General features: G+C 43.1%; 2 protein-coding genes across 2 annotated transcripts; both read left to right on the forward strand.

The window, feature by feature from the left end:
• The first annotated feature begins 19,991 nt into the window (after window positions 1–19,991).
• LGR4 (leucine rich repeat containing G protein-coupled receptor 4) lies at window positions 19,992–171,673 on the forward strand. Its single transcript, XM_030200692.1, has 18 exons — window positions 19,992–20,279; window positions 75,662–75,733; window positions 100,117–100,188; window positions 102,897–102,968; window positions 123,783–123,998; window positions 126,238–126,309; window positions 136,615–136,683; window positions 140,895–140,966; window positions 141,888–141,959; window positions 143,032–143,100; window positions 152,145–152,216; window positions 152,431–152,496; window positions 155,561–155,632; window positions 156,810–156,881; window positions 161,298–161,423; window positions 162,657–162,778; window positions 164,998–165,078; window positions 169,463–171,673. Exons 1-18 carry the CDS (start codon window positions 20,098–20,100, stop codon window positions 170,737–170,739), a joined length of 2,856 nt encoding a protein of 951 aa, XP_030056552.1. The 5' UTR covers window positions 19,992–20,097; the 3' UTR covers window positions 170,740–171,673.
• A 15,028-nt stretch (window positions 171,674–186,701) lies between these two features.
• Window positions 186,702–271,436, forward strand: CCDC34 (coiled-coil domain containing 34). The gene is made up of 6 exons (XM_030200693.1): window positions 186,702–186,764; window positions 187,387–187,624; window positions 202,001–202,130; window positions 208,939–209,046; window positions 248,055–248,196; window positions 270,581–271,436. Exons 2-6 carry the CDS (start codon window positions 187,398–187,400, stop codon window positions 270,775–270,777), a joined length of 804 nt encoding a protein of 267 aa, XP_030056553.1. The 5' UTR covers window positions 186,702–186,764; window positions 187,387–187,397; the 3' UTR covers window positions 270,778–271,436.
• Window positions 271,437–288,358: the final 16,922 nt, after the last annotated feature.

A 288,358-nucleotide genomic window follows, 5' to 3' on the forward strand; every position in this document is an offset into this window, starting at 1 on the left:
ATTGACTTGCTATGAACTGTTTAGAAGGTTGTTAGGGATAGTACTTTTCCTGAAGCTGAAGTAAGCGCAGCTCAGCCATTATTTTAAAAATAATGATGTGATAGGCGTGGTTACACCGTAATCACTTGAGTAAGTTGTTTGCTTTGTGGTTCAACCATCCGGAAAGTGTGGTTATTATAGAAAAACCAACACCCTGAGGGGACTTATCAAGCTTATAAAATATTTGTTCAAAAAAATAAAACTTGGCCTGAAAAAAAAGTGTTTTCTTTCTAGAAATGCTGAACCTTTTACTTGTAATCCTTGTTTGTACTTTGGCTCATTTCAGCGCAGTCATACTGGTTATGAAATTATCTGGCCTTTTCAGTGCTCTCACACTTCTAATTAGGGCCGTACCAGGTGTGCAGATAAGAATTATGGTTTATGTGGCTGTGCGCTCAGGTTCACATGCAGTTTCCCAATGCTTGTGTAGAAAATGTTTACACCCAGTGCAGTAAACACATTCTGGGCAAACACGGGACAGTAACATTGCCTTGGAAACTCATACATTGTTGTGTGTGGGATGTGTGCCAGCAGCATCAAATACTTTGTACAGAGATTGTACTGGGCCCTGAAGAAGTGTTGCATGTGTGTACATAATTATGCACATTAGATGTGTGCATCTGGAAAGTCCAATATATATTCTGTGCTAAAATATTACGGATATGGTACTGCAAATGTCATAGTTGTGGCACCTGCTTTTTGCCTGTATTCAGTGACATGATTGCTTCCTCCCCATTTTATTAATTAGATTGTACATCCATCTGCTTCAATGAAATAAGAACAAAGTTGTAGATAGTTTATGGTGGCACAAGAAAAACAAAAAATTAGCTAATTTTTATATAGCATTTCAAATGTACACAAAGCATAACTTTGTACAGAAAAATTAGCCTTTGAATATCCAAATGTTTACGAAAAGCATTATCAATAAAAGAAATGACTACCAAAAACATGTGAGGTCAAAGAATTAGAAATAATATAAACAGCAGGAACATGCATCAAATATTTAAAATATCCCTATCCAACCAGGATCAAAATCTAGTTGCTACTTGCTTTTTCCTCCAGAAAGTGATGCAACTGGGATGGTTCAAATAATTCTAGACAATATTATTTAAATATACAATGCCCTTGTAAGGAAATCTTAATGAGCTATTTTTTTTTTTTTTTTTAATCTTCAGACTGTGTGCTAAATCTCCAGTGTTAGAAAACCAGACCTTAATCCTTCAGGTTTTGCATGCACTTCTTTGCAACTTGAATGGATGACTGTGCAATTGTGCACACAATGTTTTTGTGCACTAAACTCCTTTTTGCACAGGATGGCTGTAGCAGTGAGAGAGCTGTGTGCCTGGCTTTGTGCACTTTGTTACATCTGCCTCAGTGGAGGTAGACACCTGCTAATCAAGGATTTGTAATTGTGTGATCCAGTGGTTCTCAAACCTGTTTTAGGGATCCACTGGCCAGTTGGGTTTTCAGGCCATCCCTAATGAATATCTATGTGATAACCTTGCATGTATTAGCTCCTTTGTTTGCAAATCTCTGTCCTGCATATTCATTGTGGGTGTCTTGGAACCTGAATGGCTGGGTGTGTCCCCTGTTTTAGGGTTTCATTTAGTGAATCACTGAAATATGGATTGTAGCAGCTGGATTACAAACCAGTGGTTCTCAAATCTGTCCTGGGAGGGACGACTAGCCAGTTGGCTTTTCAGGATCTCCCTAATGAATATACATGAGAGATTTACATGCCTACCACCTCCATTATATGCAAATCTCTCAGATCATGCTCATTAGGAATAGCCTAAAAACCCAACTGGTTGGTAGTCCCCCAGGCCCAAAAGCATAATCAAATAGCCAAGCTTTCATATTGTTTAAAAATAGTTTGTTTCAAGTCAAGGAGTAAAGAATCCAACATGTGTAGAGCCTTTACCAGTAAAAGGGAATTCCCTGAACTAATTAAGGAACTGTTTTACAGAAGCTTGGCAATCCTATCTCAGGCTTCCCACAGGGAAATTTGTCTGTACTGTTGGGAGCCCGACGGTAGTTCCTGCCCCCACCCCGTGCCATTTCCAGCGTGACAAAATTTTTATTTTTTTTTCTGAGGGGCAGGTACTCCCCCAGGAAATGGCCACACACTACTGCCTTTGATTAGCGCACGGCTATTTCCCTCCCTTTCAGGAACAAAGCCTTTTACCGGCAGCAAGAAACCCATGCTTCAATGCCACCATAGGGCCCCTTTTAGCACCGCTTGATAAAGGGAGCCCTAAGTTCCTTAACGGGTAGCAGAACTAGGTGAAAATAAAGGTCCGGGTGTATCATCTCATCTCATTTCAGTGCACTACATTATAAAAATTCTTCACGGATGCTGAAATCCACAGCGGTAGCAATTCTGTAAACTGGCACCAAGGTTTAGGTGCACCATTGTAGTGTATTTAGCACCAGGTCTATAATGGCATCCGAGTGTCAAGATTGTATTATAGAATAGGAGCAGAAGTCGATATCGGTGCTCGTGAAGTTGGGCACCAACAGTTATACCAAGTCAATGTATTCTACAGGCTGTATGTGTACCTTAGAGACATGCCCCCCCCCCCCCCCCCGCCCATGTGTGCATCACCTTGGAAACTACACACTACATGATTTTGGCATGTATGTTATAGAATAGTATCTAGCGCTCATGCATGTAAATGCTGATTTGTGGTGCCAGTCACATACATAACTTATGTGCCTGACTGGTGATTATCTTCAGGTGCCAACTTATAGAATTGTCCTTATGATTTTTAATTGGTAACCACTGTAATCAAACCAGCAGAGGTGTGACCCTGGTGCATGAATTCTGAGAATAAAAAGTGGTTTACATAGCTGAATATCTTTTTATTTGATTTATTTTTCCAACAAAAAAAAGTGAGTTATAACAAGTCAAAACACCCCAGGCTACATAAAGTCACAATCAGAAAATCAAAATCTTGGGGGGGTGGGGGGGAATATTACTTAAGCATGAACACCTGGCCGACAAGCACACTCATGAATTATTCACTTAATGGCTCGCAAATAGGTGTGCTCATATCAAACTCAAAGCTGGACAGAGTTCCAAAATGTGTTGTAAATAATGCTGATGGGGCTGTAATATGATTTTCCGTATGGATACAGTTTAGATTTTCTTAAGGTTATAGGAGGTATAAGAAAAGATAACTATGGAGCCGTATGATAAAATAATGGTATGAGTCCCTAACTCAGAGACCTTAACTACTTATGATGAATTTATTTACAAAGTTATTTATTTATTGCATTTGTACCCCACATTTTACCACCTCTTTGCAGGCTCAATGTGGCTTACAATACATCATGAATAGTGGAAATACATAAGAAAATATACATTTATTATTACAGAAGGATCTTGGGTAGCATGATAATAATAAAACATGGTAGTAGTTTAACAAGCAAATATTGTAAGACAGTTCTGGATATATGTATAGTAGTTCACATTTGTAGATCTTTGTGATATTCCTTGTTAAAGAGATGGGTCTTCAGTAGTTTATGGAAGTTAGTTAGTTCAAGGATCGTTTTTAAGTTGCGCGGCAGCGCGTTCCAGAATTGTGTGCTCATGTAGGAAAAGGTTGACGCATGCGTTAGTTTGTATTTTAAACCTTTACAGTTGGAGAAGTGAAGATTAAGGAATGTGCGGGATGATTTTTTAGCATTCCTGGGTGGTAAGTCTATCAGGTCTGACATGTAGGCTGGGGCGTCTCCGTGAATGATTTTGTGAAATAGGGTGCATATTTTGAACGTGATGCGTTCTCTAAGTGGGAGCCAGTGTAGCTTTTCTCGTAGGGGTTTAGCACTTTCATATTTTGTTTTACCAAATATGAGTCTAGCTGCAGTGTTCTGAGCTGTCTGAAGCTTCTTATTTGCTCTTTGCAACCAGCGTAGAGTGTGTTGCAGTAGTCTAGATGACTGAGTACCATTGATTGGTTGCGGAAGACGGTCCTTGGGAAGAAAGGTCTTACTCTTTTTAATTTCCACATTGAGTGGAACATCTTCTTGGTTGTGTTTTTTGCGTGACTCTCAAGTGTTAGGTGCCGATCGTCTTCCGCCAGGGTCGCGTTACTCATACTACCCCTCTCCTCAAGTCGCTTCACTGGCTCCCTATCCGTTTTCGCATCCTGTTCAAACTTCTTCTACTAATCTATAAATGTACTCACTCTGCTGCTCCCCAGTATCTCTCCACACTCGTCCTTCCCTACACCCCTTCCCGTGCACTCCGCTCCATGGATAAATCCTTCTTATCTGTTCCCTTCTCCACTACTGCCAACTCCAGACTTCGCGCTTTCTGTCTCGCTGCACCCTACGCCTGGAATAAACTTCCTGAGCCCCTACGTCTTGCCCCATCCTTGGCCACCTTTAAATCTAGACTGAAAGCCCACCTCTTTAACATTGCTTTTGACTCGTAACCACTTGTAACCACTCGCTTCCACCTACCCTCCTCTCCTCCTTCCTGTACACATTGATTTGATTTGCTTACTTTTTTTTTTTGTCTATTAGATTGTAAGCTCTTTGAGAAGGGACTGTCTTTCTTCTATATTTGTGCAGCGCTGCGTACGCCTTGTAGCGCTATAGAAATGGTAAATAGTAGTAGTAGTAGTAACTCCAAGAATTTTTAGGGTGTCTGAGATTGGAAGACTCAGTTTTGGTGTGTTAATGGTGGTGAATTTTTTCGTGTTATGTTGCAAGGTATTAAGCATTGGGGTTTTTCTGCATTGAGTTTCAACTGAAATGCGTCCGCCCATGTATGCATGATATGTAGGCTTTGGTTGATGTCTTTAGAAATTTCCTTTAAATCTTGTTTAAATGGGATGTAGATCGTTACGTCGTCTGCGTATATGTATGGGTTGAAGTTTTGGTTTGATAGTAGTTTGGCCAAGGGTATCATCATTAAGTTGAATAAGGTCGGTGAGAGGGGGATCACTCTGCATTCAGGTATCCATGTAGCTGATGTAGTCGAATTAGATGACACTTGATATGATTGTGTGGTTAGGAACCCCTTGAACCAGTTGAGAACGCTGCCTCCGATTCCGAAGTACTCGAGGATATGTAGTGGTATTCCATGATCAACCATATCGAAAGCGCTAGACATATCAAACTGTAGAAGTAGTATGCCAGTTGCAATCGTTTGTTTAAATTTATTCATGAGAGTAACTAGTACCGTTTCCGTACTGTAGTTAGACCGGAATCCTGACTGGGAGTCGTGTAGTATTGAGAATTTGTTTAAATATTTTGTGAGTTGTTTGGTTACCATCCCTTCTGTTAGTTTGGTTATTAAGGGAATGGATGCTACTGGCCTGTAGTTGGTTAGTTCACTCTTCTTTGCATCTTTGGGTATGGGGGTGAGTAAAATGTTTCCTTTCTCCTTCGGGAAGAGTCCAATTTGTAGCATATGGTTCACTTGATTTGTGAGGTCTGTTATAAATTGTTGAGGGGCAGATGTCATAAGGTTGTTTGGGCATATGTCTAATTTGCAATGAGATTTGGTGACTCTTTTGAGCGTATGGGAGATGAGAAACTCCGTTAATATCTCGAAGTTGGTCCAGATTCTGTCTGCTGGGTATACACCAGGGTCTGGATCTATGCAGTCAAGGAGTTCGGCGTAATCAGTGGTACTGACTGGTACGATTTTCTCATTGAAGTATCTCGCGAGATTGTCTGCTCCTGGTGTATCTTTACTGTTGGTTGTGATTGGTGTGATATCTAGTAGTTTATTCATGAGTTGGAAGAGTTTATGTGTGTCCTTGTAGTTTGGTCCAACTTCAGTTTTATAAAATAATCTTTTAGTTTGTCTTATGATATATTTATATTTTCTTTGAAGTTGTTTCCAGGCGTTAAGTGTGGGGTCGTCTGTCTTTTTATTCCATGCACGTTCTAACCTTCTAACTTGTGTTTTAATTTTGTTCAGTTCTTCATTGAACCATGGTGTTGAGTTCTTCCTGTGTGAGGTTCTGGTTTGAGTTGGGGCAATTTTGTCTAATATTGATCTGCATCTATCGTCCCATTCTAATAGGAATTGGTTTGTATCTGCCTTTATTGTCCATCCGTTGTGGTAGATCTGTTGCCAGAATATTACCGGGTCTATTTTTCCTCTCATGGTGTAGGTTTTTCATTCTTGTTTGTTAATTGTGTCTTTCTTTCGCCATTGGAGGGAGATGTATGCTTTATAATGGTCTGACCACGGTGCAGGTGTCCATCTCGTATCTGTTAATATGAGGTTTGAGTCTGGTTTGAATTTGTGTGTGATAATGTTTAGTGTGTGTCCTCTAGTGTGAGTTGGTTGTGTGTTTGGTATGTGAAGATCCCACAGTTGTAGGGACTCTTTGCATTCTTGGGTGTTTGTTGAGGTAAAATCTTCAAGGTGCAGGTTGATGTCTCCTATTATGATAAGGTTCGAGGTAGAGACGCAAGTGTTCGAGATGAAGTCCATGAAGTGTGTCTGTGAATCCTGCCAGTTGCCTGGCGGCCTGTAGAGTAGGACTGCGTTAAGGTGTTCCTGCAGATTTGGGTGATTGATTCTTACCAAAGCGATTTCAAGTTGTGGCAGAATGGATTCAGCTGTAGTTGTGATGGTGAACTTGGATTTATATATTATGTCCTCCTCCTCTTTTTCCGTTTCATGTCCAGTGGGTAATTTTGTATCCTGGTGGGCATAAATCTAATGTTATGGGGTCTTTAAGGTCGTGGATCCAGGTTTCGGTGATGAATAGGAGGTCAAGATTGTCTGTAGTGATCCAGTCTGTTATAATCTCTGTTTTATTTACTACTGATCTGGCGTTCACGTATCCCATTTGGATTGAGTGGTAAGGTTCGGTTTGGGACATAGATGTGTTAATTTTTATTAGTTGCCTGCTTTCTTGGTATCTGGTTTTGTTGTGTCCTTTCTTCCCTTTCTATTGGATGGAGGAGTACCCTAATGATTAGTGCAGTTGGCTAACAACCAAGGGAATTGGAGTGCAGGAGTGGCCTAGTGGTTAGGGTGGTGGACTTTGGTCCTGGGGAACTGAGTTCGATTCCCACTTCAGGCACAGACAGCTCCTTGTGACTCTGGGCAAGTCACTTAACCCTCCATTGCCCCATGTAAGCCACATTGAGCCTGCCATGAGTGGGAAAGTGCGGGGTACAAATGTAAAAAAAAAAAAACTGGGTTCAATTTGCACTGCAGTTGATCCTGGACAAGACACTTAACCCTCTATTGCCCCAGGTACAAAACTTAGATTGTGAACCCGCTAGGGACAGAGAAAATACCTGTATATAATATGTAAACCACTTTGGTTGTACCACAGAAAGGCAATATATCATATACATTACCTTTACTTTTAAATGTGGTTTGTCTCAACAGAAGACCAATCACAAAGGGCAACATTTCTGTTCACAGTTCATAACAGTCATCTTTTCCCATTGCAAACATGTCTTAATGAAATATAGAAACAGATAAAATGTAAGCAGATAAAGACCATATGGCCTATTGAGTCTGCCCATCCATGCCTATTCTATTACTCCCTTAGACATCCTAAGTACTTGTCCCAAGCTCTCTTGAATTCAGTTACTGTTCTGTCTCCACTACTTCCACCCAGAGGCAATTTCATGAATTTGCCATCCTTTCTGTGAAGAGGTATTTCTTCAGGTTACTTCTGAGCCTGTCCCCTTTCACCTTCAGCCTATGCCCCCTCATTCCAGAGCTTTCTTTCAATTGAAAGAGACTTGCCTTTTGTGCATTTATGCTACATAAGTATTTAAATGTCTCTATCATATCTCTAAACGTACACATATTGAGATCTTTAAGTCTGACACCATACGCTTTATGATGAAGTATGCACATAACAAATCTGACACCCATTGGGGGTTCAACCTTTAAAGCGATGACCATGTAATTCAACCTCCAGGAAGAGGTACAAATAGTGACAAACCCAAATGTGACTCTTCTTTTCATTCTATTTATTTATTCATAAGGATCCAGAAAAGGGAGCAACAAAGAGGTGAATATATTTCCAGATCACACTGTAGTATTCAGAGTAGTAAAATCATGAGTGGATTATGAGGAATTGCAGGGAGGACCTGGTGAGAGCAGGGTCTGGGTGCCTAATGAGTGGCAAAATTTTGCAGATGAAATTTAATGTGAGTGCACAGCAATGCATATTTAAAAAAATAATTCTAACTATAAGTTCACAATTTTGGGTTTATCGTTTATTGCTTTAATACTGCTACATATTGCAAGAAAATCATGGCAGTTTACAAAGTCTAATTAAACAACTAAAAAGAAAAGAACTCCAAATCTTGATAGGGAAGAGTTAACCACAACAGGCATACAGAGGGAGAAAACACAGTCTCACAACATAACAAAGAATAACAGCACAAGTTCTTTACACTCAATTGCAGGAGCCAGTCAGATATATTAATCATCAAAAGCCAGTTGAAAAAGATGAGTCTTAAGTGAAGTTCGTAACCTACGTCAGAAGGAGGCGGGCCTAGGCCAGGGAAGAAGAGACGTCATGGAGACTCTGCGACCAACACAACAGATCTTCCTGCCCGTGCAGCGCTTCAGAAAGAGGTGAGAGGCGCTGCTCGGGTCGGTAATAGGGAAGGGGGTCTCGGTGGAGGGGGGAGCGGCGTAGTCAACCTCAGGGGGGGCAGCGGGGGCGGGGCACGGGGCGGAAGAATGACGGGAGGAGTTAGCTTTTGCAAAGCAGAAGAACAGGAAGGGAGGGGGACCGGGGCTGCTAGAATTTCGCTTTCTCGTGTGGGGGGGGGGGGGGGGAAGTGGCGGACAGTGGGGAGCAGCGGGGGGGGGGGGCATGGCCGTCCATACAGGACGCTCCTTATTTTTTTTATTTGATGTGTTTTCTGACACGTTTTCTTACAGCTCAAACACAGCTCTTTTGGACATATGTAATGCAACGTCCTTTTGACCAATCACAGCGCTTTTAGCTCTGCTAATGCGCTGGGATTGGCTCAAAGTTTGTTTATTTTTTCACTTTACGATTTTTCCTGGCACAGAGCTGTCCTACCTCTCGTTAGATTTCCTGCCTTTTTCCTGCATAAAGGCAATCGGAAAAGGTTAGTGCATCTCGTTTCAATGGGGTTTTTACACTAATTGCTCATCTGCACTCCGTTTTCGTTAGCTGCTAGCTTCCTTGGTAAAAGCCCTTTGATGCATGCAACGGCTCAAAATTTCCTCGTTGGAGGGTCATTAAAGGCTCATTAAGCTTTGGTGCATCTGCCTCTAAGTGTGTTGTAGACAGCACAGTGGATGGTGGAGGCAACAAAGCATAAACAATGGAGTAAGGACAATGTGAAGGTGAGTATATGATAGGGGTCTTTCTTAATTTATTTCCATCGTGCCAGTACTTTCCTTTTTATTTCACATATTTTTCTTTTCACTTTACACACACACACCGAGGCATCACCTCTTTACTGCATAGTCTTGCTCCCTACCTTTTCTAAACGTCATTTACCAACATTGTTTTCAGACCAACACGTTACATACAAGAGACTTCATCCTGTAAGCTTTGTTCATTATCTTTTCAAGACAAAGCATCCAGGTTAGTATTCACACCACGAATTTAAGGTAATCTTGACAATGTTTTTTGTCTTTACTCACTATTTTGTATATCTTAATAGTTATTATTCACGGTAGTTTAACATTAAAAGTTTTGCAATACAATACTTCAGGATTAGTTAACATACCTTACACGTCGTAAGTACTTGTTTATTGGCTTATGTTAAATGTTATTAGCACAAAATATTCTTTACTTCCATTGTATTTTTACAGTTGTCCAACGTTACTTCCAATTACTTTTACTTTATATTTTTACTAATTGTTTTTACCCATTGGCTATATGTTTGTATATACTTCACTTACTCATTTATTGCCTTACTTTATGTTTTTACCTATTGGTCATAACTTTGTCCTGAAGAAGGCACTCCAGTGCCGAAACAGGGTACCTTGAGTCTTCTTTTAATAAAGAGTACTTCAAATACTGGACGTCTCCAGTCTGTTTTCTGAAGAGCCTGGTTCTGTTCCCATTCCTTTATCTGCTCCTGTGATTATCGTGGGACACCGTTGTTATTTTCCACCTTGGTGGTTTTGCAACTTCTACTACGAAGGAGACAATCCATTTCCATTACTCAAGAAACAAACCTTGGAGTCATTGTAGACAACACATTAAAGTCCTCAACTCACTGTGCAGTGATAATGGAAAAAGCAAGTAGAATGTAATTTTATTTTATTTATGTTAGTTACATTTGTACCCCGCACTTTCCCACTCATGGCAGGCTCAATGCGGCTTACATATACAGGTACTTATTTGTACCTGGGGCAATGGTAATGAATTATTTAGCAAGGAATGGAGAATAAAATCAATGATATCATAATACTCAATACTATCATAATAATCAATACAACCACACCATGAGTACTCTGTGCAGTTCTGGTTGCCCCTTCTCAAAATATATAGTGGAACTAGAAATGGTCCAGAGAAGGGTGATCAAATGATAATGGCTGAACAGGTTATGAATGTTCAATCTAGAGAAGAAAAGGCCGAGAAGAAACATGATGGAGGTCTGTAAACTCATAGGACCTAAATGACAGATACTCTGAAATCAATAGGTAGTACATTGAAAACAAATCAGAGAAAGTATTTTTTCACTCGGCATATAATGCAGCTGTGGAATTTGTTGCTGGAAGATATAATAAAGGCATTTAACATAGGTGGATTTCAAAAGGGTTTAGACCAGGGTTGGGCAACAGAGGGCCGCATGACTGTCAGTACCAGCTCGACAGGGCCGCAACATTAAGTAATGTTGGAACTAGAAATGCACAGAGCTCCTTAGACCTTCTGTGATAAATAATTAACTACAAATGTAACTACAAATCAAAAACAAACTGCTAGCATGGTTATTCTGAAAATTGCAAAACTGGTTAATGACGTTTTCTGAATATACTTGCTATGGTCTTGGGAGCTGCATAAAATTCCATGGCGGGCTGCAGGTTGCCCACTTCTGGTTTAGACAAATTCCTGGAGGAAAAGTCTAATCAACTATTATTAGATAGGTAGGCTTGGGAAATCCACTGTTTATGTCTGGATATGAACAATAAGGAATAGATCTAGTACTTGAGATCCTTCTGAGTACTCAGAGACCTGAATTTAGTTAAAGGCATCAGAGTTTCAGAATGGGGCCTGCAAGCCCTGCAGCACCCCACTCCCCCTTCTTGCACATGTGAGAAGAGGGGGCAGGACCTGTCAGAGGCCAAGGGCTTGCAGGCCCCATTCTGATTCTCAGAAATGCATTTGCTGGTGCTGCTGCTGCTGCAGGATCAGTCGAAGAGGACCAAGAGGAAGGTAAGAGGGTTTGTGGGAGAGGGTAGGATGAATGTGTAGGGACAATGGTGGTGAGAGGGAGGAGGGCAGAGTATCCCCCCACCCCCACCCTCACCCTAAATTGCTTCTGGGCACTCATGGAGGAAATCCAACCCTGGGTATTTGTGACCTGGATTGGTCACTGTTGGAAACAAGATGCTGGACTTGATGGAGCTTCAGTCTGACCCAGCATGAAACATCTATGTTCTTAAATCTTTCTTAAAATATGAAGGGTGGTGTATCACTGCAAATCCTCCTTCTACACTGACTGAATCTTTAATTGCTTCTGTCCTTCCTAAACATGTCTACATTTTTCTTATGCTCTGTGATGCCCTACTTTGGGAATATGGGCAAAACATGTTTTTTTTTTTTTGTTACATTTGTACCCCGCGCTTTCCCACTCATGGCAGGCTCAATGCAGCTTACATGGGGCAATGGAAGGTTAAGTGACTTGCCCAGAGTCACAAGGAGCTGCCTGTGCCGGGAATCAAACTCAGTTCCTCAGTTCCCCAGGACCAAAGTCCACCACCCACCCTAACCACTAGGCCACTCCTCCACTACTATGTGAGTCTTGCCAACAAAGACAAAAGAGAAGACAAAAACAGACGAGTTTCCTTACTGGGTCACATTAAGGGACCATCTAGCCCAGAATCCTGTTTCCAACAGTGACCAGTCCAGGTCACAAGTACCTGGAAGAGTCCCACAATGTAGCAAGTTTGCAAGAGGACAGTACACCTACAGGGCAGAACTGTGCATGTTATTCATTTAACATGAGTATGTAACTGTTTATTTATTAATTTATTTAGATTTTGCTCACACCTTTTTCAGTAGCAGCTCAAGGTGAGTTACATTCAGGTACACTGGATATTTCTCTGTCCCTGGAGGGCTCACAATCTAATTTTGTACCTGAGGCAATGGAGGGTTAAGTGACTTGCCCAAGATCACAAGGAGCAGCAGTGGGATCTGAACCAGCCACCTAAAACTGGTCTTCTAACCACTAGGCTACTCCTCCATTCCTTAAGCTCCTGCCAAATATTTTAGATGGACCCACTATGTACTGAAGTTAGTAGAAGATCAAGTTGACTTTGTGAAGTGTAGACATGCTGTTATTAATGTTCACAAAATTAGTTCTGGCAATTGAAATGTAAAAGTATATTCACTCCTACCCTGGCTACTAGCTTTGAGTCAGAAAAGGCTTTTGACAGGGTGGAGTAGTCTTTGTTCCCACTGCTTCAAATATATGGTATTGGTGGTTTCTTTTTGAGAGCCATACAAACCTTTATGCCAATCCTGCTGCAGCAATACTGGTTAATGGGCTTTCTTCAGAAGTGTTCCCCTTGAGGAGAGGAACGAGACATGGCTGCACCTTGTCCCTGTTGCTTTATATTTTATTTTTGGAATCTATGTTGATACAAATTTGGGGAAAACCTAACATCCCAGGGATGACTGTGCAATCCGAACAAGTAAAATATCTGTCCTTTGCTGACATCATGTTATTATTCAGAAGTCAAAAAGCAGCAAGGCGGGTGGTCTGCTAAATCCAATATAGAAGATAAAACAACAAGGCAAACCTTGTAAAAATCACAGTTTTTATTAATATATTAAAAGCTCCCAGAAATTTAACATACAAATGCCCAACATGGCCATGTTTCACCAGTATAAAATGGCTGCGTCAGGGGAAGTGGTTCACTGTAAATGAAAATAAAATCATTCAGGGGGTCTTTTACTAAAGCTTAGCTCAACTTATCTGCAGCAGGGCCCATAGGAATAAAATGATTTTATTTTCGAACTACTGAAGACCCATCTTTTTGAAAAAATCTACGGAAAGAAGCAAAACACATAAAGTCCACACTCACTGTTCACTAATGCATCAATACATCCATTTCTGAACTCTCACCCCCGTAATCTAACTTCACTCATACCTTCATCCACAGATATATGTATACCACACATAATGCCCTTCTAGCTTCCCGCTGTCTCCTTCCAATGTTTCAAAGCTTTGATCCATTGTTATATTCTGCAACAATACTTTGTCTCGCATAACTCTTCACAATGTAATCCATAACCAAGTTGTAACAAATTGTACTTCCATCATTCATATCATATTGTAAGCCACACTGAGCCCGCAAAAAGGTGGGAAAATGTGGGATACAAATGCAATAAATAAATAACAAAATCCTATAAGAACATAATAAATAAATAAATTATTCAAAACACAAGAGGAACTCTTAGAAGAACTCTTAACAGCACCATACTAAAAAAAAAAAAACCACCTAATGTCAAGGTGCTAAAACAATGTACAAAGTTAAAACAATAAAACAACCAGAGAGGCTTGCGCAGCTGATATAAAATTCTACCCAACCCTGCCTGAGATCTGCCTTGGTCGGCAAAGCCTCTGATCTACCCATATTTAATTGAAATCCCGAGAACTCTCCATATTCTTGAAAGCACTCGACCAGTATTGGAAGAGAGTGAGCAGAGTCCGCGAGGAGTACTAAAAAATCATCTGTGAATGCTGAAATTCTAAACTCTGTGCATCCTACCCTGACGCCTTTTATCTTGGGATTGACAAAAATTTCCCTAAGGAAGGGATTCAAGCTCAAAACAAACAAGAGTGGCGTGAGAGGGCAGCCTTGTCTTATACCTCTATGTATGCCAAATGATGAGGAGGTGATCCCATTAACTGTCAATGATGCCATAGGTGTATTCTACAATGCACGTATTGCATTAAGAAATCCCCCTGTTATATACCGTACCTCTCCAGTGTCCAGTATTGTGTAAATAAATCTCCAATAGACCCTATCAAAGGCTTTTCAGCATCGAAAGGATCTTGTCTGCCGTAATTGCTTCACACATAGTTTTATGCTTGCAAATCTTTTAGATTTATAAAGCCACTGAAATGCAAACATGCAAAGCAGCTTATTAACTATGAGTCATAGTAAAACTATGCAAGAATACAGCTTTGACAATATAGTTTTACAAAAAAAAAAAAAAAAACTACACCTCAATGAGCTGTAGTTAAAAACAATCTGTAGCAAAAGTGTTTATGCGTGTCCTATTTTGCTAATGGGCTTATTTGTGTTGCAGTCCTGGTAGGAAGCAACTGCATTGTTTACTAAAGAATGTGATATCAGCAGACTTTAGTATGTTGGCTTAAAGTTTGAAAGAAAACTAATATACAGCCCAATCATGTGTATTTGCAAGATTATTTTCAGGGGAAAAAAGTGATGTAATGTGTTACTTATCAAAATCTTTGGATTCTTTTTTTTATACTACAATGCTTCTGGGCAGCCTTTGTTGGAGAATAAAACTGAGATCTATGGCCAGTAGTTACCATACAAAGTTTAAATCAACCTATATCATAACAAAAAATGATGTGGTTGTGATTTTGAAATATTACGGGGTGTTATGAAACAGAATTTTTGCATTAGTAGAAAGTGGGGATGCTGGTCCCCCAGTCCAGCTCCATGCTGGAAGCAAGTTCCCATCACAGGTGTCCCTTTCCAAAGATCCTAGGTAGACATTTGCACTGTTGGCCCCAGGTAGCGAAGAACATGTACTGATGTGGGCCATAATTCACCTACTCTAAGCATGTCCTTGTCTGTTCCTGATAGCTTGCTGCAGGAAACCAGACCTATAAACCCCCTTGACCCTGTAGCCCTACACTCCTTTGGTAGACTGCATAGAGCTCCTCAAAGTAAAGGTATGTTGTCTCACACTAGCCACCCATTTAGTACCAACCAGCAGGTGTAAAAAGGCAGTGGCTAAACCATACTTTCTTCTGCATGCTTCATTGCCCACAACCAACACAGCTGAGGGGATGGGAAGATGCACAATCAGCTGCTTCATATCTATATATTTACATATTTACAGCAACCGTGGATATTAGACGGGAGGGAAGGGAAACTATATACAACTATGGGGGATTTATACATGAGGAGGGAAAGGAACTGTTATACATGTCTGTTGCCTCACAATAGCAACCAGTCAGGTGCTAACCAGCAGGTGTGTTTAGTCATAGCAGAGACTAGAGTTTACTCTGTTCAGCAGGCCAAAGAGAAGGGAATAGTGTTGGCACTAGCCAGAAGCCACCTGTAGGGGAGGAAAAGCAGGAAAATTTACTGGAGGAACTCACCCCTCCCCCTGTAGAATTTGCAGATGGCCCTGTAGAGGGTGAGGGGCCCCACCTCAGGTTCTACTGAACATGAAGGGCAGGATAGGGATAAAGTTAAAAGATGCTAGAATTTGGATGATTATGGGGGGCGAGTTAACCTTTTCGGGAATGACAATGCATAAATGAAATGGTACCCCTCAGCCCTGGAAATAGGTAGGCACATAGGCAAAGCCGAATGTGGTTTACCACACAAATTCAGATGTGGAGGACTGCCACTAAACAATAAGAGGGAAAGGGAACTCAATATACTGCCTTTTCTATGGTTTTTGCAACTACATTCAAAGCAGTTTACATAATATATACTGATACTTATTTATACCTGGGGAAATAAGTGACTTGCCCATAGTCACAAGGAGCAGTGGTGGGAATTGAGCCCAGGTCCCCAGGATCAAAGTCTGCTGCACTAACCACTAACTTACTCCTCCACACCAACTGAAGAGAGACATAAAGTGTAAGGCTGGAGAGAAGCAACAATGTGGACCCCATGAACGTCAGGCCTACAGAGGACATGGTACACAGACCCATTTCCAGGGAATAAGGAGACACATCAGAGTATATGCTAAAAATCTGGCTATCAGGTGCCATGTCCCAACAATTTAAGAGGGACTACTGGTTAGTGGGCAGGTCTGGGGCCACTCAGCTTGCTGGCTAGAGGGCCCCTGTATCTGTAATGTTTAGGTGCCTTCTCCCCCCCCCCCCCCCACTCAGGTCTATCACCAACCAGTGTCTATTCCTGCTTTCTACGCCTCTGTGTTCCTCTTATTGTGCCATGTGCACCACTTCCACAATCCTTCCTTCTATACCAGCTGGCTGTGTGGCTGTCTGGCCCCCCTGCCCTCTTAGGTCACAGTGCACCATACCCCTTGGCTCCAGCAGTGTTGGATGTAGAGGCATACATCTTTGGGTTGCATGACAATTGCCATTCCTCATCAGCTGTGGTCTAGAAGTGCACATGGAGGGGTATGTTCAGGAAGGCAGTAGCAGAATGCCAGGTTAGCTAGTGCAATAGACACAGTTCCTTTACTTTTCCTATACAGGCAAGGACACAGAGTCCGATGGAGAGCTGGGATCCAGCAGCCAGCGCAGGCACATCAAGAGGAGGAGGGCAAATTGATGGCTCACAGAAGGGCACCATGGGAGAGGAAGAGCACATCGAGGACACTAACCAGGAGCCGCCTGCAGGGGATGAAGAGCAGGAGCAATGAGTGGTGGAACACCCTCCCCCCCTAGCATTTGCAGATGGCCCAATAGAGGCAGAAGAAGCTGAATGAGAAGCCACAACCAGCCCGTAGGGGATTCTACTGTCACAGGTGGCAGGTGCTGCGACTGGCCAACAGCAGCTGGCGGACTACTGGCAGCAGAAACTACTGCGTGAGGGGCACCAAGTCCAACAGGAATGTGGGCAGCTGCTGTGGACCTTCAGCAGTTGAGCTGAGAGGCAGCCCAGAATATCTGGCAGCAGCCTCTGGGGATCCATAAGAACAACCATACTGGATTAGACCAATGGTACATCTCTAGTCCAGTATCCTGTTTCCAACTGTGTCCAATCCAGGTCACAAGTACCTGGCAGAAACCAATTAGTTGTATATCTGCCTGTTATGCCATTTTTTGGATGTTTTTTTCCGTTAGTCTATCATATAGCAGTTAATATAATGCCTCTGTTGTATGGATTGTCATTGCTCAGTATTTTAGAAATGATAAATAGGGGGCGGAGGACATATAATTGCTCTATGTGAGAGTTGAAATAAAAGCAGGATTGAAAATAGCAATGTTGCAGGTCTATGAGACAGGACACAAATTTCCTTCTTGTATTTCCCCTTGTGAAATATTTTCATTTTCTTAGTCTCAGCTCTCCAGTAATGTTTAATTGTGTGGGGTTTTTTTTAAATTGTTGTATTTAAAAGTCTGTGAAATATTTAAAACTGGAATTTGTGATGAAAGAAGCACCAAAGTTCCATGGGAAAGATCTGTGGAATCAGAAACAAGGCCTCCTCTCTCTGCCGGAGAGAAAAGCATCCCCCCCCCCCCCCCAGGTCATTCAATGGCAGGGCACAAAGGCAGGATCAAGTGACATGATGGAGGAGCTGAGGGTGAAAAATGACAGAGGCAGTAAGGTATCCTCAACCCAAAGGCTAACATAGAAGATTAAACAACTGGAAGAAGCGAGAATAAACACACAAACAGAATGAGAACAGGGCCACAGTCTAAGGGACACTGATGAGGAACCATCTTGGGCTTGTTGTTATGAGATGGCAGAAGGAATGTTATACACCATCTTAACATAACATAAGCGTTGCTATACTGGGACAGACCGAAGAACCATCAAGCCCGGTATTCTGTTTCCAACAGTGGCTAATCAAGGTCACAAGTACCTGGCAAGATCCCAAAACAGTAAAATAGATTTTATGCTGCTTTTCCTAGAAATAAGCAGTGGATTTTCCAAAAGTCCATCTTAATAATGGCTTATGGACTTTTCTTTTAGGAAGTTGTCCAAACCATTTTTAAACCTGTTTTTACTTACTTTGTCGTATTATCATAGACTACACCAGAAACTAACTCCAAAGTGGGACATTTCCAAATAATGCATAGTAACATAATAGATGACGGCAGAAAAAGACCTGCACGGTCCATCTAGTCTGCACAACAAGATAAACTCATATGTGCTACTTCTTGTGTATACCTTACCTTGATTTGTATCTGCCATTTTCAGGACACAGACCGCAGAAGTCTTGCCCAGAACTAGCCCCACCACCCAAACACCAGCCCCGCCTCCCAATCTCGGCTAAGCTTCTGAGGATCCATTCCTTCTGCACAGGATTCCTTTATGTTTATCCCACGCATGCTTGAATTCCGCTACCGTTTTCATCTCCACCACCTCCTGCGGGAGGGCATTCCAAGTATCTACCACACTCTCTGTGAAAAAATACTTCCTGACAAATAATGCATGTTTATGTCTCTGTCATGGATAGACAATATATTTCCAGTCTGTTGTCCATGTGGTGTTATTAACCAGAGCTGCTCCAGGAGAGGGATGTTCCAGGAATAAGAATGGGGGGAAGGGGGGGGAGGAGGACTTGCCACTCTATTGACAAAGGCCAGAGTGTGGCCCTGGGTGACTGACAGTGGAGCAGTTCATGGCAGTGGGGATGGGAGCAGAGATATTGGGATTTTTTTTGGTGGTGGTGGTGGTGGGGGGGGGGGAGTTGTCACCAGTGATAATGACAGAACTGGATCTTGGACCTGAGCCTTCCAGAAAAGATCCATCAGTTCTATCATTACTACAATCTTGTTAGAGAAACAAAAACACCCACACTATCAGGGAAAAACTGGACTCTATTGTATTATTTTAAAATAATGTAGAGAGACAGTATGATATACAGCAAGTTTCAGAAACGTTTGTAACTGTCCAATAAAACAGCATCTGAAATAAAGAGCTAATGAGTGGTGGGGCAACCAGGGCTGACTAAACCAATGGGCAGACTAGGCCCATGCCTAGGGCAGCAGCTTCTCGAAGCAACAAACAGCAGCTAAAGTAAAGGAAAAATAATAGGTCCTGACAGCCAAGTGAAGTCAAAGAACCAACAGTGTGCACTTTTAGCCCCAGGAAGGTGGATGTCTATATGTATCTGAAAAACGTTCAATATTTAAAAGTATATTATCAGAAATTATGCAGATAATATCAGGCCATTTCAATCGTGATGCAGCCTTAAAAATAATCTGTGAAGCTAAAAGAATACGTTGTTTTGCATTAACAGCATTAGCGCACTTTAGTAAATTTGTTGGTCTTAAGTTTGCAGTGTGGCATTTAACAACTTATTTTCAACGTTCTGGCAGTTCAAACGTAGACAACCGGTGCCATTGCTGTCACCACACTACATGGATACCCAGCACTGCTCTCCGTATAAGAGTAAATTAGGCGCTCGTTGCACCGGCCGAAAATCCGGCCCCTGGTTGCCCGTTTATTATAGGAGCGCTGCCGGAATGATCAGGAGTTGGACTGTAGAGCTTAAATATCAAAATCTAACTGGGAGGGGAGGGGCCTAAAGATAAATGGGCGGGCGGGGGAGGGGAAAGCTGAATGTTGGCTGAAGGGCCGGGGAACCTAATCATCTTGCAGTTGCAGCAATCCCCGGACACCTCCGGCTTACAGAGCTCGCGAGTGAAGCCTAGCCAGTCCGATACCCGGGCTGTATCGGACCGATCTTTCTCCACCCCCCCCCCCCCCCCCCGCGATTTCTCCTCCCCGATCACTCCCTCCGCCCCACCGGGATCAGCCAGGCTTCGGCCGCCTAGCGGGGAGACCACCTGCAGCCGGCCCCGCCCCCGCCTCCCGCGCCCACCAATCAGCGGCGCTCGCTTTGCATAGTAATTAGGCGGCGCGGCGGACACTCGACAGCACTGAAGCGCTCGCTCGACACCACACTTTGTATCCGGGAGACGGATCGCAGAGGACCGGGAGTCAGCGGACGGGCTGGATCCCCCCCGCCCGCCGACATGCGCTGCCTGGGCTGCTTCGTCTTCCTCGTCTGGAGTTTCACCGGTTCGGCCGGGCCCATCGGATTGGCGCCTTCTTTCTGCCCGCCGTCCTGCCGCTGTGATGGGGACGGAGGAACGGATTGTTCCGGCCGAGCGCTGACCACCGTGCCCGAGGGGCTCAGTGCCTTCACCCACGCGCTGTGAGTAGGGGAAGGGGGGGATCGGAGCTGGTATCCGCCGATCTGCCGCACTGTCCGTTCAGTCCCCGCCCGCCGCCACCCTGCCGGGGCTCAGATCGGGGGGGGAGAGGAATCGATCCGCTTCGCAGCATTCTCGCCCCTGGTTCTTAAAGGCGTAGAGCATCTCCGTATAGAGGGAGAGCTGGGATTGTGCGATTGGAGCCCCTCCCAGGCGTGACAGGGTAGGGGGAGGCATTAAAAAAATCCCACGGTCTCCCCTGCACCTCCAGTAATCTGCAAACAGTGTCTGGTAGTCTAGTAGATCCCTGATTTCTTTCTCGCATGGAGGGGGTTATCCCCCTGATCCGGTCTCCTTGGCCCCCCACACTGCTGAAAAAATCCCAGGTGGTCTAGTGCTCCCCTGATCCCCCTGTAAAGCCCCCATGTATCTTTAAGTTAATAGGTAAGAACAATGCCCACCAGCTCTGCTTCCGTTCCATGCCATCATTTTTCAATATGGTAGTGCATGACCCCGGGTGATGTATCCTGGGATGCACCACGCAGGGGTCAGTCTGCCGCACAAGGAATTTTTGTCCTATTTGGCAGAGTTTGGGCATAGTCTGCCAAATAAGGCAAAAATGCCTTTATTTGGCAGACTGACCTTGTACATGTGTCCCACGATACATCATGCGGGATCGGGTACCCCCATTTTGAAAGATGTAGGTATAGCAGGAATGAATTGGTATTGCTTCTGTTTCCTGACTTAAAGAGACTTGAGGGTCCACTAGGCCACCTGGGATATTTTTGATGGTGTTAGGGGGGAAACGGTGGTGATGGTGGTGGTGGGGTATCTTCGGTGGGTGAGGATGGGGGGCCCACTAGATCACTACGGATTTTATGGAGGTTGTTGGGGCAATCATCGTTGGGGATAGAGGTCTTGACTGATTGGTAATCTGAGGTGAAGTGCCGCATTTTACCTCAGATCACAGAAGCCAAGGTACAGATCCTTTGTACCTTCTGTGGTTTGGTGTTAAAGCCCTGGTGTGGGGGTTCAGGCTTTCACACTTCTCTGCATCTGTGCTGAATAGTAATTAAGTACATTAGCCTGCTTTTAAATATGCTGTGCCCTGGTGTCTAGCAGAAGGCTTTGTGCAGGGTTAGCTTGTGTGCAAAAGCCCTTTCTGCATTGTGTGCTCATAAAATTGTGTGTTCTGCTCTGTGTAGGGTTAACACGACTTTGAGTGCACTTTCTGCACTGGCCCCTCAGCTTGTTTTACAGCTGCGCACTGATGCAACGATGGCTTAGTGCACGGCTTCTAACCCAAGGTGAATGTGCAACCTTTGCTCACATGCAGTAAACAAACTATATGGAAGCAGGACCTGTGCAAATTGTGTGTTGATCGCGGAGAGCACACCGGACACATATGACAAGGCTGTGCACTAAGGGCAGCTAGTGTTGTGTGTTGATATGATTCAGACGTGCATATCTCTGCACGTGCTGGAATTGATGTTCCGGGCATAATATTTTTTTCAGTGCTGATATTTCTGCACATAATGCCATTTGGGATTCTACCAGGTACTTATGACCTGGATTGGCCACTGCTGGAAGCAGGATACTGGGCTAGATGGACCTTCGGTCTGACCCAGTATGGCGATTGTCATTCCAGCATATGGACAGATATGTGCTGATTAGCTTTTTCTGCGCACACTTGTGCACAGCCATAGATGTGCCAAGTGCAGAACAGTCACCTCCCCATTCTTTTTTTTTTTTTTTTTAAACCCCATGTTCTTCTCATGGAAGCCATGAAAAAGCTGGCGAGTCCAGGAAAAAGAGCTGGCATTGAAACCTCCCAGATGCTACTGTAGGATGAACTAACCCTTCTACACCTTAATGGATGGGTGTTAAGCACCTGCATCTTGCTCAGCCTTAAACTCTCCATGCATCTTCTGTGCATCGGGGTGGAATAGTTCATAGCCTGATTACCACTGATTGTGTGCTGGTGTCTAATGCATGACCGTTCTCTTCCTCATGCACCATGCAAACTTTGTGCAGATGTGGTGCCAACCCTGTATCAGTGTCTGTGCGCTTTTGCTGCATTGGTCTCGGTGCATGCAGGGAGTGTGTTGGAAACTTCTTATACCCACTAGTGACCTTTTTTTGAGTCTGGCAAATGTAACATAATTATAGTACTTTACGACCTAAAAGCCTTCTCTAATTACATGGTGGAGATCTTTTTTTAACCTGTACAGGCTCTTTCTTGCAAATCCGTGGCAGTACTTGGTAAATAGTAAAGTCCTGCTACCTGCAATAGCCAACGATGCCCATATTTGTTTTTTTTTTTGTTCCTTTACATTAACTGCTCTACCATCCTATCCAACATCACTTCTGTACCTGCACAGTGTTAGGGGGAATGTGAGTTCAGATGATGAACTGTGTAGTTCAGGTTCAGTTTATTTGATATACCAATAGAAACAGAATAAAATAAAACATAGAAGAGAAAATGTATTTATTTTTATTTATTTAATACATTTATATCCCACATTTTCCCGCTAATTGCAGGCTCAATGTGGCTTACAGAAAACTGTAGTAAGGCTACAGTGCATGAAGTACAATTATACAATAAGTAAGGTAGTAAATATCATTTAAAAGAACAATATGCAAAAAGATAATGTCCTTAAATCTTGTTAAAACTAGTAGTTAATCAAAATTGTGTAGAACCTGGAGAATAAGCTTTCTTAAACAGTATGGAGTCCACCAGACCTCCATGTTCTTTTGTGTTTGGGAGGGTGGGGGGGGGGGCCTGGAAGCATGTAAATGCATGCTGAACAGGGTCTCCCCATTCCGCCCCAGTGTCCTGCCTGGCAAACCTTCACACCTGCTCTGAGCTGGCGTAAGGTTTGCCGTGGGATCAGCGCCCTTGTTTGGCACGCAGCCTGCTGAGCATTGGGGAGGAATAGTGATGACCCTGTTTAGCATTCATTTGCATGCAATTAGCGTTCAGAGCCAACGGCTCGTTTCATGCGCTCGTCGGCTCGGAATGTCCCATTGGAGCTAGTCTGGCAGTAGTGGCCTCTAGCGCCCACGTTTGCTTCTGAGCATCGGTGCTCTTGTGGCCAGTACTTTGGTTTGCTAGCTCACCAGTGGTAGTGGTGTGTTTTTCTCCGTTCTGCTACCAGAGACTCAACTTCAGTCCCCACAGAGTTTGAAAAGCTTTTGCAGTGTTGCCTGTAACCTGACAAGTAGTTACTTATCCTATGCAGGAGTTTCCCCGTGCTCTAAAATGCAAGAACTGCGAGCCTAGAACGAGACGTGGAGAGGTTAATAGTCCTATTCCTTTTTTTTTAAACATATTTTTGTGCCTCTTAAGCGTTCTCTTTTTGGCTTAACCCTGTCTGGATGAATGAGTCAGTTGTGGATAGGCTCAGTATGTTGGTGTTTTGCTTCTCGAACATACCTGCTGATAAATCGAAGCCGGTGAAAGGTCTTGCCTGTGCCTTTGATTCTTAGAACATATGAGTAGCCATACTGGGTCAGACCAATGGTCCATCTAAACCGGTATCCTGTTTTCCAAACAGTGGCAAAGCCAGGTCACAATTACCTGGCAGAAACCCAAATCGTGGCAACACTCCATATTACAAATCCCAGGGCAAGCAGTTGCTTTAGAATACAAATTTCAAAAAAGTGTGCTTAAAAGTGGAGAAAACCCTCAGAAACCTGGGACAGACTGTCACAGGTTTAGAGCGAGGTTACTGACATCACAAGTAACACACGCCCAGATTCTATCATAGGGTGTAAAAACTCCACTATGTGTTTGTTTTTAAAGTTATATCTATCAAACTTGTATGCTTATGTTTTCAAGCATACAGTCTGTCCCAGGTTTTTGAGGGTTTTCTCCACTTTTAAGCACACTTTTTTGAAATTTGTATTCTAGAGTCACTGTACACTTTGTATCACATTACGAGCCTCAGACTCTAGACAATACTGCAGCACGGCAACTTTTTCAAGCAGTTGCTTCCCCATGTCTGTTTCAATAGCAGACTATGGACTTTTCCTCCAGGAATTTGTCCAAACATTATTTTTCTGGATCTGATATGAATTATTATTTGACAGCCATAGGGATAGTCAGGCTTGTGTTTCAGGAGTCTAAAGAGTTGTTGGGATTTATTTATTTATTTATGGTTAAATACTGCTTGATTCAACTTCTGTACAACACCACCACATCAGCTAAGCTTACCATTTTGTATGGGGATCCATTCTTCGTCTTCAAACCACCTTTTAACTATTCATACCCTCATCTGGTTTCTGTTTAAATAGCTGTGCATTTTCAGTTTCCTACCCCCTGATACAACCACACTTGTTTGCTCTGGCACCTGTCGAGCCCCCCCCCCCCCCCCATACCCACCTTGCCCTCTCTAATAATTCCAATTGTGACACTGTGTCTCCTCTTCTAGGATATCTGGGGGCAGCACCTCATAAAGTAGTTATCCCTCCTTGACTCTCTTCTCTTCCTCATCCAGTCTCTCCACAATGTATTCCTATGGGAGTCTTTAGCATTTAGCGCGTGCCTATTTTTAATGTGCGCTAAAACCCTTAGCATGCCTAAGTAAAAGACCCCCCCCCCCCCCCCCATAGTGAAGTTTGTTCCTACACTGCAGCATAGGAATTTAATTTTCATTTCAGTGAATAAAACATCACTGGGTGCTTGTGTTCTGCTTGGTGAAATAAGTCTGATTGGCTAAAACATATTTGCAGACCAAGAATTAAGCTGTAAATTCAGCTTTCTGAGCCTAAAATTGTATGCCCTGGAAATGACAGGAGACTAGGGCTACTCTTTTGCTTTTTCCGGCTGCCTGTGCTGCAACTTCTTCAACATAGTTAAAGGAGAGCTTCCTTAAGTGCTGTCCGCTACTGTGAACTTTGTTAATATTTCTTATCCTTAGCTGTGCTGGCTGCTGTCCTGTCTTTATGCATTCTGTTTCTGATTTTGATGATCCATGAGGGCCTGAAAATAGTTGTGCTTCAGCGCAGTGCAGAGATTCCATGGTTGCTCTCTCCCTGAAAGGGTAACCTGGCATGTGTGAGCCCTCTAGGGACAGAGAGGGTACCTGCATATAAAGTGTACAGTGCTGTGTATGTCTAGTAGTGCTATAGAAATGATTAGTAGTAGGGTGGGGGGGGGGGGGGTCTTCTGAAGAATACCAGCAGCATGATGCAAGAAGCACCAAACAGGGCTTGTGTATTTATTTATTTATTTATTTGTTTGTTTGTTTGTTTGTTACATTTGTATCCCACATTTTCCCACATATTTGTAGGCTCAATGTGGCTTACATAGTACCGGAGGGCCTTTGCAGGCTCCGGTGTGAACAAATACAAGGTGTTATGGTAAGATAAAGTTCACGTGGTACAGCCACCTTAGGGAATCATAGAATGGAAGAGTTGTGTTATGTCCATCGCGTACTTTAGTTTGGTCGTGTTGCTGAGATTGGGCATTTAGGTCGGGTCGTTAGGGTATGCATTCTTAAACAGGTTAGTTTTTAGTGATTTGCGGAAGTTTAGGTGGTTGTACGTCATTTTCAAGGCTTTAGGTAATGCGTTCCACAGTTGTGTGCTTATGTAGGAAAACTAGATGCGTAAATTGATTTGTATTTAAGTCCTTTTCAGCTTGAGTAGTGCAGATTTACACCTCACTTCTAGTGGCGTGTGAAGAAAATTGACAAAACATTGAAAATCGGGCAGTTTTTTAAGGTGCTCTGTGGCCTTCCAAATTTTAATGCAGTATATTTTCAGAGAATAGGGCCTCTTCTGAGCTGTCATTTTAATTTTATCTAATGTTTTTGAAATGAGATGGGGTTGACTGCACTGGAACCCTAAATTTCTCCGTCTGCACAGTCCAGGTGCATGCTGAGCACTCTTTGCCAGCCTGCGTCTGTTCATTCTGGGGGACCAAGCAAGAATTCATCTTGCTCTCCTGAGAGGTACTAATTGTGGCAGAAACATACCTGTCTGAGAATTGGACTGAAATTGCCAGTTATTTCATAGTCTCACTCTGTCATGTGGTATCACCTTATTATACTGAGACAATCTAGCTACAGCTACTTTTGAGTTCAGTAATGGTCGTGGAGAGGGACTGTGATTCTCCCTTTTGTGGTTTAGACCTCATCGGACACTGGATTTGTGGTTGGCTATGATGTACAGGGAGAGCCTGCAAGCAAACACAGCGAAGGTGACACAAAGGTTGATATAAAAGCGTCCAGCAGACTCTGAGAGTTCACATCAAAAGTTTATTCGACAAAATATGCAATGGACTCGATGTGAATCGTGTTTCGGCCGCGAGTACATGCCTCAGCAGTCCCTAAACAATACAAAAAATATATATACATGTGTTGAGTCCATTGCATATTTTGATGTGAACTCTGAGTCCACTGGACATTTTTATATCATCCTTTGCATCACCTTCGCTGTGTTTGCTTGCTTGCACTATCCTGTGCGGAGGTTTTTTGTTCTGTGCTTGTCGATTTGTAAAGGGAGAGCATGCAAGGTTCAGTCTGCTGATGTTTGAGCTTTGAATCCTAGCAGACGTGCTAAAAATGTTGGCACTTTTTGTATCTCAGCAGGTCCCTTGGCATCATACTGGCCTTGCCATGTACAGGTACCATATAGAGTAGGGGTGGGCAGCCATGGTCCTTGAGGGCTACAACCCAGATTTCCACAATAAATATGCATGAGATCTAATTTGCATACAATAGAAGCAGTACATGCAAATCAATCCATGCATATTCATTGTGGTAAAGACCATGGTTGCCCACCCTTGGTAGTCATCCAGAACTACCAAGGCTTGTTAAAAGGAAGGAGGTCAGCCTTGTCGAATTGTGTCTTGCTCTCCTCAACTATCACTCTCTGTGCTGGGGCTCTTTGACCAGTTTTACTGCTGAGCAAGATAATGTTTGGGATTTAGAGTATTGGTTATAGCTTCCTTGATTTGAATGTAATCTGAAGTAATGCTTAATTTCTGTTTTTTATTTATAAAAGTTTTGTAATACCACTGTCTCTAAAATGAGAAGCCGCTCATGTAACGTTTTTCTTTCCACGCCTCATCTTGACATGTGGCAGATCAGGCTTGAATAGCTGGTGCCGTTTCCTCAGCAGGGAAATTTTTCTGGCCTCGCTTTCAATAATATTGAAGCTGACAAAGAAAACATGGAATAGTTCATTATAGCCTTCAGATAGGTGAAAGGCTTAGCCTTCCAGATTATCAGTCTTTTTCTGTAAAAGCATAAGTTTACTTTCTGTATCTATTCTAGGGCTAAGAACTGAGATGGTAGCATCCAAGGGGCAGCCTTCCTTGTAGGCAGTCAAGTGACCTGGGGTGGGGGGGAGTGTGAGTGCGAGTGTAAGTTATGTATTTAAGTTGGGAGCAGGTAAAATGCACACTGCAGAGTTGAGCTGCTCTCTGCACAGTATAACTCTGAAGGGTGAACTTTAAGTGCTGTTAGTGTCCTGGCAGTCAAATACAGGACAATGAGGCTGTGTATTTTCTGTGCTGCTCATTGTATCATCTGAAAATCCAAGGGCTTTAGCTTTCCAACATTCAGGCCATAGGAGTGTTGATTAATAACTGATGTACAAAACGTTTGAGTTTGGGTTTTGCTATTATGGTTCCTTGAGTCTTGTAGTTCTGTTTTTTTCAAATAGATTCACTGTTGTGGAGAATGAATTTGCAGAGGGCAGAGTAGAGCTTTGACCTTTTAGATTCAGTCTACTTGACGACTCTTGAAAGCCCAAGAGTTTCGAGGACTGGCCTTTGAATGACTGCTTCAGGTTTTCAAGAAGACAAGGGAGACCCGCATGTAGGAACCAGGCTTAAAGTAAACTTAAGTGTGCATGGGGAGGCTGGAACCTTGTATATATAAATAATAAGCACTGTGCTGTGTGTCTTAGGCAGAACCCAGGAGCCTGGACTAGCTTTGGGAATGGAGGTTTTGTTACCTTAGGGGGCTGAATTTCATCCATTCCTTAGGGATTAACCTGTAGAAGGTTATCAGCCTCTTTGGAAACATTTGTTTCTGTATTAATACATTCATCTTGGGAATCTCACATGTTAGGTGTTGGAGTGAAAATCTGTAGTCTTAACCAACGGATATTTGACCCACTTTCTTATTAGGAGGTGACTAATGTATTCCAAACTCCCAAAAGCCACCCCAGACTGGATGATGGATTAGAACCTGCTTTTGCTGAAAGGACATTCAGAGCAACCAAACTTGAGCTGAAAGGACATTCAGAGCAATCAAACTTGATTTATTATAGAAAAGCTGACAGGATATTTAGTCTAATAAGTTTATTTACATAAATTGTTTTATGGAAAGAAATTGGCATAGTGGATTGCATTGTATTGTAAATAGGAATGAACTGTTCTGGATATGCCATATAAATTGTCTAGTGCTTCAGTCTTCAGAGGGACTTAGGATAGCTAGAAAGAAATCAGGGGATGCAGGCTGCTTTTAATGCTCTGTTTATTTTAAAGGTGTTTAAAGAAGGTTAAGAGAGTAAGAATAGCCATATTGGGTCAGACCAGTGGTCCATGTAGCCCAGTATCCTGCTTCCAACAGTGTCCAATCCAGGTCACAAGTACCTGTGGGAATCCCAATTAGTAGCAAAGATTTGCTCTTCCTCTCTCCACTGTGGTCTCCTTTCTTCTTCACATGCCCTCCAGCTTCTTTCTAAGTTGTAGAAGAAATTCAAGGACAAAACTGGGGAGGGGAACGACTGAGGAAATATTACACAATGTCTTGTTCCTGAGAAAGTGTCAGATGCTTGAAATAACTTATCAGCACAGGAGGTAGAAGCCAGTACTGTGAATTCAAGGATATTTTTGGCAAGGATATTGAGCAGCAGTGCTAGTACAATCCTACAAGGGTATTAAGATGCCTAAGGGCAGGGGTAGGCAACCTTGGTCCTTGAGGGCCACAATCCAGTTGGGTTTTCAGGATTTCCCCAACAAATATGTATGAGATCTATTTGCGTACAGTGGAGGCAGTGCATGCAGATAGATCTCATACGTACTCATTGGGGAAATCCTGTGGCCCTTGAGGACCGAGATTGCCCACCTTTCCCTTAGGGGAGCAGTAAACCTCTCACCCTCCACCAGTTAACTATCTGGTCTCTATTATCCCAGTGAGAGTCTCATGGTTAAGCTCAACAGTTATGGTCCCGACATTGTCAGTCCTCCCAGAATGATCTATAAGATTGCATAATTGGACATCATATTTTTAAATCTAATTTTTGTTTCATATATAGATAATAAGGGCAGTTTCCAAAGGCCACTGCTGTAGGAAATTTATTTGAAAATTAATCTCCTTCTGTGCAGTAGAACTATGGGGCTGATGGTTCTTTGAGTTTTTGGTGAAGGTCAAGTCTATTGTTTTTTCTTTTTTTCCCTTTTGGGTTTCATTCCCTTCACACACGCTATCCCCCACCACCCCAAGAAATAACCATCCCATGAGTCTGCCTACAGGAGGCAGTGATGAGAATAGTTGAGATGCTCGGTGTGTATGGTGAGGTGGGGGAAGGAAGTGGGTGTTTTGTTATATATGGGAACCATGTCTGCTTGTCTTCTCACAGTGGCAGAGACCAAACTCCTTTGGGATTAGAGTGATAGAAGCTGGACCACCTGCAGGATATCATTTAGCTCAAGCAGGATAGGTTGGATCAGCTGATTGGGTCTTCATCTGCTCTTCGTTGGCATCATTTGCAAAGAGAAGGCAATTTTGTGTGTTAAGTGTACAGTTTATACTAGTGAAATATAAAGTGGCTTTCCTGCTCCTGTGTGCATGAGAGTCAGGTCCAGTTTTTGGAACTGACCGATGTGGATGTATGTTGTGGGATATCTTTCCAGGCCAGCTGTGACTGATCCAGACCTTCTCTGCAGATGGACTCCAGAGAAATTTATTGGTATTTGGGTGGATATTTAAAAATCTTTGCTTCCATCGTTTGTAAAAATGTTTCTTCTTTTTAGGGGGGGGGGGGGGGTTGTTAGACTAATTTGTTAATCTTTTACCCTGCTCCTATCTTTTGTCAGTCATTTAGAAACTGTTCCAAGGGCAGACCTCTGTCAGCATGACATTAGTGTGGTTGTTTACCCCAGCTGCTGATAGTCTGCTGCCATTCCAGCTCTATCAATCATTGACTTGATTGAAGAGCCTGAAGAAGCTTCCGGTTCCTCCTGGTTTCCAGCACCGTTTCAGGCTGGGTTGTCTGCGCTGGAATGTCATACTGCTTTCGGTGTTCTACCCACAGATACCCACCAAGTCTCTCCACAGGAGACTGTGTGCAGCACTGCCCACTGAAGGAAAAAAGAACTGAGACCCCAGAAGCTTATTTTTACCACTCCACAGCCCTTCCGTCCTCCCTTCCACTCCATGGACTGGCTCTGTCTCAGTTAGCTACAGTTTATTACATTTTAATATCCTCTCAGGATGTCAAAGCAGATTACAAATTGGCAAAAAAAAAAAAAAAAAACATTAAAAGAGGAAAGAAAGGAAGTGCCATCATATAAAGGTCAGGAAAGGTATTGTTACCTGAGTTCATTCACTTTAAAGTGTATCAGAGGATCGGTGTAAACTCTCCAATTTGGGGAGGGGGGGGGGGAGTGTAGTTCCCCTTAACCTCCTCCATGTCATTTGGATTTCTAGCCGAGATCCACATAGCTGGGATAACTGAGCGTGGTAGATGAGGAAAGCCTCTTCCAGCTCGAATGCCCATGATAGTGGGAATCCAGCACAGATCTTGAGGGAGTCGGGTCACAGTGCTCTCCCTTAAGGAGTTATACTGTTGTCCTGTTCCGTGTACTCCCCCCCCCCCCCCCCCCCCCCCCTCAAGACTGTGTTAGAAATATCAAACCTGTGTCTCCTGTGCCAGATTAAAGTGTGTTTGTACCTCCTTTTTGTACAGAGAGCTGCGGTGTTCAGTTGCGATGCCTCACCAGTAATGTTATCTGTCTTATAAGGTTGGCCGGCTGCTTGGTAGAACGTGCTGCTCTAGCAGCCTGGCCTTAGCGTGGAGATTGTTTCTTTTTCCTGGGTACACAGTATTATTTGATGTCATAGATGAGTTTTGCCACTATGGTGTTCTGCAGCCATAGTTTTCTCATTTTACGGAAGCCACACAGCTACACTTCTCTTGGTTAAGCCAACCAGCCAGAACAGAAGAGATCCAATTGACCCCCTGATGCAGGCCTTTGTGCCGAAACACAGCCGTGTGGGGTCATTTTTAAGCTGTTTATATTAAAGACTTCTGAAATCCTCTTTGAGCTGTCCTCACATTTTGTCCATTGCTTTTGTTTACCTCGGGATTCTCCTCCTCCTTTTTGTTTTCCCCGCACTAGCTACCTGGCCCTAGTGTGGAAATTTAAGTTTCTTTTTCCTGGGTGCACAGTATTCAGCAGCACTGTGGTACTGACAGATTCTGCCTGCCTTGATTGTGCTTTTTCTGCTCATCTACCATGTTGCGACCTTGAAGTCTGTGCTCTGTATTGTAACATGTTTGGGTTTCTGAAGCAAGAAGGCCAGGAAAAGCCTAGTGGTTAGAGCAGTGGGCCGAGAAAGGGAAACACCAAGACTCAAATCCCATATTCCCCAGTGATGCCCCTTGTTACCTTGGGCACGTTGCATTATCTTCCGGGACTTATTGTATCTGAATTACTGCTGTGGGCAGAATCTAGGTTATTTTTTTTTTTTTATAAAATCTTCAAAACTAAGAACAATTAAATACAAACCTGAGTGAAACTGTGTGGCTTTGGCCTTCTCCCTGTGCAATTTGTCACCTCCTGCATTGGCCTTAGCATATCAAGTTAGAATAATTCCTCCCTGGCCTGCTGAGAGATTTCCTGCCAGTAATTACCTTCACTGGCCTTTGGCCTCTGAACGGTTGGCTTGCGTAGGAAAACTTGTTGCCCAGTAAGCCACTGTAAACAAGGCAGTGCCTTGCTTTCTCTGCTGCACAATTGAGACCTTTGAAACCCTGCCCTGCAGAAATGAATTGAGTTGCCAAGCATAAGCCCAAGCTATGGTGACAGGATGTTCCCCTTTCTGTGTTCTGTGAGGGTCTTTGCACCAGGGCTGCCTGTCCCCCAGAGCTTTTTAAAATCATTATGGAGGTAGTACTGCAAAACAGTTTTGCACATTTACTGTGATGGTTTTGCTTAGGGTAATAAGTTAGACCTGCAATTACTTTGTAGATACGAAGGTGGATGTTTTTAATTGTTGTATTTGCTCTGTTTTGTCTGCTTTCCTGTTACGTATAGTGTTCATTTTGTATTTTTATTAAATTTTTATTTTATTTTATATTGTAAACCACTTTCCTTTTTTTTTTTTTTTTTTTTGTAGTAGGGTGGTATATTGAACTTTAGTTCTGTGCATGACAGCAGTAAACCTACTTCTGTGGTCAGATGAGACGCAACTTGTGCTATTTTAATATTTTCATGATCAGTGAGAATTTGAACCGTGCGGCACCATGTGAGAGGCATATAAATTTAGAATTTCAGTGGTTTAAATAATGGTTAAGTACAGAACAGGAGACAGGAGGTCCCAGTGCTACACAGAGCTGCAGCTCAATTGTGACAGAAGTTGGGCAGCACCAGCAGGTAAGGGATCGGTTCTGCCTGTGCCATTTCCAGGCCTGTCTCACCTCTGTGTATCTCTGTGCTTCAGATCCACCTGGCAGGGTCGAACCGGTTCTGAGTTTACCCGGTTGCATACAGGCACTTGTCGGGATTGCATTGGGAAATCCAGGTGTCCAGTGTATGTGTTGCCTCTGGAGATAAGAACATAAGAATATCCACACTGGGTCAGACTACTACTACTACTACTACTTATTATCATTTCTATAGCGCTACAAGGCATACGCAGTGCTGTACACCATACACAAAAAAGTCCCTTCTCAAAGAGCTTGCAATCTAGACAAGACAGGCAGACAGACAGAACAATTAAGGGTAAGGGAATAAAGAGGTGAGGGTAAAAGGACAGGGCTTTAAGTTTGGACTTGAAAATGGCAGAGAGGGGGCTAGACGTACAGGCTCGGGAAATCTATTCCAGGCGTGAGGTGCAACAAGATAAAAGGAACAGAGTCTGGCATTAGCAGTGGAGGAGAAGGGGACAGATAAGAGAGATTTATCAACAAAACGGAGTACCCGAGGAGGGGCGTAGGGAGAGACAAGAGTGGAGAGGTACTGGGGAGCGGCAGAGTGAATGCACTTATAAGTCAATAAGAGAAGTTTGAATTGAATGCGGAAACAGATAGGGAGCCAGTGAAGTGACTTAAGAAGAGGGCTAATGTGAGCATAGCAACTTTGGTGGAAAATGAGTCGTGCAGCAGAGTTTTGAAATGATTGAAGAGGAGAGAGATGGCTAAGAGGGAGGCCGGTGAGAAGCAGGTTACAATAATCAAGGCGAGAGGTGATTAAGAGTGTGGATAAGGGTTCTGGTAGAGTGCTCAGAGATGAAGGGACGGATTTTGCTGATGTTATAGAGAAAGAAATGACAGGTTTTGGCAATCTTCTGAATGTGAGCAGAGGAGGAGTCAAAGATGACCCCAAGGTTATGAGCAGATGAGACAGGGAGAATAAGAGTGCCATCCACAGAAATAGAGAAAGGGGGGAGAGGAGAGGTAGGTTTAGGGGGAAAAGGTGAGAAGCTCGGTTTTGGCCATGTTAAGTTTCAGATGACGTTGAGACATCCAGGCAGTGATATCAGATAGGCAGACTGAAATGTTGGTCTGGATGCTGGTTGAGAACAGTGTTTATTAAAACTTGATATACTGCCTAATGCCAAAAAGAGGAGCTAAGTGTTTTACAATAAAATTGAATACAAATTAAAGAACTCCATCTTTGATAGGACAGAAAACAACCGTTCATTAAAAAAACAAAAGAAGCAGAGTAGCACCATTCCATTCCAGGCAAACCAAGGTTCAGCCTCTGTTGTAAGGGAGATAATATCTTAGAAGGGAAGGGAAATGGGACTTGATATACCGCCTACTTATTGTGTACCAGGGGCAATGGAGGGTTAAGTGACTTGCCCAGAGTCACAAGGAGCTGCAGTGGGAATTGAACTCAGTTCCCCAGGATCAAAGTCCACTGCACTAACCACTAGGCTACTAGAGGGTGAAACTGTCCTTGCTGGTTCACAGCTTTTAATATTTTATGTCCCTAATGTGTGTAATTTTAAAGACTCTGGACACCATGACCCCGGGAGAGAGAAGTAACTGTTCTGCCAGTAAAGGGATGAATGGTTGAAGAGTAATCCCAGTATGTGTCTTTCCCCTCAGCTGTTCAGAACTGACAGTTTTTTTTTTTTTTTGGGGGGGGGGGGGGGGGGTTCCTGCTACTCCCAGCTTTTTAGCTTTGTGTGTAGAACGCATAATCAGAGGTTCGGGGGGGGGGGGGGGAGTAGATTTAGGTTTGAGAGGAAAATTAGAATAGTCTTGGGGGGGTGTTGTTGAAATTAGTGTAATTTTTAATATTTAGTTGATATATTTGTGTTACATTGCTCCACTAGATATAAAATGCAGTTCTTTTGGTTCAGGTGACTGCTTTAATGGTGTTGGCACTGGTGTGCAACAGTGGAGGATCTAAGGGGCAGGAGGACATTCACACTTGGTATTGGTACATAATTGGGAGTTCTTGGTACCCAGGCCGAGGGAGGGAATCGATGAGAGAGGGAATTGTGGGAAGGGGCAGTGGAGCAGGAGGAGAGAGGACAGGCTAAAATGGGGAATGGGAAGTGAATTGTTAAATGGGTGGGGGGACAGAGTAGGCCTTCCCACATACAAACAACCCCATTCACACATGCATGCCACTCAGCTCCAAGTAGGGAAAAAGGATACATTGATATCCCTCAGATTGGGAGAGACGTTTACACTCCAGCATCTAGGCTTGCGGACATTTTAAATGAGAGCCTTCCCATTGGGTCAATTTGCATTTTGTATAAGCCATTTTGAATTTTATGAATCTCAAACATGCACATTACAGAATAGAATCTGCTGATATTTAAAGTCTTTGTGATTAGTTGAGTGATCTGGCCTACTCATAACTTATGAACACACCCATCCTGTATAGTGCCCTTCAAAATTAGCAGGTCGAATTGCTTTATAGTGTCAAACTCTTGGAGGGCTCAGGACAGGCCTCAGAATAGGCAGAGAGGTGCTAACACCAGGGATTAGCTAGTCTCTGCTCGGCTCTTACTACAGTCCTTTTCACTTATTTTGGATTTATACCACACAATCATCTGGGAAGAACTCTGTTCTATGCAGCTTGCATAAAACTAAACAGAAATGCAATATAGGTCTGGGAAGCATGAATAGGTAGAGATACAGATAGAGTTTATGTGGAAGCAAGATTGGCGAGGAAGCCCAAAGGAGGGTTGACAGATCATAGGTGTTAGGCATGAAAAGTGGGTTAACAGATCATAAGGTGGGAGAGGCAAGGTCTTGTACAACTCAGATTAAGTCACATCGATCAGCAGAAATTTCTTGTAGAAAAAAAATGTTTTCGGCTTTTTACGAAAACATTCATTGGTGAGGTTGTGTTGTATCTTTGCGCAGTGCAGTCCACCATTTGGCTATGTTATATTATAAGCCTTATCAATAGGCATCAATGCCACGATGTGACACGATCTTTCACCTTAAGGTAGAGGAGGTAGGATTCTTTATTTTATCAGTGAAATCGTGTCTCGGTCGAAAGCCAAAAATACTTCATTAATGCACAGTAATCAAGCCATAAGCATAGTCTTTATCTCAGCTTGAATTATTCCACTATTCAATCTGGCAAAACTGGAGACTAGATAATAAATGTGTATCTGTTAGGAAATGAGCAATACATTCCATCATTGAACTGGTCCATGCCAATGGCTGTGTGTGTGTGGTTTTTTTTTTTTTTTTTTTGCTGAGTGGAGTTTTAATTACAAAACCTTGTGCTGGTCTCCTGTAACACAGGTAATCACATTTATACTGCATTATAAATGGAAAAGCTTGCTGAGGTATGGAACCATTGCCTAATCATTAGAACTGTGGAAAGCCAGGGTTCAAAACCTACCTCTCCCACTGATCTCTGTGTGATCTTGGGTAGTTGCTTCACCCTCAGGTGCATCAGGCTTTATTTACCAAGTTGTGTTAATGTGAGAATGCACACTGTTTGTTTGTGACTAAAAGCATAACTCGCATTTGTGTGTGTTAAGTGTTAACCCAGGTTAGTAAATGAGGCCCTTAAATTGTGAGGCTTCTGGGGATGTGCAAATAACCCATATTTATAAATGACCTAGAGATGGGAGTAACTAGTTAGGTAATTAAATTTGCTGATGACACAAAGTTATTCAAAGTCATTAAATCGCGGGAGGATTTTGAAAAATTACAATGGACCTTAACGAGACTGGGAGACTGGGCGTTTAATGTGAGCAAGTGCAAAGTGATGCATGTGGGAAAGAGGAACCTGAATTATAACTATGCCATGCAAGGTTCCACGTTAGGAGTCATGGACCAAGAAAGGGATCTAGGTGTCGTCGTTGATGATACGTTGAAACCTTTTGCTCAGTGTGCTGCTGCGGCTAAGAGAGCAAACAGAATGTTAGGTATTATTAGGAAAGGAATGGAAAACAAAAATGAGGATGTTGTTATAATGCCTTTGTATCGCTCCATGGTGCGACCGCTCCGCAAATATTGTGTTCAATTCTGGTCACCGCATCTCAAAAAAGATATAGTAGAATTAGAAAAGGTGCAGAGAAGGGCGACGATAAAGGGGATGGGATGACTTCCCTATGAGGAAAGGCTAAAGCGGCTAGGGCTCTTCAGCTTGGAGAAAAGGCGGCTGAGGGGAGATATGACAGAGGTCTATAAAATAATGAGTGGAGTTGAACGGGTAGATGTGAAGCATCTGTTTACGCTTTCCAAAAATACTAGGACTAGGGGGCATGAGATGAAGCTACAATGTAGTAAATTTAAAACGAATCGGAGAAAACTTTTCTTCATTCAACGTGTAATTAAACTCTGGAATTCGTTGCCAGAGAATGTAGTAAAGGCGGGTAGCTTAGCGGAGTTTAAAAAGGTTTGGACTGCTTCCTAAAGGAAAAGTCCATAAGCCATTATTAAATGGACTTGGGGAAAATCCACTATTCTGGGGTAAGCAGTATAAAATGTTTTGTACTTTTTTGGGATCTTGCCAGGTATTTGTGACCTGGATTGGCCACAGTTGGAAACAGGATGCTGGGCTTGATGGACCTTTGGTCTTTCCCAGTATGGCAATACTTATGTACTTATGTACCTGATTGTAACCCGCCTTGAGCTCTGGGCTGGGAATGTGAATAATTAAGTCTAAAATCCAAGTCTAGAAGTTCTTGGAAATTGGTTGGCTGTAGGAACCTGCACAAAGCCAGTAAAGATTAACTGCCACAGTATGATTTGTACAGAGGCCCGGGCCAAGAAAATGCACAGAAGCTCTGATTATGGCAGTTACTGGGATAGCTGAAGGTTTACAGGCAGGAAACTAGTGGTTGCATCTGCTTTAGAGGCCAAGGCCGTAGATCAGGTGTCCTCAGAACACATCCAGTCAGTCAGATTTTCAGAATACCTGCAATAAATCTGCATTCACTACCTCTGTTGTCTGCAAATTTATCTCCTGCATATCTACTATGGATATCCTGAAAACCTATGGCTGGTGTGTCCCGTTTTTAGAACCCCTGTTATAGAGTAATACTGGAAAGGGGGTGAGGGGGCTATAGCCAGCCTACTCATTCCCCAAAGGAACAGTAAAGGCAAATTCCCTCCCCCCTCTGTAGAATCTGGTATTACTGGTGCTGGACAAGTGAGTTTCTCAGCTGTCCACCTTGGCATCCAACCTAATGAGGTTTAAGTAGGTGTTAATGACTTTACAGGCATCATATAAATATCAGGACAGTGTGAAAATGAAGGAGAGCCTGCCATGAATAAATAGTGGCCTCTGTTAGTGGCTGATTTATGCCCACAGGTCATTCACTGCTGTTGGTGTGTGGGAAAGGAGGAAGACTGTTCAGAGCAACAGTGTTTGTGCTTTTAAATGTAGATATGCAGGGAAAAGAATGATTCTGCTTGTAGTATTAGGAACAATAGCAACCTCTTGCCAAAAGAGATCTCTGGTGACAGCCTAAGAACGTGTGCCTTGCAGCCCTGCTCTGATGTTTGTGAGTGTGAACTGCTGGCTGCCATACTTGGGAAATGGTTATTACATTTTAGCCAGATCAGATCTATTACATGAGGCCACTTTTTTTTTAATGGTATCTTATGATACTACACAGGTAAGAGAGACCATCTTTTTAAATGTGAAGGACGTGGCATGGCTGAGTTCTGAATTTGTAATGTATTAGTGTTTTCAAAGCGTGCACAGTAAATCTGAGAATGGAAGGAAGCGATGCCTTAGAAATATTCCAGGACGCTGTGTAACATTCTCCTATGCGTGTTCAATAAGCAGATCTTGGATCAGGTTCAACAATGAGTTTTGAATTTCTTATCCGTGGGTTTTGTCAGTAAGACATCGGTGCAATCTGTCGCAGTGATCCTAAACAGAATAGCTATTGAAATAGATATACAAGTAAGTTGTCCTCTGTTGCAGTCTTTCACTAAACATTGCACCTGATACTAAGATCCATAGCAATCTCCCGAGTATCTCTTCTCTTTTGGGAAATAAACTTCTTTCGAATCAGACTTCTTAGAACTGATAAAATATTACCTCTATCAATGTTTCTGAAAGTCATGGTAATTCCAATTTCTTTTCTTTATGTGAAATCTATTAACATAGCCAGACCTCCCCTATACCTGATGGGACTCTTCTCTATATAATATGAAAGCTGGAGGTCTTGTTTCTGAAACTGCAGCCTTGTGCTGTTACCTCCTGCACTGAAATATTTTCATATAACCCTTAAGTTCATTTAGGAGCTAATAAAGATATTTAGACCAAACCCTGATACAGCGATTCTGCCTCGTGCCGCATGTCAGCTGTTGGTCCTGCAACTACTGTTAAATTAAGTGGCTCTTTATATAAAAATCTCAAAAGTTTTGTATTATGAATAAATGTTGAAACTGATCTATGAAGAGAGGCAGGCCAGCCAAGAGAGTTGTGGCTCTTGTGAAACAGAGTCACCACCGAGGTCAAGAATGCAAGTGTGCTATGTAATATAGTGAACAAGGTTGTCTGGTTTTCACATCTCCACCCCTTTCCTCCCACATGCTGTCTGTTTGTTTTAGAAAGGAATGGAGAAGGGCCAAGAGCCACTGCAAGGACTTCCACTATTGACTTGATTCTTGCAGCAGTCTGGCAGGAGAGGAGAGCATCCCATGGCAGTAGTAGGGTTTCTGTCTTTGGCAGCCAGAAAGAGCACGCTGCTTTTTTCGTTGTTGCTGGACTTTTTGCTGCATCAAGACTAAGAGAAGGTTGCAAGCGATGTAACGACATCACACTATTTTTGCAAAAACTTCATTGGCTACCAGTACAATACAAGGCTAAATTTAAAACTCTGATCTTCAAGGCCCTTACAGGAAACGGCCCTGAGTACTTGAACAGGATCGCCCTCTAACCTCCAAGGACACTAAGATCCTCCCAAGAGGTATCCCTAACTACACCCTCTCCAAAAGACATTATACGATGTGATACCTGCAAGCGAGTCTTCTCTGGAGTAGCCCCTACACTCTGGAATGCACTCCTTGAAATGCTCCACTTAACATAAGACTATCTCTATTTCAGGAAGCAGGTGAAAGAAAGCTTGACTCTTCAACCAGGCCTTTAATGGAAGAAGTAACAAACCTGTTGGTCTCGCACACACTCGCAAGGAGTGACACGAGCTGCATATACTGTAGCATTACATGTTTATCCACTCCTACCCTAACTGAGATAACATTTAATTATCTCTCTGACCTCATGTGCAACTTTCTTTAGTCACCTTATTTTCTAAATTTTTTATTGCTGTAATTGTCTGTTGCTTTTGTTTGATTTATTCTTACTGTATACTGCCTTGAGTGAATTCCTTCAAAAAGGCTGTAAATAAATCCTAATAAATTTTTTCCTCACTTGAGGACTAGAAAGTAGCAGATCTCCCTATTTAGGAAATTGAGTGTCAGCATTGACATTAGGGTGTCGGGTCATCTCAGACACCTGTGAAACTTGTAGTACTGACAGAGATATTGTAGAATAGCACAAAATCTATGGAGATTCTGGGTTGTATGTTGAAAAGTTTCCTTGTGTTTTATAGTCCAGTTATTGGAGTGACAGTTCATGATTTGGTCCATGTACCAGGACTGTTTCCAGAGACCAGAATTTGTGGGACTTAATCTCCCATCGCATGATGATGGACCCCTTCCTCCACCGTAAAGATGTGAATGCTGCTTTTGAAGTATCCCCCAAAATGGCTGAGTGGAGCAGAAGACTGCTCTGGAGTCACCTAGCTGGTCCAGCTGGAATGCTTTTCACATTGATTGCTGGTTGAGCATTGACTTTGCCACTTATGACAGAACCCCATTGGAGGAGGAATAGCTGAATGGTTAGTGCAGTGGCCTGAGAACCAGGAAAACTGGGTTCAATTCCTACTGCAGCTCCTTGTAACTCTGGGCAAGTCACTTAACCCTCCATTGCCCCAGGTACAAAATATAAGTACCTGTTTATAATTTGTAAACCGCTTTGATTGTAACCACAGAATGGCAATATATAAAGTCCCATCCCCATCTTTTTTTTTTTCCCTTTGGCCCAAGTTGGTTTGTCAGTTGGAAAAAGCTCCAGAAGAGGGTAGCATCCTTGCTGCCTGATGTGTGTTTGCTTGGGTCTGGTACCTGGGACCCTATTTAACTCCTAGGAATAAGCTTCCTAATTTTTACTTTTGTGGTATAAGAGCAGAGTAGGTCACCAGTAGCTCAGTGTCGGAAACATATAAATATGTAAAGATGTTCTTTTCTATTATTTAGTGTGTATCTGTGTCAGTGACCCAGTCGTTGGAGAGGATGTGTGACTTTCTTTGGTGTGATTGTTTACTTTTTTATTAAAAAAAAATTTTTTTTGCATCCCTTTTTCTTTTTCCCATGTGTTTTAACTATTTTGTAAATTGCTTTTGATTTTATTTCTTTAAAAAGGTGATTCATCAAATATAAGCTGTTTCCACTGACCAGTTTGCTATCTTATAGAAATAGTTGTGTACTCGGTATAGCTGTTTGGTCCCAGTTGACACAATCCATATAACTTCTAGAAGCATTCTTAAGTGCTTTATTTATTTTGATACTTTCTGAAGAGTTGAGGGAGAGGGTTGTTTTACTTATTTACATTTCCAGATCTCAAACAAGTTGGGAACTGATTTACAAACAGTGCTGCAAATATATTTACTAATCGCAAACGTTTCTTAAATTAAACAGGCATTTCAGGTAGGTATTAGTATCAAACTAATACAATCATATATAAATAGCACGAATTCAGGTCATAAGGCACTTGAATGAACACATATGAAGAAATTGCGTGAGCATGATTCTATTGACAGACTACTACCTATAAATGTGCATTATTATATTTATTCATCATCAAGAGAGCTAGTCTTCATCAGCCTCTGTTCTCTGTACATGCTGTACTCTTGTCCCTTTAGGACTCCCAGCTAGAGTCCCCCCCCCCCCCCCCCAAATAGATCTTTATAATAATGTGTTACTATGTACTTGGGGAAGCTGTTGTCTCTCACATGCAACAGCCCCCATGTGCACCTCACTGAGAAGCTGCCTGAGGTCAGCACATCAACAGTCAGCTGATAAGCATTGAGTTCCCATCTGCACGGGCTAGAAGAGGCGATAGGACCAGTAGAGGAAGAGGTCAGCAGCACTACTAAGACGGAGCACATGGGACACAGGTACTGGGAAGGGGAGAGGGAAGAAAGCAAATGATGGGATTGCCACAGTGTATTATGGGGGCTTATAGAAATCTTCACTATAGCAATCTTAATGTTGTGTCTACTTAATAGACCTGTGTAAACAGCCGTGTCCTCGTAATAGCAGATCTTCTGCTGGGTTATGCCATAGCTGGAGTACAGTAAGAGACATAGGGGCTCATTTTCAAAGCACTTAGACTTACAAAGCTTTGAAAATACACATCATAGGGGCTCATTTTTCAAAAGGGAAAAATGTCAAAAAAGTGGCATAAATCTGTATTTGGATATTTTTCTCACACAAAAACATCCAAATTGGTATTTTCAAAACCAATTTTTAGACATTTTTCTATGAAGTCTGTCAGAAGTGCGTTCAAATCACAAGAGGGCATGCCAGGGGCATGTTAAGGGTGGGATCTGGGCATTCCTAACACTTTGACATTTTTCTGCCATAATGGAACAAAACAAAAATGTCCAGGGCTATAAGTTGAACAAGACCTGTTTTATTAACGAATAAGCCACAAAAGTGCCCAAAATGATCAGATGACCACTGCAGGAGTAAAGGAATGACACCCCCTTACTCCTTCAGTGATCACTGACCCCCTCCCACCCTGCAAAAATGTAAATGAAACGGTACATACCAGCCTCTATGACAGCTTCAGATGTTATGGCCAGTCCTATTAGAGCAGCAAGTAGGTTCCTAGAATAGCCTAGTGGTCAGTGCAGTGCACTGTAGAGAAGTTGACCCAGGCCCATAATCCACTCCCAACTATTACACTTGTGGTGGAAAATGTCAGCCCCCCCCCCCCAAAAAAAAAAAATAACACCCCCTACTGTACTCATAGGTGACACCTGCAGTCATAAAAGCTATTATAGTGATATATAGTTGGGTACAGTAGGTTTGTTGTGGGTTTTGAAGGGTTCACTATACAATAAAGGGGGTAATGGTGAGATGTGTACCTGAGACCTTTTTATGTGAAGTCCACTGCGGGGCTCCCTAGGGTGCCCCACTGCTCTCCTCAGATGTCTTTGTGGCCAGTCTACTAGGAAAGCTGGCTCCTACATCCCAATGGCTTGATTTTGTGCGTTTTTCACTTGGACTCGTTTGAAAATGGTCCAAAAAGATAGACTTACAAAGTTCAACAACTTCTAGGAAATGGTTATTTTTCAAAGAAAAAAAAGATATTTTTCTGGTTTGAAAATGGTCATTTTCATGACTTTATTTTTGGCCGTTTTCAGCAAAATGTCTAAAGTTGGCTGTAGATGTCATATCAAAAATGCTCCTCCACATCTCCTGTTTTGCTTCTAGCTATACCTCATCCTGCCTCTGAAAACCCAAATGTTTCAGCCTGGTACCTCTGGTGTGTGTTGAAAACACATCTAAACTTTAATACAGTTAAGGTTTTAAATCCTAATCCCCTTGAATTTGCATCTCTCCTGTTTCCTTCCTAATGAGGGAGATGTACATTCCTCAAGCTTTATATTCCAACAGCTGCATTTCGTATTCAGTGTGATGCTGAGAGTTTAAAACATTAGGCTTATGTAAACTGTGTTACCATAGTTCAGACTGCGCTGCTTCAGCACAAAATTATGTGGTAGGTGAATCATGAGTGATTTGTAATAAGGAGCAGCAGTTAGTCTGTAGAATGAAAAATGACAGAGGCTGGTGGCATATGTATAGAGTAACTGTAAGCCTCGAGAGTGAGACTCTGCTTTGTCAAATGTATCTGTAAAGATGTGCTGTGTGAACCCCTGTTGAGCGCATGTGGGAGTCACGAGGAACACCACAGCCCAGGTCCACCAAACGCTGCTTTGGGGAAACAGTGTGCAGAACTTTTAAATTATGTCAGGAACTGGTCAGACACCTTGATTGCTTTTGAATCAGCAACCAATAAATCCTGCTTGTTATCAAAGGCTGCCACTAAATTCAGACAGTATTGCTACTGTATTCTGACACTTATCCACATGCCAGTTAGACATAAGAGTAGCCATACTGGGTCAGGCCAATGGTTTATCTAGCCCAGTACCTGTTTTCCAAATACTGGCCAAGCCAGGTCACAAGTACCTGGCAGAAACCCAGATCGTGGCAACACTCCATGCTACAAATCTCAGGGCAAGCAGTTGCTTCCCATGTCTGTGTCAATAGCAGACTATGGACTTTTTCTCCAGGAATTTGTCCAAACTTATTAAAAACCCAGATACGCTAACCACTGTTACCACCTCCTCCGGCAAAGAGTTCCAAGAGCTTAACTATTTATTTGTTAAGTGAAAAAATATTTCCTCCTATTTTGTTTTAAAACTATTTCCATGTAACTTCCTCGAGTGTCCCCTAGTCTTTGTACTTTTGGAACGAGTAAAAAATCGATTTACTTCTACTCGTTCTACACTACTCAGGATTTTGTAGACCTCAATCATATCTCCACTCATCCGTCTCTTTTCCAAGCTGAAGAGCCCTAACCTCTTTAGCCTTTCCTCGTACGAGAGGAGTTCTATCCCCTTTATCATTTTAGTCACTCTTCATTGAACCTTTTCTAATTCCACTATATCTTTTTTGAGATACGGTGACCAGAACTGAATGCAATACTCAAGGTGCGGACACACCATGGAGCAATATAAAGGCATTATAGTATTTTCGGTCTTATTCACTATCCCTTTCCTATTAATTCCTAGCATCCTGTTTGCATTTTTGGCCGCCACCGCACACTGAGCAGAAGATTTCAGCATATTATCTACAATGACACCCAGATCTTTTTCTTGAGCGCTGACCCCCCAAGGTGGACCCTAGCATCAGGTAACGGCGATTCGGATTATTCTTTCCAATGTGCATCACCTTCCATTTGTCGGCATTAAATTTCATCTGCCATTTGGACGCCCAGTCTTCCAATTTCTTAGGTCTTCCTGCAATATTTCACAGTCTGCACTTGTTTTAACAACCTTGAATAGTTTTGTATCATCGGCAAATTTGATCACCTCACTCGTTGTTCCGATTTTCGTATCATTTATAAATATGTTAAATAGTACCGGTCCCAGGCAGGTTCCTTAATCCTGATTGAAATGATCTGATTCTCAGAATCTGTGTGTAGGAGTAGTGTAATGCTTAGAGCACTGGGTTGATAACCAGGAAGCCCAGATGAAGTTCTGCTGTTGCTCCTTGTGATCTAGGGCAAGTCACTTAACCCTTTATTGTCTCAGGTACAAACTTAGATTATAAGCACACTAGGTATGGGGAAATACCTAGAGGCATATTTTCAAAGCACTTTGGGAGGCTAAGTTCCATAGGTTTCTATGGAACTTTGGGAGGCTAAGTGCTTTGAAAATGAGCCTCTTCGTGTACCTGAATGTAACACACTTTGAGCTACTGCTAAAAAATAGTGTGAGCCAAAATCAGAAAATCTCAGAACTGTATTTAGACTGCCTGAAAAAATTCCCTTGCATATGCTAAGTTTGACATAGGCCTGTGCCTTACCTTTTCCTGTCAACCAAATGTCTGATAGTGGTCTTAGCACTGTATTCTTGTTTTTAATACACAAGAAATACCCATCCTCCAACAAGGCATTGACTGTACTTGGCTCCTTTTGAAGACTAGTAAGCAGCTTGTTCACAATGTAACATGTAGACAGGGTGGATACATTGGGAATTGCAGAGCAGTTTTGCAGCTGTTGGCCTTGGGATGTCATGAGATATCTGATCAACATGCATTCCTGTGGCTTTCAATTTGTGAGGACTGGCCTTTGACATAGAATTTTCCAAGAGATGCATGCATTAGCAGCCACTATCAAACGGAAAAGTGAGATGATTGTTGCAGTAAATTAGCATTCACAACATCTACTTTTCATTGTGAATAAATGGAAATTGTAAGTTCTGCATAATGTTTCAGAAATCATGGTTACTCTTTTTGATTTCCCCCTCCCCCCTTTTCAATGCAAGGAAAACAGGCATGTAATGTCTCATGGAAGAAGTCTGTAGGGGTGCTTTGTGCAGGTCTTAATTAAGGGCTTTGAAAGACTAAACAAAAGGGGGGTGGGGGAGAAAATGCTACAGGGTTATTGTTGCACTCCATTGGCCAGGGGAGCTGCCCCTCCATTGGTGCGTTTCGTCCATTCTCCAACTGAAAGACCCTTTTGTTCATGGTTAACAGAGGGGAAAGAAGCCAATTACGGGCATTTCCACAGGGCAGCTGCAAATGGATTTAACTGCAGGCAAATATGGACTTTTCCTACCACAAGGATATTGTGATGACAGTTACCTTTTGTGAAGGGCATGAAAGAGAAAATACATTTCTTCAGCCAGAGGACTGAGGCTAGATGGTTATTCGAGAGATCTGCAGCATGCCGCACCACTGCATTCTGTTTGTCCTAGGCATCGATCCTACTGTCATTAATATAGGGTCCTCTTTTAGAGGTCACCTTATATTGTACTTTTAACATATCCTTGTGGGTTTAAGTACTGGATTTTCTCCCCCCCCCCCCCCCCCCCCCCACCCCGCATCTTGAAATTCACTGTTTCCACATTAGAATTCTTTTGGTGTCTTTCACTTTTTCCATGGTGAAGTTGCAACAGTGACTTTTTGATTATTTTTTATTTAATAACATTTGCAACATACAGTGATTAGGTTTATTTTCTGGCCCTGACATCTGAAAACCTTTGCAGTACACAAAAGGGGCGGGAGAGAGAAATGTAGCAAGTGAAAGCTGCCAGAGTTTGAATTGATTTCCATGTTACATTCTTTGTATGCAGTATTGGGGCTTGGCCAGTCACTATTTGTGTTGCTGTTTTTTGTATTCACCTCACAAAGTAACAGTGTAAGACATGCCTTCCCCCCCTCCCAGTTTGTAAGTCCTCTAAACACTGGGTGGGGTCAGCCAGAAGGCAATAATAAAGTAGAGAGAGGAGGTCCCACTGCGAGAGTATTTCCACTTCTGAGCTCACCATATTCTGAGCTACTGAATCTCGTATTTTTAGTGTGGCATGGGGGGGGGGGGGGGGGGGAGAAGTTGACTCTGCTGTTTCCTCTTACTTGTGTAGTTCTTTCTCATTCGGAACCAGAGCTGGGCACCGTTGCCATGAGCACAGGAGCCAATTTTTTCAAATTAATAGGTAGGTTAAACCCAACAGAAATTACTCCTCCCTGGACACAGTCAAGGAGTTTGTTCAGTACTGGGGGTGCTCAAGCACCCATAGAGTTGGCTCCTATAGCCGTGAGCCCTCATTCTTAGCTACCCAAGGACTCTTTCCTGGGCTATGGAACACATTCTAGAACCCCACAATTATGGACCCCAAATCTGGCTACTAAGGGGTCTGTTTAGTAAAGCCTGGCCGCTAAGGGGTCCGTTTAGTAAAGCTTTTTGCTTCCTGCTGCATGTTAAGTGCAAAAATGAATGCATGCTGTTGGGGGCATTCCCGACACTTTCCTGTACATCTGCACTAGCTGGACAAATGATATCTTGTGGTAAAGTATTGTATGCTTACGACATTGCACAATGCATGCCCGTTTCCAGTTGGCATATGAATTAGTACACATTACTGGTCATGCTAGCTTGATAATGGCTACTACTCTCAGTGTGCTACAAAGCCCATGTTAATGGTCTAAGACTTCTGAAATACCGACGGCATAAAAGCACATGTCTCAACACGATGGGTGTGAGCTTTGCCGGTGGTGTGCGCGTGATTGAAGTATGGGTGGAGCATGAGCAGAGAACGTCTAGATTAAAAAATAGGTAATTTGTATGTTAACTTGTAAAATATAGGCCTGGACATTTTACCAGCTGAGGGGCTGATGTTGGCACATGTTAGACAAATACACAGGTATTTTATGAAGGAAAGTAGGTGCCTTTCCACTGTGCCCTGTTTATTAAATTACTTTCCCCTAAGCTATCCCGATTTTTATTATAAGATGAACTTTCCTTCCTGAATACCTACTCCATTCTATCTCCTCTACCTTAACTATGTATTTCTTTTTTTTCCGGAACTGGTAATCACCATTACGGAAATATGTAAACCACATTGAGCCTGCAAATAGGTGGGAAAATGTGGGATACAAATGTTGTAAATAAATAAATAAATAGTGCAGCTCAGTACAGAGGCTCCCGATACAGTGACCACAGCCGGCCTTCTTAGGGAGACCTGAGCACTGCATAACCTCTCCCAGCTGAGCTGGATAGGGGAAGACCTAACCTGGGGTGAACCATCTACTTTTAAAGACGGTCATTTTGAGGATATCTGGTTTAAACAGAATCCCTTGCCAAAGCCTCTTCTATCCAGCAACTGAACATTTATTAGATTTGAGGAGGACAATGAGGGTAAACACATTTATCGGCAAACTAGTTGTGATCTTTCGTGCCTGGGAGGTGGGCTGTATAAGAGTGGCCACTTTCTTTTTAACTTCACTTTTTCATTTCCTGGGCACCTTGACCTGAGCAAGAAACCGGAACTAAACAGTAGGTGAGGTTACTGAAATTCCTCTCGCAACATTTTCCAGCAGTTGGATTATAGGGTAGTTTAAGTTCTAGAATTTGCAGACCTGGCTTGGACTGTGTTGCTGACCCATGAGATTTATGGAGTTTGTGATTTTGTTCTAAATGCTCAACATAATTAGGCTATAAGCATTTCTAGTTTAATTTGCTTGATCCTTTTTTAAAATTTCTTTTGATGTTGCACCTTTCTTTGCATTGGGAGCCAAAGACTAATAAATGGAAGGGTACAGCCACCTTTTCAGGTCTATTTAATATGCAATCGTGGTCACACAGCAAACCAGCCAAGTATTTGACTTCTACTCATCTTCATTACAGTAAGATGTCTCTGTGTTCCACACAGTGCAAAATGTATAATATAGGGTCTGCAGTAAACTGTTTAAATCCTGACATGGACTTGTTTTAAAACAAACCAGAGAATGTTGGATGATGTGTTAATAGCTTAGCCTCCTACCATGAGAAAACCCAGAAGCGTTTCCTAAGAGCTTATCTCTGGATTTCTGTGACTTGCCAACTTTCATAGGCCATGAAGAATAACCCGTCCATCTTTTGGTTTCTATAGTTTACATAAGTGTGAGTGGATGACATCAGCAGCCTTTGGAGACGATGTAAAAGTCATATTTTTGCAGTATAACGTGAGAGTTATGGATCATGTCCAAGCGGACTTTCAGCAGTTCTCTGCATCCCTGTGGAAATTAAATATTTTGATGTGTGCCAAGCTTTTCTGTTAATATACAGACCTTATTGAATTCTCATCCATCTTGGTTCAAACAAAAGTCCATCTGAAGCTTGAGTGGAATGCAGTTCAAACTCATTTGTGGAAAAAGGAAATACAGATGGTATAGTGTTCAATCACAGGATAATGGCATGTCTTTTTGAGCTGCCTGAAATAGTCCTTACACGAATGAATATAAATTGAGTTTAACCACACAGGAAGTGTCAGGCAGTACAGATATGGTTCCAGGAACTTTACATAATCGTACAGCAGCGTTTTGATATTGCTTCTTGTTAATCCTATTGATTTTTAGATACGATGGTAAATACAGGATTAAAGAGTCTTGCATTCATGTAGCCATTGATGGGTCCATGGAATGTATAAAAAATGACAGTATGCATGGCCCAGTGGCTTAGTCTGTGGCACAGGGAACTACAGACGTCTGTCAGCTTCAATGCATTTTTTGTAGCGGAAAAAGGTGTCGGTACTCAAATGCCAGGCCGCCCTTCAGGGATGGGGTGATCACTGAGAGATCTACTCTACAATAGCCAGGCCCCCTGCAGCCAGTGACAGAATCTGTGGCAAGGCAGAATTGTTGTGTAGAGCTTGAACTCTTTCATTAAAACTTAGCAGACAATGGAATAGGTGCCGGTACTTGGTACCCCCTCAAAAAAAGGCCCTGGAGTCTGAGCTGGGTTTCCGGAGATGGGAAGGCAGTAGAACTAGAGGACATGAAATGAGATTGAAGGGGGGCAGAGTCAAGAAAAATGTCAGGAAGTATTTTTTCATGGAGAGAGTGGTGGATGCTTGGAATGCCCTTCCACGGGAGGTGGTGGAGATGACAACGGTAACTGAATTCAAACATGCGTGGGATGAACATAAAGGAATCCTGTTAGGAAGGAAGGGATCCTCAGGAGCTTAGTGGAGATTGGATGGCAGAGGTAGAGCTGGTGGTTGGGAGGCGGGGTTAGTGCTGGGCAGACTTATACAGTCTGTGCCCTGAAAAAGACAGATACAAATCAAGGTAAGGTATACACAAAAAGTAGCACGTATGAGTTATCTTGTTGGGCAGACTGGATGGACCGTGCAGGTCTTTTTCTGCCGTCATCATCTACTATGAAAGTGCGGAGACGTGGGGGTGGGAAGAGACAATGACTGTTGCTCTGGTGGCTTGTGTTAGTCAGAGAGACATCTCCTTTTCCCAACCCTATCTTCTCCTGCCCCTCAGGCTTTGTACTACCTGTAGAATGGCCTAAAACTCTTTAGAGGGAAAGGATGAATTTAGAATATTGTAGATGCATAGCTAGATATCTTCACTATTTATGATACTGTTCTAAGAATTAAACATTTGTGGAGACAAGTAGAGCTTCTTTCCAAGATGTTGGGAAAATTAGTGTTGTTAAAAAAAATTCAGTTTGTTTTGTGCCAAATTCTTCTTGGAGAGTAAATTATACAGTAGGACTTGCTGTTGAAGAAAAGAGTGAATCTCCTGTACCTTCATACACCAGCTCAGCCTGCTGTGTCTTCCTTTTTCATTTTGTATCGGAACAGGGATATGTAGCATTGTGGAGCATGAACAAAGCTACAAAGATTATTGGCATTGAAGGAGTAACTCGGTGATCAGGGAAGACAGAGTTCAAATCTTGCTCCATCTATTGACATACCCTGGGACTGTGAATAATTCACTTCACCCTCCTGTTGACTCAGAAACTACTTGGGTTTGGATTTGGAAAACACAAGTTTTTTTTAATTGTTCGGATCTGCAAGTGTGGGCTGTTGTTACTTTGACCACTTTGAAAAACTAACAATGTGTCTCTGAGCCGCAGTAGTTTTCATCTCACCCTCACCTCATCATGTGTCTGTAGTCCGTCCACTAAACCCTGCTTCTTGTATGACCTTTTCCCAACAGCCGTTGGAGTAGGACATCTCATGCCACCTTCTGTTGGCTTTATCTGAAGAGCGAATTTCACAGGACACTATAGTAACACAGTAACATAGTAGATGATGGCAGAAAAAGACCTGCACGGTCCATCCAGTCTGCCCAACAAGATAAACTCACATGTGCCATTTTTTGTGTATACCTTACCTTGATTTGTACCTGTCTTTTTCAGGGCACAGACTGTATAAGTCTGCCCCGCCTCCCACCACCGGCTCTGGCACAGACCGTATAAGTCTGCCCAGCACTATCCCCACCTCCCAACCACCAGCCCTGCCTCCCACCACCGGCTAAGCTTCTGGGGATCCCTTCCTTCTGAGCAGGATTTCTTTATGTTTATCCCACGCATGTTTGAATTCCATTACCGTTTTCCTCTCCACCACCTCCCACGGGAGGGCATTCCAAGTATCCACCACTCTCTCCGTGAAAAAATACTTCCTGAAAAAAATAGGTTTACAGGACGAAAGCCCTACGCTTGGGCTGTCCCCATATTTAACGTCTTATTACTCTCTATTCCCCTGCCTGTGCACTTTGTTCAGCATTCGATTGCCATCTGTCTGTACCACCTGTTCATTGTTCCTGACTGAGCTCTACACGTGCTTCTGCATTCTTTTGTTTGGTCCCCTTTCTTTGGAACACTTTTCCTTCCCATTGTTCAGAGCTTTCTTTTCCTCGTTTCTGTTAAAGCGCATCTGTTTTCCCAGGCATTTCCTGAATTCTGGTTCTTCTATCACGTTCCTAATAAACATAAAGTTAGTGTCCCGTGGTTCAAATTTGAGATTGAATCTGGCAAAAGAAAGAGCATTGGATAGGATGCAATATTAACCTTCTGTTTATGGGATGGCATTCTCACTGGGCAAGGAGGGGAAGAGAAGAGGGTAACTTGCATGGAGCAGACATTCGGATCGTAACCTCTTTATAACATGGACTGTGAACTGCCGAGTTACTGTGAAGAAGAGGCAAGACTTGTGCTGGTGAGCGAAATCGTGCATGCGCTTGGGGAAGTGATGCTGGAGATGAGGATACATTTGGCCCTGAAGAGGAGATTTTAGTCCATGTCGCAGAAGTAACACCAAGAAGTCGTTTTTTTTTTTTTTTTTTTTTTTTTTAGGGCCGATGATTTCAAGAGTCCACCAAAGGATGGTTGGTGCAGTGACAAGACCACATCTGTCGAGAGGGGATAAAAAATAAATAAAGATTTGTTCCCATGCCATTGTAAAGGAAGGTTCATGGACCCTGGACTTGGTTCTGATTTAGGTTGGACAGCTTAAAGAATAGGAGGAAAAAAGAAGAAGAAAAGGGTGCAATATCATGTATGTACTTGTCTGTTGGTACCGTTTTGGTGACATCCGATGGGAAGGTAGAGTATACCATTTGCGTTACAACTCTGTTATGTATACAGTGGGGGAAATAAGTATTTGATCCCTTGCTGATTTTGTAAGTTTGCCCACTGACAAAGACATGAGCAGCCCATAATTGAAGGGTAGGTTATTGGTAACAGTGAGAGATAGCACATCACAAATTAAATCCGGAAAATCACATTGTGGAAAGTATATGAATTTATTTGCATTCTGCAGAGGGAAATAAGTATTTGATCCCCCACCAACCAGTAAGAGATCTGGCCCCTACAGACCAGGTAGATGCTCCAAATCAACTCGTTACCTGCATGACAGACAGCTGTCGGCAATGGTCACCTGTATGAAAGACACCTGTCCACAGACTCAGTGAATCAGTCAGACTCTAACCTCTACAAAATGGCCAAGAGCAAGGAGCTGTCTAAGGATGTCAGGGACAAGATCATACACCTGCACAAGGCTGGAATGGGCTACAAAACCATCAGTAAGACGCTGGGCGAGAAGGAGACAACTGTTGGTGCCATAGTAAGAAAATGGAAGAAGTACAAAATGACTGTCAATCGACAAAGATCTGGGGCTCCACGCAAAATCTCACCTCGTGGGGTATCCTTGATCATGAGGAAGGTTAGAAATCAGCCTACAACTACAAGGGGGGAACTTGTCAATGATCTCAAGGCAGCTGGGACCACTGTCACCACGAAAACCATTGGTAACACATTACGACATAACGGATTGCAATCCTGCAGTGCCCGCAAGGTCCCCCTGCTCCGGAAGGCACATGTGACGGCCCGTCTGAAGTTTGCCAGTGAACACCTGGATGATGCCGAGAGTGATTGGGAGAAGGTGCTGTGGTCAGATGAGACAAAAATTGAGCTCTTTGGCATGAACTCAACTCGCCGTGTTTGGAGGAAGAGAAATGCTGCCTATGACCCAAAGAACACCGTCCCCACTGTCAAGCATGGAGGTGGAAATGTTATGTTTTGGGGGTGTTTCTCTGCTAAGGGCACAGGACTACTTCACCGCATCAATGGGAGAATGGATGGGGCCATGTACCGTACAATTCTGAGTGACAACCTCCTTCCCTCCGCCAGGGCCTTAAAAATGGGTCGTGGCTGGGTCTTCCAGCACGACAATGACCCAAAACATACAGCCAAGGCAACAAAGGAGTGGCTCAGGAAGAAGCACATTAGAGTCATGGAGTGGCCTAGCCAGTCACCAGACCTTAATCCCATTGAAAACTTATGGAGGGAGCTGAAGCTGCGAGTTGCCAAGCGACAGCCCAGAACTCTTAATGATTTAGAGATGATCTGCAAAGAGGAGTGGACCAAAATTCCTCCTGACATGTGTGCAAACCTCATCATCAACTACAGAAGACGTCTGACCGCTGTGCTTGCCAACAAGGGTTTTGCCACCAAGTATTAGGTCTTGTTTGCCAGAGGGATCAAATACTTATTTCCCTCTGCAGAATGCAAATAAATTCATATACTTTCCACAATGTGATTTTCCGGATTTAATTTGTGATGTGCTATCTCTCACTGTTACCAATAACCTACCCTTCAATTATGGGCTGCTCATGTCTTTGTCAGTGGGCAAACTTACAAAATCAGCAAGGGATCAAATACTTATTTCCCCCACTGTAGTTTGGTTTACTGGATTGATGACAGATGAGCGATTCTCCATAATTTTGAAAGTAAATTGACATTTATTTTTCTCTTTCTGGGTCAGAACATGTCTGTCTTGTTGATTCGTAAGCACTTAATGCTTGGATCACGGTGGACACAAGGTGCATCCAAAGCTTTATCTGAATTTAAGGCTGGTCATGGTTGCGCACTTTTGATGTAGTGAAAAGCGGCTGTAGTATTTCAGTAATCCCTGCTGCTTGCTCATCCTATTTCAGGCTCCCTATATCATTATGGGCTGTTTATTTAAGCACTTTGTGGCTGGAATACCAAGATATATTTGGTAACGAACTCCAGGAAATGTGTGTGTTTAAAGTGAACACTGTCCCTTTGTAGGGCAGCCAGTGGTAAAGAATTTGTTCCTGCAAGAGCTGCTTTTGCAGACCTGCTGTATCAAGAAATCCATCTTCTAGGAAGCTCAAATATCCTTCCCTTACTTCCCCCTGCCCCAAGAAAGGAAACATTTTAATGTGGTGTTGTATAAACAAGTTATCCTATGAGCGCAAAGTGAAGCGAGTGGATATGAGCATCTGAATTCCTAATCAATTTCTCAATCATCTAAACAGGATTAAGAACGTAAGGGTTGCCATACTGGGACAGACTGAAGGTCCATCAAGCCCAGTATCCTGTTTCCAACAGTGGCCAATCCAGGTCACAAGCACCTGCCAAGATCCCAGAACAGATTTAGGACAGAACTGAAAGCAAAGTAAAAGTGAAAAGGCCAGAGAAGAATGCTTCCTTGTATTACTGAGAATTGCACATTTTGCTATGCCCTAGGTCATTCTGCTCTCTGTGCAAGGCGGTTTGACAAGTGGATAGATCACATTGAATCAAATTTCAAGTGCACTGTTTTGCACGCCTCCTGTTTCAGAAACAAGAGATTGCAAAATCCCTTCTCTGTTTCTTGCTGTGCCCCAGTTCTCCCAGAAGAGAGATCCGCCCCTCAGAAAAGTCAGGAAAACATGGTGATTTCCGGAAGCTTTTAAAGAAATGGTTGTTGATATTTAATGTTTGACTTTATTACATTTTATGAAGAAATTGTATATTCGTATGGATTCTCTATTGTGTAATATCCTTTACTGCCTAAATATTTACAAAATTAGATGACTAAACTGCTGCATATATCATTAATTCTCCGAGGACAAGCAGGCTGCTTGTTCTCACTGATGGGTGACGTCCACGGCAGCCCCTCCAATCGGAACACTTTACTAGCAAAGGCCTTTGCTAGTCCTTGCGCGCTCATGCGCACTGCGCATGCGCGGCCGTCTTCCCGCCCGAACCGGCTCGTGTTCGTCAGTCTTCTTTTGTCCGCGCTCGGTACGGTCGTGTTTTCGCCGTGTCGTGCCCTGCAAAGTCGACCTCGCGCGTTCTTCGTGTTGTTTAAAAAAAAAAAAAAAAAAAAACATTCTGTGTGTGGAAAGAGACTCTTCAGTCTCTTTTCCCCCCGCTATTTCCAGCTTTTTCGCCCCGGTAAGTTTTCTTTCGTCGTCGGGGTAGGCCGCTTTTAGGCCTCGGGTCGAAGTTTTCTTCCCCTTGTTTTTCGGGTGCCTTTTCCGCCATTTCGACTTTTGATCTCGCCGGCGTGATTTTTCCGCCCATGACATCGAAGTCTCCCAGCGGCTTCAAGAAGTGCACCCAGTTCGCCCGGGTCATCTCGCTCACTGACAGGCACGCGTCGTGTCTTCAGTGCTTGGGGGCTGGGCACCGCCCGCAGGCCTGTAGTCTGTGTTCCCTTTTGCAAAAGCGGACTCAGGTAGCGAGATTGGCCCAGTGGAACGTTTTGTTCTCGGGCTCTTCGTCGACATCGGCACCGGGGGTATCGAGTGCAGCTTGGGGGTGGGGGTGTTTCTGGTGGTCGGGGGAACTGATTCAGTATTTTAGTGTAGTTTTTATTTCCCAATTTTTTTAGGAGTAGGGAGTGTTTTTCATGTTTCTTTGTAGACGGCTGGTTCATCTGTAGTAAGGCGGTTGTGTACATAACATTGACATTCGCACCTCAGCAAGCCTTAATAAATGCTTAATTATAAATAATACCAAACAATATTTTCTTTGGAATAAAATTTGGCTGCAGCTTTATTTCAAATAATCATAAATAACTCAATTCACTTAACAACCACTTAGTAACATATCACTCAATATCTCGGTTAAATTCATTATAGCGGTTTAATACTGTTAAGCCATTCGGTCACGAAACTGGCTTACCTTCCCCACCTTACCCCCATCCCCCCATGTGACTTACGGTGCCGTCAAGCCACATCTTACTCATGGCGGTTCCGCCCATGAGTTCTTTTCCATTTAATAACTTTCATAATATTCATTTTAACCGCTTCTGGTGCCTGTAGCACCCTTCATCCAGGCACCCTTTTTCTTATTAAAAGCTGCTACCGATCCTCCCAAATACTACCCCCCACTCCCCCATGCCCCTCCCAAACTTCTCAAAAATTCAACCCCCAAAATTCCAACTCCCACCACAAAACTGGGTGGGCCGGGCCGGGTCCTTCAACTACCTTCCAACCACCCTCCCCCTCTCCTACCTAACTAACTATCCTTTCCAGCGCCAAATTCCTCCTATCCTATCCTTTCCTTCCTAACCAATCCAATTCCTTTTCCTTCAACCAATCCCCTTTTCTTTCCCTTTGTTGCTGCCCTGCCAGCCTCCAATTAATTCACCCCACTACCCTCTCTTTTCCCCTCCCCCCCACCCCTCATCAATCTAACTTGGCTGCTTCTCTCTCAGCCAATGTTATCACCCTCACTAATTAACAGTGAGGGTTTCCTAACATTGACATTCGCACCTCAGCAAGCCTTAATAAATGCTTAATTATAAATAATACCAAACAATATTTTCTTTGGAATAAAATTTGGCTGCAGCTTTATTTCAAATAATCATAAATAACTCAATTCACTTAACAACCACTTAGTAACATATCACTCAATATCTCGGTTAAATTCATATAGCGGTTTAATACTGTTAAGCCATTCGGTCACGAAACTGGCTTACCTTCCCCACCTTACCCCCATCCCCCCATGTGACTTACGGTGCCGTCAAGCCACATCTTACTCATGGCGGTTCCGCCCATGAGTTCTTTTCCATTTAATAACTTTCACAATATTCATTTTAACCGCTTCTGGTGCCTGTAGCACCCTTCATCCAGGCCACAAGCGGTGACAGACTATATCTTGTCACCGCTCCCCACAAAACCAGCTGCCGCCAAATTTTTCACTAAACAATCCTCCAACAAATCTTGGATTGTACTTAAAAAGATATCAATCCCAATATCGGACAGATGAACTCCATCCGACCTATAAAGACCTGCACAATCCGAAGAAATTAACTCATGCCCTAGGACCAAACCCCCTATTCTCCCCATAAATTTAGACACTTCCCCATTCACCCTACGCCTCAATCGCTCAATACCTTTTGGATTAATTGCCCCTTTCCACACTCTTCTTGGAATAATGTGTGACCACACAATTATAGCCTCAGGAAAATAACCCATCACCTCCAATAATTCCGTTTTCATTAAACGAATTAAATCAACTCCTTTAACATGACAAAGATCATTACCCCCCAAATGAATACATATCAAAACTGGTGATGAAAATCTCCGAGCTTGCAGTAAGGCCGGTAGAAGTTGCTTCCATGTCATTCCTCGAATGGCCAACCAGCGGATTCGAATACCATATTCTACCAGTCCGAGGTTGGCTCCCCACTTGGATTCTCGAGCATGCTTGTGAGCCCAAAAGACAAATGAATGGCCACAAATCCACACGCATATGTCCGGAGGCAATACATCTGCAAAAGAAACTAGAACAATTTAATGTGACATATTCAATTTCTTTTCCCGAATATATCCTTTATATCTGTTCGAACGCCATCTCCCCACACGCTGAATTAACTCCACCGAACCCCCTTCCTGGGCTGCATTTGAAGCCGCACCAATTCGAAAAGAATGTGTGCCATAATCCTTGGGCTCTAAACCCATAAACCTTAAGCCTTTTTTCAGCACCGCTGCAAATTGGTACCTAGTCAAAGGCATTCCATTCTTATGCACCAACCACACTTCCCCACCAGCCGGCCTTACCCCATTATAAACCACTGCACATTGAACTGGACAAAATTCCAAACTCTTAACCGCACGCAGAGTAATCCACGTGCCTTTTCCCTCCTGATCAGTTTTTGATTTGCGCAAATATAAACGCAAAACCCCCTTTTCCACCATCACCTCCCCTCTCTTCAAACCTTCATCCTCCAGCGCTCGCTTCGAGGAAACTACCAATTCCCCAATCCTGCAAGCTGCAAAGAATGCCACCACAAAAGCCACCTGAAATAGCAGTGTCTCATAGGCCGTAAAACAAATCTTTGGTAACACCTGACACAATTGCACTACTTGTGCATAAAAAAGGGGCCGTCTCACCTTCTCTATCCGTGATTTTCCTTGATCTCTAGAAAAACCACACAATAACTTACGAATCAAATATGTCCCAGCTGGATCTGCCCAACCCAGCAACTTTGACACAAATGCTATTGCAGCCATCATCTGGGACACCATCCCAAACGACCATTTTTTCTCCACTGCAAAAGCAATAAGTCGGACCACTCTCTCCTCACCAATCGGAAAAAACCAAGTCCCAATCTTTATCTTCTAGGAAAGTTAAGAATCGCCGCCATCCAACTCCATAAGCCTTCCAAGTATTCTGAGCTAATGCTCTCATCAACAGCGCCTCACAATCTCCTGAAAATTGACCCACAAATCTTCGGATATCCTTGTAGGCTCCCAATCTGCTGATGGGGCCAAAGCTCTGAAACGATGTAACTGCAAACGAGACAAGGCATCAGCAATCTCATTACAAACTCCAGGCACATGTCTAGCTGTTAGCCATAAATTTAACTGCAAACATTTCAGCACAATTAATCGCAACAGCTCTACTAACATTGGACAGCGCGAATACTGTTTATTGATTGCCCATACAACTGACATATTATCAGAATAAAATGCAATCCTCCTATTACACAACCTCCTTTCCCATAGGAACAAAGCCACCCAAATTGGAAATAATTCCAACAACGCTATGTTCCTACACAAACCCCTCTCTTTCCACCATTGAGGCCACTCTTCTGCACACCATGCACCTCCAAAATAAATACCAAAACCAATCTCTCCTGACGCATCGGTGAATAATTGCAAATCCACATTGGACACCAATACCTCTTGCCACACACAAATGCCATTAAACACTGACAAAAATGTCCTCCAGATCTGCAAATCTGCTTGTACTGCCTCTGTTAAACGCACTCGAAAGTGCCTCCTTCGCAAACCTACCGTTAACAGTGCTAACCGTCTTGAAAAGACTCGTCCCATAGGGATCACCCGCGTTGCAAAATTAAAATGACCCAGCAACGACTGAATTTCCTTCAACGTCACCTTTTTCTTGTTGCACACTCTATCAATCTCCTGACGCAAAGCCTCAATCTTCACTCTAGGCAGTCTAGACTCCATCTTCACAGAATCTAACTCTATCCCCAAAAACACCAATGCAGTAACAGGGCCCTCACTTTTTTCCAAAGCCAAAGGAACACCTAACTCCATCGCTACAGTTCTAAACGCCGACATCAAGGCAGCACACTGTAACGAATTCTCTGGACCTCCAAACAGAAAATCGTCCAAATAATGCACTATAGAATCCCAACCACTAACTTGTTCTACTACCCAATGTAAAAATGTCGCAAATGCTTCAAAATAAGTACAAGAAATTGAACACCCCATCGGCATACATTTATCAAAATAAAATTTTCCCTCAAATTGGAATCCTAACAACCTAAATGCTGAAGGGTGCACCGGTAATAAACGGAATGCCGCCTCAATATCAGCTTTTCCCATTAATGCACCTTTTCCCAATTTCCTCAACAGATCCACAGCTTGCTCAAAACTTGCATATCCCACAGAACACAACTCTGGATCAATAAAACTATTCACACCACCACCTTCCGGGTACGACAAATTATGAATCAACCGATATGTACCCGGTTCTTTTTTCGGTATCACACCCAAAGGAGATACAACTAAGTTTTCAATTGGTGGGTCAGCAAACGGACCAGCTATCCGCCCAAGCCTCAATTCCTTCCTCAACTTCTTCCTAACCACTTCCACATGCTGAATCACAGATACAGCATTCTTACACTTATGATCCAACACCGGTCCTTCAAACGGAATCGGAAAACCCTCTGCAAAACCGATCCACAACAAATACGCATCCCCACCACACGGATACCGACCCAACCAATTTTGTAAAGCAGATACGTTAATAGGAGAAGGGGCCTTGCCAGCCCAAACCGGGGGCACTTGAAGTTCCTCCACGCCCCGACCTTCCCCGACCCCCCAACCCTCCTCTTGGGCATTTAAATACCGGATGGAATCCTTGACAGAGACTGCAACAGTGCCTGAATCTGCAAGCCGGCCTATTACATCGACCTGCATTAAATTGGAAACACGCATTCCCGGGGGAACTTCCTTTTCCCACCAATCCACTTGTCCCCAAAGTTCCTCCTCCTCCCATCCAGACACCTCCTGTTCGACCCATGCCAACTCCCCCGGTATTTCCGATTGAGCCACTACCATACCCGGGCAATCCGGCAGAGGCTCCCACACGAAAGGGGGGGTTAACAGCAGGTGTAAAATTAGCAATCCACAAATCGACATCTCGGACACCCCAATTCTCAGATTTATCCTTTGCCAAACTCCGCCTAAACTGCTCATCATAATTCACCCAGGCCCAACCGCCATACATTTTATAAGCTCTCAAAATTAAATCACAATAACTCCATAAGCCCGGGTAAAGAGCAGGTTTTTGAGCTCCCAAAACACTGGCAAATACATGAAAGCTTAACATCCAATTCATAATTGTCTTTGGTACTCTCCCTCTTTTCTTCTTTCCATCCTCTTTACCCCCATCCTTCCCCGCACTACCCTCCCTATCTCGTGCTAACAGAGCAAATAAATGTATATATTTCCCTTTTAAAATTCTCTGCTTCCACTTTAACGTTATATAACAGTCTAAAGGTGCAATATTACATACTGTATGCCCCAGCCGGGAACCCATAACTGTACCTACCATAGGATTATCCCCCATCCCCATGACCACATTCCCCCCAACCACTTCTACTTCATCCGAAGAAGATGACGAAGACCCTGATGAATCCCAAGAATCTGAAGACTCCCAAACCTGCATCGGGTCTCCTTTCTCACCCCTCTTCCGCCTTTTTTCACTATCCAACCTCCTTACAACATGACACAAATTACGCAAAAATTTTTTATTCCTCAACCTCTTCCTCAAGCCTTTTCCTGTCATCTCTTTACCCCGACTACTCCGCTCTCTCGCACCCTCCCGCACTTCTCTCCCCTCCCTCACCCTGTTACATTCCATTACACCCATTCCCATCAACTCACCCGTTGCTCTCCCAAAGGAAGGCCCCTCTAATGGATCTTCCACAGCAACATTCTGCACCGGAACATCAACTCGCCTCTGCATGCCATGTCACCAGTTGTAGCACCAACTTCCATCCTTTGACCCCTTTCCTGCTCCATGTGCCATCCCACCTGACACCCCATTTCAACACCATGTCCACTGCTCACACCCTCTGCCCCATACACAGAGCTCCCCATATCTACCACCCCCCTCCCTGTTGTCCCCCCTTCAGACGTACTCATACCATGTTTTTTCTTGGCACTCACTTTTCCCCCACCTTTCCCACTCTTCTTTGGCCCCATCTACACTGCTTTTTTTTTTTTTTAAATAAATATAATTTCCCACGCCACTCACTCCCCAAACACCCCCAGTCAAAATCACCAACCAAACACCCTCTATAATTAACCTAATATATCCCCAACTTCCTTCCCACAACCACAGCCCAATTCACCCCAAGTTTAACACTGACATCACACACTGTAAAACACCTCAATGACAGTTCCAAAACCCTCCAGCCCCACCAATATCACAGTCCCCACCGAATCATCCACTCCCACACTGGTCCTCACCCACCTCCCCCCTATAAAAAACCCGTCACCCCTCCGTTATGAAAACCGCAATTTCCCACCACTTAAACAAACCTCCCACCTAAAAAACTCCTCCTTCAACTTCTCCCGATATCCCCTGCACCTCCCGAAACCGGAAGTGCCTCTCTCCAACCCTCCGTGCTCCTCCGTCTCCCTCCCCAACTGTAACAAACTTCAAACCCGCTTTCCCCCACACAAATTACCACCAAACTTCAATTACCCCCCCCACTGTTCTCCGTTTCTCTTTCCCCCTCACCTCCGCGAAACCGGAAGTGACGCGAATAGCCGCTCCTCAAATTACCGTCACCGATACACACTCACGCAACCGTCGTTTCACCACCCCCCACACATAAAAAACACCCCCAACCCAATCTATTTCCACACACCTCCTCCCCTATTCCTCCGTTTACTTCACCTCACCAAAACCGGAAGTGGCATCGCGAATCGCTAATCCATTGAATTACCAAGCCTCTTACAGTCCCACCTCAGGTAAGCACAAATTTCTTCCATTTTTCTTTTAAAAACCTTCAAAATTCCTTCAAAATTCCTTCAACTACCTTCCAACCACCCTCCCCCTCTCCTACCTAACTAACTATCCTTTCCAGCGCCAAATTCCTCCTATCCTATCCTTTCCTTCCTAACCAATCCAATTCCTTTTCCTTCAACCAATCCCCTTTTCTTTCCCTTTGTTGCTGCCCTGCCAGCCTCCAATTAATTCACCCCACTACCCTCTCTTTTCCCCTCCCCCCCACCCCTCATCAATCTAACTTGGCTGCTTCTCTCTCAGCCAATGTTATCACCCTCACTAATTAACAGTGAGGGTTTCCTTATGTTCATATTAGGGTAATTTTTAATTGTGTTTTGCTTGTATTTACCTTGATGTAAACTACTCTGAATACCGTGTTTGGAGAGAAAAGGGTAGTCTATAAATCTGAAATAAAGTGTCTTCTGGTTTCACTAAAGTTTCTGAGCTGTTTCCAAGCAGATGAGGTGGCTTTACTTCATTTCTGCAGACTCTCGCTTCCGTGGTGGAGCTGACGTTTGAGGGTGTGTTCTGTGCATGGGTGCCATCCTTCAGGGTAATGTTGTGAAAAACTGGTATGAGAAATATTTTAGAGAGCAGCAGTTAAGATTTTTTTGAATAGCTAGATTGCTTTGCTTTCCAAAAAGACCAACCCCTTTTAATTTGACTTTGATTGCTTCTTGCTTAAAAAATTGCTTAGTGAAATAAACAGCTTTACTGCTCGTGGTGGTTTTTTTTTTCCCCTTTGGAAACTCTCTGAACCCCACAGGCCAGTTGGCGTTGAATGCTATGTAAATTTCTATGTGGGTCTGAGTGTCCATGAGTTACTACTAGTTTTTTTTGGAGGTTATTCAAACCCATTTTAAGGCCAAGAATGCTTAATAAACATCCGCCCACAAGTACGGGTTTCCTCCGTGGCTGTTTTACGCAGTGGGGAGCAGAGGCTCATGTACCGCTCCCTTCTCAAGTCTGTATCACCACTTTTGGGTATCCCTTTGGAAGTGTACAGCATCCTTTTGCTGGTTTAGAAATAGTACCATGTGTATGGGGAAAGTGCGGAAAGATTTTTGGTTTCACTTGTGCAGTTTCTAGTTTAGCTCTGTGGTTTTGGATGGACGGTTGCTTGCTTTCACAAATTTTAAGATCTTTATTCTTTCTTGCTTCTTTCTTCTAGATTTTATTGCTATGTGGGTTTCACGTTTTTCAGATCTAAAGCTGTAACAATATGGAGATTGTTCTAATATCAGTTGACCTGTTTGTGGTGATGTTTCCTTTTGGTCGTCTTTGTCTTGTCGTTTCTGTACACGTTTTCACAATGAGGCAATAGGGTATTGTGCTTCTTCATCTGTTTTTAATTTTTCTTATCAACTGAATTCCAGAACCAGGACAGCAGTGTTTCACTACATTTTAGCGAGTAACACACTTTGAAGGATCTCTCTGCCTTATTAGGCAGCATTCAGATACCTGGTGGTAATTTTACACTATTAATAGCCTTCAGTATAGTCAGTGCGTTTTTTCTAGCAAAAAAGGTGCTGGTACTCAAATGCCAGGCCACCCTTCAGGAGTGGGGTGATCACTGAGGGACTCACCCCACAATAGCCAGGCCCCCTGCAACCAGTCACAGAATCTATGACAAGGCAGACTTGGTGTGTAGAACTTGACCTCTTTCATTAAAACTTGGGGACCATGGGTCAATTTTAGCTGATAATGGAAAAGGTGCCGGTACTCAGTACCCCCTCAAAAAAAGCCCCGAGTATAGTATTAGATTTCTGGGATATCTTTTGGCAGGAAGTGATGGGATAAAACACAGAAGTACCAAAAAAGTGGCGCTAAGAAACACCAAAGGGTTAAAAATGTACACATCCCTTTTTTTTTTTTTTAATCAAGGGATTAAAAAAGTTCTTTATTAAAACAAAGAAGGACCTTTCCTTTATTAAAATGGTGAAGGGCTCAACACTGGCAGAGTTTCGTTCTAATGGCCTGGCTCAGGAGTCTCAAAACATCTAAAAGAAGGCCAAAATTTCACAATTTCAATGATGTATGGTAAATCAAAAGTATATATATAAAAAAAGAATAAAACCTCCCTAAATTTAGAAAGTAAAAAGCAAATTACCACAGTATATACTCTACTAAATAACATATCAATGTATATATACTTATATAAAAATTGTTCAACTGTTTTATGTAAAAAAAATATAATTGAGTAGTAGTTTTTTTTATTTATATATTTTTATATCTATACTTTTGTATTTATTGATATGTTATTTTCATGAAATTTTGGCAGCCTTTTAGATATTTTGGACTCCTGAAAAAAGGCATTATGCTGAAACACAGCCCGTGTCGGGTCCTTCATCATTTTAATAAAGAACTGGGTCATTCACTGTTTTAATAAAGAACTTTAATACTTTATATGCCACATTGTTTTTCTTTGGTGTTTCTTATCACCACTGTTTTGGCTCCTGTGGATTGTCTTGTGGGGTTTTGGATTTTCTGTTTTTTTTTTTTTTAATGTTTTGTTGCTCTTGTCTTTGGAAGCATAAACGCAGAGGTTCCATATGTGGCATGAAGGTGGAATAAAAGTGCAGAGTATTTCCACTTACAGTAAAACTGAAGTAACTTTCAAACTTTAAAGAATTGAATTAAAAAAAAGGCATGGGGTGGGGGGAAGGTAGAATGCACTGCGTGCCAGTTGCAACCCAAAGAAAAGTGGGGGAGGGGGAGCCTGCATGAAGTTGCAACCCTAAGAAAAATGGGGGAGGGGGGAACCTGCATGAAGTTGCAGGTAGAACTGTAGCTGCCTGTCTGGGTAGACTGGATCGGCCATGTTGGGTCTTTTTTCTGCCATTGTTTACTATACTACTATGAATACATTTCATCCCAGCAGTTAAAATCTATAATTTGACTGTCAGTCGCAGCAAAGCTTAGGCTCGCCCTCCAGTGTGGCATGTCTGTTCCCTCTTTTCCAGTGTGGGTTGGATGTGGTAGTTTGAATGGACCCTTGGAACTTTAAGCTGCCAGGGCTGGCATAATCATTAGGCAAGACTAGGTGGTTACCTAGGGCAACAGCTTTAATGGGGGCAGCAAAAACCAACTGCAGTCAAAGCAAATTGGTAGTTTTGACCGCAGCACAAACTCAAAGAACCTCCAGCCTGTACTTCCACACACCTGGGAGGGTGGTTAAATTGCCCATTTGACTTTCAGAACGTGCCCTTTTACTAAGCCATGCTAGAAAGTGGCCAGCGCTGAGATTAGCTTGTGCATTTGCCATGTGCTCCAGCCATAGGAGGCAACTTTTCAAAATTATTGGTGGTGCTAAGCCCAATGGAAATAACCCCTCCCTGGACACATACAGGCAATTTTCTCAATATTGGGGGTGCTCAAACACCCACAGCACCCACAGAGTCGGCTCCTATGGCTCCAGCCACTTTCTAGTGTGGCTGAAAAATGGTCATGCACTGATTTCCCTATTAGCGCCTGGTCATTACTGCTGGGAGCCCTTATGCTACCCATTCAGGAGGTGGTAAGGGCTCCTGCGGTAGTCGGGTAACGCACGATAACATGCTGACCTGACCCGATTAGTTCAGGGCACGCCTGCTCTCCCCCCCCCCCCCCCCCACGCACGCTAGAAAATAATTTCTATTTTCTACTGCAGGGATCGGCAGATGCTGATCACAGCAATACTACGGGATGCCTCGGCGCGCTCCTCAGTGCTGCTATTTCGCTGCGTACTACCCATTCGGTAATCCTACATCCCTTAGTAAAAGAGTCGCTAAGTATGTACTGAATAAAGTTTAAAATTTAAATGTGTATATCCAGTTATATGTTTTTATAGGATTATTCTTGAAGGTGTGGCATTGAGATGATCATGATTTGAGTTTATCAAAATCTCATGGGGGTACCTGGGGTTCTTAAAGTTAATTGGAGAGGGAGGGGCAGACGGCTCCTATACTGGCCCTGTAAGCTGCCATATGGTGGTTTGCATAAAATGTCGCTGGACAGCAGAAGAGCATAAAATTGCATGTCTAATATTTTTTTTAAAGAGGGCTTCTCCTTTATTTGCTCCCATTGCTGGTGTAATGGCCTTAGTGTCTCCTGTTGAAGACCTGCAGTAATTCTTTGTCAAGTGGATATCTCTGTTCGTATGTTTATATTCCATCAGATACAGGTACCCAGCCAGAACATTGACGAAGGAGAATAAAGAACAAGTTGGTGTTTTTTTTTTTTTCTTGAAAAAAAAAAAATAAAATGGAAATTTTGTACATTAACCTCCTTTTTTATTTTTTATTTTTTATTTTAATAGAGCTTTGCTTTTGCAGTGTGAGTACATCCTGTAGCCTGACCCTCCCCCCCTCCCCCCTTGCTGCTCTCAAACAGTGGCAGCATTCAGATTCATCTTGTATGTAATGTGAGGAGAACTTTATTCATCTTTTTAGTTGGTTTGAGCTTAATCCTTTTTTCCTGGCAGAGAAAATTAAATAATTTAAGGGCAGGGGCCCAGGTAGTACAAGCAGCAAATGGAGCGTTTATCCTGTGTGAGCGAACAGGTTCAGCTTGCTCGGGGAGGAGAGAAGCTTGGTAAGGCTTTTAAAGGTGCTTTGTTGAAACTTGATGTTTTCTCTGTGCTGTGAGACATTTTCAGAGAAACTGTGAAATGAAGAGACAGAGGAAAGAGAGCGCTGTTTTGAGCTAGGAGTCTGTGTGGACAAAGCTGTAACCGCTTCATTTTTCCCTTTCTGGAATCCAGTCCAAAGCTACTTTGTGGCTGTGGTCCAACCCTCATTTGTAGCAGCAAGTTGCTACATGTTTTCCTGCTGTTAATTCCTTGGCTAGCTACAGTCTGCAGCACTGTAGAGAGATTGGTGTCAAGGTGGAGGTGGTTCAGAGGATGCCCTGTGTGCCAAACTAATAAGAGCTCCAACTTATTTACTTAGTAACACAGTAGATCATGATAGGTAAGACCAGTTGGGCTATCTTGTCTGCCCAGTTAGTCTACAATGCTAATGATATATCTTGAGTATATGCCAGCTACCACCCATAGAAGCATAATGACAGCCTTATGCCTCACAGTAGGTTGTTTTTCCTTTCAGGCAGTTTACATTATCTTCCTCTGTAGTCAGAGTACGAGATCTTGCATGGTCACCTGATTTATCAAGAGAAAGGCACATCGAAGGTGACAAGGTGGATGATGTCGATGAAACTACTACTAGACTAAAAAAAAACAAAGTTCACAGCAAGAGTTTATTGATAAAGACTGGACTTGACACGAATCGTGTTTCGGCCGCTTCACTGTAGCACATAAGATGCTGTTCTAGCAGTGCGGCTCGTACTTATGTGCTACAGTGAAGTTTCTTCACCAGAGCGTACTTTGGCTTTACTAAATATTTCAGATTTTCTCTTCAGGGACCAACTGAACATCAATACACAGGGACTCCTGAGGCAGGCCAGAGCGGCTGAAACACGATTCGTGTCGACTCCAGTCTTTATCAATAAACTCTTGCTGTGAACTTTTTTTGCGTCCAGTAGTAGTTTCATCAACATCATCCACCTTGTCACCTTCGTTGTGCCTTTCTCTTGGCTTTACCATTGTGGAGGTTTGTTTTCTTCAGTGATTGTCCACCTGATCTATCAAACCATTCCCTTAAAACCACCATTTCTTCCTCAGTAGCATATTCGAGGTTTGTCAAACACTTAGATTGTGAGCCCTCCTGGGACAGAGAAATATCCAGAGTACCTGAATGTAACTCACCTTGAGCTACTACTGAAAAAGGTGTGAGCAAAATCTAAATAAATAAATAAATGTAGCTTGAATCAGTTAGATATAGAGAGCTGGTGGTGTGTGCTTGTGCTTTCCAGGTATCTTCTGACACTGCAAAGATTGTTTGCACCCCTGTATATAGAGAGACAAGAAACTCTCACATAGTATGTGGACCATTCAGAATGCAAAAAATCTGTTCCGTGAATATGTTTGATCAGCGTTGGTTTCGCCACTTTTTTTTTTTTTTTTTTTACTATGGCATTTGTTTTCAAAAGCTTCCTTCCAAAAGCATTTACTGAGCTGTTCTATTTGTGTGTTAACAGATTTCCAAGTTTAAATATGTAACTGTCCAGTGTTTCCTTGAATAATTTCTACTTATCTTACTGCAGAAGTTGAATGAAAGGAGCTTAGTTTAATGCTGATAAAACTGTTATCCTTTGACTGTATAAAGTGTAATTAAAGCCAAAGTTGAGGTAATTCCTTTTTTTTTTTAAATAAGATCGTTTGAGATCCCTGCAGATGCTCAGGACAGCAGGAATAAAGGTTCCAAATTTCTGATGGTACATAGGCCAGAAGGGCCTCATGTGTGCAATAGGACTTAATCTTTAAGGGCACTTTTACTAAAGCTTAGTGTGTGTTAAATGTTGCTTTCTCGATTTTATACCCATGGGCCATAAATGCTCATGTCTGTTAAGCATTTGCTAAGCTTTAGTAAAAGGACTCCTTTTTTTTTTTTTTCTTAAAGCAGCGGTGGAGACACTGCCGCTTTGCCAAAAGCAAAATTGGGACTACCGCCAGAGCCCAGCGGTAGTTTCTATCCCCAGCACAAAATGGCATGACAGATTTTTATTTTTTATACTGCCACGTTAGCGCAGGTACCCTTATCGTTGCCTAAATAGGTGATGGTAAGGGCTCCCCCTGGATATGGCTGCGTGGAAATTCTTTCTTTCTTCAGGACCATTTCTTTTTTTTGGGGGGGGGGGGGCAAAAACAACCTTATACTTGCTGTGGTAAAAGGGGCCATAAGTTAGCTAGTGAGCTGTATTTTGTTTTTGTTTTTTTCAGTAGGCCTGTGAGAGGCTGGTGTTGCCTATGTCTTCCTAAGAAAATCGAGAGCTGCTTGTATTCCTAATAAAATTGGAATGGTTATCTTGTGCATATTAGTAATATGCCTTTATGGACCTTTTATATCTTTTAGAAGAATAACGTTTTGTATTTCAGCATCTATTTTAACATTATTCCCCTTTGTCCTTGCTAGACTAGCTCACATGAATAGGGATTGTCCCTCCTTCCCTAGATAAGCTAGTGTACCAGGGAAGCCAACCTGTATTCTGCCTTCAGCGGAAGGAGTACACTGTGCTGATGTGGCAAATAACTTCTCTGGTGGAAGTAGTCTTCTCATATATTCACACTTCTAGAGACCCCCATCCCCTTCTGGAGCAACCTGAACAGAGGGCCCAGATTTGTGGTAGATTTGCTGGATAAGGCCCTCTGTTTAGAAGGGGAAAAAGCAAGGTATATGCTGCTGGGGCCTGGTCCTGTGGCATGGAGTGTGGTATCTGTGGTCCATCACATTCATTTGCTACTCGCAGAACCTTTTTTATTCCCTGTCTCCAAATTAGGTGCTAAAGGTCAGGACCTATGTAGGAGGGTAGGTTGCTCCCCAAATCAGCCTCATTTAAAGCATGAAATTTGCTTACTAGGTTGTTTGCTGGAAACCTCTGACTCTTGTGATCTTTTGTATCTAACTTGCAATCCAGCTTATTTTCGAAAGAGATCACCGGCCATCTTTTCCGACACAAATCGGGAGATGGCCGGTGGTCTTCTGAAGTTGGCCAAATCGATATAATCGAAAGCCGATTTTGGCCGGCTCCAACTGCTTTCCGTCACGGGGCCGGTGAACGTTCAAGGGGGCGTGTCGGCACGGTAGCGAAGGCAGGACGGGGGTGTGCATTGAGATGGCCGGCTTTGCCCGATAATCGAAAAAAGAAAGCCTGCCTTGACGAGAATTTGGTCCACTTTATTTGGTCCCTCTTTTTTCAGGCCCAAGTCCCAAAAAAGTGCCCCAACTGACCAGATGACCACCGTAGGGAATCGGGGATCACTTTCCCTGACTCCCCCAGTGGTCACTAACCCCCTCCCACCCTCAAAAATACAACTTTAAAAACTTTTTTTGCCATCCTCTATGCCAGCCTGAAATGTCATACTCTGGTCCATCACAGCAGTATACAGGTCCCTGGAGCAGTTGTGGTGGGTGCAGTGGACTTCAGGCAGGCGGACCCAGGCCCATCCCCCCCCACCTGTTACACTTGTGGTAGAAAATGGGAGCCCTTCAAAACCCACCCGAAACCCACTGTACCCACATGTAGGTGCCCCCTTCACCCCTTAGGGCTATGGTAGTGGTGTATAGTTGTGGGGAGTGGGTTTTGGGGGTCTCAGCACCCAAGGTAAAGGAGCTATGCACCTGGGAGCTATTTTTATTTTTTTAACTTTTTAGAAGTGCCTCCTAGGGTGCCCGGTTGGTGTCCTGGCATGTGAGGGGGACCAGTGCACTACGAATCCTGGTCCCTCTCATGACCAAATGCCTTGGATTTGTCCGGATTTGAGATCGCCAGCTTCAATTTCCATTATGGGCAAAAACCGATGCCGGCCATCTCAAACCCGGCCATCTCTGACATTTGGGCGGCCTCAACCGTATTATTGAAAAAAAAGATGGCGGCCATCTTTTTTGAAAATACGGTTGGCTCCGCCCCTTTGAGGCGCCATCCTCGAAGATGGCCGGCCATAGAGATGGCCGGCGCCATTCGATTATCCCCCTCTATGTGTCCATTTGTAAATACCACGTTTTTACAAAGTACAAATTCAACTTTGTAGTTGGATATGCAGAGATGCAAGGATGCTGTGACTAGTACTAAGATGTCTGAACGCAGAAATTAGAAACAAAATACATGCTTCCATCTATCCAATGCTTTAGTATTCTCTATTTAAATTGAAACCAAGAAAAATATGAAACATTTATTTATAAAGGGGCTAAGTAGTAAAGAGAAGAACTGAATACACATTTCTAGCAGTTTCCAATTTTTGCTTGTGTAGTCAGGGTCAGCACTTCTGTGACTGGGGATGTCCTCTGAAAGATCTATGAGTGGGTAGTGTCTTTGAGCAGGCAGTGTTGGGGGTAGGGGGGTGGGGGAAGAGGAGGCGGCACAGCTCAGAGAACCATAGCTCTGGTAGAGAAAAACAGTTAGTCAGTAGTCTGAGAGTAGGATTTCAATATATCTGCTGTTCTGTCGATGTACCAAGATAAATGGTTAAGCATGATAAAAGAAAAATTGAGCAGATGTAATTAGGTATCTGTGGTAGCACAATTATTGACTTAAGTTTGCTCTTTGCTATTGATTGTAAAGAGAGAAATTGGTCCTCATGCTTCTCATGTAAGGACTTGCTGCATGTCTGCATTTGCTTGTAAAGAAAACTGAAATCCAGTTAAATCTCTAAGCTCCAGGACTTCTTGTTCCGTAGATTTTACAGAGCATCTGACTGCGGTAGAGCTGAGGCATGTCCCTCCCTGCTACTCATGAGCTTCTAGTTTCTTCCAACTCTAGTCTGTCCAGCACCAATTCTTTTTTTTTTTTTTTTTCAGTAGTTACGGCTTTTAGCACTGGGTGGTCACGTTTATTAGATCCACTGGTTAGTGACCTGTCCTAGTGAAATGTATGGTGCCTCCCAGGAATGCTGTAGGGATGTCTGAAGGTGTTGGTGTGGTTGCTGGGAACCATACTTTTAAGAAATGTGTGTGGGGGTGGGGGGGGGGGGGGCGACAAGAGGGGCAAAGTTGAGAATTTTGCCACAGGAAGCACATTACAACTTCAATTCTACTCCTTGTTTGTTGGGTGGGGGGAGGGATTGGAAGGAATAGCTGAACTATAGAGCCAGCCAGAATTTCACATGGAAGCTGTTTGTAAGGTCAGTAGAACACTGATGACAGTAATACCTTCTCCCAGTGTGCATAAGGTGATGATATATAAGATCTAATAGTTAAAATAACACTTTACTGAATCATAAGTCATTCAAAACCATTTGCAAGTATATAAAAAAAGCTAGAAAAAGAATTAAGAACAGAAGACAGAAAATCATAACATCTCCAAAGTAGTTGAACATGAATGTTGGCCATTGGAGCTGGATAATTTGACATCTGGCTTGGGGGTGGGGGTGGAGGAGAGAGAAATACTCCCCTACTCCCGAGTGCTTGGCTATCTTCTGCACTTTGTATTAGTAAATCGAATCATGGACTGTGGTGAAAGGAGTCCATGAATTGGTCCTAGCATAGATATCTGTAAAGAAGGTTTTTGGGTTATTGGGTGAGTGGTTTTCTCTCTCAGTGGGTCTTTTGAACTTCTAACTGGCCTCATGCGCTCCTGTTCTGCCTGGCCTCCCTGGCCTTGTTTCCATTGAATATTGACCTACAGTATCTCTAAAAGAGGTAATAGCATCTTCTCTCTTTTTCCTTTTATCATCTGCCTTATTCTGTATTGTTCAGCTGTTAGGCAGTAGGACCTTCTGGGGAACCCATCTTGAAGACCAACCTTTATCAAGTCAAACACCATAGTTTATATTCAAAAGATTTATGCAGCAGAAACAGACTTTTAAGGGTTATAAATTAGGCCTCCTTCCATGTCCAGCTAAAATTTTGTATGCACAGAGCTATGTTGGACAAAAAAAGGGGTCAGGGTGTGTGGAGGGTGTGCTCAGACTTATCCAGTGAGAATAAAATTTCAGCTCTAATAACCTAAGGGCCTCATTTAATAATGTACATTTAACCAGCTAAGGCATGTTAATGTGATTTAATACATGTTTAAATTAGTGCAAGATCCATTATCCACTGCGACTTATTTACTATGGGGATAACCTGAAATTAATGTTAACTTAACTGGTTAACATGCAATAGTAAGGGCCCTGTTTTCAAAGGCGCGTTAGTGTTTTTAACGCACCTACAATTAGCACGCACATTAACTGTGTAGGCACCTATAGGGATATTGTAGGCATGTACGTGATTAATGCGCATTAAAGACGTTAACGTGCTTATAATGCGGCTTAGTAAACAGGGCCCTAAGTGAGGTCCTGCATCACTTTTTAGTAAATAATGCCTGTAGAAATGCCTAAAATCTTAGCTGCACAAATTGCATCAGCCTTACGTTCAGCCACTGGTTTGTCAGGTAAGTACAGTTGTATCCCCAGAGAAAGATGGCAGTTAACTTGCACATCCGGTGCTTCTTTTGAAAATCTACAGCATGAACTCCATATAATCAAGTCTGAGTCTAACAATGATCACTCAGCTGTGGGGTTTACTCTATGTAAGCACTCTCTGGAACTTTACCCTAATTGATTGCTGGAATGCTGTGCAGGGTGGGGGAGGGGGCTGGGGCTCCCTAGGTCATTTCCACCCTTCAGATAGAGGAGTGTGGTAGCCGTGTTAGTCCACTCTTAAGGTTATCAATAGAAATCAAACAAAATAAAACATGGAAAAGAAAATAAGATGATACCATCTTTATTTTCTTTTCCATGTTTTATTTTGTTTGATTTCTATTGACACCCTTCAGATTAATGCTGCAGTCCTTCCCCTTCAGATATCATGTAGGAACAGGAAGGGAGGGGCTGAGGAAGACCATGGGGTCCTTTCTGGATGGATGTAAAGTTTCTGTATCTTCTCAGGTGCATCCCCGGTCACCAGTGGACCCCAAACTACCACCTCTGCACCATTGTTTCAGTAATGAGGATAATTCCTTCTCTGTGCTGTGTGTAAAGAATACTTCTGAGATGGAGGCCAGCTGTGGTGCCTGGCCGGCCCCCCCTCTCCCCGAAACCTTCAAACCTGTTTTTTTTCTTTTTCTTTCAACATTTACTAACTTGCTAGGTGTACGGTAATATTCATTTCACTTCCCTTTCTCCTTTCTCTACCTAATCTTTGGATTCTGCCTATCCCTGCAAGCTGAGACACCTGGATGGCAAATTACACCCCCCCCCCCTTATCCAAGAGTTTTACTCTGCTGACTTCTCTGGCAGTCTCTTAGCAAACCCAGAAGAGAATGAGTGTTGTATGGATGAGAAAACCCCCCCCCCCCATAATATAGAGTTTGCTCCTTCTGTAGGTTTTATGTAATAGGATTTGGATTTTAAATTATTTTCTATTCCAGATCTGAGCTCAAAGTGAGTTTATTTCCCTTCCACAGAGGGCTTAGTAGAACCTGAAGCAAGTTCAGTAGGAGTATCAGGGGGAGAAGTGGGATTTGAGCCCCTGGGGGTTCTAACTCCTAGACAGCTACTCCACTTCTCCACCTCTGGAGCATTACAAGCCCCACATATATTTGTTAATGTGACAGACTGAGCTTTCATATCAGCTGCAAAGCCTGGTCCCCTTGGGATGTGCTCTTTAGTCCATTTTCATGCTCTGGTTTCCTTCCTCACCTCTGGCCTTAGTTGATATTTACTTATTTCCAAACACTTGATATACCACAAATTTAAGCTTATACAGACAACTAAGCAGTTTACAATAATTAAAAACAAATTCTTTCTGTAAATGCTGGTGGGGGAAGGGGGAGAAGCAAAGAGTCATGAATCGGGAGAAGGAGAAAATCTATGAAACAGATGGAAAAGCATTAGAGAAAAGGAAGGTTTTTTTTTTTTTTTTTAAAGAGCTTTGAATGATGGAAGGGGCATATCGGCTCTGAGCGATGGAGGGAGGCCATTCTAAGATCTGGGGCCTAAACAGCTAAAGAACGTCTCATGGGAAAGGGATAAATGCAAAGCTGTTAGTGAGGGGACACAGAGTAAATCGGAGGGTAGGAGGAGGAGAGTAAGGCATTAGAAGTCTGTGCAAGTATGCCAGAGAAGAGGGGTTCTGACACTTTAAAGGTCAACATAAGAAGTATGTTGAGGGCAGTTTGATCTGTAATAAATGGTTTGAGAATTCAGATCTGGTGGATCACTGCTAAGCATCTTTTTTTTTTTTTTTTTTTCAGGGATATCAGCATGAATAACATAACTCGGTTATCAGAGGAGGCTTTCAGGACCCTGCCGTATCTGGAAGAGCTGTAAGTACCTCAGACGCTCTTGCTGGTTTTGGATTTTGTTGAATGAGTGTTTATAATTCATTGATATTCTACCTTCCATAAACTATAAACATCAAAGTGGTTCCAGTCTAAAAATGACATTTATGAAATCTGTCCGTCCATCTTTTTATTTCAATAATTTTTTATTGATGATCATCAACAATGTTAAACAAAACCATATCATTCCTGTTATAACCATGTTTATACACTTAGATAGAAATCATTCAACTGTATCATCTAGATTTTACCTTTTCTCCCTCCCCCCCTTCCTTTAAAATGTTGTCATGATAACTAGTAGTAATAGTAAATTCAACTGTTTTTATGTTTCAACATTTTGTTATGGAACAACCGATACAGAAATAAAATTTTTCCACATATGAACCTACAAAACCAATTGTCTGTGTTCATTATCAGCATCCAACATTATTTCCCCTCCCCCTTTCCCACCCTCCCCCCCCTTCCCTCTTCTTTCCAGTGATACCAACCATTTGTGTATTCCTTCACCCCGCTCTCCTCAATCTCCCTCCTAGCTTGTATTCTGAGAGCCCTGAGAGTTCCCTCCCCCCCCTTCCTTCTCCCCCCTCCCCCCCACTGTCTTTGACTATAGAATATGTGTGATCAGAATTATCTTTAACCTTCAGGGTGTCGCATTATGCCTATTAAGTAGTAAGCTACGTCCTCTAGGACTTAATGCCTCCAGATAAGGCCACCATATCTGCTTGAATTTTGCATATCTCTTCGGGGAGCCCCTGGCCTCTCGTGCTTCCCATGATACTAAGAGGTGTACCTGATTTCTCCAGTGCCAGTAAGCCGGCGACTCCGGAGCCGTCCAATACTGTAATACGGTCTTCCGCGCCACCAAGCTAAGCTTACGGCATAAGGTACGTGCCCCCGCTGAGAGTGTCCTGAAGGCCCCTTTAGTGTCCAATACAAAATGATCCCAAGTTCCCGTTACTGATGAACCTAGCATCCGGGACATAAATCTTTCAACCTGTGTCCAGAATGCCCTTACCCCTGGACATGTCCAAAATGCATGAAATAATGTATGCGGGGTTTGGTTACATTTGATGCAACTCGCTCCTTGCGGGGAGCCTATATGTGACAACTGTTGTCCTGACATATATGCCCGCATGATTGTCCGATATCCACACTCACGTAGCCTTTCATCTGACGTAAGGGCTGCTATTCCTTTCAGCATGTTTCTCCCTTCCCAACCCACCAAGCTTCTCCCTGCCTCCTGTTCCCATCTACCTTTTATACCATCATAATTTTTTGCAGGAGGTCCCCGACGGGTCCATGCTTTATGAAGTGCCGACACTGACAGGCCGGTTGCTTCTGTTTCTTGAAAAAAATCCCTTACTTTTTGCCCCAAACCCTGTCTCAGCAGAGGTTGTTCCAAAGCAGATATGTAGTGTTTGATTTGGACATACGCGAACTTATTCCCCCAAGAAACTCCTACTCGTCTCTGCAATTCTTCATAACCAATTAGTTTTCCCTCTCTTCCCAAGAGATGTTCCAATTTCCTAATACCCTCTCTTTCCCATTTTATAAATACTGGATTATCTGTGCCCGGTTGGAAAGTTGGGTTCCCCCTTATTGCCAGTTGGTCAGACACTGTATAGCTCCCCCCCAACCTCCTCGCCAATCCTTTCCATACCTCCCTCATTGATGTAAGTATCACACAGCCTCTAAATTGTCGCGGAAGTTGTTTCTGGGTCATATGCAACAAAGAGAGGAAATCATATGGGGCAAAATATTCCCTTTCCATATCAGTCGGAGTATATATGTTGGTCTTACAAACCCAGTCCCCCAGATGACGTAGCAAACAAGCTTGATTATACACATATAAGTCTGGGATTCCCAGGCCCCCCTGATTCCAATTCCCTAGCAAATAGGAAAACCTTATCTTTGGCTTCTTTGCTGCCCAACAGAACTTGCCAAAAATTCCATAGAGCCGCTTCAAATCTTTCCGGGTCAGACGAAGCGGTAGTGTCCGCAGCACATAAAGCCACTTGGGAAATATCATCATCTGCACTAAATTTATCCGGCCTCTCAATGATAATGGAAGATTTCCCCAATTTTCCAGATATTTCTTGGTTTCTCTCATCAAATCTTTAATATTAAGTTCATATAACTTCTCCAGTTCCATTGTCAATCTAATGCCCAGATATCTAAATGAGCCGTCTGCCCAAACTAGTGGAAATGTTCCCCCCCATATCTGTCGCACCTCCTCTGAGGAGGGCAATGCCTCTGATTTAGCTAAATTTATACGTAAGCCCGCAAATTCGCCATATTCCCGTATGATTTCCATTAAGGCTAGAAATGATTCCCTCGGATCAGTCAACAGCACCAGCAAATCATCCGCGAATGCTGCAATTTTAAAATCTCTATCTCCCACCCGTACTCCTTTCACTGAAACATTATCTGCCACGTCCCTAATAAAAGGATCTAAAGTTAAGACGAATAGCAAGGGCGATAGTGGGCATCCCTGTCTTGTTCCTTGAAGTATAGGAAAACATTTTGATTCCAGACCATTTACCAGAACTGTGGCCTGAGGCGCATGATATAGTGCTCTAACTGCCGACATAAAGCGCCCCCCAAACCCATATGCCCTTAGCGTAGTAAACATAAAGTCCCATTGTACCTTGTCAAATGCCTTTTCAGCATCGAAACTGACAAGCATTGACGGGATCCCACTCCTCTTCCGAGCTTCTATCGCCATCAATATCCTCCTCAGGTTTTTTGCTACAGTCCTCCCCTCCACAAATCCCACCTGCGCCTCATGTAACAGTCCCGGCAACATTCCTGCCACCCGATTAGCCATTATCTTGGCCAATATTTTTGCTTCCACATTTAACAAAGAAATGGGGCGGTAGGACTCTGGTTTAGAGGGGTCCCTACCCGGCTTTGGCAAGACTACAATTTGCGCCGAGGATAATGCATGTGGCAGCTTCTCCATTTCCACCACTATATCAAGATATCTAGTCAACGTCGGTATGATTTCCTCTCCCAGTGTCTTATAAAATTCCATTCTAAGCCCATCCGGTCCCGGAGTTTTACCAAGTGAACCCCTTGTTATCACCAATGCCACCTCTTCTTCCTGTATTGGTCTATTCAGCTTTTCTATGTCAATCTGCCTCAAAGTTGGCAGGTTAAGATTTTCTAAATAGAGATGTCCCGGCAGCCCCTGGTCTTGCGGCTTATCATATAGTCTGCTGTAGAATTTTTGGAAGACCTCACATATATCCGCATCTCTCCGTACTACCTTCCCCTGACTATCCTTCAACTGAAGCACCCTTCCTCCTCCCCCTTTAGGTTTTGCCAAACGAGCCAACAAGCGACCCATCTTGTTACCGTGTAGATATAATTGGTATTTATAGTAGGCTTGGGATTTAGCTGCTCTCTGATGTAAAAGTTCATTTAATGCCACCTGCAATTCCATTAGGCGCGTTCTATGAGCTGTACTATGTGTCTGACCAAACTGTTTACGGGCTTTGCAAATTTGCGCACTCAGTCTCAAAATTTCTCTATTACGAGCCACCCTTACAAAATGTGAATAACTTATGACTTCTCCTCCCGTCCATCTTTTTAAAACAAATGGCTCAGCAGCACCAGGTTTCCCAGAAAAAATAAGTGGAAAGCCACTCGTCACACTCATGTTGGCATACAAGATATTCCCACGAGGAGCAGTAGTGAGCAATGAAACTGTTTTATAATTCAACTAGAATCACTGTTAGTCACTTGCAAGCTTGACTCGATTTTCAGAACCACCACAGTGAATATTCAAGAGATCTTCTAGACTACTCTGTCCACGACCAGGTTAAATCGTAGATTTTGGCTCATTGGAAAAACAGGTTTGTGGCCCTCAAAGGCCTAGAGCCAAGCAACCGTCCTCTACTCAGTTTGGCTCTAGCCTTTGAGGGCCACAAACTTGTTTTTTCCAATGAGCCAAAATCTACGATTTAACCTGGTCATGGACCAAGTGTCTAGAAGATCTGTTGAATATTCATTGTGGTGGTTCTGAAAGTCGTAGGGGTGCTGATGGCTCACAAGGGTTAGACTTGGGATCACAGGATGAAGAGAAACTTCAGAAAACCTGAATTTCTAATTCAAGGGGAAACACCCAGTTCAAGCATTCCCATACCAGTAGCTCCAGCTGTGCCTGTTGCACAACTTGAGTCTAGCTGATGCCAACAGAGTTATGTTCCTCATGGTGAAAACAAAATCTCTGAGCTCGACAAATGGGTAGAAGGAATAGTGGTAAATACATATCACAGGCAAAAAATATACATTTTGTGTGCTAGCCAATGATTTTTGGATGCTCCCTGTGGGGCAATTTTCATGATGGACTATTGGGCAAGTAGTGAAAATCCGAAATGGGGAAACCGAGACTTCAAACTGCTAATCATGCACAAGTCCAAAGAATGATTTTTAGAAAGCCATGAAATACATATTTAAAGAACCCTCACTTATATATTTTTTTCAACTAGGTATGTGATTAGAAGTTTGTAGTCCATATCCCGGTCTGGGATTTTCACCTCTTTCACACGAAGCATTGAAGGAGGTTGGCACTTGTAGGAAAGTGGTTTTGCCATAGGTGTCCATTGTCGCTGTTCTTTCTATCCCCTGTAGAATTAGTACCAGGACAGAAACATTTAATGTTAACCAGGAAGCAAATAACTAATACTGGGTTAAGACAAGTAGAACAGCTAAAAGCTATGCAGATGAATAGAAGGGTGGAGTGTTCTGCGGGCAACTGGTCATGAGTCTTTCCAATATTGCTCATGGGCTTCTCCATAGAGTGTGGTTAGTGCTGCAGTGTGCCGGATACATGAACTGTGATGTGATACTACCACTTGTTAGAAATGACTTCTGGATAATACGTTTGAACATAGCCATGCTAATGGACTTAATTAAAGTTGACATTGATCTTTGTTGGTTTGATTTATTACATTGAGAGAATGCTTATTTTGCCGTTATGCAGCTCAAATTGAAGGTGTTCCTGTGCCAAGCCTCATTGGAGCCCTGATGAGTTATTGCATTGACTTTTTTATATTTATGAAGCAATAATTCAGTGAGAAGGGAGACTTTTTATCAGGTGGTGGGACTCTAGTGCCCAGTGCTGCTGATGACTCCTGCAGCAGGCCCAGAAAGGGTCTGAGCCCTTTCTTCAGATCTCCCGCAGCCTCTTCACAGGGAAAGCTGTGACTTTCACTGCTGTCATACTGTGGTGACAAAACCAGTCATTCAATTTGAGCTGTCATATCATCTTTTCTGATTCTCATGTGTTTTCCTGGGCTCTTCCTTGTAATCTGGCTTCACATAAAGTGGTAATTAAAATGTCTTATGTGCCTTGAACTTGCAAACGTTTACTGGGTAGGCTCCATTCCAGAAATGGTAATCAAGCACTAAAGCATGACCTGAGTGTATAGGAATTGTGCAATAGCCATAAGGCAGGTGCGTTGAAGACAAACGGCTGAGCTGGGATCTGTGGCCACCTCTGCCATGTGCCAAGCTCAAGTCACGCTTGAAAAATTTGTTTGTAAAAATATACTTTTTTTTTTTCTTGTGGTTAATGTGTGCTTAGAACCCCAGTCTGGGTGGATATCCCAAAGAATTTACATACTAACCTTCCATTTATATTGAGAGGGAGGGTTGGCTTCCTTGCCAAGCTCCCCCCCCCTTCCCCTCTTTTCCCAAACTATCTGGAATGGAATTCAGTAAGTCACTCTCTGTCTACCTTTTCCTCCCCAGTTGATGTCACTTAAGAAGATCCGGTTGGTTAAGGGGCACAGTACCTAGAAAAAGGAGGCCAGGGTGTACAGTGCCAGGGGAGGGATTATAAGATTCCCTGGTGCAATGGAGGATTTTATATTTTCAGATCAAGTCAGTTGTTCTAGTCACATTTTTGATAGTGGTTCTAAATACATTTTAGGCGTGGTCGTGTGTGTTAATTCCTCTGAGCAGTGCATCTCATTCCACTTTTTTTTGTCACCACAGCATGACAGCAGTGAAAGTCCCAAACTTTGTTACTCTGTTCTCTTCTGCCCTCTGCGTATTCAGACATTTTTCCAAATTACTTCCAGATGTCTGTTGTACCAAGACAGTACATTGCACACATTTATTCTTGTAAGAGGTGATTGTATGTTATAGGAATCTCATAGTTTGTTGTCATTAAATGAACTTGTGTTTTTATATCTGGGGATAGCAAAGAATACTTTGGAAGCCCTTCAGATTATGCAGAATTCAGCAGCACAAATTATAAGTGAATATGCTGAACACATTACTCATCTGGAGTGGCTTCACTAGGACTAGGGGGCATGCGATGAAACTACAGTGTAGTAAATTTAAAACAAATCAGAGAAAAGTTTTCTTCACCCAATGCATAATTAAACTCTGGAATTCGTTGCCGGAGAACGTGGTGAAGGCGGTTAGCTTGGCAGAGTTTACAAAGGGGTTAGACGGTTTCCTAAAGGACAAGTCCATAAACCGCTACTAAATGGACGTGGGAAAAATCCACAATTCCAGGAATAACATGTATAGAATATTTGTATGTATGGGAAGCTTGCCAGGTGCCCTTGGCCTGGATTGGCCGCTGTCATGGACGGGATGCTGGGCTCGATGGACCCTTGGTCTTTTCCCAGTGTGACATTACTTATGTACTTATGTACTAGGATGCAGATTTGTAAACTAGGCTGTCTTAATTTTTTGCCTTGTATTGAAAGGACAACCTGAGTATTTATATTCTATGCTGAGAGTGACCAGTGCTGTTGATTTGTGTTCTAACCATACTCAAACATTGTAAAATAAGTCCAGCTTGGTAGGGTCAGTTCTACGTTTAATGCAGCTCATCCTATCTTTTGGAATACTTTTTCCAGTCTTCATATGTTCTTATTCAGATTATTTTAAATGTAGGAAAATGTTATGACATTTCTTTTCCATGAAGTTTATTGCAAGAATGAGTAGTTAAAGTGTAGTTGTATTTTTATGCTGAATGAGGTTGTGGGGGGTGTATATTTGAATTTTATGTATGCTTGATTGTGAGCCATATAAACCTGTGAATATGACAGCATATAAATATGAAAGAAATGAAGTGGAACAACCTTCCTGAGCCCTTACGCCAAGCCCCCTCCCTGCCCGTCTTCAAGTCTTTGCTTAAAGCCCACCTCTTCAATGCTGCGTTCGGCACCTAACCCTTACCGTTCAGTGAATCCAGACTGCCCCAATTTGACTACCCCTATCGGACCGACGGTTCACTTGTCTATTAGATTGTAAGCTCTTAGAGCAGGGACTGTCTCTCTTTGTTAAATTGTACAGCGCTGCGTAACCCTAGTAGCGCTCTAGAAATGTTAAGTAGTAGTAGTATTGAATTGTACTGTTTGCATTTCAGAAACTTGCATTTTTATGGAATTTTGTGGGTATATAAAACAGCACCTGTTACTTTTAAAGTTCTTTTCCATGGTACATCTATCTGAGGAGCACAGAGATCCTTCTGGAACATTCCCGGCTCTTTGAGCCACCACACCAAAAGGGAAGCAAACAAATCTCAAAATACAATCAAATCTAAGAAAATATTTGTTAAACACCACTATGAGAGATTGAGTCTATAAAGCAGAAAAACAATTAAATTTAAACAAGATGTCAAATCTCCATGGGCACCATTTAAACAATTGAAATCGCCCACTACAAGGAGTTGGTTACTATCATCGGTCTTAATAAGTACTTGGAAAAAAGAGCAAGAGGAAAAAACAACCAAAAAAAAATGTTCTAAATATTATATTCAAAGTCAGGATTCACTAGCCACAATGAGGCATATTTTCAAAGCACTTTGGGAGGCTAAGTTCCATAGGTTTCTATGGAACTTTGGAAGGCTAAGTGCTTTGAAAATATGCCTCAATATCTCACAGTGCAAAATCAAAAATATGTTCCCTACAACAAAAAAAAATATGCACAAAAAAGCCCAAAACTAGCTTCACTTATCTTCGGTCAGTGAACATCTCAGTCCAGCTGTACAACCTTCAAATCTGCACAGTAATTCAAAACCCCTTTGCAGAGCTGCATCAGGAGGCAGGAACTTCACTTTCACGTCAAAAGCTCAAGGGTGGAACGCCACACGCACGCATTCAGTTTTCCTAGGTGCTGTGCAGTTTTGGATCTCTACAAATAATTGCAAAATGCACAGTGCCTTTTCATGTACATGGCTTGCCCTTTCTTATTTTTGATGTGTAGTGGTTAGGATTCTGATGGCACGATTTGAATTATGTCCCTCCGTGATTTTACTTGCTTGTACTGAGGAAGATATACGAAATGCGGTTTTGCATTGGGGAGCAGAGGAGCAATTGAATTTTATACCTAAACAGGTGGCCTAATGGTTGTTGTGCCAGTATTGCACTACTTGCCTACTCTGGTGGATTTGAAGAAACTGAGCCCATTGGAGAGGACACATTGCAGATTAACAGCTTTGAAATTTGACTGTATCGGCATTTATTACTACTACTACTACTTATTTCTAATGTGCTACTAGACGTACGCAGCGCTGAACACTTGAGCATGAAGAGACAGTCCCTGCTCGACAGAGCTTACAATCTAAGTAGGACAGACAAACAGGACAAACAAGAAATAAGGGAATATTAAAGTGAGGATGATAAAATAAGGGTTCTGATCAAGTGAATAAGGGTTAGGAGTTAAAAGCTGCATCAGAAAGGTGGGCTTTTAGCTTAGATTTGAAGACGGCCAGAGATGGAGCTTGATGTACTGGCTCAGGAAGTCTATTTAATTCGTGGGAGTGATAATTCATTGGTTGACTGCTTTCATTTTGTTTGGGACCTTTTATTTGGGAGCTTTCTGCTGTTCATTTGTGCTCCTGGGACACAGTAGTCGGAGTGGATTTGAGAAAAAACATATTTTTTCTTTAAGGGTTATTATTTTGGATAATAGTGCTATGTGTCTGTACTATCATGTTTCGTAAAATTAGGCTAAGCTGTTAGCAGTATGATTGAGTGGTCTGAATGTGGTAGGAGTGATATTATGTTCATTAATAAACATTTTTGATATAGTTTTAAATAAATGTCTGGAGTATCTGTATTTAAATATCTTTGATGTGAAACAATGCCAGAGGTTTGTCTGAACGTTTGCTTAAAGTTCCCAGGTTGAAAACATCTATGTCGTACATGGCTATCTCCAAAATCACCCCTGTGAATTTCTTTTTGATGTAATATTTGCTCTTCTGATTTATGGTCTTACTTGGTCAAGGGCTTCTGATGCTACACACATGGATAAATATTCTCTCAATTGAGAGAGCCAGCCCACCACACTTTGATGCCTAGTCCTTCTCAGCTCTGAATAAGGTGAAATCAGACCCTGTGAAGCAGCTGCATGAAAAGTAGGAAATGTACCCAACATTTCTGTGGCTGTCCGACCATTTAGTCTTTACCCATGGTTACTAAAGACTCATAACCCTTTATAATCTGTGCTTCATTTCATAGCTGTCAGGTGCTATTTGGTTTTGGAACAGGGAGATCAGGTTATGTAATGAATAGTTTGTAGTTGGTTATCCAGTTTTCGCTTGCAGAAAGGCTTAAAGGCTTTCGCTTCAAGGTGTATCAAGTTATGCATTTAAGGCTTAAAGATGTTTTCTGACATCAGGAAATATTGCAAGAGAGCTCCGATAACTCCTTTTTGGGCAGCATGAGCCATAATGAGCTGCAGAAGCATGTTCAGGTGTCTGAAAAGGCTATTGCGTATTTATGGAATAAGGCGGTGCCTGTTTTTGTTTTTTTTAATCTGGAAAACAGTGACCCATGATGCCACGTCTGGGTAGCCATGCTGCTTTGGTTTTGGCATAGATAATCTAGGGAGCAGGTTATTTTGCATAGCTTGGCAACCTGGAAACTAAACCTGCCTGTTACATTGGATTTGGACACCCAATTTAATTTCTGGTACTTTCACATCTTTTGGGGGGAGAGGTGCGTCTCTTTATTTGAATTTACCCACTAGTTTTAACACTCTATAAATTCACTCATGTGCACACTCTTCCGAACTCTAGTTTATTTCTCTCTTTAAGTAGAGGAGTGTGGTAGCCGTGTTAGTCCACTCTTAAGGTTATCAATAGAAATCAAACAAAATAAAACATGGAAAAGAAAATAAGATGATACCTTTTTTATTGGACATAACTTAATGCATTTCTTGATTAGCTTTCGAAGGTTGCCCTTCTTTGTCAGATCGGAAATAAGCAAATGTGCTAGCTGACAGTGTATATAAGTGAAAACATTCAAGCATTACTATGACAGTCTGACAGGGTGGGAGGATGGGGTGGGTCGGAGGTATGCATGGGGACATTAAGTAGTAGCCAAAGGATTTTTGATCCTCAGTCCTTTGGGAATGATGTCATTCTTCTTGCAGATTGTCAGAAAGTAAAGATGACTGTTCACTTTTGCTTCTTTTTCCAAAAGTTTGTTCATTTGCTTTTTCATGCGGCTGTATGCGGTATCTTCCATCTTAAGTAGAGGAGTGTGGTAACCGTGTTAGTCCATGCATGTCCATGTTAGTCCATGCATGTCCCCATGCATACCTCCGACCCACCCCATCCTTCCACCCTGTCAGACTGTCATAGTAATGCTTGAATGTTTTCACTTATATACACTGTCAGCTAGCACATTTGCTTATTTCCGATCTGACGAAGACGGGCAACCTTCAAAAGCTAATCAAGAAATGTATTAAGTTATGTCCAATAAAAAAGGTATCATCTTATTTTCCTTTCTCTCTTTAATAATAGGTCTGTCAATTTGACTTTAGATCTGGAAATAAAACAGGAGAAATCTTTTTTTTTTTTTTTAGGGGCAAAGTCTCCAAATGGTTAGTTTTGCACATACTTTGACTGTAGTGAACCGCATTTCTAAGCCAAGGTATGTGGCATATGATCTCAGTCTCTCAATCTATTGCCATTGCATACTGTAGTACTCGAATCATGCCAGAAAGAGCTTCCTTATGGAATTCATAAACATTGCCATACTGGGACAGACTGAAGGTCCATCAAGCCCAGCATCCTGTTTCCAACAGAGGCCAATCCAGGTTACAAGTGCCTGGCAAGATCCCAAAACAATACAATACATTTTATGCTGCTTATCCTAGAAATAAGCAGTGGATTTTCCCTAAGTCCATTATAATAATGGCTTATGGACTTTTAGGAAGCTATCCAAATCTTTTTTAAACCCTGCTAAGCTAACTGCTTTTACCACATTCTCTGGCAACAAATTCCAGAGTTTAATTACATGTTGAGTGAAGAAATATTTTTTCTGATTCGTTTTAAATTTACTACTTTTGTAGCTTCATTGCGTGCCCCCTAGTCCTAGTATTTTTGGAAAGAGTAAATGAGTGATTCACATCTACCTGTGCCACTCAACTCATCATTTTATAAACCTCTCATAACTCACCTCAGCCGTCTTTTCTCCAAGCTGAAGAGCCCTAGCCGCTTTAGCCTTTCCTCATAGGGAAGTCATCTCATCCCCTTTATCATTTTGTCACCCTTCTCTGTACCTTTTCTAATTCCACTGTATCTTTTTTGAGATGCAGTGACCAGATGTCATGTCATGTGTATAGGCAACCTATCCAGCTGTGCTTGAAACTTCTTTTTAATCAAGTCTGTGGCTCCCCAAAGTAATGGGAAATATTACTAGCTAAGGGGGACCTTTTACAAAGGCGCGCTGAAAAATGGCTTGTGGTAGTGTCATTTTTCAGCGCACCTGTAAAAAAGGCCTTTTTTTTTCCTGCCGAAAATGGACGTGTGGCAAAATCAAAATTGCTGCGTGTCCATTTTTGGTCTGAGACCTTACCACCAGCCATTGATCTAGCGGTAAAGACTCGCGCGGTAACTCCATTTTGGCACATGTTGGGCGCACGTATACGCTTATGCAGCTTAGTAAAAGGACCCCTTAGTTCACTTCTGATGCCTAACTTTGGGTATCGGTACTTATGCCTTCCAAAAGCTGGTGTAAATTCTTACACCCAACCCCTGGCAGCTAGGTGCACAAGTGCTGGTATTCTACAAGATCACGTATCATTTCTGGGAATGTCCCTGACCCACCCACCCACCCCCCTCATGTGGCCAATGCCCCCTTTGAGTTTCATGCTATGAAATTTAGGTGTAAATGTTATAGATTAGGGCATAATAAATCAACTTTAAATGGACACGCTTAAAGATCCATCTCAAAGACTGGGGCAATTTATATATCCAACAATCAAACCACTTGGCCCAGCATCTTATGATTTATAACAAAGGCTAAGTTTAGTGAAAAAAATTGTTTTATATATAAAGTGGAAAATAAAGAATTTGTTATAAATCATAAGACGCTGGGCAAAGTGATTTAATTGATTAGGGCATAAGGCAGATATGCGCAAAACTCCTAATTACTGCCATTTAAATGCTAGTTAACACTAATAATGGATAGTGACTAATTTTTTTACATGCAGATCTGGGATCCACTCCCAAATTTGGTCAACCTATACAAAATTCGGGGAATAGTGATTGAAAATTGACCACCATTGAATATTGGCCTTTTTGAAAGAAATATTACTTCTTGGTCGGCCAGATTATTGGAGGGATTCACTGGACTGGGGTCTGTAGCAGGCTTCCCATCCCCATGGCCTCTGTTTTTATGTTGTTACTTTGTTATGGTTGATTATTCACGATAGCAATTGATTTGATTTATTGTTGTGGTTCTTTGTTTATTATGGTTGACTCTCTGTATTGTGCTGTCTTTTTGCTTACATGTGATGGTGCAGCCTCTGTATTATTCTGTGTTTCTGATTATTTAATTCTGTGCACAGCTTTGCTGTGTAACTCAAGAGGTGTGGGTGGCAAGAAAATGCTGGAATATACTAAACTCGTTAGATTATTTGAAGGACTGTAAAAGCCCGATTATTGCAGACTTCTTTTAACTGAAGTTGAGTTGCAGGTTGGGTTTATCCTTGGATCATTAAAATTAGCTTGGATCATTAAAATTAGCATTGATAGGCTAAACATATCTATTATATATGTAGACTGATGGTTTTTGCTAACAATTTATGACTAGTGGAATTTTTTTCATCCTATGGCTTGCTTTTTATGGTTGAAAGTTTTGTGTTTAATTTGGTGTTGGATGTTGGGTGGGATGTAAGATAGTTTAGTTAAATATAAGATTATATTTTTGTACATTATTCTGTGACTTTTGTCAGTAGCATTGGCTAAATTTGAATAAATAAATTTGGGAGATGGGATTTTTGTAGTCGGTCAGATGGATGCTACTTATGCGTCATCCCGTTGGCTGTTAAAGAACAGGTGTATAGGGAAAATAATGTGAAAGTATAACCATTGGGATTAGTTATTAATGGGCAGCTGCTCTTGTATGTTGGAGTAGTTGTGTGTAGTCCTAGCCATGCCTAGTGAGAGAGTTGATCTACGTTTTATATATATTGGTTTTTCTTGATCTATATTGTACTAATGGTATTGTTGATTTTTGTTTTCTGAGATGTATCAGGCTATGTGGAGTAACTTTAATCATGTATTTGGATTCGGATGTATTTTATCACTTGCTGTAAACAGCTTTGGATTGTACTCTCTTCAGAAGAGGCAGTATGAGTGTAAACTAACGTGGCCAAATCTGGTGAGGCCATTGGTGTTCATGAAGTTGCAGTTAGCTCTGTAGACGAGCTTTGTAATGGACTCAGTGCAATATGGGCGTTTCTGCTGTTTTTCTGCCTGGAGTTGAGTGAATGAACTGAAGATTGCTCAGGGTTCTGCACTTTGGTCCACTTATTTAACATTACTGTTGACTAGTTTAAGGTGAACTGGTAGGATCTAAAAGAATGTAGTTAGCTTCTCATCCCCACATTTTTTTAAAACATTACTTTGATCAGCCTAACTTTTACAGACTAAATTTTTTTTCCTTGGGATGTTATGGGTAATCAACATTAAACTGACTTCCATATAATCCCCCTAACTAGTTTCTGCCAGTCATGGCTTTACTGTTTATATCTTAATACTGCCTGTCTGTTTAATACCCGAACCTTAAGTCTTTAAGCTTGTGCAACAGATTTCATTTATCTGAACTCTAGATCGGTGTTTCCCAAGGTATTATCCAATATGACCCCATTTCAGTACTTAATTGATGAACCCCAGATGATGCTGAAATCAGACTCTCAGCTTCCCCCCCCCCCCCCCCCCCCCCCAATCCCCGCTTCTTATCAACAGCATGAAAGCAGGCAGTAGCAGCAGTCGGCACAAGGACCTGTATCGGTGTGCACTCGCAGACCTCTGTCCTGTGCACTAGGGATGGGTTGTTTGCAAAGACATGTTGTTCGCCAACAAGAGTGCATACTCTTGACAGTGTGTGCATGTATGAATCACAAATGCACACACCATTATGCATGCAATATCGTGCAAAGAGCGTGCACTTTTTAAAGAAAAGTTTGCCCTATTTTACATGAGGGCAACTCTATTAATTGGCACCAATCTGTGAGCGCTACAGTGGGGATCACAGAACCAGTCTATAAATGGCACTTAGGTGCATCTCACCTGTTATAGAATACTAGCCCAAATTTAGGAAAACCCACTTAGGTCAGTGGCTGGTGTAAGCTGGTGTGCTGTGCAATGCAAGTAATCGAGTGTGTTCTGTGAATCTAAGTTGTGTACATCCACAGCCCATCCATGTGTAAACCCCCTTGCTGTTACACGCTAGGACTGGTGCATATTTTTACAGAATAGCACTTGTGTGTGTAAATACCAGATATTAACATTGTCACGTTTGTGAGCCCTTGTACCCAGACGGAGCACAGTGATGAGGTGTTGGGCCTGCGCCCTGTCGGGCAGCCGAGCAAACCCTGATGCTTCACCTGAGAGGACCACCGTTCCCTGAGGGTTGAGCCCCCAGGTGCAGGCGGCCCGCAGGACTTCCGGATACGGCAGGGGTCAGATGGCCACAGACAGTAGGCAAAGGAAGACTGGGCTTGGACAGAAGCTAGAGTTAGGTCAAGCAACCAGCAGAGAAGAATCAGGATCAAGTAGTAGTCAGGTCAAGTAGCAAGCGGAGGGTAATCAGGATCAAGCAGAGGTCTGGTCAGGCAGCACGCATAGAGGCGTCGGGTTCCAAGTAGAGGTCAGGCAGCAAGCAGAGAGTAGGCAGGTTCCAAGCAGAGGTCAGGTCAGGCAGCAAGCAATAGAAGACAAGTCTCTGTAGCACAGGCAGATCTACCAAAGTAGAAGCCGAAGCAAAGAAGTGAAGTAAGATGGCCCTTTAAATAGCCCTTGGCATCAGGGGAAGTAGCATCAGCTGGATGGGAGCGCTCCTTGCCCCCACCATTAGAGCAGCATCAGCTGGCAGGGATGGCTTCTCATAGTCTCCCTGCCGAAGGAGCAGGGAGAGCAGACCAACCCCGAGGAGCCGGAGGCGGGACGATAGGGAGGCAGGACAAGGGAACTCAGATTGGTCAGCCGGCAGGAGAGGGAGGTGGAGTCTAGCTGGCTATGGCCAATCCAGGGAACCAGAGGCGCGGTTCGAGTTCCCGGACCTCCGTTCCCGGAAGGAAGGCCCCCTTCGGGCTGCCAGCGTTGTCATCATGGCCGGCAGTCCCGGAGGCAGAAGAGACACGTTGATCCCGCCATGGTGGCCAAGGAGAGTCGTGAGAGGTTGGGACATGGGAGTGTCGGCCCAGCCCACATGGCCGACGCTTCCCGTTACCCGGGTGGGTCGCGACAAGCGCACCACAGGTGAGGGCGCTCGACAAACATTCTGTAAACCACGTGGCACTTAGTGCTTAATACAAAGAGGGGATAGTGTGCACTGTTTAGACATAACGCACACTCCTTTGCAAAGCATGTGTATGCTTGTCATTCATTTCAGAATGGAAAAGCATGGGGGGGAAATGACATGAAATTTTTTTTTTTTAGGGTGGTCATCCCTACTCTGCATGGGTTCCAGTTTATCACTACTAGGCATAAGTTACAGTAGAAGTTCAGAGAGAGGGGGAGCAGTCTTATTTCTGACTCCATGTACTAATGTGATCCTATCGGCGCTGGTTTCAGTCAACCTAGGTGAAACTTAGCATTACATCCCGATCAATTAGCTTTTAGTGGTAATTACCCTAATCTGCACCCTCCCCCCCCCCCCCCCCCCCCCCAGACATCATGCTGTTACACACTAAACAAGGTTTACTATTTATCGTACATTCTAAAAGAATGAGACCCACGGAGATGAAGATCTAACATGGGTCCTCTCCATGGCATTGCTCCCACTGAATTATTGGTCCAACCCCTACTTTTTAAATTTCAAAGTATTTCACTTCTCAGTTGAGATTTTTGTGCTTTCTTTGCAGCATTTCCAGGGACAGATTTTGAAATTCGGGTGTCTGTAGGCACCGAGGGGAGGTGAAGGGGGTACCCCTCAGTCTTTGGGTCCAACACCTCTGCTGCCCCTAGTTCTAAGATCAGTATGAGTATTAAATGGACAAGCAGTGTTTAAGCTACAAACAGTAAAGCTGGTTTTTAAACAGGGTTCCAGGGGTGATCCAGGAAATTACAGCCTGACGTCAGTGCCGGGAAAAACAGTGGAAACTATTATAAAGAATAAAATTATGGAACACGTAGACAGACATGGTTTAATGGGACAGATTCTGCATGGGTTCAGCCAAGGGAAGTCTTGCCTCACCAAGTTGCTTCATTTCTTTGAAGGTGTGAATAAACATGTAGATTTGTTCTGTTTGTCTGTCCTAATTAGATTGTAAGCTCTATCGAGCAGGGACTGTCTCTTCATGTTCAAGTGTACAACGCTGCGTACGTCTAGTAGCGCTATAGAAATGATAAGTAGTAGTAGTAGTATAAAGGTTAGCCGGTTGATGTAGTATAGATTTTCAGAAAGCTTTTGATAAAGTTCCTCATGAGACTGCTAAGAAAATTAAAGAGTCATGGGCTGGGAGGTAATGTTCTGGTGTGGATTAGGAATTAGTTATTAGACAGAAAACAGAGGGAAGGGTTAAATGGTCATTTCTCTCAATGGAGGAGTGTGAACAGTGGAGTTCCACAAGGATCTTTACTGGGACCGGTGCTATTTAACATATTTATAAATGATATGGAAATCGGAGTGACGAGTGAGGTGATCAAATTCGCAGATGTCACTAAACTATTCAAGGTTGTTAAAACATGTGCGGACTGTGAAATATTGCAGGAAGACCTTAGGAAATAGGAAGACTGGGCATCCAAATGGTAGATGAAATTTAATGCGGACAAATGCAAGGTGATGCACATTGGAAAGAATAATCTGAATCATAGTTACCTGATGCTAGGCTCCACCATGGGGGTCAGCAACCAAGAAAAAAAGATCTAAATGTCATTATAGATAATATGCTGAAATCCTCTGCTCAATGTGTAGCAGCAGCCAAAAAAGCAAACAGGATGCTAGGAATTAATAGGAAAGCGATGGTGAATAAGACCGAAAATACTATAAGGCCTCTATCACGCCATGGTGCGACTGCACCTTGAGTATTGCGTTCCGTTCTGGTCACCATATCTCAAAAAAGATATAGTTGAATTAGAAAAGCTTCAAAGAACAGCATCCAAAATGATAAAGAATGGAACTCCCTTCATATGAGGAAAGGTTGAAGTGGTCTACAAAATCCTGAGTGATATAGAACGAGTAGAAGTAAATCTATTTTTTACTTGTTCCAAAAGTACAAAGACTAATGGACACCTAAGGAAGTTACGTGGAAATAATTTTAAAACAAATGGGAGGAAATATTTTTTTCACTTCACGAATTGTTAAGCTGTGGAACTCATTGCTGGAGGATGTTGAACTTGTTGCCGGAGGATGTAGTAACAGCGGTTAGCGTATCTGGGTTTTAAAAAAACCATTTAGACAAGTTCCTGGAGGAAAGTCCATAGTCTGCTGTTGAGACAGACATGGAAAAGTAACTGGGATTGATAGCATGGAGTGTTGCCACTATTTGGGTTTCTGTCAGGTACTTGAGGCCTGACTTGGCCACTGTTGGAAACAGGATACTGAGCTAGATGGACCATTGGTCTGACCCAGTATAGTTACTCGTTTATGTTCTTCTGAGTTAGAAAGAGCTCAGTGGAGTGTGCAGTGTCACTCTGCAGAAGCCCCACTCACGTGAATTTGTTCTAAAGAGAGACTCGTGCAAAGGAGAGAAGTGATGCATAGCAGAGACTGAGTTTGCGTTCCAGCTCCAAGGCCCTCCACTGCGCTTTTGCAGCTTGTTACAATTCTGCAGCCTGGATTGTGGCAGCAGACTGGTGGCTATTAAAATTGGGCACCGGAGCAGTTGCCAATGTTGCCTATTCCTAAACTTTTTAGTATACATTTTCTTATCTGCAGTCCAAGGGGGGAAAAAAGCACAGCTGTAAGTGGATTATGTTATTAATGCAAAGAAAACACCAGTCACAACTGCTGTGAGTGCCTTGCTGGGAGGGAGCCCCTTTCACATGTACATAAATCTCTGTGTTTATGGGAAGCGGGTGCCTCCCATAATAAGGTAGTTAAGGTTTTTGGGAAGGGCTGTTACTGATGCCGTATTTCTGTTTGTTTTTCACTCTGTTTCCTTCTGCATGCCCTAGACTTCTTTCCCTTTTCTTTGGAGAGCTCTTTTGCCCTGGATGGATTGATATAAACCCCCACATCTTTCCAGCAACCCATGTACTGAAAAGCATAAAAAGGCTTCATATTCATGGTGATACTACAAGCAGATGTTTTTATGTATTTAGTGGGCTCTACTGAAAAACCTCAATTTGCATCCTCACTGAAGCTCCCTGTTCCCCAAGGCTAGTACTTACATGACTGATAAATGCATATAATTTATCAGTGGAGTGGAGGAGTGGCCTAGTGGTTAGAGTAAGGCCTAGTGGATTGCAAGGCCTAGTGGTCTTGCAATCCAGAGGTGGCCGGTTCAAATCCCACTGCTGCTCCTTGTGATCTTAGGCAAGTCACTTAACCCTCCATTGCCACAGGAACAAACTTAGATTGTGAGCCCTCCTGGGACAGAGAAATATCCAGTGTACCTGAATGTAACTCACCTTGAGCTACTACTGAAAAAGGTGTGAGCAAAATCTAAATAAATAAAATTGACAAAACCTTTGCTTATTTAGCTAGGTGTTTCTTGCCTCCTGGAAAAATGCCAGGTTCAGTAGAAACAGAAATGCAAAGCATTACAGTTATCTGAGAGATGGTTGCAACTGGTTTAACAAACGAGTTTGCCTTGAGGTCGTGAAATAGTGAAATATACCTATTTTTAAAATCGCACAAGATTGCTTTTCTTTAGTTTAGAACTTCATTTCCAATATACTTTTTCAATTTTTGTAGTCTCCTTTCTTGTTCCTTCTTCCTGCTTGTTGTCATAAATCTGTCACCCTTCTCATCTAATAGTCATGCTACCTTTATTTCTTTAAAGATATTTTTTATGAAGCAGAAAGACTTGTTCTGAAAATTAGATTAATTGATCTCTATTTATGTAGATTGTTTGTAATAAGTTTATAGTATAAGAAATGTGTATTGTTTAATTTATTCATTCTTTCAGTTTCATACTGCAGAACACATTTGAGGGGTGCTATGCTTTGTGTGATCTTTTTGGGGGTGTTTAAGAGTAGATGATGTGAGTTTGGCAGGGGAAGCCTTTATTATTCATTTCACTTTAAAGGGAAATTCCAGCCTCTCAACATGAAGTTGCACAGCTGGAGAGAAACATTCTTGTACTTTGGCTTTGATCATTTTTGTCAATCATGTTTTAACCACTTTGGAATACTGAGTAGCTGCTTTGCTCTTCCATCATATGTGTGTGATATACATCCTAAATTTCAACCATCATATTTTTTTAAATCAGATTTGTGTTCAATAAAATGACCCGCTGACATCTAAACAGAGCAGGGAGGCCCCTTGTCTCCCCCTTACCCCACTATTAATATTGATTCGATTCCATTATGTTCATTAAAAACAAATGTTTGGAAGTTGGGTTTAGCCTTTTTTTTTTCCTACCCTGACCCTGTAGTTACAATGGTGGCAGAGGCACCTCATCAGGCAGCTTTTATCGGCAACAAAGTTTGACTTTCTAGTCCAACTGTCACAAAATTAACTGAAAAATAGTGATCACTGCAGCGCTGAGCAGTTTAGTTACAAAAAGGTGCAAGTGTGGGTTCTGTTGCACTGATTACAGATGACACTTTTTTTCTCTCTCTGTAAAACTGGGTTTTGGGGCTCTCGGTATTGAAACACCAGTCGCTGACCCTTTTTACACATTCATTAGTGCTCCCTATATGTTCATTAGGGTCTGCAACAGATATTTATATATGGCACCCTTTGCAATTTTCTTTATCTGGAATATTTAAATATCACTTTTGATTTTTAGAGGTCTTTTATTAGACAACACAAAAACAGCCCTGCAAAGAAAAAGATAACAGCCAGTACAGCAAAAACGGCTAGTAATAATGTAGGAGCCAGGTGAAGGACTTTGGGATGATGGTGTCTGTTTTGCCACCTTGAGATTCTGTGTGACAAGGTGGTGGCCAAATCCAGAGGAATGTTAGAGAGAGACCTAACCAGCAGAAGAAAAGATGTGTTAAAACCCCTGTTGTTCAAGTAATCTGAGCTTGACTTGGAGTACTGTGTTCAGTTTTGGAGGCCATACTCTTGATATAAAATTGGTCCAGAGGAAAGCTTTTCTCAGTTTTCACTAGTTTTATGCACTGGTAATTCGAGCCCTACGTAAGAGCTTAAGAATTTTAGAGGTACTATCTAAGAATGAAGGCAGTTCCAAATAAAGCTGTTTTTTTTGCAACCGACAAGGAGTTGTCCCTTCAAATGTAAGTGATTCCAAGAGTTTGGAATTAATTTTATTGATTTTTTTCTTCCATAGTCTGTGTGAGTGTGTATGTGTGTATTTTGTATATGCCTCATGAGAAGGTAACATCAACTCTTGTAACTGTTTTTATTTTTATTTCTTTCACGTTCTAGAATGGTTGTGGTAACTTTTGTGTTTTAATGAAATTACTGTTAAAACGGAGGATAATTCAGCATCTGGAATCCAATAGATTACAGGACCCAAGGCTGCATGCATTTATCAGATGTAGGTCTTGTAGGATGAATCTAATCAATTTTGACTGAGTAACCACAGAGTTCGATGTGGTGCACTTGGATTTCAGCAAGGCCTATGACACAGTTCTGCATGAGTGACTTATAAACAAATTTGAACAGTTTAGGAATGGACTCTCTAAATTGACTAAAGGGTTGGAAACTGGTTGAGTAGAAGACGCAAATGGAGCTCGTATCAAAAGAGGATATGAGAGGAACACTGCAAAGATCCTCTCCTCAGTTTGATTCTGTTCTGTATGTTTGCAAGAAATATTGTAGAAGAGTTGTCGGGTAAAGTTTTTGTAAAATTTTGTAGCTGATCTTAAAGCTGCGGTGCAATAGACCTGGACAGTATGAAAAATATGAGGGAGGATCTAGTGAAGCTAAGAGAATTGAAAGATGGAAGGTCTTGCATTTTTGATGCCCACAACCTAAAGGAGTGGAATTCTGTGCACAAGACAAGAGTGGGACCTGGGGATGATCATATCTCATGATCTTAAAGTGACCAAACAGGTAAGGTGATGGCAAAAGACAAGAAGGATGGTTGGGTGCCCAGGGCAAGGAATAGCTAAAAAGAAAAAGGAGGTGATATTGCTTCTATATGATTCACTGGTGAGACCTTGTATAGCATGCTGTATACGTGTGGAGACCACACCAACAAAAGGTTGCGAATAAGACAGTTCAATGGTCATTAACTAAAATGCCAACTACTGTATCCGTTTCATAAAAGTGTATAACACAAGACTGCAAGATATGATAAAGACATTGGAATACATTTCAAGCGATAAAAGGATTTGGAATGAGCAAACACGGGATGAGGGTGAAATAGGTTACTACTGAGTCTATCCTAAGGAAAAACATCTTTACGGAAAGGGTTGTAGATGGATAGGAACCAAATTTACAAAATAATTGGGGGGGGGGGGGGAGGGGTGTCAGGGTGTTTAAACCTGAACACACATTGCTCCTCCTTGGATGTAGCAAACAAGTTTCTATACTTCTAGAGGTGCTCAAGACCAGTATACCCACAGAGTTGGCACCTCTGAGTAGTGATGGTGGGCACAAGAAAGGCATCGGCGTTCTATAAAGACTGGGGCAGGATTGGAGCCCTTCTGAGAGACGAGAAGGGATTGCAAAGCTGAGCAGGAGGTATGGATGTGCAGGTTGGGTTTTTAAAAAAATTTATCTGCTGGCGATGGTGGGAGGGGGAGGTAGGGGAGGGATTTCCTGACTTTATAGAGCCCGTCTTTCTTATGCTAAACCTGTTATGCACGACCTCCTTAAATGGGAGTCTGTTCTAGGAGTCTCATATGAATACTCTCAGTGGGAACGAGTGTTTAAATCGCTTCTTAAGGTGTTTGTATCTAGTGCTCTGATGGAAAACGGATACAGAATTTTGTACAGTTGGTATTACATGCCTAAATGCTTAGCGTCTATATTTCAGATGGGGTCTCCAATGTGCTGGTGCCAGTGTGGCATGGTGGGAGACATGGGCGGTCCTGTCCTCAAGCACAAGAATTCTGGACTAATGTTTTGAAATTTTGTGTTCTCTCTCTCACCAAAACTTCATACCCCCTGAAGTTAGAACACTGTCTCCTGCATTTCAGACCACGGGGTGTGAAGGTGGCTGTCCATCAGCTAGTCTCACATGTGTTTGTAGTGAGTAAGTTGATGCTAGCTGCGGCCTGGAAGAAACCTACCTTACTGGGATTTGGGGCTATTTTGCGGAAACTAGCCCATATCCATTTGATGTCTAAGCTAACGGCACTGCGTAGCAGACAATTATTGGCATACTCTCGCATCTGGGACCCTTGTGTGCAGTGGACTGCCCGTCCTGACTCTTCTCTATCCATTTTGTAGTTGGTTAACTGGGGGTGGGAGGGGGGTTACGCTTATTGATTTATCTGAAGTTTAGTAATCTTTTTGATGATTATGACATTGCTTCATGTATTTTGTATGATTAAGCTTTAATAAAATTTTTTGAAATGGGAAAAAAATCTGCCATCCTTTAAAGCAGTATTTTATTGATGTCAGAACACATTCAGAAGACTGTGGTCTGGTTGGTAGACTGGCATTGGATTTCTGATGAGTGAGCGAAGGGGCTCTTTGTGAGAGAGAGCCTTTCAATTAGTGTGACACACTCCTAAGGAGAGAGAGAGCCTTCTTCCAATATGTGGCATGCCCATGATGAGGGAGACTTGGCGTCTCTGGTACAGTGCTCCAACATAACACTCTCTGCTATCTGAGTGAAACCATCTCCTCAAAGAATAGTTAGTTACTTTTTCTTTAGGTTGTTTTTTTCTTTTCATTCTTTTTATGGAAAATGGCTCTAGAATACCAGAATGTGAAATGGTGTTAGTAAAGCTGAATAACTGATTTGTTTCAGAGCAGTATTGAAGAGCAGTCAGTGTTCAGCAAGCTAGCGTTTTCACTAGAAGTAACTGTTAAAGGAATGGAAATTAGATATTAATTATGCTTTCAATGGCTGTGTTTATTGTTCACACTTCACAATACTTTGTAGCTAATTCGGTGTTTAAGCTCAAACCTGTGTTGCAGGCAGACTCCACGGAAGGGGGTTCTAGGTGTGAGCTGGCTTACTTGTATCTGAGGAATCGATCATCAGTGCAAAACCTGCTTCATTAGGATACATTTTGAAAATGCTGGCACTCATTTAAAAGTCTTGCTTTAATAGGGAGAAGCTTTAAAACGTCTCCTTTGTCACGTAGGTGCCTTTTTAGATTCTGATCTGCAGATGCTGTGAGTGAAAGACTTGTCCATTTGTTTGGGCTTTTCCAGATCTGTGTATCTTACTGCTGTGCATGTGTATGGGTTGTTTTTTTTTAAAGGATTTTTTTTATTTTCTTAACTTTTCTATGTTTGTTCCCTGAACTAAGGGGCTGTTAAATGGAGACGGCCCTGGGAAATGATCACTCATGTTTTTCTCCCTTTCTGTCACTTGTGTTTAGTGCAGTGCACACCTGTATTTTGTAATTAGCTTTCAACTGAGGAACACTTGCAGGTTCTACATAATTTGATATAAATTATTCCAGCCACTGATCGTGTCCTGGATATTCTCCTGACGTCTCTTGCATTAGGCAAACTCATGTCGATGGCTGGCTGTGTGTGTTTTTAAATAGTCTGTGTGAGAACTTTTTATTTATTTATATTTTGCTATGCTGTAACTTATAGTTGTGCTATTTCTTCTGCAGATGAAAAGACAGAACATCCGATTTATAATTTTAATATTTGCTTCTTTCTTTTCAGGCAGCTGGCTGGAAATGATTTGTCTTATATCCACCCAAAGGCCCTCTCTGGGCTGAAAGAGCTCAAAGTATTGTAAGTAACTATAATTGGCAAGCTCATGAACTGTACGGCACTTTGAGTTATCAATTTATTTCAATTTCTGTATTAAACTTGAATAACAGCAGTATAATTTCACTTGACACATACACACTATTAAAGAAATCAACTTTCCCACTATACCCCTTTCCCCCTCAGACTGTGTGAGACTTCAAAGTCCCCATTTATCTTCATAGTTAGTTTTTTTTAATGTCTTAGAATCTTGATTGAATTTTATCATGAATAATATATGTATCAACAATTGCAAACAATAGCAGCACTGAAAGAAATCTTCATAGTTTGTCTTGACTTTAAAAACCATGTATGACTGTTTAATAAAGTAAATCAGTGCAGGTGCCTGACTAAACATCCATGTGGATTTGCTTGTCATCCACTCAACCAAAGGCGTTTTCCTTATATTTGGAATAAACTCTCTTGCATTGAGAGCGAACCTTACATAAGAACATAAGAGTAGCCATACTGGGTCAGACCAATGGTCCATCTAGCCCAGTATCCTGTTTCCAAAAGTGGCTAAGTCAGGTAACAAGTATCTGGCAGAAACCCAAATTGTGGCAACATTCCATGCTACCAATCCCAGGGCTAGCAGTTGCTTCCCCGTGTCTTTCTCAATAGCAGACCATGGACTTTTCCTCCAGGAACTTGTCCAAACCTTATTTTTAAACCCAGGTACACTAACCGCTGTTACTACATCCTCCAGCAAAGAGTTCCAGAACTTAACTATTCGTTGAGTGAAAAAATATTTCCTCCTATTTGTTTTGAAAGTATTTCCATGTAACTTCTTTGAGTGTCCCCTAGTTCTGCTTTTAGAATGAGTAAAAAATAGATTTACTTCTACTTTTTCTACACCACTCAGGATTTTGTAGACCTCAATCATATCTCCCCTCATCCGTCTCTTATTCCAAGCTGAAGAGCCCTAACCTCTTTGGCCTTTTCTCATACAGGAGCAGTTTCAGCCCTCTTATAATTTTGGTCGCTCTTCTTTGAACCTTTTCTAATTCCGCTATATCTTTTTTGAGATACGGTGACCAGAACTGAACACAGTACTCAAGGTGAGATCACACCATGGAGTGATACAGAAGCATTATAGTATTTTTGGTTTTATTTGCCATCCCTTTCCTAATAATTCCTAGCATCCTGCTTGCTTTTTTGGCCGCCGTCGCCGCCCATTGAGCAGAAGATTTCAGCGTATTATCTGTAACAACACCTAGATCTTTTTCTTGGTTGCTGACCCCCAAGTGGATCCTAGCATCATGTAACTATGATTCGGATTATTCTTTCCAAATGTGCATCACCTTGCATTTGTTCACATTAAATTTCATCTACCATTTGGATGCCCAGTCTTCCAGTTTCCTAAGGTCTTCCTGCGATATTTCACAGTCCAGATGTGTTTTAACAACCTTAAATAGTTTTTTGTCATCTGCAAACTTAATCACCTTGCTTGTCATTTCAATTTCCATATCATTTATAAATATGTTAAATAGCACTGGTCCCAGTATTGACCCTGTGACACTCCATTGTTCACCCTTCTCCATTAAGAGAAATGACCATTTAACCTCTACTCTGTTTTTCTGTTTTCTGTCCAATAACCAATTCTTAATCCACACCAGAACATTGCCTCCTAACCCATGACTCTTTCATTTTCTCAGGAGTCTCTTTCAATTATTTGAATTTTAGGGGATTGAGTAAGGCAGTATTATTTGAAGAATGTATTGAATGAGGCTAAAAGCTTATTATTTTTGGCTTGTATAATGATCAATGATTTTCTTTATGGTGTCTTTTTGAATAAGTTGTGTGTTGTCTTTTTAATGATAATCCACCATGTTGTATTGTGAACAGCAGAATATTAAGGTAATAAATCAAATATGATTCATGTTAGGTGATTTGGACAGAACAAAATCTAGTTGGATTTTTGCTACATTTTGTTTTTCTTCTAATTTATTCTCTTTTCCTGTTAAGCTGGGCTCATAGCTTTAAATGTTTTGTGTTTCAGCATGGCAGTCTATTTCTGCTCCGTAACAACCAGGGTCTGATCTTAGGATACTAGGTGTATTAATTTACAACAATTCAGCGTGCCTGTGCATTGCAATAGTGGTCAGCTAGAGGCTACAGACAGCAGTCCTTCCTGAGCCTGGTACTTATACCCAGGACCAGTTATAGGGTCTCACCACTGAGCCATGTCTAAGTCTGTTCTCGGGGGGCTGTGAACACAACTTCTTAAGGATCCAGATACCTGGCCATCCCGAGCAACAGAAGCTACCAAGCCACTCTTCTTGCCCACTCCTTGTAATAGCTGTGTTGGGAGATGCTCGTTGAGCATCCTCCACCTGATTCCAAATGTTGATGTCATCAGGGGAGTGACTCTAAATGGCTGAATAGGGCTGATTTGTACAGAATGAATTATTTTATCTGCTTATCAGATGAACTACTACTACCCGAAGGACTAGGGTGGGATTGACACAAAGCAGCTCCAGTATCTGTACGGAAATAATCACAGGATGCCTTTTTCTTGTGTTGGCTAGAAAATTTCTGATTGTTCAGGGTAATGCCTGCAGCAGCTGATGTTTCTCTGATCAGCTTTGAAGAACCAATGTTTCCAAACATTATTAGAAAAACAAAAAAGTACAGACTGAGCATATGAAACCTGTAACATTAAGAACGATATTCTCTCTCTCTCTCTATTCCAGAACTCTGCAGAACAATCAGCTGAAAACTGTTCCTAGCGAGGCCTTGAAAGGACTAAGCACTTTACAGTCCTTGTAAGTGTTCTGTGTTGCATTTTCAACATGTTCAATCCATTAAGCTAAGAACTTTGGGTCAGTGTGAAACGAGTTTAAAAAGTCAAATTTTACTATTGTTACTTATATCTATAGCTGCTACATACACAGTTCCTACTCTGGAGCCTATACTGTAGCCAAGACAAACATACAGGACAAAGAGCAGACTTTGAGAATTTCACTTTATTAAGGGAAGGATTTCAAGTTAACAAGACTTCTGATCAAGAGAAACGGGACTTTAAGATTTAAAAGTAACCCCAGAAAAGTGAGTTTTCAGGCTGGATTTGAATATAGACGGAGCATAGAGGACCAGCTCAGGAAGTTTATTGCAAACTAGAAAGTGTGGAGACAGCAAATGGCGATGGGAGGAGGGGGCAGAGATGACGGTGGCCTGCAAGTGGAGCTCCTGAGGAGAGAGCGTGAGGAGCTGTGGAGTGAATTTATTTATGCATTCTTGTTTCCCACTATTATCCAAAAATGTGAATGTGAATTCACGTGTAAGGGAGTCTGAAGCTGTACAAGTGGGTGGGGAGTTGGTATAATAAGCTGGAAATGCTTCTGTGAAAGGATAAGGGAACTGATTGAAAGGATGTTTCAAGAGAGTTTGATTTATAGTTCACATTTGCTATACCACTTTCAATAAGCATCTTCAAGTGGTTTACAAATAAAGAAATCAATGTAAAAGATACAAATGTATCACAAAGAACTCCATTTACATAAAACAACCAGCAGATATACCCAGCATAATTTGTGGAATTAGTAACAGGGACACATTCCAGTTTTTGAAGTGACCTATGAGGCTAGCTGAAAATGATTACTTCTAGTTGAAAACTTTGTTGTCATGTTTGAGTTTTGTTAATATTATTCAGAAAATCACATAGGCCTATATTAGGCCCATTAGAGGCCAACTGAATTTCTTTGATTTTGACTTTGAAACCGGCCTGAAATTCTAATTTGGCCATGTTTCTGGTTTCAGCTTAACTGGGGCAGTTTCTCCTGCTGTCTCAAAATGGCTGCCAAGACATAAGCACATAAACACCGCCATACTGGGAAAAGACCAAGGGTCCATCAAGCCCAGCATCCTGTCTCCGACAGTGGCCAATCCAGGCTTCAAGAACCCGGCAAAACCCATTAAAAAAATTAATTTTTAATAATGTTCAATGGGCTTTTCCCTCTTATGAGACTACTGCTGAAGGTCACGGCAGTAGTTTTGATGGTGGAGACGGTATGGGCTGCAGCAACAGAGGATTGCTCCTGCCCCAGTTAGGCCACTAGACCACCAGAGTATAAAGTAGGCCGGGGGGAGCTGATTGGTGGGTCAGGTGGAGGCAAGGAGGGGGAATGGATGCAGTTCAGGGGACAGGGCCTCGATGGCTTTGGCTGGCCCCTAGGGTCTATGATACACACACAAAAAAAAACCATAGTAACATAGTAGATGACGGCAGAAAAAGACCTGCACGGTCCATCCAGTTTGCCCAACAAGATAAGCTCATAAGTGCTACTTTTTGTGTATACCTTACCTTGATTTGTATCTGTCATTTTCAGGGCACAGACCGTATAAGTCTGCCCAGCACTATCCCTGCCTCCCAACCACCGGCTCTGGCACAGACCGTATAAGTCTGCCTAGCAATATCCTCGCCTCCCAACCACTAGCCCCGCCTCCCACCACCGGCTCTGCCACCTAATCTCAGCTAAGCTTCTGAGGATCCATTCCCTCGGAACAGGATTCCTTTATGTTTATCCCACGCATGTTTGAATTCTGTTACCGTTTTCCTCTCCACCACCTCCCTCCGTGAAAAAATTGGTACAAGTCAACCCCTTTGTGTATGTTAACCTTATGTTTGAAGTTGGGATTATGTGTACTACGAGTACAATCAGTAGGAGGTTCTGATCAGAATAACTGGCCAGGCTGTATGGGTCAATTGCTCTTCATCTGTCTGTTATGGATGTTAATCATACATGGTCATGCGTCGTAAATTCAGAATTCATATATACTTTCTTCATGGATGAATGTGTATGGGGGACATCACAGCCTGGCAACACCTCCACTGTTTCTCAGTGTAGTTCAGAACTTTTAACCAAGTGACTTGTCTATTTAACTACTTCAAGAGTTTGTTAGATTAACTTCTTCCATGTTCTCCTGCTGGAATCTGCACAGTTGTATTTGGATACAATCAGGATTTAGCAGAATCAGATGTTCTACTGGTTTCATTGAAGGCTCTTTATTTGCAAACATACACAATATCTTTTGGATGTATGCAACACTTTCAGTTTTCTGCAAGGCCCAGTTATGTTTAATTTCAACAAGGGAAAACATGACTACTTTAAGTGACCGATTTGTAAAGCAGAGATTAAAGGGACACAGAATCAAGAGCATGTACATCAAATCTTCTGTTCTGTCGTTCTCTGTGAGAGTGTCAGGAGTGTATTTACGTTTTCAGAAAAGAAGAAATGCTCCTAGTTTAAACCTCATGGTTGTAGTGTAGGAAAAGCTTTGTGATTATTATGGATGAGCTTCATGAGCACAGAGGAAATTCAGGGGCTAGGGAAGTACTTTTCCTGCTCTTCAGATCTTAATTCTGGGGTGCTTGGGGAAAGTGGAGAAGAACAGACAGCTTGAAATCGATCCTTCTTTCAAAAATATACTGGGGTTTAATGTGTACCGCTTGCCAACATGCCCTGAGCATTTCAGCTTTTTCCTCTGATTTAATTCCAGCTCTTCATCATGGCTTGCAGCATTTTGTCATGTCTTTAGCTGATCTCATCCAGAGCATGACATTTATTCCCTCCGTTAGACTTGTTCAGTCAGGATCAAAATAAATTTTATTTCATAAAAGGGCCCAGTGAGAACATTAGAGTTTAGGGTGTATCTTTCAAGGTTCTAACTGTTAAATGCTCACCCCCTAGAGTGCCACACTATGAAATTGTACAGAATGCTCTTCAAACCCAGTATTTCCTCGGTGTCCTTAAAATGGGAGGATGGCCATTGAAATCTAGTCACAGATATATCACATTTGGTTGGTCTAATATACAGTTTATTTGATCATGGGCATAGTTTGGGAGGATGAAGGGAGAGGGAGCAGCGCTTCCCCAAATGCCACAGGTTGTTGAATGCTTCTTCAACTGGAGACGTTACGTACACCCCCTGAGATCCTCTGAGAGGTTGGAGCTTGTGCCACCCTCCTCTCGCTCCCATAATGGAACTTGAGCTGTCTGAATTGGTTTCAACCATTATATTCCAACGTTTCCCCCGGGAATGCAGGACTTGCACAGAGCGAATGTGGTGGTGCACAGCAGAGCTTCCACTGCCTCGCGGTCTCTAACGTTGCAGAGCTTGCATTGTCTTGGCACTCAGATGCAGGTGAGGAATGGGTAGGAGCCACTGGTGCAGGGTAGGTGAAAGGAGATCCCTGGCTGGGCTGCAACTTTTCATGGAACTTCAGGCTGTCAGAGGAAATGGTGCAAAAGATGAAAATACATCTAATTTTAAAAAATAAAGCAAAATTAAATTGAAAAAACTACTACTACTACTTATCATTTCTATAGTTCTACAAGACGTATTCAACACTGTACACTTGAACATGAAGAGAGAGTCCCTGCTCGACAGAGCTTACAATCTACTTAGGTCAGACAAACAGGACAAATAAGAGATAAGGGAATTACTAAGGTGGGAATTTGTGAAAAAGGATCCAGAAAAAATCATAAAAGAAGATAATAGGTTAAGAAATGTAAAGTTTTCAAAATAGCTACAACTGAACAGAGCAAGCTCACCAGAGAGGAAAAGTCGTCCTGGTGCCGGAGAATCCCTGACGCAGCGGTGTAGTGAATTTTGGACCTCAGAGTTGGTCATCATTTAGATAAAAAACAAATTCAAGTGTAATGATGATATGAATAACAACCATATTCAGCTTTTTTTGCTGTCCTAAATTATCTGAATATCACCGTTCTCCCCCAAATTCTATATAGTGTGCCTAGCATTCCATGCCAAAATCCGTGTATTCTGTAACAATGCATAACTTAATTGGCTTAACAAGCCAATCAGTGTTAACAGCACTTAAGCAATAATGAGCACTAATTGGCAATAATTAGAATTTACTCACATAACTTACTAAGTGTATTCTATAACGCACTTTGCCTAAATTATAATGTGTGCAAGTAAAAAGGGGCATGGCTATGAGTGGCGGGGAAATCCACATTTCATGGGCATTCCAAAATTTACGTGCATAGTTATAGACTACGGCCCAATGTAGCTAAATCTGCTTGCTGGGATTTATGCTGTGTTTTCATTGGTGTAAATGGAGGTTCTTAGTTTTAGGCGCTAGGATATCAATTAAGCATATTCTGTATAGGCACCCCTTATAGAACACGCTTAGGCGGGAATGTTTTCTGCGCAGATTTTCTAGTCGCCATATATAGAATCTGTCTGTGGGTAATTCCAGCTCTGCCTCCAGACCACACCAGCAGTATCTGGATAGCAGCAGAGCAGTCCTGCGAACACTTTCAGTGGCATTATTGGGACAATGATGCTGAGAATTCAGGTATTGCCCAGGTCCGTGCCAACTATCCGGATAACAACATCTGTGACCAGATGTGAAAGCGAATATTGGGCAGTTTAGTACTGGAGTGGATTGTTGGCAGACCAATTTTTGTCTTACCTTTCAAATGTGGTGACTTTGCATTTGCTAACCCTTGGAAACATTCCTCACACTGCTGGGTGTGAGCAGTGGGTGGAACGTGGACATTCAAAGGCAAGCCGCCGTCTGAGAGCTTAGCAATGACTGCATTTGCTGACCCTTGGAAACCTGCCTCACGCTGCTGGGTGTGAGCAGTGGTGGAACGTGGACGTTCAAAGGCGAGCTGCCGTCTGAGAGCTTAGCAATGACTGCATTTGCTGACCCTTGGAAACATCCCTCACGCTGCTGGGTGCGAGCAGTGGGTGGAACGTGGACATTCACAAGGCGAGCTGCCATCTGTTCACATTGTACAGCTGTGCAGGGGATTGATGATATTAGTTTTTGTGTTTTGTTTTGTTTTTTTTGGGGGGGGGGGGGAGGGGTCATGTAACAGTTTGAGATATTGTTTTACATGGAAGTCTTTCTGGGTAATGCTTCAGATGGAGGCAGTTTGATTGCATTTTTGTTGTAGGTTTGACATTTACAATTCAAAAAATATATATATAAGCAAAGGTGAAATGTAGCCCCTTCTCTTTCAGAGTGTCTCTACCATAATTCTCATGTTTACAATCTGCATTCCTAGCAAGCAAAATCTATTACATAAACTGTCACCAAATCTTAAAATGTTTTGATTGCATACCTATGTCTTTTTGACATCTTTAATTACAAAAGACTCCATGCCTTCGCCCAGTCTGTCGCCAGCAAGGAGCACGTGATCGCACACCACATTTTACTGCAAGTGACAGAAGTGGCCTAACCAGTACTGTGCGTCCAAAGAGTAGCAATGATGGCTCAGTATTAACAGGAGGAGAAAGGACTGAATTAGCAGATCACTGTCCTGGCCAGCCTCACACCAAGCACATCTGCAAGCAGCTCTACACCTTTAAAAGAAATCAATAATTATTATAGCTTCCTCAGAAATGCCAAAACGCACAGGCACATACATACATACCTTGAATATTTTGTCATTAGTAGAAAGATATTTTGCACTGCACAAGGGTATAGGGTTTTCGGTGCAATTTAAAGCAATTTTTAAAAAATGTAGGAGTGTGACAAGTATTGAAAAATAAAGCTCTTTGTATTATAAATGCAGACACATTAGGGCTGCTTGCTTTCGCTCACTGTAATCCTAGTGAAACCATGAACCGCAAGTTTCAACATTGCTAATCTGATTGTTATTTGGGAGGTTTCCAGCTTTCTAGGAGCCTGACTTTAGGGAGCTCTTTTCTTAATAAAGACATGAATTATTCAGTCTGGCTATTTTTTTAAGGTTTTGTTCTGTTAAGTGCATGGTCTGCAGTTATTTCACGGCTTTTGATTATGCTGAAGCAGCTTACCACTCGGCAGAATCCATGAAAACAATGCTTGGCGGGCCTGGGTGTAGAAGAGATTCTGCAGATGTCCTTGACTGTATGAATTCGATAAAATAGTTGCAGAGGTTTTCAACTCTCCATAATGACTGGACTGCTGCCAGTCTTTTCCTGCGTGCACGGTGACTCTTAATTTCATTGTAAACTAGCTATTTTCTCGACTTCCTCATGAAATAAATAGAGCAGAGGCACCATTAAGGAAGGAAAGCGCTGAAAATAATAAAGGGCTGCAACCGTAATTGAATGGCTTTAAAAAGAATGCTTTATCTTCAAGGGCACATTTAACATTATATGTGGCAATGGTATTCCCAGAGAAACAGGGCGATGTTTTGGTGGGATATGAAGAACTAGGTTTCTGGGCTTTTGTAGAGGCAACTAACGTCCATTTTTTTTTACCATGGTCATTATCTTCTATTATTTTCATTAATGGCTGTGCACTAATATTACCTTTTTAGTGAGTGGTCATATAAAAAAAATGTCTACGAGAGCAATCACTGGCACTTATTTAGGAGGTTTAAGGGCTCCCACGTTTACCATAAGCTGATCAGCTAGCACACGGCAATGTAGATGAATTAACTGGTTAGCGCAGAAACACCCGCTCTCCACCCCTGACATGCCCCCTCAAAAAAAAATAATTATTGCACAGACAGCGCACACACATCTGTCAAAAGTAACGCAGAACCCTTTAGTGGATCCCACATTATGCACCCTCAAAAAGTAATTTAAAATCACCACACAGATAGCATGTGCACACCCACACACACCCACCCCCCCACACACACACCCACCCCCCCACACACACACCCACCCCCACACCCACCCACACACCCACCCCCACACACCCCCACACACACACACACACCCCCACACACCCACCCCCACACACGCACACACACACACACACACACACACCTCTGCCAAAAGTAACGTAGAACCCTTTAGTGGATCCCACATTAGGCCAGTTTTGCTGTGTTAAGCATAAAAAAAATCCCCAAGGTAGTTGTGATGCATGTGGGGTCTTCAGATTGTATAATATTTTTTAAATCTTGAGAGACAGCTACTTAACCCTAGAACGCATATTGGGGGCCTTTTAGGCCCCCATGCTTACATTTTTGCTATTATCTGCAAAATTACTTTAGTTAGAATTTTGAAACTCAAGGTATTACTCAAGCATGTCATTGTTGATAATATCCAGTTGTTCATATAATTTTTTTTCATAGGCATTATGGTGTAACAATGCTTGTTTGGTGAAAACTACATCTGTACGAATTGGGGGCCTTTTAGGCCCCCGCTGTTTTTATCATGTTCTCAGAAGTGTTTGTGTCTCAAGTTACTTTATTTGTACTCAGTAATGCTGGTGGAGGGGCCAGGGTGTGGATAATAACATGTGAGGATGTCATGTGATTTTTGGAGGGAGTGATAAGGCCATGACATCACCTCAGGTCCTCTGAACACTGAGGACAGTATACACTGTGAGCTAATTGCTGAAGGACCTGTGATAAGATAAGCTGTTGAGAGGAAATCTGTTTCATTTTCTAACATCTAGTCAGCAATGGCACAGTCTTCCTCCAAGTGTCTGACTGACCAAGAGATTGAAGCGATTATGTTTCAAAGCGATGATGAAAATGAACTATCTTTGTCTGATGAAGAATATCTGCCACCAGCTAATCAAACATCCTCATCCAGTGATTCTTCTGATGATGAAGAAGTGAATCTAGTGGATCCTCAAGAAGTGATAAGTAGAACATCCAAAACGAATGTTTTTTGGGACAGTAATCCTACATTAGTCGGACGTACTCCAATACACAATATTGTGAGACAGGCTCAAGGAGCTGTGGGAAGTCCCAGTTACTTTACCCCTAAAAATGTATTCTGTACTTATTTTTCTGACAATATTGCAGAAGAGGTCCTATTATGTTCAAACCTAGAAGGAAGACGTATCGCTTCAGCAAAAAATAAGTCCTGGAAAAATATCTCAAAAGAGGAACTTTATGCATATATTGGACTTTTCCTGCTGGCAGGGAGTCAAAAATCGTATGATGTCCCAATACGAGAATTATTTCTGGACCCACTTTCTGATCCACACTATAAGGCGACAATGTCAGTGGGCAGATATGAGGAAATTAGAAGGATCATTCGCTTTGATGATAAGCGAACTCGTGCAGCGAGGTTTGAAACAGACAAATTAGCCCCTATCAGTTATATCTGGAACATATTTATCAAAAAATGCACAAAACTTTACAATCCTAGTACTAATGTTACTGTAGATGAGCAACTTGTACCGTTCAGAGGACGCTGCAAATTCATACAATACATGCCCAGCAAGCCAGCCAAGTACGGTATAAAAATCTTCTGGATGTGTGATTCTGCAACTTATTATGGCATAAATGGCGTAATCTACTGTGGCAAAGAGGTTGGTGCACCAGTACAGAAGGATCTGGGGTCTGAAATAGTCAAAACTCTTGCTGTTCCAATATTCAATTCAGGTAGAAACATCACCATGGACAATTATTTCACCAATGTTGAACTAGGCAATTTTCTGCTTGCAAAAGCTATTACACTTGTTGGTACTATAAAGCAAAACAGACGAGAAATTCCAGCAGCACTCAAACACAATCGTCAGCGAGCACTTTATGAGAGTGTCTTTGGATTCAATAACAAAGCGACTTTGGTATCTTACAAGGCAAAGAAGGAGAAATCTGTAATTTTACTCAGTACCATGCATCACGATTGCAGTGTTGACAGCAATAACCAAAAATTGAAACCAGAAATCATCCTGCATTACAATGCAACAAAAGGAGGTGTAGATAAAATGGATGAGATGGTGGGAGAATATTCGTGTAAGAGGCAAACAAAACGATGGCCTGTAGTACTATTTTCAAATATGCTTGATGTAGCAGCCCTAAATTCATTCATTATTTATACAGAAACTCATCCTGAATTTCATGCACAGAGGAAGGACAGGAGACGCTTATTCTTGAAGGACCTTTGTCATGAACTTGTAATACCTCACATGATAGAGCGAAGCGACTTGAAATGCTTGCCAAAGAAAACTAAAGAAGCAATGAAACGGTGTGGCGTACAGTTTCAGATTACTCCAGAGCCAGGAGAAAGAAAACGAAAGCGTTGTTTCATGTGTCCAAGAAACATAGAGAGGAAAACTGAGCGATATTGTTCCACTTGTAAGAAAACTGTTTGCAAAGAACACTCTTCTGAAAAAATAACATGTCAGAATTGTTTGGAAGACTAATATAATAGAAAAGAAAGTTAGAATAAAAATGTAGCTGCAGCTAGTTTGCTATAGATTTCTATGCATTTTTGTGTGTTTTCATGTCTTTGCGTGAAATTTGGGAAAAAAAAAGATTTTTTGGTGTTTTCTGTGAAAAATTATAATTAAAATGTTGTCCACTATTCATATTTTATTGAGCAATTTTGAAATAAACTTGTGAAAGTTATTTAAGTGTGTTTTTCTACATTATGTGCATGGGGGCCTAAAAGGCCCCCATGACGTTAATATGTATATTTTTAACGTCATGCGTTCTAGGGTTAAAGAGCATAACAGAGAAACCAGTGTATTAAGGACATTTGCATACAGTGTGTATAGCTTAAGTCTCTCAAAGTAACGTTTTAGCCAAGTAATGGCCTACGGAAGCTGTATCTGGGGACTTAATGCTCCCATGTCTGAGGGATTTTAAGTAATTGCATTTTTAAATTATTGTTTTCGAGTCACATCCAACAGCTGAAGGGGGAGGGAGGGGTATTAAAGATTTCTTGACATCTAAAATAAGCAGATCAAAACTTATTTATTTAAAAAGTTTAAGTTAAATCATGCTGAATAGAATGTGTAGTTTAGGGATATTCTATCTCTGTTAAGTTACATCTTGTTATTTCTGGAAATGTCCAGTCTTTCGTAATGTGTGAATTGCATTGAACCAAAAGGTATATGGCGGAATATAAATTTATTGTTAATGTTTATGTAGCAAGCACATTGTAGATGATTGTCTTCAGTAGATGTGTTTTTGAAGGATTTAACCAAGGAAAAAGGCTTCTTGCTTGTTTTCAGCTAGTGGAAGATGTTGGCTTTATTTTATGACAAGGCCACAAAAGGACTAGATTCTATAAATGGAGCCAAGAAACGTAAGCACTGAGCACTATTTTATAAAGTATCCACGCTCCTTATAGAATAGCGGCTAAGCGCATAAACCAACTCCTAACTTAGGGTCAGTTGATCTATTCTGTAACAATGTATGTAGATTCTGGGAACACCCCCCCCCTCCCCCCCGGCAATGCCCCTGAAATGCCCCTCGGCCATGCCCCCTTGAATTTACACACTATAGGATTTCCATGCACATCGTAATCCCAATTAAGGGCAATAATGTTAGCCAATTATTGGAGGGGATTGGCTCATCGATTAATTTGCATGTGCAGATTGGCAATACTTGTTGATTTGCACATGCAAATTTAGTCACTGTATATATAGAATCCAGGGAAAGTATTTAAATCTGGAAGTGTTTGGGGGGGGGGGGTGTTTTGTTCATTGATAACATACACAGGATACTTAATATGAATCTGTTTTTCATGCTATTAATCAGATATTTGCTCTCTTGAGATTTGTATTGGCATATTTTTAAGTTCTTAATATTTGTTGAACAAGTCTGCTAGTCATTAAAGATGCCTTTGACCTTTGCCAAGGTTTTTAAAACTTCCTAGGTATATAAATGTTTGTTTTTTGCAAAGTCTGACTGGGATACAAAATCTAGATGAATAGGATGTTTTGTCTATTTTTCTTTGATTAATAAAATGGAAATTTGCTTTCTCTTGTTTTCCAAGAAATACTGTAAAATATTTGGTGACATTTTAACTTGGCTTTCTAGATTGTACATTGAAGGTGGTGTCAGGGTGCCAGTAGTTACAAATATACCATGGCTTATTTCCAGTGAATCACGGCATCTCACTTATTTTAATATTTAGTTCATGCCTGTCCAACGGCAGTTAACAGTGAGTTACATTCAGGTAGAATTTGTATTTTTCTGTCCCCCAGAGGGCATATAGTCTGTTTTTGTACCTGAGTCAAAGAATGGTTATGTGACTTGCCCAAGGCCACAAGGCATTTCGGTGGGATTTGAACCCTGGTCTCTGATTCATAGCCTGTTTTGCTAACCACTAGAATGAAAGATTTTTTGGAAAAAAATATTATGCTTTAGGGTGTTTACAAGAGCTGTGGGCTCCTTCTTAGGGAGGAAGTTATCAATGTAGGTGACCATTAAGATGTGTTATTTGACCACTAACTCATTATATTTTATCACAGGTCCCATTTTATACAATGAGACTTAGTTACTAATAATTGAAATTAACAGTAAAATAAATGGAGCCAAAATTGCTAGCTCCCCCCCACCCCCTCCTTAAGTGTTAAATTTTTGTGCAACACCCAAGCAGTTTATAAGCCTAGTTTTAATTGGATCTTAAATGACTTTCCAGCTGAGAAACTGATGAAATGAAGAAATGGCACCTGATAAATATGTAGTAGTGAAATAGAAGGAGAATCGGTTTCTAAACTTGTGAAATCTTTAGTATATATTACTGCTATGGATGCTTCGATATAGATTACACCCATTTGGTAGAGTTCCGTTCAGTTTAAACATGATCTGCTTGATGTAGCAGCCAAAGAAAGATGGGAGTCAGATGACCCACAGAAGCCATTGGGTTCGGCAGCTCATTAATTGGAAAAATCAGGAGCCGGTAAGAAAACAATGCCGTACCATTATTTACACGCTGCTGCCTGCAGGTTACAGACTAGGAAAAATGAAGGTTTGTGAAGTAATGGAGTAGAAGGAACAGCAAATCTGCAAATATTTACTTACACTGAACTAGAGGCACTTACTGGAGTCACTTTAAGTTATGACCTTATTTGCAGAAGCGGTTTGTAAACCAGACTTCATAAGCTCTGCAGCTATTTCTTGGGAAAAGAAAAAGGTTCAGTCGGAATGAATTGGAACAGGGATTCGTAGATATTTGATTTAGCTTAGATACATATAACGATTTAAATAAAGTTCCCTGCCTTGCACAGGGAGCTTTCTTTGTACCTTGGTGAGAGCTTGGCTTTGCCTGGCGTGAGACTCCTGGGTTCTATGGTTCTGACTTTAAGCATGAAGAGGTTGATATGGGCCTCGCTTCAGTTTGCCCACAGCATCTTATTGTAGTATTTTAAACTGCCTGTTTGCTAGACAGTTCTTCTCATGTCCCCATTGCTCGGTATTGGAAAGTACTTTAAAATGCAGAACATTTATTTTTAAAGTGTAATCACTGTTCTGTTCTCACATTTTGTTTTCTGTGGGTCCAATATTTAGAAATAGCTGAGTTAGGCTCCTTAAAAAATGCCGTGAGCAAGTCTAAATAAATAAATAAAATATGTGCCCAGTTTTCAGCAGAAAATTTGTTTTAATATAGGAGCTTACAAGTTCTTCTTATAAATTGAGGCCTGCCATTCCTTCGCCTAGATTTATAAACTTAGGCTCTCAGCCTCAGTAAATTTTCCAAGAGGCCAATTTATGAGCATTACTTCCAAAGTTAGGAATATAGACCCTTTGAATATTGGGCTCTAGTTGAAAGCAGAGCATGAAGAGGAGTCTCGGGAGGGAGGGGGGCTATTTTGATGCCTTGGACACAGTTAGCTACCAAGTCTCCTTCTCCTCCTCCTATCAGGGGTACAGGGAAAGAGGTCATAGTGGCCTTCAACCTAGCATGTTGGTTAGAACAATATGTAAAAGGGAATGGAACTTGTTATACTGCCTTTCTGTGGTTACAAAGTGGTTTACATATTACGTACTCTGTCCTGTAGAGGTAGACACTTATAAAGATTCTCTCACAGTATAACAGTGAGTGACCCAATTTTTCCTCTCTTTTTCTTTTCTTCTAATTGATAAATGGAGGTAATGAAGGTCTTCGATGGTTCTGGTTCTCTTCTCCCCCTCTCTTTCTCCAGTAGCTGTTTACAGTAGGGTAAAGGGATCTCTACAAAGCAAATTGAAATCAAACCATGATTGCAAGGAGCTAATTCAGGGTCCTCTTCCCCCCCCCCCCCCCCCCCCGGACTTGCAACTCCTTAAAGTACAGTGAGAAGGGCTAAGCCTGTATGACATGAGGAGCCGTAGTAGCTGGTGATTGCTCCAGGGATGTTTTTGTTCCCCAAATTAAATGCAGGCTGACATATGTAAACATACAGCTACACTGCGAGACACACGCGTTACTGATTATTGTTTTGTAAATTGTTAGATTAATGTTACTGGTTACTGCTCTGTAAATTGTTAACTTATGGTTACATTGCAAGTCATAAATGTAAAGTGGAAAAGTATTAACATGTAGGCCACTTTGCGCACAATGGGGTCCTTTTTACAAAGTCGCACGCTAAAAATGAGCATGTGTTAAACGCTAGAGACGCGCACACATGTATTCCTATGGGCGTCTCTAGTGTTTAGCATGCCTTTGTAAAAGGCCCCCAATGTAAGTTTCACATTTTGCTTTACTGTTTCACAGTTGCCATATAATGCCACTTTATTTCACTATGTTATTATGTAAGCCACATTGAAACAAACGTGTTTTGGATAATGCGGGATATAAAAAAAACAAATGAAATGAAAAATATGAGAACGTGTAATAACAAATTAGAAATTAAAATTGTCTTGCTGTACTGTCTATCAGGAGAAAATACATAAGGCAATTAGAACTGCCAATAAGTCTTCTAGCACTTGGGGGGGGGGGGTCTTTCACTTAGGTGTGCTGGTGTTTTTAGGTTGCGTTAAAAATAGGCACATGCTCAACACTAAAGACGCCCATAGGAATACATTGGCGTCTTTAGCATTTAGCAAGCACCTATTTTTAACGTTCTAAAAACGCCAGCATGCCTAAGTAAAAGACCTCCTTATTTATCCCCCCCCCCCACACAAAAAAAGTAGTCAGATCTGTGTGTGATATAAATGTTCTTTATACATCTCTGCTCTGTAAACTGTAAGTACAAATGGAGAAGGAATTAAACTGCTTCTGTCCTGATGGCCATGGCCCACAGTGTGATCTTGAGCTGCTGCATAAAGTTTGCAAGAGAACATATGGACTGACAGGGTTAATATCTTTGGAGTTTTTCTGTATTTGCTTTCTATTAAGCAAGAGATCTAGGCTTCTGTTTCAAGATCTTTAGTTAACATGGATGTCGTGAATTATAGATTGCTTATATATTGTCTTATTGATTGGGTGGGGGGGGGGGTGGTTAACTCCATTTAACAGTCAGGTTCTTTGAACATATGGAATGATCAATTATCCAAAAACAAAAGTTTTAAGTCTGCATCTAATAAAGGTTTAACGGCCCCCACCCACCCCTCACCACCAAACAGCAGTGAAAATGAAGGCAGATGTGTCGTCTGGATCCACCACCAGATTTCTGCAGATATACAGGCTGTAATGAGTTATTCCCATGGATATCAAACATCCCCATGTGGGACACTTGGTCAAACGTCCGTGTTTAGGTTTTTAAAAGGAACCCCCCCCCCTTTCAGTTTGCTCTCTTTTCTTGCTACTTGGGTCTTGGCTGCCATGTGCTTGGGTTTTTTTCCTTCCTTTATGTCTGAGGAAGGTTTCTAGTTGTACCTCCCAGGATAGCCTGCTGTGTGTGTCTGAGGAATTGCTTAGTGGGTGTAACTGTGGAAAGCAGATAAGCTCATTGTACAGGGTAGGATGTAAGTGTTATCAGTATTTGACTTTTCAAACCTGATTTATACACCTGGAGTATTTGAGTATGGTTTCTTTGTGGTTTTCAAGCAGCACTTAACGGGAAAACGTAGAGATTATTTTGTACAACCCCCTCCAGTTCAGTGCGAGACACACCTTGTAATCAGGTTAATTAATGGGCATTTAGTAAGTGTGTTAGAACTCGGCAGGAGTGAGCCTGCTTTCATTCATATATAGTGTTCTTATAAGGTTAGCTGGAACTGTGTATTGTATGCCAGTCTCATATATGTATGACTAGGAGTGCTAATAGCTTACTGCTTTTTAAAAGGACTTGAAAGGCTGGTTTGATGGCCCAGTTGTATTACTGCATGCTGCCATATGTGTGACCTGGGTTCGGGGTTAAGGATGCCGAGAAGGCAGAACTCACAACTTCTGATAAGTCCTGGCTCCTTCTCAATGCATATATACCAGGTTCCACAGGCAGCTGCATTTTGTGGTCCCTGGCCAAGGACGTGCTATAAAAGCTAATTGCCTTATGTATTGAATGGGATATGAAATAAGAGTGTCTTGCAGGTTGCAAGTGAAAGTTTTCTAGCGCTGTGTCCTAAAAGAGGCTGGTTTAGAATGACCTGGAACTGCAGAAAACTTCCCTTAATATAATTAGGATATAAAGTCCAACATTAAACCCTGTGAATCCCTGAAGCTAGGATCAGGACTACCACATTTTTGAATGGGTGCTCCAGAAAACAGGCTGTTAGGAACATATGAACTGGGTTGGACCTGTATCTTGTTTCAGTCCAAGTCGCAGATTCCTGGCAGTATCCCAAAAGCTAGGTAGGGATAAGCAGCGACTTTCCCCAGGGGATCCTATTGCCTGTAGTAGGATCCCTGAGAAGTACTCATGCTGTAGACTAAGAGCAGACTAGGACTTATTGACTTCAAAGTTTGTCCTGCTAAGTCTAATACAACACTTAATGTGGTAATTCTACTGCCGGGCACCTCCATTTACACACCCCAAGGATAGTCTATAATAGGCCCTGGGCACCCAGGTTCCATTACAGAATACTAGCATAATCCAGCATTGGTAGGCCTAACATTTGGGTGCCCATAGATACTCCACTTATAGGGCTACCATAAGTGGGGTATGTAAATATGGCAGCATGTGCTCTTCCTTGTGTGCACTCCTCTCATTTGTATGCCATGTAAGTTAGCGACACCATTACAAAACAGCATGCAGGCGTCCTGCTGGCACTTTGCAGGTAGGTGTTCACTTAACACATTTATGCACCTGAGGACCAGGTATATGTGGCTTCCTAGATTGAGAAGTGCCCTTTGCTGCCACAGAGAATTAACTGTCTCCTCATACTTATCTACAAATGGTGAAATATTCATTTATATAGTACTGGAACTGTACATGATGGTGAACACCCAATCTAATGTGGTTCACACCCTTGCACATTTGTCACATTTTGGCTGTTTTATTAATTGAACATTCCAATAAAGATAACAGTAATCGTCCAAACATGAAATTTGTTCGGTTTCAAGCTTCCAATCTTTTACCTCTTCCCTCCCCATCTCCACATCAAACACAGTTTATGCCATCATTAAACAGGCAAGAGAGATCTAAAATATACAAATGATAGCTTCCCCATTCCACCACCCCCCCTTTTCCCTTTCTTACCCAATCCCTTCCCAGGAGCAAAATCTAATATAGAATCTAGTCAACACAAAAGGTTTTTACTCTTTTAACCCCCCATGATACTCTATTAAATTTCTAAAACCTATCTTCCCCCCCCCCATATCATTCTCCCCTAACAAAGAATAATTCCCCCCGCCCCCACCAATGGCGTTAGTTGACGAGAGATGCTGGACTGGCCTCCCAAACAGAGATCCAAATTGAGGACCAGACTTCTTGCCCTACTAGAGGGCAAACTCTGACTATAGCTTTCCCAAATTGACCCAAAATGTTTTTTCGTACGCGGACTCAAGTGCACAGCCCTAGCTTCCCAAAGCATTATAGTATGCAGAGCATTCCTCCAATGCCAAAACAAGAGGATCTCATCTTGTACCCAATACTGGAGGAGACATTTCCTCCCTAGTGGCTGTTTAAAAAATAAATAAATAAATATGCATGTGAGGAGGCTTTTGCAAAGAGCTATGGGATGAATGTTTAGTCAGCAGTGGTCGGTGTTTTATTGGCTGCTGCCAGCGTTGCGTCCAGGCACCGACATGGAATATCCAGGTTTCTGCGGCTGGCTAACTCTTATCTGTAAAGTGGGATATTCAGCTCTTAACTGCCTAAATGAAACTGGATAAAGATAGGACTGTGTTTTATGCGGTCTGATGAGTTTGATTAACTTAGGCAATAAATTGCTGAAATGTAGCACCACTTTGATTCTTCTCAGAAAGGCATTAAATCAAGTGCAAAAATTAACAAAATAAGTGCTGACTCTACTCCCAGATTGGCCACAAAATAGCCGATTTCCAATTTAGCAGTTAGTGTCACTGAATATCAATAGCCATGTATAAGCGATTTTTAACTGGTCAGGAGCGTCGCCTGGCTGGTTAATTTGGTTTGACTATGGACCTACAGTCTACAACCCAAGTTTGTCTAGAGATCACACCAGAAAGTGGAGGCACTGAGACCTGACGTTGGGTCACCAGATTTTTCTTTTAGCATTCTCTGTTCACCCTTCGTTTACAGTAGCACCTCTCACACCTATGAGCTACAGAGGGCCTAAGCAATGTGTATCATTCCCTGCTGTTTATAGAAGATAGACATCTTTACTCCACTAGAAAAGAATCAGCTTTGATCTTCAGGGAGGTGAACAGATTTTTACAAAGGCAGAAACAGGTAACATTATTTTGATGGGCTAGAGGCAGCCCGCAGGCTCATTTTATCCTTAGACGTTTTAAGTTATCTCTAAAATATTTCAGTCTACATGCAGACAAATACAATTTGCAGATGTGAGTTTACATGTTGGCCCTATGCAGGTGTTGATGATTGATTAAAAAGAGTGAAGAATTAGCTAGCAGGGCTCTGGACTCTTAGAAGCAATGCATATGAGAAAATGTTTTTCTAGACTGCAAAAGTGCTGGTGTTTTGTTTAAATCCCTCTTATATTACGGGACACTATTCTAATGTCTTGATCTTTTTTGGTAGGGGTTGGGCCAGAATTATTTCATACTGTAACTCTTGTTTTAGGTCACAACAAAACTATATGTTTACACTGGACCATCGGGGAGGCTCTCGGCTTAGAAAGGAAATTTTGGTTGGAATCATGACAGAAATAGTAAAAACCCAGACTCTGCCCTACACTCTGCTCCTTACTCATCGCATGAGGTGCTGTTGTGCACAGAATCTACTCAGAGCGAGAGTCATGAATAATAGTCTGCCAGGGATACCTAAATTTGGACTGTATGCAGAAAGAGATGCCTTTGAGGGGGTAATTCTATAAATATGGTGCATTTGCATGTATTTGCTGGTATTCTAGCTGTATGAGCATAAACGCTGAAAATATGCTTATGCATTATTCTGTAAGTAGATGTGTATCTTACATAGTGCTCTTTACTGGTGGGTGGAGCACTTGTGCAGTTACACTAGTATTCAGTTCAGGAGAGTAACTTCCACTTTTCTTTATGGAATAGAGCTCTCAATGGACACCCTATTGGTGTCTAATTCTAGTGTCCTTATATAGAAGTCCATAAGAAGAGCCATTCTGAGTCAGACCAATTGTCCATCTAACCCAGTATCCTGCTTCCAACAGTGGCCAAGCCAGGTCACATTGACAAACATAACACATATATAATCAAAACATGTGAGACCCAGAGGCATCAGATGGTTATAAATATGGGCTATCAGACCTCTTATAGCACACACTATTCCAGATCCAGGCTCCTGTATATATCATCAATCCATTTGTCTCATCGGTTTTGTTTAAATAAAAAATAGAATGTAGTAAGACCGATGAGGCAAATGATTGATGATATATGCAGGAGCCTGGATCTGGAATAGTGTATGCTATAAGAAGTCTGATAGCCCATATTTGTAACCACCTGATGCCTCTCAGACTCACATGTTTTGATTATAAGTGTGTTATGTTTGCTGTGTATCTGCTCCTATTGTTGCATTTTTAGTGCCTCCCCCATGTCTATCTCAATAGCAGACTCTGGATTTTTCCTCAAGGAACATGTCCAAACCTTTTTTTTAAACCCAGTTAAGCTAACCGCTGATACCACATCATCTGGCCATGAGTTCCAGAGCTTAGCTATTCGGTGAGTGAAAATTTTTTTCCTTCTATTTGTTTTAAAAGTATTTCCATGTAACTTGTCCACTGAGTGCTCTGCTGTTCACAGTTGAAGGGGAGAACAGATAACTCATGTTAAAATGGTTGATTGCTACACTATCGTGGATGAAGGAGATGTATGTGATCAGTAAGGGAGAGAAGCCAGCTCTGCTCCTATTGCAACGACTGTTGGCCAAAGTCATGGAGTGGAGGATAATTCTGGAGGAAGCACTTAAGGCACTGGGACATGCCATCTGGGATAGAGAGTCTGTTCAAACAAAACAGAGTGCACAGCAGTGTATCAAAAGGGTTAAATGAAACCCAGTAAGGAAAGTATGTAGAGGAATGGCTTCAGGAGTTCCTCTCAATGTAGATTTAAAGAGTAAATGGATTTGGATTTTAGTCTACACCTTTCTCAGTAGCACAAGACTAGTTAAATTCAGGTACAGTAAGTAGAAGGTAGGAGAGGGGGGAAGGCACAAGGGGGATATGTTTGGGATTGGAGGCTGGGGGGCATAGGTGGGATGTGTGTATAGGTCAAAGCTTTTGGGCTTTGGTAATCTAGGAGTTTGTTTTGAGGGCAATATCTCAAGGTGAAGTAGTTTTGTGTATTCCATAGTAGTAATGAATCTTGCTCCAAAGCTAGGGTATGTATTGTATGATCTCAATCTCTCAAATCTACTGTTAATGCTCTCCCTAGTACTTGAATGGTGTCAAAGAGAGCGTCATTCTGGAATTCATGTATAGGGAACTTATCAAGGGGTACTTGACAATCCTTATCCTTTTTATCAAGTCTGTGGCACACAATATGATGAGGAATATTTCTGTCACATCGTCTTGGTCTCCGACTGCATTGCTTAGTATTTTAAAGATCCTCTCTGGTAGAGTATAGGTGTGTGTTTGTGGGATATGAGGGTGTGGGGTGTTTTAGCTGTTTGTAGCCCATCTAATTATGCTGCATAATGTGGAGAACAGGATCCTTATTTAATTCTATTGTAAATGGTAGAGATGGAAAATTTGAGACCGTAATCATGGTAACATTCATTTTGACCTACAAAAATTAACAGCCAAAGGAATACAGGTCTCCTGCATGACACTGAGGTGTTCCCTGTAGCTCCTAATAAGTTGCTAGTGTTGCAGCATAAGATATATAATTCTTGTTTTAAATAAATTACAGTGGTAATGAACTACATATGATTTCTATACAAGGAAAAGCAACATCACGGCCATGTGCAGCAAACTTGTCTTGACAAGCCATGGCTTTGTGCAGCGATGTCATTTAGTCATCATAAATCAATGTCTTAGGTGCATATAGGTAAAGAAAGAAACCAACATGACCCTCCCTTTCCCCCCATGAATTAGCTGTCAACAGTATGCTTTGTCTCTGCATACTTTCCTTGAGATCTGCGAGTGTAAATCTAACTGAAGCGGGCACACTGCCAAACCATAAGTTAATGGTCTGACCCAGCATAACCCAAGCAGCAGTGGCGCCATGAGCTTCGCCCTGTTCCTGACACAAACTTTTGCTGTAACTCGTTGTTTGCAGTCTTTTCCTCCCTGAGATTTTGATGCTGAAATGATAAAATTGCTCATGCACAACGTGTTACCTGTGGTTAAAAAATCATTCCCTGTTTAATATTCCTTCTGGTGTCTGAAATGGTTGGGCATAAATAAAATCCACCAGGTAGTGATAGTCACCTGATATGTAAAAACCCATTTAAACACAGTTGTTAATCTTTTCCTCAACAGGCACTTAGATGCCAATCACATCGTTACAATTCCTGAAGACAGTTTTGAAGGTCTTGTCCAACTACGACATTTATGGCTGGATGACAACAGTTTGACAGAAGTTCCTATTCACCCACTCAGCAACTTGCCGTCCCTCCAGGCCTTAACTTTGGCTCTCAACAAGATCACACACATACCTGATTTTGCATTTACAAACCTTTCAAGTCTTGTTGTTCTGTAAGTATCGGCACAGTATGTAGCATTGATATTACTATGTGTAGGCTTCACCTGACATCTGTCCCTATCTGAGTGCAAAGCACAGTGTATTAAAATGACACATCAAGAGGCGTGTTTTCAAAACACATACAGAGTTATTCAGGGGCTTGTTTTCACAGCACTCAGACTTACAAAGTTCCATTGGTTACTATTGAACTTTGCAAGTCTAAGTGCTTTGAAAATATGCCTCATGGAGGGACGTTTTCGATATGACATCTAAGTCCAACTTTGGACGTTTTGCAAAAAAGCATCCAAAATCTGATTTTGAAAAGAAGGGTCATTTTCAAAAAAGAAAAACATCTATCCTTTCTTTATTTTTTTTTTTTTTAATACTGTTTTGAGCAAGGTTTTGTGATCTGACATTTTCTTTTTTGGTCCATTAAAAAACAAAACAAAAAAACATCAAAGTGCAAAACACACAAAATCAAGCCATTGGGATGTAGGAGGAGTCAGCATTTTTTATAGACTGGTCCCCCAGACATCCCAGGAAATAAATGGGGCACCCTAGAGGGCACTGCAGTAAACTTCAAAAACATTCTCCCAGATACACATCTCACCTTTGCTCCCCTATTTTGTCTGCTGAGCCCCCCAAAACACAGTACCCCCAACTGTACACTACTACAGTAGCACTTTTGGGTGAAGGGGACACTTATATGTGGGTACAGTGGGTTTATAGTGAGTTTTGAGGGTTCACAGTTTCCACCACAAATGTAACAAGTAGAGGGAGATAGGGACTTGAGTTCTCCATGCCGTGGTGCACTGCACTGACCACTACACTACTCCAGGGACCTGTATACTGCTCTAATAGACCTGGCTCTAACATCTGAGGCTGTCATAGAAGCTGGGAAGTCATATTTTTATTCACATTTTTTGGGGGAGGGTGGGAGGGGGTCAGTGACCACTGGAGGGGTATTGGGGGGTCAGCCCTGATTCCCTCCAGTGGTCATCTGGTCATTTAGGGCACCCTTTTGTGCCTTATTCGTTATAAAAACTGGTCTAGCTCAAAACATCTTAGTTTTATTCCTGGATGGTTTTGTTTTGTTCCATTATGGCTGTAAAACATCTAAGTCTTAGGAAAGCCCAAATCCCATCCTTAACACATCCCTGACAACACCCCCTTGTGTTTTGAATGCACTTCTGACGGACTCCAAGGAAAAATGTCTAAAAATTGGTTTTGAAAATATTGATTTGGATGTTCTTTTGAGACAGACATCAAAATGCTGCTTTATGCCACTTTTTAGACATTTTTCTCTTTCAAAAACAGGCTCCATAGTAACCTATGGAACTTTGTAAGTCTAATGAGCCCCCAAGTGTATGGGAAATCTATAAAACCTGGACATGGAAAATTAGAGGGTGCAGCATTAAGATGGGTTTAGATTTTGGAGCCCTTATCCATCAGTGCATAGAAGAAGAGGAAAGGTACATCTGTAATGCAATGGTGCAACAGAGAAAGCCCTCAAATCCTGCACGTGGACAAGAAGTACTCAATGAGGATGTAACTGAAAACCCCCATTCCCTGAAAAAGAATTTAGTTTATTTGTGAACTTAATATACTGCCATTTAAGCTGCACAATAATTCTCACAATCTGTACAACAACTTCTGTCTTGTGTCTTTTCAAATTTCTTTTGTTCCTAAACTATTGCACTGCAGAATTTTGACTTTGCTTCCAGGTTTTGCATCATCCATATTTATTTGGTCATCAGGTTTGTTTAAAAATAATTATAATGTAATAAAAGGATATAACAAAATCCACAAATCCATGTGTTTAGATTTTGTTTTTTCCCATTAGAATTCAATTTTGTTTTACTTTTTTTTTCCCCAACTATAATTGAATTTCTCAAAAAAAAAAACCAAAACCCAACTTTGCTATCCCGGACACACAGACCTACTCTGCTGAATTTTTTTTGCAGCATAAACATATCATGGAAGAGTCTAATGTGAAACACGCTGTTGCTGATACTGTGCTCAGCAGTGACATTCAGAATTCAGTATTTATCAGCAAATGCATGTCAGTCGCATATAAGATGAAGACTGATTGAGCCCAACAATGTTACCGTGACTATGATACACATGCTTGTATGATAGCAGATGGGACTTTCCTGCTTATGATAAGTTTAGAGGCAAAAATGTTTGTTTGATTTTGTAAATGCTGTCCTAAGACAAGGCTGACTTGCGCTATTATATTTAATACCTTTCTAGGCATCTCCACAACAATAAGATAAGGACTCTGGGGCGGCATTGCTTTGATGGCTTGGACAACTTGGAAACTCTGTAAGTACCAGCTTCATCTGATGATGCTCTTAAAGCCATGTAGGGGCCTTTTTACTAAAATGCTAACTGGTGAGTGTTAACTGTTACCGCACAAATGTGGGAACTGCTTTTTGTGTTGTTTTTATCATTAGTGCACACTGATTCACATATTAGGGGACCTTTGGTTTTAGGCAGGCCATGAGCCAAGACTAGGCATGGGGAGTATATATCAGTCTGAAATATATATTAAGGCACAGGAAGTGACCTTGCAGTTAACTAGACCCCCATAGTGGCATTTCCACATTAGTGGCCATGCCATTAATTCAAGGTACTGACCATTGTTGTGTGTTAGTGGCATGACTGCCCTTCCCAAAGTGCTGGGAACACGCCAACTGTTGCTTCAGAGGCTTTGCAGATACCATGGGTTAACATTTTTGCTGTTAATGTGCATTGGGTGCAAATTTTTTAACGTGGTTTAGTAAATAAGACGCTCATTGTAAGCTGCCGGGCAAATGTGGAAACGTATACAGAAAGTGCTGTAAAATTTCCCATCTGCTCTTTTGAGCTTCTGGTTCGGTTGGAACTGAGCTGGGAAGCCTTTGTGCAGAACACCTGGGCCCTCTTCCTCTTCCTAATTGCAGCAACTCTCCTTGGTCGGAGGCCATATACCAGGACTCCTTGCTGAACCTGTGTCCTAAATACAGCCTGTAGGTGTCAGTGTTGTGTGGTGCCAGACTCCCTCCCCCCAGGTCTGTAAATGCTCTATATAGATTTAGTTCATTTTCTGCTGTAGTACCACAAGATGGATGCTAGGGGTCATGGTGGCAGTCCTGTGCTGCAGCAGAGGGGCTCAGTTGCTGGGACCCCCTCTCCCCTCTTGGTGATCAGAGGGCTGAGCTTATCGGGGTGGAGTGTTTTTTAGAAGGTGGCTAGATATTGATGGGATCATCAGAAGGTGTTTGTGATTTTGGGAGGATCGGGGATATTTGGTGATGTGATCAGGTGTGAGAAGAAAGATCAGGTGAGAAGGGGTAAATGTTGCCGCATCTCCATTTCAGAGCACATTGTGCCACCATGCTGTTGGTTACAGAACTGCACTTACTGCCTCCTCTTGAGGTAGCAAAAGTGCAGCTGTGCTATCGGCAGCTGTGGCAGCACTCGGTACTTTCCTGTGCATTAGCTGCCACAGCTGGCTTCTGTCACCCGCTCATGTCATGCCCAGATACCACCCACTCCTACATTAGGCAGCTAACATGAGATTTGTACTGCTCTTTTCAGTGCAGGGCACAGTAGTATGGACTAGAAAGTTTTACGAGGACAGAAATTTCACCCATCCCTACTTGTCCCCACTGAAATCTGCTCTATCCATGTACTAAAATAACCTGATTTGTGGTAAAATAACCCTAACTTAGTAGCCCATGTTGAGGATATCCATTAACTTTTTTAGTGTTATTTAATTGCTAAGCTAGCTTATAAACACGAGGAAAGGATAGGTAGTCTGGCCTGGCACTACGCTTCCGCGGGAACCCCGCAGGACCCGCTTTCATCCCTGCGGACCTGGAGGGAATCCCCGCGGGAGTCCCGTGGATCTGGAGAAGATCTTCGTTGGATTCCCACTAACCCCATTCCCGTGCAGCTCTCTAGCATGGACCCAAATACTGTGTACTGCGTGGTAAAACCCATAGCTGGTTAATGCATTTAACTAAACGATCTCTATAGACATGAATTACTAGGAGGGGAGGAGGAGCCTAATGGTTAGTGCAATGGCCTGAGAACCTGAGGAACTGAGTTTGATTCCAGCTGCAGCTCCTTCTGACTCAAGGCAAGTCACTTATTTAGATAGGTATGCCACCATTTCACGTATACACAGCAATGTAGTTTACAATACTGAAAATGACAAACACTGCACAGTCAAACATCAGAAAAGAGAAATAGGAACTACATTGCAAATTAATAGTGAAAAAGGTAGTAAAAAAACAAAAACGCATAAAAATTTCAGCAGTTCGCCGTGTGTTCCACTGCCCCAGGTTCAAAATAAGTAGCTGTATATAATATGCAAACCGCTTTGATTGTAATCACAGAAAGGCGGTACATCAAATCCCATCCCCCTTCCCAGGACAGCATGGATTTAGCCAAGAGAATCTGCTATATTTCTTTGAAGGCGTGAATAAACATGTGGGTAAAAGTGAGCCAGTTAATGTAGTGTACCTAGGTTTTCAGGTTGACTGGAAACTGGTTAAAAGATAGAAAACGCAAAATAGGGTTAAATGGCTCCTCAGTGAGGGAAAGTAAATAAGGAAGTGTCCCAGGGATCTGTATTGGAGCCAGTGTTTTTTTTTTTTAACGTATATATAAATAATCTGAAAATGGGAACAAGTGAGGCAACCAACCTTGCACATGACACAAAATTTATTCAGAGTTGTTTAAATCTCCTTTCTACATTGTCTCACAATCTGCATGTGATTTTCAAGATTGGGAATCCAAATGAGATATGAAATTTAAGTGGACTAGAGCAAAGTGATACATGATGCTAGGTTCCACATTATTCACCACTGAGGAAAATGATTTAAGTGCCAATGTGGACAACCCATTGAAACCTTTTGCACAGTGTACGGTAGCAGCCAAAAAAAAAATAAACAGAATGCTAGGAATTATTCGTAAAGAAAGAGAGAACATAATAGAGAATATTAGAATGCCTCTGGGTCTCTCCTTGAGACCATACCTTGAGTACTGAGTGCAATTCTAGTCACCACATCTCAGATATAGTGGAACTGGAAATAGCACAGAGAAAGGCAACTAAGATGATTAAGGGGATGGAACAACTCTCATATGAGGAAAGGCTAGGGAGGTTGAGGACTGGCTAAAAGGAGATATCACATAGGCTTATAAAATCCTGAGTGGAGTAGAACAGGTAAATGTGACTCGAGTTGTTTTACATTAAGTACAAAAACTAGGGGATACTCCATGAAGTTAAACAGTAATACATTTAAAACAAATATTTTTTCACTTGACTTATAGTTAAACTCTGGAACTTGTCAGAGGACATGGAAAAAGCAATTAATGTAGCTGTTTTTAAAAGGATTTAGACAAATTCCTGGAGGAAAAGTCAATAAAACCAGATTCTGAAACTTTGTTTGAATTAGACTAGCAAAGTAAACCCAGAAACTGGAAGGAGGAATGAAAACACGGAGGAGCCATCCTTGAACAGTAGACAGTGAAAGAAGATGTATTGGAAGCTGGGGACATTGTGCTGTGGCACCTTGGCTTTTCACAGATTAAAACAGTGTGGAAATCCTTTTTCAGCATTATTCAGGTTCATTAATGTGTAGCTGGTATTTTGAAATCCTAACTCTCCTTCCTAAAGCATTGCTTGTTGGCAGGGAAGTGGGACATCTGTGCTGGAACCTGTCCAAGTGTGTTACGGGATAATTCTCCACGGTTTCCTCTGGAAGGCTGGCAGATATTGAAGGCCATCTCTCACTACAGAGTCTTTAAATTTAAAAAAAAAAATCTGGGCTCCCTTTTCTTTTCCTATTGAGGTAAAAAAGGATTCCTCTGATATAAGAACTGTGGTCATTTGTTGAAAATAAATGCTATAGTTTTTGATGTATTTTACAAGTTCTTGTTTCCCTAGCCTTGTTTGAGATACATTTTAGTCTTTTTATATAGCGTCAATTGTTTAACCTAGAAATTATGAGCCTGCATGCTGCTGTTCTCCTACATATGCTTTTAAAGTTAAATACAGAGCAAAGGAAATAGTGCTATAGGGAACAGCGAGTAGGGTGGTCACTCAGAAATTCATGCAACAAAGGACACCACTGGGACCCCCAAGCAGGTCTTACATTGGGATTGAAGGCAAATGAGAATGCACTGAAACTAAGGGAGGAGATCTGCCTCATGCCAGTCTGGAGAGGGGCAGAGAGCACACACATGCCCCCACTCCCTGCTAATGTGTCCCAGGACTGATGGTGATGACAAGCCAGGGGAGGGGGTTATCAACATTCGTGCCAAGAATCCCAACAGTCCAGAGCAGAGCTTGAAAATGATGGAAGATTTGATTTATGATTAAATGTACACAAGTGTACCAGGTTTACCAGAGCAACCTGTTTACTGAGCTAGTGAAAAGCTTTAACACTCTTAAAATATTGTTTGCTATAGTTAAGTAATAGAGATGAGTATTAACTTTATTATTATTGTTAAAATTGTTTGTTGGTTCTTATTGACTTATCAGGACTCTGTTGAGTTCATGGAGAGAAACCCCTTGTATGATCTAGCAAGGATCTAGAGAGCTGCCAGATAAGAAAATTACTTCCAAACACAGAGAACAACTTTATTACAGAGGGATGTTTTACCTGTAAACTGCCTGTGTCTCTGTATTATATGCAAAAGTGCTGCTTAAGTGTGACTTGAGTATGAGGAAGCATTGCTGAAAGTTACTCGGTCCACAAGCGCAGGAACATGTGGAGCACTGGAATGTTCTTTAACATAAACATCTCTGCGAAACGGAAAGAAATGCTAACCCTTGATAGAGTGTGTGAAAGAAGCTGATCATTGTTCTGTGCAAAACTCATTTGCTTCAGTGTCTCCTGTGCTTTCAGTAGTAACAAAATGACGTTTGTATAGCGCCTTCCAGTGCAGGAGATTTCCTCTTTTATCTCATGGTTCCTGTAGTTGTTGAGTGCTGAATGCTCATAAATCCTGTGTAAACCCAGCATTGTATTCCTTTATGACATACCTATATGCTGGAACTTTTATTCAAAAACAATTGCACCCTAAGGTGGAAGAATTAGTGAGAACACCAAAACAGAAAATTCCCACTGAAATGTGAAAAGGGACCTTCAGAAAATGGAGCTGCTGCCAGAGCAAATCTTGGCTACATAGAAATGAGCTCCATGATTGCCGTCAACCATCCTATTTACCTAAATTGTTTTGTTAGCAAAAACGGTCCTTCAGTCATTTTGTTTTACACCACACTGGTGATTTAAATCTTCAAGAAGGTTGCCTTCAAATTTTAGTCAAAAATAGCAAGTGATACTGCAAATCCAAACACTTTCATCAGATCACACTGCTTGGAGAGAGGGAACTTAAAAAGGCAGTCCAAAACAAGTGTCGCAAGCACATAAGATAAACGGTATGTAGAGCAAGGACAGGATGCTTGTTAATTTCATATAATACATGTTTCTGGATTTAAGACACAGGGTCACAAGAACCAGGGCCCTGTGCAGTTGATGACATTAGAAGGTACTCAGAAGGTATCCGATCAGATACCGCATTCAATTCAAGCTTCTCCTTCTTACCTACAAATGCACTCAGTCTGCTGCCCCTCACTATCTTTCTACCCTCATCTCCCCTTACGTTCCCGCCCATAACCTCCGTTCACAGGATAAATCCCTCCTCTCAGTACCCTTCTCCACCACCACCAACTCCAGGCTCCGCTCATTCTGCCTAGCCTCACCCTATGCTTGGAACAACCTTCCTGAACCCTTATGCCAAGCCCCCTCCCTGCCCGTCTTCAAGTCTTTGCTTAAAGCCCACCTCTTCAATGCTGCGTTCGGCACCTAACTCCTACCGTTCAGCAAATCCAGATGGCCCCATTTTGACTGCCCCTATCGGACCGACCGATCACTTGTCTATTAGATTGTAAGCTCTTTGAGCAGGGACTGTCTCTCTTTGTTAAATTGTACAGCGCTGCGTAACCCTAGTAGCGCTCTAGAAATGTTAAGTAGTAGTAGTAGTATATGCAGCAACTAGGTGGGGGCACAGTAGAAGGTGCCCTACCGGACATTATGCAGCACCTTTCATTATATTATGTTTTACCATTACATGTATGAAATACAGAAACCTACTGTGATGTGCTTATGGCATGCTTGTGACCTGGGGGGTGGGGAGAAAATAAAAAATGGAAAGAAGACACCTGCTTAGAAGCTGATCCGTTGAGAAATTGTTCTGTTTGGTGAAATGTGTAATCTGTTACGATCAATAAAAATGATTAAACTTAAAAAAAAAAAAAAAAGGCAGTCCAGGGTACTTATCTGAAATAAAACAGTCTTGACTGAGCACTGGGTTTCAATTCATCTTCCTCAGGGACCAGTGTGGTAACTAAATTGATTCCAATGTGTTCTAACAGACTGCTTTCATTCACAACATCTTCATCTTCATGTGGCAATGCCATATTCTTCCAAATTGTATTTAAGCATTGATGGTTTTATGTGGGTATACAAGACCTAGACAGCATGCCAATCAATAAAAATATACCTTGCTCTTAGTCTAGTAACAAAGAACTTATGGTTTATGGGGAAATTTGTAAGTCTTTAATTCCTTGACCTTATCCAACTGTTCTAAGATTCATCAGTAGTGATGGGACACCATACCAGTCCCCTGTTTCACGTCTATGAGGCTTGACAGTAGGAAATGTGTACTCCTCGACTCTTCACTGCGCACATGACGAGCACACATCTTTAAATAAACTAGGCTGTGTAAATACTCAGCATACTTGTGGAAAAGACATTTGTGTGAATTATGACAGATATTCAGTGTTTGTGCAAGGAATTAGGGATGTACACAGGACAAAACTTTTCAGTCCATTTAGGCTATTTTCCCAGTCTTACTCTTCAGACACCTTTTTTTTCTTTTTCCTTGGGGTTTTCTTAGTTCCAAACTTTTTTAAAATTAAAACATAATTACTTCCAAACCCAACAAACAAATGAAAAAGCTGCAATATAGCACATGCCATAGCCTGTAACAATAGAGCTAGATTACATAAATCCCCTTCGTATACATTAAAACATCAAGATGACTGCTCACAAAATTTATAGACTGCTTCCCAGATCTTTGGATATCTTTCCATACCCCTGCTCTTTCATACTTAGCAATTGCACAAACTGGAGACCACCAAAAGTGAGAGAACATAAGAATAGCCATAGTGGGTCAGACCAATGGTCCATCTAGCTCAGTATCCTGTTTCCAACAATGGCCAAGCCAGGACACAAGTTCCTGGCAGAAACCCAATTAGTAGCAACATTCTGAAACCCCAAGAGAAAGATTCTGGAATCCCAAATAGTAGCCACATTCCATGCTACAAATTCCAGGGGCAAGCAGTAGCTTCCCCATGTCTGTCTCAATGGCAGACTATGGGCTCTTCCTCCAGGAACTTGTTCAAACCTTTTTTTAAACCCAGAAATGCTAACTGCTGTTACCACATCCTCCAGCAGCGAGTTCCAGAGCTTAATTATTCTTTGAGTGAAAAAATATTTCCTATTTGTTTTAAACGTATTTCCATGTAACTTCATTGAGTGTCCCCTGGTCTTTTTTACTTTTTGAAAGAGTGAAAAATGGATTCACTTCTACCCTTTCTACACCACTCAGGATTTTATAGACCTCAATCATATCCCCCCTCAGCCGTCTCTTTTCCAAGCTGAAGAGCCATAACTTCTTTAGCCTTTCCTCATATGGGAGGAGTTCCATCCCCTTTATCGTTTTGGTTGCCCTTCTTTGATCCTTTTCTAATTCTGCTATATTTCTTTTGAGATACTGCGACCAGAACTGAATGCAGTACTCAAAGTGAGGTCGCACCATGGAGTGATACAGAGACATTATAATATTTTTGGTCTTATTTACCATCCATTTCCTAATAATTCCTAGCATCCTGTTTGTTTTTTTTGGCCACTACTGCACACTGGGCAGAAGACTTCAGCGTATTATCTACAATGACGCCTAGATCTTTTTCTTGAGTGCTGACTCCTAAGGTGGACCCTAGCATCAGGTAACTATGATTCGGATTATTCTTCCCAATGTACATCACTTTGCATTTGTCCACATTAAATTTCATCTGCCATTTGGATGCCCAGCCTTTCAGTTTCCTAAGGTCTTCCTGCAATTTTTCACAGTCCACGTGTGTTTTGACAACTTTGAATAGTTTTTTGTCATCTGCAGATTTTAATAACATCACTCGTCGTACCGGTTTCCAGATCATTTTTTATAAATGTTAAATAGCACCAGTCCCAGTACAGATCCCTATGGCACTCCACTATTCACCCTCCTCCATTGAGAAAAATGGCCATTTAACCCTACCCTTTCTGTCCAATAACCAGTTCCTAATCCACAGAAGGACATTGCCTCCTATCCCATGACTTTAATTTTCTCAGGAGTCTCTCAGGAGCATTTTGTCTAAAGCTTTTCTGAAATTCTAGATACACTACATCAACTGTCTCACCTTTATCCACATGCTTATTTACACCTTCAAAGGAATGAAGCAAATTGGTGAGGCAAAACTTCATTTGGCTGAATCCATGCTGACTCTTGTCCCATTAAACCATGTTTGTCTGTGTTCTGTAATTTTATTCTTTATAATAGTTTCCACTGTTTTCCTGGCACTGAAGTCAGGCTTACCGGTCTGTAATTTCCTAGATCACCCTATATTCTGTTTCCAGTCCTGCAAAATTATTGTAAGGGCTACTGCCAGCAACATATTGGACAACTTATGAAGTCTGAAATACGCTGAGGCAGGCTATCCTCTCCCACACCTCTTCCCAATACATGTGTAAATTCAGGAATGAAAAAGGCTTGTTCCAAAGTGCTAGTGTTACATTGACAGGACCAACATAAACTGGAAAGAGGGGTATTAGCTTCACAAACTGGAAAAAGAGGTATTAGCTTTATGCCACTTCACCAGTGTCCTGATCTTTTTGTATCCAAAAATATGATTGTAAAATTGGAGCAGATGCTAGCAGTCTATTTTTGCCCAAAACGAGGACCACTGGGTGCTTGATAAAGACAAGTCGGCCTTTTGAGTTCCCATATTATTTTTAATAAAGCTTTATCAATTGCTAATCAGCTTAATACAAATGTATTCATAGCTTCATGCACATTAACTTCGTTTAGTGCACCCCCAAAGATTTAAGGTGCGCTAATGAACCGAGTGTGTGCTGATGAATACACATCCCTATCAGTAATTTTGTTCTTAAGATTCCTGGTTTCAGCCTGGTGGCTCGGTTGCAGCGCTGCATGCTGTCACAGACACAGCATGAGTGTGATTCCTAGGGAACATTGAGCTTCGGGGACTGACTGACAGGCTGCTGATGGGTAGTTCTAGCTATTAGCAAAGACTAGTGGCCAGACCAAGTCTTCATTACCACTTTCCAGAGTCTGTTCCTGCAGTGTCCAGCTAAAGTAGGTGAAGATCGCAGATCTATAATAAGGGAAAAACTTGCAGATAATTATCAATGAAGATTCATGGTGCTGAAACAGAAAAACGTCCGATTGAAATGTGGCTGCAGGTTCACATCTAAGACCTCTGAGCCTGACGTCCAGAAAGCACTTCGAGGTTCAGTGCCAAGCCAAACATCTAATCATTTTGTGGCCATGACCCCATGATAGTGGCCAGATAATATTGTGTGTTTGGCCTCCCCCCCCCCCCCCCCCCCAAAGAGGTACAGAATAACAATATATATCTATGGACTCAGTTTGTGACCCCATTTGAGGTTCAGATCCACAGCTTGGGAGGCTCTGATCTAAGTCCTTTTATATATGGTACTGTACATAGAGTGGCAGGACATAGTTTGGACATTCAGGAACAGCAACAACTAGACCCGTAACATATTTGAATAAGTGCTGACCATCATCCCCTATATGTATAGCTTATACATTTGCTTTAGATGCCAAGAAACCAACTATAACTTGGACACTATACAACTTGTGTTGATATTCACACATGGAAGCACCAAGATTTGATGCCTCTACTTGTGTACAACTGAAACGTCTAAATTGTGACCCAGACATCTGCTCATTATTGAGATCTCTGTATCTGTGGCTTCAGGGAAGGTGGAGGATGCAGCCCCCTTATTAGGACCTGGTACTGCCTGCTGGTAGGAGTTGGTCATGGCGGGCCATCTTGCTTTGCCTAGTTTCCAGAACAAAACTGCCGAAGGCTGATTTACCCTGAGATTTGTCAGCACTTCATAATCAAAATCAGTAATTGAGGGTGGAGGGGAGGAGGGTGCTGATTTTCAAAGCTATCCCTATGAGTAAGGCAGCATCTTCCATGCAGAAATAGGTGTTTATGCGGATCCCAGAGCTAAGTGGTAGTCTATAAATGATATCCAACTCTGAGCGCCATTTAGAGAATAGCATTCGGTGCTCATTTTTTGGGGGCACTCAAATTTAGGTGTCATTTACTGAATCTAGTCCATAGAGGGTAACTTTTGTATTTTTCTCATTTTGCCATCTATTGTGAAGATTGGCAATACCTCTGACCCATTGTTCAGTTTTGGGGTTTTTAAACGGAACATGTTTTATAAAGCATCACAATGTTCCTGTTCTCTTTTCCAGGGATCTTAACTATAATAACCTGGTGGAATTCCCGGAAGCCATTAAATCCCTATCCAATCTGAAGGAACTGTGAGTACTCCACCATTTTGCTTTACAATTAACTGTTCCCATCACTTTTATTTACTGAAAAAATACTTGTAATTTATGGAATAAAGCCTCAAATTACCCAGCAAAATCCCCCATGGTAAATATTCTGAAGAACACCATGAAAGCAGAAAAGCCCCTTAATGACGTGTGCATTAAACTGTTACTTCTTCAAAACAAGTTTTCTTGCTTCTTCGTGCTCCCTCTGTTTGAACTAAAAGATGCATTAAGAGTCAGCTGCCACTTTAAACTCAGGGCCAGATGCACAAAGCTTACCATTCTATTAATGTTTGCTTTAGACTGGTTCTAGCCAGTCTAAAGCAAACGTTTATGTAGCTAGTAATGCACAAAGGGGTTTTCTGTGGCTCTAACGTGTGCAATTAGCAGCCACAGAGAACCCAATGCAAATGTATTATAATGAGCTCATTAGTATTCTAATGAGCTCATTCATAGTGTAATTTTATTTATTTATTTGTTACATTTGTATCCCACATTTTCCCACCCATTTGTAGGCTCAATGTGGCTTACATAGTACCGGAGAGGCCTTTGCAGGCTCTGGTGTGAACAAATACTGGGTGATGTTGTGGTAAGAATAAGTTCTTGTGGCACAGCCACATTAGGGAATCGGAGAACGGAAGAGTTGTGTTATGTCCATTATGTGCTTTAGTTTGGTTGTGTTGCAGAGATTAGGCATTTAAGTTGGATCGATAGGGTATGTCTTTTTATACAGGTTGGTTTTTAGTGATTTCTGGAATTTTAGGTGGTCATACGTCGTTTTCAAAGCTTTTGGTAATGCGTTCCACAGTTGTGTGCTTATGTAGGAAAAACTAGATGCGTAAGTTGTTTTGTTTTGTATTTAAGTCCTTTGCAGCTTGTGCAGATTTAGATAAGATCATGTTGATTCAGATGTATTTCTAATTGGTAAGTCGATCAAGTCTGTCATGTACACTCGGGGCTTCTCCGTAGATGATTTTGTGAACCAGGGTGCAGATTTTGAAGGTGATGTGTTCTGTGATTGGGAGCCAGTGTAGTTTTTCGCGGAGGGGTTTTGCGCTTTCAAATCGCCTTTTACCAAATATAAGCCTAGCTGCCATGTTTTGAGTGGTCTGAAGTTTCTTTAAGGTTTGTTCTTTACATCCCGCATAAATTCCATTGCAGTAGTCTAAGTGGCTTAGTACCATTGATTGTATGAGGTTGCGAAATGTTTTCCTTGGGAAGAATTGCTTCACGCGTTTGAGTTTTCACATTGAGTGGAACATTTTCTTTGTTGTGGATGCCACTTGGCTCTCTAGTGTTAAGTTATGGTCCATTGTAACACCGAGGATTTTCAAACTGTCTGAGATAGGAAGGGAGTGATCTGGGGTGTTGATACTTGTGGGGATGTCCGTGCTGTGTTGGGATGAGAGGATGAGACAATGAGTTTTTTCTTTATTGAGTTTTAGTTGAAATGCATTTGCCCATGAATCCATGATGTTCAGGCCGAGCTTGATTTCGTTGGTGATTTCTGTCAGTTTGGTTTTGTAAGGAATGTATATTGTGACATCGTATGCATATATGAAAGGGTTAAGGCCATGGTTGGATAAGGGCTTGGTAAGTGGGGTCATCATTAAGTTGAATAGGATCGGTGATAGCGGTGATCCTTGCAGTACTTCACAGTCTGCTTTCCACGGTGATGATATGTTTGAATTTGATTTTACTTGATATGTTCTTGTGGTTAGGAAGCCCTTGATCCAGTTAAGTATGTTTCCACCAATCCCGAACTTATCTAGTAATCTTATTAATAAATTATGGTTTACCATGTCGAATGCACTAGACATGCCGAATTGGAGGAGAAGGATGTTTTTGCCTGTTGCTTTTTCCTGCTTGAATTTGGCTAGAAGAGTGAATAATACTGTTTCCGTGCTGTGGAGGGGGGCGAAAGCGTGACTGTGATTTGTGTAATATTGAGAATTTGTTTATGTAATCTGTAAGTTGTTTGGTTACCATGCTTTCCATCAGTTTGACCACCAATGGGATAGATGCTACTGGATGGTAGTTAGTGATTTTGTTTGTTTTTTTTCTTGGTATCTTTTGGTATTGAGATAAGTAGGATATTGCCATTTTCCTTAGGGAAGAGGCCTTGCTGAAGCATGTAATTTAGGTGGGATGTGAGGTCTGCTATGAAGCGGTCAGGGGCGGATTTCCTTAGGTAGCTGGGACAGGTATCTATTTTACAGTGAGTGTTGGAAAACCTACTAATCGCCTGGGTAACTGTTTCGACGGTAAGGAGGGCGAAGTTTAACCAGGTCCACCAGAGGATTCACGGTTCCAGAGCAGCCTAATTAAACGAGCAAATTTTACGGCTGCTCTGGAGCTGTTGGAGAGGAGAGAAGCACAAGCAGAAAGCTATAAAGGTTGCCTGCTTGTGCTTCCTACCTCTCACCTTCAGGCACCCCCCCCCCCCCCCAAATGTTTTTTTTTTTTTTTTTTTTTAATTTCCCTGGTGGTCAGGTGGACCCTGACCACCCCAATCTTTTTTAAAAACTTTCCCTGGTGGTCCAGTGGACCACGACACCTCCCCCCACTCCCCGGAACCTTTTTAAAAAACTTTTCACTGGTGGTCCAGTGAACCAAACCTCTTCCCCTGCGTAGGCACAGACCCTTCCCTCCCACACTCCTGCCCCTCTCTGTACCTTTACAACAAGTTGGAGGCAGGAGGGCAGGAGCAATGGCTCTTCCCTTTTGCCTTGGGCCTGCCTGGAACAAAATGGCGGTGCTCAAGCCCTGCCCACTGCATTCTGCGATGCACTGGGCAGGGCTAAACACATATATGGGGAAAAAAACTCCTTATATGGTGTTTAGCCTTGCCCAGTGCTGCCCAGTGCATCACAATTTTGTTCCGGGCAGGCAGGAGGGAAGAACTGTTGCTCTTGCCCCCACCTTCTGTATAGGTACAGGGATGGGCGGGGATGTGGGTCATGTGCGGTAGTGGAGGGGTGTGTGCCTGGGAAGGGGTTTGGTCCATTGGACCACCAGGGAAAACTTTTTTTTTTGGGGGGGGGGGCATGGTCCACTGGACCATGAGGGAAAGTTAAAAAAAAAAAAAAAAAAAGAATGGAGTGGTCAAGGTTCACTGGTCCACCAGGGTAAATTAATTAAAAAAAAAAAAAAAGCGTGGGTTTGGGGAGGTCCAGTGTATTAGAGCTGTCAAATGGATTTGACAGCTCGAACTCTCAAACAGCAAGGATGCACAAAGGAGGATCCGTGCAGCTCATTTGCATGCGATCCCTTTTGTGCATCACTGGCTGTTAGTGCTTCGCTAAATTTTAGCGAGGCAGACGTATTTTACAGCTGCCTTTGTGCATCGGGGCCTCGGGCTTTTCCTCCCAGTTGAGACTGAAGGAGGAGCTGAGAATGGAGGAGTGCTCTCCCAGCTGAGACTGGAGGATAGGGGACGGCAGATGTCAGTTCAGTCTAAGCAATCCATGTGGTTAACTCTAAACACATGGTACTAGAAATAAAGCCAGACTTGCAGAAAATGGGCATCAGATTGGTCCACCTCATAGAAATTCTCTGAGTAAGGGAGAGTATTTAATTTCAAAATGTTGCATTTTAAGTAAAAGAGCATTACTCAACTGTAGTGCTTAATTTTAACTAATCTAGAATTGCTTGACACTTTTTCAGCTGATCATGTCTCTAGTCTTGTCTTGCAATTTTGACCTAATTTTATCAGGTCAAGACAAGGGTAACTTTCTAATGCTTGCTTAGTTCTTAATTCTTTAGTGTTCACAAGTCATATGAATTGCTGACAATGTAAAGAGATCATTTTGTTCTGAAATAGTCAAGCAAGCTATGAAGATAGATATTTCCCCTTTCTGCTCAAATGTTCATTTACTGAAACATGGCTACCAGAAGCCACAGGGAAGGTGAACAGTTATTAACTGAAAACTACTTGGAAAATAGTCTGTTGAACTTAAAAACCTTGCAAGCAGTTTTGAAAAAGCTGCTAAAAGAAATGCTGAGATCATAGGCAGTTTTCTCTGAGTTTAATCCTTACTGTTTGTGCTAGTGAACACATGCAGTATGGATGCTTGGCAATGAAGCCATTTTCAGTTTGAATAATTATTTTTCTCCTTAAAAGGGGGAGGGGTTGAGAGAGAGCAAGAAGTTAAAGTTGTATTTCTTCTGACCATTTTGTCTTCTGTGAAACTTTTCAGGGGATTTCACAGTAATTACATTTCTGTTATTCCTGACGGCTCATTTAGTGGAAACCCACTTTTAAGAACAATGTAAGTATAAAAATGCAAATAAACACAACAACAGAACATTATAGAAATAATTTTGTCTACTACAACAAAAATCCTAAAAAGGTTTTGCATGTTATATATGTTTGATAGTTTTGCCAACTTGGATAAGGGTCAGAGAGGCTGATACGAGGTCATTAGGTATCCAAGGCAAATCTTCATGCTTCTAGAACCCCCCCCCCCCCCCCAATTAACTTTAAGGCCCATATGCTCCCTGCTGAGATTTTGCTAAATATGACAATCATGACCACCCCAACAGCACTCTTTGTAGAACAGTCATGGAGAAGCATATGGTTGGAAATCATACTTTATTTCATAGATAAATACATTAGGCCAATCTCTAAAATTTGCATTATTTGAAAACTGCCTCCCTCCCTGAGGTAAATGTAAGCACTGATGGCTCTTTGAGTTTATATTGACTGTTGGGAGCAGCTGCTCTTTGCCATCCCTTAGAAGCTGCCACCCTGGGCCACCACCTAGTCTGCCTCATGGTTAAACCAGCCCTGGAAAGAAACCTCCCAACTAATTATGAATTGTTTTTTTTCTTTTGATTTTTGCCTGGCTTGCCTTCCTCCCACAGTGAGCTTCCTGGCTTGCCTACTTCCATTTATGGCCAAGGTATCCAATAAGGCTAATCTGTGTCTTCTAGCCATTTTAGCCATTATCAATGGCAGTGGTCCAGGCTCCTCAGTTTCCTTAGTTCACATCAGCTTGTGCTGTGAATTTCGCATGTAGGCTTTGAGGTTGTACAGTGGCTCAGAATTTCTCATTCCCTATGCTAACAAAAGTCAGGTTTGGGAATTGCTGCCTCTGAGCCATCAGACCAGCCCAGTAAATATGTTTTATTTACAACATCATTTTGATTCCTGAGCAGATGGGAAACTGTAACTGCTTTGATATTTACAGCCACTTCTATGATAATCCTCTGTCCTTTGTGGGAAATTCGACCTTCCAGAATCTGTCAGAACTGCACTCATTGTAAGTACTGTTCAAAGTTATCAGAGTTGAGAATTGTAAGTGCCTACCCGTTCCAACAGAACTCTGAGCCATGGTGCTATCAGGATTTTTGTCCTTTTTTAAATTTGGGGGTTCTAGAAAAATAAGGGAAGCAGTTGTCGGCTAATGTCTCTTACACACTGTTTGCTCAACATCTAACATGCCTAGATCAAACGGGAATCGGTTTTCTAAAACTTTCAGCATTTCCTAATCATTTTGCATGGGGCTCCCTTGAGTGTTAGAGGATACTGAGTGGCTTATCAAGCTTGTATTTTTTGTCCTGTTTAGAACTTTGATTGCGTAATTCTTATTTCCAATTTTGGAAGAAGATGGAAGTATACTATTTCTGTCAGGCATGCAGCATTGACCCTTAAAGTAGTTTCCTCACCTTTTTTTTTCTTGCATAAGTTGTGGGATGTGTTTGTATGGATTTTTGCTTCATATATAATATTTTGTATTATGGTTTGTTTGGTTTTTTTGTTTGTTTGCTTGTTTTAGCTCTTTAGTTTTGTGGGGTTTTTTTGTCACTTTGTATTGTAACTTGTTAACAAGATCATTTCATAGTGGTAGGATATAAATAAATGAATATATGGATTAGTGTAACATTGGTAACAGGTCCGTGACTTGGTTTTTATGTCAACAGTTAATGCTGCTTATACAAAGTAGTCTTCATGTTCTGTACACAGCTACAGGTCTTACTGAAAGACATAATTGAAGCAAGGCAAGTTTTCCTAGTTGGTTCGGATGGAGAGTCTATTAAAGAACATGGACTCCCTGTAGTCCTTGGGTCTCTCAACCGGTCTGTTTAGGATATCTACAGTAATTATTCAGAGGCTATATTTTGTTTTCATTGGGCATATGAACTAAGAATTTTTTGAATATCGCCACTTTAAGAGAACTTGAAAGACACAAGGAGTGCCAATTCTTCACTTTCTCTACAGGTCTAGTGCTCAAATGAGTTTTAGGGGCTTCACAAAAGAGTCATTGCACTATGGGACATCCCAGAAATCAGTTTTCTTTTATAACGTAAGCCCTGTATGTCTTTGCTATTCAGAGTCATTCGGGGAGCCAGCCGAGTCCAGTGGTTTCCCAGCTTATCAGGAACCAATAACCTGGAGATCCTGTAAGTATATATAATGTTTGCAAGTTACGGTAGAAGATCTCTACCTCGCTTCTTTTTCTTAACTTTCATAGAAAATTAGCCAGTTAAACCAGATTATAGATGTTTTCATGGTGGTTGCTCTTAAACTCTGTGATTACACAAGTTGGACTTGGACAGGGCTGTGTGCTTTTTTATCATTAATTTGATTTTGCACCTGAGAGAGTCATAGCAGTATTCTTCCCATCTCGGGACAGACAGAGGATACAAATTACCTGCTGTACACGGCCTTGGGTGAATCTCTTCATAAAGGCAATTAATAAATCTCAATAAATAAAATTAAAAATATTATGCTGACATATCTCTGTTATTTATATTTCAGTGCTGTGAAATGTGTATATTTTTGATCCTGGTCCATGGTAATCCTATTAGGTTTCAATTTGCTGTTTTCAAGTTTATCTCATTGATTGTATTTATATTTGGTCATTTTACTATCGTTATGCTGTTAACAAAATTGTAAGTTTTATGTTAAACTGTACCTACTGTACACCGCCTTGGGTGAATCTCTTCATAAAGGTAGTTAATAAATCCCAAAAATTTATTTATTTTTTGTTATTCTTTAAGGGCCCTGTTTATTAAGGCGCTTTAGCTTTTTTAACTTGCCTACATTTAGCGCGCACACTAACTGTGTAGGCACCTATAGGGATATTGTAGGCGCATACATGGTTAACGCACGTTAAAAATACTAACGCACCTATAACGCAGCTTAGTAAACAGGGCCCCTAAATGTTTTATTTACTGTTTATCTGCTGTGAATGTTTGCTTATTCTTTGCCTAAATAAATAGGCAGATTAAAAATGTTTAAATATTATTCTCCGAGGACAAGCAGGCTGCTTGTTCTCACTGATGGGTGATGTCCACGGCAGCCCCTCCAATCGGAAACTTCACTAGCAAAGGCCTTTGCTAGTCCTCGCGCGCCCATGCGCACCGTGCATGCGCGGCCGTCTTCCCGCCCGAACCGGCTCGTGTTCGTCAGTCTTCTTTTGTCCGCGCTCGGTACGGTCGTGTTTGCGCCGTTCGCGCCCCTTAAGTTGACCCTCGCGCGTCTTTTGACTTTTTCGCTTCAAAAAAAAAAAAAAAAAAAAGGGATTTCGGTGAAGGGCCTTTCGGTCTTTTTCCCTTCCCCGTACTCCTAGTTTTTGGCCCCGATAAGTTTTCTTTCGTTTTCGGGGTAGGCCCCCGTTGAGGCCTCGGGTCGAGTTTTTTTCTCCCCCTCTTTTTGGTGCCTTACTGCAATTACGAGTTTTGATTTCGCCGGCGTGATTTTTCCGCCCATGTCATCGAAGTCTCCCAGCGGCTTCAAGAAGTGCACCCAGTGCGCCCGGGTAATCTCGCTCACTGATAGGCACGCGTCATGTCTTCAGTGTCTGGGGGCTGGGCACCGCCCGCAGGCCTGTAGTGTTTGCGCCCTTTTACAGAAAAGGACTCAGGTAGCGAGATTGGCCCAGTGGAACGTTTTGTTCTCGGGCTCTTCGTCGGCATCGGCACCGGGAGTATGGAGTGCGTCGACGTCGACAGCGACAAGACCTCCGCCCTCGGCCGCGACTGTATCGATTGCATCGAGGCATCGACCCTCTGCATCGTCGGGGCCGAGACATCGGAAGGCTGCGTCGGCATCGGTGGTACCGGGACCTCCACTAGTGCTGATGTCGTCGGACGGTGGTGCTTCGTCTGGAGTGCAGGTGAGGGCTGTCCATTCCCCTGCTGGTGGCGGTGAGCCTTCGGGTGGGTCTCCCCCTACCCTGAGGGCTCCTGCGGTACAGCCCCCCCGAGACCGACCTTCTTCGCCCTCGGCCCCGAGGAAGCGACGGCTGGATTCTACGTCCTCCTCGTCGGTACCGGGAAGCTCCGGTGACATGCTTTGTTTGAAAAAGTCAAAGAAGCATCGACACCGGTCTCCTTCCCGCGTCGGTACCGAGAGCTCTAGGTTGCCGAGGGAGTTGGCACCCAGTAGGCATCGGCACCGGGAGGACCGCTCACCCTCTGTTCAGGAGGTGTCGATGCGCTCCACCTTGGACAGCCCGGAACAGCCTCCACGCCCGGAACAGACTCTGACTTCGACTCCTGCATCGGCTTCCATGTCTTTCTCCACAGCCGCCCTGCACGAGAGTCTCCGGGCCGTTCTCCGAGATCCTGGGAGAGCTGTTGCGCCCTTCCCCTCCGGTACCGGGGGTGCTTGCGCCACCGGTACCGTCGAGTGAGGCGCCGGCTGGCCCCTTGCCCGGGGTGAGGTGTCCGACATCGGTGCCGCTTGCGGTACCGACTGCGGTCGCCTCCCAGGAAGGCTCCCCAACGACGTCGGCGGAGGGAGCTTCGCCGGTGCGGGCGAGGGAGTCTACCTCTCGATGCTCCCACCGGGCACGGCTTCAGACACAGGTTCGTGAACTTGTGTCTGATACCGATGGTGAGGCCTCGTGGGAGGAGGAGGAGGACATCAGATATTTCTCTGACGAGGAGTCTGATGGCCTTCCTTCTGATCCCACTCCCTCCCCTAAAAGGCAGCTTTCTCCTCCCGAGAGTCTGTCTTTTGCGGCCTTTGTCCGGGAGATGTCTACGGCCATCCCCTTCCCGGTGGTTGTGGAGGACGAGCCCAGGGCTGAAATGTTTGAGCTCCTGGACTATCCTTCTCCACCTAAGGAAGCGTCCACAGTACCCATGCATCATGTCCTAAAAAAGACATTGCTGGCGAACTGGACCAAGCCTTTAAGTAATCCCCACATTCCCAAGAAGATCGAGTCCCAGTACTGGACCCATGGGGACCCAGAGCTGATGCGCACTCAGTTGCCTCACGACTCTGGAGTTGTGGATTTGGCCCTAAAGAAGGCTAAGAGTTCTAGAAAGCATGCTTCGGCGCCCCCGGGCAAAGACTCTAGAACCTTAGACTCCTTTGGGAGGAAGGCCTACCATTCCTCTATGCTCGTGGCCAAAATTCAGTCTTACCAGCTCTACACGAGCATACACATGCGGAACAATGTGCGGCAGTTGGCGGGCTTGGTGGACAAGCTCCCTCCTGAGCAAGCCAAGCCATTTCAGGAGGTGGTCAGGCAGCTGAAGGCGTGCAGAAAATTCCTGGCCAGAGGGGTGTATGACACCTTTGATGTTGCGTCCAGGGCCGCTGCTCAAGGTGTGGTGATGCGCAGACTCTCATGGCTGTGTGCCTCCGACCTGGAGAATAGGATCCAGCAGCTGATTGCGGACTCGCCTTGCCGTGCGGACAATATTTTTGGAGAGAAGGTCGAACAGGTGGTAGAGCAGCTCCACCAGCGGGATACCGCTTTCGACAAGTTCTCCCGCCGGCAGCCTTCAGCTTCTACCTCCACAGGTAGACGTTTTTATGGGGGAAGGAAGACTGTTCCCTACTGTTCTGGTAAGCGTAGGTACAATCCTCCTTCTCGACAGCCTGCGGCCCAGGCTAAGCCCCAGCGCGCTCGCTCTAGTCAGCAGCCTCAGCAAGGCTCCTCGGCTCCCCAGCAAAAGCAAGGGACGAGCTTTTGACTGGCTCCAGCAGAGCATAGCCGACATCAACGTGTCAGTGCCGGGCGATTTGCCGGTCGGAGGGAGGTTGAAAGTTTTTCACCAAAGGTGGCCTCTCATAACCTCCGACCAGTGGGTTCTTCAAATAGTCCGGCAAGGTTACACCCTCAATTTGGCCTCCAAACCTCCAAATTGTCCACCGGGAGCTCAGTCTTACAGCTTCCAGCACAAGCAGGTCCTTGCAGAGGAACTCTCCGCCCTTCTCAGCGCCAATGCGGTCGAGCCCGTGCCATCCGGGCAAGAAGGGCTGGGATTCTATTCCAGGTACTTCCTTGTGGAAAAGAAAACAGGGGGATGCGTCCCATCCTAGACCTAAGGGCCCTGAACAAATATCTGGTCAAGGAAAAGTTCAGGATGCTTTCCCTGGGCACCCTTCTCCCCATGATTCAGGAAAACGATTGGCTATGCTCTCTGGACTTGAAGGACGCCTACACGCACATCCCGATACCGCCAGCTCACAGACAGTATCTGCGATTTCAGCTGGGCACACGTCACTTCCAGTACTGTGTGCTACCCTTTGGGCTCGCCTCTGCGCCCAGAGTGTTCACGAAGTACTTGGCTGTAGTAGCAGCGGTGCTTCGCAGGCTGGGGGTGCACGTGTTCCCAAATCTCGACGATTGGCTGGTGAAGAACACATCCGAGGCAGGAGCTCTACAGTCCATGCAGATGACTATTCGCCTCCTGGAGCTACTGGGGTTTGTGATAAATTACCCAAAGTCCCATCTTCTCCCAGTACAGAGACTCGAATTCATAGGAGCTCTGCTGGATTCTCGGACGGCTCGGGCCTATCTCCCAGAGACGAGAGCCAACAACTTGTTGTCCCTCGTCTCGCGGGTGCGAGCGTCCCAGCAGATCACAGCTCGGCAGATGTTGAGATTGTTGGGCCACATGGCCTCCACAGTTAATGTGACTCCCATGGCCCACCTTCACATGAGATCTGCTCAATGGACCCTAGCTTCCCAGTGGTTTCAGGCTGCTGGGGACCTAGAAGACGTGATCCACCTGTCCACGAGTTTTCTCAAATCCCTGTATTGGTGGACGATTTGGTCCAATTTGACTCTGGGACGCCCTTTCCAAATTCTTCAGCCACAAAAAGTGCTGACTATGGATGCGTCTCTCCTGGGGTGGGGAGCTTATGTCGATGGGCTTCACACCCAGGGAAGCTGGTCCCTCCAGGAACGCGATCTGCAGATCAATCTCCTGGAGTTACGAGCGGTCTGGAACGCTCTGAAGGCTTTCAGAGATCGGCTGTCCCACCAAATTATCCAAATTCAGACAGACAACCAGGTTGCCATGTATTACATCAACAAGCAGGGGGGCACCGGATCTCGCCCCCTGTGTCAGGAAGCCGTCAGCATGTGGCTCTGGGCTCGCCGTCACGGCATGGTGCTCCAAGCCACTTATCTGACAGGCGTAAACAACAGTCTGGCCGACAGGTTGAGCAGGATTATGCAACCTCACGAGTGGTCGCTCAATTCCCGTGTAGTGCGACAGATCTTCCAGGTGTGGGGCACCCCCTTGGTAGATCTCTTTGCATCTCGAGCCAACCACAAAGTCCCTCAGTTCTGTTCCAGACTTCAGGCCCACGGCAGACTGGCATCGGATGCCTTCCTCCTGGACTGGGGGGAGGGTCTGCTGTATGCTTATCCTCCCATACCTCTGGTGGGGAAGACTTTGTTGAAACTCAAGCAAGACCGAGGCACCATGATTCTGATTGCTCCTTTTTGGCCGCGTCAGATCTGGTTCCCTCTTCTTCTGGAGTTGTCCTCCGAAGAACCGTGGAGATTGGAGTGTTTTCTGACCCTCAACACACAGAACGAAGGGGCGCTTCTGCATCCCAACCTCCAGTCTCTGGCTCTCACGGCCTGGATGTTGAGAGCGTAGACTTTGCCTCTTTGGGTCTGTCAGAGGGTGTCTCCCGCATCTTGCTTGCTTCCAGGAAAGATTCCACTAAGAGGAGTTACTTCTTTCTATGGAGGAGGTGTGACAGCAAGGCCCTAGATCCTCGCTCTTGTCCTACACAGACCCTGCTTGAATATCTTCTGCACTTGTCTGAGTCTGGTCTCAAGACCAACTCTGTAAGGGTTCACCTTAGTGCAATCAGTGCATACCATTACCGTGTGGAAGGTAAGCCGATCTCAGAACAGCCTTTAGTTGTTCGCTTCATGAGAGGTTTGCTTTTGTCAAAGCCCCCTGTCAAGCCTCCTACAGTGTCATGGGATCTCAATGTCGTTCTCACCCAGCTGATGAAACCTCCTTTTCAGCCACTGAACTCCTGCCATCTGAAGTACTTGACCTGGAAGGTCATTTTCTTGGTGGCAGTTACTTCAGCTCGTAGAGTCAGTGAGCTTCAGGCCCTGGTAACCCAGGCCCCTTACACCAAATTTCATCATAACAGAGTAGTCCTCCGCACTCACCCTAAGTTCTTGCCAAAGGTTGTGTCGGAGTTCCATCTGAACCAGTCAATTGTCTTGCCAACATTCTTTCCCCGTCCTCATTCCTGCCCTGCTGAACGTCAGCTGCACACATTGGCCTTCTATCTGGAGCGGACACAGCCCAACAGACAGTCTGCCCAATTGTTTGTTTCTTTTGATCCCAACAGGAGGGGAGTGGCTGTGGGGAAACGCACCATATCCAATTGGCTAGCAGATTGCATTTCCTTCACTTACGCCCAGGCTGGGCTGGCTCTTGAGGGTTATGTCACGGCTCATAATGTTAAAGCCATGGCAGCGTCGGTAGCCCACTTGAAGTCAGCCACTATTGAAGAGATTTGCAAAGCTGCGACGTGGTCATCTGTCCACACATTCACATCTCATTACTGCCTGCAGCAGGATACCCGACGCGACAGTCGGTTCGGGCAGTCAGTGCTTCAGAATCTGTTCGGGCTTTAGGATCCAACTCCACCCCCCTAGGCCCATGTTTTATTCTGTTCCAGGCTACACTCTCAGTTAGTTGGAAAAATTGTTAGGTCAATCTCAGTTATGTCCACGCCGTTGCGAGGCCCAATTGACCATGTTTGTTGTTTTGAGTGAGCCTGGGGGCTAGGGATACCCCATCAGTGAGAACAAGCAGCCTGCTTGTCCTCTGAGAAAGCGAATGCTACATACCTGTAGAAGGTATTCTCCGAGGACAGCAGGCTGATTGTTCTCACAAACCCGCCCGCCTCCCCTTTGGAGTTGTGTCTTCCCTTGTCTTTGTCTTGCTACATATGGGACTGACGAACACGAGCCGGTTCGGGCGGGAAGACGGTGCGCATGGGCGCGCGAGGACTAGCAAAGGCCTTTGCTAGTGAAGTTTCCGATTGGAGGGGCTGCCGTGGACGTCACCCATCAGTGAGAACAATCAGCCTGCTGTCCTCGGAGAATACCTTCTACAGGTATGTAGCATTCGCTTTCTCCTTCTGACAAGTTCCCTTCCTCCAGCATCCCTGAAAAGAAACCCGAATGTAGAAGACAGTTGCATGTAGGGGTCTGGGTAAGGCAGAATAAAAGTATATCTGTGGCCATGAGGAGGAAAACTGATACCAGCCCATGTGCTGAATGAAAATATATAGAAATACTCAATTTTACAGTTTTATATATGTTTTATATAAACTAAAATTTGGGATCTGTTTTGGACTATTGGTGGCTGAGAAGATTTAATGTAGAAATTAACGCTTTCTTCAAATCAGTCATCTTACTTTCTAATTCTTCCTACCTCCTTACCCATCTATATGTTACAACTTTGCCTTACCCTTCACTACCAATTATAATGCTCTATTACGTATTTTGTTGACATTGCTAGTATACCATGTCATACTTTGTATTGTTTTCGAATATTTTTACTGCTGTAATTGCCTATTGTAAATCACAGACCAGAGCTTGTAGAATATCACTCCGTTTATAAACTAATCATATATAAGATATCTACAGGTGTTGATGTATTTGTTATTGTTAAAGGAGGAAAAGCCTCAAACAAATGTCGGGGAAACTCCTTTGTCAATTCTTCAGTCAACCTTAGGGAAGCCCACACATTCATCACTGGCAGAAAAACCTCCTGTCTTTATTGTTCTTGAATGTTCATATAAACTATTCACAGTTGCTCTTGAACCAAAATATGAAAAGAAACTTATCTTTCCAGCTGACCATTTGCTCTTGTTTGATCTATTCTTACTGTACACTGCCTTGAGTGAACTCCTTCAAAAAGGCGGTAAATAAATCTTAATAAATAAATGCTGGGGTTTACTAAGGCGCTTGTGCCGACACAGCACATTCACTTTGAATGAGCTATATCGGCAATGCCGCACGGAAGCTGCTAGCACAGCTTAGTAAACAGACCCCTAAATATCATTTTTACAAAGGCATTTCACAATATTTGAATATAACATTCCATTTATAAGATTGCATAAAAGTGCGCATCTTGAGAACATTTATATTTTTTCTGTGACTCAGGGGTAAGTATGTTTGAGGATGGATTTTGGTCATGATTTACATTTGTCCTTCATCCTTGTACTTTATGTGTGAACATTTACACAAGTTCCAGAGGAGATGTAAATGTGTCTGAATTCATTTTAGTCACTACTTCTGCAGCTTTGCTGGAGCAGCTATGTAAAGACACCTAGGCACAACTGTACCTTCATAAAATGTCCACCTTCTCGCCCTCTCAAGCTGGGTGCCTTGTTAGAGAAGTATCCTCTTGAGAGGCAATTTCATAAAGAGGAGTGTTTGTATGTGCTTTGTAAAATTACCTCGCCTGCTATTTGGCGCATTTGTGTACATGGCTTCAGAGCAGGCGTGTTCAGGGAAGGAATTTGAGAGGACTGTGGGCAAAGTCGTGATTTACATATGTATTTTATAGAATACATATGTGAGGGAATTCTATATATGATGCTTAGTTATACCTGCAAATTTTGGCCACATGGCTAATTTGCATGCATAGTTTAATTGAGTAGTGGGCCAATTAGCTCTAATTGGGTGGTAACAGTTATCAGCACTAACTGGTAACTATTTGGATTTACGCACACATCTTGCTAGGTTCTATTCTATAAAGATGCATGTGTAAATTTTGTAGCGCAGAACTGAAAAGGGTGGCTATGAGGGTCATGGAGGGGTTGTCTGGGCATTCACTAAAGATGCGTGCACTATTATAGAATTCACGGGATCTGCACTTAGTTTACACGCAAGGATTTGCATCGGGTTTCAGTTGGTTTAAATCCTTGGGTGTGGATCCCCGTGCTACTCATTATGTTAGAGTGCTGTTTAAAGAATATTGCTCAATGCTTATTTAATGAATCTAATCCATGTATATTACATAGTGATATCTATGTCTGCTGCCTGTGTCTTTATCAAATCAGTCCTACGAGGCCTTTGCACACAGGTGACCTGTTATAAATCCCTCTCCACACATGCAGTTGATGCCGATAGGTATCCTTAGTTATCTGTCATCCGTTTATTGTACCTAGAAGTAAATACGTTGGGTTTCTTTCTATCTCACAGCACCCTGACGGGCACTCAGATTGACAGAATAATTATCGACTTGTGTCAGCATCAGAAGATGCTGCGAACTTTGTAAGTATCATTCTTTCCCATATTTGCACTTCAGCTATTGCAGTAATGGTAGAATAAGAAACCGTCCTGTCTGTTAGCCTTTGTAGAACAGGGTGTTGTGGGCTCTGCATTTCTGATTGAGTAAATGAATATAATCTGCAGGCTGACGGCATTGCTTTCTTTGCCTTTTCCTTTGGCTTCATTTACCTGTCCTCTTTCTGGTTTTTTTTTCCAGGGATTTGTCATATAATGATATAAAAGAGCTTTCAGGGTTTAAGGGCTGCAGCAGCTTGGAGGAAATGTAAGTGGAAATTTACATGTCTAGTTTCATTTTATTGTGAAGTTGAGGCAGATTAAGCGGTGAAGGTTGCAGAGAAGTTTTGTTTGTGTTTTATACCATTTATAATAATCTCAAAGATTTGTCTGGTATTTCTGGAGAATTTGAGCTTCATCCAGAAGTTTAGGAATTATCCAGTTATCTTTGTAAAATGTAGCTTGAACCCAGAAAAACTGTTTTCTGTAAGATCGCTGTTGTCAAATCTGAAATTTCAAGGTTTAGAGAAGTTTGTGCAGCCTTCATGTTGATGGTGGTGGTGGTGGTTGTTGTTATTATTATTATTATTATTATTATTATTATTATGATGTCTTCAGCCGGTCAATGCATAAGACAAACACACATCTTCCATAGTTGATATTCTTGAGTTTCATCGATTTGCTTTTAATTAATTAATATCCAGCTCAGTGAGATAAATGAGAAAAAGGCCAGAGCTACAGTCATTGTAGGGTCTGGCATACTGCATCTAGAGATGGCCAGTTCAATGGAACCCTGACCTATGTATAGAATTAGTCTACATGACATTGCAGAATTTACCAAACTGCCAAATTTCATGTGTGTGGTGAGATCTCCATGTACAGAGCTGGATATCCCGCTAGGTGAGCTAAATACCTGTTTTGCAGCATGACGATAGGAGCTCAGAATTTTAAAGTGTTTAAACATTTATAATTATCTACTGTATATCTAGCCTGCTCAAACAACCGAAGATGGCTTTTAATATTTAGGAATTTTGCACAGTTGAAGTCTACATGAAGAAAAACTCCCAGTAGCCCCTGCTCAGACTGTCAAATTCATGTATATAGCCTTATAGTGAGAGTTTCTATAATGGAAATGCTTTAAGGATAGTTAAGATTCTAGGTGAAACGTTACAAGTAGTTCATCCATGTTAATGCATGTTTTTCCTTACATAGTTTGATATACGTTAAGCAAACATTTTTACAGACTATTAGTTCATTTGACCCTCTCTCTTCCTGGTTATATTTTATTCGTTGTTTTTTTTTCTAGCTGGACAGGAATTTTTCATATTTAAAGCTTAAAAATCATCGCGCAGCTGACTGAGGGCAGAAATTACAAATCCAGTTAATAAAAATCTAAGTAATGCTAGAATCTTCAAGAGATTATTGGAGTCCTTGAAAGCCTTTTTGAAATATCTTCCAAAATTCGTTGGGATGTCTAAATCATTTTATGTTAAAGCTTCTGACTTTTTCTCTTGTTTGCTTCAAAAGCCAAACCTCGATTTTGGGAGGGGGGTGGATGGCACGTTTTGCCTGCCCTGACACGCATGCTCGGTTTTAGTGAATTGAGCATGCGAGACAGGGCAGGCAAAGAGCTTCTGCTGGCGAGGATTGGGGACCCCTGCCAGCCACACCAGCAGACACCGGGGGGGGGGGGGGGGGGCTGAACCCAAAATTGGGGGCCCAGGCCCCCCCATGGCAATGCCACTGGTGCTGGAAACGGTCTGTCTAGTAGAAAAGATGAAATAGCTGCTTTAAGTTGGTGTCAGAATAGTAGTAGAGGTGGGAAACCCTTGGGCCACTCTCTTTTCAACTGTTGGTATCAGGGTGACGTTAGGTGTAGATTCCAAGAAGGAAGTGGATCCTACAGGTGATAAGACCAGTGTCATCTTTATGTCACTTATGGTAAATTATATATAGATGGCTAAAAAGTACATGCCAAAAATGGGTTGCTAAACTAGTACTCTGCCATGAGTTGGCAGCAAATCCATTCTAGAATATGAGCATTAAGTCCGCAGTTACGCACCAAACTTTAGGAGTGTGACCAGTTATGCCATGTCTAGGAGCTGGTGTAAATGGGTGACACCTAGTTGTGGAAGTTGGACACACAAATGCAACTGTTCTATAAAGTGCACTTGAATAGTCAGAGCTTCCCAGACATGTCCCATGGCTCTGCTTTATTAACACCCCCTTTAGAGTTGCACGTGAGAGAAGTTAGATGTGCCGTTTATAGAACGGAGCACAAATCTTACATGCCCAATGCCAAATTAGCACCAAGTAGTGCTTTCACCAGTTACTGCCAATTTAGTGCCCATTAGAGAATGACATAACTGGCCCTATTCTAGAAGTGTGCATCCACTTGCATGCCTAACTTTTGGTGCCATTTATAGAATTCGGGATTAATGCTCCATGCTCCACCATGGATGGTTTTCAGTTTGAAGCAAATACCAACCAGTATGTACAACATGAAACTTGCAATAGTTGTGTTCAAGTGGTGATGATACAAAGAAAACATTTAAGAAAAATCTAATGCAAGTTCTTACACATGGAGATAATATGAGAATCGAGAGATATGTATTTCTTCGTATGGGAAGTAGGAAGCTTGAGAGTTTCAAATGGAAAGGCAACTAAAACTGGGAAATCTGCTACTGCAGAGGGAAAGAGCATGAAAACAGTATTGTTTAAATATAGATTAATTTTATAACATTTGTGTTACAGTATGAGGGTCCAATGCATGGTGTGACGCAGGCATTTGATAGGCTATTTGATGTGTGATTTCATATGCATTTTTCTCGCAACTACAAAATAAAATACAAAAGGCAAGTGGGAGGATGTTTATTTGTAGGGATGTACGTTTTGCTAATGCATCTTTATTTAGCAGATTTATATCCCACTCCAGCTACAGTAATGGGCAGATTACAGAAAGAACATAAACAGTAGTTTACATAAAAAGTATTACATATGATAATAGTATAGTAAAACAGAAGAACATTTTTAAATAATGTACTAATCATAACAGATATACTGGTTGACAAAGCTTAGTTCATTGGCTTAATAGAGGAGTAGCCTAATGCTCAGAGCAGTGAGCTGAAAACCAGAGAAGCCAGAGTTCAAATTCCACTGTAGCTCCTGTGATCATGGGCAAATCACCCTATCCCTCCATTGCCTCATGACAGCCTTGATGGTGAGCCCTCCAGGGCCAGAAATACCGATTGTTCCTGAATGTAGCTCATCTAGAGTTATAGCTGAAATGTTGATTAAAGTGTTTGTCATAACCTCTCTCTGCATTTCTTTAGTTACCTGCAGCACAATCAAATCCAAGACATTGAGCAACATGCATTTGAGGGCTTGGCTGCTCTTCACATGCTGTAAGTGAGCTCTGCTTGATACAATATTACGATCGTTATGTGTGCTAAAATAAGAATAGCCAGGTCAGACCGATGGTCCATCTAGCCTAGTATCCTGCTTCCAACAGTGGCCAATCCAGGTCACAAGTACCCAGTTAGTAGCAATACTTGATGATAATACTTGAGTTTTGCCAGATGAGGGAAAGGAGGTCACTTTGGTTCTCAAAAGTAACAGCTAAGACGGTAAGGAACCAAAGCAGCCTCCTTTTCCTCTTCTTTACTTTCCTTACAAAAAGGAAAACAGGTACAGGATCCACATCAGATGGATAGATGTACAAGATCCAGTAGGACCCCAGACATTTGGGTATGTAATAAAGGTTTTGGAAGTAAACTTTTCATCTGGTGCTCTACTGGATCCTCTTGAGTGTTCATCTAACTCCGCCCAAGCCCTATATTTTATTTATTTATTACATGTGTATCCCACATTTTCCCGCATAGCAGTAGGCTCAATGTGGCTTACAGGTTCCGGAGAGGAGAGTACCAACTCCAGGAATATATACAGAGTGGAATATAGAGTAAAAGTAGGTGCAAGGAGGCTGATAAGGTTCCGGAAAAGAGAATACGACTCAGGGACGAATATAAGTAGCATATAGAGAGAAGTAATCCCAGTGAGGCTGATAAGTCTCCGGAAATGGGACTATAGCTTCTAGTGAGCAATACAGAGTAGAATACAGGGTAGAAGTACACTTAATTAGAACTGGAGTGGTATGATATGGGTAGTGGGGGAGTATTTGTGTACAGGCTGAATATTTATGGATGGTGTTTTATATAGATACTGGCTGCCAGTATCTGTATGAATCCTTTTATTTATTTTTATTATTATAAGAGGTGTTTGTTGTTAAATATTACTGCAGAAAAATACAAGCAAGAACAGACAGCACAGCAAACATTCCTGTAAGAATAATCTTAATACAGAAATTGATCTGACATTATCTAAAAGTGCAGGCAGCTAGGAAGTTTCTATACACCAATAAAACCTCTCAATCATTAAGAGAAAGTCCTATGTCCACTCTTAATATGCTGTTGAAGACCACTCAGTGCACATTGTTGGAAATCACAATGTACCTATGACAGACTAAAACTATTGAGACTGAGTGCAAACCAGTAACTGAAAAGTAATTTCTGTTTATATTTGCAGTGATCTGAGCAGGAACCGGATTCGTACAATTCATGGTGAAGCCTTCATCAGACTTGGGTCACTGACTGTCCTGTAAGTGAATTGTTTCTAACAATGAAATATGGAATTGACAGAAAGTATTCACTGTGTTAAAAAATTTAGTTTTTATGGTGTTTGTGGATACGTTTTCTATAGTTATTTGAAAAAGTGATACAAAATAGATGATATGGGATACAATTAAAACATCTGAAAGATGTTTTTAATGAGCCATGTTAATTCTTTGTCATGCAGACAACACAGTGAACTTCAGTTGCTTTCTCCTCATCTCTCTTCCTGTCAATGAACTGTGTAGCATTTGTTTAGTAATAATCACACAATAGCGTATGGGAATGATATCCATTATATAGCTTCCCACTATTCCAGAACCTGTAGGATAGTTGTGGTAGGTGGAGATGGAGAACTGTAAAATGAGCTGAAACATACAGTCCAGTCCAGCTCCTCAGTGGATGGGCACACTTTTCAGCCTCTGGTTCTGAATGATTTGCTCCTGGTCCCGTTGGTTAACTGGTCCCCAGTTGAGTTTTGCGGGTGGCTTGAGTATGCAGAGTCATTTTTGGAGGTCTTTAGATTCCTGTCTCTGGTGCCCCGTGAATTCACTTCTTCCCTCCCTTCACCTCTCCTCTGTTTCCTGTGGAGTTTTCCTTTTTCAGCACAACAACCTTAAAATTTGAAAAAAAAGAGAGTATAGTTTTTTTCCTGGAGAGCGTGGGACAGAGTATCGGTCCTGAGTTTCTCTCTCAGCTGAGGTAAGACTTTTGGAAAGTTTGAGCATGGGGGGAGCATCCAGCAGTGATAAGTCCAACTAAAGTTTGACTTGGAACCGGTTGCAGGGCTGCAAATTCTACTTAGTGCAGGGGAGGGATCCTGACTTGCCACTTGGGACATGTGGTGAATGGCAACTCCTGCAGAGGCAGTTAAGCAGTGTTCCCGCTGTGGGACCCGTTGGCCAGTGCCCGGGTGTTGCAGTGCATTCAAGCCGGGAATTCCGTGGGATGCGGAGGAACGGTTGGTGGCATCGCACCTTCAGATTTGGCACAGCACCCAGATATGCCTGAGTCTTTGGGCTCTCCGGCAGGGCCAGTGCGCAGTTTGATGCAAGAGAGTGTGGAAATGTCATTTTGTTGGGGCCGACTGGTAGTGAGGAGCAGCCTTTAGTTGATCATGCGTGGAACACAGCTGCCATTTCCCTCAGGGCCTAACAGAGCATTCAGCTGCATTGGGATTTTTGTTTTCTCCAGAGTTTATATTGCTTACTCTAGGCCTATTTACTGAAGCAGGGACAGTCAAAGTTGCTGCAAGGTGCTTCACTTTCTTGCCGCGCTGCCCCTTCAACTCCTAAGAGATCTCGTTTAGACCTACAGGAGTAGGCAGATGAGACTATCTCTGCTTCTCCCTCCTTTATCTGATATGGCCTCGGCACATCCAGGGGAGCCATCATTGAATAAGCTGTTAGAGAAGGGAGGTGATCCAAAAGTACTGAAGTTGTTTCATAAATAGGAGCTCAGTACTCTTACTTCTGATGCACTGGCAGTGCTTTCCACTGAGGAGCCTTCTGCTTCGGCATCAGGAGTTCCATCTTTGTCAGGAGTTCTAAAGGCTTTCCCGATGCATCCTGACATTTAGGACCTGATTACAGTAGAATGGGTCTCGCCGGACGTGGGGCTGAGAGTGAGAAGAACCATGGCTCGCCTCTATCCATGAGTTCTGAAGGAGAAAGATAAATTGCAGCTTCCCAGGGTGGGCTCCCTGGTTACGGAGGTGACTAAGACCACCACCAGGGGGCATTATCCTAATAGACCTACAGGCTAGGAAGCTAGAAGGCTCGCTGAAATAAGCCTTTGAATGGCCTCTTTGGGCCTTCAAGTGCAGCTAGTGTGTGGCAAGAACATGCCTGAAGTGGCATCGGCAACACAAGACAGGCACAATAACGTCCAGCTGGAAGTGGGGTTGGCCTACTTGGTGGATGCTATTTATGACATTAAACTATTAAAACAGCATTTTTTTTGTTGCAGGTTCAGAGCTGGTTTCAGTATAATGGGGGACATAGTGCTATGATAAGTCTATGTATTTTTGATGGTTGTTTGTGATGGATGCGATTTTATTATGTGTGTATATTGTGCTCCTCTTTGGAGCACAATATACACACTTCTCAAAATTAAATTAGCTGCAGAAGTGCAGACTAATTCCATCACAAATACTGGATTTTCTGGGCATTCTATTCAATATAGCATGGGAGAGATCTTCCTCAAGGTGCACAGGAGGTTGCAGCTGGTTCAACAGTTTCGTTTTCTCAGTCAAGGCAGGCCTAGGGTCTGGGACTTATGTCCAGGTTCTGGGGTCATTGACGGCGGCGAATGAAGTGGTGCCATGGGCAAGGGCTCATATGCAGCTATTACAGGAATCTCTTCTCAACCACTGGTCACTGGTGTTGCGGAAGTACAACCTTCATCTTCTTGGCTGCTGGTCACCAGATGGAGTATGCAGTGGTGGTTGTTGCCCAGGAATTTGACTTTTGGAGCTTTCTTTCCGATGATACAATGAGAAGTGGTAGCATTCGGACTCCAGCAAGTCAAGTTGGCACAGAGCATCTGGATGGAACAGGAGTCTCTGTGGTCGATAAATCACTTAGAGCTCAGGGCAGTTATGTTATTTTGGATCTTTTAGTCCACCTCTATGTGAACAGTTCAGAATGCCTTATGCTACCGCTCCTTTTCTGGGTGAACCCTGGTCCGAATTTTCTCTGACAATACGATGGCAGTGGCTTATGAACAAGCAGGGTGTGACCTACAGCCACCCAGTAGCAGTGGAGATGGCTTCCCTCATGAGTTGGGCAGAGAAAAATCTTCCTTGCTTGTTGGCAGCTCACATCACTGGGTCCTTTAATGTGGAGATGGACTTTCTCAGCACCCCTTGGATCCAGGAGAATGGAAACTATCCAGCCATGGTTTTCAGCTGATAATTGACTGATGGGGTTCTCTTCTTCTTGACTTGATGGTGATGGATTGCCAGAGTACCCAAGTTCATCCATCGGAAAGAACCAGGCTCTATGGGGATCGATGCCCTACTGCAGCCCTGGCCGGAGACACATCTACTGTATGTCTTCTCTCCTTGGCCCATGGTAGGCCGTGTGCTGAAAAGGACTGCATTGCATCGGGGTTGAATAATTATCGTAGCTCTGGATTGGCCACAAAGTCTGTGGTATACGGACCTGATTCAAGTGCTGGATGGATTCCTCTCCAGCTTTCACAGGTACACGGCCTATTGAAGCAAGCTCCGGTGCTCATGAAGGATCCATGCACTTTGGTCTTACAGTTGGCCTTTGAAAAGGCTTGGTTGAGATGAAAAGGTTATTCTGATTTGGTCATTGCTACCTTGCTTCAGGCACGGAAATGCTCTACATCCACGGTGTATGCAAGGGTATGGCGGATGTTCCAGGGCTGATGTTCTGAGAACAAACTTCTTTTCTCTGCTCAAATTGCACATATACTAGTGTTTTTTTCAGGCAGGCCTCCAGAAAGGATTGGCGTTAGGTTCTATAAAAGTTCAAGTTGTGGTTATGGACTATTTCAGGGTCCGTCTACAGAAGACGTCTCTTATGGCTCACCCAGATATCATTCCATTCTTGTGGAGAGTGGGCTGCTTGTGACCTCTTTCGTATAATGTGTCCAGAGTGGACTCTTAATTTAGTCCTTTGGGCTCTTCAGAAGCCTCCTTTTGAGTTGCTCCTGAAGGCCTCTTTGAAAGATCTTACGCTAAAGACAGTGTTCTTGGTGGCTGTTGCATCAGCACATAGGGTTTCAAAGCTTTAGGCTTTCTTGTTGGGATGCTTTTCTTTGTTTTTTTTTTTGTTTTTTTGGAAGTGGAGGTCTCCGAAAGTGGTATCAGCATTTCTTCTCAACCAATCTGTGGAGCTTCTGCCCTTTTGCAGAGAGGAAAAAAGTTCAGTATTCTTCCTTGAAGCTTCCAGATATGCGTCGAGTCCTCATTAGATATCTGGAAGTCACAAATGTGTTTTTTGTAAATCGGACAGGCTGCTTTTTGGTAAATGGAAGCTTGGCCTCATGGCTTCCAAGACTACAATTGTTAGATGGCAGAAGGAGACTGTCGCATCAGTTTATTTGCTTGTGGGGAAGCAGGCTCCTCAGCCCTTGCAGGCTCGTTCTATGAGATGTATAGTGACGACATCCTAGGCAGTCTGCCATACTGTCTCTGAATATTTGCAAGGCAGCAACATGGTTGGCGCTGCATATCAGCAGCGCCAGGATCCTACCCACTCTAGAGATTTGCTTTTGAACATCCCACAGGTTATGGAATAATGGGAAGGACTAATGGAAAGAAAATTATCCAGGTAACACCTAATTTGTCCTGTATTTAATAAAAGAACTCACAGTTCAACCGATGCCCTTGATATTGTATTTTGCTAACAATTTGTTGATCTTGACTTTCCAGGGATCTGAGTTTTAATGAGCTGACTTCGTTTTCTGCTGAAGGACTGATTGGACTTAATCAACTTAAACTGGCAGGCAACCCTGAGCTGAGAGAGCCGCTGACCGTTAAGAACCTTTCCAGAATCCGGTATTTCCTTTGCTCATTCAACAGAACCTTTTGGCTGTATTAAAGTAACACTAAGAGAAGCACTCTGATTAAATTAGGTTAGGTTATTTTTATTTGATTATACCAAAGTCACAATATATGAGGAGAAAAAAAAACACTGAAAAATCTACATGCAATCAACTAAAAAAGAGTAAACCAACTTACTTGAAAAAAAAACCAAAAAACGGAATAATAGAGGATAAAAACCTCTGTTGACTGGTATCAATCGAATGACCCTGTGTCAGGGTGTCATAATATTTGAACCGCAGTTCAGTCTCTATCATTGGTATAAAAAAACCTCCAATAAAGCACAAAAAACATTTATTGTTAATTTTTATAGAAGAATTTTTGTTAAATATTATTGAATTTGTGATATGATTTAACTTTATTTAAACATGCTTTCACTTGAAACATAGAAAAAGTGTTGCTAAACAGCAGAACTTAGCTTAAGGTAGTTGGATGATCCCGGATGATTCCAACGGGGACCCGTTTCACACTTCCTCCGGGGATTATCCGGGATCATCCAATTGCCTTTAGGCTAAGTTCAACTGATTAGCAGCACTTTTTCTATGTTTCAAGTGAAAGCTGTTTTTGTAAGAGCATGTTTAAACAAAGTTAATCATGTCACAAATTACATTCAATAAGATTTAACAAAATTGTCTTCTATAAAAAGTAACAATAAACTGTTTTTGTTCTGCTTTGGAGGTTTTTTAGGCCAGTGATAGAGACTGTGAACTGTAGTTTGAATATTAGGATACCCTGACACAGGGTCGTTTGATACCACAGTCAACTGAGGTCTTTTTCCTCCATTATTCTGTTTTTTGGCTTTTTTCAAGTGAGTTGGTTTTTTGCTCTTTTTTTGGTTGATTGCACGTTTATTTGATTTATACTACCATTCACTGACTCACAGAACAAAGCTATTTAAAATAATAACAAGCAAAGGGCACTAGAAAAAGGATTATAATATTGCTAGAGAGAAACAAGCATTCCAACAAAGAAAAGAAATGAATATAAAAAACTATCCTATCGGCTTTTATTTTAATGGACACTTCCTTCTCCACAAACATTCGTAGCTGTGTAAGACACTTGCATCTCTTAAAGAGATCATGATAGGATAACACCTTTTGAACTTTCATGTATGACTCTCACCGTGTTTGTGTTAAGCTGGTCTGAGTATCCGTCATCGTCTCTAATTGCTTCACTCTTTGGTTTCAGGTCTGTATCAGTGCCTTATGCTTACCAATGCTGCGCCTTCTCAGACTGTGACTCCTACTTGAGTTCCAGCACAGAAGATACTAGTCAGAAGGAGCAAAACTTAATCTTAGCTCATGATCGAGGTTGGTAGTAAAACAACTTGGAGCAACATTGTAGAGGGGCATTTTCAATATGACGTCTTTGGACTTTTTTCAAAAATGGCCATTTGTAGACATTTTTGTTCTCTGTGCATCTATCTTTTAGGACGATTTTTGGAAAAAAAAATCCCAAGGGAAAAACATACAAAAACAAGCCATTGGGATGTCTGGGGTCCAGCATTTTTAGTAGCTGGCCACACAGACATCCCAGCAAAGCAGTGGGACACCCTAGGGGGCACTGCAGTGGACTTCACATAAAAGGTCCCAAGTACATATATCTAACTATTACTCCCTTATATTATACTTTCCACCACAAGTGTACCAGTTAGAGTGGAATGTGGGCCTGGGTTCCCTTCTCTACAGTGCACTGCACCAACCACTAGGCTACTCCAGGGACCTGCTTGCTGCTTTAATAGGCCTGACCATAACATCTGAAGCTGTCATAGAGGCTGGTACGAACTGTTTCTTTCACATCTTTGGGGGGTGGGGTCAGTGACCACTGGGAGAGAAAGGGGGGTCATGCCTTAATCCCGCCGGTGGTCATCTCATCATAAAGGGCACGATTGAAGCAAGTCTAGACAAAAACGTCTAACTTTTAGCCCTGGATGTTTGTGCTTTGTTTCATTATGGCAGAAAAACATCCAAGTTTTGGGAACTCCCAAAATCCCTCCCCAGACACGCCCCCTTGTGATTTGGATGCATTGCAGAGGAAGTCTGAGTTTTGAAAATCGTGATTTGGATGTTTTCAGAGAAAAACATCCAAATGCCACTTTATGCCATTTTTTAGGCGTATTTCCTCTTTGAAAGTGAGCCCCTTAGTGACCAAATTTGTATGTTGTGAGAATGCAAGTAGAGATTTATATCCGCATTAGTGTCTTATTTGTCAAATATATTGAATCAATATGTTTTCTTATGCAAGCTGTCAAAGCTTTTATAAAAATGTTTATAATGATTACAAATTGAGACCTCATTTAGAGTATTGCGTACCATTCTGGAGACCACACCTTCAAAAAGATATAAAAGGAAGGAGATGGCAGGTACTAAAATGGTTACTGGTCATTATCATAGTGTATGGGGACAGACGTAACATATCTCAATATGTAAACTTTGGAAGAAAAAACGGGAGAGGGGAAATACGAGACATGTAAATAACCTCTGTGGTATAAATACACAGGCAAGTCTCTTTCAATTGAAAGGAAGCTCAGGCATGAGGGGAGCATAGGATGAAGGTAAAAGGGGAATTCTTCATGGAAAGGGTGGTGGATTGTGCAGTGGCCTCTGGAGACAAAGACTGTATCTGAATTCAAAAAGCCTTGGGATAAGTACAGAAGATCTCTTTTTTTTTTTTTTTTTTTAAGAGACTGGGATTGTAGATGGAATTGATGAGCGGTCTGAATAGGCCAAATGGTCTTTATCTGCCTTCATTGTTCTGTATTTCTTGAAAGTAAGAGAATTCACAGTTTTTCATCTTTGAAGCAATAACTGATGTTGGACTGTCCACTACTTTTGAGCCTTCTCTTTCATACCCTAGTATTGTTTCTCCAGAAACTCCAAGGCACAATCTTGCAAGGGAGAGTCAGCCACAGGAGATTTGTTTATTGTGCATTTGTACATGTGCTGCCTCAAATCTGCCAAAACTGGACATGGCTGATCCTTAATACTGGTGCTTCTAGTTGCTTATAGCAAGAAATGGGCACACTAGGCTATGGGGGTTCCATTTTGGGGTCTTGGAAGTGGAAGGTGCCAGCATGGTGAAATCTCTATGGCCATAAGATTAAAGGACAGATAACGGGGTCATTTGCTTTAGTTCAAGTCAATGTACCAATTGTCCTCTGTACTACTGAGGATGAGTTAGTACAGTAGAGACTGGATTTTTCCAAGGAATAGACCATTAAGATAATTGGAATCTAGAGAAAACAAATCTGAAATTTTTTTTTTTTTTCAGACGATAATAAAGACAACCATTTTTGTATAATTTTTATTTAATGAATTAGGTTCCAGATAACACTTTGTTTTTCTGGATGAGCTTCTTGGATAAACAGTACTGTAGTTAATTTTTTTTTTTTGTTTAATTCAAATAAGCATAACAAAATCATGAGTTGAATGGTGGTCTTATTTAAAAGCTTATTTTTGGTGGACAGTTTGAGACTGCAACAATTTTTTCACCAAATACATGTTTGTCTCATATTTATGGTTTCTGTCAGGTACGGCTGATCTTGAGGATCTACGTGGTGATGAAGAGAAGGATCCCATTTCATCCGTGATTCATTGCAGCCCTACAACAGGTTATTACCCATTAAAGCTGGAAGCGATTATTTTCTTAATATGGAAAGGAAGCTTTTTGAAGCATCATATAGAAATTGTGGTGGCTATTTAGAAGCCCCTATTCACGATTTACACATGTGTATCAAATTAACGTAGAATTTTTGAAAGCCAGGATTTATATGTGCATGTGGTTAGGGCAGGACTGGAGCAGGAACAAATGTACATGCCCATTTCCTGTTTAAGAAGGGGAATGTGTCCATGCTGAACATTCTGATTTACAGCTCCTGGGAATGCCTAGATGTTATTAGAAGTGCTCATTTTCAGCAGCACTTTACAGCAATGATTAGGGGAGGTCACCCCCTTAATCCCCCTGGTTTTCCCCATCCCAAAATCTATTCTATTCTGTTGAATTATTGTGGGCTGTGTGTTTGAGGGCATATAGATGTGTGTGTGTGTGTGCGCGCCATTTAGAAACTTACACATCTGTGCTGGCAGTTATACATGTATGTTCTGAAATAGCATAAATAATACAAACCAGGGTTTTTTGAACTTTACAAAATTAAAAAAAAAAACCCATAATTGAATACAGGTAGAGAGCTTTATGTGACCTAAAGCTCTCTACCTGTAGTCTGTTACGTTTTTTTGATTTAGTAAAGTTCAAAAAAGCCCTGGTTTGTATTACTTATGGTTTGACTATTACCAGTGGTATAGTGGGGGATTATATATTGTATTGTTCTGAAATAGCAACATACATGTCTAAAGGTCGGAGCTTAAATGTGTATGTTGCATGTTGACCCCATTAATATGTTAGTTGACACTTGTAAAATGGATGCTTACGCTGTATGCAGCTGGTACATAAGTCCATTCCTACATGTTTTGTTTTGGGTTTGTTTTTTTTTTAGAGGCGGTTGTACTAGCTCAAACTGACACATCCCAACTTAGACATCTCAATTCTGCTTTCTATGTTCTATCTAAAATTAGGCCTTTAATAACTAGAAAATGTTCAGACAGGCACTTCAGTATAGCTAAGCTGAAATCATAGTTTCCAACAGTCACATGAGGCATATCTTTATTGATTTTTTTTTTAAACCAAAAATGGTCAACCATAAATACTAAACTAGTACAAGACAGTAACTTTGAGCCTGTCCACTGTACAGAAGTTTGCAAAGGTGCTAAAAGCATTGCAGGTCACCTTTCCTTCATTTAAGATGAAGACCTTCATAAACAGAGAGCAGATGTAGAACACATGGCAGGTTTGTACCCAAAAAAACATCTGGAAAGGACTCACCAATGAGCAGCAGGAGGCACATCTGTATTGTACTTTGACCATTTGAATCACCCTCTCACTATTTTTCAGGGCTTTAATATCTGCAAATGCTTGGCACATGAAAGTTGCATGCCCCAGCCACTTTTTTTTCTTCAATTTTTTAGAGGTCTTTTTATTTGAAGCTCAAGTCAACATTACAAAGAAAAGGCAATGTACATCAGACATAAGAAGCAAAATATACACTATGTAAAACAAATTTCTTGTTTTTAAAATGTTGCTGAATATGTCGGTCTTTAGCAAAATACTAAAACTGCTAAAACTACAGTAGCTCTGCCTTGCCTTGCTCACAAAGGGATTACATGTTCATATCTATAAACAGTACTTCTAGGAGTTATTTATCTACAGTTCAGCACCATTGGTGTTCATGGCATGCCCTGACATGTCCAGATTTCAGGAAGATATGCTGTATTGTTTATAGATTTGGACACACAATCCCTTTTCAGCAATGCAAGTCAGAGCCACTAGTGTTTAATATATCATTAAAAATTTTCAAAAATTCAAAAAAGCAGCCATATGCCACTAAGTTTTAAAAGGGCTATGATTAAAGCAAGCAACTTGGGTGTGAAACATTGATCACCAAATTCTTGTGGATATCAGAAGAACAAATAAGATGAACTTTGAGCCTGCAAATAGGTGAGATAATGTGGGGTACATATGCAGCAAATAAATAAATAAATAAATAAACTTCCAGCTTTTCTATAGTTGGATATGATCGGGCCAGTTTTCAGCCTGCTCAGTCATCAAATTAAGTGCCAATTATTTCCTAGCTTCATAGTCCTCTGGAACCCTCTAATTTCATGGGTTTCTCTCCTGTCTCCACAGGGGTGTCAGGGGTTTCAAATTCCATGGGTTCGGGAAGACCCTCCTCCTCCTCTTCCTCTGGCAGTTCCCCAGGTTGTGGGAGTTCTAAAGCCCTTCCTCCTTGTGGGCAGGTCCACTGAGGGGGGGGGGCAGTGGGGGCAAAATTCCCCAGGCTTGTCACAGGCAAGATTTTGAGGGAGCACTAGAAGTGTCTTCCTGCCTGCCTGCTTCTGGATCTCTCCCTCCCTGTTCCTGTGTGCCAGGACCCGGATGATTGCATTAATGTGATAACTCAAGTGATTTCGGGTCATCATATTAATGCAATCATCTGGGTCCCAGTACACAGGAGTAGGAGACGACAGACCGCGAGGGAGGAGCAGTCAGGTGCGGGGGTGGCAACTCGAGTGTGGGAGGCAGCAGCCCATGGGGGGAGGGGGCGCAGCGTGGCGGCAGCCCAGATGGGGGGCAGGGGGACGGTCCTGCCCTGGGCTTGGCTTTGTCTCTCGGCGGCCCTGCTTGTGGGCAGTTCCATTACAAACTGCCTGACTAACCATGGTTTTCCCAGAACATTCTTTCTCCTCCCCTGGCTGCTTAGCAACTCCTTCCTCAAGGACGCTCCCTGTTGGCTGCCAGCTTAACTGCAGTGTTTTCCTGTTCTGTCCCTTATCTTTAAAGAGTTATGGTATTTTAGAGACTTAGCTTGAGTTGGCCACCCTGCTAAAGTCCCTCCTACTTCTTCCTCACAGCACACAAGCGTAAGTCTGCATTTGCACACCTAACTTTAGGTGTGAGCACTTAAGTTAGCTCAATGGCTGGTATAAATATTCACACCTGTTGGTAGTTAGACATGTAAATGATAGCATTCTATAAATTGCATGCGCTACTGCTAGGCACTCCCCTGACCCGTCCATGTCCCCTTTGCAGTTCCATGTGACAGATTTTAAGCGTGCAATGTATAGAATACTAGTAAAAAAGGCCCGTTTCTGTATGAAAGGAAACGGGCACTAGCAAGGTTTTCCTCCCCCTCCTCACTCGCTCTCTCCCTCTGTCCCCTCCAAGTCCCACGGCCCCCTTTCCTCCCCTCCGATTTCCATAGCTTCCTCCCTTCCTCTGTCCTCCCTCTGAGTTCCAGTCCCCCCTCCCTCCCCCATCCCCCAACGTGCACATGGCCCCCCCTCCAAAATTGCCAACCCCCTCTCCCCCTCTCTTACCGGGGTCCCGGTGGCAGCATTGAAGAGCGAGCAGGCTCAGCGAGTCTGCTGAATTCCCTTCTCTTCGCTCTGACTCTGGTCCCGCCCTCATTTTCTGTTTCCGCAAGGGCGGGACCAGAGTCAGAGCGAAGAGAAGGGAAGGCAGCAGACTCGCTGAGCCTGCTCATTCTTCAATACTTCCGCCGGGACCCCGGTAAGAGGAGGAGGAGGAGGGCGGTAGGTAGCCTCCTGCACGCAGGGACGCCGCTTCCGATGTTTTCTTTTTCCGTTTGTGTTTCAGCTGTTCCTGTGGTCCCGCCCTGAAGGGCAGGACCACAGGAACAGCTGAAACACAAGCGGAAGAAAAGGCTGTCAGTAGCGGCGTCCCTGCGTGCAGGAGTTATGAACTTTTAAGCAGGTGGCTGTTATGAAGGGGAGGGCGAGAGAAGGGTGGAGTGGGAGTGGGGTCCTGAAACGTCAGAAGGGGGTTTGGGGGAGTGTTTGCGGCGCCATTACCGTTGTTGGAGCTCCAGCAGCACTACCAGTAGTTTTCACCTCTAACGTTCTGTTTTGCCTGTGTCCGTAGTTGGTCTGCTGGGATCTCGTCATAATGTGGCCAGTGATGTCAGTCTGTTCTAATGTGCCTAGCAGACCAACTCCGAGGGAGCCACGGTCCCAGGCAGGTTAGAATGTTGGAGGTGATAATTATTATATAGGACAAACTAAAGGCATTTATGTGCATAACTGTTAATTAGTGCCAATTGGCACCAATTATAGCCAAGTTAATGCCAATTAGCAGCTAATTATTAAATTAGGTGTGCGACTTATTCTATAACTTGTGTGTGCAACTTTGCACACCAAGGGGGTGCTATTCTATAAGCCATGCTTAAAGTTAGGCGCGTTTATAGAATAGCGCTTACGCCCTTAGGCGCGGCCATTTGCACCAACTGAAACGTGGTTTTGCATGTTAAGCACAAAAATGTGTGTGCAAGATTATAGTACGAGGGGGAAATTGTAGATAACTGTGCTGTACTTTTCTTGTACTGTAGCTTTCTATCTTATATCTTGTTTCTTTTAACATTCCAGGAGCTTTTAAACCATGTGAATACTTGCTGGGAAGCTGGATGATTCGTCTCACCGTCTGGTTTATTTTTATTGTGGCATTGTTCTTCAACATGCTTGTCATTTTAACCATATTTGCACCATGTTCACCACTGTCTTCCTCAAAGCTCTTTATCGGTCTCATTGCTGTCTCAAATTTATTTATGGGCATTTACACTGGTATTCTAACTTTCCTGGATGCAGTTTCTTGGGGCCGCTTTGCTGAATTTGGCATCTGGTGGGAGACTGGCAGTGGTTGCAAAGTCGCTGGGTTTCTCGCTATTTTCTCATCACAGAGTGCCATTTTCTTCCTGACTTTGGCAGCTGTCGAACGAAGCTTGTCCGCAAAGGATATCATTAAGAAGAAGGAAAGCCATTGTCTAAAACGGTTCCAGATTGCTGCACTGTTTGCTTTCTTATGCTCTGTGTGTGCAGGGTGTCTGCCACTTTTCCATGTAGGAGAGTTCTCAGCTTCCCCACTGTGTTTGCCTTTCCCCACTGCAGAAACCCTTTCTTTAGGTTTTACGGTAGCCTTGGTCTTGCTGAACTCATTAGCTTTCCTGCTAATGGCTATACTATACACTAAATTATATTGCAACCTGGAGAAAGAAGACGTTTCTGAAAGCACACAATCTGGCATGATTAAGCATGTTGCTTGGCTTATTTTCACAAATTGTATTTTTTTCTGTCCTGTTGCATTTTTCTCATTTGCCCCACTGGTTACAGCAATCTCCATTAGTCCTGAAATCATGAAGTCTGTTACTCTGATATTTTTCCCCTTACCGGCTTGCTTGAATCCAGTGCTGTACATTTTCTTCAACCCAAATTTCAAGGAAGACTGGAAGTCACTGAAGCGACACATTACTGGAAACAGTGGATCTGTGGTAGCGGCCATTAATGCACAAAGTGACCAAGTGACACAGGATTTTTACTACGACTGTGGCATGTATACGCATTTGCAGGGTAACATCACTATATGTGACTGCTGTGAGTCTTTACTTTTAACCAAACCAGTGCCGTGCAAACACTTAATAAAGTCTCACAGTTGTCCTACACTGGCTGCAGCGGCTTGTCACCGGTCAGATGGCTACTGGCCAGACAGTGGCACTCAGTCTGCTCATTCTGATTACGCAGACGAAGGCGACTCATTTGTATCAGACAGTTCTGACCAGGTTCAAGCCTGTGGCCGTGCATGTTTTTATCAAAGCCGAGGATTTCCATTAGTTCGTTATGCTTACAACATACCAAGAATGAAAGACTGAAATAATTTGTTCTGTATTTATCCTTCAAAAACTATAAAAGCTGATAATACAGAGCTATTCCCAACAGTCACCTCAGAAGCACTTTTTGGTGGTCACCGTCCATGATGCCTATATGAAAGGACATGAATGGTAGATTTCTTGAGCCATATGCTTGTTAAAAACAAAAAAAAAAGTTGCCCTGACTGTAAATTTTTATACCAAAATTTGTAATCTGGTATTTTTTACTCTTTAGAAACAATATGTTCCTTTTTTTATACAGCCGTGTCATTTTAAATCTGTTCTATGTTGTGCTCACAGTATATCATATCTTTCTACTGTTAGGTGCACGATGCATCCTAATTTTGCATTAAGCACAAAAGCTGGCGATTTAAAAAAAAAATATTTTTCAGATTAAACTATTTTATTTTTAATGCCACTTTCCTCAATAATGATCTTTTTGCTTTTCTTGTAGAGATAATCTCAGGATAACTTACTGCAGGGCCAAAAAAGGGAATATTTCAGCAAAGTAATAAACTGTGAGAACAATAAAAGCATAGTATATTTATGAAACTTTTGATTTATGTATCAGATTAAGCTTTGACTTTTCTTAGGATAGACAACTTTGCTTAAATACAAAGATACCAACCCTGAAATGTGCAGATTGTATCAGTCAACAACAGAAATAGCAGTGGGAAGCATAGAAAAGAAAATCACTTTAGTGGCTGCATGGCACTTTGGTGAACCCAGAATCACCATTTTCAGTATTACCTAACTGGATCACACTAGGAAAATGAATTTGAGAATATTCGATATCTTCACAGCAATGCTAAGAGGATATGATGGTGACAGTAAAATCATTCTTAAGGGATTTGTCTGATAAAGCAAGCTGTAGATGGTCCCTTTTAACTGCACTGGGACCTGAGAGCTCTACATCCTTTACCAGGTCAATAGAAAATGAAAGATACTCGATTATATAGCCAAGACATTTTTTTGCTGAACTTCCATCGTTTGCATTAGTACATACCCCTTAAAAAGATGGGTGTCATGATCAAATTTTAAAAGTGGTAACTATAGATAATGGGTCTGGGTCTCGGCTGTGGCATTTATATTGACCTGAAGATGTACTGTGGCTTATCAGTGAAATTTTGCTGACATTTTTTGTAGGTAAATGGAAACTATTAACATTCAGAAGTTGTTTTGAAAGGAATAAACCTTAACGCATGTGATCAAACTGAACACTGGTGCCACTGTATAAAACTTAAACCAGATATTCTGTGCCACTGTACACAAATTATCAGCGCTATCCATTCAGCGGCTGAGCATCTCTGCTTAACAGAATTCTCAGCTGGTCCCTCTGCCTCCCGCTCCTTTCAGCTTGTTCAGTTACGTTCATCAGATGGCTTTGAATTTTGGGCGGCATTTTTTAAAGCACTAGCAATTCCACTGCCATATTGACTATTCTGGAAACATTCCTATGAAAAGGTTGAGCTAGAATACATAATTTTGTACATACTGTGCATAGAATGAATTTTTATCTTTATTGTAAATTATTTGACAGACTACATGATGGGATATGTGGTTTCTGTTTGCCAGTTAAAGCTACCTCCTAAACTAGTGGCTGCCAGTAGAAACAAGTTGAATTGTGATTTATATACATTTTCTTTTGCATTGTAAATAGATGTGGTTGTACATTATCACTTTAATAAAACAGAATCTTTTGTATATGAAAATCAAGTAGCATGTATAAAATACTGGAAGAATGTACTTGCTGTAATTTTTATAAGCCAAATATTCAAAACAGAACTTAATTTTTGTTTTTGTATTGAACAAAATTTTTTTGTATAATTTGGCCCCCAACCATTGTCCGTGTGGGGGGTAATTCTATAAGAAGTGCCCACTCTCGGTGTACTTATGATCCATATTCTATAAAGAAAAGTAGGCATCTGGTTTTCTCTTATAGAATACTAGCGCAAATGGTTGAAAACTCACATACGTGAATGCGCAATCGCTTTCACCTGTCTTATGGCTGGTCTAAATGGCTCCACCTAGAGCTGTTATTGTGCATATGCATAAATGATAGAATTCTATAATTTATGCATGGACACAAGTGCTGTGCCAGCTGGCAAAATGTCCAGATCAAATTATGGCGTGTACTTTTCTGCTAGTCGGTGGTCTATAAGAAGTCATTTATACGCATAATTGAAGCTCCTTCTAGAATTGCCCCACGATGTATTTGGGCCCCTTCAGTTAGCCATTTCACCTTAATTCTGGTTTTATATTTGGAGTGTGTGGAAGTGCCTTTGCCTCCCCTTGACAGATATCACACAGGTAATTAGGGGTTCTTTGCGTTGAAACAAGATAAGAGGCTTAAGGCAAAAGTGAGGGTCTTACTTTCCTGAACATCTTGTAAGGATTGCCCTTCCATATGGGGGTAATTCCTGCAAATTAATGCCAGAAGTTAAATAAGAAAATGGAAACACAGGGTTTGTATTACCATTGTCAAGGATATGCTTCTTACAGATCTAAAAATGTTCTGGAATAAGCAGTAAAAATCTATCAAAAGAAAATTTGTTGAGTTGTTCTTTTTAATCCAAAATGTGATTTTAAAAACAAAGATTGCCTGAGCAAATCTAAATGAAAAGTTGATTTTGTTTTTCTTTAATTTCTTGGTTGAAAGTTATGTTTTGTGTATTCCACACAAGGAGCTGTTCAAGTTTCTGTGATTCCTAGTTTCTTTGGACAGAAATTCACACTTGGTTATAGCATTTTTTTTACATGAATTTGTGGACATAACTAATTAAATAAGTGGGTGCATCTATTTAGGAGCCTTGCTGTTGTTTCGTAATGACATCTGGACACCCAGATTCTGTAATAGAATACTAATGTAACCTGGCATCATGGCACCCATAGTTAGACCAGCCATAGATCTAATGTAACTAGAGGTGCCTAAATGTGGTGTGAGTCCACCTAAGTTACAGTAGTCTATAAATGGCAGCACAGCCCATGCTCCAATCATGTAACCTAGTGGTTAGTGCAACTGACTTTGATCCTAGGGAACTGGGTTTGATTCCCACTGTAGCTCTTTCTGGGCAAGTCACTTAACCCTCCATTGCCCCAGGTACAAAAAGTACCTGTATATACTATCAAGCTCATTTTCAAAGCACTTTGGGAGGCTAAGTTCCATAGGTTTCTATGGAACTTTGGGAGGCTAAGTGCTTTGAAAATGAGCTTGTATGTAAACCACTTTGAATTTAGTTGCAAAAAAACACAGAAAGGTGGTATATCAAGTCCCGTTTCCCTTCCCTTTGCATGTTATGCCACTTAAGTATTACTCTGTAAGGATGCAGTTTATCTCTGAAGTGGGCAACCTTAAGCCTGACCCAACAACAAATTTTATGTGGCCTGCAAACACATCTCCCCTCTCCCTTCCTTGCCTGGGGGGTCAAAGAAAAGTACCTGGCCCAGCTCCTTCAGTATCTGCAATTAACTTTGGTATGCTGGAGCCTTAGTGCCATATGCACAAAGGCCCTGCTGGTTCTGCCCCCACTGAAGCTTACGGAATGTGTCAGAGGGGGGTGGGACCAGCAAGGTCTTCACCCATGTGGTACCAAGGCTCCTCTGCACTGAAGTCAATTGCCAATACTGAGCGAGCTGCGTCAGTTACTTTTTTTTTTTTTTTTTTTTTGGCCCTGTGGGGCCAAGAGAGAAAGGAGATATGCTTGCAATGAGGAACAGACAAGAGGTAATAGGGGAAACACGGCACATAGACTGTGGGGCAAAGAAGAGAGAGGGGAACTAGAGTTCATAGATTGTAGGGCAGGTACATGGAAAGGGGAGAGGGATGGGAAGGAGAGAGATGTAGGAGCCCATCGGGAGGGAAGGAAGGAGACCCATTCTGGACACCATGGCGGTGGGGAAGGGAGATAGGGAAGAAAAGAATTGAAGGAGACTGTATTTAAGTGAAATTTCTTTTGTGTGGTGGGGAGGGGGTTTATGTGGAAGGAGATTTTAAAAAATTTGTGTGTGGTAGAGAATGACAGGGATAAAGCCCACGAGGACTGGGACAAACTTTGTCCCTGTGTCATTATCTCCTTTGAAGCCAGTTAAGGAACTGGACTGTTATTTATGTTTGAGTGATGCAGACAACGATATTGTCATTTTTTGGAAAAGCAAGCAAACAGGCTGACTACAACTAGCAAAATTTGCATGAGGGATCCTGTACATCCTGCTACCAGCACATCTTCTAAGAAGACATCTACTGCAGGAAGGACGGTGGAAGACAGGAGAGCTAGACTGAATCCTGAGATTGTTGATGACCTCTTATTCATCCACAGATTAAAAAAAAAATCATAGGGCATATTTCTCCCCTCTAGGGCATGCAGAATGGGTTGTATTTTGTACCCCTGTACATTTTAACAGTGGATTAGAATTGCTTCGGATAATAGAAATCAGCTGTTTTGGGGTTGGAAGGGTAGAAGGTGGTGGTGAAGAGAGTTATTATAGCTGTTTACTGTTGTTCTCCGAGGACAAGCAGGCTGCTTGTTCTCACTGATGGGTGACGTCCACGGCAGCCCCTCCAATCGGAAACTTCACTAGCAAAGTCCTTTGCTAGCCCTCGCGTGCCCGCGCGCACCGCGCATGCGCGGCCGTCTTCCCGCCCGAAACCGGCTCGAGCCGGCCAGTCTTCTTTTGTCCGCACTCGGTACGGTCGTGTTTTCGCCGTGTCGAGCCCCGGAAAGTCGACCTCGCGCGTCCAATTTGTTTGAACGTGTTTTTTTCCTTCGGGAAAGCTTTGTCCTAGTCGGGAAGTGCTCCGGAAACCCCTCGCCGGGTTTCGTGTAAATCCTCCCCGTACTTCTAGCTTTTTTGCCCCGGTAAGTTTTCTTTCGTCGTCGGGGTAGGCCTCTTTTCGGCCTCGGTCGAGATTTTTTCTCCCTCTAAATTTTGGTGCTCCAAATTTCGCCATTTCGGCTTTTGATTTCGCCGGCGTGATTTTTCCGCCCATGACATCGAAGCCTTCCAGCGGCTTCAAGAAGTGCACCCAGTGCGCCCGGGTTATCTCGCTCACTGATCGACACTCGTCGTGTCTTCAGTGTCTGGGGGCCGAGCACCGCCCTCAGAACTGTAGTCTGTGTTCCCTGCTTCAAAGGCGGACTCAGGTAGCGAGACTAGCCCAGTGGAACGTGTTGTTCTCGGGCTCTTCGTCGGCATCGGCACCGGGATCTTCGAGTGCATCGACGTCGTCAGCGTCCAGACCATCTTCCTCGGCCGCCCCTGCATCGAGTGCATCGAGGCATCGGGCCTCTGCATCGGCGCCGAGACATCGGATAGCTGCATCGACGTCGGTGGTACCAGGACCTCGTCTGCTGATGTCGTCGGACGGTGGTGCATCGGGTGGAGTGCAGGTGAGGGCTGTCCATTCCCCTGCTGGTGGCGGTGAGCCCTCGGGTGGGTCTCCTCCTACCCTGAGGGCTCCTGCGGTACAGCCCCCCCGAGATCGACCTTCTTCAGTCTCGGCCCCGAGGAAGCGACGGATGGATTCGACGTCCTCCTCGTCGGTGCCGGGGAGCTCCGGTGACATGCTTCGGAAGAAATCGAAGAAGCATCGACACCGGTCTCCTCCCCGTGTCGGCACCGAGAGCTCTGGGTCGCCGAGGGATTCGGCACCCAGCAGGCATCGGCACCGAGAGGACCGCTCACCCTCTGTTCAGGAGGTGTCGATGCGCTCCGCTCTGGACAGCCCGGAACAGCCTCCACGCCCGGAACAGGTTCTGACGTCGACGCCTGCATCGACCTCTCAGCCTTTCTCCGCAGCCACTCTAAACGAGAGCCTCCGGGCCGTTCTCCCAGAGATTCTGGGAGAGCTGTTGCGCCCTACCCCTCCGGTACCGGCGGTGCTTGCGCCTCCGGTACCGTCGAGCGTGGCGCCGGCTGGCCCATCGCCCAGGTTGAGGTCCCCGACGTCGGTACCGCGTGCGGTGCCGACCGCGGCCACCTCCCAGGAAGGCTCCCCGACTACGTCGGCGGAGGGAGCTTCGCCGATGCGGGCCAGGGAGTCTACCTCTCGACGCCCCCATCGTGGACGTGGCTCCACAGAGTCGAGCAGGGCGAGGTTGCAGACACAGGTCCGTGAACTTGTGTCTGACACCGAGGGTGAGGCCTCGTGGGAGGAAGAGGAAGATCCCAGATATTTCTCTGACGAGGAGTCTGAGGGTCTTCCGTCTGATCCCACTCCCTCTCCTGAGAGACAGCTTTCTCCTCCCGAGAGTCTGTCTTTTGCCTCCTTTGTCCGGGAGATGTCTACGGCCATCCCCTTCCCGGTGGTTGTGGAGGACGAGCCCAGGGCTGAAATGTTTGAGCTCCTGGACTATCCTTCTCCACCTAAGGAAGCGTCCACTGTTCCCTTGCACCATGTCCTGAAAAAGACATTGCTTGCGAACTGGACCAAGCCATTAAGTAATCCCCACATCCCCAAGAAGATCGAGTCCCAGTACCGGATCCATGGGGACCCAGAGCTGATGCGCACGCAGTTGCCTCATGATTCTGGAGTTGTGGATCTGGCCCTAAAGAAGGCTAAGAGTTCTAGGGAACATGCTTCGGCGCCCCCGGGCAAAGACGCTAGAACCTTAGACTCCTTTGGGAGGAAGGCCTACCATTCCTCTATGCTCGTGTCCAAGATCCAGTCTTACCAGCTCTACACGAGCATCCACATGCGGAACAATGTGCGGCAGTTGGCGGGCTTGGTTGATGCTCTTCCCCCCGAGCAAGCCAAGCCTTTTCAGGAGGTGGTCAGGCAGCTGAAGGCGTGCAGAAAATTCCTGGCCAGAGGAGTTTATGACACTTTTGATGTTGCGTCCAGGGCCGCTGCTCAAGGTGTGGTGATGCGCAGGCTCTCATGGCTGCGTGCCGCCGACATGGAGAATAGACTCCAGCAGCGGATTGCGGACTCGCCTTGCCGTGCGGACAACATTTTTGGCGAAAAAGTCGAACAGGTGGTAGAGTCTCTCCACCAGCGGGACACCGCATTCGACAAGTTCGCCCGCCGGCAGCCTTCAGCTTCTACCTCTACAGGTAGACGATTTTTCGGGGGAAGGAAGACTGTTCCCTATACTTCTGGCAAGCGTAGGTACAATCCTCCTTCCCGACAGCCTGTGGCCCAGGCTAAGCCCCAGCGCGCTCGCTCTCGTCAACAGCGTGCGCCTCAGCAAGGCCCCGCGGCTCCCCAGCAAAAGCAAGGGACGAGCTTTTGACTGGCTCCAGCAGAGCATAGCCGACATCCAAGTGTCCGTGCCGGGCGACCTGCCAGTCGGGGGGAGGTTGAAAGCTTTTCACCAAAGGTGGCCTCTCATAACCTCCGACCAGTGGGTTCTGCAAATAGTCCGGCAGGGATACACCCTCAATTTGGCCTTAAAACCTCCAAATTGTCCACCGGGAGCTCAGTCTTACAGCTTCCAGCACAAGAAGGTACTTGCAGAGGAACTCTCCGCCCTTCTCAGCGCCAATGCGGTCGAGCCCGTGCCATCCGGGCAAGAAGGGCTGGGATTCTATTCCAGGTACTTCCTTGTGGAAAAGAAAACAGGGGGGATGCGTCCCATCCTAGACCTAAGGGCCCTGAACAAATATCTCGTAAAAGAAAAGTTCAGGATGCTTTCCCTGGGCACCCTTCTCCCCATGATTCAGCAAAACGATTGGCTATGCTCTCTGGACTTGAAGGATGCCTACACACACATCCCGATACTGCCAGCTCACAGACAGTATCTGCGATTTCAGCTGGGCACACGCCACTTCCAGTACTGTGTGCTACCCTTTGGGCTCGCCTCTGCGCCCAGGGTGTTCACAAAGTGCCTAGCTGTGGTAGCAGCGGCGCTTCGCAGGCTGGGGGTGCACGTGTTCCCATATCTCGACGATTGGCTGGTGAAGAACACATCCGAGGCAGGAGCCCTGCAGTCCATGCAGATGACTATTCGCCTCCTGGAGCTACTGGGGTTTGTGATAAATTACCCAAAGTCCCATCTTCTCCCAGTGCAGAAACTCGAATTCATCGGAGCCCTGCTGGATTCTCGGACGGCTCGCGCCTATCTCCCAGAGGCGAGAGCCAACAACTTGTTGTCCCTCGTCTCGCGGGTGCGAGCGTCCCAGCAGATCACAGCTCGGCAGATGTTGAGATTGCTGGGCCACATGGCCTCCACAGTTCATGTGACTCCCATGGCCCGCCTTCACATGAGATCTGCTCAATGGACCCTAGCCTCCCAGTGGTATCAGGCCGCTGGGGGTCTAGAGGACGTGATCCACCTGTCCACGAGTTTTCTCGAATCCCTGTATTGGTGGACGATTTGCTCCAATTTGACTCTGGGACGCCCCTTCCAAATTCCTCAGCCACAAAAAGTGCTGACCACGGATGCGTCTCTCCTGGGATGGGGAGCTCATGTCGATGGGCTCCACACCCAAGGAAGGTGGTCCCTCCGAGAAAGCGATCTACAGATCAATCTTCTGGAGTTGCGAGCGATCTGGAACGCTCTGAAGGCTTTCAGAGATCGGCTGTCCCACCAAATTATCCAAATTCAGACAGACAACCAGGTTGCCATGTACTATCTCAACAAGCAGGGGGGCACCGGATCTCGCCCCCTGTGTCAGGAAGCCGTCAGCATGTGGCTCTGGGCTCGCCGTCAAGGCATGGTGCTCCAAGCCACATATCTGGCAGGCGTAAACAACAGTCTGGCCGACAGGTTGAGCAGGATTATGCAACCTCACGAGTGGTCGCTCAATTCCCGTGTAGTGCGACAGATCTTCCAGGCGTGGGGCACCCCCCTGGTGGATCTCTTCGCATCTCAAGTGAACCACAAGGTCCCTCAGTTCTGTTCCAGGCTTCAGGCCCACGGCAGACTGGCGTCGGATGCCTTCCTCCTGGATTGGGGGGAGGGCCTCCTGTATGCTTATCCTCCCATCCCTCTGGTGGGGAAGACTTTGTTGAAACTCAAGCAAGACCGAGGCACCATGATTCTGATTGCTCCTTTTTGGCCGCGTCAGATCTGGTTCCCCCTTCTTCTGGAGTTATCCTCCGAAGAACCGTGGAGATTGGAGTGTTTTCCGACCCTCATCACGCAGGACGAAGGGGCTCTTCTGCATCCCAACCTCCGGTCCCTGGCTCTCACGGCCTGGATGTTGAGGGCGTAGACTTTGCCTCTTTGGGTCTGCCAGAGGGTGTCTCCCGCATCTTGCTTGCTTCCAGGAAAGACTCCACCAAGAGAAGTTACTTCTTTCATTGGAGGAGGTTTGCCGTCTGGTGTGACAGCAAGGCCCTAGATCCTCGCTCTTGTCCTACACAGACCCTGCTTGAATACCTTCTGCACTTGTCTGAGTCTGGTCTGAAGACCAACTCCGTAAGAGTTCACCTTAGTGCAATCAGTGCATACCATTACCAAGTGGAAGGTAAGCCGATCTCAGGACAGCCTTTAGTTGTTCGCTTTATGAGAGGTTTGCTTTTGTCAAAGCCCCCTGTCAAGCCTCCTACAGTGTCATGGGATCTCAATGTCGTTCTCACCCAGCTGATGAAACCTCCTTTTGAGCCACTGGATTCATGCCATCCGAAGTACTTGACCTGGAAGGTCATTTTCTTGGTGGCAGTTACTTCGGCTCGTAGAGTCAGTGAGCTTCAGGCCCTGGTAGCCCAGGCCCCTTACACTAAATTTCATCACAACAGAGTAGTCCTCCGCACTCACCCTAAGTTCCTGCCAAAGGTCGTGTCGGAGTTCCATCTGAACCAGTCAATTGTCTTGCCAACATTCTTTCCCCGTCCTCATTCCTGCCCTGCTGAACGTCAGCTGCACACATTGGACTGCAAGAGAGCATTGGCCTTCTACCTGGAGCGGACACAGCCCCACAGACAGTCCGCCCAACTGTTTGTTTCTTTTGATCCCAATAGGAGGGGAGTGGCTGTAGGGAAACGCACCATATCCAATTGGCTAGCAGATTGCATTTCCTTCACTTACGCCCAGGCGGGGCTGGCTCTTGAGGGTCATGTCACGGCTCATAATGTTAGAGCCATGGCTGCGTCGGTAGCCCACTTGAAGTCAGCCTCCATTGAAGAAATTTGCAAAGCTGCGACGTGGGCTTCTGTCCACACATTCACATCCCATTACTGCCTGCAGCAGGATACCCGACGCGACAGTCGGTTCGGGCAGTCAGTTCTTCAGAACCTGTTTGGGCTTTAGGATCCAACTCCACCCCCCGAGGGCCCTGTTTGTTCTGTTCCAGGCTACACTCCCAGTTAGTTGGTAAATTTTTTAGGTCAATCTCTGTTATGTCCTCGCCGTTGCGAGGCCCAATTGACCATGGTTGTTGTTTTGAGTGAGCCTGGGGGCTAGGGATACCCCATCAGTGAGAACAAGCAGCCTGCTTGTCCTCGGAGAAAGCGAATGCTACATACCTGTAGAAGGTATTCTCCGAGGACAGCAGGCTGATTGTTCTCACAAACCCGCCCGCCTCCCCTTTGGAGTTGTGTCTTCCCTTGAAGTGTATTGTCTTGCTACATACTGGACTGGCCGGCTCGAGCCGGTTTCGGGCGGGAAGACGGCCGCGCATGCGCGGTGCGTGCGGGCGGGCGCGCGAGGGCTAGCAAAGGACTTTGCTAGTGAAGTTTCCGATTGGAGGGGCTGCCGTGGACGTCACCCATCAGTGAGAACAATCAGCCTGCTGTCCTCGGAGAATACCTTCTACAGGTATGTAGCATTCGCTTTATTTTCTATTTGTAATTTATACACAACAGTTGCAAAGCATATTGTACCTTTTTATACTTTTAAGAAAAATTTAAATATAAAATCATAATTGGTTGAGGTTGCTGCAGATTAGATCAGAGCCCAGGGGACACAGAGCGGGGACGGAGATAGGCCTGAGGGGATGGAGACAAACTTTGTCCCCATGTGTCATTCTCTAGTAGGTGGCCCCCTAGGCTAGTGCTGACATTCATGTGGCTCTCTGTGTAACTAGGTTGCCTTCCCCTGGCTTAGCTGCTGCTTATGTGTGAAAGTACACACTTGTGTAAATTCTCAAAAGGTCACAGAAATTTAGGCACTGGGATGGTGTTTGCAACTGCCTGACACACTCCTCCCAAGTCCACGCCCCCAGGAAATTGCACGTTCTGGAATTTGAGCGCACAGCATATCGAATAGCAACTAAGCTCACAACTGTGAATTGGTGCCAATTAGCATTAATTAAGGCCAATTATAGCCAATAATTGGTTAACTGGAGTTAAGTTACATGTACAACTGACTTTATTCTATAACTTGTGCATGCAATTTGCAAACGAGTTGGAAATTTGAGCCTGCAAATTTGTAGAATTGGGGGCTTAACCTGTAAAGGAGCATGTATTCTGTACATGATGCTTAACGATGGGCACCACATTCTAGGATTAACCTGTATGAGGCTAATTCTCATTTCATGCTGAATTATGGTTTTCCCTTCAGAAGAATGATTGTGTTTAGCTGGACAAGTGTAGAAGGAAAAATATCTTTGAGCCCAACCTGGAACATCTAACTGGATTATGGCAGAAAATCATGATCCAGTTAACTTTATCCAGCTATCCTGCCTGCAGACATAAGCTCTACAATCAATGGAAACTTGTATCCACTTATTTTTTTAAGCAGTGGTGCCAAGAAAATAGGTATCTCACTGAATGTCTGGTTATCTTCAGTACAGACCATCTAGTTGAATATATCCCGCTTGGCAGCCAAGCTGTCCATGATATACTGTCTTTCTGTTATATAATTAAAGCGGTTTACATAGTTTATATAGGTACTTTTTCTGTCCCTTCTGGCCTCACAAGCACAGGGGTGTGGTTATGGCTTTTTTTTTTTAATGGTGCAAAGGAGGGTATAGTGACCTGCTCTGGATCACAAGGAGCTACAATGGGAATCAAACGCAATTCCCCTGGTGCCAGGGCTGCCAGCTCTCTTTTTATTTTCTGTTCCTGATGCTTGCTGTGGTTATGCAGAGAGATAGCAGGGGAACTGAGGAACTGAGTTCGATTCCCAGTTCAGGCACAGGCAGCTCCTTGTGACTCTGGGCAAGTCACTTAACCCTCCATTGCCCCAGGTACAAATAAGTACCTGTATAGGTAAGCCGCATTGATCCTGCAATGAGTGGGAAAGCGCGGGGTACAAATGTAACAAAAAAAAAAAAAAGTACCAGCAGCGGTTGGTATGGACGTTCTTCAATCTGAAAGGCATCTTCCCTAATAACCCCCCCCCCCCCCTCCCCAGTTCTTCAGTGTAAGGAGGACTCTCACCAGATGTTTACCTTTAGGAAACTAGGCAAGAAATGGGGTCAGGTGGTACACATACACTAACCAGTGGCAAAGAAGCTTTAAAAAATGCTCCTTGCTAACCAGTGATGACAGAGCTTGAAAATATAATATGCTTTGACTTCCCTAAGACTTCAAATGAGCCATGTAAAGGGAATTTTAAGGTTTTGGCATTGACTATTCATATTACTGTTAGCCAGGGTTTACTCGGTACTTCATTAGCTGACTGATTTCAAATGACACTGGATGGACGGTTATTAGATGCAAACAGACCCAGCTGTGATGATTTTTCTTTTAAGAGAGTAGGTTAAAAATATCTTTATATATATATAATCTTTATTTAACAAAAGATAGTGTCTTACCTGATAATTTTATTTTCTTTAGTCCTACCAGAGTAGTCCAGAATCTACTACTACTAGTACTTAGCATTTCTATAGCGCTGCCAGGGTTACGCAGCGCTGTACAAGTTTAAACATGGGGAAGGACAGTCCCTGCTCAAGAGAGCTTACAATCTAAAGGTAACAAACTATGTAGTCAGTTTAGGTATCATGAATGGGGAAGGTGGTTAGGCGCCAAAAGCAAGGGAGAAGAGATGGGCTTTGAGTCTGGTCTGTTGTCTGTCAGTCAGTCAGTGGATGGGGACAGAGAAACAAAGTAGTCCAGAACTTCTGTGGATATTCTTAAGTAGAGGAGTGTGGTAGCCGTGTTAGTCCACTCTTAAGGTTATCAATAGAAATCAAACAAAATAAAACATGGAAAAGAAAATAAGATGATACCTTTTTTATTGGACATAACTTAGTACATTTCTTGATTAGCTTTCGAAGGTTGCCCTTCGTCAGATCGGAAATAAGCAAATGGGCTAGCTGACAGTGTATATAAGTGAAAACATTCAAGCATTACTATGACAGTCTGACAGGGTGGGAGGATGGGGGTGGGTCGGAGGTATGCATGGGGACATCAAAGCATATCATTGATATTCTAACAGGATGGGTGTGGGTAGGTGAGGGGTGGGGTGATCAACAGAGACATACAGCTTTATGGTTTATAATGGGCTAGGAACCCCAGGTCCTTGTTAAGTCCTTTCTGTTGGGTGTTAAAATATTCAATCATTCTGACTTCAAAGGTCTTACGTTCTTGTATGGTTTTAAAGTTACCTTTCAGTATTCTCACTGTGAAATCACTGGTACAGTGTCCTGGTTCTGTGAAGTGCTGTCCCACCGGGGTGGGGGCCCTAATGGCTGTATTGTTCATGTGATGTCTATGCAAATTGAATCTTGTCTTAAGCATATGGCCTGTTTCTCCAATATAGCATCCTTCGTTACATTTTTTACACTGAATGATATATACCACATTGGAAGATGAGCAAGTGAAAGATCCCTTTATGTTGAATATCTTTCCTTTGTGGGTAACTGTGGGGTCCTGTGAAATATTTTGGCATAGTTTGCAACTGGATAAATTACAGGGACGTGTGCCCTTCTGTTCCTTTTCAGTCTGTGATGGAAGTTTACTTCTGATTAGCTTGTGTTTTACGTTGGGTGGTTGTCGGAAGGCCAGTACTGGTGGGGATGGGAATATCTCTTTCAGTAATTCATCCTCCTGGAGTATAGGTTGTAGATCTCTTATGATTTTCCTCAGTTTTTCCAGCTCTGGATTGTATGTCACTACAAGGGGAATTCTGTCTGTGGATTTTTTCTCCTTGTACTGTAACAGATTCTCCCTGGGTGTTTTGAGGGAGGAGGCAATATTCTTGAAGATTATTTTGGGGTTGTAGCCTTTCTGTTTGAAGGATGCACTCAGGCTTTTAAGGTGTCTGTCTCTGTCCCCTGGGTCAGAGCAGATACGGTGGTATCTTGTGGCTTGGCTGTAAATGATGGATCTTTTTGTATGTGAAGGATGGAAGCTGGAGTTGTGGAGGTAGCTGCATCTGTCTGTGGGTTTCTTGTATATAGATGTTTGTATATATATCTGACGAAGAAGGGCAACCATCGAAAGCTAATCAAGAAATGTATTAAGTTATGTCCAATAAAAAAGGTATCATCTTATTTTCTTTTCCATGTTTTATTTTGTTTGATTTCTGTGGATATTCTGAAAGCCTTACTGGCTGGGGTGCCTCCAGGACCAGGTTTGGGATCCACTGACCTGTGCCAAACTGCAGCTGTAGACGGGATGGGATTTGCAAGGATGAGTCCTGCGCCCTTCCTTCTGGCAGCTCCCAGATGACCCCAACACTGGGAAATTAAGGAGATTGCAGCTGGCCTGATTTATCAACATCAGCTAGGGAGCCAATGCAGAAAGCTACAGTGAGCCTTATTGTGCACTTAATAAGCAGTCTACACGCTTGTTACTGGCTGCAGGATGTAGACATCAGCGCACAGCATATTAAAATGTATGGCAAGTAGGCTTTTTTTGTAAGCTACAGTGATCTGATGTTTACGGCCCAGCGTAATGGTAAACTATACCCCCAGGTTTGAGGAGGTGTAGGAGGCCTATCAGTCTGAGTGGCAGATTTCTGTATCAACCCCCCCCCCCCCCACACCCAATGACCTGTTTCCTTGCAGATACCCCCCTCCCCCATATGACCCAACCTGACCACTGATTTCTTCCCCCCCCCCCCCCAAGAAGGAAGTGACCAGACTACCCCTGTCCTCTAGTGTACCAAAGGTGGGGTGGCCAGCCCTGGGTGCAGGCAATAAGGGAGTGCACTGAGCAGTCGCTTGGCTGTCAACTGTACCAGGCCCCTACCCTATAACACGAGGTTAACATGAGAGGGCAGGGGCCTGCCACAGCCGCAAAACTGCTCAGTGCATCCCCATGTTCGAAGGAGGAGGGGGTGCTCTGCTCCGGGTGGCAACAAAAGTAGGTACTTGTAACCTGGATTGGCCACTGTTCGAAACAGGCTGCTGGTCCTGATGGACCTTTGGTCTGTCCAACTATGGCAATATTATGCACTTGTGTACCACTGCCTCTGTCCCCCCACATTCCTACTTGACAGTATCTGATGACCCCTCTCCCGACAATCCATGGAAGTCTACTGTACCCCTGACTTTGAACCCTCCCAGACTTGTGCCAGAGCCGGTGGTGGGAGGTGGAGCTGGTGGTTGGGAGGCGTGGATAGTGCTGGGCAGACTTATACGGTCTGTGCCCTGAGGAGCACAGGTACAAATCAAAGTAGGGTATACACAAAATGTAGCACATATGAGTTATCTTGTTGGGCAGACTGGATGGACCATGCAGGTCTTTTTCTGCCGTCATCTACTATGTTACTATGTTACCTGTCACTTGCACCTCAAATCTTGTCAGGTAGGAGCCTGGCCACTCGCTCCTGCCTCGCACTGTCAGGCACTGAAATGGTGACACCTGACCCTTAGTGGTGTGTTGTGACACACAAGTAGTAGGTCAGTCTACCTAATAAGGTAACATGCATGAAAACTGAGCATGGGGGGGGGGGGGGGCACCACCAGCCTTTGGGAAGTGCTGCTGACAGCCAGTCTTCTGTTGGAGGACCCTTCTGCTGGGTGGGGCTTGGAATGGAAAGGAACTGCATCCTTGCCAGCTCAAGTACCTAGGGATCGTCCCGCCCCTATGACGCAACTTCCTGCCAACGGTCGCGCTCCAACTACCTGACGTAAGTTCGGCCGCTTCCAGCCCTGCCGGAAGCAGGAAGTTGTCCTTGTCCAGAGAGAGGGGGCGGAACGTCAGGAAAGACCGTTCCAGCCAGGGCTGGTTGCCGCCGCCGGTGACTTAAAAGGTAGAACGGGGAGGAGAGGTACGTTGGGGTGGGACGTAACCTGCGCTTTAGTCTCGCCTCAGCTTAGTGACGCTGGGCCGCTTATTGTTGCTTTATTTGCCAAACTCTTACTTAACCGCCGACACTTACTGTCCTGACCGCCTGCCTGATGTCATCAGTGGGGAAACGGTTGTTTTTGCTTTTGGGGGGTACATTTTAACTTTAGTAAGTTTCACACAGGTTATTTCTTGATAACTACAGTCAGACCTCCTCAAGCAATTTTAACGAGGATGGACGTTTCTGTTCATCACTACAGGAATTTGGGATTGCAGACACCTGGTACTAGAAGGAGGGTTATATGTAGAATTAAATGGGTGAATGTAAAGCCATAAAATGGTAGGTCCGTAGCTTTAAAAAAAAACCTCAAAATATTAAGGTGAATTCATATGCTCAGTTGGTTTCTACTGGCTGAAAAAACAAAGCCTATTTAGAAAATATAGTTTTCAGATTTTGGACTGGGAGGATTGTACAGCTTTTAGCAATTTGAGTGGACCTGTTGTGGAGGAACTGCTGAACAATAAATTTGACTCGTACTTTACTGATATTCTGTTAAACTTCAGCTAATCTCTCTTTAAGCTTTCAGCTGGATGTGCAATGTCTGACTCTCAGAACAAAGACTATTCTTCAGGAATGAGCAGGTCTCATTCAACACCACGCAAGCTAATTACTGAGAAAGGAAAGGGTTTGTTGACCAAGATCCATCATGTGAGCTCTTCTGGAGACTCTACCTCCTCCCTGATTTCTCCTATCTACCATGACAGCTTTGAAAGTGAGACTGCAGGACAGAGAGACTCTTCAGCAAAAGAGCCCAGGGATGCTGGGTAGGTTTGTTGGTTTAACTTTCATATTCAGCTAAGCAGGCTGTTGTCCTTGCACAACCAAATTAACTCGCTAGTATTTTGTGTACTTGTTGAGAAGTTCATTGAGTGGCTGTGATTAATATTAAATTACAATGTAAAACTTTCCAAGATTTAAGAATTCAGCACTCTCTAGTGACAAAAACATATCCTTGTGAATAGAGGGTATTCGAAGCTGAAGAGTCGTTAAAATGTATTGAAATATCTGTAAATCTGGAAGACGTAATGGAGCAGTTCTGCAAACTGAAGAGTAGCAAATCTCCTGGACCAGATGGTATTCACCCTAGGGTACTGATAGAACTAAAAAATGAGCTGGCACAGCTACTGTTATTGATTTGTAATTTATCCTTAAAATCGAGCGTGGTACTGGAAGATTGGAGGGTGGCCAATGTAACGCCGACATTTAAAAAAGGTTCCAGAGGAGACCCTGGAAATTATAGACTGGTGAGTCTGACGTCGGTGCTGGGCAAAATGGTAGAGACTTATAATCAAGAACAAGATTACAGAGCTACAGAGCACATTCAAAAGCATGGACTAATGGGACAAAGTCAACATGGATTTAGTGAAGGGAAGTCTTGCCTCACCAATCTGCATTTCTTTGAAGGAGTAAACAAAACATGTGGACAAAGGTGAGCCGGTTGATATTGTGTATCTAGATTTTCAGAAGGCATTTGATAAGGTCCTTCATGAAAGACTACAGAGGAAATTTATCTGCACCCTTCTCCACTGCTAACTCCAGACTCTGTTCCTTTTATCTTGCTGCACCATATGCCTGGAATAGATTTCCTGAGCCGGTATGTCAAGTTCCATCTGTTGCCGTCTTCAAATCTAAGCTAAAAGCCCACCTTTTTGATGCTGCTTTTAACTCCTGTCACTTGTTCAGAACCCTTATTTTATCATCCTCACTTTAATATTCCCTAATCTCTTGTTTGTCCTGTTTGTCCTAATTAGATTGTAAGCTCTGTCGAGCAGGGACTGTCTCTTCAAGTTCAAATGTACAGCGTTGTTCATGTTCAAATGTACAGCGCTGCGTAAGTCTAGTAGTGCTTTAGAAGTGATAAGTAGTAGTAGAAATTAGAGGAATATGGGATCGGAGGTAGTGTCTTACTGTGGATTAAAAACTGGTTGAAAGATAGGAAACAGAGAGTAGGATTAAAAGGTCAATATTTGCAATGGAGAAGGTCCCTCAGGGATCGTTGCTGGGACCTCTGCTTTTTAACATATTTATAAATGACCTAGAGATGGGGGTAACTAGTGAGGTAATCAAATTTGTCGTGACACAAAGTTATTCAAAGTAGTTAAATCACGGGAATATTGTGAAAAACGACAAAAGGACCTTATGAGACTGGGCGTCTAAATGGCAGATGACGTTTAATGTGAACAAGTGCAAAGTGATGCATGTGTGAAAGAGGAACCCAAACTATAACTACGTCATGCAAGGTTCAGCGTTGGGCGTCATGGACCAAAAAAGGGATCTAGGTGTCATCGTTGATGATACGTTGAAAACTTCTGCTCAATGTGCTGCTGCGGCTAGGAAAGCAAATAGAATGTTGGGTATCATTAGGAAATGGATTGAAAACAAAAATAAGGATATTATTCTGCCGTTGTATCGCTCCATGGTGTGATCGCACCTCGAGTATTGTGTTCAATGCTGGTCGCTGCACCTCAGAAAAGACATAGTAGAATTGGAAAAGGTGCAGAGAAGGGCGACAAAGATGATACAGGGGATGGGACGACTTCCCTATCAGGATAGGCTGAAGAGGCTAGGGCTCTTCAGCTTGCAGAAAAGACGGCTTAGGGGAGATATGATAGAGGTCTATAAGATAATGAGTGGAATGGAACGGGTCGATGTGGAGCGTCTGTTTATGCTTTCCAAAAATACTAAAACAGGAGGGCATGCGATGAAGCTGCAGTGTGGTAAATTTAAAATGAATCGGAGGAAATTCTTTACTCAATGCGTAGTTAAACTCTGGAATTTGCTGCCGGAAAAGGTGGTTAAGGCGGTTAACTTAGCGGATTTCAAAAAAGGGTTGGACAGCTTCCTGGAGGAAAAAGCCATAGAATGTTATTGAATGGACGAGGAAATAATACAGTATTTCTAGGAAGGGCGGGACAAATTGATTGTTCTTCTGGCCGCTGTCGGTGACAGGGTGCTGGGCTTGATGGACCCTTGGTCTGTCCCAGCATGGCGATGCTTATGTACTTATAGATTTTTTTGTTGTTTTTTTTTTTTGTTACATTTGTACCCCGCGCTTTCCCACTCATGGCAGGCTCAATGCGGGTTACATGGGGCAATGGAGGGTTAAGTGACTTGCCCAGAGTCACAAGGAGCTGCCTGTGCCTAATCTCAGATGTTTACCAGCATGAGGTACAGCATATAGTATGTAGTATTAAGTTTTGTTTTATTTTTAAATTGGGGTATGTTGTTTTTTCATCAAAAACAATGCTCCCTCAACTCTTAAAATGGGTGGGAAGGGCAGCTGTTTTGGCCTTCCTCTTTCTCATAGTTATATCTGAGTTGCTTTACGGCCTGGTTTTCACCTCACCTATGTGCTGCCCTAAGATGCACTCTTACTCTCTCTCTCCCCTTCTGTAATGTATCTACTTTCTGAAGAGGTCTCAAATTGCCTTTAGTTTCAGACTTTCTCAATTTGTAATCATCATACACCTTAGTGTTATAGACCGTGATGACTCCTTGAAAGTACTATAAGATGCAACTCTAGTAGAGCTTTAGCACTCTGTCAGAAATGCAGGAGGAGGAATGTAGAGGGTTTCCTTGGTGGAATATGTTCACAGCAGTCTAAACTTTCCTCCTTCCACAGAAACAACTCCAGACATAGGGAGCAGTCAAGACATAATTAAGCCAGTAGGCCCTATGTATGTTCCCTGTGGGTTCATCTGCTCCTTCATCTGCTGAGATGTCAGGCTTCATAAGCATGTGGATTTATTCTTCTGAAACTTCCTTTTGGTCCTTAAGGCTGTAGAAGACAGCTGCAGGCCATTTAGCATCAGCTAGGTTATATCCTGAGACTACCAGCTGAATCTCAAATGTAGGTATCGGCTGCATGCCAGTTTAAGATTATTAGCAATTTGGCAGCTTCAGGAGTTTAGCTGTGTTTCAGCCTGGTGGTCTCTGCTGCACTGCATCCGTACACATTCAACTCTGCTACAACCTGAAGATGTCAGCTGTGTGCACCTTAAGATGTCAGCAGTTTTATAGTTATTGGTAATGTTGCAACCTGAAAGTATCGGCCCTTTTGCAGCATAAAGCTTTCAGTTGTATATCAGTTAGGATTCAGCAGTATTACAACCTGAAGATATCAGTTTAGGTGCTACCTTCTATTATCCCATAGGCCTTTCTTTTTTTCTTCAGTTTGTATCCTGATGGATGTTTATCTCAGACAGAGAAACGTTTTACATTTCCATATCATCAAGCTGATCAATCCATAGACTGGTGGGTTGTGTCCATCTACCAGCAGGTGGAGATAGAGAGCAAACTTTTGCCTCCCTATATGTGGTCATGTGCTGCCGGAAACTTCTCAGTATGTTCTCTGTCTCAGCAGGTGGTGGTCACACACAGCAGCAGCTCTGGCTAGGCCTCCAAGCCTAATTTTTAGGTTTTGTTGAGTGCCTGGGGTTGAGGGCTCTTTTGAGCAAGTGCAAACCTGGTGGTGCCAGGTCCCTCCTTTTCTCCCCCCTCCCGCTGGCTCCGTTTAAAAAAAAAAAAAAAAAAATTTTAAACGTCCTTAAAGGCGTTTATTTCGACGTTTATTTAAACGTTCATTGCAGCTACTCACTGGGACACCAGTTCGTTACAGCTCGGAGCGGACAGCAGGTAATTTTTACCTTTTTATAGCGGGCAGGGGGTTCCCCGATTCTTCTCCTCGTGGCATATGGCGTCGGAGGGCGAGGGCGCAAAGGGTCGCTCCCCGGATCGCTTGAGCGCTTCTAGAGGGGATGCGGGGGTCTTACAGCCTGATTCGCCCTTGTTGGGTGACAGTTTCGTGACCGATGAATGTCCCGGTCCTTCCTCCGGCGTGGCGGTTTTTCCCGCCATAAACGCCCATCCCCCGCTCCTCGCCTCCGCCATCTTGGCCGGCCACGCGGCTCGGACGGCTTCTTCGTGGGCCGCCCTTGAGGTTGGAGACATTAATGCCATGAACGCCCTTAATTTGGGCGACGGCACAAAAGCGGCTAAAGTTAAGCGCCGTTCTTCCCGCGCGGCTCCTTCGCGGAGTGTCGCGCCGGACGCCATTTTGGATGCGCAGCATGTCTCTCCCCCGCTCTTGCGAGCGCCGGTTGAGGGTGCGTCTAGGGCTGTTGCCCAGGCTGAGGAAGTGCACAGTGTGGGGGGTTTCTCCCCCGTGTTTGTTTTGCTGCTGCATCAGGCTTTCCTCATGCAAAACGCTGCCCCTGCTCCCTCGTCTGGTAAAGAGGTTGAGGTTCCCAGAGGTAAACGCCCTCGGGTTGATTCCCAGGCCTTGGAGGACTTTGTCTCCTCCGATGTAGATGAGGGCAGCGTGTCTGAGGTCTCCCAACGGTCCTTTGCGGATTCCTTGGAGGAGACGGATCCCCGCTCGGATGGAGCGGATGACCCCTCTGCAGCGGCTCTTTAGCTCAGAGGATTTGCCCAACCTGTTAGTGCAGGCCATGGGCATTTTGAAGATTTCCTCTCCGGAGGACGTCTCTCCCTCAGCCCCTGTTGGCTCTGCCATTATGCTGGGGACGAAGCGCCCGCCTAGAACCTTCCACATGCATGATGCCATGCACTCCTTAATTTCGGCTCAATGGGATGTCCCGGAAGCGAGCCTTAAAGTGGCTAGGGCTATGTCCCGCCGCTATCCTTTGCCTGAAGGTGAACGTGAGGCCTTTCTGTGGCCTACCGTGGATTCTTTAATCACTGCGGTGACTAAGAAAACGGCGTTACCAGTGGAAGGTGGCACGGCCCTAAAGGACGCCCAAGACAGAGGATTGGAGGCGGCCTTAAGGTCGTCCTTTGAGGCGGCTGCTTTAAGTTTGCAGGCCTCAGTTTGCGGCTCCTATGTGGCCAGGGCGTGCCTGACTATGGTGCAGCGGGCTTCCCCCTTGGATTATTCCTTGAGGGCTGTTTGGCCGGCCCTGGAATCGGGCTTAGCCTATTTGGCAGACTTGCTGTATGATGTCTTGAGAGCCTCAGCTAAAGGCATGGCTCAGACAATCTCTGCGCGGCGGTGGCTTTGGCTGAAACATTGGTCTGCTGACCATGCCTCTAAATCCCGCCTGGCTAGATTGCCTTTTAAAGGCAAGCTGCTCTTTGGGGTCGAGCTGGACAAAATCGTGACCGATCTCGGCACGTCTAAGGGCAAGAAGTTACCAGAGGTCAGGGCTCGGGCTAGTACTCGCCCTGGTACCTCCAGAGGACGGGCTCAGGAAGCCCGTCGGTACCGCCCGGGCAGGTCGGGCTCCTCTGCCCTCTCTTCCTTCAAGAGGAACTTCTCCCCCAAGCAGCATTCCTTTCGCAGAGACCGCCGTCCCGGAGGTGCTCCCTCCGGTCCTCCCCCAGGGTCTCGTACCCAATGACGGGGCCTTGGTCCACGCCTCAGTGCAGATTGGAGGACGGCTGTCCTCGTTTCTGGGCGAGTGGACCACAATAACTTCAGACGCGTGGGTGCTGGAAGTCATCAGAGACGGCTACAAGCTAGAGTTCTGCCGACCCTTAAGAGACGGGTTTGTACTCTCTCCCTGCAAGTCTCCGGTCAAAGCTGTGGCAGTGCAGCAGACCTTGGACAATCTGATCCGCCTGGGCGCGGTCGTTCCGGTGCCAGAAAGTCAGCTTGGCAAGGGACGTTACTCCATTTACTTTGTGGTACCAAAGAAAGGAGGTTCTGTACGGCCTATCCTCGACCTCAAGGGGTCCATTGGGCCTTGAAAGTTCGGCACTTTCGCATGGAGACCCTCCGCTCTGTTATAGCGGCAGTGAAGGCAGGAGAGTTCCTGGCATCCTTGGACTTCAAGGACGCGTACTTGCATATTCCCATCTGGCCTCCTCATCAACGCTTTTTGCGTTTTGCAGTACTGGTCGACACTTCCAGTTCAGAGCCCTCCCGTTCGGGTTGGCTACTGCTCCGCGGACCTTCTCCAAAGTAATGGTGGTCATCGCGGCCTTCCTGTGGAAGGAAGGAGTTCAAGTCCATTCTTATCTGGATGACTGGTTGATCCAAGCCCCTCTTATGCAGAGTGCGGCAAAGCTGTGAACCGGGTGGTTGCTCTTTCGAGCTCCCTGAGGTGGATCATCAACTGGGAGAAAAGCCAGCTGCGCCCGACTCAGTCCCTGGAGCATCTGGGAGTTCGATTCGACACCCAAGTGGGCAGAGTGTTCCTGCCAGACAATTGGATTGTCAAGCTTCAGGCTCAGGTGGACTAGTTCCTAGTAGCCTCTCCTATTCGGACTTGGGACTATGTGCAGCTGTTGGGCTCTATGTCGGCCACGATGGATGTAGTGCCCTGGGCCAGGGCTCATATGAGACCACTTCGACAATCTCTGCTGCTGCGCTGGACTCCGATGTCGGAGGATTATGCTGTGCGCCTTCCCTTGGACCCAGCAGTGCGCAAGGCGCTGAGCTGGTGGACGCAGACAGTCAAGTTGTCTGCAGGAATGCCTCTGGTGACCCCGGAGTGGATTGTCGTCACGACGGACGCCTCTTTGTCGGGCTGGGGAGCCCTCTTCTTGGGAAGGACAGCGCAGGGGCTCTGGTCTCCTGCAGAGGCAAAGTGGTCTATCAACCTCCTGGAACTCAGAGCCATTCGGTTGGCGTTTTTGGAGTTCATCCCGGTACTGGCGTTGAAGCCAGTACGGGTCCTGTTGGACAATGCCACGGCTGTGGTCTATGTCAACCGCCAGGGAGGTACCAAGAGCGCCCCTCTAGCCAAGGCAGCCATGAATCTATGCCAGTGGGCGGTAGCGAGCCTGGAGCAGCTGTCAGCAGCCCACATTGCCGGAGTCATGAATGTCAAGGCGGACTTTCTCAGTCGCCATACCTTGGATCCCGGAGAGTGGCAGTTATCGGCTCAGGCGTTCTTGGATATCACGAAGCGCTGGGGCCAGCCGAGCCTAGATCTATTGCCGTCATCGGCCAGTTGCCAAGTGCCACGCTTTTTCAGCAGAGGACGGGACCCTCGATCTCTGGGAGTCGATGCTCTCCTCTAACAGTGGCCAACACAAGAGCTTCTCTATGTGTTCCCGCCCTGGCCCATGTTGGGCAGGGTGCTAGACCGATTGGCAAAGCATCCGGGCTGGATAATCCTGGTGGGGCTGCCAGTGGAGCAGGGTCTGTTACATCAGGGTCCCGTGGTGATGGAGGATCCCTCCCCCTTTGGGCTTACGGCCTGGCTATTGAGCGGCAGCGTCTGAGGAAGAAGGACTTCTCAGACAAGGTCATCGCCACTATGCTGAGAGCGAGGAAGCGCTCTACTTTTACTGCTTACGCCAGGGTTTGGCGTACCTTTGCAGCGTGGCGAAGCAGGCTCATTTTCTTCATTCACTGCTCCAATTTCTTCAGTGTTGGCATTCCTGCAAGAAGGTCTGGAGAAAGGCCTGTCGCTCAGTTCCCTTTAAGTCCAGGTAGCGGCCCTGGCTTGCTTCAGGGACCGCCTGAAGGGTGCTTCCCTGGCTTCGTAGCCAGATGTGGTGCGTTTTCTCAAGGGAGTTAAGCACCTGCGCCCTCCTCTGCACTCAATGGTGCCTGCGTGGAATTTTAACCTGGTGCTCAGAGCATTACAGAAGCCGCTTTTTGAACCCTTGTTGAGGGCATCTCTGAAAGACCTGACGTTGAAAGCAGTCTTTTTGGTGGCTATCCTTCAGCCAGAAGAGTTTCCGAGCTCCAGGCACTCTCATGTCGAGAGTCTTTTCTGCAGTTCACTGAGGCAGGAGTGACTATTCGCACAGTGCCTTCCTTCCTGCCCAAGATTGTTTCTCGCTTCCATGTGAATCAGCAGCTCTGTCTCCCTTCCTTTCGTAGGGAGGACTACCCAGAGGAGTACTCTGCTCTTAAATATCTGGATGTGAGACGAGTCATCATCAGATACTTGGAAGTGACCAATGATTTCCGGAAATCGGATCATCTGTTTGTCCTGTTGGCAGGTCCTCGTAAGGGTCTGCAGGCTGCTAAGCCTCCAGTGGCAAGATGGGTCAAGGAAGTCATTGCCGCGGCTTATGTGGCCGCGGGGAAGGTGCCGCCTATCCAGCTGAAGGCTCACTCCACTAGAGCTCAGGCGGCCTCGATGGCAGAGGCCGGGTCCGTCTCCTTGGAAGAGATATGCAAGGCGGCAACTTGGGCATCGGCCCATACATTCTCCAAGCATTACCGCTTGACTGTGGCGGCACGGGCGGAGGCCCGGTGTGGAGCTTCAGTGTTGAGTTCAGGGATTTCTATGTCCCGCCCTGGGTGAGTACTGCTTCGGTACATCCCACCAATCTATGGATTGATCAGCTTGATGATATGGAAGGTAAAATTATGTATAATCATACCTGATAATTTTCTTTCCATTAATCATAGCTGATCAATCCATAGCCCCGCCCAGATATCTGTATGGTTTCTATTCTGGTTGCATTTCAGGTTCAAGTTTAGTCTTCAGTTACTTCAGGAAGACTTCGGGTTCAAGTTTTTTCACTTGGATTCTTCAAGAGTTGAGACGAGTTTGTGTTACAGTGAGCTGCTGCATTCCTCTCCCCTCCGTTTTACGGGGCTGGATTGAGACATAAATTCTGCCGGCACTCCCTCCCGCTTCGTGCGGTTGTAGGGCAGTTTTGTACCCCTCCCGCTTCGGCGGTGCTAGGGTCAGTCAGCTCCTCCCGCGGTTGCAGGATAAGCCAGATCCCCCCGCATCGGCGGGTGTGGTGTCCCTCCCCCGCTCCACGGGGATGAGCTGGACGGATTCCCCTCCCCCACTTGTGTGGGGATGAGCTGGGTTAATTCCCCTCCCCCACTTGTGTGGGGATGAGCTGGGTTAATTCCCCTCCCCCGTTTCGGCGGTGGTGAGCTGGGCAGAGTGTCCCTTTGTGGGTGTAATTCTCTAAGTGCTGAGTCCTGCAGATGGAGCTTTGATATCGACATACTGAGGAGTTTCCGGCAGCACATGACCACATATAGGGAGGCAAAAGTTTGCTCTCTATCTCCACCTGCTGGTAGATGGACACAACCCACCAGTCTATGGATTGATCAGCTATGATTAATGGAAAGAAAATTATCAGGTATGATTATACATAATTTTACCTTCCTTGTATTCTCTATAGTGCATGATTTTTTTTTATTTTCTTTGGCATCCTTGCTCCATACCCTGCAATTACCTCTGCCTAAATTATATATCTTGAAAAAAAAATTTCTTACTGTAGCCTTGTCCTAAACTGCCTTCTTGTTAGCTAGGATAATTTCACTTTGGACTGGTGATGAAAGTTTAGAGCATTCTGTCACCCTTTTCCCCTTCACTGGTATCCAGTACATTGGGCAAAGGGTGTGACAGCAGACAAAACAGAAGAACTATGAATGATCTGTAGCATTTGCCTTTGTCTGTGATCAGGTAGGAAAACATGCGTCAAATAGATATTACATTTCTTCCCTCCTTTTGTTCTAATTTGGTTCCAAATTAAGGAACTGACTTTTGATGGAAACTCATGTTAGTTCTTATCTACTGGTACATTTGACTGCTCAGGGAGCTCTTGGGGAAGAGGGTAATCCATTCCTTTCATATTCTCCAGTTCGTCTGTGAGTTCATTGAGTTAGCATTTGATGTTGTCAGTGCATTCCTGGACCTTCAAGTCTTGTTTACCTAGAGCAGTGGTTCTCAACTCAGTCCTTGGGACACACCTAGCCAGTCAGGTTTTCATGGTATCCACAATGAATATGCATGAGAGAAATTTGCATGTACTGCTTCCATTGTATGCAGATCTATCTCATGCATTTTTTACTTTGACTCTTGTATCCCGCATTTGGCTTCTTGAGTTCAATGTGGCTTACAATTATTGTCAAAAATATCAGAAGAGAACAGCTAATACAACTTCAGTGTGAATCTATAAATGTAAAATAAATAAAAAGTTAGAGGCATATTTTCAAAGTACTTAGGCTTACAAAGTTACATAGGTGACTATGGAACTTTGTAAGTCTACGTGCTTTGAAAATGAGTCCTATAGCTAATACACCCCCAAAACTGCAAGAAATTCATCTTCTAATAATTTAACAAAGAGAGAATTATACTTGAAGAGGTTAACATACTTAACCATTCATTTAACACAAATTGTTTTTAAACAAAAATATTTTAAGGTACAATTATCTTGAAGTAAAGTTGGCTGATCATATCAGATTCCAGTCTGTCGATTGGAATGTTCTTAGACTGTGGCTTCAGACCTTCGGCTTTTGTTGTCACAGAAGAACACTGATGGTATTTTCTTCTGAAGACCTTTTTATGGTGCTGTAACATCAGTTAAGAGGATATGAGAATGTCCTTTTCTTTCATCTCTATCATTTGTAATGTTGGAACACAAATAATTTAACCAGTATTGCAATTTTTACTCTTATCTACATCTTCCCATTATGTTTGGGAATCTCTTACTGTTTTGTAACTAGGAAGGTTCTATTATCTTCTCTTTATATAATCTCTTATTCAGGCTAAGCACCAAGTTCTTTGGCATTCACAACTTATTTACTTCTCTTTACTGCCTATGGCCTTTCTATCCTTTGGTCTAGACCTTATTCGGACAGGAGTTTGGAGTCCCACCTATTTGGGAACTGCTTTGCTACATCCCGCAGGGTCTTGTATGGTATGGATGTTAAGGAAAGAAAAATTGTCTTGCCTGATAATTTTATTTCCTTTAGTTTTACCAGATCAATTCAGATAGCCTCCCTAGGTTTAATATTTCTATATTTGTTTCCAGTGTTTCTAGTTGCTTTTTGTTTGACAGTTCAGAGTACATCTATCTTGAAATTCCACTAACTTATTTAATTAGATTCTGAGGCAATTCTTGACCTAGTTGGAAAGCTGTGTGGAGTACAACAGTGTCTTGTTGCTAAAGGTAATGGGTAGATACAACATTTAACCAATAGTGTGAACATGAGCACCATTGCTTGGTCATCTGCATGGTCTTGTATTTCAAACAATGTACGGTGCCGTCTCCATCCGCTTCTTGACAGACCCAGGCCAGAGGTTTTGGACTGGTCTGGTAGGACTAAAGGAATATCAAGTAAGACATAACTTCTCCTTCTGTAACTTGTGGCAGACAAATATATGCAGGGCCGGCCCAATCATTAGGCAGGCAGTTGCCTAGGGTAACAGCTTCTGGGTGGTGCCAAAGAGCACCTGTTGTCAAAGCAAAACAAAATTTCTGACAGTCACAGAACAAGAAACAAGAAGAGGAGGTGTATTTATCAGCAGGCAGAGTGGACAGTTTACAAATAGCCTCTTTACATAGATAATTCTGGGAGTAATGAATGTTAGTGATCGTGATGTTGAATGGGGAGTGCAAAGGGCCTAAAAGTTAAATGGGGGGGGGAGGTGCAATGCTAAAAATCACATAGGGTGCCTAATACCCTTCCACCAACCCTGCATTTATAATGCCGTTGTGTTAAGGTGGCCTTTCTTTCTCTGTGGAATATCCAATGTATTTGTAGCTGGAAAGTAAAGATCTAATTATAATAGTCTATATACTGGTGACAGCACATTTGAAACATTTTAATGTTTTTTATATAGCTCTTCCCAAAATTCATGGACATTGATAATTCTTACACTGGCTCTCAGTTTCTTAGGATGCTAGTTTTGGAGTCTAAGGTTCTGCAAAATTTTGGTCCAACTGTTTGGCCGAACACTTAAATATTATGTTCCTAGTTGTTTGTTTTGTTCTTTGCAACTGCTTCTGTTATGACTTTATTACAGAATCAGATTACTTGATACTGGTAAAAAAGCTGTTTTGTATATAGGCCTCTCGCTTTGTGATAATGCTCTACAAGAATTGCAAATGGTTAAATAGCAAATGTTCTGGAAATTAATGTAAAATCTGGCTCTTTGCCCTGGCTTTTGATTAAGGTTGTTTGAGAATTCTATCCTATTATAATATTATGTTGTATTGAGCTTGTATGCTATTTCTGTGTATTTGAATATATTGTAAACTGAGTTTCCCAAGGGAGAAAGCACAGACATGTAAATACATAAGTGTGTGTTAAATAACTGTCATATCATCAGTGATCTTATATTCCGCATATTTCACAGGATTCTACATGGATAACAATGATAATAAACCTCAACAATAGAGGGAAGCTACAAAGTCTAATAGTGCACCATTAATAAATATAATTCATATGATTTAGAATAAAGATATATTTTAAGAAGTTTCCACAATAAAAGGAAGGTACTTCTCTAAGCTGCCATGGGAAATATTCCATAGCCTAGATCCCTGAAAGGAAGAAGTCATCTCAGCCTGTTTCTTATGTTTGCCTCCTTTCAGGGATGGAAAGAAACTGAGTTCCATCTTATGAATTGTACATACTGCTAGCTGATTACTAGAAAGTGTAAAATCTTAGTAACCCCTTCAGAGTTCAACCTGTAAAATGATTTAAAAATCTTAAACAGGCAAAAAAACAGTAGAGGAACGAAAAAGGAAATCTCTCATAGTTGTCCAAAAACCTTTTTTATTTCAGTAAATTTCAAGAACAATAAAGGAGACCCGACACAACTCGTGTTTACCCTACTGGCCTTCCCGTGTACTCCGCTCCATGGATAAATCCTTCTTATCTGTTCCCTTCTCCACTACTGCCAACTCCAGACTTCGCGCCTTCTGTCTCGCTGCACCTTACGCCTGAAATAAACTTCCTGAGCCCCTACGTCTTGCCCCGTCCTTGGCCACCTTTAAATCTAGACTGAAAGCCCACCTCTTTAACATTGCTTTTGACTCGTAACCACTTGCCTCCACCTACCCTCCTCTCTTCCTTCCCGTTCACATTAATTGATTTGATTTGCTTACTTTATATATTTTTTCTTGTCTATTAGATTGTAAGCTCTTTGAGCAGGGACTGTCTTTCTTCTATGTTTGTGCAGCGCTGCGTACGCCTTGTAGCGCTATAGAAATGCTTAATAGTAGTAGTAGTAGTAGTCTAGGAATTTGTCATATCTTATATAGTGCCTGAAAAGTTCATTAAAAAAAGTCTCCACTTGATAATCACTGAAAAAATAGAACGACAATGCGCTGGTAAAACGCAGTATATATACTTGCTAGCCGTTAAGCCCGTAAAAACGGGCGAGATTTCCAGCTACCCTCCTCGCCACCGCTCCCTCCCCCCTCCGTGCCAGGCTCCCTGCACTAACCTGACAGCGCCTCTCACCTCCATGTGAAAGCGCTGCAGGCAGCAGCAGATAGCTCTGATGCTGCCTGCAGCGCTTCCACATGGAGGTGAGAGACGCTATCAGGTCAGTGCAGGGGGCCCGATGCGGAGAAGGGCGGGAGCGGCAGCGGGGATGGGGGGAGGGTGGAGGTTGGTGCGCGCGATGTTCGTTTCCAGGCGGCAGCGTCCGACAGTGACTCCGACTCCATTTCCCTCTCTGTTCCGCCCTCTGACTTCATCAAGTCTCTACTGCACATTTGCAGGTGAGTCAGTCACTTGCCGTTTATATGTTTGATATGTATACTGCATTTTACTAGTGCATTGTTCAATTTTTTTTTTAATTTACTGAAATAAAAGGGGTTTTTTTGGACACCATCTGTGAGAGGTTTCCTTTTTGTTGTTCTACTGTTTTTGCCTGGTGCATCGTATCCGTGGAGTTTTTTTCTTATGTTTGTGACTTAAAAAATCAAACAGCCCATTTTAAAAGCTATTCTCACATTGACTGGAAGCCAGTGTTGAAGAATCTACAGTGTTGCTCTTTCAAATCTGCCTAGACTAGATATTAGCCTAGCAGCCATATTCTGCAAAAGCTGCAGCTTCCTCTGCAATTTAGATGACACTGTACAATACAAAGAATTGCAATAATCCTGCTGTGGAAGGAGTATAGTTTGCGTAATAATCCTAAAGCTTTCTTTACTCTGGAATGACCTAATAGCTCTAAACTGGTGCACTTTAAAAAAAGAACTTCCTTTGAAAGATTGTTTATCTGGGACTCAAAAGGTCAATTTGGAGTCCTAAATTGACCTTTGAATAAATAACTCCAAGAACCTTTTGCTGCTTCAAAGTTTAATATTTCACCTGTGTCCAAAACTAAAAACATTGTTTTTAATTTTGTTCAATTTTAAATTAGCTTATGTTCATCTTTATTAAGATACTGTATCTGCACTGGAAAAGCAATATTAAGCTGAAAGCCAGAATGTATTTCCTAATTCTACAGATTTGAAGACATTCTACAGAAGGATAGGGAGAAAAGTCGCTGGCAAGATACGACGCTTACCCCATGGGAAGAATGGCTACTTAACAAGGAACGAAAAGAGCGCATTCGACTGCAAAACAGATTCGTGGAGGTTAATTTTTGATTTCTTATGCTCCTCTGTTAACTCACAAGTAGAGGGATGATACAACAAGTAAATACTTTTATTTATAATGCTTATATCCAGAGCCTAGTGGTTAGAGCAGTAGGCTGAGAACCAGGGAAAGTTGGGTACAAACCCCACTGGTGCTTCTAGTGACCTAGGGCAGGTCACTTAATTCTCCATTGCCTTGGATACAGATTTCAGAAATAAGGAAATAACTTGTTATACATGAATGTAATTTGACTTGAGAGCTACTACTTAAAAAGGTGTATACCAGAATCCAAAACCTAAAGAAAAAAAACCCCACATACTTGTTTTTAATAGACACTAATTTATTGGTGTTTGGGTTGCACAGGAACCTGTTATTCCTGATTAGTGGATAGAGCAGGGCTATAAGAACTTAAATGTTCAGGCTTCCATGCCACCTTGACTGCATTTGGCCCTACATCACCTTCCTATAAGTAGTACTATTCCCCAGTGTAATCTCCTCTTCCAACTCTTCTACAGCGCCAGCAGACCCCCTTCCAACATATTTTCTGAAACAAATTAGTCTGTATCTGCACACTGTTGTTGCTACGAGTGAGTTTTTTTTCCCGTAATTGGGAAATGGGTGCTGTCCTTCCACACTTGAAAGCCGCCCCCCCCCCCCCCCCCCCCCATTCTAATGTCCTGGCTCTACTTCTGTTTCTTTCAAGATCACAGAAAAGATTTCAGCCCAACAGTTGATGTCCTTTCTGGACAAGACTGTCTTCAAACTGGTTTTAGACAACACTTTTGCACTGATATGTTCTACTTGCCTTAACCAATTTTGTCCATATTACTCTTGACAGAAGAAGGGAAGTACTTCCTTTCCATCTGAATTAGTAAATCACACTAAATCCTTAGGCATTTGGAACATCTGGGAATAGCAGGGACTGTGCTATCAGTTTGTGTCCTATCTGCAGATTAGGACCTTCCAGGTTTAGTAGTCTAATTCTTGTGGAGTGCCTCAGGCTCAGTCTTTGGGCCCATTCTTTTTAGCCTTTTCTTTAAGTTCCAATTGTTCTTTTTACTACAGACATTTGAGATCACTGTTGGTGACATTCAAATGCTGTTTACCTTAGAATCACAAACATCCTCTGTTACTGCTGAAATATTTTATAAGTTTCCCATCAATAGATTGAAATTAAATTCTTCTAAGACAGTTGCTTTATTTTTCTCTTGAGCTGATCCATCCATCTTACCCTGCCTCGCTACTATACATGGGATCCATATTCCGTTGAAAGAATAGGTTAAAATTCTTGGTGTCATATTAGTCACCTTACTTTCACTAATCATATTTTATCTTTTAGATAAGAGATCTCTGTTTAAATTACAACAAATCTGAGCAGCCTGCTTATTTTTTGACAAGTGCATCCATTTATTATTAAAGAATCTTTTTATTGATTATAGAAACAGAAACAGTATAGCAGATGAACACTGATGAAAAACAGTACAAAGCCATATAGACAACTTCATCCCTCCCAACCCCCCCCCCCTCTTTAAACCCTGATGACCATCAGCAGAAATAAACAGTCCGAGGTCTGGACTCTGATGACCTCGAGCCGGCATCGAACCCCTGCTACCCCCCCCCCCCCCCCCCCCCCCCCCCCCCCACATACACACTATTTACAGAGGTAACCAAGTAGAACCTTGAAAAGCATTCAAGATTTTTCGCTGTGGGTGATAGTTCAAGTAAGATTCTCCTCACCCCATATGATCAGGACATGGATTTTATTGCGACAGTATCAGATTAATAGGCTTCAAATTATGCAAAATACAGCAGTCAAAACTAATCCTTGAAGCTAAGAAATGTTACAGTGTATTACTTCTTTGCTGCCAGCAGAACATTCCTATTTATTATCATTTAGCTTTCAAAACCTTGATTCTGGCTCATCAGGTTTTTCATCTGGGTCTTCCTCCATTCGTTTATAAATCCCTTATCCTGTATACCCCAACCCATATGTTTCATTCATCACAAACATAGTTGATCACTCCATTCATGTCTAGCCAGAACATTCTATTTTACTGTAGTAGCTCTTATACTTTGGAACTGGCTTTCTCTTTGAGCTTTCTTTTAATAAGTTCAAAGCTATACTTAAGGCCCATTTCTTTATTTGAGCCTTTCCTTTTGCGAACATGTATACAAGAACCTTAATGGTAACTGACTACTATACTGTTGAGCAGCTGTGTTCACTTTTGTGTATGTCTAGTGTCCTATACGTCCTCCTTCCCCTCTGCTTTCCCTATTATGTTATGCTTATTGATGTAACTTAGGCTGCCCTGTGTGACTTTCCTTCTTTCCCCACATATTTTTATTTTATCATCCCAGTGGTTCCCAAACCTGGTCCTGTAGGCAACCCAGCCAGTCAGGTTTTCAGGATACCCACAATGAATATTCATGACAGAGATTTGCATGTACGTAAATGTTGCCATACTTGGAAAAACCAAAGGTCCATCAAGCCCAGCATCCTGTTTCCAACAGTGGCCAATCCAGGTCACAAATACCTGGCAAGATCCCAAAAAAGTACGAAACATTTTAAACTGCTTATCCCAGAAATAGTGGATTTAATAATGGTCTATGGACTTTTCCATTAAGAAGCTGTCCAAACCTTTTTTAAACTCTGCAAAGCTAACTGCCTTTACCACATTCTGTGGCAACGAATTCCAGAGTTTAATTACACGTTGAGTGAAGAAACATTTTCTCAGATTCGTATTAAATTTACTGCATTGTAGCTTCATCGCATGCCCACTAGTCCTAGTATTTTTGGAAAGCGTAAACAGACGCTTCACATCTACCCGTTCAACTCCACTCATTATTTTATAGACCTCGATCATATCTCCTCTCAGCCGCCTTTTCTCCAAGTGGAAGAGCCCTAGCCGCTTTACCCATTCCTCATAGGGAGTTCCATCCCCTTTATCATTTTCGTCGCCCTTCTCTGTACCTTTTCTAATTCCACTATATCTTTTTTGAGATGCGGCAACCAGAATTGAACTCAATATTCGAGGTGTGGTCGCACCATGAAGCAATACAAAGGCATTATAACATCCTCATTTTTGTTTTCCATTCCTTTCCTAATAATACATAAGTCTATTCGCTTTTTTTTTTTTTTGCCCAAGCAGCACACTGAGCAGAAGGTTTCAATGTATCATCAACGATGACACCTAGATCCCTTTTTTGGTCTGTGATGCAAATCTCTCTCAGTAGTATATCAAATCTCTCACATGAATATTCATTGTGGGTATCCTGAAAACCTGACTGGGCTGGGTTGCCTCCAGGACCAGGTTTAGAAACCACTGTTTTATTGTAATGTGAACTGAATAGATAATTAAAGTTTGAAATCTAGTGATATAGGAGAGGGGGTGTGGGGAGTAGCAGCTACTAGCTGTCTTGAGAGCTTGCTTTTTGGTGGGTTTAAGAGAAAGCCATGCTTTCTATCTTGCGTGCAGTGTCTGTGGATAAGAGGATAAAACAAACTTGGGAAATCTGTTGAGTAGCCATGAGTGGATGTCCATGGAGCTTGTAGCCCTAAATGGGGAAAGTTCTGACTGAACTGGAAAGTAAAATCAAATAAACAGAAAGTTTAAGTATGTATGTAATCACCCTGCCCCAGCACCATAATCATAAGAAGAGGTAAGAGAGATCCAGTCATCGTGGGAGGAATGGGGGGTGGGATGGAGGTGAGCAATGCTAGTTACTGTGAATTTTAGGGGGAGGGGGCGATTATTGGAGGAATCTAAATTTAGCTTTAGGGTGAAATTTATAGGGTTTTTTTTTTTTTTTAATGCTGGAGCAGGGGTGAGAAGGGCTGTTATTAGAAACAACACATTATTGAGGTATAATAAAATGGGGGATGGGTAAGAAAAGGAAGAATTTGATTATTTTGGTCAGCAATTGTAGTATAGTTTCCAATCATATAGCTTTCTTACTAGCCTCATTGCTGCAAACGAATTTTAGGACACTTGTCACTCTGTATTTTACATACATTTTCATATTGCTTTGTTTTCATATATTTCATATTGCTTTGTGTATATATATATATATATATATATATACAGTGGTGGAAATAAGTATTTGATCCCTTGCTGATTTTGTAAGTTTGCCCACTGACAAAGACATGAGCAGCCCATAATTGAAGGGTAGGTTATTGGTAACAGTGAGAGATAGCACATCACAAATTAAATCCGGAAAATCACATTGTGGAAAGTATATGAATTTATTTGCATTCTGCAGAGGGAAATAAGTATTTAATCCCTCTGGCAAACAAGACCTAATACTTGGTGGCAAAACCCTTGTTGGCAAGCACAGCGGTCAGACGTCTTCTGTAGTTGATGATGAGGTTTGCACACATGTCAGGAGGAATTTTGGTCCACTCCTCTTTGCAGATCATCTCTAAATCATTAAGAGTTCTGGGCTGTCGCTTGGCAACTCGCAGCTTCAGCTCCCTCCATAAGTTTTCAATGGGATTAAGGTCTGGTGACTGGCTAGGCCACTCCATGACCCTAATGTGCTTCTTCCTGAGCCACTCCTTTGTTGCCTTGGCTGTATGTTTTGGGTCATTGTCATGCTGGAAGACCCAGCCACGACCCATTTTTAAGGCCCTGGCGGAGGGAAGGAGGTTGTCACTCAGAATTGTACGGTACATGGCCCCATCCATTCTCCCATTGATGCGGTGAAGTAGTCCTGTGCCCTTAGCAGAGAAACACCCCCAAAACATAACATTTCCACCTCCATGCTTGACAGTGGGGACGGTGTTCTTTGGGTCATAGGCAGCATTTCTCTTCCTCCAAACACGGCGAGTTGAGTTCATGCCAAAGAGCTCAATTTTTGTCTCATCTGACCACAGCACCTTCTCCCAATCACTCTCGGCATCATCCAGGTGTTCACTGGCAAACTTCAGACGGGCCGTCACATGTGCCTTCCGGAGCAGGGGGACCTTGCGGGCACTGCAGGATTGCAATCCGTTATGTCGTAATGTGTTACCAATGGTTTTCGTGGTGACAGTGGTCCCAGCTGCCTTGAGATCATTGACAAGTTCCCCCCTTGTAGTTGTAGGCTGATTTCTAACCTTCCTCATGATCAAGGATACCCCACGAGGTGAGATTTTGCGTGGAGCCCCAGATCTTTGTCGATTGACAGTCATTTTGTACTTCTTCCATTTTCTTACTATGGCACCAACAGTTGTCTCCTTCTCGCCCAGCGTCTTACTGATGGTTTTGTAGCCCATTCCAGCCTTGTGCAGGTGTATGATCTTGTCCCTGACATCCTTAGACAGCTCCTTGCTCTTGGCCATTTTGTAGAGGTTAGAGTCTGACTGATTCACTGAGTCTGTGGACAGGTGTCTTTCATACAGGTGACCATTGCCGACAGCTGTCTGTCATGCAGGTAACGAGTTGATTTGGAGCATCTACCTGGTCTGTAGGGGCCAGATCTCTTACTGGTTGGTGGGGGATCAAATACTTATTTCCCTCTGCAGAATGCAAATAAATTCATATACTTTCCACAATGTGATTTTCCGGATTTAATTTGTGATGTGCTATCTCTCACTGTTACCAATAACCTACCCTTCAATTATGGGCTGCTCATGTTTTGTCAGTGGGCAAACTTACAAAATCAGCAAGGGATCAAATACTTATTTCCACCACTGTATATATATATATATATATATATATATATATATATATATATATATTTTTTTTTTTTTAATGGGGGTTGTATTTCAGCCAAAGATTATTGGTTTAACTGTGATCTTTATTATTGTTCTGCTTATATATTGAAAAATAATCCTGTCCCAATATAGTTACTATTAATCCAAATTGTTAGTAGAAAGTGTGCAGTGCATATCTTTTAAGCAGCATTTTAGCCTGTAATTATTGCAAGAGGAAAGGATACCTGGCCTTCCTGTTGCTTGGGGGTGGTATTTATGTGGTGTGTCTAACGGTTACAAAATCAGTCTGAACAGGGAAGCCCATGTCCAAGATCACAAAGAGTGGCAATGGGATTTGAACAAGTCACTTAACCCTTTGTCTAAGATACAAACTTAGGTGCCCTTTTAGAAAGCTGTGGTAAGCACTAATACATGCCTACCTTAGCAAAAAAAAAAAAAAAAGTCTTACTGCAGGCTAAGCTGAGCCATTTTGTAGTACTTTTTTGGCATATGCACACTCTACCATTGCACTAAGAAATAACATTTATTTTTTGGCAGTGGGGCATGTCTGGGGGAGGGGAGGGGGTGTGTTCTGCTGCACCTTAACCGATGAGTGCGTGCTTAGTACGTGAACCCTTACTGCCTACATAATGGTTGGCGGTAACAGCTCACACACTAATCTGTTTTAATGGCCACTAATGGCAAAACTTAGCACGTGGCCATTAATACAAAAAAAACAGGAAATTCGACCATTTTACCCCAGTGGTAAAAATGGCCTTAGCGCACAGGAAACACCAAATAAGGGCGTCCTAAGGCTATTATTTTACCGCTGTTTGGTAAAGGGGCCCTTTATATTGTATGACATCTAGGGACAGGAAAATACTTATTCTACTTGAATGTAACTCACCATGAGCTAAATCCAAATTCCCCCAATCACCATTTCCAGGCATTGACATTTTTCTCGTTGATGGAAAGATATATGGCTTTAGATGGGCATGAAAGGTGACCTAGAAAATTCATGGTTTACTAGAAAGAATTGTTTTTCTCTTCAAAGGCAACTTCTTTACTGTGCCTGGCTTTCATTTGCTGTAGCACCGTGACGTGTTTCATTCACACATGTATTGTTTTGACAGGAGTCGAAGAAACAGCAAGAGCAAATAAAAGAAAAGCTGCAGCAAGAAATGAAAAAAAAGGTAGCTGAAGAAAAGCACAAGGAATGGATTCAGAAAAAGATTGAGCTGGTAAATGAATTTCCATGTGATCTGAGTAGTTCAACCAAGAGTGTGTGTTTCAGTGTACGAGCAGCTGTATGAATATGGAGTGTGAGGCTTCAATAGAAAGATAAAGTAGTTTCCTGTGGACCATGATGGGTGTGTGGCATGGCCTCTAAAGCTTGATGGTGGAGACAAACAATAACCTGGTTCAAGGAAGCCTGGGATAAACAGAGAACATAACATAATTTTGGATTTATTGTCCACCATACCTTTTGGTTTTTAGCGGAGTACAATCACAAGAAGCTGGACATTACCAGGAAATCTAATATAATAATTTGCTCCTTCAACGTTCAAATGTGTCTCACTGGGGTCGTAACCATCTCCTGACGTCACTGGCCCACACTAGATGTTGAAGGAGCAAATTATTATATTAGATGTCCATCTCCAATCTCAGCTTGGCATGACCAGTTCCACGGTCGTCGTCCAGCCCTTCCTCCTTCCCTTCCAGTTCCAGGCTCCCTCCCTCCGATTTTTAAAACTCATCTTCACTCACCACGTCGGCGTTACGGCAGCCGGCAGCAGCGGTACAACGCACGCAGGCTCGGCCCGTCTCTCTGTCTTAGCTCTGGTCCCGCCCTTGCGGAAACAGGAAATCAGGGCGGGACCAGAGCTAAGACAGAGACGAGCCGAGCCTTCATGCGTTGTACCGCTGCTGCCGTAACGCCGACATGGTGAGTGAAGATCAGTTTTTTAAAAATCGGAGGGAGGGGGCCTGGAACTGGAAGGGAGGGAGGAAGTGCTGGACGACGACCGTGGAACTGGGAGGGAGGGAGGGAGGGGGGACCCTTGAACTGGGAGGGAGGAAGGAAGGGACGATGACCCTGGAAATGGGAGGGAGAGACCCAGGAACTAGGAGGGAGGGAGGGGAGGGGGAGGACTCTGGAACTCGGAGGGGGGGGGGACTTTGGAACTCGGAAGGGGGGGACCCTGGAACTTGGAAGGGGGGGGACCATGGAACTCAGAGGGAGGGGGGCCTGGAACTCGGGGGGGGGGGGGTGATGCACATGTAGGGGGGGGGAGGGCAAGGGACAGAGGAGAATTGCTGCACCACGATGGATGGATGGAGGGGGCAGGGGAGAGAGCCTGCATATGGACGAATGCAGGGGAGAGAGCATAATTGGTGCACATGGGACACACACTATACTCTCTCACACAGACACACACTTTCTGTCTCTCACACATACTCATTTACTCTCTCACACAGACACACACTTTCTGTCTCTCACACATACTCACTCCTAACAGTTCTCTTAAAAACATAATTGCCATTAGAGGACAACCTTGCTAGCGCCCGTTTAATTTCTTTCAGAAACGGGCCTTTTTTACTAGTAAACAATATAATAGTAAAACTAATACATTGTTGTCAATATGAGTTACCCAATTCATATTTTTGAAAGAGTAATGTTTTAAGTTGCCATCTAAACATTTTATAGGTCGATGGAATAGCAACAACAACAAAAAAGAGATCATGCTAAATATTGCTGATTGATTTGCTAGAAGTTTCTCAAACATAGTAGCCTATGGAACTTTCTAAGTATAAGCGCTTTGAAAATACACCTCTTTGTCATACCTTTTTAATGAAAAGATGAGTCTTTCGTGTTTTGAATGGATTGAAGCTTTTTCAGTACCAATTTAAGACAGGCCAAATAGATTACAATAATCTAATTGACTTGAGCTTGTACTAATAAAACTGCTTTTCCTCAAAATAATTTACGAATTACACAGTTTTCTCAATAATATGAAAGGTTTCTTAAAAGATCAACCTGATGTTCTCATATTCAATACACAATATTTAAAAGGGCATCTCCAGGAGGAAGTGACGTCACTGCAGGCTTTGGCTGCTTAGTTTGAGCTATCCTCCTCACGACTCCTGGAAAGTGGCGATATCCTTAGTTGCAGTCGGAGAAAGAGACTAAAACCCTAGCGAAAACGTGTGGGAGACGTCTAGCATTGTTACTTAAAAATTCCGAGCGAAACCTATGGCTAGCACCTAAACATAGGCGGTTGGGAATGGAGGTGAGCCCTGTAATTCGCTTCACATTTTCATGTTGGGATAAGATGGAACGTAGAAGGAAAGTGTATAACTCTAGGCTGTCCCCATAGCATACAACTTAGCTTTTCCTCTGGGATGTAGACCCTCGACCTTTACTAAGTGGGCACGGAGTGGTCTTGATCTTTGGGGACAATTATTAAGTGGAGAGAGATTTGTCACATTCTCAGAATTAGCTGAAACCTATAACCTCTCTCGGAGGGATCAATACGCATACACGCAACTAATCCATTTTCTACACTCCCCAGGATTAAGAGCTAATCTGTTTGGACAGGTCACGTTCTTAGAGGAGTTATGTATAAGAGAACAGGGAACAAGGGGTCTAATTTCCTTGCTATTTGGATACTTGAGAGAGAAACTTCCACAGAACTCTAGACATCGAGACCAGTGGGAAAAAGAATTGGGAGTAAAGTACACAGAGGCGGAGTGGCAGAGATTTGAAAGAGGCTCAGCACAGATCTCCCCAGCGATAAATATTCAGGAAAATGTTACAAAAATAATATATCGTTGGTATCTGACCCCAGTAAGATTACACCATATGTTTAAAACAGTATGCCAGAAATGCTGGAGAGACTGTGGTCAAATGGGCACCATGGGCCACATATGGTGGACATGCAGAAAGGTGGGAGCATTCTGGAGAGCTATCCAGGGGAGGATGCAACAGTGGGTAGGAGTGGATATACCATGGGACCCTGCAGTATATTTATTTCACAAAAATATTTTAGGACTCAAAGAAGAGGGCAAGATCCTAGGGAAACATTGTTTATGTGCAGGCAGACTGACCATTGCACAAGCTTGGAAACAGCGAAACTGTCCTTCAATAATTAGGTGGAAAGTTTTGCTTTGAAATATCGCAGAAAAAGAGAGACTACTAGCAAAAGATCGCAAGCAAATGGCAAAATTGGGAAGAATATGGGCCCCTTTGGGTTTGGGATCATAAATGGGGTTGTTGTGACTGTTTGACTGCTGATTATAGGTGATTGTGTTATTTGCTGGGTATTGTACTGGGTTAGAAGGGTGGGTTATTTTCTATAATTAGGCTTGGTTTGATATTTTGCTTTAGGTTAAGGATATTTCTTATGGGGGAAAATGGGAATAAAAAGTGAAGTCTAGACATATGCTGTCATTAGAAGTGAACCTTGTAAGATGAATACCGTTCGGTGTGAAATATAGAGAATGATATTTTCTTAATGATACAGTTGTAATTTTCCATGGCCGTACAGGGCTCTTTCATTTTTTCAATAAAGACTTCTTGTTAATAAAAAAAAAAAAAAATTCTGAGCGAAACCTCAATGGCGGGGCGGAAGGAAGCAACACGAAGCTCCGGGCGATCGGCAGGCAAGGCCACGCCATGAGGCTACTGCTCCTGCTTCGATGTCGGAGTCGGACTCTGCGCTCTCTATGGACGAGGCGCGACGCTCTCCTACGAAAAAGGGAATCTCTACTGAAATGCGCAAGATGTTGAATGGCATCCAAGCAGCGATTAAGTCCTCTAAAGATGAGACTTTGGAGACCATTGTGACGCTGAGCTTGGACCGCCGCGAGTTAGGCGGGAGAGTTGAGGACATTGAGCTTAAAATGGATGAGCACTCTGAGTTGTTGGAGACTCAGGGGGAAAATGTACAGACTTTGGAATTAAAATGTGCTGATTTTCTATTTAAAATTGACGACTTGGAAAACAGAGGAAGAAGAAACAACTTGCGTTTTCGAGGTGTGCCTGGGGTGGGGGGGGGCAACCAAGGATGTGAAAGTGATTGTAGGCTCCCTTTGTGCTTCCCTGGTAGATCTGGCGCCTGGAGATACGCCTTTGGAGCTGGTCATGGTGCACCATGCGCTGGCTCAGCGAAAGGATGGCAAGTCACGGGATATAATTGCCTGTTTTCAGAGATTTGCGGATAAGGAACTAGTTCTTAACAAAGCACGACAGTCTAAGGACCTGGATTACAATGGCTCTCGAGTTACCATCTATCAGGATATATCACAATTTACTTTGCAACAACGCCTGTTAATGAAACCAGTGCTGGAGGTCCTGTCTAAGAAGATTCAATACCGCTGGGGATTTCTCTTTTCTTTGATTTTTACGCTCCAAGGGAAAAGACATCAAGTCCAATCGGTAGCAGATGCATGGAAGCCTCTGCAAGCATCAGGACTGGTGCATGGGTCTAGTCTGCGTGCTGAGTTGGTCCCAGCGACGAAGGCGAGACTCCAGAAATGGCAGCGCACTACGAAGTCGTCCAGGGCACAGCAGCTACCAGACTCGGAAAGTGGGGTTTGAACCGGACTCGTGAGTTGGATTATTCTGGTAATTGGTGTGTGGTTTGAGAGAATATGAGGATGGCAGGTTGAATGTTATGCTACAATATGGGCAAAAGGGGTTTGGGAGTGCGACAGGCTGGATATATAAGAGGCTATGGAAGGGATGGAGGTGAGTTTGATGGCAGGGAAATGTCTTGGGTTGCATAACACTATACAGCTTTTTGTATTGGGAGTTAATTGGGTACGAGACTGTGGACTATGGTAGATTAGTTAAAGGTTGGGGTTCTTAAGATTATCCTTAAGGGGTTGATTAAGGGCATTTTAGTTTACTGGTTTTAAGAGGCAGGGAGTTTTTTTTGGGGGGGGGGGAGAGCTGGGTCAGTCATGGATGTGGGGACTAACTTCCTGATTTCCCACTCAGGGGACATTGGTTTTCTGTTTGGAGGTATGTTTGGGGGGAGGGGGAGAGGGGTTTGGTTTTGGGAGGGGGGTAGGGGAAGGGTCCGCCTTTCATCATTGCTATGGGTACGCACGAAATTATAATTATGGGTGACTGTAAGTTCCTAAGATACAATATTAAAGGTTTAAATTCTCCATACAAGAGGCACTCTCTACTCAAGGAATTGAGTACGGTAAGCCCACAAGTAGTTTTCTTGCAGGAAACAAATTTTGTGAGAAAAAATGATGGTTTACTATCCTCCACTCAATACCTGATTGTGTACTTTGCCTCTGAAGTGCGTGGCGCAAAAAAACGGGGAGTAGCTATTATGTTTCACAAGGACCTTCAGGTGCAGCTCCTGCATGTTAAGAGAGATCCTGAAGGTCGATTTCTCTTTTTAAATGTAACGTTGGAACAGGAGGAATATACTTTGGTTAGCATTTATGCACCAAATGAGCATCAAGATGTTTTTTTTGATCGCATTCGGCGAGCTCTGCAATCCTTTGTGCAGGGTAAACTAATAGTGGCTGGGGACTTCAATGCTACTATGTAGCCTAAACTTGATTGCTCTGCTACTCCAGGCTCAACAGACCATAGACTATCTTGGGCTTTGGGAGGCTTGGTAGATTCTCTGGGACTTTGTGATGTGTGGAGGCTTGGGCACCCAAAAGAGAAGGACTATACTTTCTATTCCCCGGCTCATCAGACCCATTCGCGTCTGGATTATATTTTTATTGATAAAACGCTATCGGGGTGGAGGGGATTCGCTCATAGGGCATATCACAATCTCGGACCACGCTCCGGTCTGGGCTACTCTTCCGGATTTAAGGGAGGAGACCCGGGATCGGAGATGGACGTTTAATAATTGCTTACTACAGGATCCAGACATTGTTCGGGATTTTGTCCCCATCTGGAGAGAGTACTTTGATATCAATGTGGACTCGGGCCCACCCTTGGCTGTAGTTTGGGATGCGTTTAAGGCTGTCTCCAGAGGATATTTTATGAAGTGTGCGAGTCATCGAGCACGGGTTCAGAGGGCCCGTATGGCCAACTGTATGGAGAGATTGGGAGAATTGGAGGATAAATATAAGGCATTTGGCTTGGCGTCGGATTATCAGAAGCTACAGGCAGTACGTCTAGAATTAACTGCTCTCCATAAAGAGAGTTTGAAATTTGTTCACGATCGATTACGTCAAGTACATTATGAAAGTACCAACAAGCCTGGGCGTTTGCTGACATCTAAGCTCAGAAAGGTTAGAGTGGATAGGCAAATCTTGCAGATTCGAGATGAAGGAGGAGATCAGTTACGGAAATCCACGAGTATCCGAGATAGGTTTGCACAGTTTTATGAGAAGTTATACAAGCGTATAGATAGCTATTTGAACGCATGTGGTTTGGCGGCCTTGTCAGAACAACAGAGGAGGGAGTTAGATGACTCAGTCACAGTAGATGAGGTATTGGGGGTCATTAAAGAGCTACCGACAAATAAGGCCTCGGGATTAGACGGATTCACTTCCGAATTTTTTAAGGCTTTTGCTGGAGAACTGGCGCCATACTTGGTGCAAGTTATTAACTCGGTGAGAGAAGGAGCATCTTTGCCCCAGTCCATGATGCCTGGTTGGCAGTTATCCCGAAGCCTGATATAGATATCACTGAATGTGCATCGTATCGCCTGATTTCCATTTTAAATACGGATGTAAAAAACTTGGCTTAGCTAAACTGCTCCCTAGCCTGATTCATCCGGATCAGGTGGGGTTTGTGGCGGGAAGACAGGCTATGGATAATATAAGACGAACTTTGGATTTACTGTATGTTTCGCAAAAAAGAGGGCTCCCCATGGTCCTGTTGGGGCTAGACGCTGAAAAGGCCTTTGACAGGGTCCATTGGGGGTTTCTTGATAAGGCTTTGGAAAGGTTTGGAATGGGACTGGTATTTAGACTGTGGATTAAAGCATTCTATACTTCTCCTAAAGCATGTGTTAAAATAAATGGGGGTTACTTGAGGAGTAGACTTACGAAGTTGCGTAGTAACCTATGGATGTTTGTAACTCTAAGTGCTTTGAAAATGAGCTCCCAAGTATTAAAAAAAAAAAAAAAAAAAAGCAGTCATGGGACAGCTGGCTTTCTGAGTCCCAAAAGCATTCTAAAACAATCCTATGTCCTTCACTAGCAAAGATAGGCAGTGGCTTCAGCTGTTTCAAGTTAATATAAATTGAATTTGCACTTTTCTGTGCATGCGTGAATCCATTAGGCTGACTGCCCTGTGTATGTATGTGATAGAAGTCACAACCTGGTGCTCCCAAAAGATGCATTTGACTCTTTTTCTGTGTTACCAAAGTCTGCTTTGCCAATGGTCTTCATTCCCAGTCCTCAAGGTCTGCCATCAGATCACATTTTCAGGATACTCCTAGTGAATATGCATGAGAGACTTGGCATGTAGATATGTAGTGCATATTCATTAGAAATATCATGAAAAAGTGATTTGTCAGCCCTTGGATTAGGAATGACCACCACTGGGTTTTAAAAAAAGTTTTGGACAAGTTCCTGAAGGAAACGTCCATAGTCTGCTATTGAGACAGACATGGGAAGCAACTGCTTGCCCTGGGATTGGTAGCATGGAGTGTTGCCACGATTTGGGTTTCTGCCAGGTACTTGTGACCTGGCTTGGCCACTGTTGGAAACAGGATACTGGGCTAGATGGACCATTGGTCTGACTCAGTATGGCTACTCTTATGTTCTTATGTAAGATAACTAAAGGTTCCTGTGATTTATGTAATGGTTACCTAGTGTTTCCATTATAAATATATTTTATTGGATACACAAATGGAAGCACTTATTGCCCATTAATGGCATTTGATGTCTCACTTGATAAATTTATGTTATGAGTCATATCATTAGTAAACAAAATGTTTGAGGCGTCCAGTGATGTTTTCTATAAAATCTTGAAAATGTTTGTAGCCTTGCTGCATGATTTCATTTGGCAGTGTTGGCAAACCTCCTTTACAACTGAAATCTTGCTGGTCTATTTACTAGAAGAGCATTTGTAACACGCGTTTAATGGGCTGTGATTAGGAGGTAGGGAAGTCAGAGCGGAGGGGGGGTGAGGTGGGCTTATGTGTATCTTCTGTCTGCCCCTTACCATCAGCTTTGTGTTGAGAGTTTAAAATTAAGCCCCTTGTCAACTTGTCTGGGTACATAACCCGTCCCCTGCACCACTGGCTTTCATTGCATGAAGGGTGGGGCAGTTTCAAAAAGCATTTTTCCATGGTAATTGGGTGTAGGAAAATCCATTTTGAAAATTGCCTCCATAGTGAATAAAGCATCAAGGATTTTATCACAGCCAGTAACACATCTTTAAAGCCCTACATATTGTAACTGGCATTCCTTTGAAATGTTACACATGGGATTGTCGGATTTCCTTCTGTAGTTATAAAACAGAAGCATGCTATCTATGAAATATGTACATACGTTTTATTTAAAAGCCACTGGTAAGTTTTTTGTGAAGATGTTCTGCTTTTATGAGCAAGTATTACTTACAAGCTGCAAAATAAGATTTGTAGTGTAGTAAGGCAAAAAAATGCAATTATCTATAGTGGCACAGTGCCAGGTTCTTGCTCAAACTGATAATTTAATGTGGCTCCAAGAAACTGGTGGAGTGTTTTTAAAAGGTATAATTAATATGTCATAGCAATTTAGTTATACTCGTAAAACCTTTCTGGATCTAGTGAAAACAAGCAGCAGCACAGCAGAAAAGAAGGTGACAGTATGAAATATTCATGCTCCGTCTGTGAATTAGGGTTACATAGTTTGATCGTTAATCATAGTTGATGGTTTTGGTAGAGATTTTAACCTGAACAGACGTGAAAGAACAAGAATTGTGTTTTCCCCCTTCTTTTAGAGCAGGCTTGGCCAACCTTTTTCTATCTGGGGACACATTGTATATTTTATAACATTTGGAGGGCCAAAACATGCACTGTCGTATTTTGTTGCATATTTCATCAAACAGTGGCAAAATACAACAGTGCATCGTCTCCTCCCCAGCTTTCACCCAGTCTCGCTTATGTAGCCCCCTCCCGCACCCCAGCCTTCACACAGTCTCTCTAGCTAATGTAACCCCCCCCCCCCCCCCCCCCCCCAAGCCTTCAACCAATCTCTCTCGCTCATATAAATGGCTGCAGGAAGAAAAACAAACAGTGCAATTCCTGCTTCCCCATCATGACTTGGCTCTCTGCAAGCTTAAGCCACGTGGTGCCATAAATTCGGGTTGGTCTTGCGGTTTCAGGTCTCGCAAGACTTGAACCTGTGAAATCAACTTAAACTTCTGGCACCATGCAGCTCATGCTTACAGAGAGCCAAGTTGCAGCGGGGAAGCACCAGAACTGCCAAGCTTTGGAGGACCAGGAAAAAAGCACTTGGTGGGCTGGGTTCTGGTCCATGGGCTGTATGTTGGACAAGCCTTCTTTAGAGACATAAAGGTTCCACTAGATGAAGTTCAACATACCTTATATGACGAGAGTGATCTAGTGGTTAGAGAAGCAGATTGTGAACCAGGAAAGCCAGGGTTCAAATCTTTCCTCTCCCACTGATGCTTTTTGTATCTCTGGGCAAATTACTTCGCTGTTTGTTGGCTCAAGTATAAATGAAATCATGAGCCTTCTTGCACAAGGAAATAACTCTTGGGCCTGAACGTAATTCTTTTGAATTTGGTTTTGGAAAAGATGAGGAGTAATCTAAAATCCAAATCCAATCCTATATAATAATTCTCACCTCCAACTTTCTATGCGTCTGGCTGCCTGTGTCCGTGGCTTTCTTCAGAGTTGGTCTGCTAGGCTCCAAAGCCCAGGCTGACGTCACACGCAGCACTGACCAACCGCACGACAGCAGTACGAGGCCCCGCCCTCACCGCCATGACCTTCCCCCAAGATCGCCGCCGCCGCTCACTCCCCCCCCCCAAGGTTGCCACCACTCCCCCCTCCACCCCCCACGAGGTCGCCGCAGCCACTGCTCCCCCTCCACCCCCCCCCCAGAGGTTGCTGCCCAGGCCCGCCCACCCAACACAGACATGCCAAGCCTCAGGTGAAACACGCTGCACCAGCTCCCATTTCCAGCCACTGCTGCTTCTCCTGCATTGGCTGTCAGCTCTGCAGCCGCTCCTCTCACCTCTCACATCTCTGCTCCTGGAGCAGACCCTGGAGGAGCGCAGTGACGTGCGATGCGAGAGGAGAGGCTGCGAAGCTGACATCCAATGCCTGATGGCTGCCTGCGGTGCCGCGCTTGCTTCCTAAAACAGCTGTTTTTGTAGCGGCCGCTGCTGCTCAACAGGAGAAGCAACAGTGACCGGAAATGGGAGCTGACGCCGCGTGTTTCGCAGGAGACTTGGCGGGTCTGTTGGGTGGGCGGGCCTGTGGCTGGGCGAACGGAGAGGGGGGAGCGGCGGAGATGACCTGGGGGGGGGAGCAGTGGCTGCGGCGACCTCGGGGGGGGGGGTGGAGGGGGTGAGCAGTGGCGACCTCAGGGGGGTGTGGAGGGGTGAGTGGCGGCAACCTCGGGGGGGGGGCGTGGAGGGCCTGGATGGAAAGAAGGGGATAGAGAGACAAGTCTGGATGGAAGAATCGGGAGAGGGGGTAGACGGATGGAAGGATGGGGAGAGAAAGAGGGAAAACAGATGGAAGGATGGGGAGAGAAAGACACGATGGAAGGATGGGGAGAGAAAGGGGGAGATGAATGGATGTGGAGAGAGAAAGGGGAGACACTGGAAGGATGTGGAGAGAGAAGGGACACTGAACAGAAAAGGGTAGAGAGATGAGAGAGACACTGGATAGAAGGAGGGGGAGAGAGACGACGGAAGGATCTGAAGAGAGGGTAGATGGGTGGAAGGATGGGAAGAGAAAGAGGGAAGATGCTGGATGGAAGGGTACGGAAAAAATAAGGAGACACTGGATGGAAGGATGCAGAAAGAAAGAGGGGAGACATTGGGAGGGGGTCCTGAGACCAGAGATGGGGGAGGGGGTCCTGAGACCAGAGAGGGGGGGTGGAGGGGGTCCTGAGACCAAAGAGGGGGAGGGAGGGGGACCTGAGACCAGGGAGGGGGGAGAGGGGGTCCAGAGACCTAAGGAGGGGGAGGTATCTCTGTCACACACACACACACACACTCTCTCTCTCTCACACAGTGTCTTTCTCTCACTCTCACACACTGTCTCTTACACTGTATCACATTCATGCTATGTGTCACATAGTCACTCTCAAACACTCTCTCGGTTTCACAGAGAGTCTGTGTATCGCACACATACTCTCACACACTCTCTCACTCACAGACACACTCGCACCCACACTCTCTCTGTCATACACACTCACACATTCACTCGCTCTTTCTCACACAGTCACTCACACACAATCTCTCAAACATACACACTCCGAGGAAAACCTTGCTAGCGCCCGTTTCATTTGTGTCAGAAACGGGCCTTTTTTATTAGTTAATATATAAACAGAAAACAGATTTACACCTGTCAGCCCTTTCCTCAGTTTTAAATCGATTGGTTTGCTGGCAGAATACCTTATTTTGGTTTACCCTGTACCACACTGCAATTAACACTGTCTAGATAAGTTGATCCTGATGTATGCCAACAGTTGTAGGGAAGCGTAGTTGTAACTGATTATACTGCAGTGTAGAAATTAGCAAATTTTTGAGAATGTACCTGTCCAGCATATGACTGGACTGATTTTCAGCCTTTATACTGAGAAAGTCAGTGTTGTGTTTGATTTTTCTTTGTGTGCTGTGTTTACATATGTCAAAAATCATATTGTATTTACTTTAAATCTGCCAGAATAAGTACAAAATACTGGATTGTACTTCATCTCCCTTGTGTTCCTTTGGAAAGATTGGATGTTTTTTCAACTTGTCCAGGGTTATAAATCAGTATATCAATTATTATTAGTAGTAGTATTTTTTTTTTTAGTCCAGAGTGGATTTGTATTACCTTAACAATTCTGCTCAGGTTTCATTCCCTGTCAACCCACTTTTATTTTCCTTTTTTTTTTTTCCCCTTTTTTTGTGTACTCAAATTTAAATTTATATATCAAGACCAGCTTTTTAAGTAAAATGATAAGTATTAAAGTGAACTTTTAAGACAATATCTTTTTCTCTGATCAAGTCCATCAAGTAACATAGTAGATGACGGCAGAAAAAGACCTGCACGGTCCATCCAGTCTGCCCAACAAGATAACTCATATGTGCTACTTTTTGTGTATACCTTACCTTGATTTGTATCTGTCTTTTTCAGGGCACAGACCGTATAAGTCTGCCCAGCACTAACCCCGCCTCCCAACCACCAGCCTCACCTCTGCCATCCAATCTCCGCTAAGCTCCTGAGGATCCCTTCCTTCCGAACAGGATTCCTTTATGTTTATCCCACGCATGTTTGAATTCCGTTACCGTTTTCATCTCCATGACCTCCCGCGGGAGGGCATTCCAAGCATCCACCACTCTCTCCGTGAAAAAATACTTCCTGACATTTTTCTTGACTCTGCCCCCCTTCAATCTCATTTCATGTCCTCTAGTTCTACTGCCTTCCCATCTCTGGAAAAGGTTCGTTTGCGGATTAATACCTTTCAAATATTTGAATGTCTGTATCATATCACCCCTGTTTCTCCTTTCCTCCAGGGTATACGTGTTCAGGTCAGCAAGTCTCTCCTCATACGTCTTGTAATGCAAATCCCATACCATTCTCGTAGCTTTTCTTTACACCGCTTCAATTCTTTTTACATCCTTGGCAAGATACGGCCTCCAAGAACTGAACACAATACTCCAGGTGGAGCCTCACCAACGACTTATACAGGGGCATTAAAACCTCTTTTCTTCTGCTGGTCACACCTCTCTCTATAGAGCCTAGCAACCTTCTAGTTACGGCCACCGCCTTGTCACACTGTTTCGTCGCCTTCAGATCCTCAGATACTATCACCCCAAGATCCCTCTCCCTGTCCGTACCTATCGGACTCTCACCGCCTAACACATACATCTCCCGTGGATTTCTACTCCCTAAATGCATCACTTTGCATTTCTTCGCATTGAATTTTAATTGCCAAACCTTAGACCATTCTTCTAGCTTCCTTAGATCCTTTTTCATGTTTTCTACTCCCTCCCGGGTGTCCACTCTGTTACAGGTCTTAGTATCATCCGCAAATAGGCAAACTTTACCTTCTAACCCTTCGGCAATGTCACTCACAAATATATTGAATAGAATCGGCCCCAGCACCGATCCCTGAGGCACTCCACTACTCACCTTTCCCTCATCCGAGCGAATTCCATTAACCACCACTCTCTGGCGTCTGTCCGTCAACCAGTTCCTAATCCAGTTCACCACTTCGGGTCCTATCTTCAGTCCGTCCAGTTTATTTAAGACAAAAAGAGCAGCACACAAGCCAGTAATGGTATATTGAAAATGTGCAATAAATCAGTCCAGTACATTTTAACTTATTGTCCATGTGCCCAGCATGCTTCAGCAGCTAGTGCCTGCTTCAGGGACAAATTTGAAAGTGGCAGTGGACAGAAAATCCACCTAGGCGATAGCTTAAGATGCTTACAAAGTTGCGTGTAAAGGGGTATCCGGCCTCTGACGTAGTTTAAAACAGAACCCCAGGGGGTAAGCAGCCTAAAATGATCTTGCAGATAGTAAAAAAAATAAATAAACTTCCTCTTTGTGCATAGGTGGGACCAGGTTAGAGGGAAAGCTTAGGGCCTGCATAAGCAGCAGATACGAGTCACTGCTGTAAAAGAACTAAAGGGTTTAAAAGTTGCTAGCAGGGGGGTTCAGACATTCCTGATCACCTGGGAGGAACGAGGGTCTTGTGTTCACCCACAAGCATGGGCAGACTGGATGGGTCATATGGTCTTTATCTGCCTTCATTTTTCAGGTTTTATGCTGAGATTAATTTTTTTCTTAGTTGTAGAATTCATATGTTTGTAACAACAAATTGCAGTAGATTTAAGTGATCCATTTTGAAGTTTAGAAATCATGGTTTGTTTTCCCTTTTTTATTTTTGATGTAGGACAAGAAGCAAAAGTTAAAGCTTAATAAAGAATTAAAGAAAAGAAAGACAAAGGAACTACAGAAAGTTCAGATAGAAGAGAGAGGAAAAGAAAAATACAAAGAATGGTTGAAGAAAAAGCAAGGAGAAGAACGAGATAAAAAGCAAAAGCAGAAGGTAAAAACAAACAAAAAAGAAAAAACATTACTGCACATAGTCCTGAGTTTCACCAAAAGTAAAATGAGAGGGTAGAAGAAATCCATTAAATGCTAAAGCAGCAGTACCAAATAGGTGGCTCCACTTTGGACAAGTATGAGTCAGACATACGGGGCCAGATTCTATATATGATGCCTAAAAAATCTGCGCGGTTTAAGCATGTTCTATAAGATTTAGGTGCGGTTTATACACGCTTATTGGATACCATAGCGTCTAAATCTACACGTGCACATTTACACCAATAAAAACCTGGTGTAAATTTATGTGTATATTTAGGCGCACTGACCCGTATTCTGTAATTACATGTGGACATTTTGGGATGCCCATGAAACGCCCATAAACACGCCCTTTTTAAACTACGCACATTTATTTTGAACTGTGCAGTTTTCAATTTAGGTGCAGTTCTTTACAGCATACGCTTAGCGATTTCTGCGCATAAATTCAGATAATTGCCAATTAGTACTTGTTATTGCTTGTTAAGTGCTGTTATCAGCGTCCATTAGCTTGTTAAGACAGTTAAGTTATGCACGGTGTTACAGAATACATGCCTAAATCTAAGCGCACTATATAGAATCTGGGGGACAGTGTTGATCTGCCCCTGGGCTCTGTGCTTAGCACCAGTATAGCTCTAACAGATTACTATTAGTTACACCAGGGATGAGATTTGTAATCCGTGCTTATATGTTTATGGAATCACATGAAGGTCTATCTGAAATGTTTCTCAGCATGCTCAAACATTTTTTGGTAACATGAATGTTTTAGCTAAATAGGCTTCAAAATAAATGTTATATGGTAAAAACAAAAAAATTCTGGTTTATAGCAGTATTCTGCAGGTGGATTTATGTATAGCCTTCGGACAATTCACATGACATTCTGTCTTGGCCCTCCAGTCTATCTGAACACCGTCTGTACAGATGTGTGATTAATGATAAAATATGTTTTTTTTTCCAGTTATATTGCTGTTCTCTATAGACATGGTCTTTTGGTGGTGCCTCTGAAGGGCTGAGAGCCATTAGTCATAATTTACCTCCGTGGTACATTAAAGGATCTTAATTTGACTCTAGCTTGTTTGGTTTTTAAAATGTTACAAGGTGCAACTTCTTTTCTTGCTGAGGCTATTGTCCGTTTAGCTGTCAATCAACCCACATTTTGACTTTATTTTGAAGTAACAGACCAATTTTGTTTTAAAAGTATTTTAGATGATTCTTTTAATCTTCAAGGAATGTCTGGAATTTTCTACTTTTGCAGCTTAGGATGATTCCTTCATATATTTTTCCTTAAATGTTAAAATCTTTGTTTGAGGCATTTTGAGGTTTAATATATTGTTGAGTGGAAGGATTTATATTTCTCAGCTAATTATGTAGACTTTTTTTTTTTTTTTTTATTGTACTCCGCTTAGACTCCAAGTGGAAAGGAAGCAGAATATAATGAATGAAATAGAACAGAGGAAAACCTTGAGCAGCCTGGTTTTGTACTTAGGTGTTTATAAATAGTAAATTGAGGTATTTATTTTCCAGATTCTTTCAGGATACCAAAAAAAATTGGTGTTTTCACACCACAGATACTTTTGCTGGGTACCTTTTTTTTTTCTCCGAGGACAAGCAGGCTGCTTGTTCTCACATGTGGGTCGATGTCTGTGTCAGCCTGGGAACCGGCATTTTGCAGGCAAAATATTTAAAAAATCTTATCAGTCTTCTGGCGTGCGCGCACCGCGCATGCACAGATCAATTTCTCACCCGTCGTGTGAGCATTCCTGCTCAGTTATTTTTTCTCCGCGTTGAGATGCGGTCGAGCTTTTTCCCCCGCTTCTTTCAGGCCCGGGAAAGAGTTTTCTTCGTTTTGTGCCTTATTTCTTTCTTTTTTACATATTTACAGTTAAAAAAAAAAAACCCAAAAAACTTCCTGTACTTTTCTTTATTTTTCTTTTCCCTTTTAAAGTTTCATTGGTTTTTCGATGCGGCCAGGTTGTCCCCTTCTTTTTGTGCCCTTTTTTCTTTTAACAGGCACGATCGCATCTTTTGATTTCACCGAAGCTGTTTTTTCTTCCATGTCATCGACACCCAGCGGCTTCAAACGTTGTACTCGGTGCAACCAGACCATCTCGGGTACCGATACCCACGCTTGGTGTATCCAGTGCCTTGGGCCCGACCATAGCCCAGCCGCTTGCAGTCTGTGTCTTCGCATGAAGAAATGGACCCAAGCGTCTCAAGAGGCCCAACAATTGAAGTTTTTTGGGGCTCAGTCCGGTCCTTCGACATCGAGGGACGCATCGACGTCTGGAGCGAAGCTAATGGCTGCAGAGCGACCAATTTGTGCTGGGAGCAGTGAGGCATTGAGTGGGTCTCTATCTGTCTCGAGGCCTCCTGTTATGCAGGCCCCCGGGACCGACCTTCGTTGGACCCGGCCCTGAGGAGACGTGAGGATTCCACGTCTTCCTCATCGGTACTGAGGAGTCTCGACGGGCGTCGAGCGAAGGCGCAGAAGCACCGTCATCATTCTCCTTCGGCACACGGTGCCGGGAGCTCCGGGGTGTCGAGGGATTCAGCACCCAAGAAGTGTTGGCGCTGAGAGGATCGCTGTCCCTCTATTCAGGAGGTGCCAATGCGTCGGCCTAGCAGCCCGGTACCTGCTTCCGAGCCTTGACAGATTCTGCCACCGGCTCCTTTACCGACCCTGCAGCCTTGTTTGACGGCGGCTCTTGGCGAGCGCATCAGGGCCCTGCTTCCAGAGCTGCTAGATGGGTTGCTGCGCCAGTCTGCTTCGATGTCGGGGGTGCTTGCGGCATCTTTTCCTTCGCCTGTGGTAAGGTCTCTGACCTCGGTGCCGCCTGCCACCCAGGTCGACTCTCCGACGTCAGTGGAGGAAGCTTCACCGGAGTCCAGGCGGACGTCGACTTCTCAGCACCGCCATCAAGGATGTCGTTCCTCAGCGTTGAGGCAGGCTCAGTTTTGGACTGCTCTGAGGGATGTCTTGTCCGTTACTGAAGATGAGCGTTCATCGGAGGAAGAGGAGGATCCCAGGTGCTTTTCTTTGGATGAGTCCTATGGGATTCTTTCTGAACCTTCCCCTCCACTAGAAAGGAGACTTTCTCCACCTCCTTTGTCCGGGAAATGGCTACGGCTATTCCCTTCGCTATGGAGGTTGAGAATGAACCCAGGGCTGAGATGCTCGAGGTCCTGGATTATCTTTCTCTGTCTAGAGAGGCTGCAATGGCTCCTTTGCATAATGTACTGAAGGAAGTCCTTATGCGAAAATGGTCGTTCCCTCTGTCTAATCCCGTGATCCCGAAAGGCTGAATCCCAATATTGGATCCACGGGGAGCCTGGATTGATAAGGTCTCAGCTACCTCACAATTCCATGGTGGTGGACTCTGCAATCAAAAGAGCCAAGAGTACTAGACTATGCCTCGGCGATCCCAGGCAGAGACTCTAGAACCTTGGGCTCTTTTGGGAGGAAGGCGTATCAGGCCGCTATGCTCGCTGCCAAAATCCAAACATATCAGCTCTTCACGAGCATCCACTTCTGGAACTCGGTGAGGCAACTGTCTAGCTTGGTTGATGCACTCCCTCTGGAGCAGGCCGAGCCTTTTCGCCAGGTGAGGCAGCAGAAGGTGTGTCGAAAATTCCTGGCCAGGGGTACGTTTGACACTTTTGATGTAGCATCCAGGATCGCTGCCCAAGGTATAGTGATGCGCAGACTCTCATGGCTGCGTGTCTCTGACCTGGATCATTTGGTCCAGCAGCGGATGGCGGAAGTTCCTTGCCAGGGGGATAACCTTTTTGGTGAGAAAGTAGAGGATCTAGTTGACCAGCTCAAGAAGCACAATGATGCTATGGAGTCTCCCGCCGGGCGTCTTCTGCTACTACTTCCTCATCTAGGAGGTTTTTTGGAGGGAGGAGGGGTGCTCCCTATTCCTATGCTAGGCATAGGTACACTCCTGCTTCTTGGCAGCCTGCCCAGGCTCAGCCCCATCGTGCTCGTTTTCGTCAACAGCTTGTGCCTAAGGCCACTGCGGCTCCCCAGCAAAAGCATTTGACTGGCTCCAGTTCAGCATAGCCTCAGTAAATGTGTCCGTACTGGACAACTTGCCAGTTGGGGGGAGGTTAATGTTTTTTCACCAAAGGTGGCCTCTTGTAACCTCCGACTAGTGGGTTCTTCAAATTGTCCGGTTAGGATACACCCTCAATCTGGAATCCAAGCCTCCAAATTTCCCACCAGGAGCTCAATCCTACAGCTCCAAGCACAGGCAGGTACTTGCAGAGGAACTCTCCACCCTTCTACAGGCCCAAGCGGTCGAACCCGTTCTACCAGGGGAAAAAGGGCTGGGATTCTATTCCAGGCACTTCCTTGTGCAAAAGAAAACAGGGGGGGGATGCATCCCATCCTAGACCTAATGAACAAATTTCTAGTCCATGATTCAGGAAAATGATTGGCTATGCTCTCTGGACTTAATGCTTACACCCACATCTCGATACTTTCAGCTCACAGGCAGTATCTTTTGATTTTGGCTAGGAACACAGCACTTTCAGTACCGTGTACTGCCTTTTGGCCTGGCGTCTGCACCCAGAGTGTTTACCAAATGCCTAACTTTAGTCGCAGCGTCACTACGCAGACTGGGAGTGCATGTGTTTCCTTATCACGACGATTGGCTGGTGAAGAGCACCTCAAATGAGGGTGCTCTGGAGTCCATGCGAATGACTATTCGGGTGCTAGAGCTTCTGGGGTTCATAAATTATCCCAAGTCCCATATCACCCCAGTCCAAAAATTGGAATTAATTGGAGCCCTGTTGAACACTCAGACAGCTCGAGCTTATCTTCCTGAGGCAAGGGTGGACAACCTTCTGTCCCTGGTGTCCATGGTTCGAGCGTCTCAGCAGGTCACGGCTCGGCAGATGTTGAGACTTCTGGGGCACATGGCTTCCACAGTTCATGTAATGCCCATGGCACATCTACATATGAGATCAGCTGAATGGACCCTAGTTTCCCAGTGGTTTCAAGCTGCGGGGGATCTAGAGGATGTAGTCCGACTGTCCACCAGCTTTCGAAATTCTCTTCAGTGGTGGATGATTCGATCCAATTTGACCATGGGGCGACCATTCCAAGTTCCTCAGCCAGATAAAGTGCTGACGACGGATGCATCTCTCCTGGGGTGGGGAGCTCATGTAGATGGGCTCCACACTCAGGGAGCCTGGTCCTTTCAGGAAAAAGATCCAATCAACCTCCTGGAATTAGCGATCTGGAATGCTCTAAAGGCTTTCAGAGATCGGCTGTAATCTTAATTTAGACAGATAATCAGGTTGCCATGTACTACACCAACAAGCAGGAGGGCACCGGATCTCGCCCTTTGTGTCAGGAAGCCGTCCAGATATGGCTTTTGGCACGCCGTCACGGCATGTTTCTCCAAGCCACTTATCTGGCAGGCGTAAACAGTCTCGCCGACAGGCTGAGCAGGATAATACAACCTCACGAGTGGTCACTGAACATGGGTGTAGTCCGCAAGATCTTCCGAGCGTGGGGCACCCCCTCGGTGGATCTTTTTGCCACTCAGATCAATCACAAGGTCCCTCAGTTCTGTTCCAGGCTTCAGGCCCACGACAGACTAGCGTCAGATGGCTTTCTCCTGCATTGGGGGACAGGCCTTCTGTATGCGTATCCTCCCATACCTCTAGTAGGGAAGACTGCTGAAACTCAAGCGAGACTGCAGAACCATGATCCTGATTGCACCCTTCTGGCTGTGTCAGATTTGGTTCCCTCTTCTTCTGCAGTTGTCCTCTGAAGAACCGTGGGGATTGGACTGTTTTCCAGCCCTCATCACTCAGAACGAGGGGTCGCGTCTACATCCCAACCTCCAGTCTCTGGCTCTCACGGCCTGAATGTTGAGAGCTTAGAATTCGCCTCCTTGGGTCTTTCAGAGGGTGTCTCCCGAGACTTGCTTGCATCCAGGAAAGATTCCACGAAGAGGTGTTACTCTTTCAAATGGAGGAGGTTTGCCGTCTGGTGTGACAGCAAGGCCCTAGATCCTCTTTCTTGTCCTACACAGACCCTGCTTGACTACCTTTTACACTTGTCAGAGTCTGGTCTCAAGACCAACTCCGTAAGAGTTCACCTTAGTGCTTATCATCGCCGTGTAGAGGGTAGGCCTATCTCTGGACAGCCTTTAGTTGTTTGCTTCACGAGAGGTTTGCTTTTCTCAAAGCCCCCTGTCAAACCTCCACCAGTGTCATGGGATCTCAACGTTGTTCTCACCCAGCTGATGAAAGCTCCTTTTGAGCCACTGAATTCTTGCCATCTGAAGTACTTGACCTGGAAGGTCGTTTTCTTGGTGGCTGTTACATCATTTCGTAGAGTCAGTGAGCTTCAGGCCTTGGTAGTACATGCACCTTATATCAAGTTCTATCACAACAGAGTGGTCCTCTGCACGCACCCTAAGTTCCTGCCAAAGGTGGTGTCGGAGTTCAATCTGAACCAGTCAGTTGTCTTGCCAACATTCTTTCCCCATCCTCATACCCGCGCTGGCGAAAGCAGTTTGCACAGCTTGGACTGCAAGAGAGCATTGGCCTTTTACATGCAACAGACAAAGCCCTTTAGACAGTCTGCCCAGTTGTTTGTTTTGATCCCAACAGGAGGGGAGTCATCATTGGAAAAAAGCACAATCTCCAATTGGCTTGCAGATTGCATTTCTTCACTTATGCCCAAGCTGGGCTGTCTTTGGAGGGCCATGTCACGGCTCATAATGTTAGAGCCATGGCTGCGTCAGTGGCTCACTTAGCCTCCATTGAAGAGATTTGCAAGGCTGCAACGTGGTCATCAGTCCACACATTAACATCTCACTACTGCCTTCAGCAGGATACCCAACGCGACAGTCGGTTTGGGCAGTCGGTGCTGCAGAATCTGTTTGGGGTTTAGAGTCCAACTCCACCCCCTAGACCCATTTTTGTTCTGTTCCAGGCTGCACTCTCAGTTAGTTGTTTATGGTTTCAGGTCAATCTCTGTTATGTCCTCGCCGTTGCAAGGCCCAATTGACCAATGTTCATTGTTTTGAGTGAGCCTGGTTGCTAGGAATACCCCACTTGTGAGAATAAGCAGCCTGCTTGTCCTTGGAGAAAGCGAAGATACATACCTGTAGCAGGTATTCTCCGTGGACAGCAGGCTGATTGGTTTTACAAACCCGCCTACCTCCCCTTTGGAGTTGTTGTTTGTTTATTATTTGCTTTTTGATTAAACTGAGCGGGAATGCTCACGCAACGGGCGGGAAATTGATGTGCGCATGCGCCGTGTGCGCTGCACGTGCGCTAGAAGACTCTGGCAAGATTTTTTAATATTTTGTTTGCAAAATGCCGGTTCCCGGGCCGATGCAGTCGTCGACCCACATGTGAGAACAATCAGCCTGCTGTCCTCGGAGAATACCTGCTACAGGTATGTATCTTCGCTTTCTGTTGGAATCAAATAAGTACATTTATGTCATTTAGGCATCAGTACAGAAGAAACACAATCTGATTAGAGGATACAAGACGAGTCAGGGAAGGGGCTTGTCGCTTTGTAATCTGCCTAGAATTGTAAATAGTGCGGAATATGAAATTTTATTTACAAATAAAGTAAATACGTTAGGTAAAGTTGTGTTTTTCCAATGTTTATCCAGTAAAAACCTTTAAAAAAAAATCAGAAGCCCTAGTTATCTATGAGCTAAATATAGGGTTTGCCACAACTGCAATCAACTTAAATGGACTGATCCAGTTCAGATTTTCTTCCACTGCTTGTCTGGCGTTACTCTGCCTACAGTAGGGGAAAGTGGAATTTCATCAGCTTCTTTTAGTGGTAGCATTGGTTAAATACAATATCCCGTTTAAGTCCAGACAGTCTGCAGTGACAGACTGATAGTCATTTCTTAGAAATGCTCATTGCTATAATTTTAGAATATTTAAGCTGCTCTTTCTACGTCAGTATTGTGTCTTTTCCTTTGTCAGTGTTTCATACTGTTTAGTTTATTTTCATTCTTGATATACCACCTTTGGTAACAAATTACATCCAAGTGGTTTATACAGTGATACATAAAATAGGACGCCATAAAGGACAATAACATTGCAAAATGAATGGTAAGAGGTGGATGAGGGAGTGAGAAGGAACAGAAAAAAAACTGTAGATGTAGAGCTGAGTCTAGCTTCAGCGGCTGCACATCACCACTGCTTGTGTGAAATCCGCTCCATTTCCTACTTGGTCACTGTTGGTTAGGGAGAAGGAAAGTCCCAAAGCCAATCTTTAATCATTTGTAATTGGATTCAGGGTGTCAAGCTAGTTACTGCAGCCCGCCCCGCATAGATAGAATTACTGATTTCTGATTGCTTCTTTTGTGTATAGTTTTCTTTCATCATGTCTAATTTTTGGTTGAAGTCCTGTGTCTTTTTACTGAGCCTGTAGTACTTCAATACCTGAGCTCATTTGTTTGAATCATACAACTTAATGCTACTATTTTATGGCAGGTTTGCTCATAGGCGGTCGGTGGCCCAACTGTTTGGGGAGGCTAAAGGGGGCGGGGTTAGGGGTGGAGCCAGGGGTGGAGCTTAAATCCATAATTGTCTAACACACAGAAAAAATAAATAAAAATAAGTCACAACATCTTTTATTAAATTTAGATATTAGATATGTATCATATGTCAAAGAATAAAGTGGTTGCTCAAAGCATATTCTAAGCACAGTTGCTCAACTGCAAAACACTATGCACAACTTTGTGCAAAAACACACTCAGAACCTTACTGTACCATGAATATTACACTGGGCAGAACCTAATACACCAATATACCACCCATACGGAAAATGCAGACCGTCAACAATATGAAACAAGGGATCATATCATCACAATTCTCATGTAGAGCCACAAAATACCCTAATTCATGTTTAATGTGGGATAAAATGCCATAAATAAGTAAATAAATATAAACTTTTAATGTTGAGCACCTGATGCTCAAAGTGGACATATTCCAAACACTATAATGAAAATAAAATGATCTTTTCTACCTTTGTAGTCTGGTGACATTTTCTGATCATGCTGGTCCAGTATCCGATTCTGTTGCTGTCTGTGCTCAGTGCAGGTCAGGAAGTCATCACCATCTGCTGGGAAATGAGGTGTTCACTATAGGCAGCGGAGTCTCTGTTCCTGGCTCCCTGTCCTAATTGTTCTTCTTACCAGCCAGCCTTGAGCCTGCAGTGCTTTCCCTACTTGAGGCACCCCGCCTCCCACGTGTTCCCGCCTATGCAGCACGGGAGCGAGCAACGAGGAGGTTGGCTGATTGGCTGCCTGGGGGCGAGGCCCAGGACCGTGGAGCGCCAGTGAGAGCCCGATCGGGTGGAACTACTGCGATCAACTGATCGCGTCGTCGGTGAGTCTGTCCGAGCCCCGGTCAGGCAGAACTGGGTCGCGTGTGTCGGTGTCGTCGCGGGGGGGGGGCGTGCCGCGTGAAACTAGTGACGTCATCAGGCTCCGCCTCCGATCGTTCAGCTTGGGGAGGCTTAGCCTAAAAAATTAAAAATATCTAAGTCACATGGCAGCTGCATTTTATAGTGAAAAGAAAATGAAGATTTTTAGGGTCCGACAAATGAAATCATGTAAACTATCACACTTTTACACCTTAGCCTCCCCAAGCCTCTTATACCGGGCGCATATGGGTTTGCTACATGTATGTTAAATGGGGATTTTTTTTCCAGGTTTTATTGCACAATGTGCCTGGTAGTGGAGAGAGTCATATTGTTGTTACTCAGATGACATCAGAATTAGAATAGTTTTATGGTGACTTCATGGAAAATGTGCTAGTTCTGATCTGTACCTCTTGTTGGGGTAGGGGGAAGTAGGGGGTTTTGTGGATGCAGAGCATGTTTGCATTTAATTCATAAGAACGCAGCGAGCAGAGAAAATAAAAGAGAGAAAAAGAAAACCCGATGATTGGGAACTTAGCCATTTTGGGAGGAAGCTCCTACTCAAAATAGATTGATGGTATAACCTAGACCTTCTGCCTGTACAAATTAACTCTTTGCTTGCTGTAACATTGTAATACTGTAACATAGTAGCAAAGAATTCTTGTGATAAATTGCAAGAATAGATGCCTTAGTTGAATGGCTACTCTGTTTACTGATACATTGTGGTAAGAAACTTTTAAGAATCTGATCAGCATAATTCTCTCAATTCCTGCTATTCTTAAATGCATCTCTAGATCTTTTAAATGCTTGCTTTTAGCCGCCCACTTCTAAATGCTTCTAAACTGCCTTGCATTATAAATGATATGCTACACTTATATGTTTAAATGTTCACTTAACTGTATTAATTGACTTGCTACTTTTAAACATATGCATATAACTCTGCTTAATTGACTGTTGCTAGGACTTTGGCTGTTTTCTGTTGCTGATGGGATCAGCGGCAATAGAACTATACATAATTCTGCTTGCCTACCTGATTGTAGCTGGGACTTTTGCTGTTTTCGTTGGCCGATGGGATCAGCTGCAATAGAGCCATACATAATCCTGCTTACTTGCTTGATTGTAGCTGGGACTTTTGCTGTTTTCTGTTGCCGATGGGAACAGCTGCAATAGATCTACACATAATTTGCTTGCTAGCCTGCTTGATTGCTGCTGGGACTTTCTGTTATTATGCTTGTCTGCTGCCAGGATTTTTACTAATCCTCCTGCTTGCTTGCTGCATGTTTTGCTTTGAATGTACAGGAATAGTGGTTGACGGAGCTAACCCCCCCTGATGAAACTATGTGAAACATGTTCCACGTCGGAACCTGAGCAGTGGCACTGTCGATTTGAAATCCATCATATGTACATACTTTACACCCACATCTCGGACTAAAAGACTGCTGCAGTTTGAGTTCTGGGTTGTAGTCACAATTTAGGGCCCAATAGACGCACCGCACACATTACACTCTATATCCTAGGCACTGTCACTTTAGAAATCGCTGCAGTGTCTTCATTGCTGATATGTACCCCAGCAAAATAACCTTAATTATCCATTGCCTCATCATATTCATACAAGTACAAACAATCCAAGACACACCTAATAATAACCTCATACCGCACAAACCACACACCGCACACACACTAATCATGTCCTCAAGAAACAACAACAAAGTCCACTACAACCCTAACACCCACAGACACCAACAAGGAATGATAAAAAGAGAAAGCACCGCATCCACATATCAAGAACACAGACAACTGATAAAAATAAATACAAACCTGAACTCAAGGGAGCAGTACCAATTAGTAAACGTGGGCTACTCTAATGCTAGATCAGTAATCGAAAAAACCACAACGATAACTGACTGGATAACAGCAGATGACCTTGACTTCCTTCTCATTAATGAAACCTGGACTCATAACGCCAAAGACCCAATAATCCTAGAGCTTTGCCCACCAGGGTACAAATGTATCCATTGGGCAAGAGAAGGAAAAAGAGGTGGAGGAATAGCCATAATTTATAAAGCCCAATTCACAGTCACAACAACAGCGGAATCAATCCTTCCCCAACTCGAAATAGCCTCAGTCAGGATCAACCACCCCAACCTGCACGACCAACTAAATATAATCCTATTTTATAGACCTCCAGCCAAATGGCAAAATGCCCAGGCACACTTCATGGATTTCATATCAAACACCTGCTTGTCTTACCAAAATATTCTTATAGTGGGAGACATCAACCTTCATTTGGAAAATATAAACACAAACAACGTACACGAATGCAAGGAATTCCTTCAACTTTGGGATTTCCACTGGCCTAATATGCAACCCACCCACAAGAAAGGACATACATTAGACATCATAACCCACAAATTTTCACCAGAAGAGAACATCAGAATAAAAGACACAAAATGGATAGCCATACCATGGTCAGACCACTACAAGGCAAACACATCGCTCCTCTGGAAAACAAAAGCAATACAACAAAAACAAGAAAAAAGGACATACACTACAAGAGGCAAGATAGATCCGCTGAAATTCTGGCAACAAATATACACCGATGAATGGACAACAACTACAGACTCACCCCAATTTTTACAGGAGTGGGATAAAAGATGCAGAACAGTGCTAGACAAAATAGCACCACTCCAAACTAGGACCTCACATAGGAAAAGTTCAATCCCTTGGTTCAACGAAGAGTTGAAAGAACTAAAAACACAGGTTAGAAGACTAGAAAGAGCTTGGAGAAAAAAACAAGACGAATACACGCTCAATGAATGGAAACAGACGCAAAGGAAATACAAATACAAAATCAGACAAGCCAAAAGAATGCACTGCAGAACTATAATAGGACCAAATTACAAGGACACGCACAAACTCTTCTCACTTGTAAACAATCTCCTAGACACCACACTGGTCACCTCAAATAGCACAGAAACCCCATCGGCTACTAACCTAGCAAAATATTTCAAAGAGAAAATCATAAAGCTCCGACACATGATTCCAATCACTACCACTGAATATACAAGCATCCTTGAATGCCTAGACCCGAAACCTGGGGAATATCCAGCGGACAGATCATGGACCAACTTTGACTTGATTACAATGGATGAACTCACACACTGGCTTGGAAAATACGCCAAATCTCAATGCAAACTTGACATCTGCCCGATTAGCTTACTAAAAGCTGCCCCCAAACAATTCAAAATAGACCTCACGAACCAACTGAATTACAGACTCCTAAATGGTCTCTTCCCTAAGGACAAAGGAAATATCCTTCTCACACCATTGCCAAAAGATGCCAAGAAAAGCACAATGGACCTAACAAACTACCGACCAGTCGCCTCCATCCCGCTCATAACAAAACTGATGGAGGGCATAGTGACGAAACAACTCACGGAATACCTAACCAAACACTCAATTCTACATGAGTCTCAATCAGGATTCAGATCAAACCACAGCACTGAAACTGACCTTGCGAGACTGGGAGAATGGGCGTGCAAGTGGCAGATGAAGTTCAATGTTGACAAGTGCAAAGTGATGCATGTGGGTAAGAGGAACCCGAATTATAGCTACGTCTTGCAAGGTTCCACGTTAGGAGTTACGGATCAAGAAAGGGATCTGGGTGTCGTCGTCGATGATACGCTGAAACCTTCTGCTCAGTGTGCTGCTGCGGCTAGGAAAGCGAATAGAATGTTGGGTGTTATTAGGAAGGGTATGGAGTCCAGGTGTGCGGAATGTTATAATGCCGTTGTATCGCTCCATGGTGCGACCGCACCTGGAGTATTGTGTTCAGTACTGGTCTCCATATCTCAAAAAAGATATAGTAGAATTGGAAAAGGTACAGCGAAGGGCGACGAAAATGATAGTGGGGATGGGACGACTTTCCTATGAAGAGAGGCTGAGAAGGCTAGGGCTTTTCAGCTTGGAGAAGAGACGGCTGAGGGGAGATATGATAGAAGTGTATAAAATAATGAGTGGAATGGATCGGGTGGATGTGAAGCGACTGTTCACGCTATCCAAAAATACTAGGACTAGAGGGCATGAGTTGAAGCTACAGTGTGGTAAATTTAAAACGAATCGGAGAAAATTTTTCTTCACCCAACGTGTAATTAGACTCTGGAATTCGTTGCCGGAGAACATGGTACGGGCGGTTAGCTTGACGGAGTTTAAAAAGGGGTTAGATAGATTCCTAAAGGACAAGTCCATAGACCGCTATTAAATGGACTTGGAAAAATTCCGCATTTTTAGGTATAACTTGTCTGGAATGTTTTTACGTTTGGGGAGCGTGCCAGGTGCCCTTGACCTGGATTGGCCACTGTCGGTGACAGGATGCTGGGCTAGATGGACCTTTGGTCTTTCCCAGTATGGCACTACTTATGTACTTATGTACTTATGTACTTGTGTCTGCAATGAATTCATTCAAAAAAACAATTGCAACCGGCAAAAATATACTCGTACTACAATTCGACATGTCTAGTGCTTTCGACATGGTAGACCATGAAATATTACTACACTTATTAGAATATTTTGGAATCGGAGGCCCAGTTCTCAACTGGATCAAAGGCTTCCTCACCACCAGGTCCTACCAAGTAGCAACGAACAATGACAGATCACCAACCTGGACACCGGAGTGTGGAGTTCCTCAGGGATCCCCCCTCTCACCAACTATTTTCAACCTGATGATGACACCACTGGCCAAATTACTAGCAAATCAGAACCTTAACCCCTATATATATATATGCGGACGACGTGACGATCTATATCCCGTTCAAAAATAACCAACGAGATCAATCAGAGCCTCCACATCATGCACTCTTGGGCGGACTCATTCAAGTTAAAACTGAACGCAGAAAAAACTCAATGTCTGGTCCTCACATCCCAATACAACACAAGCAACTATCCTACCATAACCACACCTTACTGCACACTTCCCATCTCAGAAAATCTGAAAATTCTGGGAGTCACTATTGATCGAAACCTCACACTCGATACCCATGTGAAGAACACAACGAAAAAAATGTTCTACTCAATGTGGAAACTCAAAAGAATAAAACCTTTTTTCCCTAGATACGTCTTCCGCACCCTGGTACAATCACTAGTGATAAGTCACCTGGACTATTGCAATGCTCTGTATGTAGGATGTAAAGAACAGACCATTAAAAAACTCCAAACAGCCCAGAACACCGCAGCCCGTCTTATTTTTGGAAAACCCAAATACGAAAGCGCAAAACACCTAAGAGAGAAACTACACTGGCTCCCGCTCAAGGAACAAATTGAGTTCAAGATCTGCACGACCGTATACAAAATCATTCACGCAGAGGCCCCAATCTACATGCTGAACCTAATAGACTTACCACCCAGAAATGCCAGAAGATCAGCCCGTGAGTTCCTCAACTTGAACTTCCCCAGCTGTAAAGGAACCAAATACAAACAGGCATACACTACTACCTTTGCGTACAAAAGCACACAGCTATGGAATGCATTACCCAAGACCCTGAAAACCACGGACAACTTAACCAACTTTCGCAAATCTTTGAAGACATTTCTCTTCAACAAAGCCTACAAAAATAATCCTCGATGAATCAAACTACAAATCTTTGAAGACCTCTCTCTTCAACATAGCATACAAAAACAATCCTTGATGAATCATACTACTCCGTACATCACCCAAACGCTCTAAAACACTTCGACACGACCTTACCCATTACCTTCTAATTAATTCCTCTTTTACTTCCAATTTATTACCGACTGTATCTAATACTATGTAATGATCATACCAAATTAACACCCTGTAAGCCACATTGAGCCTGCAAAAAGGTGGGATAATGTGGGGTACAAATGCAATAAATAAATAAACCAAGGTTCATGAGGATCATATTTTTGTTGTGTGTCGTGTATATGAGCATCGTCTGTCCTGACTGAAAAGAAGGTTGGGAACTGTTGTTCTAGATGTGGCTTTTGTAGGGATACAAACAGCTGAATGTCACAGTGAGAGAAGCTTGCTATGAAGTTCTCATGAGGACATGCAGATGTGAGTAACAGCTGAAAATTTCAGCTCATGAAAGTTTAGCCGTAGGAGGTCCAGGTTTCATAACACTATTACAGTATCACTTCGTAGCAACCCTCAGCCCAAAAGCTTTAACACTGACCTAAAAACCTGGCTATTTAAGCAGGCTTATGGAGAAGCGGTGTGTTAGTCGATATCAGTTGGGTTGAAACAGACCTGTTCCCTATTTTTACCTTACCCCTCCCCCCCTTTCCTGTGGGGTTTTCCCTCCCCTTGGCTATTTTCTTTCCTCTGGTATGAATGCAGTACTATCCAGTGACTTATATGTTCCTTTCAACTTTCCCCATTCTGTAATTTTAATATTGTACACCGCTCTGCCCTGCCTGTCGGTTAGAGTGGTCTAAAAATGCTGTTAAACTAAACTACAGTATGCTGCTTAAGGATTTGTCCGAGTTATTCTGCTTTTCAAACTAAATTAATAACTCAACATCTGTATTTGCTTGTAGACAGGATTGGTTACCTAAATTATGTCTCCTTGTGTGTCCAAAGTATGAACAGGGCTTAATATAGTGAATACTTTTTTGAGTTTTCGCCAAGTTGCCTGGTGTAAAAGTGTGATAGTTTACATGATTTCATTTGTCGGACCCTAAAAATCTTCATTTTCTTTTCATTATAAAATGCAGCTGCCATGTGACTTAGATATTTTTAATTTTTTAGGCCTGATTGGGCATGGCTTACAATACTTGTGAAATGTGGTTCAGATGAACGAAATGGTTTTTCATAAGGCTTTATGCTAAAAGGTCACAAATAAGGGTCATGTGTAAACCCAATTTTACTGAAGAATGTTCTGTAATTCATCGGTGTAAACGAATAATGCATCTTTATCTGCTGTCACATACGTATATACTTTATGAAAATTCCAGCACAGGCCATGCAGAGCACGTGACTGCCTTGTACCCACACTGGATGCATTGAGTGGATTTTTAAAGGGAAACTCATAGCAGTTTCAGAATTGTCCTCTACATTTTTCACAATCGCTCTGAACAGAAACTGTTTCAAAGTAGCTGAAGTTTATCTTTCTTTCACTTGCAGAACCATATAACTATGCATGATGCGTGTACTGTGTATGTGTTAAACCGAGGATTGGATAGTTTAAGGTTAACGGTTCTTGGGTGACACTTTGGATAGCTTCCAGCTCTTGAGGCAGGAGGACATTCTGTAATTTGCACCTTTTTAAAATAGATTTCTTTGTTTACATTTTAGCTGTCTGAAATGCATTAAAAGAAACATCTCATTATGACATCAATATCTTTCAGACAGAATAGTGACGGGGGTCATTTTTCTTGTTATGAACCATTGTACACTGACAAAAAACAGATACACTGCAAACACTGCAAATCACTGCAAACAAGTATCATAATGATGCATTTCTTCTCCAAGGTTATACATATCAGACTTATTTACTCAAGGGTGTCTTAACTTTTTGTATCTTTGAAATGCTCTCTGTTCAGGTTTATAGACTAGCCTGCATTCTGCCTCAAGCATTAAATGACCACCATTGCTATGTATGTGAGAATTTCCCATTATTGGATTTGTGCAGTCCATTCTTCTGATCATGGGTACAGGAAACCCCCTTGAGTGGTGGCTGATAAATTAAGGGCAAGAACCCAGAAACGCTTGCCCACACAAACTCATTTAAAAATGTCCAAAAGCAGCAATGTGAACTGACTGAACAGCAATCAATGTAGAAAGAGATTTAAAAAAAAAATGAAGTCTGTCATTCCTGATGAGCAAGAGGAGTATGTAGAAGGAAGTCAACTTTCTATATGGACTTTAAAGTTTGTATTTGTTCAAATATTTAAAAAATAAAAATATCCCTTCTCATTTGCACTCTTTCCCTTTGCGCTTACTACTGTAACAGTAGTACACAAAGCAAGAAGAATCTCTTCACAAACATGTTTGCTTTGGACTACTTTGAAGCTTTTTAAGAATAGGATGTCCTTGACAGTTCAGGGATGCACTTCATGGAAAGGAATGATCATCTTCCTGAAATTAGAAACATGGACACATTACAAACAGAGCTCCTAGACTATATACAGTGGGGGAAATAAGTATTTGATCCCTTGCTGATTTTGTAAGTTTGCCCACTGACAAAGACATGAGCAGCCCATAATTGAAGGGTAGGTTATTGGTAACAGTGAGAGATAGCACATCACAAATTAAATCCGGAAAATCACATTGTGGAAAGTATATGAATTTATTTGCATTCTGCAGAGGGAAATAAGTATTTGATCCCTCTGGCAAACAAGACCTAATACTTGGTGGCAAAACCCTTGTTGGCAAGCACAGCGGTCAGACGTCTTCTGTAGTTGATGATGAGGTTTGCACACATGTCAGGAGGAATTTTGGTCCACTCCTCTTTGCAGATCATCTCTAAATCATTAAGAGTTCTGGGCTGTCGCTTGGCAACTCGCAGCTTCAGCTCCCTCCATAAGTTTTCAATGGGATTAAGGTCTGGTGACTGGCTAGGCCACTCCATGACCCTAATGTGCTTCTTCCTGAGCCACTCCTTTGTTGCCTTGGCTGTATGTTTTGGGTCATTGTCGTGCTGGAAGACCCAGCCACGACCCATTTTTAAGGCCCTGGCGGAGGGAAGGAGGTTGTCACTCAGAATTGTACGGTACATGGCCCCATCCATTCTCCCATTGATGCGGTGAAGTAGTCCTGTGCCCTTAGCAGAGAAACACCCCCAAAACATAACATTTCCACCTCCATGCTTGACAGTGGGGACGGTGTTCTTTGGGTCATAGGCAGCATTTCTCTTCCTCCAAACACGGCGAGTTGAGTTCATGCCAAAGAGCTCAATTTTTGTCTCATCTGACCACAGCACCTTCTCCCAATCACTCTCGGCATCATCCAGGTGTTCACTGGCAAACTTCAGACGGGCCGTCACATGTGCCTTCCGGAGCAGGGGGACCTTGCGGGCACTGCAGGATTGCAATCCGTTATGTCGTAATGTGTTACCAATGGTTTTCGTGGTGACAGTGGTCCCAGCTGCCTTGAGATCATTGACAAGTTCCCCCCTTGTAGTTGTAGGCTGATTTCTAACCTTCCTCATGATCAAGGATACCCCACGAGGTGAGATTTTGCGTGGAGCCCCAGATCTTTGTCGATTGACAGTCATTTTGTACTTCTTCCATTTTCTTACTATGGCACCAACAGTTGTCTCCTTCTCGCCCAGCGTCTTACTGATGGTTTTGTAGCCCATTCCAGCCTTGTGCAGGTGTATGATCTTGTCCCTGACATCCTTAGACAGCTCCTTGCTCTTGGCCATTTTGTAGAGGTTAGAGTCTGACTGATTCACTGAGTCTGTGGACAGGTGTCTTTCATACAGGTGACCATTGCCGACAGCTGTCTGTCATGCAGGTAACGAGTTGATTTGGAGCATCTACCTGGTCTGTAGGGGCCAGATCTCTTACTGGTTGGTGGGGGATCAAATACTTATTTCCCTCTGCAGAATGCAAATAAATTCATATACTTTCCACAATGTGATTTTCCGGATTTAATTTGTGATGTGCTATCTCTCACTGTTACCAATAACCTACCCTTCAATTATGGGCTGCTCATGTCTTTGTCAGTGGGCAAACTTACAAAATCAGCAAGGGATCAAATACTTATTTCCCCCACTGTAACTGTCTATTGGAGCTGAAGTAGATACTTTTCTTATCCTCTGTTCATCATTGGCTCAAGAAAACCTCCAAAATATCATGCTGCTCACTAATGCATTTAAACAATTTGTGAAAAATAACCGTAGTGACAATATTTATCAAATTTTTGTTCTTTTTGTTCTAAATACAGCCTTCACAATCAGCTTAGTTCAAAACAGCACTTATCTTTCACACTAGTCTAGGAGCTCTTTGAGGCTCTTTTTTCCTCCTTAATAAATTTGAATTATACATAGTAGAAACACTGATTTTTTTTGTATCATTTTCAGTATTATTCAGTGGAAAGGCAGTTTAGTGGTATTATATATTCAAGTGAATTTTTCCACACCCTAATAGTTGATTTCTAGTGGACACATTACAAACAGCACAGTTAAACAAATGTATCATCTTGCACCCAAATCAGCTATGTAGAGTCAATATCCTCAATCTACACAACTCCATGCTTAGCTGCTGAGACTTCGTCATCATTCGTTGGAATCTACACTGTTTCTTTGGGATGTAGCTGCTGTGCTTGAAGTGAGGCCCTTAAGAGGCATGAAGAGAGAGCACATTTTTAGCTCCACTGGCTTGTTCTCCTGTGAAGGCAAACCAGTCAAATATTGTAGAAGATACAGAGCACCATAATCACTTTGGCCAGCAGAAGCATCCAGTGCAGTCTACAAAATAATTGTGTTTAAGGAAGCATAACTTTAGCCCAAAAATTGCTCTTGTGTACCAATGGGCAGAAAAGAGTTTTTCAAAATTTGAAAATTCCTTATCAAAATGGTTACAATACAATATAACTATCCTTCTCCCCCTTTCACTTTGGAGGGAAATATTATTCAAAAAGGTAGACCCTGACAAAATTTCCTATATTTAAGATAACATGATTTACTTTGAACTTAAAATTGAAGAGAATTCTTTTATATGTGATTCAAAATAACTGAACACCTCATGACTATTTGGCTCCAATTTCACTTCAGGAGCCATTGATGACAGGTGACCCCTGAAATATAATGCCCTATGTAAGGCTTGTGTTTCCGTAACAGTAAAGCTAAATACACTGATTTACCTAAGCTGGTGATTCTCGAACCTGTCCTGAGGGAATCCCAGCCAGTCTGGTTTTCAGAATATCCTCAATAAATATGCATAACCACTACTAGGTAACTATGCCATATACAAAATTTTATTATGCAAGTACCACTGTCAGTTGTACTTGTAGTGCAGTGACCTCTCCAGTTTTTTTACACAATCTTTAGTTGCGCTTCAACCATCATAATGTTCCTTACTTCTGCTCAATACCGCACTGTAGCTTGTTCACTGTGCTTGACCCTTAGTGTCACAAACATAGCGGTACATAGGGGTATTCATTTAAATCCAGCTTCCACCTCTGTTCTCAACATTCCATACTGCCATGATGGATGTATGATGGAATGAATAGTATTTTATTAGGTGAACAAAAGGTTGTGATTTGTATGCGTTTCAACAACAGTTGTGTAAAATCAAGTTTGCATAATAAAATTTTGTATACAGCATAGTTACTGATTAGTGGTTATAAAAATATTTGTAACTATATTGGAATTAAGGAACCCAGATAAGAGTAGATAATAAATATGCATGAGATTGATTTGTATACACTGCCTCCTTGGTATGCAAATGTATATCATGCATATTCACTGTGGATATTCTGAAAACCTGAATGGCTGGGGTTCTCCCAGGACAGGTTTGGGAACTCTTGACCTAAGCAGAGACTCGTAAAAATCAAAATCAAGACTTTGAAGTACATTTTAGCTTTTGATAGCAGCTAATGCAACTGGAATATAGAAGTAATTGATTCAAATGGGTTTGCTCTTGCTATTGGTCTTGCTGCCTTTTTTAGAATCTACTGCAACTGCTTCGTAAGGACAACAGTTAAGCCCTGCTAAAGTGCATGTGTTACTGTACAAAAATCTTTGATAAGGGTGCAGTTGATGTCGCTGTCTTAGGGGCATAGTTACTGACGTGGCCTACTGATAAGACGTGTTATTTTACTGTTAACTCCAGTTATAGTAACTAGGTTTCATAGCATAAAATGAGAACATTATTTTACCACTAATTCATGGTTTTTCAGCACAGATAACCCTAGCACATGTTAGTAACACTAACCTGAATATTTATACTCTAGATGAAAGGAGGGATATGATACAGACCTTTTACATATTTGAAAGGTATTGATATACAAAGAAACCTTCCATGACCTATAAAGCTAGAAAACACACAACTTTATTTATTTAAAAAAAGACCTGACATGGCCACATTTAGCCTCCCAAGAGACTGCATCATGGGCTTTAGTTTACACTAGTAGGGTCCTTTAGGGCACATACACCTAGTAATACATAACAAACAGCAGCAGCACCGAATCACACCCAGCAGCAGCACTGAATCACTCCCAGCAACTGCAAGGGTTCAGCAAGGAAAAGAAACTGTGTCAGAACCCTTGCAGCTGCTGGTTTTGATTCGGTGCTGCTGCTGTTTATCTATTACTAGGTGTATGTGCCCTAAGGGACTCTAGTAGTATAAAGTAAAACCCCTGATGCAGCCTCTTGAGGTGAAATGTGGCCATGTCATTTTTTAAAAATAAGTTGTGTGTTTTGTGAACCTTGATTGTGATCCGTTCTGTTCATTGACTGCTGTGATTTATGGATCTTTGTTTCCTCTCCTCACTTGGATTAAACTAGTTCATTGTAGTTCATATGAAATAAAGTTGAAAGAAGGAAAATTAAAGGCAACGTCAGGAAATAATTTTTGAGGTAAAGGGTGATGGTTGCTTGGAATGCTTTTCTGGTGGAGGTAGTGGGAATAAAATGGTGACTGAATTCAAAAAGTCATGGGATAAATGCAGAGGATCCTCCTATATAGCAAAGGATGGAGTCAAAGTGCAGAGGATTTCCACTTAATGCAAATAACGTTCATGCTTCGAAAAAGCATAGAAGGGAATATCCTGCTGCCATTTACTATGTAAACCAAATTAATTGATCATACACATCTCTTAGATATGAGTGGGAGCTATAATATACACCATGCGAACACTCAACACTCTTACAACATTTTAAACTTTATATAGATTAATGACCTCTGCGACAACTCTTTTCACATAAGCCTTCTGCTCATTACTCGCCTGCCTCCTCATTGGTCAAAGATACTTTTATACAGGCTATATTGTTCAATGCTTAATTATTCTTGGTTATTCAAGTATCTGTTAAAACTTATTTACCTACTTAGCTTTTATAAAAAGTCTTCAGATCTGCTGCCTAGTCATGAGCACAATGCTTATGTGAAAAGAATAGCCGCTGAGGTCATTGATCTATATAAAAAAATGTAAAATGTTGTAAGAGTCTTGAGCTTTTGGATGATTTACTGTGTAAAAACAGGCCATAATATACCTTTTCTCTTTCTGCTGACTTAATCGGATGCATTCTGTTTTTGACGGATTTAATTTCATCTGCTTCCACTCATGCCAGAGTGCCATTTCTTTCAGTTGCTGATTTTTATTCCGCAACTTGTACTACATCCCATGAGTTCCTCAAGGTCTTCCAACCCATCCAGAATGTTATTACTCCATGTTTTGACTGGAGCCAGGCCACACAATCGCATTTCTTCTGTACAGTACACTGGCTGCAGACTGAATGGTAGGCCAGATTACATGTAAAACAATTTGGATAGCATTCAAGGCTATATTGTCGGCCTGCTAGGACATTGTATTCAGAAGACTGGGTCTCTTTACCTTGCCATTAAAACTGGCATGTAATATTGGACTACAAACTGCACCTTTTGTTTCCAGGATACAAAATTTGGAATTCATTACTGTCTGAGTTTCAGGTGATGATAGATTTGTTAGATTTTAGAAAGACAGCGAAGGCACTTCTTTTGAAAAGCCTTCACATTTTGTATTACAGAGGGAATTGTTTGGATTGGATGTGCTTTGATCTGATCTGTTATACTTTGTGACTTGTTAGTCTGTACAAGGCATATTTTTGTTGAAAGGCTTATATGTGATATTTTAATGTCAAATAGGAGGACTGTATATTTTGTTAAAATCCACTGAAACCCTTAAGATTGATGGACTATGGGGAGAAGTTATCAACATGGACTACTGTTAGACGTGTTATTTTACCACTGACTTATGCTATAATTAGCACAGGTCCCATTTGAGACTAGTCAGTAATTATCTGGATTAACAGTAAAATAACCCAAGCTGATAACTTCCCCCCTATAAATGTAAATAGAATTGAATTGGGCTATATCACTGCTGCCCAATCTTTTTGTGGCTGTGACTCCATGATTGCAGCCAAATAAGTGTGTGACCCCCCCCCCCCCCCCCCTTTGGAGGTGCAGTATAATGATGTGCCTGTGGAAAGCCCACCTATATTGTGACCCCAAACATGGGTTTTGTGTCCCCATTTGTGGTCCCACCTTACAGTTTGTGAAGCTCTGAGCTATATCCTTTACTTTATTTTCACTTCCACTGGCAGTTGGATATCTGCTGCATAAAAATGGTAAGTAATGCCAAATATTTCAAAAACATGAATCAGCAGCGTGAGGTACAAGTTAAATTATAGTGGAACAGGAGTAGGTCCTGGAAACCCCCCAGCTTAACACTTTGTTTCTTTTGAGAGTTCATTTCCACAATAGGCCTTCAGAAGCAATAAGCAATAAAGACTTTTTGATACTATATGCTTGGTATCCTCGTCTTTTATCACCTTACTCTTTTTCCTGTTGCACACCTGTGAGGATTAGGCTGTCTCCTTTTTTTGTTTAGACCAAGAAATAGATAAGTCACTCAAGTCAGAAAGTCTTGGTCTTTCCCCCAAACTTTAGCAAGTCTACAGTATGACCATGCTGGCAAGTCACTGTTCTGTCTGTACAAATTCCTATATCAAATGTACTCTCTCTAAAACACATTCTTCTACATTTAAAAACAGGCTGATTGTAAATGAATATTAAAATTGCCCAACAAACAGTGCAGGATGACAAGGGTATGAGCGTGTGTGGTAGAAGAGGTTTATGCTTTTACTATATTTGATTAAACCACCTATAAAACTTATCTAAGTGGTTTATAGTAAAATCATTAATGGAAGACAAGCAGGGGTAGAAATAGGAGCAATACAAAGAGGAAGCCTAGGTTATAATTTTGAAATGTGTCATCCCGAGTCACAGTAGGAGGGATAAGGGGTGTGAGAAAAGAGAATACTAATGTAACAAGGTTGGAGGGCGCAGCAATCACTTTTAGGCAAAAGATTGTTTCCGTACTATCCAGTGCTTTGAACAGAACAGAGGATGAGTCATGCTTTTGAATATAACTTTGCATTATGACAGTGTTGTGTTTATCTAGGGATATATATGTTAGGAATTCATTTGACCATGAATGTATGCCGTGTATTCCTGCAGATCAGAGTTAGCTATCTAAAAAAGGGATTGCATGCATTTGAAAAATGTGGAATGTGATTGTCAGTGGTCATAGGCAGCTCCATTGATGGCATTAATGATCCATTTATAGTGGCTCCTTGTCCTGAGTACTTGTAAGTATCTTTTGAGCTGTAACAAATGTCTTGAATATCTGCTACTACGTCAGTTGCTATTTGGGGTTTTTTATACTGTTCGGAAGAGACCAACAAGGTTTGGAGTAAATGAAGCCCACAGTGAATGTGGACCTGTCTGTTTTTGGAGTCAGTGAGAATCGGAGTGTGGAGTATTTCCATGCAAGAATATTTTTGTAAGTTGATGTTTTAATAGCTTCTTATGCCAAGTTCTTTCCCTTAAGACTCAGGCTACATTCCTTTTAAATGTTTAGGAAGAAGAAGAGAAACAACTCGCAGAATTACAAGAAAAGAAAGAAAGATCCAAGAGGGTATTTGAAGAGTGGCTGCAAAATTGCAAAAACAAACCCCGTCCTCTTCCAAACACCTATGGCTATGGTAATGGGAAGTTATCAGGTGTGTGCATCTTACCTTAGGCCTGGATGACTAATGATTTTAAGCATGACTTTACTGCTTACGCTCATGCCTCTTCTAGCTCTACAAACACAACAGCTTAAACCTCAACTTTGTAGAGAAGGCATAGCAGCTGTCTTAACCTCTGAAATGTTCACAGTTCAAAGCAGGTTGTTTGTCCTGAACTGCAATAAGTTGTTTCTTTTGGGATATTTGGATATTCAGTGGGTCTGTAAAAAAAAAAAAAAAACTACTACTTTGCCTTTCTAGTCTAATATATCTCAATGGGTTTGTTTTGTACATACTGTGACAAGAATGACCTTATTTGCTAGAGTATATTCATTATGATCTCATCCTCAAATATTTTGCTCTTGCCTGAGAGACATTTATTTGGAAGTTTTATTCTGGCTGATTAGATGACCATCTTGCTGCTTCCCTGAGGTTTACAGTTTGCATTCCCAGGAAGCTTTATGTTTCTACAGGTACATAACTACAATAATAGTGTTGCACGTGAGAAGAGCAGAGATGGTGAGTCGGAGGTCTGGGTAAAGAGATGGGTAGTGTAAAAATGATTTAGAAGGAAGGAATCCTGAAGAAGCTTCAGCAAACTGCAGGAGATTTAAATGTGCAATAGAAAAGGGACAGAGCAATGAACAGTGGAGAAAATTAAATCTAAATTGGAGCCATAAATAAATCTTGAAAAGCAAACGCATACAAGGGTTAAGAAACTGCTAATTTTGAAAAATGATTTTAACAAATCAAGGTAATAGTTGATCTAAAACAGTTTGAATGCTCTTGATGCAACGATATTATTAAATTCTCAATGTTGCACACACTGTACTTTGTATGGAAGATGGCTGATGTAGGCCTGGAAAAAATGCAATCCCAGACAAAATTGCACACAGTCTGTTTGAGAAAAAAATTAGAGGAATGTTGCTTTCCATTTAATCCAGTGAAATGAATATTGGCATTTGTGTGTTAGATCTTGGATCATATAGGGTTGTGAATGGTGTCATAAACATACAGCTCAGCTGTCAACAGCTCATAGCTGCTATTCATGGTTGTGACAAAGGCGCCGGGGCACAACACAAAGAAAGTTGCGGTGGACGTCTTCAGGTATGAGTTTGATGGTAGAATTGGGGGAGGGGTGGGGATTTGGGGGACAGGTGATGGATCGCGGACAGGTTGGAGAGAGAGGGAGATATGTTGGACCGGGGAGGGTGGAAGAGAGAGGGAGAGATTGGCAGACCACGAGGAGAGAAGAACTGGCCCCTGCTTTCTGAATGCATGTGAACAGGGGTGCTCAGTGTGATGGCAGCCGAATGCCTGTGTCTTGCTATCTCAGCAGCTGGCAAAACTAACCAGAGTAGACCGGAGGGGGAGCCGTGGTGACTCTGGCATTGGCGCGTTTTTGACGAAAAAAAACCCCCAAATCCTGCGGCTGAGGCAGTCGCAGAGAGGAACCGGGTACAGATCGGAACCTGGGGAAAGCAGAGCCTGATCAGCGCCAGGAAAAGGGTCTGGGGACGAAGGGAAAGTGAGAAAAGAGGAAGAGTAAAATCTTGGCTTGGGGGAGAAAACTCATTCTGGATCTAGGAGGGAGGGAGGAGGGGGTCTGGAACTCAGAAGGAAGGGAGGGAGGGGAGGAATACCTTGCTAGCCCGTTTCATTGCCTACCGAAACGGGCCTTTTATACTAGTCTTATATAAATTGCAAATGACACAGATTGAACGTCACTATCCTTTATCATAAAATGATGATATAAATACTTTCTACATATCTGAATTCACCATGACAATTCCCTTTTGATCACAGGTGCTCTCTACCTGATGCTCTTCTGTTTTCTCTGAAGGCAAGAAAAACCGCTAAGTCACACAGATGCAGTTGAAAATATCTATCTAGTTAAAACCTTTGCTACTACAGAAGAGGGGGGGGGGGGGGGCAGGGATTTTATTCCAAGAACTTCCCCTGGTGAATTTACTATCTTGTTCTAGCCCTAAGAGCTTTGCAGTAATTTAAAATTTGGGGCATTGTAATTGTACTCTTTTTCTTGATCAGAAATAAATCAGTTTATTTTTAAGATATTGTGGAATTAGAAAATGTTCAAAGAAGAGCGACCAAAATGATAAAGGGGATGAAACTCCTCTCGTATGAGGAAGGGCTAAAGAGGTGAGGGCTCTTCAGCTTGGAATAGAGACGGATGAGGGGGAGATATGATTGAGGCCTACAAAATCCAGAGTGGTGTAAAATGAATAGAAGTAAATCAATTTTTTTTACTCATTCGAAAAGTACAAAAACTAGAGAAAGTTACATGGAAATACTTTTAAAACAAATAGGAGGAAATATTTTTTCACTCAACAAATAGTTAAGCGCTGCAACTCTTTTGCCAGAGGATGTAGTAACAGTGGTTAATATATCTGGGTTTAAAAAAGGTTTGGACAAATTCCTGAAGAAAAAGGCCATAGTCTGCTATTGAGACAGAGAGGGGTTGATACCGAGGAATGTTGCTGCTAATTGGGTTTCTGCCAGGTACTTGTGGCCTGGCTTGGCCACTGTTTGGAAAACAGGATACTAGCTAGATGGACCATTGGTCCGACCCAGGATGGCTACTCTTATGTTTTTATGTTATGTTTTTTTGATGATGCAAAAACTTTGCCAAATTCGTAAATATTTTTCAGTTGAACAATTTAGACTTCTGGTCCAGGCTGTAATCTTGTCCCAAATGGATTACTGTAACATCATGTATTCGGGATGTTCTTGTCAATAACTGAAAAGAATTGCAATCAGTTCAGAATACAGCGCTTTGCCTGATCTTCTTGAAAAAGTCAGAATCTGTTTATTTTAACCACTAGCTACCAATAAAAGCCAGAATTCAGTTCAGACAGGCTTGTTTTATTTTTAAGCTGTTACAAGGTTTATAGTTTGGTATTTGCATATTTTTATGATCACATCCATTTTCTATTCTGGTAGGAAACTGTAGGTCCAGTAACTCAAATCTTTCATTTTCCTTCTGTAAGGGGTGGAAAATGTTTAAACCAGGTTGAGCTTTCTCTGGGTTTCCGAGTGGCTAGATTTTGGAAAGAACTCTCTTCTGTTTAGCAGATTTTATATTCTTAATTTGATTTTAGGAAAAATCTTAAAACTTTTTTTTTTATTTTGCAAATTTGTATTATGAAGTAATTTAGTCTTTTTTGAATGGCTTTTGTAACATCGTAGATGATGACATATAAAGACCTGTATGGTCAATCCAGTCTGCCCAGCAAGATAAACTCATAAGGTATGATGTGATACTTCATATGTTTACCTGATCTTGATTTGTCCTTGCCATTTTCAGGGCATAGATCGTAGGTCCTTGTTCTGAAACATAAGTTGTTAATCAAAGCCCTGAAAAGCTCTACTCCAATCCATCCAAATCTATTAAGTCATGATCAGAGTACAGGCTATGGAAGTCTGCCCCAACGCTGTTCTTGTTCTCCAACTTCTGAAGCTGAATATGTCCAGCCACGATCGGGGCACAGACCATAGAAGTCTGCCCAGCATTGGCTTTGCTTCCCAGTTACCAATGGTGCCACCTAATCTCCGCTAAGCTTTTTTGGGTCCATCCTTCTAAACAGGATTCCTTTTATGTTTCATTACTGTTTTCACCTCCACGTTGGATGGGAGCACATTCCAGGTATCTACCACCCTCTTAGTGAAAAAACACTTTCTGACATTATTCCTGAGTCAGCCCCCCTCAACCTCAATTCATGTCCTCTAGTTCTACCATAATTTCAAATCCTGCTATGGTTAAGTACAATATTTTCTTTTATGTTTTTATATTATTCATTGGTTTGAATTGAGCTTTGATTATTCCAAGAGTTTGCTCCTGCCTTTATTCTGTTAAGTGCTTATAACTACAAGGTATTAGTGGTCTACAGGACTTTTTTATTTTATATTAAAAAGAACTTCAAGATAGTCAGTCATTCTTGTACCCTAGCCAAGGTACCATCTCTCAGTGTTTAATGATGTCACCATGTGGAAGGAAGATCCATTTCCATACACTCATTTGAAACCTACCGTCTTGCCTCATGTATGTATTATCCTTGGTGTGCTTTTAACCTATGCTTGGAATAAACTTCCTGAGCCCCTATGCCAAGCTTCCTCCCTGCCCATCTTCAAATCCTTGCTCAAAGCCCACCTCTTCAATGTCGCCTTCGGCACCTAACCATTATACCTCTATTCAGGAAATCTAGACTGCCCCAATTTGTTTGACTGCACATTTTGTCCATTAGATTGTAAGTTCCTTTGAGCAGGGACTGTCCTTCTTTGTTAAACTGTACAGCGCTGCGTAACCCTAGTAGCGCTTTAGAAGTGTTAAATAGTAGTAGTAGTACAAATGAAAGGCTCAAAAAGTACCTGACCTAGAAAATTAGCTTTATTAGTGGAATTTCTTTGAGCATGCAGGAGCTGTGCACTCTAGATCCTACTAATTTATACAAGGTGGTACTTAAAAACATCTTGTGTTTTGCTTAAGTCTGAAGGATTTCCACCATAAGAAGTTGGTGGTTCTTCCAACATTTTTCTCATGCCTCTGTTGCACTGATGGTGAATAAGCCTTGCCTACATTGGATTGCAAGAGCTATCTGATGTGAACGAAATACCTTAGAAAACTTATTCAATTTTTTGTTTCCTTTTGCCTCAAAAAGCCTCAGTTACTGTGTTAAAGAGAACTCTGTGTAATTGCATATTCCTTCGCTTATGCCCAAACTGATCAGACCTTGGAGTGGTACATCATTGTCATGGCTGCATCAGTGGCCCATCTAAGGGTCAACCAGTATAGAAGGAATATAGAAGGCACGTTTGCATCTCATTCTCTGGATATTCAATTGAAATCAATTCTTGTATACTGCTAATAACCCCTTTCAAGGGTTCATTGCGGTTTGTAAATTCCCACTATGACCTCGTGGGTAGCCTTTTTAAGGGTGCGAATGCCGCTCCAGCGTCCTAATTACAGCAAATTTTTAAGCATTATCCTGAAATTTAAAGTTACAATGTAGTAAGACTAAATTGCAGGCGTAAATTCAGACATGTTGTAGCATCAGTTTTTATTCTGTATACTTGAGCTCTGAGCCTCTCCTTACTAGGGCTGTGCTTCTCAACAGGTGTGTGGCATAAGTTTCTCCTGCACCTTCATGATTGTTTCCCCAGTTTAGTTGTAACTCTGCATCCTGATTTTAAATGGGAACCACATTCCTAAAAGCATACTGCTGCTGCAAGCTGTGCTGAGATTTGTCTGGGCCACAAAGCAGCCTCTCCAGAAGAGCCCACTGCCACCAAAGAACTTTTCCAAAAGAAAAATACCCACTGACCCTGTTGCCTGGCCAACAGAAAAAAAATTGCAAGAGGATCTACAGCTGACTCTGAGCTGCCTTACAGCGAGCAAGAAAAGCTCTTTCAGAAGAGCTCCCCCACCCACCCACCCACCCCCCTCCACTGCTGCTCTGGTTTACCTTCTGCCTTTCTGACCTCTAGTAGAGGTGTGTAGGAGGCTCTTCCACTCCCTACTTTTACCACAGGTTACACTGAAGTGCATTCTCAGGCTAAAAAATCTTTGTAGGTGGAGGCGACCACACCTTGAATATTGTGTGCAATTCTGATCACTGCATCTAAACAAAATAGCTGAATTAAAAAAAAAAAAAAGTACAGAGAAGGGAGACCAAAATAAGGATGTAATGACTCCTCTCTGAGAAAAGGTTAAAGAGGTTAGAGCTGTTCAGCTTGGAGGAGACAGCTGAGGGGAAATATAATAGAGGTCTATAAGTGAACAGAGTGGAATGGGTAGACATGAATCACTTGTTTACTCTTACCAAAAGTACAAGGAGCAGGGGACATGCCAAGAAGTTACTAAGTAGTACATTTAGAACAAATTGTAGAAAATATTCTCCACTGAACATATAATTAAACTCTGAAATTCATTGCCAGAGAATGTGGTAAAAGTGGTTAGAGTACCAGGGTTTAAAAAAAGGCTTGGCAAGTTCCTGGAAGAAAAGTTCATAAACCATTATTAAAAGGTGGGGAGAATCCACTGCTTATTTCTGTGATAAGCAGCATGAAATTTATTTTACTCCTGGGATCTTGCCAGGTACTTGTGGCCTGGATTAGCCACTGTTGTAAAAAGGTACTGGGCTTGATGGGCCTTGGTCTGTCCAAATAGGACATTGTTTATCTACTTAAGTACCATTGTTGCCGCTGTAGCTCACCTTCTTTCTTCCCAAAGAAGAAAGAACTGTGTGGGAAAAGTCTCCCATTGCTGCAATTAGCAATTTAGGTAAAAATGTCAAGAGGCTGAGAGAGGTGCTGCCTGTGCACTGTGAGACCAGAGAAATTGGATTGGGTGGAGGACCACAATAAGAAAAGTGCTATCTGGGGAGGGAGAAGGGCAACAATGAGAAATTGCTGCCTGAGGAAAGGTAAGAAAATCAGAATTGCTGCCTTTATGTATTTATGAGGGACAGAAAGATTGACAGCTCAGCTATGTGCATGGGGAGGGAGCAGAGAGAGAGGACATGTTGGCTCTGTGTGTGCGAGAGAGCGGCGGAGGGAAGGACATGCTGGTTACTCTGAACTAAACTGTGGATAAAGAGAAGGTCCTTAATGCAATTGGATTCCAAGAAAATACAAGAGGAATCAGAAAATAGACCATTTGTATTGGGTGCTACTGGTATTACGTTTCCAAGCATATCTTGATATGTTGCCAAAGTCCAAAAGGAAGCTCTCTTTAGTACAATGCAGATATTTATTTTTTGTACATTTATATATCCCACATTATCCCACAAGGGCGGGCTCAGTGCGGCTTACACAGTTACAAATGGTTACATTTCTGGAAGGGTACAGGTATAAAGGAGCCTATGGAAGGGATAACAACGTGGATAAAACAGGGGAGCAAGTCGAAGTAGGTGCAGTCGGGGGTCAGGTGGGTACGGCCGAAGTGAGGATGACTAGGATGAAGTATTATCAGTTGGATAAGCAATCTTGAATAAATACGTCTTTAAGGATGACTTGAAGAGCTGGTGGTCATCTATCTCCTTCAGCTGCCGCGGTAGAATATTCCAAGATTTCGTGCTGGCGTATGAGAAGGTGGAAGCGAAAAGTAATTTGTACTTACACTTTCCAAGTTGCAAGAATGTTAAGTGGAGGAAGGATCGAGCAGCCACCAATGTGTTTCTAGAAGAAAGATGTATGAAATCTAGCATATAGACAGGGGCTTACCCATAAATCATCTTGTGAGTCAATGTGCAGATTTTATAAGTAATATGGTCTTTAATGGGAAGCCAATGTAGAATAAAACATAGAGGGTAAGCATGCTCAAAGCGTGATATTAAGATGAACGTTAGCAGTAAATATGAATGAGTGAGATTATCTTCAACATACCCTGGTATAATTATTAATTTATTTACTGCCTTTTTGAAGGCATTCACTCAAGGTGGTGTACAGCAAAAATAAGTCAAACATAGGCAACAGAAAATTACAGCAATAAAAATATTATAATACAAGGTGTGGCATAGTATGCTACATTACAATGTCAACACAATATGCAATAAAACATTTTAATAGACATCATAGGGTGTAAGCAACAATGAAACACATAGAGTAACAGGAGTTAGAAAATAAGGGAACTAATTTAAAGAAAGCTGCACATAAAGTCAGAATGATGCATGAATAAAATGTCAGCTAAGGTAGGATAAGCAAGTCCTGCTACAGTATATGCAGCCGGTGTCACACTTTGTATGTATGTGACTAGCAGGGTAGTTAACATAAAAATAGCCATACTGGGTCAGACCAGTGGTTACTATGGACTTTTCCTCCAGGAACTTGTCTAAACCTTTTTTTAAACCCAGATACACTAACCGCAGATACTACATCCTCTGGAAACGAGTTCTAGAGCTTAACTATTTGTTTATCTCTTTCCTAATAATTCCTAACATTCTGTTTGCTTTTTTTGGCTGCTGCCATATACTGGGCAGAAGATTTTAATGTATTGTCGACAATGATACCTAGATCTTTTTCTTGGGTGCTGATTCCTAGAGTGGAACCTAGAATCAAATAACTATGATTTGGATTATTCTTCCAAATGTTCACCACTTTGCACTTGTCCACATTAAGCCATTTGGATGCCCACTTCCTGCAATTTTTCACAATCTGCATTCGTTTTAACAACTTTGAATACATTTGTGTTGTCTGTAATCACCTCACTCATTGTACCCATTTCTAGATCATTAATAAATATGTTAAATAGCACCAGTCCCAGTACAAATCCCTGGGGCACTCCACTGTTTACCCTCCTCCACTGAGAGAATTGGCCATTTAACCCTACCCTCTGTTTTCTATCCATCAACCTATTCCTAATCCACAACTTTACCTCCTATCCCAAGGGTTAGTAATTTTGTCAGGAGCCTCTCATCAGGGACTTTGTCAAAAGCTTTCTGAAAATCGATACACTATTTCAACCAGCTCACCTTTTATTCACATTCTTATTCACTTATTCAAAGTGGTGAGGCAAGACTTCCCATGGATGAATCCATGTTGACTGTGTCCCATTAAACATGTTTGTCTATGTGTTCAGTGATTTTATTCTTCCATTAAAGGCCTGGGTGAAGAGCCAAGCTTTCACCAGCTTCCTGAAGAGAGAGAGTCTTGTATTAAGCAAAGCTTTTCAGGGAGTGCATTCCAGAGTGTAGGGGCCATATAGAAATGAGGTTCATCTCTGAAAGTTCAAACACTGGGTTGCAGTTCTTTGCTGCTGGGGAGTGAATCATTTTGATGGCTCTGAAATGTAATAACATATTTCAGAGAGATGTGATTGAAAAAAAACAACCACCCACAAATGTATACTTTTGTTTATAGGGCAGACAATGAGTTTTCCTTAGTAAAATATTGCCTATTTTTTCTATCCATGTGGGAAAGGTAATTTTGGTAAATTCCATTCACTAGCCAGTACATCCAAGGGGATTCAATTAGCTTCATGCCTTAACTTCAGATCTGCCATGAGGCCTGATGCCCATATGCTTCTCAAAATTCTCTCTCAACCTGTCTTAATTATGTCTCGGGATTTTCAGTGCTTAGAAGTACATTTTCTTGTGTTTTACTTTTAGGTGGCTAGCAGTCAATAGTCTACTAAATACAGCAACTTAACAAAAATTGATGTGCCGTGTGGATCAAGCAAGTTTGAAAATGTGCCCTATGTTAAGAGGTTAAAGGAAATCAGGGAGAAGGGACAGCTAAGACCTGTGGGATTCTTTAACTGAATTTAAAATTTAAATTGGTGAATGTATCTTTATTTAAAGCACACGTTTAGACAATCCTACAGTCAAAACTGCTATATAGTCTGGGAGCATTCCTAAAGTGCCCTAAAATTAACTATATAATTATGGTAAGATGGGAATTGACAGGAATTCCCTTTAGCAGTATTTATAGCATTAGGAGAAAAAAAAAGCACTGGTTTAAATTCTATTTTTAAACAATTTGGGTGGGAGTACAGTATTCTTGTATCAGCATTATTCCTCCAGATCTCAATGCTGGTCAGGTTCCTTCCAGACATAAAACCAGATGCTTTTTGGCCCAGTTAGAAGGGGTGAGGCACACATTACTTCCTATGCTTTGCTCTGGGAAGCTCAAAACTTGCTGACAGTTGCTATTACTTGGCTGAGTTATTTATCTGGAAAAATTCTCTTCTGTGAACAGGCTAATGTATTCCAGACATTGTTTTGATCATGCATGCGAGGTGTTTGTTATAATGTCAACACAATCCAAACTGTCATTGTAAGGCTAACATATGCCTGCTGTTAGCTATTAGAGGCCAGTGAAAAATCACAGAGACCTGGAAAAACTGTTTCTGCAACTTTAAGACAAAGCTTTAAAAAAAAAATAAAAAAAGCCAATTAATAGCATTAGACAAAAGCTGGGTGGTAATACACTCATTGCTTGCTGTTTGTAGTTATTAATAATTAGCTGCTGCTATTGAATTCTCAAGAATTTTTGACAAGTATTTAACTGATAGCCTAGTGGTGGGAGCAGCAGGCTGTGAACCAAGGAAACCAGAGTTCATGTCCTGCTAATGCTTATTGTGCTTGTCAGCAAGTCACTTCACCCTCTGTTGCCTCAGGTACAATCTTAAGAGATGATTTTATAAATCATTTTCTGTGTGAAAAGCATTGTTTACACAAAGAAAAAGGCTGTTAAAAATAAAATTGTGCAAGAGCACAGACTCACAAAAAGGTGCTTTTATATGATCTACATGTACATAAGAACAGAAGCATTACCATACTGATTCAGACTGAAGGTCCATCAAGCCCAGTATCCTGTTTCCAACAGTGGCTAATCAAGGTCACAGTACCTGGCAAGATCCCAAAAGAGTAAAACAGATTTTATGTCGCTTATCCTAGAAGTAAGCAGTGGATATTCCCACGCCCATCTTAATTGTTTATGGATTTTTCTTTTAAGAAATTATCGAAAACATTTTTTAAACCCTGCTAAGCTAACTGCTGACAACAAATTACAGATTTTTTAAAACTTTATTAATTTTAAAACAACATAGTATTTATGTAAACATACAACATAATATGGAATAGAATAAAATTTAAAAAAAAAAGTCAGTGAGACAATTTTTTTCTTAATAAAACGGTACTTGACGGGGGCGTGTCAAGATGGCGCCGAGAGCGGACGCTTGGTGAGATCGCTCCAGCCAGTTCTGCTAATTTTTTGTTCTTTCTGGAAATATGCCTCATTCTAAAAGGAAAGGAGCAGTCCGGACAGTTCCCCCACCTACCGGGACGTCCACGCCGGCGAGAACGGGACTGGAGCATTTCTTCCCCGCTCTTTCCCAGGTAGCAAGCGGGGTGGATTCCTTGGCGGGAGGATCTGGTGAAGCAGAACCCTCGCCGGAATGTGAAATATCGCTCTCCCCTCTGCCGCTCTCTAAGATTCCTCCAAGCCCAGCAGTTGTGGTGAACCGGGAGGAGAAACTAACGGACACTGGAAGAGTAGAAGTTGGCGGACCCAGTGGGGTGACCTATTCACCGATAACATCCAAATTTGCTGGGAAGGAAATGGAGGTTAATCTGGGGACAATATGGCTGAAACTACTAGAGATGGAAAAAACCCTTCAACAATCGTCTGTAGAGGTAAAAACCTTAGGTGTTAAGATGCAAGAATTGAAAGACTCTGTGGACACGATTAAACAAGATTTTTCACAGAAAATTGAGAATTTACAAAATGAGGTGGTACAAACAAACGAATTCAAAGCTGCTGTGGTAAAAGACAATATGGATATCAGGAGAAAGCTTGAACAAATTGAAAATCACAATAGGAGACTGAACCTACGTCTGCTTAATTTTCCTAAATTGTATGGGGTTTCTCCCCAAGATCTATTCACCAGATTTCTTAAAGAAAATTTAAAATATCCCCAAGAAGCAATTCCTCCATTAGAAAAAATTTACTTTATACCAAATACGATTAAAAAAGCAGACGAGGTAATAAATGGTCAACCTGGAAGTGAAATGGATGTGGAGAATCTAACAGCAATTTTGGAACAGTCAATAGATACTGCCACTGAAAGGGCGACGTTGTTAGTGACTTTTGTTTTTCAACAGGATTTGAATGCTGTAATGAGACTACTTTAAAACAACGAATCACAATTTTGGTGGGGAAAAATTATATGGTTGTTCCCAGATGTGACTAAAGTGACTCAGCAAAAGCGAAAACAGTTCCTTTCAATGAGACTAAAAACAATAGAAATGGGAGGTTCCTTTCTGTTAGCATACCCATGTAAATGTATAGTGAAGTTTAATAATACTAAATATGTTTTTTATGTTCCTGATCAGCTTAAGTTGTTCCTAGATTCAAAACAACGATAGAGATAATGGAATAATAGACTGAGAAATGCGGTGTCGTCATTTTCTTGCAGAAATTGTTAAAACAAATGTTGCTTCACCTATTCTAATCCCCCCCAGTTTTTGGGGTCTAAGAAAGCCATTTAAAGTGTAAAGCTAAAAGATTATGTAAGAAAAGTTTTATTTTGTGGCTGTTTTTCACTTAACAGTAATATTTCTGTTTAAGTTTAAAGTAAATCAATAAAAATTATGAAATAATAAAAAAAAAAAGTCAGCTGATATGAGTAAAACAGAACAGTATATGCAACATACTTTAGAGAATTAATTCCTTTTCACAAGATACATAGTCGTCTAGCAGCGACCATGCTTTGTAGAAAGATGAGAAGTGACCCAATCTCATGGCAGCCAGTTCCTCATATCGCCTATAGGAGCACAGCAGATTCCACCATTCATGAAAAACAAGCTGATTATTTTTCCAATGCAATCAGATGAAGAGCGAGAGAAATCATTAAGTTAAACAGTTTGGCATATTTTTGAAGAATGGACAAGCTAGGAGTCGAAGCCTTAATATTTTAAAAGACAAAGAGTCTTGGATTGTAAATATTTTCTGGGTAGTGTCCCAAACCGAACTCCAGTACGACTGTAGGTTACAACAAGAGAGAAGCAAATGTTCTAGGGTACCCACTCCAGAATGACATGACCAACATAGATTTGAAACACTTGGGTATACTTTAGCAAGCTTTACAGGCGTCCAGTAGGATTTATGAACAATGTAATAGGTAGATTGTAGGAGGGCAGCTGAAAGAGACGAACACATAGATTTTGTCCAAAAAAGATCCCACTCCTTACTGGACAGCGAGACATTTAATTCATTTTCCCAAGCGGAGATAAGGCCAGACCATATATTAGGTTTTGACAGTTGCATGAGTTTCTACAGTTTAGATGCAGATTTTGGACCCATAAGGGATTGACATAAACTACTGAAACTTGAGACTGTAGATTGATGGAGCAGGATAGCGATGCTCAATAATCTGAGTCAGATTTTTCCAAAAAGTATTATGCGATTGGGGAATGTTATAACAAGTACAAAAATCTTGAAAAGGGATAATAGGAACAACTGACTTGGCGACCAGATATTGGCTAAATGCCATATTTTGTGAAGAAAACATTCCAGAGTTTAATTACATGTCATGTAAAGAAATATTTTCTCTAGTTTGTTTTAAATTTACTTCTTAGTAGCTTCTTTGCATGTCCCCTATTCCTAGTATTTTTGGAAAGAATAAACAAGCGATTCACATCTATCTATCTACTACTACTACTACTACTACTACTTGACATTTCTTTAGCGCTACTAGGGTTACGCAGCTGTTCTACTCTACTCGGTATTTTATAGACCTTTAGCATATTTTCCCTCAGCCATCTCTTCTCCAAGCTGAAGAGCCCTAGCCTTTTTAGCCTTTCCTCATAAGGAAGTTGTCCCATCCCCTTTATCATTTTTGTCACCCGTCTCTGTACTTTTTCTAATTCTGCTATATGCTTTTTGAGATTTGTTGAGCAGAATTGCACACAGTATTCAAGGTGTGATTGCACCATGGAGTGATACAAAGGCATTATAAAATTCTCATTTTTGTTTTCCACTCCTTTCCTAGTAATTCCTATCATTCTATTTTTTTTTCTTAGCTGCTGCTGCACACTGAGCAGAGGGTTTCAATGTATCATCAATGATGACACCTGGATCCTTTTCCTGGATGGTGATGCTTAATGTGGAACCTTGCATCATATAGTTATAATTTGGGTTCCTTTTTCTCTCATGCGTCATTTTGCACTTGCTCACATTAAGTGTCATCTTCCATTGGGATGTCTAGTTTTCTAGTCTCGTAAGGTCCTCTTATAATTTTTCACAATCCTCTTGCGATTTAACAGCTCTGTGTCATCAGCAGATTTAATTACTTCACTACTTACTCCCATCTCTATATCATTTATAAATATGTTCAAAAGCAGCACATAACAAAGATCCCTGGGGAACCCTACTATCTACCCTTCTCCATTGAGAATACTGACTGTTTCACCCCATGTTGTTTTCTATCTTTTTAATCGGTTTTTAATGCACAATAGGACATTATCACCTATCCTTTGACTTTTTAACTTCCTTAGGAGTCATTCATGAAGTACTTTGTCAAATGCCTTTTGAAAATCCAGATAGATGTTCCTAGGACCATAATTTGGATGGAGTTGGGACAGAATGGTGATGTATGCACATTTTATAAAATATATGTGTATACACATAGAGTACATGTATATATTTATACTTTCATCAGAGCAGGTGTAAATTGTTTGAGCATGTGTGTATTTTTTGGATGGAATTTGGAAATCTGTTTTATAAGGTACTTTTGTGGCCTTCATGAATTAAATATAAAATAGATAGCGTTTTCCAACTTTGTTATGAAATAGTCCTCATGGACATAATTCACAACTTTTCTTTCCCCATAGAATGAGAGAAAAACCGTAGACAATAAGGCCTTTAGATAGTCCTCTGAGAAATAGCCGTTTGCATATAACATGCTACCAGGAAAAACTGCAAGCTAAATCTATGAGGATGATATTCGAAAGGGTTTAACTGGGCAGGAGTACTGCAGTTGCAGTAGTGTCTCATGTCCCAGCAATTTGAGCATGCCCAGCAGGAGCTTGAAGCTACACCTAACATGATGGAATTCTTCAGCCCATCTCCTGAAAGTGGTTTCTGGTTGGTGAGTCCTGGGGATCTAATTGTGAGTCTGATGGGCTGGGATGCCCATTGTCTGAGTCACACAGTACAGGGATGTTGTTCTCCACGTGGGGTGGGGGGCACCTGGTATATCAGTTATATGGAGTCCAAGGCTCCATTCACTTGGTGCCTTAGCATTTCCATCAAAGGTGGCCAGGATGATAGCAGTGCAATGGTGATGGTGTGTCTTAAGTAAGGCAGGACCAAGAGTGCTGCAGTGGTTCTAGGTGGAATGCCATCTGCTGGTGATCTTGGCTGTTCACAGAGCAAGAGTAAACAATATTTCCATTATGTCCCACAGATCAATCCAGAGACAAGTGGGTTATGTCCCCCTACCAGCAGGTGGCGATAGAACATCAGAGCTGTGCCGTAAAGGATACTGTGCAGCAGCCTCACTTTCAGTATTCTCTCTATCTCAGCAGGTGGACGGGCATATCCTGCAGAGCTGTCATTATGGTGCTTGCTCCTGGCCTGTTCCCTCAGGTCTAGTTGAGCTTGGGGGTCTTAGCTTTCTCTGCCTGCCTGTTATGAAGTTTTATTGGTATATATAAAAGAAAAAATATATTTGTTGGGTTAAATAAAGTATAGTAATGGATGGAAGCTGATGAAAGGGTTTTTGCCGATGATAGAGGTTCAGTGTGAACAGCCCAGAATAAGCTTTAAACAAGCATACAAAGAGCGTTCCATGGACTGGTCTGATAGGGTGTTGTATTTACCATGGACCTCTGAGGCTTTTCCCATTCTTTCCCTCCTACACATGTAAGATACAAAGGCTCAGTCTGGTATCAATTTTTTCCACTTAAGGTTAACAAGATATTTCAATGAATCCAAAACAGGGAAGAGGGAGCCCTAGAGAATAGAGACTGAGATGATGCATAGATCTTCCAGTAATCCAACAAGTAGAAGTTTTAGAAAATTTTGAGGGGTGCAACTTGATCTTATGAGCTGTTTGGCAATAATTAGCTGAGAACTGAGGTGGCCTGTGTTAATGATTCATTCAACCATTTAGCGATCCAACAAAGTTGTAAAGGTTTTAGATCTAAGTCATTTTCATCTAATCTAGCAATAATCAAAATATCATCTGCATAAATGTGAAAGCTCTAGGGCCTGATTCCTGAATCAGAGTGGGCAAGGGAGAAAGAAAAATATTGAAGAGATAAGGAAGACCCATGGGGAAATACAATGGAGTATTGTGTTCAGTTTTGGAGGCCATATCTTGCGAAGGATGTTAAAAAAATGGAAGCGGTGCAAAGAAAAGCTACGAGGATGGTATGGGATTTACGTTCCAAGACGTATGAAGAGAGGCTTGCTGACCTGAACATGTACACACTGGAGGAAAGGAGGAACAGGGGTGATATGATACAGACGTTCAAATATTTGAATGGTATTAATCCGCAAACGAATCTTTTCCGGAGATGGGAAGGCGGTAGAACGAGAGGACATGAAATGAGATTGAAGGGGGGCAGACTCAGGAAAGATGTCAGGAAGTATTTTTTCACGGAGAGGGTGGTGAACGCTTGGAATGCCCTCCCACGGGAGGTGGTGGAGATGAAAACGGTAACAGAGTTCAAACATGCGTGGGATATGCATAGAGGAATCCTGTGCAGAAGGAATGGATCCTCAGAAGCTTAGCTGAAATTGGGTGGCGGAGCAGGTGGGGGGAAGAGGGGGTGGTGGTTGGGAAGCAAGGATAGGGGAGGGCAGACTTATACGGTCTACCAGAGCCGGTGATGGGAGGCGGGACTGGTGGTTGGGAGGCGGGAAATACTGCTGGGCAGACTTATATGGTCTGTGCCCTGAAAAGGACAGGTACAAATTCAATTCAAGGTAAGGTATACACATATGAGTTTGTCTTGGGCAGACTGGATGGACCATGCAGGTCTTTTTCTGCCGTCATCTACTATGTTACTATTAGAAAAAGAAGCATCTTTTTAAACAGCATAGAAGTGTCAAATCAGAAAAGATTTAAACCATTGCAAAACCATTCCAACCAACCCATAAGCTTCAATCAAGTAAGTAAGATCTTATGGCCAACCATGTCAAAGGCATACACTAGATCTAGTGAAACAGCAAGAACAATCTGGCCAAGATAGCATGGGTTTCACTTGGCAATGCTGTCAGCACTGGTTTCAGGCATGGTTGTAGCACAGAAACAGATTGCCTAGAGTGCAGAATATTCTGGTTTTTCCAGGAACTCATTCAGCTGATTAAGAACTAACTTCTCAGTAGGTTTTGAAGCAAAACAAAGACTAGATATAGATGGATAGTTGAAGGATTATCTAAATAAAGAGAAGAATTTTTTTAGAATGGGAATAACAGTAGACTGTTTCTAGCAAGCTGGAACGATACCTAAACTCAGGCTATGATTAACCATAGAAAGTAGAAGAGGCTGTAAGCCATGTAAAGAAATAGCAATCCATTTAGAAGGCATTGGGTTCAGTGGAGAAAAAGATTAAAAAATAGTTATAGGATTTGGACAAGGAACTTGAGAATAGCCATACTGGGTCAGACCTATGGTCCATATAGCCCAGTATCCTGCTTCCAGCAGTGGCCAATCCAGGTCATAAGTACTTGGCAGAAACTCAGTAGCACTATTCCATGCCACTAATCCTTGGGCAAACAATGTCTTCCCCCATGTCCATCTCAATAACAGACTATGGAGGTCAAAGAGGCTTCCTGAAACCGTGTTCCTATAAGCAAACAAATCAGATTCGTCTGGCAAAACCAGACTATTACGAGGAAAATAACAAAGCTTATTAATATTTTCAGAAAAGAATGTTGCTAAAGAATTAGCAGATAAAGAGGAACAACACTTCTGCTTTAGCTTCATTGATCAATGTCTCTTCCAAAGGTGTTCTGAAAGGCGAAGATGCTTCTTAAAAATCTTAAGGCCCTGATGAAACCAGATTTAGATTTATTCAGGGGTCGACTTTTATGCTGCAAAGGAGCTACACTATCCAAAAAAAACCCCTATTAACCTGGTTCCAAATAGAAGATTTCAACAGAGAGCTGAACAAAATCTTTAGGAAACAAAGTAAAAGATGGATAGATCTGAGTAGGCTCTTATGTAGATCAGGTGAATGGTATTCCCTTATAGAGCCAAAATAAGAAACAACACCTGGGAAGATTAAAGTCCAGAGAATAACAAAATGGTCAGACCAGGACAGTACCCAATTACTACTACTTATCATTTCTAAAACGCTACTAGACGTACGCAGCGCTGTACACTTGAACATGAAGAGACAGTCCCTGCTCAACAGAGCTTACAATCTAATTAGGACAGACAAACAGGACAAACAAGAGATAAGGGAATATTAAAGTGAGGATGATAAAATAAGGGTTCTGAACAAGTGAATAAGGGTTAGGAGTTAAAAGCAGCATCAAAAAGGTGGGCTTTTAGCTTAGATTTGAAGACAGTCAGAGATGGAGCTTGATGTACCGGCTCAGGAAGTCTATTACAGGCATATGGTGCAGCAAGATAAAAGGAACGGAGTCTGGAGTTAGCAGTGGAGGAGCAGTTGTTTCTTATTATTTTCAGTCGGATTCTTCCATTTTCTGAAGGATTTTCTTTTATTTCTACTATACTTGGTAATCCTACTACTATGTAAGCCACATTGAACCTGCTATGAGTGGGAAAGTGCGGGGTACAAATGTAACAAATAAATAAGAAGAAAACCAGGAAAGAACAGAGCCCTGAAATCCAAGTGAGGACAGCGTATCAAGGAGTAGGCTGTGATCAACAGTGTCAAAGGCAGCAGATAGATCGAGAAGGATGAGGATAGAATAGAAACCTTTGGATCTGGCCAGGAACAGATCATTGGAGACTTTAGCAAGTGCAGTTTCAGTTGAATAAAGGAGGCGAAAGCCAGATTGAAGTGGATCAAGAATAGCTTGAGATGAAAGAAAGTCAACGGCGGTGAACAAGCACGTTCAAGTATCTTGGATAGGAAATGGAGGAGGGGCGATAGTTGGAAGGACAGGTAGGGTTCAATGAAGGTTTTTTAAGGAGTGGTGTGACTACGGCATGTTTGAAGGCATCAGGAACATTCGCAGTGGACAGTGAAAGATTGAGGATATGACAGATAAAAGGGATGACAGTAGGAGAGATAGTGTTAAGTAGATGGGTGGGAATAGGATCAGAGGAACAGGTAGTTAGTTTCGAGGAGGAAATAAGATGTGTAGTTTCCTCTTTAGTGATTTCAGAAAAGGAGGCAGGGGTTGGAGGGTTGAGAGAATGGACTAAGGGAAGGAGAGGTGGAGGTGACCTGGTTGAGAATTCAAGTTTAATCTTGTGATCCTTATCATGAAAGAACTCAACCAGAGTCTGGGGGGAAAGTGAAGGGGGGTTGGAGGTGAAGGGACTTTGAGGAGAGAGTTCAGTGTGGCAAAGAGACGTCGAGGGTTTGAGCCAAGAGAATTTGTCAACTGGATGTAATAGTCCTGTTTGGCAAGTAAAAGAGCAGACTGGAAGGAGGTCAGCAAGAACTTGAAATGTATGAAGTCAGCATGGGCACAGGATTTCAGCCAAAGGTGTTCAGCAGAGCGGGCACAGGAACATAGGTAGGGGATTCTAGAAGTCAGCCAAGGCTGGGGTTTGGTACGTTTTACAGAACGGGGAATGGAAGGAGCGAGAGTATCCAGAGCAGAGGAGAGAATAGTATTATAGGAAGAGACAGGCTCATTGACAAACTTGGATAACATAGTGGTAGAGAAGAGATTTGAAACACTGGAGGACAGAGTAGAAGGGTCAATAGCCTGAAGATTCCTAAATGTATTGGATAAGATTGGACGGGACTGGAGAGGAGGGTGTTTCAGTGTGAAAGTTATCAGATGATGGTCAGAGAGGGGAAGAGTTGAGGCACAGAAACTGGAGAGTGAGCAGTTTGAGAAGAGGATAAGATCAAGATAGTGGCAATTCTGGTGAGTGGGGGCAGTGGAGCACAGTTGAAGATTGAAAGAGGAAGTTAAAGCAAGAAACTGAGAAGCATAAGAGTCAGAGGGATCATTAGCATGAATGTTAAAGTCCCCAAGAATGAGGGAAGGAGATGAAGGTTCAAGAAAGAAGGAAAGCCAGGCATCAAAGTCAGTGAGAAAGGAAGAAAGGACTTATCAGGGGGTCGATAAATGACTGCTACTCGGAGATGCAGAGGAGCAAATAGACGGATGGAGTGGACTTCGAAGAAAGAAAAACAGTGAGACTGAGGTGGAAGAGGAGGTTGAAATCTACAAGAGGGTGAAAGTAGTAGCCTGACACCACCTCTGCGACCAACCGGGCGAGGAGTATGGGAGAAAAGTTAACCTCCATGGCATAGGGCCGCGACTGAAGCAGAGTCTTCAGGGTAAAGCCAAGTTTCAGTTAGGGCAAGCAGGTGGAGAGTACGAGAGATAGAGGTCATGGATGTAGGAAAGTTTGTTATAGACAGAGCGGGCATTCCACAGAGCGCAAGAGAAAGGCAGGGAAGAAGGGGGGAGGAGAGGAACAGAAATTAGATTGGAGCTATCACAGTGTGATCTACACAAATAGGATGAGAGCTGATGTGGAGGACCAGGATTGGGATTAATGTCCCCAGCGGAGAGCAGGAGAAGGAGCAAGAGAGTACGGAGAAGAGTAGGAGAGGTATGTCGACAGCGACGAAGGCGAGATGTACTCGGATAGAAAGGAGATGGATGAATGGAAGGAAGGAAATGTTGAAGGTTGAGAGCTGAGAAAAAGGAAGAGGAAAAAAAGAGATGGTGAGATGATGAATACAGAGGGAGGACAATGTGTTCCTGCAGCATACAGTGGTTTCAGATGGAGAAACAGATTAGAAAAGAAGACAAAATTAGAATGAGAGATCAGAAGATCAAGAGTGTGACTGCCCACATGAATGGGTCCAGAGATTGACTGAGTAAGATTCAAGTCAGATAGAAAAGTTGCAAAGTGAAGAGATCTAGGATAGGAAAAGCCATTGATGTGAAGATTAAAATCACCTAAAATAGTGACCAGGGAATCCAACAGAAATGTCAGCAATAGACTAAAATATTATCCCACATCTGAATAGGTGGAGTCCAGGGGGACAACAAAAGAGAAATGAATGGTAGGATGAGAATTAAGCTCAACCAGGAGGATGATAAAGCAAATTCGGGAGTGATATCTCAACAGGAAGCAAATGTAAAAAAAAGGCTCGTTTCTAACAGGAAACGGGCGCTAGCAAGGTTCCAGGGCCCCCTCCCCCTCCTCCTCCCCTCTCTCCCTCCTTCCCCCTGATTGGGGGTGCTGAATTTTTTTTCTTACAGGTGGTGCATTCCCCCTGTCCCCCCTCCACCTCCTTCCGAGTTCCAGTCCCCCCTCCCTCCTTCCCAGTTCAGTCCCTCCTTCCTTCCTCCCTCCCAGTTCCAGGCTCCCCCTCTCTCCCCTCTCTCTTCCCTCCCCCTCCCTCCCCTCTCTCCTTTCCCTCCCCCTTTCCCTCCCCTCTCTCTCTCCTTTCCCTCCCCCTTTCCCTCCTTCCCCTCTCTCTCTCCTTTCCCTCCCCCTTTCCCTCCTTCCCCTCTCTCTCCTTTTCCTCCCCCTCCCTCCGAGTTCCAGGGTCCCCCCCTCTTTCCCTCCCAGGGTCCCCTCCCTCCCTCCCAGTTCCAGGGTCGCCCCCCTCCCTCCGAATTTTAAAAGTCATCCTGACTTACCTCGTCGGGGTTACGGCGGCCGGCAGCAGCGGTAAAAAGTGTGTTACTTCAGTTTTCCCTTCTCTGTCTCTCAGCTCTGGTCCCGCCCTCATTTCCTGTTTCCGCAAGGGCGGGACCAGAGCCTGCAAGCTTTTTACTGCGCGAGGTAAGTCAGGATGATTTTTAAAATTCGGAGGGAGGGGTCCTGGAACTGGGAAGGAGGGATGATGACCCTGGAACTGGGAGGGAGGGAGGGGCTTCCTGCCTCCCTGCTTCGAATAGTAACATCTCCTGACGTCAGGCAAGCATGCTTCTGCGGGAGAGTGACGTCAGGAGATGGTTATGAATGCAGTGAGAGACATTGGAACGTTGCAGGAGCAAATTATTATATTAGATAAAGCCAACCCCCCCCCCCCCCCCCCCCCCATTCTTTCTAGAAGAGCAAGAGGGAAGAAAATATCAAAATGAGATGGAGTGGATTGATAAAGAAGAGGTTCATCACTGTGTCTAAACCAGGTTTCTGTAAGGCAAAGAACTTGTGCATGAGAATTGGATATTAAATCTGCTAAAAGCAATAAAAATAACACAGGAAGCAAAAGAGTTAAATGTCAACATGAAACACGGCAGTATGTTGGAAATTTCCTAATTGAAGAAAAACCTGATGCAGCCACGTTTTGACAGCAGCCTGCATCAGAGGTACAATAAGCACTTGGTAATATTAAGGACACACATCATATAATCATAAACTTGAAGATCAAACATTCAAAAAGTGCTTTTTCATTGAAAGGGAAGCTGAAAAGGAATGTGAGTACTTTTCATTGAGAAGGGTGTTGGATGCTTGGAAGTTGGAACAGACTTTCAATGAAGATGACAGAATTCAGGCATGCACTGGACAGATGCAAAGCAATTTTAGTGACAGGAGAAGGGCGAGAGATCACAGATCAGGACAGACCAGGGGCAGCGTAATATACATGCATTTTATTAAACTTGATATACCACTCACACAACATCTTTTTGTTTACTTCTGTGATTAACTTGAATCTGTCAGAATACGGTTATATTAAATGAATTATTATTACTCCTTTTATTAAATCACCATTGTTTCATTTATTTTCAGGGTATTATGATGCAAGCTGCTATCCTTCTCCAAGCTTCTTTAACCCAGTTCCGTGGAAACCTATTCAGGCACCACCACCGTCCAGGGACATGGCTTTTCTAATGAAGAAAAATAAATTATCTAAGATGTATGATCCCATGTATGAGTTTCCCTTTAAAACCAAAGAAAACAGTGTGCCCAAAATAAAGAGAACATGAAACATCACTGTACATTTGTATAGATTTACATGTTTTCTTCTGTTTCTAATTTAATTATAAAAATGTAAGGGGTTTTGCCTGTAAATATTTTATCAACGGAGTTTGTTACTATATTTTTTATATGTATGAATTTGTGCAAGATACAAATCAAGCAACAAAAATAACATTACTGTAAGTGCATTTCTTATATTGCTATATTTTTAATGAGAGGGAGAAATACTAGATTTTTGTAATGGTAAAAATATTTGTCTTAAACTTTGCCAATCAAAATTTAACTTAAATGTGTTGCACTGAATACTTAAATATCAGCTTTTTATATCTTTAAAAAAATTTTTTAATGGTGTGTGTATAGTCAGTTTTGTTAGAATCTATAGTGCCAATAAAATCAAGGTGATCAACAGAAATTAATTGTACAGCTCAGTAAAGTAAGAAAAATATATTAAGATCATGCACTAATAACCTTAATGTAGCATGGCATTCCAAGTCTAAAAGGTGCAGCTCAATCTTATGAGCTGTTTGGCAATGATTAGCTGAAAGCTGAGGTGGCCTGTGTAATTAGGGACAAGGGTACAAAAGCTGTTCTGACCAGATTTACTATAACTTCCCCTATCATGTCTATTACAAAATTCCTTTAATAAATGTGAACTTTTTTTTTCACGTTCTTTGATTTCAGTTCTTTCTGTAATGTCATGACTGGTTATCACTGGCGCTTGGTACAGGAGTGAGTTACGGCAGCAATACTGTGCTTAAGCAAAGATACCTGAAGCATGAGCAGGTGTTGGCATTCCCGCTTGATATGCATTAAAAAAAACACTTCTTGCTGCAGAGGGTATTTTCTGTCTGCTAATGCCATCTTTAGGCCCAGTTCTTCTCGTTGAGGCATTAACAGTGAATACATATACTTTCTCGGGGATAATCACTTAGTGTATGTTTACTAAAGCTTAGCACACGCTAACAGACATTTAGTATAAATTAAGGTGGAGATTCTATATATGGTGCCTAGATTTTCATGCTGAAATCCAGGTGCATTCTAAAACTCTACACATAACTTAATTGGCTTAACAAGCCAACCAGTGTTTTTTAATAGCACTTACGTAATAATGAGCGGATTTTTTAGGCACCATATATAGAATCTGGCCTTTAGGATGCGCTAATTCCATTAGCGCACATTAAGCTTCAGTAAAAAGGTGCCTTAATTATAAAGAGGATGGCCATCACCAATGTACTTCATAAAATAGTGAATGTAGATCAGTTAATGAAAAGCAAGATGTCATTACTGAACCAGTGCATATGTAGTATTTTGCTCATTGATGCATGGATGTGTTCTTAATTTGTTAAAGATATATATACAGTGCACTCCATTCAAGTGCACGTTGGATAAGCGCATGCTCTGTTTAACTGCATGCCGTACTTTGGTCCCGTTTTTGGCGCCATCAATTTCTATGAGGACAAACTTCGGTTTAGCGCACCACTGATAAGTGCAAGATTCGCTTATACGCATGGTTTAAGACCTCTCCTCTGCAGGAAAGACTCCACATAAGCGCTTGCACAGAATATGGAAGCCGATTGGCACGTGACAAAGGGGCGATAAATTTGAAATCTCATTGGTTAACTGCCACAGGCAGAATAAGCGAAAGAAAGTTGTTAGAGTGTACACTGGAGGAGTCGTTGTCATCATGCAACTGTAAGACTTTAACACTGGCTGAAGGAATAGAAGTTCTTAAAAAATTAGAAAACAAACAAAGGTGAAGCATCTATTGCTAAAGAATATGGTGTCAATCCCAGTCAAATTTCACGTATCTTGAAGCAGAAAGACCAGCTTCTGGAAGACTGGCAGAACAATACAAATCCACACCGGAAACAAAAACGGGCGGTAAAAGCTGAGGAGGTAGAAGATGGTTTTCTTCGGTGGTTTTCTCAAGTTAGGAGCAGACAGTTTCGTGTCAGTGGTCCACTGCATATGGAGAAAGCTAATCAGCTAGCTGAAAGTGTTGGACTAACTGAATTCAAAACCACTGTTGGATGGTTGGAAAGATGGAAGGAGAGAAACAACATAAAATTCAAGAAACAGCATGGTGAAAAACAAGACGATGACTTTGGTGCTGAAAATTGGGTTGTTTCAGTTCTTCCTACCATCTTGAACGAGTTTGCACCTCGTGACATTTTCAATGCTGACGAAAAAGGTCTCTACTGGCGAGCGATTCCTGATGGAACACTTGCATTCAAACAAGCTAAAACTACAGGAAGTAAAATGTCGAAGGACCGACTGACGATCCATCCTCCTTTGTTGCAATATGGATGGGAGTGAGAAGTTGGAACCACTCGTCATTGGAAAGAGCAAACAGCCCCGTTGCTTCAAGAATGTTAAGCGACTTCCTGTGTCATATGAGGCTAACACAAATTCATGGATGACTAGGGAAATTTGGAAGCAGTGGCTAAAGAAGTTAGACACTAGAATGCAGGCACAAAAGCGGCAGATTTTGTTGCTTTGTGATAATTGTGCTGCACACAGTGATGATGTAAGGCTGTCTAACGTCAAGGTGATCTTCCTGCCACCAAACATTATCGGGCTCTTGTGCTACATCGTCTGATGAGCGTTATGGATGACCAGACTGGCAAGGATAAACGTGCTGTTGAACTGGCTTGTAATCTATCACTGTTGGATTCCCTACATATGCAGAAAGAAGCCTGGAATCATGTTACACAGGCAACCATTGTGAACTGCTACAAGCAGGCAAGCTTTGCTAAGAATGTGGAGAGGGACGAAACAGATGCGGCTGTTGCAAACGCATCAAATGAACAGGCTATTGACATCCCAGCCGGTGTTACTGAAGAGGAGTTTCATCACTACGTAGCTGTTGATTACGATCTACAAACAGCTGACGACAGCTGATGTCGAGATATACGCCTACACGCAGGCAACGGCTGATGATGAAACAGTTGATGAAATGAGCAGCGAGGCACATGTTGACGAAATTCAACAACCTCCTGTCACTTTTGCAAGAGCGCTGGAGAGTCTCAACACCGTGCGGGCCTATCTGGAGGCCACTGGATGTCAGTACTATGACAGTTTTTACCGTCTGGCAGACGTAGTCTATGGAACTCACAGACAAAATAGTGTACAGAGGACTATGATTACTTCAAGTAAGCCTAGCGTCAGCTAACAGAGACTGTATAGTGTCAGTTAACGAACGGAGACTGTATACTGTATGTATGATAAACAGTATTGTACATATGTTTATCAGATGTCAAGCTTCATTGGGTCACAACGGTTAAGTGCACACTCCTGTTAACTACATGTATTTCTTTGGTCCCAGACCCTTGCACTTAAGCGGATTGCACTGATCTCCAAGGTAAAGATCATCCAGGCTGACACAGAATATACACATACTCCTTAAATCTGTGGAACTGAGTTTTTCTAGTGGATTTAAGGTCTTAATCATATTGGCTTATGCTACCACACAATGTTCCTTACATTTATTTTGTTATATACTAGCAAAATGTTCTCTGAGGACAAGCAGGACATTGTTTCTCATTTATGAGTGATTTCATCTGACAGAGCCCAGGGTGGACACTGCCAAGCATATCTTGAGGCCTTTGGCAGCATAACCCATTTGTGAGAATACATGTCCTGCTGTCCTCAGAGAACACCTGCTACAGATAAGTAACTTCGCTACATTGTATTGGGCTGCTTCTCTAGTAACATACTAGAGGATGGTATGGGATTTACGTTCCAAGACGTATGAAGAGAGGCTTGCTGACCTGAACATGTACACCCTGGAGGAAAGGAGGAACAGGGGTGATATGATACAGACGTTCAAATATTTGAAAGGTATTAATCTGCAAACGAATCTTTTCCGGAGATGGGAAGGCGGTAGAACGAGAGGACATGAAATGAGATTGAAGGGGGGCAGACTCAGGAAAGATGTCATGAAGTATTTCTTTACGGAGAGGGTGGTGGATGCTTGGAATGCCCTCCCGCGGGAGGTGGTGGAGATGAAAACGGTAACGGAGTTCAAACATGCGTGGGATATGCATAGAGGAATCCTGTGCAGAAGGAATGGATCCTCAGAAGCTTAGCTGAAATTGGGTGGCGGAGCAGTTGGGGGGAAGAGGGGGTGGTGGTTGGGAGGCGAGGATAGGGGAGGGCAGACTTATACGGTCTGTAACAGAGCCGGTGATGGGAGGCGGGACTGGTGGTTGGGAGGCGGGAAATACTGCTGGGCAGACTTATATGGTCTGTTGGGAGGCGGGAAATACGGCTGGGCAGACTTATATAGTCTGTGCCCTGAAAAGGACAGGTACAAATTCAAGGTAAGGTATACACATATGAGTTTGTCATGGGCAGACTGGATGGACCATGCAGGTCTTTTTCTGCCCGCGTCTACTATGTTACTATGTTAGATGATGGCAGATAAAGACCTGTATGGTCCATTCAGTCTGCCCAACAAGATAAACTCATTGTGTATGGTATTTATATGTATAACTGACCTTGATTAATCCTTGCCATTTTCAGGGCACAGACTGTAGAATTCTGCTCTGTACTGCTTTCCAATTGCCAGTGTTGCCACCCAATCTCCATTAAGCTTCTGTGGATCCATTCCTTCTAAACAGGATTCCTTTGTGTTTATCCCATGCATTTTTGAATTCCATTACCATTTTTATCTTCACCACCTCCCATGGGATGGCATACCAAATATCTACCACCCTCTCTGTGGAAAAAATGCTTCCCAGCATTATTCCTGAGTCTGCCCCTCTTCAACCTCAATTCATGTCCTCTAGTTCTACCGCCTTCCTGTCTCCAGAAAAGGTTTTTTTTTTGCTGTTTAATACCTTTCAAATACCTTGGGAATAACTTGTATAGAATGTTTGTACGTTTGGGAAGCTGCCAGGTGCCCTTGACCTGGATTGGCCGCTGTTGGGGACAGGATGCTGGGCTTGATGGGCCTTTGGTCTTTTCCCAGTATGGCATTACTTATGTACTTATCACTCCTGTTTCTCCTTTCCTCCAGGGTATATGTGTTCAGGTCAGTAAGTCTCCCCTTGTACGTCTTGCAACACAAATCCCATACCATTTTTGTAGCTTTTCTTTGCACCGCTTCAAGTCTTTCTACTTTCTTTGCAAGATACAGCCTCCAAAACAACACAATACTGCAAATGAGGCCTCCCTAACAACTTGTAGAGGGGCATCAACACCTCTTTTCTTTTGCTGGTTATAACACCTCTTTACTCTCTATGCAGCCTAGCATCCTCTGTTGCCTTGTCACATTATTTCTTCACCTTTAGATCCTTGGATACCATCACCCCAAGGTCCCTCTCTTGAGTTGAGCTCTCCCCTCCTACTCGATGTATCTCTGTTGGGTTTCTGCACCCTATGTGCGTCACTCTGCACTTCTTGGCATTAAATTTTAACTAGTTTAACTCCTCTGGGGTATATATTAACCTCCGTTTTTTCTATTTAAAAGATAATCTTACTGACAACCCCCCCCCGCCACCACAAAAACCTTAAAAATAACCTAGAAAATTATACTATAAATCTATGGTGCATAGTGGTTCTCAGTACCTGGGTAACTTTTGCTGGATTGACTGGCAATCCTCAATACCCACCCTGACATCACAGCACTAGTGTGCCTATACTGTAAGTTCTTATTATTGGCAAAAAAAACTTTTGTGCTGCCAGAGTAACAATCTGTATGGTGGTGAAAAATGTGTAACAGTTCACACAAAAATTATATCACAATGGGAGGAGATTACTTAGCTCAACAAGGTGAAGGCGTTCTTCCTTATCTCAGTTCCGTAAGAGGGTGGTTTTAACGTATCTCATCCAGCTGGAGCCCCAACAACTTACAGTATAGGCAGGAGGAGGACACTGGTGCTGTGATGTTAGGGTGGGTATCGAGTATTTGAGGATTGCCAGTCAGTCCTGCGAAAGTTACCCAGATACTGAGCACCACTAGCATACAAAAAGAAATAAAAAATAGAGGTTTTGTACTTTGCACTATAGATTTATAGTGTAATTTTCTAGGTTATTTTAAAGGTTTTTGTGTGTGTGTGTGTGGGGGGGGGGGGGGGGGGGGGGGGGTTGTCAGTAAGATTATCTATTAAATTTTAACTACCAAAAACAAATTAGGGAAACTTTTTTTTTCAACAGATGAGAAAGGTAACAAGCTATACAGTTCTTATTCCCATCTGATGCAAAGGAGTAACACACAATTCTAACAATGAACTTTCCATAAAATTATTTTTTTATCCTATAGATAGATAGATACAGACATGCTGATATGTTTCCAAGGGACAGACACAGTGGTCTTCAAAGATGTCCAGGTATATAATCATAGCACGGCTTTTCTTGTAAATTAATGCCCCCAGGTGCCAAATAACATATTTTTTAAGCTCTCACTTAACTTGCTAGGTGAAAAGAATAAAACGGATCTTGACATGGTCTATGTTTCACTGGAGCTGTTTCAGGGCTGTTACATCTTTAAACCTTTAAGTGTGAAAAGTGTCCCTGAAAACAAAAAATATTTTTAAACTCTAAAAACATGAGAAATACATGTAAACAAATGCAATACTTAATTATAATCTAAAAGAATAAAGCATACCTTATGTGCAGGACTTCAAGTCAGACGCCTAGAAAAACCAGATTAGTGGCGGCTCCATTTAAACTGGGAGACACCACTAACTCAGAAGGAGCAGGAAAGACCTATACTGCAAAAATGGTAAACATAAATAAATACATCCAGAAAATGTTATAAATATGCCCACCAAACACCACTCCACCTCTCTATTGAGACTCTCTAGTTCAACAGTATTCCATGAATAAATCCAAAACTGTTCATGTCTCCATAACTGCTTAGCAACATTTCCACCCTGCCCACCACCCTTACGCATATCCAATACTACAAACTTAAGATCAGATTGTGTGATGTAAATCTATCCAATGTTGTAATAAAGGTGCCTGAATAGCATTGGTACGTATCTTTCTAAGATGTTAATATGAGATTTTACTGCTCTCATTGTATGACCAATATATACTTTAGGACAGGGACACAATACTGCATACACTACCCTTTCTGTGATACAGTCAGTATTAAACTTAGTGTATGATATTTCAAAGTCTTCAGATGTCTAACTTCTTGAACTTGCAGAGCATGCAGATAGACCTGGCACTGACCACAGCTTATGTCCACCCAAAGACGTCTGACAGACGGATCCTTCAATAAATTGAGATTTAGATATGTTCTCCCAAATTTGTAGATCTAGAAAAAGCGAACTGTGGCACTCAATATCTCTCACAAATATATTAAACAGAATTGGCCCCAGCACCAACCCCTGAGGCACTCCACTACTCAATTTCTTTTCTTCTGAGTGGTTTCCGTTTACCACCACCCTCTATCGCCTGTTGGTAAACCAGTTTCCTATCCAGGTCACCATTTTGGGTCGTAAGTCCAGCCCTCTCAGCTTATTCACGAGTCTTCTGTGAGGGACTGTATCAAAGGCTTTCAGCTTGGACCACTGATTTTCCACTTCACCTACACTTGCCCATGCCATCAGTTCCTTCTTCAGGTATTGCCCCATTTTACCAAAATCAGTACATCTGAAAATACAGTACTTTGTTTTCTCCGAGGACAAGCAAGCTGCTTGTTCTCACGACTGGGTTGACGTCCACGGCAGCCCCCACCAACTGGAACAAAAACTTTGCGAGCGGTTCCGCACACAGGGCACGCCCACCGCGCATGCGCGGCCGTCTTCCCGCCCGTGCGCGACCGTTCCCGCTCAGTTTTTTTTGATTACGCGCTGGAGAGAGACGTGTTATCGTCTCTCTCTCTCTGTCAGTCCCGGAAACCAGATCACGGCCTAGCCGCGAGTTTTTTTCTCTTTTCGTGCGCGTTCGCGCCTCTTTTCTTTCTTTCTTCTGTTAAAAAAAAAAAAGAAGTTTGTCCCCTCGTTGTCTTTAGCCGTGGGGGCGCCTCGTTGCGGCCTTGTGGCCGCGCGGTCGTTTCTTTTTTCGGGTGTGCTTTTCACTGCCACCATCGACGACTTTGACTTCGCCAACGCAATTTTTCCGTCGATTTCCTCGAAGGTCCCGAGCGGATTCAAAAAGTGTGGTCGGTGAGGCCGGCAGATCTCGCCAACCGATACCCACGCTTGGTGCCTCCAGTGCCTTGGGCCGGAGCATAATACCAAGACGTGCACCTTGTGTCTCGGCTTGCAGAAGCGGACACAAGTGGCGAGGCAAGTTCTTCGGGACTGTCTTTTTGGAACTTGCGCCGGCCCCTCGACGGCATCGGTGTCGACGGCCGGATCTTTGGTACCGGTACCGATGTCGACGAAATTGGCACCGACGATGGCACCGACCCCAGGAGTACAGGTACCGTTGGCCCACCGGTCCACCGGCGACGGCGGGGGTGAGCGGCCGCGCGGGCAATTGGCCCCGGCCACTCCCTCTACCCAGGGCCATCGAGACCGAACCCTGTCAGACCCGATCCCTTGAGGCCGGGGGGGTTCTACCTCCTCTTCATCTCTGCCGCCGAGCGCCGATGACGGGCACCGAAAGAAGACTAAAAAGCACCGTCATCGGTCGCCACGGCGACTATCAGCTCCGGCGCTTCCAGAGATGATTCGACGCCGAGGAAGCGGCAGTGCCGAGAGGAGCGTTCCCCCTCGGTTGAAGAGGTGTCGCTGCGTCAGTCCATGGGTACTTCGGTACCGTCTCCTGGACCAGAGCAGCTTCTGGCACTGACACCCACACCGGCCCCCCTGCCTTTCCTGACAGCGGGCCTTGACGAGTGCCTCCGAGCCATCCTTCCAGGGATTCTGGAAGGGCTGATGCACCAGGCTTTGCCGGCACTGGGGGTGCTTGCGCCCCTGGCGCCGTTGATGGAGGCGCCGGCGTGCTCTAGCCCGATGCCAAGGCCTCCGACACCGACGCCGCTTGCGGTACCGGTGTCCACCACCACGCAGGTGGCATCCCCGTCGACGTCGATGGAGGGAGCTTCATCCCCGCCGGCACGGGAGTCCACCACTCGACGCCATCATCGAGGACATGGTTCCTTGCAGTCGAGAAGGGCCCGGTTCAGGTCTGAGCTGCAAGAGCTCATGTCTGACACCGAGGAAGAGGCCTCGTGGGGGGAGGAGGAGGACCCCAGATATTTCTCCTCAGAGGAGTCTGAGGGCCTTCCCTCCGACCCCACTCCTTCACCGGAGAGGAAGCTCTCGCCCCCTGAGAGCCTCTCCTTTGCCTCCTTCGTCAGGGATATGTCTATTTGCATTCCCTTCCCCGTGGTCTCTGTGGATGAGCCGAGGGCTGAGATGCTCGAGGTCCTCGACTATCCATCACCACCTATAGACTCTTCCACGGTGCCGTTGCACAATGTCCTCAAAGAGACACTGCTTCGGAACTGGCTGAAGCCCTTATCTAACCCCACCATCCCCAAGAAAGCGGAGTCCCAATACAGGATTCACTCTGACCCAGAGTTGATGCGGCCCCAATTGCCTCATGACTCGGCGGTCGTGGACTCTGCTCTCAAGAGGGCATGGAGTTCGAGGGATACCGCCTCGGCGCCCCCGGGGCAGGAGTCTCGCACTCTGGACTCGTTTGGGAGGAAGGCCTACCAATCTTCCATGCTCGTCACCCGCATCCAGTCATACCAGCTCTACACGAGCATTCACATGCGGAACAATGTGAAGCAACTGGCGGACCTGGTCGACCAGCTCCCTCCAGAGCAGTCCAGGCCCTTTCAGGAGGTGGTCAGGCAGCTGAAGGCGTGCAGAAAGTTCCTGTCCAGGGGTATCTATGACACCTGTGATGTGGCATCTCGAGCTGTGGCCCAAGGCATAGTGATGCGCAGACTCTCCTGGCTGCGTGCCTCTGACCTGGACAACCGCACCCAGCAACGACTGGCGGATGTCCCTTGCCGGGGGGATAACATCTTTGGCAAGAAGGTCGAGCAGTTGGTGGACCAACTACACCAGCGGGAGACCGCTCTCGACAAGCTGTCCCACGCCTTCAGCATCCACCTCAACAGGTGGCCGTTTTTCCCGGGCCAGGCAGACTGCACCCTATGCTTACAGCAAGCGCAGGTACACCCAGCCGGCCCAAAGGCCTCCTCAGGCACAGGGACAGTCCCAGCGCGCTCGTTCCTGTCAACAGCGTGCGCCAAAGCAGCCCCCTGCGCCTCCACAGCAAAAGCCGGGGACGGGCTTTTGACTGGATCCATGGGAACATAGCTGCCATCAAAGTGTCCGTACCGGATGACCTGCCGGTCGGGGGGAGGTTGAAAGCTTTTCACCAAAGGTGGCCTCTGATAACCTCCGACCAGTGGATTCTCCAAATAGTGCGGTGCGGATACACCCTGAATTTGGCCTCCATTCTTCCAAATTGCCCACCGGGAGCCCAATCCTTCAGCTCCCATCACAGGCAGGTACTTGCAGAGGAACTCTCCGCCCTTCTCAGCGCCAATGCGGTCGAGCCCGTGCCACCCGGGCAGGAAGGGCAGGGATTCTATTCCAGGTACTTCCTTGTGGAAAAGAAAACAGGGGGGATGCGTCCCATCCTAGACCTGAGAGGCCTGAACAAATACCTGGTCAAAGAGAAGTTCAGGATGCTTTCCTTGGGCACCCTTCTACCAATGGTTCAGAAAGACGATTGGCTATGTTCCCTGGATTTAAAGGACGCTTATACTCACATCCCGATACTGCCAGCCCACAGACAGTATCTCAGATTCCGCCTGGGGACACGGCACTTTCAGTATTGTGTGCTGCCCTTTGGGCTCGCCTCTGCCCCACAGGTGTTCACGAAGTGCCTCGTGGTGGTCGCGGCGTATCTACGCAAGCTGGGAGTGCACGTGTTCCCGTATCTCGACGATTGGCTGGTCAAGAACACCTCAGAGGCAGGGGCTCTCCGGTCCATGTGGTGCACTATTCACCTCCTGGAGCTGCTGGGGTTTGTGATAAATTACCCAAAGTCCCATCTCCAGCCAGTCCAATCTCTGGAATTCATAGGAGCTCTGCTGAATTCACAGACGGCTCAGGCCTTTCCCAGACCAGAGCATCTCAGCAGGTCACAGCTCAGCAGATGTTGAGACTCCTGGGTCATATGGCCTCTACAGTTCATGTGACTCCCATGGCTCGTCTTCACATGAGATCTGCTCAATGGACCCTAGCTTCCCAGTGGTGTCAAGCCACCGGGAATCTAGAAGATGTCATCCGCCTGTCCCTCAGTTGCCACAATTCGCTGCACTGGTGGACACTTCGGACCAATTTGACCCTGGGACGTCCATTCCAAATTCCGCAGCCCACGAAGGTGCTGACGACGGATGCATCTCGCCTGGGGTGGGGAGCTCATGTCGATGGGCTTCACACCCAGGGACTGTGGTCCCTCCAGGAACAGGATCAACCTCCTGGAGCTCCAAGCGGTCTGGAACGCACTGAAGGCCTTCAGAGATCGGCTGTCCTACCAAATTATCCAAATTCGGACAGAAAATCAGGTTGCAATGTATTACATCAACAAGCAGGGGGGCACCGGATCTCGCCCCTGTGTCAGGAAGCCGTTGGGATGTGGCGTTGGGCCTGCCAGTTTGGCATGCTTCTTCAAGCCACATACCTGGCAGGCGTAAACAACAATCTGGCCGACAGACTGAGCAGAGTCATGCAACCGCACGAGTGGTCGCTCCATTCCAGAGTGGTACGCAAGATCTTCCGAGAGTGGGGCACTCCCTCGGTGGACCTTTTCGCCTCTCAGACCAACCACAAGCTGCCTCTGTTCTGTTCCAGACTACAGGCACACGGCAGACTAGCGTCGGATGCCTTTCTCCTCCATTGGGGGACCGGCCTCCTGTATGCTTATCCTCCCATACCTTTAGTGGGGAAGACCTTACTGAAGCTCAAGCAAGACCACGGCACCATGATTCTGATAGCGCCTTTTTGGCCCCGTCAGATCTGGTTCCCTCTACTTCTGGAGTTGTCCTCCGAAGAACCGTGGAGATTGGAGTGTTTTCCGACTCTCATTTCGCAGAACGACAGAGCGCTTCTGCACCCCAACCTTCAGTCTCTGGCTTTCACGGCCTGGATGTTGAGGGCGTAGACTTTCCTTCGTTGGGTCTGTCTGAGGGTGTCTCCCGTGTCTTGCTGGCCTCTAGAAAGGATTCCACTAAAAAGAGTTACTTTTTCAAGTGGAGGAGGTTTGTCGTTTGGTGTGAGAGCAAGGCCCTAGAACCTCGTTCTTGTCCTGCACAGAACTGGCTTGAATACCTTCTGCACATCAGAGTCTGGCCTCAAGACCAACTCAGTAAGGAATCACCTTAGTGCGATTAGTGCTTACCATTATCGTGTAGAGGAGCCTTTAGTCGTTCGATTCATGAGAGGCTTGCTTTTGTCAAGGCCCCCTGTCAAGCCTCCTGCGGTGTCATAGGATCTCAACGTTGTCCTCACCCAGCTGATGAAACCTCCTTTTGAGCCACTGAATTCCTGCCATCTGAAGTACTTGACCTGGAAGGTCATTTTCTTGGTGGCAGTTACTTCAGCTCAAAGAGTCAGTGAGCTGCAAGCCCTGGTAGCTCATGCTCCTTATACCAAATTTCATCATAACAGAGTAGTACTCCGCACTCACCCTAAGTTCCTGCCAAAGGTTGTGTCGGAGTTCCATCTTAACCAGTCAATTGTCTTGCCAACATTCTTTCCCAGACCACATACCCGCCCTGCTGAACGTCAGTTGCACACATTGGACTGCAAGTGAGCGTTGGCCTTCTATCTGGAGTGGACACAGCCCCACAGACAGTCCACCCAATTGTTTATTTCTTTCGACCCCAATAGGAAAGGGGTCGCTGTCGGGAAACGCACCATCTCCAATTGGCTAGCAGATTGCATTTCCTTCACTTACGCCCAGGCTGGGCTGGCTCTTGAGGGTCATGTCATGGCTCATAGTGTTAGAGCCATGGCAGCGTCAGTGGCCCACTTGAAGTCAGCCACTATTGAAGAGATTTGCAAGGCTGCGACATGGTCATCTGTCCACACATTCACATCACATTACTGCCTCCAGCAGGATACCCGACGCGACAGTCGGTTCGGGCAGTCGGTGCTGCAGAATCTGTTTGGGGTTTGAATCCAACTCCACCCTCCAGGACCCGATTTATTCTGTTCAGGCTGCACTCTCAGTTAGTTGTTCTTCGTAGGTCAATTTCTGTTATGCCCTCGCCGTTGCGAGGTTCAATTGACCTGGGTTCTTGTTTTGAGTGAGCCTGAGAGCTAGGGATATCCCAGTCGTGAGAACAAGCAGCCTGCTTGTCCTTGGAGAAAGCGAATGATACATACCTGTAGCAGGTGTTCTCCGAGGACAGCAGGCTGATTGTTCTCACCTACCCTCCCTCCTCCCCTTTGGAGTTGCGTTTTTACTCATTCCTTTGCTTGTCATTCAACTGAGCGGGAACGGTCGCGCACGGGCAGGAAGACGACCGCGCATGCGCGGTGGGCATGCCCTGCGTGCGGGTCCGCCCGCAAAGTTTTTGTTCCGTTGGAGGGGGCTGCCGTGGACGTCAACCCAGTCGTGAGAACAGTCAGCCTGCTGTCCTCGGAGAACACCTGCTACAGGTATGTATCATTCGCTTTGTGTGTCTGCTCTCAGCCTTTGCCCTTATATCAAGCCATATTGTGTGATGATCGCTATTATATAGTTGGGCACTCACCTGGATATTGGAAACACTTCCTCCATTTGTGAGCACTAGATCCAGCATGGACCCTTCTCTAGTGGGATTCGTCACCATTTGTCTGAGCATGGCACTTTGGCAGGCATCCACAATCTCCCTAATTTTTCGATTCTGCCGATGAGACATTCTAATCCACATCAGGCAAGTTGAGATCTCCCAAAAGTAGCACTTCCCCTTTCATACCAAGCTTTTGAATATCTTCTATCACATCCTTGTCCAGCTTTTCTCTATTTGTGCAGGAGGTCTATAGATAACACTTGTGTGGATACAGGTTCCATCTTCTCTTTATAGGACAATCCATAAAGCTTGTTCCTTTCCCCAGGTTTCCTGCATTTCAGCCGCTCTGATATACATACCTCGCCACTCTTCCACCTCTTTGGCCCTTCCTATCCTTCCTAAAAAGATTATAGCCCAGTGTGTACACATCCCATTCATGGGAATCATTGAACCATGTCTCTGTAATAACAACAATATCCAAGTTTTCCTCAAACATCAGGGCTTGCAGATCTTGAACCTTTTTACTTAGACTACAAGCATTTGTGCTCATTGCTGCTTTCCATGTTCTAAGTGAGTTTGGGTGGTTTTCTATATTTAGATGACCTTTCCTTCTGCCATCATGTTTATTCTGGGGGGACATTTTGAATTATTTTGTTTCCTTTTGTCACCCCCCTCCCCTTCTATTTTAAATGTCTAGAAATATACCTTCTGAATTTGTCCCCAAGGATCCTTTTCCTGTCACAAAGATCATTACAGTACAGCCTTTTATTTTTCCACAAATTACCCCATCCTATGTATCTAAAACCTTCTACATTACACCAAGATTCAAGCCACTTATTGAATTCCAATACTACTTTCCTCTCCGTTCCTACATGTCCTTTGGTTCAGACTTCAAAAAAAGCTGCAGTCTGACCCAAAGACTTCAGTCCCTCCCCAACTTCTGGAATTCTCTCTGTGCTGTAAACTTGCTGTTGTTGGCCAGGTAATTTGTCCCCTGGTGGATTTACAGCATCAATATAGAATCGGATCATGTTCATATTTGGTCGATACTTCTGGTAGCTGAGAATCCTGGAAGGCATTTCACTAGATTGGAACCCTTGAACTGTGTTCCTAAGTTTATTTATTTATTTGCAAAACTTTCTGTACTGCTCTAGCTGATGAACAGAGTGGTGTACAGGCTATCATAGAAAATGGAAAAGGAACTCCATCAGTGTATAGGGAAAGGGAAATGGGACTTGATATACCACCTTTCTGTGGTATTTTGCAACTACATTCAAAGCGGTTTATATATATACAGGTACTTATTTTGTACCTGGGGCAATGGAGGGTTAAGTGACTTGCCCACAGTCACAAGGAGCTGCAGTGGGAATTGAACCCAGTTCCCCAGGATCAAAGTATGCTGCACTAACCACTAGTTAAGTTTAATAGACAAGCACATAGCTAAAAGAAGAGAACAAATCAAATGCACTTAAAAGGATTGCATGGTTGGGTAAATAATGGTAGTTTCAATCAGACTGTTTCCCCAAAAGCTAGTCAGAAGAGCCAGGTTTTCAGTTCAATCCTAAAATCCTTGAAAGAGGATTTGCTACGGAAAGAGAGGGGGAGATTGTTCAGGTGTGAGGCGCAAGCAAGAAGAATGCGCTGTGGAGTGTTGATTCCAAGTGAGCACATTTCGGACAGGGCAGAACTAAACGGTGATCATTTAAAGAATGGGGAGGGTTTTGGAGGGGCAGTAAGGAATAGTTAAACAGGAAAGATAGTTGGGGATAGGCCTTGAAGGTAAGAGTAGCAGTTTTCTAAGTAATCCTTTGACAGGGAGCCAATGATATTGTTTCTGGAGTCTCCTAGCAGCAAGCATTTTCTGCTTTGCACCAGTTTTTCATTGGGAGATGTTTCTTGGATTGTGCTACCTTCCTTGCTTCTGGTTCCACCTCAGCACTTCTTTTCTCAGCATCATAATGATCCAATGCAGCAAAGGAATTATATTTATTTATTTATTTATTTTATGGCATTTGTATCCCACATTATCCCACCGCTTTGCAGGTTCAATGTGGCTTACATTTCGTCATGGATACTGGAAATAGCAGTGAATACACATTTGGTTTACAGAGGGTTTTGTGTTACATGGTGGTGAACTACATGAAGGCGTTATACAGGGACACAAAGGCTTCTGTGCTGCAGGTCTTAAACTACCTGAGCCTACTGTGACCCATCTATTCCTCTGCTTCATTCTCTGTGGCAGTGGTGGTGGTAAATTGGCTGGGAATTGAGTAATCCTGTATGCTTCAGTAATTGTAGCCAATTTCTTCTTGAGGTTATTGATCTCATCTTTCATAGCAGATATTTGGAGATAGATAAGTCAAGTTCTAAGATTCCGTATGGTTTGCCTAAGGATTAAAACAGAACATGTATTGCATTGAATGAAGGTGATTCACAAGTGTGAAAAGATGAACCATGTTAAGGGATATGAATGAGTAGGGTTGACCAGTTAGGGTGTACTGAAGCTATTTGTCTCTTGATTTTCCTTTATAGAGGGAGTTAAACTAAGGGTGGGAGGGAGGGACTATAAAGTCAAACTCTGCAAGTGGAAAGAGGTTTCTTTTTTAATAGGAAAGGGTAGGTTTTAATAAGGAAAGGATAGTAGATATTGCTGTCAATTTCCATCTTTCTAGCTGCTGCTTTGTCACTTGCACCGACTTTTATAGTTCCCCTCTCTTGACACTTCCCAGAACTGCAGCAATTTTCCATCTCTCATCCTGTGCCCTGTTGCCACTCTCCTCCTGCATCACATAAAGTATTCCTTTTCAGTCTTAAGTCTTGTGTTCTGCTCCGCCTCTCCCTTTTTGCTCAAGTGCTCCATCTCTTTCATCATCTCACTCCACACCTCCTGATTTCTGCCCCATGCTTCTTTTGAACCTCTTTTCTCTAAATTATTACAAGCCCCTTCTATCTCCACCCTATCATTTTTTTCTCTTACCCCAACTCCTCCACATGTAATATACTGCCTTTCAACCTTGGTAAAGGGCATAGCAAAGAAGTTTACAGTAAAAACAACAAAAAAATTGCAGTTCTTCCAAATTGACTTCCAATCAGTGAACAGAAAAGGGACAAAGAGTAGAAGACTTTGCAACTACTACTCATCGCAATATGCAAGGGAAGAGAGTTGAGTTGTAAAGCCACTTTTTAAAGTGGGTTTCATTCACTTCTTCACCATCTGAGAGGGAAGTTAAATTCCACTCTAGATGATCAAAATATAAAATATAATGGAATATGATTGCCCACAGACTAGTTGGAAACAGCTCAAATATAGTGCTTATTCAGACCTCTAATATGTACAGTCGTTGCTATGGTGAGTGTTCATCATTGCATTATTCCTCTGTAGTTTTGACATACAAAAAATTTAGAAGTACCAAAAGTTCACTCGTGTTTCCTTCAAATGTATGTTCTCTTAAAGTATCAAATGTGCAATAGAACAAAGTTATCTGATGAAATCATCTTCAGAGGTTATCATTTAACTGTTTCCTCTCTTCGCTTTATATTCATATTGGTCCTAAACCACCACTCGTCTGTCCTTTATCTGTGAGCTTATTAACTATAGAAGAATCTTATAAAGCTGTTCCCTCTTGATAGGTAAGATTGTTATATCTCAAATTGTGTCTTGGGAGTTTAGCAGTATCTTGTACAAAAATTTCAAATGCCCATATGTTACAATCAATGAATCTTGGAGGCTCCTGACTTGATTTAAATGTAAAGCACTTAGGGGCCCTTTACTAAAGTGTACTAAGCTCTAATGCGGGCTTAGCATGCGAGAAAAGGCTTCCTGCAGGGTGCGCTAAAGCGTTTTGCTGTAATTTGCCTTATTGCCTCATTACTTATTTTTA

The sequence above is a fragment of the Microcaecilia unicolor genome, chromosome 4 (genome assembly GCF_901765095.1).
Source record: "Microcaecilia unicolor chromosome 4, aMicUni1.1, whole genome shotgun sequence".
In the NCBI taxonomy this organism is placed as follows: domain Eukaryota; kingdom Metazoa; phylum Chordata; class Amphibia; order Gymnophiona; family Siphonopidae; genus Microcaecilia; species Microcaecilia unicolor.

Bases quoted from the DNA above. Each gene is read 5' to 3' on its own strand.
- LGR4 (XM_030200692.1), top strand. From the start codon at position 20,098: ATGCGCTGCCTGGGCTGCTTCGTCTTCCTCGTCTGGAGTTTCACCGGT. The intron at 102,969-123,782 runs GTAAGTGTTCTG...TTTCCTCAACAG, and splicing joins CTAAGCACTTTACAGTCCTT to GCACTTAGATGCCAATCACA. The intron at 126,310-136,614 runs GTAAGTACCAGC...TCTCTTTTCCAG, and splicing joins TTGGACAACTTGGAAACTCT to GGATCTTAACTATAATAACC.
- CCDC34 (XM_030200693.1), top strand. From the start codon at position 187,398: ATGTCTGACTCTCAGAACAAAGACTATTCTTCAGGAATGAGCAGGTCT. The intron at 187,625-202,000 runs GTAGGTTTGTTG...CTAATTCTACAG, and splicing joins AAAGAGCCCAGGGATGCTGG to ATTTGAAGACATTCTACAGA. The intron at 248,197-270,580 runs GTGTGTGCATCT...ATTTATTTTCAG, and splicing joins TGGTAATGGGAAGTTATCAG to GGTATTATGATGCAAGCTGC.